The sequence below is a fragment of the Papio anubis genome, chromosome 11, assembly GCF_008728515.1.
Source record: "Papio anubis isolate 15944 chromosome 11, Panubis1.0, whole genome shotgun sequence".
NCBI classification, from domain to species: domain Eukaryota; kingdom Metazoa; phylum Chordata; class Mammalia; order Primates; family Cercopithecidae; genus Papio; species Papio anubis.
Window position 1 is genome coordinate 102,658,710 of NC_044986.1, and position 247,040 is coordinate 102,905,749.

The 247,040-nt window shown below is 41.0% G+C and overlaps 2 protein-coding genes and 2 pseudogenes across 2 annotated transcripts; 3 read left to right on the top strand and 1 right to left on the bottom strand.

Annotated features, from left to right (window-relative positions):
• Window positions 1-3,939: 3,939 nt before the first annotated feature.
• OTUD1 (OTU deubiquitinase 1) lies at window positions 3,940-6,804 on the bottom strand. Its single transcript, XM_003903466.4, has one exon. It carries the CDS (start codon window positions 6,619-6,621, stop codon window positions 5,182-5,184), a length of 1,440 nt encoding a protein of 479 aa, XP_003903515.1. The 5' UTR covers window positions 6,622-6,804; the 3' UTR covers window positions 3,940-5,181.
• Window positions 6,805-46,356: 39,552 nt separating this feature from the next.
• Window positions 46,357-46,427, top strand: LOC116269626 (annotated as a pseudogene).
• Window positions 46,428-102,431: 56,004 nt separating this feature from the next.
• Window positions 102,432-242,878, top strand: C11H10orf67 (chromosome 11 C10orf67 homolog). The gene is made up of 17 exons (XM_017962595.2): window positions 102,432-102,641; window positions 113,367-113,487; window positions 124,777-124,920; window positions 126,499-126,573; window positions 143,496-143,651; window positions 149,661-149,808; window positions 150,981-151,039; window positions 158,796-158,861; window positions 170,974-171,033; window positions 171,806-171,970; window positions 188,046-188,108; window positions 189,149-189,228; window positions 189,320-189,385; window positions 206,212-206,299; window positions 220,655-220,729; window positions 220,815-220,875; window positions 242,334-242,878. Exons 1-17 carry the CDS (start codon window positions 102,547-102,549, stop codon window positions 242,414-242,416), a joined length of 1,605 nt encoding a protein of 534 aa, XP_017818084.1. The 5' UTR covers window positions 102,432-102,546; the 3' UTR covers window positions 242,417-242,878.
• On the top strand, window positions 222,833-223,022 carry LOC116269643 (annotated as a pseudogene).
• Window positions 242,879-247,040: the final 4,162 nt, after the last annotated feature.

The following is a 247,040-nucleotide window of genomic DNA, read 5'->3' on the forward strand; positions in this document are numbered from 1 at the left end:
GTTGGCCAGGCTGGTCTCGAACTCCTGACCTCAGGTGATCCACTGCCTCAGCCTCCCAAAGGGCTGGGATTACAGGTGTGAGCCACCACGCCTGGCCCATGAATTACTTCTTAAAGGATTTCATCAAATACAGTTATTTTGCTTTTTGTTTCATATTTTACACAAAAAGGAACTGTTCAAATATTTAGAAAATTCAATTGTGAGAAACAAGGCTAGATAAGGTCTTACTGTAAGTTAACTGATGACAGTGAACTCTCTCTGACCTTTACTCATAGAATCATTGTCATTCACCTAATTTACAACAGGAAGAAATACATTTTTTTCCAACAGCTGTTCTGATCTGATTTACACTACCTGCCCTGGTCCCACTGACCAGTGACATAAGCATGCAGCCACTATTATTGAACACAACAGTCCTAACTGATGCTTGAAATCTGTTCAACATTTCCTTCTCAACCAGGCTACAGAGAAAACAATCATCAAACTAGGAATTGCTAGAGACTGGATGTGGGATGGCAGTAACGCAAAAGCAAAACACAGCAAGTCATTTTGGAGAAGGCAGTATCTTCAAGATCACAGCAGATTAGTGAAGTTCTATTTTTAACTAGTTACAGTTGACCTGGTTTCTCAAGATGTTTTGAAGATGATACATAAAATCAATGAATTCTCATTTTTGGTTTCAAAAACCATTTTGTCAGTCATAGAATTCAATACTGCAATATCTTTCTCTATTATTTTAGTTTAAAATGCGCATAATTACTTTGTTATTAATTCCCAGTACCTTTAGAGTCAAGTTATTTTCATTTAATTTCATATCCTCCAACTAAGTATTTTCCAAAGCTCCATTTCTCTCCAATTAATTCCTTCACTCAAAAATTTGGCAGGGCGTGGTGACTCATGCCTGTAATCCCAGCACTTTGGGAGGCCGAGGTGGATGGATCACTCAAGGTCAGTAGTTCGAGACCAGCCTGGCCAACATGGCAAAACCTCATCTCTATAAAAAATACAAGGCCAGGAACAGTGGCTCACGTCTGTAATCCCAGCACTTTGGGAGGCCAAGGCAGGCGGATCACGAGGTCAGGGGATCGAGACCATCCTGACTAACATGGTAAAAACCTGTCGCTACTAAAAATACAAAAAAAAAAAAATTAGCTGGGCGTGGTGGCACGCACAAGTAGTCCCAGCTATTCAGGAGGCTGAGGCAGGAGAATTGCTTGAACCTGGGAGGCGGAGTTTGCAGTGAGCCGAGATCATGCCACTGCACTCCAGCCTCGGTGACAGAGCAAGACTCCATCTCAAAAAAACAAATAATAAATATACAAAAAATTACTTGGGTGTGGTGATGGGCACCTGTAATCCCAGCTACTTGGGAGGCTGAGGCAGGAGAACTGCTTAAACCCGGGAGGCAGAGGCCGCACTGAGCCAAGACCACACAATTGCATACCAGGTTGGGCGACAAAGCAAGACTCTGTCTCAAAAAAAAAAAAAAAAAAGCAATTTACTGAGCACACACTCTGCTAGGTACTTGGGTTGGAACCCAGACATTCAACAGGGAATGTGCCTATTGAGTTTAGTACATTTGGGGAATCAAACTGAATTAAATGTCATCTAGTTTCTCAGTGCCTCTTTGAGATAGCTGTAGACACTCTAGGGATGTACAAAAAAAAAATGAGGTCTGAACTTAGGATGTAACAAATAACTGTCTATTTAATGTGAACATGCTACATACTTGAATTTATCCAGTACATTTACCTACATATCAAATTATCAAATGTCCAAAGGATTACAATCTATTTTTCTCCCCAAATGCCTTTCTTACACATGAGCACTAAATGTCATGGTAAAGTGCTAATGATTCTCAAAATGCAAAACTTGGGAAAAAAATTGTAAAAGATTAACTTTCTTTTAGGAAAAGAAAAAGGACATAAGATAAACTTGAACAAAGTAATGAAATTACCTCCAGATTTTTTTTTTTCAAGGCTGAGTGTGGTGATTCACACCTGTAATCCCAGCACTTTGGGAGGCTGAGGTGGGAGGATTGCCTGAGGCCAGGAGTTCAAGACCAGCCTAGGCAACATAGGGAGATCCTCCCCCGCCCCCGATCTCTATGCAAAATAAAAAATTAGCTGAGCATGGTGGTACATGCCTATAGTTCCAGCTACTCAGTAGCCAAGGTGAGAGGATAACTTGAGACCAGGAGGTAGAGGCTGCAGTGAGCCATGATTGTGCCACTGCACTCCAGCCTGGGGGACATGACAACACCCTGTCTCAAAAATAATAAACAAAATTTTAAAATTAAATTTGAAAACAGTTCTGGGCATGGTGACTTAAGTCTGTAATCGCAGCACTTTGGGAGGCTGAGGCAGGAGGATCACTTAAGCTCCGGAATTTAAGACCAGCCTGGGCAACATAGTAAGACTGCATCTCTACTAAAAATTTAAAGAAAAAAAAAATTAGCTGGGTGTGATAGTGAACAACTACTGTAGTACCAGTTACTTAGAAGGCTGAGGTGGGAGAATCACTTGAGCCCTGAGGTTGAGGCTGCAGTGAGCCATGACTGAGTGCCATCGCACTCCAGCCTGGGTGACAGAGGGTGACCCTGTCTCAATAAAAACATAATAAAAAAGAAAAAAAAAATCAGGACTTGGAATCCTAATTTGAAAATGAGACAGAACACAGAAGAACCTATCTAAAACAGTAATAGCCTGACAGAAGCCTTTTTAGGAATTCTTGTGTATTCTACTCACACTTGTATAAAATTGTAAGCATCTCCAAATGTTATACAGCTCTAAATAAAGTGGAGAAAAGGGGTAGCCAGGTAATTCAAATAACAGAAATTTTTTCTTCCCAAATTACTTACTGAAGCCATGAAGCAAAACTTACCTACACAAAAATCTAGAGATCTGTGATTAGTAAACATTTAAACCGTTGACAAATTCTTTCCTTGATATTCAACGGCATCCTTCCAAGAATGTGGTTAACCAATGAACTCAATCAAGTTCAGTTGTCTCTATGACTGTGCTGTCTAAATGACTAACCGAAAAGTAAAATATCCAAAATAGCTGCTTTTCTTATGCAGTAAACATACCCCAACACTATGCACACAGGTGCGCCAAATTAGTCTATTTGTGCTGCTGCAACAAAATACCTGTAATTTGTAAAGAACAGAAATTTATATTTCTCACAGTCTGGAGGCTGGCAAGTCCAAGATCAAGGCGCTTGCAGGTTCCACATCAGGTGAACGCCCCTTCTTCACAGATGACACCATCTAGGTGTCCTCCTGTGGCAGAACAAGAGAAGAGCAAAATGGGCCTAAGCTCGTTCCTTCCAGCCCTTTATATAAAAGGCACTAATTCGTTCATGAAGACAGGGTGCTCATGTCTTGAATCACTTCCCCAAAAGCCCAACCTCTTAATACCACCATAATGGGGATTAACACATGAATCTGGGGTGGTAGGACACATATATTCAAACTATAGCATGTACTTTTCAACATCTTAAAACAGATTCCCGTGATCTCAAGAGGCCAGACTAGACAAAAATTAGGGCATATCTTTGGTTAATCTTTAAAACGTTAAACTCTATATTGAGAGTGAGTGGAATACACAAGTATGACATTAAATTAGACATTCTGCTGGCTGACACAAAACTTGCACTTCCTTTTTCATTAGCCAATAGGTACAGCTATAATTGTAGACAGAAATTATAATTAGAAATAATGAGAGCAATTTCTTGGATTCTCCACCTTTAAATTATATTTTATTCAGACTTATCCTTTGAAATTACTCATGATTAGCCTCTCTTCTTCATGTGAGAATTTAGGAAACCTATTGCTGTGGCATCTTTACGGAAAAAAAAAATGCATCTTTACATGCATACGTGTAAGAAAGTTTCCTACAAACACTACAATTTAAAAACCACTCTATCCAAAAGGCATTGTAAAAGTATAATTTTGCATTTTATTCATTCATTCCATCAGCTGGGAATTGCTCTATTGTACAAATACAGTTTTGTACAAAAAAATCACAAAATGTTACAAAATAAAAAAAGTACAAACTGCATTACTTAATAAATATGACTAAAAGTAGTTAAAGTGGCAATGAGATAGATTTTAAGTTGGAAACATTGTTTGACCCAGCAAACCATACAAGCTCTGTTTACAGACATTTCTACATTAATACAGGGCAATCCTATTTCACCTTCTGAAAGAATGTAAAAGAAATATTAAGACAGTGTTCTCCTGCTGTAACTGCCAAGGGTGGCTCCAGACACTTATGCCATTAGTTTATAAATCTCTTAGTTGGACCCAAGAAGTTAAAGCAGGAGGCTTATCTTGTCACAAAGAGTTTTATACCATGTTAACATTCTCTTTATAACAAAATAACAAATGTCAATAAAAACAATTGAGAGCACCAGACGATCTACTCTACACATCAACCAGGGTACAGAATAATCATTCTGCCATCAGCAAATATCAGACTTTCATTCAAGTAAGACCTGGTACTATCCCTTAAAACAGGAAAAAAAAAAAAAAGAAAAAGAAAAAAAACACCTTCCCACAACCTTCCATTAAGTAATTTTCTTTAAAAGATTCACCATTTCTAGAAAAATAACGATTTCCAAAACAACAGCTCTGTTTCATCAAAATGGAATGGGCCAAACATCTAGTAACAAGAATGTTTCAATATCCATTTGAAATAATTATCTAAGAATTGTGAAATTCAAATTTCAACAACATAAAATAACTACCAAATCACAAACTCTGTTCAAAATAATACATTTCATATAAAGCACTTCTCTGGATTTATGCCTGAACACATCATAGATGAAGGTACACCAGTTTTTAAAAATGTGCAAAAATACATTTTTATAGAAAATAGACTACCAGGAATGAACAAATTTACACTGTGAGAAATCAGCTTGCAAATTAAGTAGTGCTCACTTTATACAGCAAATTATAAATAGCAATAAAATCACCCAAAGCTATCATGAAACATCATTTAGGTGGCCCAGCAACCTTCAGCTCTGAGAAAACATTCAAAAAGATGATTAAGGCATTACACCTACAATAAAACCTACTAGCAAGTTTGAAAGTGCTATTACCCTGATTACAGTTCATGTGATTCTCCAAACACAAGTTATGTATGCAATTATTCCCAGGGTGTAAGGTTTTGAGACATTTCAAGAGCATGCATTTTGTTCAATATACATTTTGGATAGGGATATGGCCATAGATTTGGCAAGTTCTTCGTCGCGTTTCCTTTGCACTTGAGTTTGTTTGCACCAGTTGTCGTACTCTGGGTTAGGATAGGAGTGATCAAATACAGCATCATAGTGTCCGTTACTGAGCCAACTGAGCCAAATACTAGGCCTCAGGGAATCCTCTGGGCCCAAATAATGAATCATAGTAGACACCGTGGGGCTCTCCAGCCTCCCTCCAGTAGTTAAGTGGATATTCACATTCAGCATCTGCCCCATGGCCAGCAATTCCGGGTACCCAGCCCATGCCCCGTCTTGGGCAGCAGCGATGATAAACTCCCCAACGTCGCCCTCAATCAGGGGGCTGAAGTGGTCGAGATGGTCGGCGATATAGTGCACCGTCTGCTCCCTCAGCTCCCGGTGCAGGCTCTGGTCCCCATACACCGTCTTGCTGACAGCTCGGTAGAGGCAGTTGCCGTCGGGAATGATGTGGAATCGGTACTTATTCCTCTGCCGCAAGTACTTGTCCTGCTTCTCCACCTCGGCCAGGTACAGGGCCAGCTTCTCGTCTCTGGGATCTGACCTGGAGACGATCACCGGCTCCGCCGCGCTGCTCGGGGCGGTCTCGATGCTCCGGGCTGGGGGTGCCTCGGCCTCTGGGTCGGGCCTCCGCGCCGCGTCCCCACCGGGAGCGTCGCAGCGGTCGCCGCCCCTCTCCCAGCCCCTAGGGCCCCTTTCCACCAAATGCTCTTCGCCCCACGGACCGGGGTCGGGGCTCCCCGGGGTCGGCGCGGGGCCTCGGTGCTTGGCGGCGGCCAAGGCCTGGCGGTGCTCGCTCAGTCGGAAGTTCCGATCGGGCCCCTCCCGTGTCGCGTCCAAGCCTGCGGACTCGGGGCAGTCGGGCCGCAGCAGCTCCTCCAGGAGCCAGGCCGAGGAGCCCCGCCGCGGCGGGACCGGGGCTGCTGGCGCTGGGGCCAGCAGGAGGCAGCGGCCGCGCGGGGCAGCGGCGGAGCCCGCGGTGCATGGAGCGGGCTCGGGCCCGTGCAGCAGGAGCCTGTCGGCGCCCAGGGCCCGCACGGTGATCTGCGCGGTGGACGTGTAGTGCGGCGGCAGCGGCGGCTTGCAGGACGCGCCAGGCGGGCCGGCGGCGGCAGAGGCGGGCGCGGCGGCCCCGGACACCACCTCGAAGCAGGAGGAGAAGGCGGGCATCTTGGCGGCGGGGACAGCGGCGGCTTCACGGTGCTCGGCGGCCGCGGCGGGCTGGCACTCACCGGTCTCGGGCTCGGGCGCGGCGCCGGCGGCTCCCGGGGGCTGCAGCGAGACCTTGAAGGGGGCGGCGGCGGCGGGTGGCGCGGGGGCGGCGGCCGTGGGACCCGGTGCCCCGGAGGGGTAGTGGGTGCAGACGCTGCTGTAGAGCTGCATGTCCCTGCCCGCCGCTCGGCCCCTTATAAGCGCGGCGAGCCCCGGAGCGGGGGACACACCCTCCGGGCCCGGGGGAGGGGGCCGGCGGAGCGCGGTGACCCAACGGCCCCAGAATAGAGATGAGCGCAAGGCCGCTGGCCGCCGCGCGTCAGCAGCCGCGAATAGCGCCCGGGTCCCGGCCAAATTCCTGCTGCGCCACAGCGTGGGGGGGGGGGGGGCGGGGACGGGACGCGAGCTCGACTCCTGCCGGTGCGCTCGGCCCGCAGACCCGGGGCGTCGCGCCCGCTGCAGCTGCTACGGCCTGCGGCGGCCGCTGGGGACTCACGGAGGAAGCCGCCCGCCCCGTTGGAGCGCGTCCTGCCGGCGAGGGGGAGCGCGGTGCGCGCGGAGGCCCGGGAGGCGGGGCCGCGGTTGTTTACCTCAGGCCTCGCAGCCGCGTCACGTGGACCCGCTGGAATGCGCGGCTTGTCTGGGCGCCCGATTCAGCCGCGTCGGCTCGCCCCGCCCACTCCGGCCCGCGCCCCGCCCCCTGCTCCGCTCCGCCGACGTCACGGGCGTGGCCCTCGTCGCGCGCGCGGGCGGGGCGAGGCCGGGGGCTCGGAGGCCTGAGCAGTCCGGGGATTCCTTGCTGGGCCTCCCGCCCACGTGACTCCCGCAGACCGCTTCCCCGACCTGGGCACGGGTTTCTGCGCTGCGCCACTCTCCGCAGCGGCTGCAGTGGGTGCTGCGGGATGGGCGCTTCTTGGAGCGAGTTAGCATGCTCGGAAAGCTTGCTTGGCAGGAAAGCTTCTGGCATGGGTGTGGAGAACAGAATGCTGCCTTAAAGTCTGTTTGGCCTCTGCATGGTCATGGGCTACCATCCCTCCTTGCATCCACTAGTGCCTCTTTTCTTTTATCTTTTTAGAGATGAGGGTCTCACCTATCTCCAAAGCTGGAGTGTAGTGGCGCAGTCCATAGCTCACTGAAGCCTTGACCTCCCGGACTCAAGCGATCTGCCCACCTCAACCCAGGTGTGCACCACCGCCCCCGGCTAATTTTTTTTTTTTTTTTTTAAGGCGAGGGTCTCACTATTACAGTTGCCCAGTCTGGTATCGAAGTACTGGCCTCAAGTTGTTTCCCGCCTTGACCTCCCAAAGTGTTGGGATTATAGGCCCTAGCCACCAATCCTGGCACCACGAGTCTTTTCCTCTTTTTTTTTTCTTTTCCTTTTGAGGCAAGGTCTTGCTCTGCCTTCCGGGCTGACTGCAGTGGCGCCATCATGCCCCACTGCGACCTCCACCTCCGAGGTCCAGGCGATCCCCCTTCCTCAGCCTTGCCTTGGGCAGGGATTACAGGTGCCCAGCTAGTTTTACCACTGCGTCTTTTCTATGCACTTCCTTGGACTCACCTGTTAAGGGTGAGTCCTCTAGTGGATTCTCCTGCCCTGCGAAGACAAAACCAACTTTTCTGCACCTCTGACCTATGTCACTTGGCAAATACCTGCTTGGGCGAAAGCAAGGAAGCCTTTTAGCCTTTTATAAACAGCCTTTCTCAGAATACCAAATGCAGTATCACCTAGGGCCTTTTGAAAATAGATGCGATTGCTAGCCAGAGGTCAAAAGCGGTAGAGAAAGTCGTGACCTGCTTTCTGGGGCAAGATAGGCTATAGAAAATACTTCTACTGAGCCTTTTTGTAATACCCTTTGTAAGGGAAAGCCAGAGGTAGTGGGAGACTTTTGCTGTATTCTGAGCTTTGATCAAATGCTAAATTAACAGGCTCCAAACATTCAAATTGAACCTAGAGGTTGTCCTAACATTTTAGAGATAGGGAGACTGAACCTGTAGGTGATGTAGGCTGTAATCCGGTCCCCAACCTTTCCAGTAGAATGTGAATTCCATGAATTGAGAGACTTGGGTCTTGCTCTTAAATTTCCATTCCCTAACACAGTACCTGGCACGTAATTGGACCTAATTAATATTTACTAAGTGAATGAGTAGATGGAAAGCGAGTTCCCAAGGTTCGTCAGATAGTGGTGAAGCCAAGATTACTATCCAGGTCCCTTGACCGTAGCCAGAGCTTTTAATTATTTTTGGGCGGTATGACTAGTAGGGTCCCAGCTCAGGTCACTCCAGCCGGTTAGGTAAATTAACTCAGAAGAAGGTAAATGACTGTCTAACTTTTCAAATTCTGGTAACTACTCCTTTGGGAGCTTGAAGCGCTCATGGCTAATTAGGAAAAGGAAATTACCATGCTTGGATTTCATCACTGATTTGTTGAGCGTCTATTGCTCTGTGCATGAAGCACTTCACGCTTAACTCTTTCATTAGCTGGTGTTCTGAAACAGAAGACAAGACTATTGGCAAGGCCATCATCAAATAACATTTACCATACCCACTGTGTGCCTAGCAGGGCTAGCATAACTGGAGCCTGAAGGGAGATAAGGAAAATATTATAATTTAAATCCTAAAGCAAGAATAGATTTTAACAGGTTGGGGTAAATGCAGAAAACAGCACTAACAACAACAACAACAAAACACTAGGTCCACAGAAGACACACTACCTCTGATGTACCAAGTTAGCAACAGACTAAAACAAAGAGGTGAAGATTTGAAACATTAACATATGAATGCATTTTTAAAAATCTTTTTAGTTGGTCTGGGGGCAGTGGACTATGCAAGACTGCGTATTGACAGTAGGAATCCTTGTCCACCCTGTATCTCAATGTGGAAAGACTTCCTAGAGGGGGTGATACTTCAGGAAACCTTCACAGCAGAGATGATGGCAGCTTTGGAACTGGATGTTGTTTTTGGCCCTTGGAAGCTAAGAGAAGACAAGGCCTTGCAGGTGACAGCAAAGAGATTAGGGAGGCAAATCTGATTTCTCGTGAGTTCACATAATTATCTATAATGTAATTAATTAAAATTAATATGCAGGAAAATTGCTACATGATCAGAACGATTGAAGAGTATAAGCTTTCAGGAGGTGAGTTGTTTTTATTCTGATGGTTTACATGACTATTTTCCCTTCCTCAACTATAAACTCCTCGAAAGGGTCCCAAAACTTAACACAGAATAACTGGTAAAGTTTTTGCTATATACTGTACATTAAAACGTGGGAAGACTATAGATGTGATTTTTTAAAAAACTGTGCAAAGAAGCTGAATCCTGTGTCTTTAGATAAACATTAAATACATCCAATTAAGCTAGAAAAAAATTTCCTAGACTAGGAGCCATGGCTCATGCATATAATCCCAGCACTTCGGGAGGCTGAGGCAGGAGGATCACTTGATCCCAGGAGTTTAAGAGCAGCTGAGGCAACATAGCAAGACCCTGTGTCTACACAAAATTAAGAAAAAAATTAGCCTGGCATGGTGCCACATACCTGTAGTCCCAGCTATTTGGGAGGCGGAGGGGGAAGAATTGCTTGAGCTCAAAAGTTTGAGGTTGCAGAGAGCCATGACCACACCATTGCACTTCAGCTGGGGTGACAGAACGAGGCCCTGTATCAAGGCGAGGGGGAAAAAAAGACAGAAAGTAGCAAGTGTTGGACAAAATGTGAAGAAGTTAAAATCCTCATATGTTCCCTGTGGGATTGTGAAATGATGCAGATACTTTTTAAACAGCTTAGCTGTTCCTCAAAATGTTACACATAGAGTTACCATATGATCCAGGTAATTCCACTCTTAGGTGTATATCACCAAGAAAAATAAGAACATATCTCCATACAAAAACTTGTATATCAATGTTCATAGTAGTAGTATTCATAATATCCAAAGGGTAAAAACTATCCACATGTCCATCAAATGATGAATGGATAAACCAAGTGTGATATATTCAGACAATGGAATATTATTCAGCCATGAACAAAATGAAGACACATGCTACAACATGGATGAATCTTCAAAACATGCTAAATGAAGAAAGCCAGATGCAAAAGGCCACACACTGTATTATTCCAGTTATATGAAATGTCTAGAATAGACAGTAGGCTGAGATGAGGAGGGAATGTGGAGTGACTACTAATGGGCATGGATTTTTTTTTGGAGTGATGAAAATGGTTTGAAAATAGCTTATGGCTAGTCGAGGGGCTCATGCTTATAATCCCAGCACTTTGGAAGGCCAAGGTGGATAGATCACTTGAGTGCAGGAGTTTGAGATGAGCCTGGGGAACATGGCAAAACCCTGTCCCTACACAAAATACAAAAATTAGCCGGTCATGGTGGCACACGCCTGTAATCCCAGATGCTTGGGAGGCTGAGGTGGGAGGATCCATTGATCCTGGGAGTTCGAGGCTGCAGTGAGCTGTGATTGTGCCGCTGCACTCCAGCCTGGGTGACAGAGGAGCCCCTAGCTCCACAACAACAAAATAAAAAACAGAAAGAGAAAGGAAAATGGGTTATGGCAGGGCAAGGTGGTTCGTGCTTGTAATGCCAGCACTTTGGGAGGCTGAGGCAGGAGAATCACTTGAGTCCAGGAGTTTGAGACCAGCCTGGGCAACATTCAAGACTTCATCTCTACCAATAATAATAATAATAATAATAATAATAATAAATCAGTTGAGCGTGGTAGTGTGCACTTGTAGTCCCAACTATTCAAGAGGCTGAGGCTGGAGGACCACTTGAGCCTAGGACTTTGAGACTTTGAGATTGCAGTGATCCTGCCACTGCCTTCCAGCCCAGGTGACAGAGCAAGACCTTGTCTCTAAAAAATAAAAAAGAAAGAAAATTATGGTGATCATTGCACAACTCTGTGGATATACTAAAAACTACTGAATTATGCATTTGAAGGATGAATGATTCCTATGGTATGTAAATCGTATCTAAATAAAAGCTGTTTTCAAAAACCGTACCATGAGCCAGGTACTATGCTCATTGCTTGAGATAAAAAGATAATTATGTTCTAACCATAAATGTCTCAGCAGCAACAATACTTACTTTGTGACATTATTGCATATATCATGGACAACATTTTATATATCTTAATTATTTTTTCCGATGAATTCACAGTACTCTATATGATAGCTTAAATGTAATTGTTTAAATGGTATAAATGAGCTGAGGCCTACTAAAGCCAAATCATTCATGCCCAGATGAAACGAATATTTAGCGCTCTAGACTAGTAGAAATGCTATTTGAATTTATAATTGTTTAATAAACTTTTTATGTAATCTTCATGATATAAAAAATACTTTTACATTTTGTAAAGTAAACATGTGTTGAGCATTTCACAAAGCATATGGGAATTGTACACAGATATGTCATATTTTTAGTTTTGTTGGTTCTGTGTATGGCTCTTTGAGATTCTGAAAAGCACCCAGAAGATATAGCAGCCTCTCAATATTTTCTGAATGTTGTCAAATAAAAATGGTACCTCAGCAATAAAGGCAGGCATCTTGGAAAGTGATGTGTGGAGTTGATATATATTCATTCTTTGTGTTCTATTGAACTGACAATTTAAAGTGAAAAAATAAATAAATAAAGAGCATCATGTCGTGCACATATAACTCAGTATTCTTTCTCCAGCTCATCTACCAAGGCTGACACGTCACCAGCTGGAAGCGAAATTACCAGGCAGAGGTGAAAACTACCCTTAATTATTTAAACCTATGGCTCTTCTGAAATTGTGTTTATGTATTACTTGCATAACTTGAACATTATACTAAAGAAAAGAATCACTAAAAATTCTATTATGTAAAGACCTCTTAACTCCAGAAACTTTAAATCAATATATGATAACAAGATCAAATAATCAGTAGGTGTTTGGTTTGTTTGTTTGTTTGTTTTTACATATATGTGTGTATATATATATAGAGAGAGAGCTTTTTTTTTTTTTCCCCGAGACAGTGTTTCACTCTTGTCGCCCAGGCTGGAGTGCAGTGGCACCATCTCAGTTCACTTCAACCTCTGCCTCCTGAGTTCAAGCGATTCTCCTGCCTGAGCCTCCCAAGTAGCTGGGATTACAGGCACCCACCACCACGCCCAACTAATTTTTGTATTTTTAGTAGAGACAGGGTTTCACCACGTTGACCATGTTGGCTCTCAAACTCCTGACCTCAGGTGATCAGCTTGCCTTGGCCTCCCAAAATGTTGGGATTACAGGTGTGAGCCACCGTACCCAGCCTATAATTTCTTATTTATTTTCTTTCTTTCTTTCTTCTTCTTATTTTCAAATAGAGATTGGGTCTTGCTCTGACGCCCAGGCTGGAGTACAGTGGCATGATCTCAGCTCGCTATAACCTCCACCTTCTGGGCTCCAGTGATCCTCCCAACTCAGCCTCCCAAGTAGCTGGGACTACAGGCATGCGCGACTATGCTGGGCTAAGGTGTTTGGCTTTTGTAGGAGAAAAAATGTAGGAGAAAGTTTGGGGAAAAGACTGTGACAAATGGATAATCATTGACTCTTGAGTTTAGGATTAGAAAAGGTGCAGATCCTTTTGATAATAGTCCAAGGGGTCATCTGGTAATTAGCAATAGGGTTCAAATCTCTGCTCACACAATGGCATTCTTCATCTTGTGGATCCAATTGACTATTGAGAGAAGTCAAGTCTGTTACTCAACAGAGAGGTTTAAATGACATAATTTAAATAGAATGATCATTTCCCATACACAGCCTTGAATCATTCCAGCATATGGTGGAAGGGAGGAGCCCCAAAACCACACGTGTTCCCTGAATTCAGTTAATTTCTATTAGAAAAGAACAGTAGTTAGACTAGAACCATTTTGTTCTGTGCTCTGTTGCCTGCTTCTAGTTGCCTTAACCGATACGATGGTCAGGTCTGCTAACAGTAACTAGGCCTGCACAGGGATAAATAGAAGTATAATCATATGTCCCTTGTTTGTAAAGAGCTTAACATAAAGTAGGAAAAACAAGACACCCGCACGCACACAAACGTTGAATAACAGCAGTAAATGCAGAAATCTGTTACCAAGGATGTTTCTAACATAACTCAGTTGACTGTTTGTGTGGCAACATTTTAAAAATTCACAATCTTTGTAATGTTTACCTAGTAGCTAAATGTCTGTAAGTAAGTGAATGTGATAACAGTATGACTTACCCCTCCTAGAGACCATAAGGGTGTTTCTGTGGGGAGCAGGGAACAGCCACACCCCACCCTCCTTCTATATGGGTAGAAGGCCAGATGGAGAAACACACCCTTCTTGACTAAGAGCTCAATTGTAAAAATGCCCAGATACTATAAAACTATTTTGCCAAGACTTAAGGAAATGAAAAAAGAGGACCAGGCACAGTGGCTCTTGCCTGTAATTCCAGCATTTTGGGAGGAAGAGAGGGGAGGATTGCTTGAGACCAGGAATTCAAGACCAGCCTGGGCAACATGGCAAAATCCCGTCTATATAAAAAATATAAAAATTAGCCAGGCAAGGTGATAAGTGCCTGTAGTCCCAGCTACTCAGTAGGCTGAAGCTGGAGGATTGCTTGAGCCCAAGAGGTCGAGGCTGCAGTGAACAATGATCATGCCACCGCACACCAGCCTGGGTGACCAAAAAGAAAAGAAAAGAAAGAAAACGAAGAAAAAATAGGAGAGATATTAAGTTACTTTAATATTGCTTTTTATTTAATAAAAAAAGTGTGTTAAAAAATTAAAGCAACGCACGCATGTAAAAATAGAAGTAAAATTCCTTTACATCCCACCCGTCTCCCTCATCTCCCACTCCAGTGGTAACTACTGTTAACATTTATTATATATATATTTTTAGACGTTTTAATATGCACATATAGATTATATATATCATATACATATGAGCAAAAATTCGGCATTACAGAATTATATGGTACATATTTTCTCTGCACTATACTTTTTTCTTTACTTAATTAGTATATACTGGACATGTTTCATGTCACAATATGTAGCTCCACCTTATTCTTTTTTTATATTTATTTATTTATTTATTTATTTATTTATTTATTTCCAGACAGGGTCTTGCTCTGTCACTCAGGCTGGAGTGCAGTGGTGCAATCATGTATCACTGCAGCCTCAACCTCCTAGGCTCAACTGGTCCTCCCACTTCAGCCTCCAGAGTAGCTGGGGCTACAGGTGTGTGCCACCATGCCTGGCTAATTTTGTTTAGTTTTAGTAGAGAGGAGGGCTCTCTATGTTGCCCAGGCTGGTTTCGAACTCCTGAGCTTGACCGATCCTCATACCTCAGCCTCTGAAAATGCTGGGATTACAGGCAGAGTTTCTGCTAATGAGGTGACTTAGGGTGGGATCCTGATTAGCCCCAGGATGGGGCTGATCACCAGAAAGACAAAGTGATTAGAGGATTAGAGGGTCAGAAGTTTCAGCCCCCTCACCCACCAACTTCCAGCAAAGGGGTTGTGGGCAGCACTGGAGATTAAACTTCATAAAAACTCTTGGACAATGAAAGCTCTATTCTCTCTCCTTCATACTTCAGCCTCTGTATCTTTTCATCTCTATTCTTTGTAATACTCTTCATTAGTAATAATACACTAATAAACGCAATTATTTCTCTGAGTCCTGTGAACCATCCTAGCAAATTAATCGAACCCAAGTAGGGGATCATGGGACCCCCAGATTGTAACCAGTTGGTCAGAGGTATAGGTGACAACCTACTACTTGCAACTGACATGTGAAGTGAGGTCAGTCTTGTGGGACAGAGCCCTCAACCTCTGGGATCTGACTCTTAACTCCAGGCAGATAGTGTCAGAATTAAACTAGGACACCTAGTTGGTGTCCACCGCAGAACTGCTTGGTGTGTAGAGAAAAACCCCTACACCTGGTCACAGAAGTGTTCTATGTTGAGTAGAGATTGCAGAGAAAAAATAACTTTTTCCCTTTCACAGGAATGTATTTTTTTTCCTTAAGAATCTTCTTGATGGTTGAAATTATAAATGTAACTAGTATGAAGCCAATACATTGTTTTAAATGTAAATAGTTTTTATGGGATTTCTTATTATGAAAATAATACATGGTCGTTACAAAAAAGTCAAAACCTATAAATAAGCAAAAGAGAGAGAGAGGCTGTTCTTTTTTTTCCTGAGACAGAGTCTCATTTGTCATTGCCCAGGCTGGGAGTGCTATGCGCCGGATCTCAGCCTCACTGCAGCCTGCCTCCCGGGTTTTACGCATTCTCCTGCCTCAGCCTCCCGAGTAGCTGGGACTACAGGGCGCTCAGCCCACCTCGCCCGGCTAGTTTTTTGTATTTTTAGTAGAGACGGGGTTTCACCATGTTAGCCAGGATGGTCTCGATCTCCTGACCTTGTGATCCGCCCGTCTCGGCCTCCCAAAGTGCTGGGATTACAGGCTTGAGCCACCGCGCCCGGCCAAGAAACAAATTTTTAAAAGTAGTCCTCCTGGAGCTGGATGTAGTGGTTTATGCCTATAATCACAGCACTTTGGGAGGCGGAGATGGGAGGATTGCTTCAGTCCAGGAGTTCAAGGCCAGCCTGAACAATGTGGCAAATCCCTGTCTCTACAAAAAAACCTTAAAAATTAGGCAGATGTAGTGGCATGAGCCTGTTGTTCCAGCTACTCAGGAGGCTGAGGTGGGAGGATCCCCTGAGCCCAGGAAGTCAAGACTTCAGTGAGCCATGTTCCTGCCACTGCACTCCAGCCTGGGCAACAGAACAAGACTCTGTCTCAAAAACAAACAAGAAAACCCACCCAGGGCTCGGCGCAGTGGCTTACATCTGTAATTCCAGCACTTCAGGAGGCAAAGGCAGAGGATCACTTGAGACCAGGAGTTTGAGACCAGCCTGGTTAACAGAGCGAGACCATGTCTCTACAAAAAATTAAAAAATTAGCCAGGCATGGAGTGACTCACCCATAGTCCCATCTACTCAGGAGGCTGAAGCTGGAGAATAGCTGGAGCTCAGAAGCTGAAGGCTGCAGTGAGCTAGGATCACACCACCGCACTCCAGCCTGGCAGATAGAGCCAGACACTATCTCTTAATAACAAAAACAAAACAAAAAAAACACCACCTATAAATGTGACAACTTCTTCAATTATATCTGTATCAGCGGTTCCCAACCACAGCAGTTTGGCAAGGTCTGGAGTCATCTTTTGGTTGTAACAACTGGAAGGAGAGCTGCTCCTGGCATCTTGTGGGTAAAGATCAATGATCTACTAAAGATCCTATCCTGTATAGGACAGCCCTTTATAAAAAAGAATTATTTATCCCAAAATGTCAGTAGTACCAAGGTTAAGACACCCTGATACACACATACACACACACACACACACACACATATGCTGACTTTAAAAAAAAAAAAAGGGATACTATTCTGTCATCTGTTTTTTACTTGATATGTCAAAATACCTTTTATGTTAAAAATACACTTCCACATCTTTAATAGCATTTAAATAAATGAGTTATTCTTGAGTATTTTGGAAATTTTGTAGCATCCTTACGTAAAGGCATGTGTATGTATGTAAAACTGAGATGTTTCATAAAATAACATGTATTGTTACTACCTATAATGCATTCTGTTTTATCTTCCATTTTATTCCTTATTTTAAATGTCAGTTATTACTTAAGTTCATTTCATGGCCAACTAATGACTGTGACTTGGAATTTGAAAACCAATGCATTACAGCTTCAGTTTTACTCTGATGGATTGTTGTATTTACAGTACTGGCCAACTCTCGCTTCAATACATTTTCTGAGCAAATGGAATCATTGAAAAACAATGCAATTTTTTAGTGTGTTTCATTAAGTAACCTATAATTTATGTTTTGAACCAGTACATTTTTAGAGTAAAAAGTATTCCTATTAATAATTATTTCAGATATCAAGTATAAATTGGGAGTGCCTAGAAAAAATAGGATATATGGTCAACCTATTAATAACTGAGATAGAAAATGGTTATTTTCATATTTTTCTCTATTTCCTCTTATAGCATTTATTCCTCTATCATACCCATGAACACCTAGGATCTTGCTATTTGGTGAATGTCTTATAATTTGCTAATGTAAGCTAGAATAGGGACCTCCGGATTCTACTCCCAGCCTCAAAACTAATTGTTTGACTTAGAACAGATCATTACATCTCCCTGGCTCTTAATTATCCCACCTATAAAAGAAGGTTTAATGATCTCCATGATTTCTTTCAACCTAAAAATTATATGACTTTTATGCTATGGGAAATGATATGGAAACAACTTTTAAAAGCTTAGAGTGTAAATGGGATAACTAAATTATGAAACACACTGGCCTTCACCAAAATACAATTTCTTAGAACTTTTAGAACATTTCAATACAAATGCCTGCATAATACCCGGGCTGGGCTCAAAGAGCAAGCAGCCAGATCGCTAATAACGTTGAAGACCTCGAAAGTATTCCCTTCCTCTGTCTACCCAGCCACAATTCCATGAAAAGATAAGAGTACCCTGATGATAAGTAAGAGTAAGTTTACCAGATGAAACACAGAAAAATACCGAGAAAGAGAGAGAGAAATGGAGAGTCTAGGATTGGAGAACACTATGCAAAAAAGTTAAGTGAGAGGTTGACTTCACAATTTTGTTAGAAGTGGACCCTAAATAAAATCATGGCTGCTGAATAGATTAATAGTCATACTCATGTTGAATGACACACAGCACATACAGTTGTTGTTTTGGGGTTTCAGGGGTTTTTTTTCTTTTTCTTTTTCTTTTTTTTTTTTTTTTTTTTTGAGACAGGGTCTCTGTCACCCAGGCTGGAGAGCACTGGCATGATCATAGCTCATAGCACACACAGATTTTTTTGTTTTGTTTGTTTGTTCGTTTTGAGACAGGGTCTCACTCTGTCACCCAGGCTCCAACCTCAACCTCCTGGGCTCAAGTGATCCTCCTGCGTTAGCCTCCCAAGCAACTGAGACTACAAGTGTGTGCCACCATGCCCAGCTAATTTGTTTTTGTAGAGACGAGTTTTCTCTGTGTTGCCCGGACTGACCTTGAACTCCTTGGCTCAAGTGATCCTCCCGCTTTGACCTCCCAAAGTGCTGGGATTATAGGCATGAGCCACAGTGCCAGGCCTAATACACAGAGTTTTAAGAGTTACTGACTATGGAGGGCATTTTTCATGTTTGTCACTGCCCAGGGTGTTTTTAAACAACCTTTCCTCACATTAAGAGCCCTTCTTCTGCCAGATAGGAGCCTGGATTCATTCTTCCAGGTACCCATGAAGCAATGTCCAGGATTCAACTGAGGCTCCGTCGGTCAAACACACCCACTCACCCAGGATTTAAATCCTGCAATGAGTAACAGGAAGAAGCTGAAGTGTGGTCCATCTTGTGCCAGAGTCCCCAGCAATATCTATACAAACTGTTCTGTCCATATGCATTGGCAGGGGGATTGATGTCTTCCCTGGAGCCATCCCTGCTACAATGTAGGGTTCTTCCAACTTGACTCTCTGGAGAATTTTCTGAACTTTCAAAGATCATTTTATATATTTAAAGCTACTGAGACAGAATGCTATTGCTTACAACTAAAAACTTTGACAGATTCAATATCTATAGTATGTTTTGTCTAGTAAAGTTGCATAAAGGAGATATGAGGTTAATTTTGTCCTAAAGGATAGAAGTCTCGTTTGAAGCAATGAAGACCCTATTCTGGACTTGAAATTTGGCAGAAGCAGGAGAGTCAGGAGTCTGGCCATGGGAAAGTGGACACTGTGGAAGCAGAGTAGTGAGAATAAGCCAGCCACTAGAAGACTTTGAAACCCAAGCTTAGATGTGTGTTTTCATTGGAAGAGCAAGAATTAGCCCTAGTAGAGGTTTTCTTAAGTGTGAGGTGCTTAGAGCTGCTTGTAGCATCAAAGACATGAACATTTTCAGGATTAAGGGTAAAACCTACCTTAATAGGTGGTCTCAGTATTATCGTCTCATTAGATTCCCAGAAAGATAAATCTAGAAAGAACCTCGAAAGAAGAAATCACAGTCTCTCAGGAATAAAGGGAAGATTGGGAAGAAAAAGGATAGTAAATTAAAAAAAAAAATTGGAATAAGGCTAAATAAGGCCAGGTGTGGTAGCTCACGCCTGTAATCCCAGAACATTGAGGGGACAAGGTGGGAGGACTGCTTGAGGCCAGGAGTTCAAGACAGGTCTGGACAACATACTAAGACCATGTCTCTGCAAAAACAAACAAACAGGAACTTTAATTGAAGTCTTCTTTCTAAGGATATGGGAATAAAATAATAAAGCTAAATATAGTGAACTCTGTTGTGCAATTGGAATCTGTGCTTGAAATCATTATGGTCAAGCTAATTACTTACCTGTTTTAATAATTAATGGTTCATCACATGACTGATACTTATATCAGTCATAACCATTACCGATTATCACCAGGATGCCTAAGTTAGGCATCCCACAGTCTTCATGATCGTATGTAGATTCTGCTCATACACAATGATGGTCACTGTGGATAGGAAAAATGGGATACATTATAGAAGAAAGTATATTTCATATGTGAAATTTCATTCATTTGTTCTAAGAATGGTTTCTCAATTAATATTTACTTATTGATCACTGTATGTATAACTTTCACAAATGTTATACTTTCACATATATACTGAGATTTGGGGAGAATTGTGAAAAGGTAAAAAGTAAACTTGTTATCTCTACGACTATTAATGGTGCACCTGCAGGAATTGTTCACAGATAAGGCAGGTTGCGGGTCATTGGTGTTTCTGTCTTGCAGCATGCAAAAGAAGTCCTTTCCCTTCCATTCATGAAAGCAAATTGCAGTGAATTAATGGGGAGGATTATATGGATAACTGTGAATTATATTTTAAAAAGAAATAATTCCTAAAGAACTTTAATGTATTACTGGCTGATGGCAATACACCAATGTGTATCATCTTTCCATTGAAAACTGCTTTGCATTCCATTTCCCTTCAATTTCTTTAGTGCATTTTAATTGAAAAATAGCAGTGATTCACTCAGGAAAATGCCCAGCAAATACAATGGGAGAACATTTGAGAAAAGAAATACATAACAAATGATATGGTTTAGCTCTGTGTCCCCACCCAAGTCTTACATTAAATTGTGATCCCGAGTGTTGGAGGTGGGACCTGGTAGGAGGTGATTGGATAACAGGGGCAGATGTCCCACTTGCTGTTCTTGTGATAGTGAGTTCTCAGGAGATCCGGTTGTTTAAAAGTGTGTGGCATCTCCCCTCTTTGCTCTCTCTACATGCTTGCATCCCCTTCACCTTCTTTCATGATTGTAAGTTTCCTGAGGCCTCTCACCCATGCTTCCTGAACACCCTGCAGAACTGTGGGTAAATTAAACCTCTGTTCTTCATAAATTACCCAGTCTCAAGTAGTTCTTTATAGCAGTGTGAGAATGGACTAATACGACAAGTCTAGCAAAATAGAGTAAAAATCAATAGCATATTAATTCTTTATTGTTATGTAACAAATCACCCCAAAACATAATGACTTAAAATGACAATACATATTTGTTGTCTCTTCAATTTTTACAGATCAGAAATTCAGAAAAGCTTGGCTTAGTGGCTCATGAGAACAGAGTCCGATGTCAGCAGAGGCTGCAGCCTTTGGAAGGCTCGACTAGGGCAGGAGGTTCTGCTTCCAAGGTGGCTAACCCCAACAAGTGTTGGTTGTTGCTGGCTGTTGACACATGGGTTTTACCAGGACTGCCTGAGTGTTTTCATGGCATGGTGGCTCACTTCCCTGAGAGCCAGGGATTCAAAAAGGAGCAACGCAAAATATTTCATGCCCTTCGTGACCTAGTCTTGGATGTCACCCTACATCAATTCCACCACATGGGTCAGCTTTGACTCAGTGTGAGAGGAGGCTATACAAGAAAGTGAGGGGTGAGGGGAAAATGTAAGTGAATGCCATGAGGTAAAGATTATTGGGCGCCATCTTGGAGACTAGCTATTATAAAAATAAGGAGAATAAACAGGGTGAATCCAGTCATAATGACTTAATTGTACATTTAAAAATAACTAAAAGAGTGTAATTGGATTGCTGGTAACACAAAGGATAAATGCTTGAGGGGATAGTATCCTCTTTTCCATGACGTGATTATTACACATCACATTGCATGCCTGTACCAAAATATCTCCTGTACTCTGTAAATATATATATGCCTACTACATACCCACAAAAATTAAAAATTAAAATAAAAAATAAGGGGAATACAATTAGAAGGGACACAGGACTTTTCCTTTACATAATAATGGATGAAGGATATCTTAAGTCTGATATATTGGGGTTGGTCAGAAAAGTTGGGAGATACTACACAAAAGGTCTCAGGAACTTAGGACCTAGGTCTGGATAGAAAAGAAATGTTGCCAAGAGTGGTGGCTCATGCCTGGAATCTCAGCACTTTGGGAGGCTGAGGTGGGAGGATTGCTTGAGGCTAAGAGTTCAAGACCAGCCTGGGCAATATAGTGAGACGCTGTCTCTACAAAAAAAAAAAAATTTAATTAGGTCGGGTGCAGTGGCTCACATCTGTAATCCTAGCACTTTGGGAGGCCAAGGCTAAGGTCAAGAGATCGAGACCATCCTGGCCAACATGGCAAAACTCTGTCTCTACTCAAAATACAAAAATTAGCTGGGCATGGTGACATGCCCCTGTAGTACCAGCTACTCAGGAGGCCGAGGCACGAGAATCACTTGAACCCGGGAGGTGGAGGTTGCAGTGAGCCGAGATCGCACCACTGCACTCCAGCCAGGCGACAGAGCAACACTCTGTCTCAAACAAACAAACACACACACATTTAAAGTTAGCTGAGCATGGTGGTGTGCATCTGTAGTCTCAGCTACTCAGGAGGCTGAGGTGGGAGGATTGCATGAGCCCAGGAGGCACAGGTTGCAGTGAGCTAATGTCACACTACTGGACTCCAGCCTGGGTGATAGATTGAGACCCTGTCTCAAAACAAATGAAAAGAGAACAAAGGGTGATGGCCCCCAGGAAACGCTAGTTCCTTGGGATATATTTTGGGAAGGTGGAGGGTGGAGGAGAAATAGCTGGAGGGAAGGCAAAGTAGGATTTGGACCAGGCTTTTTTTGTTTGTTTGTTGGTTTGTTTGTTTGTTTGAAACAGAGCCTTGCTCTGTCACTCAGGTTGGAGTGCAGTGGCGCGATCTCAGCTCACTGCAACCTCTGCCTCCTGGGTTCAAGCAATTCTCCTGCCTCAGCCTTCCGAGTAGTAGCTGGTACTAGAGGCCCCCGCCACCACACCTGACTATGATTATTATTTTTTTTTTTTGTATTTTTAGTAGAGACAGGGTTTCACTGTGTTTGCCAGGATGGTCTCGAGCTGCTGACCTTGTGATCCGCCTGCACCCATGCATTCCAAAGTGCTGGGATGACAGGCAGTGAGACCACTGTGCCTAGCAAAAAGGAAAAAAAAAGTCCCCAGAAGTGATTATAATTTGTTGGTTATACCTTTAAAAGGAGTTTCTTCCACTTCCTTATATTTTCCCCATACCCAGCAGACAGGAGCATTGTTTGTGCCCGTCAGTACTGAATCAGCTTCGACTGAATAGTAGAGTAAGAAACTAGTAAAACTTGTCAATGACATGGAAAACCCAATCTGGCACAGAATGACGAACAGCAGCTGAAGTGGCCTACTTAAAACTGTTCTCACATGACACTTTTAAGTTTTACAGCCTGAGAGAGACATAGAATCCTAAGGTGTTCTATTTCAGAGCCACTCATTGCTTTAAGATTTGCATTGACAGAAGCTAACTACTAGTGAGCTCTTAATATGCATCCGAGCACTTGTCAAAGGTCACGCAGTAACAAGGAGCAGTCCTGACATATCCTTGCTTTCCAAGTTCTACTCTATCACCTCCCGCCATACACCTTGACAACGAGATGTACTTGCCAAAAAAAAAAAAAAAAAAAGAGTATTATTTTGGCTCCCAATATTCTTATCTATTCAGTTTAATAAATATCTGAAAATGATAGTTCGTTCTGTCAATTTCATATCCTATAGAGTGGAGAACCAAAACTATGCTTCTTCCAATGTTTTAATACAATAAATCCCCATTATGCTAAATGTTAAACAGTTTAGATTTGAGTTCTGCTTATGCACTCTTTTGAGGTTCTGACTCATATTTTTTCTTTCTCCCAATCTCTCTCTCTCTTCCTCTCTCTCTTTTTGAAACAGGGTCTCACTCTGTTGCGTAGGCTGGGGTGCAGTGGCACGATCATGACTCACTGCAGCCTCAACCTCGTGGGTTCTCAAGTGACTCTCCCATCTCAGCCTCCTGAGTAGCTGAGATTATAGGTGCACACCACCATACCCAGCTAATTTTGAAATTTTTTTTTTTTTTTTTGAGACGGAGTCTCGCTCTGTCGCCCAGGCTGGAGTGCAGTGGCCGGATCTTGGCTCACTGCAAGCTCCGCTTCCCGGGTTTACGCCATTCTCCTGCCTCAGCCTCCTGAGTAGTTGGGACTACAGGCGCTGCCACCATGCCAGGCTAATTTTTTTGTATTTTTTAGTAGAGACAGGGTTTCACCGTGTTAGCCAGGATGGTCTCGATCTCCTGACCTCGTGATCTGCCCGTCTCAGCCTCCCAAAGTGTTGGGATTACAGGCTTGAGCCACCGCGCCGGGCCTGATTTTGAAATGTTTTGTTGAGATGAGGTCTCACTATGTTGCCTAGGCTGGTCTTGAACTCCTGGGCTCATGTGATTCTCCTGCCTCAGTTTTCCAAAGCAGTGAGATTACAGTTGTGAGCCACCGTGCCCAGCCATGATTCATCTTCTGTGCAACACAATCTATTTGTGAGATGTAAAATTTATTGATTGTTTTCAAATGCAGTGTTCTCTGAGTATATTTTTCTTGTAACCTTATACATATGATTACCATCATGCCATCTTTATATAACTCTTCCTATTCATACTAAAACCAGAAACATATACAGCTGATAAGGCTGGGCGTGGTGGTTCATGTCCGTAATCCCAGCACTTTGGGAGGCCTAGGCGGGTGGGTCACGAGGTCAGGAGTTTGAGATCAGTCTGGCCAACACAGTGAAACCCCGTCTCTACTAAAAATTTAAAAAATTAGCCAGGTGTGGTGGCGGGCGCCTGTAATCCCAGCTACTCAGGAGGCAGGAGAATGGTTTGAACCCGGGAGGCGGAGGTTGCAGTGAACCGAGACTGCACCATTACACTCCTGCCTGGGCAACAGAGCAAGACTCCATCTCAAAAACAAACGAACAACAACAACAACAACAAAAACATATACAGCTGATATTCAGCTAATAGCTACTGGTATAGTCATACAGATTGGAAATAAAATATTGAAATACTTCCATATTCCTTGGTGAACAGCCAACATCCTATGGCTTCCAAGGTTCCCAGATGTCCTTATGCCTGTATGGTCCCTCTCTTAGATCTCTGAATCTACACAGCACCCAGAAACCAGCAGGGAGCCTCCAGCTCCATGACCTGAATTCATTCTGATATTCATAAATATTTAAAATATTTAATATCATTTCTGGGAGCATATCTAGCCTGTGGCTTGCAAAGTAACTTTATGAGAATTTCCATAGCTAATCATTTCAATAATACCTTTGAAGAAGCTATCAGTAAAAGAAGCTATCCTTCTGGTAGTTTTATGTCTTTCCAAAACCTTTATGTATACCTTGATGACTTAAGGTAAACATTTGTAGTATTCTTTTCTTTTCTTTTCTTTTTTTTTTTTTTTTTGAGATGGAGTCTCACTCTATTTCCCAGGCTGGAATGCAGTGGCATGATCTCGGCTCACTGCAACTTCTGCCTTCCAGGCTCGAGCGATTCTCATGCCTCAGCCTCCCAAGTAGCTAGAACTACAGGTGTGCACCAACAAGCCCAGCTAATTTTTGTATTTTTAGTAGAGATGGGGTTTCACCATGTTGGCAAGGCTGGTCTCGAACTCCTGACCTCAGGTGATCTGCCCACCTTGGTCTCGCGAAGTGCTGGGATTACAGCCGTGAGCCACCACGCCTGGCCCATTTTTAATATTCTTCCAAGAACTTTCCACTGAATCTCCACTAACCTCAGTACACACACACACACACACACACGCACACACACACAATTATTAAGCTAATATAGTTATTTCCCTGCATAAATCAAAATCATAAACATAAATCAAACCTACTTATTATAGTTTAACCATTTTTTTCCAAATAATTCTATGTTCCCAGAATGAAAAATTCCCTGTTTGTTTACATTGTCAAATCATCATCTCTTTAGCCAACGTTCACACTTCATATAAGCCATACTTGTGCTGGTAATTATAGAGCAAAGCTCTATTTAAGCAAACAAAAATGTTTCTCTCTTCTGCTTTCTATTTTAATTTATAAAGCTTTTGTTGTCAGCCACAGTGATCTTACTTGAAAAATATGTTACAAAGTGTATGATGTAAAACATTTAGGAAACTATTTGGCATTTTCTTTACAAGCGAATGTTAGCAATCATTATTGTTATTATCATCATTATTATTATATCTCTTAAGTGCAAATCTCATACTGTTATCCTTCTGCTGAAGATCCTATGTGACTTTGTCACCCAGGCTGGAGTGCAGGGATGCAATCATAGCTCACTGCAACCTGGAACTTCTGGGCTCTGGAGTTGATCCACCTCAGCCTCCCGGGTAACTGGGACCATGGGCAGCATGAGGAACCACCGTGCCAGGCACCATTGCTTTTCTTAATGCAGTTTGCAGTGTCCTTGGCGACCAGGTCCCAGCTTCCTGTTCAGTCCTCTTCTCTCATCACTCAACCCTGTGTCTCCCCTTTATCTTTCACTCATAGGAAACAACTTTATTCCCCCTAAATAGGCCCTGTCTCTTTAATCTCTAGGCTTTTGTACATACTGTTTCCTTTGCTTGGACGTTCTTCATCTGGGTAATGCCTGTTCACCCATAAGGTCTCAATTTCAACAATGCTGCTTCCTTGCAAGTCTGCCTCCCATCTGCGTTTGTAACAGCCTGTGCTTAACAGTCCATGAATGTACCAAGCGTTATAAATGCATCACGCAGTTACTTGCCCATTTCCTAGATTACAGACTGTTCAGGTAAGGAAATGATGGTTATCTTTTCCCTGTTGAATCTTCATTTAGGCTTTCCATTAGTACAGTGATTGTTGAATAAATCAACATTTAAATCATATAAATCAACGAACTTGCACTTTCTCATAAGAACAATATATTATTTCAGTTTGAGGAAGTTTACATATATCTAATAAGACTCAAATCAAAACAGAAATATGCAATTACTATGTGTAAATATATGAATGCCTCTTACATCTTTGTTTTCATTTCAGGGCCTACAAAATGGCGAAAAGGATATTTATTCAATTGTGTTGAATTTTGAGGGCTGGAACAAAGACATGTTTATACATGTACAAAAGGCAAATAAACCTTGGGACACCAAAATCACTGAGCTAAAGGGAAAAGTCAAGCTGGGAACTGCTTAGGGCAAACCTGCCTCCCTTTCTATTCAAAGTCATCCCTCTGCTCACTGAGATAAATGCATATCTAATTGCTTCCTTTGGAAAGTCTAATTAGAAATTCAAGATAATGGCCGGGCACAGTGGCTCAAGCCTGTAATCCCAACACTTTGGGAGGCCGTGACCGGCGGATCACAAGGTCAGGAGATCGAGACCATCCTGGCTAACATGGTGAAACCCCGTCTCTACTAAAAAATACAAAAAAATAGCCGGGCGAAGTGGCGGGCGCCTGTAGTCCCAGCTACTCAGGAGGCTGAGGCAGGAGAATGGCGTAAACCCGGGAGGCGGAGCTTGCAGTGAGCTGAGATCCGGCCACTGCACTCCAGCCTGGGCGACAGAGCGAGACTCCGTCTCAAAAAAAAAAAAAAAATTCAAGATAATGCAAACACTTTTCTCTTATTTACCCTATGCTGTCCTGCCTTTGCTTTGAGTTGTCCCACCTTTCTGGACCTAACCAAGGTTCACCTTACATGTATTAATTGATGTCTCAAATCTCCCTAAATTCTATAAAACCAAGCTATGCCCTGACCACCTTGTGCATGTATCGTCAGGCCCTCCTGAGGCTGTGTCATGGGCATGTGTCCTTAACATTGACAAAATAAACTTTCTTTCTTTCTTTCTTTTTGAGGCAGAGTCTTACTCTGTCACCCGGGCTGGAGTACAGTGGTACAATCTCGGCTCACTGCAACCTCCGCCTCCCAAGTTCAAGTGATTCTTGTGCCTGAGCCTCCCGAGTAGCTAGGACTACAGGTGTGCACCACCACACCCAGCTAATTTTTTAATTTTTAGTAGAGGCAAGGTTTTGCCACGTTGGCCAGACTGGTCTCGAACTCCTGGTCTCAAGTGATCTCCCCACCTTGGCCTCCCAAAGTGTTGGGATTACAGGCGTGAGCCACTGCGCCTGGCCAGATTCCAAGATTTTCTGGTTGGCAACTGGTTGAAAGAGTCACTACACTATCTAAAGACCTGGGATCAATAGAAAGGAGTATCTGGGTTAAGATGAGGGGTTGTGGAGATCAAGATTTTATAACACAGAGGAAGCCTCCAGGCAGCAGGCTTCAGAGCTCTTATCACACCTAAAAAGGTGCCAGACTGTTAGTTAGTTATCTTCTGGATCGGGGAAAAAAAATCCAGAAAGGGAAGGTGATTCTCTACAGGATGTAGACTTTTTCCCCACAAGAGACAGCTTTGCAGGGCCATTTCAAAACATGTCAAAGAAATATATTTTGGGGTAAAATATTTCAGTTTCTTTCAGGGCCTGCTATCTGTCCTGTGATGCTAAACTGGAGTCAGGTTGGAATTTGCTATCTTATTGCTATAAAGAGTCTGCTTTGTCAGTCTTAAGATCTCTGTTTTATCATTAATGCTGGTCAGTCATGCCTGAATTCCAAAGGGAGGAGGGTGTCATGAGACATGCTTGACTCTCTTGCCATCATGACCTGAACGAGTTTTTCAGGTTTCTTTGGAATGCCCTTGACCTAGAGACGGGCCCATCAGTTGGTTAGGGGGCTCAGAATTTTATTTTTGGTTTACAATTATAATTAATTTTTAGTAGTACAGTAATAGGCATCAAGTTATGTAAACTTGATGTTCTTTCTTCACTAAGCACATCTTCAATAAATGTATTTGAGATTTTTTAATGCCCAGCTTATGAATTATATATTATTATATTATTTATTTATTTTAGAGACAGGGTCTTGCTCTGCCACCCAGGCTGGAGTACACTGGCATGATCTTGGCTCACTGCAGCCTCCACCTCCTGGGCTCAAGTGATCCTCCTACCTCAGCCTCCCAAGCAGCTGGGACTACAGGTGCGTGCCACCAAGCTGGTGAAGTTTGTATTTTTTTTGTGGATGTGGGGTTTTGCTGTGTTGCCAAGGCTGGTCTCGAACTCCTGGGCTCAAGCAGTCTGCCCACCACAGCCTCACAAAGTGCTGGGATTATAGATGTGACCCACCGTGCCTGGCCTGAATTATATAATTTTTTAAAAAGATCATCCATAGTTAGTTTCCCTCTTTCCTAAATATTATAATCATAGTATCCCTAATTAATTGTTATTAATAAAGTAACCTTGTTTGAATGTATCTTGTCATGGGGAGAGACAAATATTTGTAGGTACGTTTAGAACTACATGGGACAGATAAATAAGGAGGTGGAAATGGACTATTACACTGAAAAAATACAATAAAATGAATAGGAAGGGTTACAAGTAAGGATGCTGAAGTTTGAGGAATAAGAGGAGAATCGGATTAGTAATTAGTATGATTAACTGCATCATATCTAATTTAGAAATCTTTAAATTAACTTATATATACCATATATGCCTGGTTATGTTTCTATTCTTTGGTGGTAAAAATTATTCAGTGTCCTTGTTTTTTTTTTTAAAAAAAGTTACAAGTACTCAAATAAAGATTTAGTTCAAAATTAAAGCATAAAGAAGAGAAAAGGGACCTCAGCCTTCTGATAATGTTTTTGGACCAAATATCTACAATCTTTTCCCAAGTAGAAAATTGAATACATTTCGTGTTACAAATAAAGGAGCGTTGCTGTTTTTAGACTGTGTGCCTCCACACTGCACTCTGCGCTCCTAATTTCTAAAGGAATCCAAGGCTTTAGAGCAGGTGAATTTATCAGTACTACTTGTTTTTGGAGAAAAAGAGGTATAAGGAAGTGGAAATTGACTATTAGACTGCCTACCTGAAAAAATAAAATAAATCGGAAGCGTTGCAAGTAAAGATGATGAAGTTTGAGGAATAAGAAGAGAGTCAGATCTGCAGATGTGGCCTCAAGCTGGACCGAAGAGGTGGAGTTGCCAGGAATAATAAGGAGTGTCAAAAGAATACACTACTAAGTAAAAAGGAAGTCCACAGAATGGGAGAAAATGTTTGCAAACTAAATTTGATAAAGGACTTATCCAAAATGTATAAAGAACTCTTACAACTCAAAAAGAGGATTGCTGGGCAAAGTAGCTCACACCCACAGTCCCTGCCCATTGGGAGGCCAAGGTGGGCGGATCTCTTGAGCCCAGGAGTTTAAAACCAGCCTAAGCAACATAGTGAGATCCCATCTCTACAAAAATATAAAAATTAGCCCGGTGTGGTGGTGCATGCCTGTAGTCCCAGCTACTTGGCAGGGCTGAGGTGGGAGGATTGCTTGAGCCCAGATGTGAGAAACCACCCTGAGCAATATGGTGTGACTCCATCTTTACAAAAAATAAAGCAGTGTAGCCAGACATGGTGGCACAAGCTTGTAGTCCCAGCTATTTGGGAAGCTGAAGTGGGAGGATCACCTGAGCCCGGAGAGGTTGAGGCTGTAATGAGTTGTGATAGTGCCACCGCACTCCAGCCAGGGCAACAGAGTGAGACCCTGTCTCAAAAGACACACAAAAGTAAACAAACAAACACCAAAAAGACAACCCAATTTTTAAAAATAGGCAAAATATCTTAAGAAGCATTTTTACAAAGGAAATCCAGGAGTGGCTAATATGCACATGAAAAGGTGCTCAGCACCATTAATCTCTATGAAAATGTGAATGAAAACCAGAAGCTACTGTGTCTTACCCATTCAACTGCCTATAATCAAAGCCCATAATTAAAAGTCTATAGAAAGGGAAAGTAGGTTAGTGGTTGCCTGGGGCTGGGGAATGGGAAAGTTGGGGGAAATGGAAAGTGACTTCTAATGAGTACAGGTTTCTTTTTGGGACAATAAAACTGTTCTAAAATTGCTTATGGTGGTGGTTGATAATTCTGTGAACATATTAAACACCTTTAGTGGGTGAATTGTGTGGTATGTGAATTATGTCTCAATAAAGTTTAAGAAATAAGACAATAACAAGTGCTGGCCAGTATGTAAAGAAATTAGAACTCTCATATAGTACAGGTGGGAATGCGAAGTGGTGCAGCCACTTTGGAAAACAATTTGGTAGTTCCTCAAAAGGATAAATAGAGAGCTACCATATGACATAAGAATTTTTTTTGTTTGTTTGTTTTTGAGACAGAGTCTTGCTCTGTCTCCCAGGCTGGGGTACAGTGGTGCGATCTCAGTTCACTGTAACCTCTGCCTCCCAGGTTCAAGCAATTCTCCTGCCTCAGTCTCCTGAGTAGCTGGGATTACAAGCGGGTACCCACCATGCCCAGCTAATTTTTATATTTTCAGTAGAGAGGGGGTTTCACCATGTTGGCAAGGCTGATCTCAAACTCCTGACCTCAGGTGATCTGCCCAGCTCAGCCTCCCAAAGTGCTGGGATTACAGGCGTGAGCCACCGCACCTGGCCGGACATAAAAATTTCACTCCTAGTTATACACACAAGAGAAGTGAAAACAGCTACACACAAAAACTCAGGCACAAATGTTCATAGCAGCATTATTCATAAAACCCAAAAATTGAAAGCAACTCAAACATCCATCAGCTGATGAATGGATAAATTAAGTGTGACTAAGGCACAATGGAAAATTAGCAATAGAATAAGTAGTGATATAGATTACAATATAGATGAACCTCAAAAACATTGACCTAAGTGAAAGAAGTCAGTCAAAAGTAACCACAAATATAAGATCTTATTTCCATGAAATGTTCAGAATAGTCAAAACTACAAGAGACAGAAAATAGATTTAGCAGTTGCCTAGGGCTGCAGGGAGAATGGGGAAGTAAGAAGTGATTGCTAGTAGGTACAAGTTTTCTTTTAAGGACAATAGAAATGTTCTAAAATTAGATTATGGTGACGGTTGCACAATGTTGTAAATACCTTTTACAACACTGAATAGACGCCTTAAACTGGTGGACTTCATGGCATGTGAGTGACATCTTTTTTTTTTTTTTTTTGAGATGGAGTTTTGCTTTTGTCGCCCAGGATGGAGTGCAGTGGCGCGATCTCAGCTCACTGCAATCTCTGCCTCCCAGGTTCAAGTGATTCTTCTGCCTCAGCCTCCTGAGCAGCTGGGATTACAGGCACGTGCCACCATGCCCAGCTAATTTTTTGTATTTTGAGTAGAAACGGGGTTTCATCAATGTTGGTCAGGGTGGTCTTGAACTCCTGACCTCAGGTGATCCGCCCCCCCTCGCCCCCCCAAGCCTCCCAAAGTGCTGGGATTACAGGCATGAGCCACCTCACCCAGCCCTGTGAGTGATATCTTAATAAAGCTGTTAAAAAAGAATGAGCAGGCATATTATATTCAGTTGAGGTAGTGACCAGAACAAGTCTCTGCTCTCTCGGGCTCCATCCCCTCTTATCCTTTTTTTCTCTTTCCTCTGGGTCTCTTCTCTGTCATTTCTTTTTCCATGACACAACACACTCTCTTCTCCAAAACTTTTTTATTCTCCTACCTCCTTCCTCAAAATGCGGCTCCTTCCTTTAACTGGCTGTATTGCTTTTTTTCTTTTTCCTTTAACTTTTGAAATTGACATGTAATAATCGTTTATATTTATAGGGTACAGAGTAATATTGCAATACAAACAATGTACAGTGATCTGATCAGGGTAATTAGCATATCCATCATCTCAAACATTTATTCTTTCTTTTTTTTTTTTTTCTCTTCTTTTTTTTTGAGACGGAGTTTCGCTCTTGTTGCCCAGGCTGGAGTGCAATGATGCAATCTCGGTTCACCGCAACCTCTGCCTCCCGAGTTCAAGCGATTCTCCTGCCTCAGCCTCTAAGAATAGCTGGGATTACAGGTATGCACCACCATACCCTGCTAATGTTGTAATTTTAGTAGAGACGGGGTTTCTCCATGTTGGTCAGGCTTATCTCAAACTCCGGACCTCAGCTGATCCGCCCACCTCATCCTCCCAAAGTGCTGGGATTACTGGCGTGAGCCACCGTGCCCGGCCTCTATTTTTCTTTTAAATCTGAATGTGATCTCTCCTTCCCATTCTGGGCACTCACGCTCCTCCAGAGCTAAGCTTAGAAAACAAAAGAACACAGGGATAGGGAAACAAATGATCTCAAAATAGTTGATGGAAAATAGCAACTTCTGTTTTTCTGCGGGGCTTCCTTTTGACCGTGATTTTCCTTTTCCTTTTTGTTTTTTCCAGACAGAGATTTTTCTCTATCTCTGGCTCTTGAAGTGAGGTCAGAGACTCAAAAATACCACACTGTATCATTTACTTGGGCATTTTCTCAAAAGGGGATTAACTTTGGCAAGAGTTTGGGCGGTGACAAATGACTCAGAGATAAAAGATGAGTCAAGAAGCATTGCTAAAACTGTGGTCGCTTCGCATCAACCTTAGGGATATGGGACTTTGCAACTTGGCAACCATTACATTATATTGATTAGTCTAATAGATTCTTTCTGAGTATGATAGCAAAGACAAAGGCAGAATATTCTTAGTATATCAATAAATTCCAACGGTCATTATTTGATACTTAAAAAAAATACTTGTCTCAAGAAGCAAGGTTTTAACCACACAGCAGTTTTCACATTACTGAAAAACCCACTAGGGAGAAAGGCACTCTAGTGGATCTCTATTTACTTAATAATAAAAGTAAAATCAAATGACCTTTATTTAAAAACAAATAAGTTAAAGAAAAATTGGCAGGCAGAGAAGGGAGTCACCTTTTTCTCAATCCACTGCTTGAGAAACTATCTGATTACCGTTAGCTCCGGAATATTTTTATTTTTATATTTATTTATTTATTTATTTATTTATTTATTTATTTTTCATTTTATTTTTTTCAGATGAAGTCTCGCTCTGTTGCCCAGGCTGGAGTGCAGTGGTGTGATCTTGGCTCACTGCAACCTCCGCCTTCCGGGTTCCAGTGATTTTCCTGCCTCAGTCTCCTGGGTGACTGAGATTACAGGCACATTGCCACCACACCTGACAAATTTTTGTATTTTTAGTAGAGACAGGCTCTCACCATGTTGACCAGGTTGGTCTCAAACTCCTGGCCTCAAGTGATCCACCTGCCTCCGCCTCCCAAAGTAGTGGGATTACAGGTGTGAGCCACCATGCCCAACCCAGAAACATCATCATCATTATTATTATTATTATTATTATTATTATTATTATTATTATTATTATTTTACTATTTGAGATGGAGTCCTGCTCTGTAAGCCAGGCTGGAGTGCAATGGAGCAATCTTGGTTCAATGCAACCTCGGTTCACTGCAACCTCTGCCTCCCGGGTTCAAGCTATTCTTCTGTTTCAGCCTCCCGTGTAGCTGGGATTATAGGAGTGCGCCACCATGCCTGGTTAATTTTTTTTTTTTTTTTTTTTTTTTGTATTTTTAGTAGAGACAGGGTTTCACCATGTTGGCCAGGCTGGTCTCAAACTCCTGATCTCAGGTGATCCACCCACCTCAGCCTCCCAAAGTGCTGGGATTACAGACATGAGCCACCATGCTCAGCTGGAAATATTATTTTTAAAACAACTTTTAGATAAAAACCCACATAATAGTGACTAATATTTATTGAGCCCTTAGTATGTCCCAGTCACTGTTCTAAGAATTTTACACGTATTCACTTAGTTCAACCTCACAATTACTTTATGACATAGGTACTATTATTATCACCACCTTACAGATGAAGAGACTGAAGCATAGAATATACAGTAAGTGGCAGGGCAGAAACTTGAATCTAAGACAGCCTTGTTCCAGAGAACACACTCTTTTTTTTTTTTTTTTTTTTGAGAGGGGGTCTCATTATGTTGCCCAGGCTTGAGTGCAGTATTACTCACTGCAGCCTTTACCTCCCAGGCTCAAGCAGTTCTCTCACCTGAGTCTCCCAAGTAGCCTGGACTACAGGTGCAAGCCATATGCTTGGCTATTTTTTAAAGCATTTGTGCAAACAAGGTCTTGCTATGTTTCTCAGGCTGATCTCAAACTTCTGGGCTCAAGTGATTCTCCTGCCTCAACCTCCCAAAGTGCTGGGGTTACAGGCCACCATGCCCCACCAAGGACATACTCTTAATTGGTGTGTCATACCTACTGCCTTCTTCAGTCTAAAGACTTTCCTGGGAAGAAAGTAAATTTCATTTGGTCTCATGAATACATCTTGAGATCTATTCTCAAGATCTATTGTGATGAAGATGAATCTAATTCATGTCGATTCTGAAGATCTTTTAGTGCTTTTTCTGAGTGAAATTTCTAGGACCCATCTGGAAACCTTGTCAGTTAAAAGGAGAGTGTATTAATCTATAAATATTGTATTTATCCAGTTGAGAGAGATCAATCATTAATTGTTTGAATACCTAAGTGAACTGTAGTAAGCATATTTGTGAAGATTAGAAAGTGGGGTCTTGGGCTAGTCATGGTGGCTCATACCTGTAATCCCAGCCCTTTGAGAGGCTGAGGCAGGAGGATTGCTTGAGCCCAGGAGTTCAAGACCAGCCTGGGCAACATCATGAGACCCTGTCTCAAGAAAAAGAAATTTACAAAAAAGAAAGTGGGATTTTAATACATAAAGTTCTTAGCATGCTAGAGTTTCAACAACCCACATTTTATCAAGCTAACACATAATTAACATCACACAAAAGCATAGAGTGACTTAAATTTCAGTGCACAATAATAACAGTGAACTGTGCTGGAGTGTCTGTATATTACTTACATTTAAATTACACCACTGATAATGAAGTTTTGCATGCAAAACCATCTTAAGAAAAACCTCTGTAAGAACTTTACCATGTGGGATCTAGTTTGACACTTACGATCACTTCGCTCCCACTATACAGGCAATACCACTGAGTTCAGAGATGTTTCGTAACTTTAAAATTGTTTATATTTCTCCTCATTTTATAACTTATAACTAAGAGTTTTGCATATATAACCTCTGTGTGTGTGTGCGTGTGTGTGTGTGTGTGTGTGTTTTGTTTGTTTTTGGGATGAGATCTTGTTCTGTCACTCAGGTTGGAGTGTAGTGGTGTGATCATGACTCACTGCAGCCTCTACCTCCCGGACTCAAGCAATCCTGCCATCTCAGCATTCTGAATAACCAGGAATACAGGTGTGTACCACCATGCCTTGCTAATTTTTAAATTTTTTTGTAGAGATGAGGTCTGAGTTGCCCAGGTTGGTCTTGAACTCCTGGGCTCAAGCGATTCTTCTGTCTTGGCCTCCTAAAGTGCTGGGATTACAGGTGTGAGCCACCATGCCCAGCTTTAATAAATTTCTACATCCACAGGCATAATAAAAGTGAAAATGGAGATTGACTTGCTGACACATTGGTGTCAGTGTTGTTGAAGCTTGTGCATAAGCAGCAGTTCCCACCAGGAGTCCAGGATGAGAGACATGGAGATTTAGAGCTATTTTTAATATTTGCAAAAGATGAATAAAACCATAGTTTCATAAGGTTATACAAACTAGTTAAATACCAATTCCTTTGCTTGGAATATGTTAACAGTGTGGTTATCACCCCGGTAATTCACCATGAGCTCTCCAGAAAGGCATTCATTCGTCTTTCTTGGGGCAATGCTCAGTGCGTACCAAGCACACAGTAGGGAGTAAACAGTTATTTTGCGCAGTGACTGCAAGCCAACGGATGCTCTCATTGGCTGCTGATGACATCATAGAGAGGTCTGGGGTTTATTAGATCAACCAGATGGTTAGAGTGTTATGACATGCTAGAGTTTTAACAACCCAAGTTTTATCAATTTAACACACGATTAACATCATACATAAGCATTGAGAGATTGTTAAATTTTAGTGGGCAATAATAGTTGTGAATGGTCCTAAAGTGCCTGTATATTACTTACATCCTTGCTTGTTGGTATCAACTAACATTTTATTTATTAGCATGACATTAAAACAATGACACCGATATGTGCAATTTTAACATTATTTATTTATTTATTTTGAAACTGACATATGAGACTGGCTGGTTGTTTTTTGTTTGTTTGTTTGTTTGTTTTGTATTTTTGATAGAGATGGGGTTTCACCATGTTTTCAAGGCTGATCTCAAACTCCTGGGCTCAAGCAATCCACCTACTTCAGCCTCTTAAAGTTCTAGGATTACAGGCGTGAGCCACCATGCCCAGTCTGATATGTGCAATTTTTATATTGTTAAACTTTTGATAAGGGATAAAAGACTACACATTGAGTGCAGGGTACTCTGCCCAGGTGATGGGTGCACCACAATCTCAGAAATCACCACTAAAGAACTTAATCATGTAACCAAACATGACTTGTTCCTCAAAAACCTATTAAAATAAAAAAGAAAGAAAGAATGAAGGGAAAAAAGCAATTAAAAAGCTTTTGATAATTATTTTTACCTGATAAATGGATGGCTTGATTTTGCAAGAGAAAAAAGAGATACACAGTTGAAAGAAATGCCTTCCAATATATGCATTTTAGCCAGAAGAACTCTTTCAAAGGAGTCCAATTCACTGGGACAGCTAATGAAAGGAATTTCCATCAAGGATGGAAAAGGAGCCTTTGGTGGTGAAAGGTGGTAAAAATCCAGGAGTAGAAGGGGGGGGGAAAAAAATATATATATATATATATATATGCACACATATATACACACATATACATACACACATTTATATATAAGCATATGCTCTCTCTATATATATAGCATATAAATACACACACACACACACACACAGACTATACCATTCCCCTTTAGTCCCCTCCCCCACCCCTACCTGTCCCATTTCCCCAGCCTAACTGCATAGTTGAATGCAGCTTTACCAGGGTTCTCTGAAACTCAAGCATAACAAACAAGGAGAAATCTTGTTTCCTGTGGCCATTACTCAAGGTAGATGGAGGGGCCCTAAAAGTTGGGAAAAGGTGATAGGATACTGGCAAGGCAGGACTCTGGCATTCCTGGGTCCATTCACCAAATAACCTTCAAAATTTCTTTTTTAACCATCTAAAGTACTTTGCATTTCTCTGTAAATCTCTAAATACTGAAATACTGAGCCTTAACTTTCAAACCAGGAGGTGGCTTAAACTCAATTTGGGGAAAAAGGAATCTGCTTTGAGAATAGAATGCCAGTTTATTTTCTTCTTCCTTCTTTTTTTAAGTTAAAAACAATTTTTTGCCTGTAATCCCAGCACTTTGGGAAGCCGAGGCGGGCGGATCACGAGGTCAGGAGATCGAGACCATCCTGGCTAACATGGTGAAACCCCGTCTCTACTAAAAATACAAAAAACTAGCCGGGCGTGGTGGCGGGCGCCTGTAGTCCCAGCTACTCGGAGGCTGAGGCAGGAGAATGGCCTGAACCTGGGAGGCGGAGCTTGCAGTGAGCCGAGATCGCGCCACTGCACTCCAGCCTGGGTGACACAGCGCGAGACTCCGTCTCAAAAAAAAAAAAAAAAAAAAAAAAACAGTTTTTTTTTTTTTTGTAGAGATAAGGTCTCACTATGTTGCCCAGGCTGGTCTCACACTCCTGGGCTCAAGCAATCCACCTGCCTCTGCTTCCCAAAGTGCTAGGATTACAGGAATGAGCCACCACTCCAGCCTAATTTATATTTATCTATATTTATATTTGTCTATATTTTTCAAAGGTTCCAAATACCAAATTACAAATACCAAAATATGTAGGTATTGCCTTTGTCATCAGAGAGCAAAACAAGAAAACTTATTTTTTAAATGATATACTATAGAACAGGGAAATAGTCAAACATCTTCACAGCAGTTTGGGAACAGTTGAAATTCAAACTTTGGAGGCCAAATTGTCATTGCCACTAAGAGTAATGTTACAGTAAGATTAAGTATGGTTTACAGAGTGCTTTTATGTACCTTTTCCAGTGTACATTAATAGTTACAAGAGGCATGTTCCTCCCCACAGCCAGATTACTATCTAAATGCTGGCTTCCTGGATATATAAAAGAGATGTGAGGAAACCAGGGAATATGAATTCCCCCTGACATGGTTTGGGTTTGTGTCCCCACCGAAATCTCACATGGAATTGTAATCCCCAGTGTTAGAGGAGGGGTCTAGTGGGAGGTGATTGAATCATGGAAGACTCCCTATTGCTGTTCTTGAGATAGTGAGTTCTCGCGAGATCTGGTTGTTTAAAAGTGTGCGGCACTGACGGGTACAGTGGCTCACGCCTGTAATCCCAGCACTTTGGGAGGCCGAGGCGGATGGATCACGAGGTCAGGAGATCGAGACCATCCTGGCTAACATAGTGAAACCCCGTCTGTACTAAAAATACAAAAAATTATCCGGGCGTGGTGGCGGGTGCCTGTAGTCCCAGGTACTCGGGAGGCTGAGGCAGGAGAATGGCGTGAACCCGGGAGACAGAGCTTGCAGTGAGCCGAGGTTGCGCCACTGCACTCCAGCCTGGGCGACAGAGCCAGACTCCATCTCAAAAAATAAGTAAATAAATAAAAATAAAAGTGTGTGGCACCTTCCACTTTGCCCTCTTCCTCCTTCTCAAGCAGTGTAAGACGTGCCAGCTTCACCTTTGTCTTCCACTATGATTGTAAGTTTCCTGAGGCCTCCCCAGTCATGCTTCCTGTATAGCTTGTGGAACTGTGAGTCGATTAAACGTCTTTTTTTTTTTTTTTTTAATTACCCAGTCTCAGGTAGTTCTTTATAGCAATGCAAGAACAGACTAATACACCCCTCATATTCATTTATTTATTCAGAAAACCTTGAACATTCACCATATTCCAGATAAAGCTATGAACTTCCAATAAAGTAGAGAACAGGATAGACATGGTCTCTGTTCTCTGAAAGGTTACCTGCTAGTTGAGCGGTTGCAAGGAAAAGTAAACAGATAAAATAATTGAAACATCTATTACATGCTCTGAGGAGGTCAGTTCCCTCCAGCCAAAGACCACCAGGAACACACCTGTAGTTAAAGAAGTTGGATTATTGCTCCTTGCATCAAGAACACACACCATATAGAATTGTGGGTTGTGTCACTAAGAGGGTGTTGGAAAGAATCTGGTTGGAAGAAGCGAGCTGGATGATTTTGGAAGAAGGCCTAAGGTCATGGTGGTTTGCCCTAAATTAGATAACTGTCAGAAAGAGGGGACAATTCTATGACTGGGCGTAGAAGCAGCAGTCACTCATTTTTATTTATTTTATTTTATTGTTATTATTTTTAGAGTCAGGGTCTTGCTCTGTCACCCAGGCTGCAGTGCAGTGATGTAATCATAACTCACTGTGGCCTCAAAGTCCTAGGCTCAAGCAATTCTCCCACCTCAGCCTCCTGAGTAGCTGTGACCACAGACACTATTCCCAGCTGCAGTCACTCATTTAACAAGAGAGGAGAAAAACTCTGGTATTTTGTGGATCATACAGTGGCCTTGCTTTTGTAAGTGCTTAAACAAACTTATGAAATAGGCTTATTTTGTCTCATTCTGTCATGGTCTCAGGATAACCTTGTCAGAGTTTGCTATCTGTGAGATCATCTATGTCTAAGAGCAGGGAAACAGAGCCCAGCTGTTGCTGCCAGGACAGCTTCTGAAAGCCAGGGACTCCTCTTTGTATAAAGCTCCTCCCTTACAGCTGATGCTAATTTTTTTTTTTTTTTTTTTTTTGAGACAGAATCTCATCCTGTCACCCAGGCTGGAGTGCAGTGGTGCTATTACAGCTCACAGCAGCCTCAGCCTCCAGAACTGAAGGGATCCTCTCATCTCAGCCCGACAAGTTGCTGGGACTGCAGACGTGCACCACCGTACCCAGCTAATTCTTGTATTTTTGATAGAGGCGGAATCTCACTATGTTGTCCATGCTGGTGTCGAACTCCTGGGCTCAAAAGATCCTCCTGCCTCAGCCTCCCAAAGTGCTTGGATTACAGACACGAGCCACTGCTCCCAGTCCTATTTTATGTTATTTTTTCCTGTGATTCAAAATCAGCTGTGGCCAGGCATGGTGGATCGCTTGAGCCCAGGAGTTCAAGACAAAAAATAATAATAATTAGCCCAGGCTGGTAGCATTTACCTGTGGTCCCAGCTACTCGGGAGGCTGAGGTGGGATGGTTGCTTGAGCCTGGGATATGGAGGCTGCAGTGAGCTATGATTGCACCACTGCATTCCAGTGTGGGCAATAGAGCAACACCCTGTCTCAAAAAAAATAAATAAAAACAAAAAAAAAACAAAAGCAACAGACAAAACAAAACAAACACAAATAAAATAAGTGAAATAAAGTCCTTCTCTCTCAGCCAAGCTGTGACATTCCCTTCTGTATCCGACAAGACAATACTTGCATGTTTAGTGACTGAGCATTTGCTCTATGTAAGTAGTCAATAAGTAGTTTTGAGGATCATCTATTTATAGCTAACAGTAACACAGGCCCCAGATGCTCCCAATAAACAGAAGCAAATGCCAGTCCTGTGACTAGAGATGATGACAGTTATGATATTGGCAGCAGTTGGAAATGATGGTTTTGAAAACAGTAAAAAAATCACGAAGTGTGTTCTATTTTTTTCATCCCCTCACCCTACCTGAATTCACTGCCTGCAGCTTTCTATTGTAATTCGAAACAACTATATTAGGAATATGTTTGTGTGCTGTAGATGCTGTCTTGAATACCATGGCAACTGCGTGCTCTTAGAGTCAAACATTTTGTCTAGATTATACATTTAGAATTTTTAAAAATGATATTTAGAAACAATGGGTATATTTCTGTAACAGCTTTAGACGTGGAATTCTTGCTCAGAGACACAAAGTTAAGCTTAAGTGAAAGAAGGGTGGGAGATCAGGAACTGACAGTGCTCAGGAGGAAAAGTTTAGTTTCCAATAATGGAAGGCTTGCAAACATTCTTTTTTCTTGTAATCTCAACAGTTTGAGAGGTCAAGGTGGGAAGATCGCTTGAACCCAGGAGTTCAAGACCAGTCTGGGCAACATAGTGAGACTCTGCCTCCACAAAATAAATAAATAAATAAACTAGTCAAGTGGGATAGTACAAGCCTGAAGTCCCAGCCACTCAGTAGGGTGAGGTGGGAGGATCCCTTGAGCTTTGGAGGTCAAGGCTGCAGTGAGCCGAGATTGCACCACTACACTCCAGCCTGGGTAACAGAGTAAAACTCTGTCTCAAAAAATATATATATATTTTTTATAGGAATGGGGTCTTGCTATGTTGCCCAGGCTGGTCTCAAACTCCTGAGCTCAAGTGATCCTCCCACCTCAGCCTCCCAAGTAGCTGGGAGTGCAGTTGTGCACTACTGCACCTAGTTCACAATCATCCTCTTGTTGGCAGGTACACACTTCCAATGTATACAAGCACAGAGAGGAATGGAAAAACAACTGGCTTGTGAGTCAGGAAGTCCTGCTCAGGCTTCCTGGCTCTACTGCTAAGTGTGTGACCAAGAGTTTTGTGCCTTAGTTTCCCTATTTGGATGATCAATAAGTTGTTCTAGAGATCTCCAAGGTCCATGCAGCTTTATGCTTGTGAAATGAGGCTCTCTCTTCCTGAGGCCATGCATACTTGAGAGCCCTTCCCTTGTATTTCCTTATACATAGAACAGGAGTTCAAGCTTAGAGTTATAACAAACTTTAGTTTAGACTCTGACTCTTCCCACCTATTTGCTATGTGTCCTTGGGAAAGTTCTTTATTTGTGACATGGTTCTTATAATAGTAACCACCTCATAGGGTTGTTGGGAGGATTGACATGAGTTTAATATTAGTATCTAGCTCATATGTTACACAGATTATATGAGACAATACGCACACAATTTGTTTAGTACTGTGCTTGGCCCGTCAAAAGCAATCAATAAATGTCAACAAATATAAATAACAACCTTAAAGGACATTTTTCCCTTTTGAGCGCCTTTGGTGTAACTCACAGCCAGCCAGCGTTATGGAATTAAAACAGACAAACAATTTTTTAAAATCCCCTTATGCTAATCTTTAATTTAATTTTTTTTGACACAGGATCTCACTATGTTACCCAGGCTGATCTCCAACTCTTGGCCTCAAGCCATCCTCTCGAATCAGCCTCCCAAAGTGCTGGGATTATAGGCATGAGCCATCCGACCTGACCAAGAAATCCTGAGATACAAAGTGTCCCAAGTAAAATAGTAATTCAGATGCACAATTCTTGAATAATCATGACACAATTTAACATCTGTTCCCTGGGACTAACTGGTTCATGCCACTAACCCTCACCACACTGGGATTTTTCAGGCCTGGATTTCAGGTTAAGAGGGCTTTCTGCATAACTATCTAAAAAATACTGTGCCCAGGTCTAAGCCTTTGGGGAGAATTGCCTCTGGTCAGTGAAAGTTTACCTGCCCGCCCCTCCAGCTTTTCACTCTGTATCTTAATCTTATTATTTAGTTTATCTAAAAGGAGCTGTCTCTTAGTATTGCTTTCCTATCAGTGACTTACACATACGGATGCAGTTATATTTGCATGTTTTGGCCTCAGTTGTATACTGCCTATTAATCAGCTATCATAGCAGTAGCTACTAAACCCATATTAACATCAGAGTTACTTCTGATCCCTCTGAATTTAGTTTAAGAAGATGATTTGGGCTGGCTACGGTGGCTCAAGCCTGTAATCCCGGCACTTTGAGAGGCCGAGGTGGGCGGATCACAAGGTCAGGAATTCGAGACCAGCCTGACCAACATGGTGAAACCCCATCTCTACTAAAAATACAAAAATTAGCCGGGTGTGGTGGCAGGTGCCTATAATTCTAGCTACTCAGGAGGCTGAGGCAGGAGAATCGCTTGAACCTGGGAGACAGAGGTTGCAGTGAGTCGAGATTGTGCCATTGCACTCCAGCCTGGGTGACAGAGGGAGACTCCATCTCAAAAACAAAAAAAAAAAGAAGGAAAAAGAAGATGATCTGGTAGGGCACAGTGGCTCACACCTGTAATTCTGCACTTTGGGAGACCAAGTTGGGAGGATCACTTGAGGCCAAGAATTTGAGACCAGTCTGGGCAACATAATGAGACCCTCATCTCAAAACAATAAAAAATGACAATTAGAAATTAAAATAATAAAACAAATAGCTTGGTAATTGCAGCTATTAGGGATGGTGAGGCAGGAGGATCGCTTGAGGCAAGGAACTATGGGTTGCAGTGAGCTATGATTTCACCACTGTACTCCAGCCTGGGCAACCTGTGAGTGAGACTCTATCTCAATTGAAAAAAAAAAAAAAAAAGACAATTAGAAATGTGCTATGTACATATATATCCAGCCACAAAATTATAAGTAATCATTAAAAATTCAAACATTTTAAACCAGGCATAGTGGTACATACCTATAGTCCCAGCTACTTGGGAGGCTGAGGCAGGAGGATGCTTGACCCCAAAAGTTCAAGGATGAAGCCTGTGAATAACCATGGCACTCCAGCCTGAGCAACATAGCAAGACCCTCCCTCTAATTTAAGTAAGAAATAAGTATCCTAAGTGATAGTACTTCATAACCCCATCCAGAGATAATATCCCTATTAATGTCTTCTAAATTTTCTCTATATGTGTTCTATACATACTTCTTCATTGAAATGGGATAATAATTAAAATCATTTGAATATTTTGTCATTGGTTTCTTTTGTAATTTTATTTTATTTTATTATTTTTTATTTTTTGGAATCTAGGCCTTTTTCTGTCACTCAGGTTGGAGTGCAGTGGTGCGATCACAGCTCACTGCAGCCTCAGTCTCCTGGGCTCAAGTGATCCTCCCACTTCAGCCTTTTATTTTTTTGTAGAGAGCGGGTCTCACTCTGATATACAGGCTGGCCTCGAATTCCTGAACTCAAGTGATCCTCCTTTTTTTGGCTTCCTGAAGTGCTGGGATTAGAGGCTTTGTAATTTTAAGTTAAACATGTAATAGTCAAAAATTGTGTGATTCATATTTTGATAATTATGTTTCCAACTGGCATATAGACATTCTAAGAGTCCTCCAAAGCTGGGACTGCAGCTGTCTTGGTCACCAGTAGTATGTCCCCAGAACCCAGCCCCCCACACAGCAGGTACTCAATAAATATATGTCAGCTGAATGTTGAGTGTATGAATGACTAAATAACAAAAATGCTACAGATTTCTCAGTGTCTTTCTGGGATAATTCTTCTTATTATTATCATTATTTTCGATGACTTCACTTCCAATGATATGAAATAATTCTTAAGTATAGTTGCTTGATCAAATTCATGAACATTTTACATTTTTATAGAGAGCTCCAAATTGATCTGTGAGGAGTTTATACTAATTTGTACTCCATCAACAGTGAATTAGAGAGCCTAGTTTCCCACACTTTCCAAAACATGTGGAATTGTGCAACAAAATACATGTGACTAAAGAGAGGATTATTTTGAAACTCGATTTATTACATCTCTGTAATTGTGAGATGACAAATGTTATTTTTGTTTTTGGAGGGAAGGTTGGGAAAGATAAAACAGAGTCCCCTTTAAATGGGAGATTTAGGTCTATCGTACTTGACTTTGCGAAAGTTTCAAAAATCGTTTGATCTTGGATATAGCTCAAATATGGATTGTCATATGTATAAGGTATACTGTTGCAGTTGCTCAAGTTTTTCCTCAAAAAACTTAAATTACATAGTAAATGTTTAAAACTCCTTGTGGAAGTATAACATAACACAGAAAAGGGCATATATTGTAAGTCTTTGTTCCAGTGAATTTTCACACACTGAATGTATTTATGGAGCTGGCACCCAGAACAAGAAACTGAATATTCTTAGTACCCCAGAAACCCACTGAATAAGTTCTCATTTATACAGGTATCTGTCTCGATTACATCCGAAAATTGATCGTATGTATAGCAGTAATAATAGTAATGTACATTTTCTATTAATATATTTAAGTCACATTTGTATATACTTACATGTGTATTGTGTAGGGATTCATATTGAAGTTTTTCTGTGGAATTTCTCTCATCATTATACAACGTGTTTTAAAGACAGGTCAGTAGAAATACATAGAAGATCCCTCACGTCACGCATAGCTAAAATTAAAATCACTGATTACTCTGCACATTCTTAGAGGTTTCCAGATAGTGCTGAACACCAACCATGCAAGTCATAGAAACAGCTGAGGATTCCATGCAATACTCAGTGACGAGGGTGATTCAGGCCCATGGCTATTATTAGAGCAAGCAAGTGCTAAACAGACTACTAAATAACGCCCTTGGAAGAGGGGAAGAAAGTGAATCTGAGTATCTGGCCCTTAATCTCTCCAAACTGTACCAATCCCAATCCAAATGTCACGTCAGTGCCTATTCCCGTTGCTCTTGGCCTTGGACTCTGCATGTCTGCTGCCAAGGCAGAGTCGAGCTCCATGTGGCTGTGTCTATGAGTGACCTGGACTGACTCACCTCTCTTCGTCAAGTGCTTCTCTAGGAAGAAAGGGAGAGATGTGTGCCACGGTCAAGAAACAGTTCAGAGACTCCAGTAGGCACATTTCTCAGATCTTTTGTCACATTTTACTGTGACTTCAATTGAAATTGTCTTATTGGGCTTTTTAAAAAGTGCCAGAGATCCTTTGGTAGTTCATAAGCATGAATGACTGGGTATTCACGCACATGTGTGAGATGTGCCACCCTGGCAGATGTAGTGGCTCCCACCTGTAATCCCTGCACTGTGGGAGGCTGAGGCAGGAGGATGGCTTGAGCCCAGGAGTTTGAGCCCAGCCTCGGCAACAAACTGAGAACTTGTCTCTACAAAGAATATAAAAATTAGCCAGACGTGATGGTATGCACCTGTGGTCCCAGCTATATAGGAGGCAGAAGTGGGAGGATCCCTTGACCCAGGAGGTGGAAGTTGCAGTGAGCCATGATCTCATCACTGTACTCCAGCCTGGGCAACAGAGCTAGACTCTGTCTAAGAAAAAAAAAAGAAAGAGACCTACCACCCTTGAACCTTGTTATGACATCAGCATATTAGCTGTCTGACATGAAAGAAAAGAAAGAAAGTGCCAGAAACAACACAATAGTTGTACGATTTTGTGTGGGTGATAATTGCATTTTACATTTGAAGGCCCAAGTCCGAAAGGTGAGCACCAGCCATACAAATGGAATCAAAGCAGAAGCGAACACAACTCTCTCCAGTGAAAAATAAAATCAGTCGCACAACGAGACAAACTGGTATAATGTGAAATACATTTCAGCTTTGTCCCCAGTTCCTGACATGGAGCGCCTAAATGCCTTGTAATTGCCCAAGCGATAATGGTGATAGGTGCATCTTCTGTTAGAATATTTGGTGCTTATAGAAAGTTGTTGAACACCTCCGAATTTCCTGAGTGATAGGAAACTCACCACTGCTGGGTGTTTTTTGAGACAGGGTCTTGCTCTGCCACTCAGGCTGGAGTGCAGTGGCACAAACAGCTCCCTGCAGCCTGGAACTCCCAGGCTTAAGTGATCTTCCCACCTAAACCTGCCAAGTAGCTGGGACAACAGGTGTACATCACCACACCTGGCTAATTTTATTTATTTATTTATTTTAATTTTTTTATTTTTTTAGAGACAAGGTCTCACCATGTTGCCCAGGCTGGTCTTGAACTCCTAGGCTCAAGCGATCATCTCACCTCGGCCTTCCATAATACTGGGGTTACAGGCATAAGCCACTTTGCCTGGCCCCCCAAGCACTTTTGATCACACCTGAGTTTATGCTAATGAGGTGACTTATGACGGGGTCCTTAGATAGCTTCAAGATGGGGCTAATCAGTCACTAGAAAGAACAAGTGATTAGAGGACTAAAGTATCAGAACATTCAGCTGCTCCCACCAACTGTAAAGTATAAGAACATTCGGCCCCTCCCACCAACCTCCAGCAAAAGGGTCATCAGGGGCACTGGAGATTAAACTCCATAAAAACTCTGGGACAATGGAAGCTCTGCTCTCTCTCCTCCAAAACTCACCCTCTGCATCTCTTCATCTGTATGCTTGGTAATATCCTTTATAAGAAACTGGTAAACCCAAGTGTTTCTCTGAGTTCTGGGAGCTGTCCTAGCAAGTTAGTTGAACCCAAGTGGGGACTGTTGGAGCTCTGGTTTGTGGCAATTGAGTGAGAATGGGTGGCCTGTACTTGAGATTGGGATCTAAAGAAGCGGTTGTCTTTGGGGACTGAGACCTCACCCTGTGGGCTCTGACACTGCCTCTAGGTAGATAGTGTCAGAATTGAATTGAATTATAGGACACCCAGTTGGTTGGTGTGTTGGGAAAAACCTATGTCTGGTCACAGAACTGTGTTCTATGTTTCATTGAGCAGGTGAGTAGAAAGGAAAAAAGTATTTGTTTTTCCCTTAATGCAGAAAAATTTTTTTAAATAATTCTAAATGTACCAAATAATTACAAATTTCACCTTTTTTTGTTTTTGAGACAGATCCTCGTTCTGTCTCCCAAGCTGCAGTGCAGTGGCGTGATAATGGCTTACTACAACCTGAACTCTCAGGCTCACGCAGTCTTCCCACCTCAGCCTGCCCTGAGGAGCTGGGACCACAGGCAGGTGCCACCACACCGGGCTAATAAAATTTCACTTTCACTCAGCAACATTCAGAATCTCAGTAAATCAGAGAAATAATTTAAAATAGAATGAAGTTCAATGTAAGTTTGAGGCACAACACTTGGAGAAAATCATCAACTTGGTGGATGACATTTTTGTGTAGTTTTCTCATTTTATCCTTATAATGGTACAGTGATTTAGTTACCGCTATTACTGCCGTCTTACAAGTGAGGATGCTGAGATAAGTGACTACCCCTCATGACCCACCTGGTCCTGGTCAGGGATGAAGGAAGAAGAGCACCCTGGTCTCTTTGACTCCAAAGTTTGTTCTCCTAAATAGAATATTCTATGAAGTGACCACATATTCCTTTGGCTCAATGATTCTACAATCTTTAGCCTAAAATGTGAATATGGAAATAGGTCAAAGACAGAAGTGGATTTAAACGCCACTTTCATGGATACCTGCTGTATACCAGGCATGGTGCAAAATGTGCCTCAAGAATGTTATCTTTTTTTTCTTTTTCTTTTTTATTTTTTTGCAGACAGCATCTTGCAATGTTGTAGGTTGCCTGGGCTGGTCTTGAACTTCCGGTGTCAAGGGGATCCTTCCACCTCGATTCCCAAAGTGTTGGGATTACAGGTGTGAGCTGTCACGCCTAAGTGAGCCAAGGGTGTTCTCACTTAATCCTGTTACAACCAGTTTTCTTATGAATCTTAAGACAGCTGAAGAAGCTTGCCCGAGATCAGGCAGGTAAGAGGCACGGAGGTGGGGTTTGGCAGCAGGTCCGTCAGTCAGACTAGAGACTACAGTGCTTCCTCAAGGGGACTTCTGAACAGATGAAACATATCAGAAAAGTTACACTCTAGCTTCTGTCTTTAAGGATAATCCTTAGGCATCTCGGAGGCACATGGTTCTGTTTGGTCAAGTGCATGGCTGTCCCTGTTATTTGTGGGTCCAAGGCACAAGTATGGGTGGAGGCCCACATACCATATGACTAAATATGTAAACACAAACCAAGTTAACATGCTGCTAAATAGATTATGTTCGATCTTTCTACCTAGATAAACATATCTTTAGGATGTGTGGAAGGCCAGGTTTCAGTTTCTAATTCTCCTTAGCATGACAAGCCGGGGGTGAGAGCATGAGGCACTCCTCTTCCTCCGCAATGAAGAATTGTGTGCTGCACCTCCAGCCCTCCAACCCACAGGAGCTCTGAGCTGTGCATCACCCTCTAGGGTCTTGGGTGCATGCCTGACTGCACCATCTGCTCTTAAGAAGAGGGCCTCCAGGAAGAAGCTGGAACAAGGCCTGTAAATCAACCTGAGGCCATTTGGCAGGGAAGTCAGGGGTGCTGCGTACTTTGAAGCTTGATCTAGACAGGGGCCATGTGACTGTTGGGTAGGGCATGGCACCTGAGCTGCATCTCCCCATCCAGAGGCTACAGTGGAGAAAGTTCAGAGCAAGGCCCCGCTATGCTCAGGGCTGCTCCTGCTGGGCCTAAGGGCCCAGAGTACTGCTTGTGGTGCAGAGCCAAATTCAAAGAAGCATCCTTGGCCAGGTGCAGTGGCTCACGTCTGTAATCCCAAGCACTTTGGGAGGTCAAGGCGGGTGGATCACCTGAGGTCAGGGGTTCGAGACCAACCTGGTCAACATGGTGGAACCCTATCTCTATAAAAATACAACAAAAATTAGCCAGATGTGGTGGTGGACAGCTGTAATCCCAGCCACTCAGGAGGTTGAGGCACAAGAATCGCTTGAACGCAGGAGGTGGAGGTTGCAGTGAGCCGAAATCGTACCGCTGCACTCCAGCCTGGGGGACAGAGTGAGACTCTGTCTCGGGGAAAAAAAAAAAAACCCAAACAAACAAAAAAAACAAAGCGGCATCCTTGAATCAACCAATATTAGTTTGTTTTTTGCTTTTTGTTATGTTTTTTGTTTGTTTGTTTTTGAGACAGGGTCTTGAGACCCAGGCTGGAGTGCAGTGACACTATCACAGCTCACTGCAACCTAGACCTCCTGAGCTTGAGCAATCTTCCCATTTCAGCTTCCAGAGTAACTGAGACCACAGGTGTGTACCACCACACCTAGCTAATTTTATTTATTTTATTGTGGAGACAGAGTCTCCCTATGTTTCCCAGGCTGGTCTCAAATGCTTGACCTCAAGCAATCTTCCTGCCTCAGCTTCCCAAAGTGCTGGGATTACAGATGTGAGCCCCCATGGCGGCACCAATATTAGTTTTTAAAACTATTTCCCATCCTTTAACCTTGCCTAGACTCTAAAACATTCAAAGTCATCCATTGCTGTCTGGGTGTGGTGACTCATGCCTGTAATCCCAGCACTTTGAGAGGCTGAGGTGGGAGGATCACTTGAGGCCAGTAGTTCCAGACCAGCCTTGGCAATATAGTAAGACCCCAGCCCTATACAAAAATTTAAAAAATTAACTGAGTGTGGTGGCTTGCATCTGTAGTCCCAGCTACTCAGGATGCTAAGGCAGAAGAGCTACTTGAACTCAGGAGTTCAAGACAGCAGTGAGCTTGATCACGCCACTGCACTCAATGTGGGCAACAGAATTAAAGCCTATCTCTAAAAATAATAAAATAAAATAAAAAATTTTTACAGTTATCCAGTAAATATATCCCAGAAATAATTCTTCAATCCTCCTCTTTTCACAATTTTCTACCATCTCACTGGCTCCAAAGGCCCTCCAACCACACATACCTCCTAATCAAGAAAGATAGTCTCTCCCTGTAATACCCAGGTCAATTTCTCTGGCCTCCCTACTTCCCTTCCTCCTTCTTTCCCTTTCTTTCTTTTTTATTTTTCTCACTTCCTTTTCTTCTCCCAGCTTTTAATTATGTGAACCCGCTTAGCTTTCCTTAAGAAAAATTCCTTGTTCCTCTTCCAGCCTAGGTTTCATGTATTCTTAGATTTTTGCATCACAGATATTTTTAACCAAGGAAAAGAGGAGCACTTGAGGGATGAGGGTAGGCAGGGTGTTAAGAGAAGGTGAGTGGACAACAAGTAGATTCCCTGGGTTGAGAGACTGGGTGCATAGAGAGTTGATATGCTGAGAAAGACCAGGTTCCTTGGGTGGAACCTAAAACAAACAAAAAACAAACAAAACCTGCGAAAATGAGAGTCAGGTAGGCACCAAATAAACTGTATATATTTTATCTTTTATTTGTTTTGTTTGTTTGAGACAGGGTCTCGATTTCACTCAGGCTGGAGTATGGTAACATGAACCTGGCTCACTAAAGCCTCAACCTCCTGGGCTGCAGCGATCCTCCCACCTCAGCCCACCAAATAACTGGAATTACAGGTGTGTGCCACCATGCCCGGCCAATTTTGGGGGATTTTTTTGGTAGGTACATGGTCTCGCTGTGTTACCCAGGCTGGTCTGGAACTCCTGTGTCAACCCATCCACCCATCTCAGCTTCCCAAAATGCTGAGATTACAGGCATAAGCTACCATACCTGGCCATATTTTGCCTTTTCTTTTAGAAATGTGTACACTAAAAGAGTAATTTTTGACATTAAAATTCAGGGAAATCACTAAAAATATATATGATGACTTTCAGGAATTTTTTTTTTTAATGCTTAATTTGATTTCTTTAGTACTGTGTGTTTTTCTATATTTGTTTTGCTTAAAAAACAACAACAATAGAGCTGGGCACGGTGGCTTGAGCCTGTAGTCCCAGCTACTTGGAGGCTGATACAGGAGGATTCTTTGAGCCCAGGAGATGGAGGCTGCAGTGAGCAATGATCACACCACTGCACTCCAGCCTGGGCAACAGAGTGAGGCCCTGTCTATAAAATAAAAATAAAATAACGACAATAAAAAATCATTTGTAAAAACCAGATATACTCCCAACACATCAGGATATACAGTTTTGGCAACCCAATATATATATTTCTAGCTCTGCAACATTGGGGAGACAGTATTAACAGAAACTGCAGTCCACATCATTGAGTTCAAATGATTTATCGATGATGGTTTTTCCTTTGAATCTAGAATATTTTTCTAAATCTAAGAAATACCTGCCAGATTGATTGTATTGTACTTAGCTTATATGAATGTTAACATTTTATTTTATTTTTTATTTTTAGAGAAAGGGTCTCACTGTTGCCCAGGCTAGAGTACAGTGACATGATCATAGCTCACTGCAGGCTCCAGCTTCCAGGCTCAAGCCATCCTCCCACCTCAGCCTTCTGAGTAGCTGGGATCACAGGCATGCATTACCATGCCCAACTAATTTTTAAAATTTTTTTTGTAGGGATAAGGGTCTCCCTACGTTTTCCAGGCTGGCCTCAAACTCCTGGGCTCAAGCAGTCCTCCTGCCTCAGCCTCCCAAAGTGTTGGGATTACAGGCCTGAGCCACCACTTCTGGCAGAATGTTAACATTTTAAACAAGAAATAGCATATTCCTTAAGGAATATGCTTTCAAAGGTTGATACATTCATAAGTGAGCTTGTTTTCCTACTGAGCTGTATTTTCCTTCCTTGAATTCCATTTTAAATTGTAAACCGAAAGTAGAATTTTAAGCCCTCCTAACCATCTGAATGGACTCTCCTCTTGGCCAAGGGCATTCCAAAGTAAACCTGAAAAACCTAGTTCAGGCCATGATGGGAAGTGGGAGCCAGACATGCCTCATTATACCCTCCTCCTTTTTGGAATTACTGGTAGAACAGACTCTTTAAATCTGATAAGAAACATTTGCAATCTATTCTTTCTGAAGCCTGCTACCTAGAGATTTCAGCAGCATGATAAAACCTTGGTCTCAACAACACCTTATCATAGCTCATACATTCCTTTCTATTGACAATAATTACTTCAACCGATTGATTCTACCTATGACCTGGAAGCCCCCTCCCCACTTTGAGTTGTCCCACCTTTCCGGACTGAACCAATGTACATCTTACATGTATTGACTGATGTCTCATGTCTCCCTAAAATGTATAAAACCAAGCTGTATTTGACCAACTTGGGCAGTTACCACCTAAGGCCATGTCGTAGGCATGTCCTTAACCTTGGTAAAATAAAATTTCTAAATTGAATGAGATCTGTCTCAGATACTTTTGGGTTCACAGAATGATACTGAGAAAATAAGAACGGATCTACATTTTAGCAATAAATTTTAAGCATATATTAATTTATAAAATAAGGTATGGTATATCTGCCTTTATTTATAGTGCTTGTTTTTTCTTTTAAGCTTTTAATCTGTGTTTTGAAGGAAAATGCATGTATTTGTCGCAGGTTTCTTATGAAGCATTGCTGGCAAGGGGACATTTGGCTCTTATAAAATGAAATGAAAGGCAACATTTTCTAGCAATTTTAAGTATCAAGTACTTTGGAGTAACTTCATCAGGATACGATTACTGTTGTGGGTTGCTTGTTTAATTCTAGATTAGGCAGTAATGTAAATTTATATCAGCTATTTTGAACCTGTAATTTTGCCATAACTAGACCTTAAGACATGAAAGCATAGTGGTTCAAATATGAATCATCATTACACTTCTTTCTAAGATCTGTTCTACAGTTTGAGTAGCTTTTCCTCTAGAAGTGACACTCGGCAGGTTGGTAGGCTTTGAGTCCTTTTGTCTCACTAAAGTGAATCATAGCCATAAAAATTTTGTTTTTTTGTTTGTGTCCTTTTTGTTTTTTTGAGACAGAGTCTTATTCTGCCACTTAGGCTGGAGTGCAATGGTGCAATCATTGCTGACTGCACCCTCGACTGCCTGGGATCAAGTGATCCTCCTGCCTGGACCTCCCAAACTGCTTGGGAATACAGGAGTGAGCCACAATGTCCAGGCTCAAAAAGTTTTAAAATATGACCATATACTATTTAAGATTACTCTTTGGAACGTGCATTGTTGTTTAGAAAATCTGATAATTTTTTTAAACTATCAACAAAAGAGCTTAGAGCTCAGAATGTAAGAACTGTGCAGTAATTGTCTCCTAAATTTGGTACTAATCATATCCGTTCACATACTATATTTAATTCTCGGCTTTCCTTCGAAAAGAAGACGAAACACTTGGAGAGAGTTTAAAGGAAAGCCATAAAAATGATTAAAGGTTTGGAAAACAAGCTCCATGAGCTTCGGCTTAAAGAGGCTTTGCTTATTCTGCTGGTGGCACAGAATGTGAGCCCAAATCGGAGGAAAGCTTTCAAATGAAGGACAGCTAATATCTTTGCTACCATATAGAAAGAATTTAAGTTAAATATTAAATATCCTCACAATGGGATGATTTACCCAAAAGACCATCGAAAAGCACTGTGCAAAGGACCATTAGAAATAGGGTAGATTTTTGGCTGGGCATGGTGGCTCACACCTGTCATTTCAGCACTTTGGGAGGCCAAGGCGGGAGGATCACCTGAGGCCAGGAGTTTAAGATCACCCTGGCTAACATAGCAAGACTTTGTCTCTATTAAAAAAGAAAAGAGTAGATTTTCAATTGGTGGTATTACAGTACACAGGTGGACATGAGCAGGGCAGGAGAGGGCCCCTCCCACCCCCAAAGAGACTGTTGATGATCAGATAGTTGTTAAGCTGGCTCACTAAAGTAATAATTGGTCACAGCTGGCACCAGGGAACGGCAGTCTCCCAGTAGACAAACACCTGAAACTGGTGATCGGCAGCTTCCTGATAAGACCTCAGGCGCTAGGCAAGTGGGCTCCAGCATGCCCACGAAGAGGCAAAATGGTGGAGTATAACTGGTATATGACCTTCTTCTAGAAGCACTCAACTAGTAAGGAGAGGATGCCTCAAGCGAGCATGTGTACAACTCCAGTAAACGTACTGTTCGTGCGGCCCCTCCCAAGTGCTGGCAGGCCACTGTGCATGTGCACAGCCCACTCCACGGGAAGAATCAGGGGAGAAGAGACACAGACCCCAGAAGAATGCTAATGTAGAAAACCCCAAGTCAAAAGTCAAATCACCCACTTGAATCTCTCAAGTCACCTTCTTGGCCCTCTTCCAAGTGTACTTTACTTTGTTTCCTGCTCTAAATTTTTTTTTTTTTTTTTTTTTTTTTTGAGACGGAGTCTAGCTCTGTCACCCAGGCTGGAGTGCAGTGGCGCATTCTCGGCTCCCTGAAAGCTCTGCCTCCCAGGTTCACACGATTCTCCTGCCTCAGCCTCTCAAGTAGCTGGGACTACAGGTGCCCGCCATCACACCCGGCTAATTTTTTTAATTTTTAGTAGAGACAGGGTTTCACCGTGTTAGCCAGGATGGTCTCGATCTCCTGACCTCGTGATCCACCTGCCTTGGCCTCCAAAGTGCTGGGATTTCAGGCATGAGCCACTGCGCCCGGCCTCCTGCTCTAAAAATTGTTAATGAACTTTCACTCCTGCTCTAAAGCTTGCCGCCGTCTCTCTCTCTCTCTTTCTGCCTTCTGCCCCTTAGTAAAATTCTTTCTTCTGAGGAGGCAAGAATTGAGATTGCTGCAGACTCATCCAGATTCACTGCTGCTAACAGTAGGTAGGAGAGAGCTTTGGCATGTTTGACGCCAAGTAGAATGTAATCAATAGCCTCTTGAAATTTCTTTTGGTTTCATGATTCTAGGATCATTTTCATTTGTGTAAGTGAATGGCAAATGTTATGCTACAAATGGTGAGATCATAACCTCAAAGTGGTGTTCAAGGTCTCAGTCAAACTGATGATATGGAGGAGTATTAAACCTGTTGGTGATCCAGTAAATATGACTGGATAGTGATAACGACAATATTGACAGAGTCCAGTTCTATTGTTGCTTAGGCCAATTCATTAATGATTAGAAAATATAATCTCCCCAGCTGGGTGAGGTCACGCCTGCAATCCCAGCACTTTGGGAGGCTGAGGCAGGCGGATCACCTGAGGTCAGGAGTTTGAGACCAGCCTGGCCAACATGGTGAAATCTTGTCTCTACTAAAAAGTACAAAATTTAGGTGGGTGTGGTGGTGAGTGCCTGTAATCTCAGCTACTCTGGAGGCTGAGGCAGGAGAATCCCTTGAACTCAGAGGCACAGGTTGCAGTGAGCAAAGATTGTGCCATTGCACTCTAGCCTGGGTGGCAAGAGTGAGACTCCGTCTCAAAACAAAACAAAACAAAACAAACAAACAAACAAAAAAACAGAAAAGAAAAAGAAAATATAATCTCCCCAATTGCAGCTTGGCTTCATTGATAGCTCTATAAAATTCGAGGGAAATCATAGGAAATCATGCTTACTATAGGTTTAATTGTTGCTATGGTCTGAATGTGTGTGTCTGATATAGTTAGGCTTTGTGTCCACACTCAAATCTCATCTCAAATTGTAATCCCCATGTGTTGAGGGAGGGACCTGTAATTCCCGTGTGTCAAGGGAGGGAGGTGATTGGATCATGGAGACAGTCTCCCCCACACTGTTCTCGTGATAGTGAGTTCTCACAAGATCTGATGGCTTTGTAAGCACCTGGTATTTTCCCATTGCACTTCTCTCTCCTGTCGCCGTGTGAAGAAGGTCCTTGTTTCCCCTTCACCTTCCACCATGATTGTAAGTTTCCTGAGACCTCCCTAGCCATGTGGAACTGTGAGTCAATTAAACTTCTTTCCTTTATAAATTACCCAGACCCAGACCCAGGTGGTATATTTATAGCAGTGTGAGAACGGATTAATGCAGTGTCCCCCCGCCAAATTTAAACGTTGAAATCCTAACCCCCAAGATGAAGTTATTAGGAGGTAAGGCCCTTAGGAGATGATTAGGTCCTGAGAGTAGAGCCCCTGTGGATGGAATTACTGACTGTGGTGTAATATGAAATGTATTTGACCTTTGTCTCTGGTTCCTGTCAGAGAGCTCTAAAACTTAGAGTTTCCCTAGTGTCTCTTGTTATTTATAATGAGGCCCTTTGATAACACCTGAGTTTATACTGACACGATGACTTAGGGTGGGGTCCCCAGATAATTTTATCAGGGGGCTGCTCCCCAAAAAGAACATGCGATTAGAGGAGTAGAGGGTCAGAACTTCAGCCCCACCCACCAACCTGCAGGAAATGGGGGCCACTGGAGATTGAACTTTATTTTAAAAACTCTTTTTTTGAGACAGGGTCTCACTCTGTTGCCCAGGCTGGAGTGCAGTGGTGCAATCAGAGCTCACTGCAGCCTCAACCTCTTGGGCTCAAGTGATCTTCCTGTCTCAGCCTTCTGAGTACCTGGGACTACAGGCATGCACCACTATGCCTGGCTAATTTATGATTTTTTTGTAGAGATGAGGTCTCCCTAACAGGTTGCTCTTGAACTCCTGGGCTCAAGAAATCCTCCTGCTTGTGCTTCCCAAAGCACTGGAATTACAGGTGTGAGCCACTGCACCTGGCCAAAAAACTGTTGAACAGTGATATTTGATGAGTTCCAGGTTGCTGGCCACTTGGAGGTGCTGGGAGTGAGGGTGCTCAGAAAGGCCATGGACGTTCTGCACCCCCTCCCCCATATCTTGCCCTCTGCCCTTCTTCATCTGACTGTTCATGGTATCCTTTAAAACAAGCTGGTAAACGGATCTAGAACCAGAAATACTGTTTAACCCAGCCATCCCATTACTGGGGATATACCCAAAGGATTATAAATCATGCTGCTATAAAGACACATGCACACGTATGTTTATTGCGGCATTATTCACAATAGCAAAGACTTGGAACCAACCCAAATGTCCATCAATGATAGACTGGATTAAGAAAATGTGGCACATATACACCATGGAATACTATGCAGCCATAAAAAAGGATGAGTTCATGTCCTTTGTAGGGGCATGGATGAAGCTGGAAACCATCATTCTGAGCAAACTACCTCAAGGACAGAAAACCAAACACTGCATGTTCTCACTCATAGGTGGAAATTGAACAATGAGATCACTTGGACACAGGGTGGGAAACATCACACAGTGGGGCCTGTCATGGGGTTGGGGAGGGGGAGGGATAGCATTAGGAGACATACCTAATGTAAATGACAAGTTAATGGGTGCAGCACCCCAACATGGCACATGTATGCATATGTAACAAACCTGCATGTTGTGCACATGTACCCTAGAACTTAAAGTATAATAAAAATAAAAAATAAATTGTAAAAAGCTGGTAAACATAAGTAAAGGGTTTTCTGAGTTCTGTGAGTCACTTAGCAAATTAACGAATCCTGAAGAGGGGGTGATGCGACCCTCTGACTTATAACCTGTCATTCAACAATACTGGAGGCCTGGACTTGAGATTGGCTTCTGAAATGGGGCCAGGCTTCTGAGACTGTGCCATTAACCTGTGGGATCTCACACTCTTTGAAATAGTGTCAGAATCAAATTGAATTACAGGACACCTACTTGGTGTCCACTAGAGAATTGCTTGGTCTATGAGGAAAAACCCCACATATCTCTGGTCACAAAAGTGTGCCATATGGAGTATGAAAGTAGAGATAATTTTTTTTTTTTTTTTTTTTTTTTTTGAGATGAAGTCTCACTCTGTCACCTAGGCTGGAGTGCAATGGCACACTCACTGCCATCTCCACCTCCTGGGTGCAAGCAATTCTCCTGCCTTGGCCTCCCCAGTAGCTGGGATTACAGGCATGCACCACCACGCCAGGCTAATTTTTATATTTTTAGTGGAGATGGGATTTCACCATGTTGGCCAGGCTGCTACCAAATTCCTGACCTCAGGTGATCCACCCACCTTGGCTTCCCAAAGTATTGGGATTATAGGCATAAGCCACCGTGCCTGACCTCTTTTTCCTTTATAGTGGCTTTATAAAAATGATTTGAAAGTGCTCCCTTGCCCTCTTCACCATGTGAGGACACAGTGAGAAGGTTCTCTCTGTAGAGCTAGAAGTTGGCCCTCACCAGACAGCAAGTCTTTTGACCACCCAGCCCTCAGAACTGTGAGAAATAAATTTCAGTTGTTCATAAGCCACCCAGTTAATGGTATTTTGTTATAGCAGCCCAAATGGACTAACAATTATGAAGAAAAGCACTGTTATGGAAATTTTAGTAACTAAGAAAAATTGCCTAAGATCGGAATGTCATAAACTAATATGTTTCTTTCTCTGCAGAGTCCTTTACTTGATATTAACTTTGACCATGTATTCTCTTGGTGACTGCGACGGCTCACCATGATACAGATGATAAGCTGTACAAACATGCTCATAAGTGTTCACTGTGTGAGCAAGAGTGAGGACCTATCTATACTCAACATTTTCTGGATTTGCTTAGTATTAGAAATATTGGGGGGTTTTTTGTTTGTTTTTATTTTTTCTTAGAGACAGAGTCTCACTCTGTCACTCAGGCTGGAGTGCAGTAGTATGATCATAGCTTACTGCAGCCTCGACCTACTGGCTCAAATGGTCCTCCCACCTCAGCTTCTTGAGTAGCTGGGACTACAGGCACGCACCACCATGCTTGGCTAATTTGATCTGTTTTTTTTTTTTTTTTTTTTTTTTTTTTGAGACGGAGTCTCGCTGTGCTCCCAGGCTGGAGTGCAGTGGCCTGATCTTGGCTCACTGCAAGCTCCGCCTCCCGGGTTCACGCCATTCTCCCGCCTCAGCCTCCCAAGTAGCTGGGACTACGGGCGCCCACCACCACGCCCGGCTAGTTTTTTGTATTTTTAGTAGAGACGGGGTTTCACCATGTTAGCCAGGATAGTCTCGATCTCCTGACCTCGTGATCCACCCGCCTCGGCCTCCCAAAGTGCTGGGATTACAGGCTTGAGCCACCGCGCCCGGCCCTGATCTGTTTTTTTGAGACAGGGTCTCACTATGTTGCCCAGGCTGATCTTGAACTCCTGGACTCAAGTGGTCCTCCTGTCTCAGTCTCCCAAAGTGCTGGTATTATGGGTGTGAGCCACTATGCCTGGCGGTTTGGTTGCTGTTGTTGTTGTTGTTTTCCCTTAGAGACAGGTTCTTGCTCTGTCGTTGCCCAGGATGGAGTGTAGTGGCCCAGTCATAGCTCACTGCAGCCTTGACCTCCTGGCTCAAGAGATCCTCCTGCCTCAGCCTCCTGAGTAGCTGGGACCACAGTCAGTGTTAGAAAGTTAGGTTTGAAATGAAAGTCTGCAGACACATCTCCTGTCCTCAAAAGAACAAAATATACTAAAGAAACATATATTGTATTTGCTAGTAGGACCATACTGTTTATTATATAGATACTTTTTTAAACCAAAGTTTCTATACACTAGAATTTGGGGGAAGCCATAATATTAAGCAAAGAAAATTCAAAATTTCATTTTAAACATTACTTTGACAGTAATATAAGTATTTTGCCAAACTTTATTAACCTTAACCTAATAATGAAAAAAGTAGAAAAATCAAGAATGTGGGACATTGTTTAAGACTATTGGGAAAAATGTCATTATTATAGAAATATTTTTAGACAGAAAAATTGTAGATTAAGAATTAAAGAGAAATAATCAAATGCAATGTACAAATCTTGCTTGGAACCCAGATTCAGAAAAATAAAACCCAGCTCTAAGACATTTTTTAAATAACTGGAGAAATTCAAACATAGACTGTATATTAGATAATACACAAGTAATGTTAATTTTCTTAAGTGTGATATTATGATTGGTTATATAAAATATATCTTTATTCTTAGACAATCTCTCTCCCTCTCTTCCTCTCCATATGTGTGTATATGTATAAATAGCCAGCTGAGGTTGGGTGCGGTGGTGCCTGCCTGTAATCTTGGCTGCTTGGGAGGCTGGGGCAAAAGGATCACTTGAGCCCAGGAGTTCAAGGGTGTAGTGCACCATAACTGCACATGTGAATAGTCACTACACTTCAGCCTAAACAATATAGCAAGAACCCATCTCTTCTTTGTTAGGCCACCACACCCAGCCTATAATTTTCTTAATAACTTGAATAATGCATAAAGTTAATCTAAACCAATTGCCCACTGAGTCGATCCCAACTGTAATAGAAACGGGGTTTCACCATGTTGCCCAGGCTGGTCTTGAACACCTGAGCTCAAGCAATCCACCCCATCTCGGCTCCCAAAGTGCTGGGATTACAGATGTGAACCATTGTGCCTGGCCTACCATTAGATTTGTAATTGGTTAATCACAATCCTTCCCATGTTCATTTGTGATTTGCTAGATTGGTTGGAACTTACATAATTTATATTTGGATTAGAGAATCCCTTTGGAATGCCACAAACCTGTTTTGCTTTGCTGATTAAATTCTTTGTTGCATGTTTTGCAAAACGAATCCAGCTAGATTACAAAATGCTACACACCCACTAAATGCTTCAGAAACACAAGTTGGACAGAGCATTTTATTTCTTCTCAGGAGCTGCCTGAGTCACCACATGACTTGTTGGGTCTTGAGAACCTGCTTGAATAGAACAGGCTTGAGCTGTCTGAGAAATTATTTGTGGCATGTTATTTCAAATAAGATTCAACACGTGTTTTATGGATTTTTTTCTTTTAATACGAATATTGCAAGGTATTTTGGGAAACTTTTATTATTGAAACAATATTCAGATTATTTTGCTTTGTCATATAGGGATTGAACAATTTGGAAGAGTTGGCACTGTTAAAATATTTCGGGGAGCATGCAATGCATTCTTGCAATAACAGGCAAAACATCATACAATGTCAAGAGAATGCCCCTCTCTATTCTGTGAAACACAAGTTCAAAGGTTTTCTGAATAATCACCAAGGACACCTAGCAATTATGATGTGGTTTCTTTTCAGGGGCAAAAGCAAGAAGCCTCGTGCCATGGATACATTTGTAGCTAATTATTTGTTACATAACATGATATGATATAAATCAGATTGGAGTATACAATTTTCACAGAATGTATTCAGAAAGGCCCACTCTTATACATGCAGGGCTTTGGTGCCCCATATTGTTGAAAGGTTGCAGGGAATTGACTCATTAACTGAACATCACTTCACCCCGTGGGTCATTTGACTTTAGTGGATTAGGAACAACTTGAGAATTAATCACAGTAAACATACTGAGTGGAATTCTCACTCCCCTTGTCTCTACTTCCATGGTTCTTTGCCCTCTGTTATTAGGTATTGTGTGGGTTTTATTAAAAGTTGTATATGTGTCAACCTCCCCCTCGGGATGACACAAAATCAGGGACAATGTTCTATCAGTGTTTTCTTTATCAGAGGCTCTTGTATGTTACCTTGTACAGACAGTCGCTGGCTTATCAGGGTTTGAGTTAAATTTTTCAGTTTTACAGTGCTGTGAAAGCGATACACGTGAGTAGAAACTGTATTTCAGGGACCCATACAACCATTCGGTGTTTCACTTTCAGTATAGTATTCAAAACATTACATGAGCTATTCAATACTTTATCATAAAATAGGTTTCGTGGTAGATGATTTTCCCAACCATAGGCTAATACAAATGTTCTGCACATGTTTAGGGTAGGCTAGGTTAAGCTATGATGTTTGGTAGGTTAGGTATATTAAATGCATTTTCAACTTACGGCATTTTGATGGGTTTATCAGAATGTAACCCCATCTTAAGTGGAAGAGCATCTGTACATACAAATGCCTCAATAAATGTTTATTGGATTAATTGTTTGGGGGTAGAAATATATGAAGGAGTCAAGAATGATTACATTTTAGGCAAAATACATTGACTGGGCAATTGATACAAAGATGGGGTAAAATAAATGCATTCCAGTACCATTTAGAGCAGATTTAATATCATTCACATTATTTAGGAGCCCTTTGGTTCCTTTTACCCTTTAGTGCCCTTTTACCCTTCCCTCTCTTGTTCTCTTCATCTTTAAGCTTTGTACTCATGGAAATAATTGACTATTGAGTTTCTGAGACTGCAGGAAATGCTTAGAAATGACTAAACCTGTGATCCAAGTGAGCCCAGAGACCTTTGGAAGAAATATTTTTTACTCATTTGTTTTTGAGACAGTGTCTCGCTCTGTTGCACAGGCTGGAGTGCAGTGGCACAATCAGGGCTCATGGCAGCCTCTACCTCCTGGACTCAAGTGATCCTCCAACCCCAGCCTCCTGAGTAGCTAGGACTTACAAGCAAGCACCACCACGCCTGGCTAACTTTTACTTTTTTATTTTCTGTACAGATGGGGTCTTCCTACATTGCCCAGGCTGGTCTCAAATTCCTGAGCTCAATCAATCCCACCACCTCGGTCTCCTAAAGTGCTGGGATAATAGGCATGAGCCACTGTGACAGACCTATCCATGTTTGTTTGTTTGTTTTTAAATGAGTTTTTACTTAATCATAGCTTCTAAACTGTTTTGGAAAAGTCTGAGCTGTATTTCTAAGAGAATAGCTACCTGCTAAAGGCATTGCCAGAAAGTCAGACGCCTTCCCCACCCCGCCGCAACCCCCAGCCCCAGGTCCTTAGGGGTCTTGCTAGTGTCAGCCCTGGCTCCTCACCTTGTTTCCGTGTGGAGTTAAGGAATGTTTCCTGAAAGAAGATATAAATAACTACAGAGATTCTTCCTTCCCTTTCCACCTATTCCTCCTTACCCCAGACAATCCACTAACACCTTCTAGAGCAACAGAACTTTAAAAATTTTTACAATTTTTAAAATAACACCTGACACTAACTTCATGGAGTCACAGGCCAAAATTTCATGCATAAAAACAATACATCAAGTTCCCAGAGCACTTCCAGATAATTATTAGAAAAATGTTTCCTTTACCTTATTACTAGGACCATTCAGTCCCTATAAATAAGATTCCATTAAAATAAAATCACTGAAAGGCAGGCACAGTAGTGTGCACCTGTAGTCTGAGCTACTAGAGACGCAGGAGGATTGCTTGAGGCCAGGAGTTCTAGGCTGTCCTGTGCTATAATCATGCCACTGCACTCCAGGTTGGGAGACATAGGGAGACGTGTCTTTAACCAAACAAACAAGCAAAAAAAAAAAAAATCATTTCCAAGGAGGAAGTGTAATGTGAGCTGTAGTGCCCTGCCTAGGTCCCTAACATCATTTCAGGACTGAGGGACTCATTCCACAGTTGCTGGGAATGCTGGTACTAACAATTTCCACCTTAGAGAGTGAGAGCCCCAGAAAGCCCAACCCCAAAGGGTACATTTTCTTTCCACCAGTCTGGGGCTTCAGCGACTGGGGGTATAAAGGACTAGACACGCCCACCTCCAATTTTGGACTACTTGAAAGGGCCAACCCAGACAAGTTTGGGGTACTTGCCCAGCTCCGTTTCTCTGATACCCGCCCACCCTTCTATCCACAGGGTGTTTTGCTTAAGCCACATTTGTATCACATGACTTCTCCCCTGGCTAGGTCACATGGTGCAGCTGGGCCAATCCTATGCTTTCTTCTGGGAATCTGGAAAATGACTTGAGAGTGTTCATCTCTGCTTGATAAATGTGGCTAGTGTGAGGGGCCCCAGCCTGCCAAGTGGACTTGAGAAGGAGCAAAACATGGTCCCCGGAAGACAAAAATGGAGGTATTGTGAAAGAAGCCAAGATGAGAGAAGAACCAACTACATAATTTGTTACATCCAATGCAAAATGAAAGGCAGAGCCTCTTGTTCAAAAAGCAGGACAAATGTATTTTTAAGTAACTAAAATATAAAGCTCTTTCCTTTCTTCCATGGTCTTTCTCTCAGTTTGTCCTGGTGTGTTTTATTTGCTATTTGATGCCATTCCAGATAAAGAAAAATTGAAATTTGATTTTTGATTTTTTTTTGGTAGAAATGGGGTCTTGCTGTAACACCCAGGATGGTCTCGAACTCCAGTTCTCAAGCGATCCTTCTGCCTCGACCTCGGAAAGTGCTGGGATTACAGGCCTGAGCCACTGCGCCTGGCCTAAAAAAAAAAAATTAATTTAAAATTATTAGTATACGTTTTACCATTTGTCTTGTGCAAAGTCAATCTTTCTTCTTTCTTCCAGGGGTACGTTTGAATTGATTTTATGGAGCCATAAGGCATTAAAGATACCTTTTTGTCCATTTTATGACGTGTTATCGTTTCTTCTTCTTTGTTTTTAGCTCTAAAACAAATCCTAAAGTCCGTAATTACCAAGTAAGTTACTGCTTTTATAAGTTCTCATTTAATACTGCCCTATGGCTTCTAAAAGTTCTACAGTGAGGAATCATTATTCTTATAATTAGATTTTAAAAAATAAAAATAGCAGCCGGGCGTGGTGGCTCACGCCTGTAATCCCAGCACTTTGGGAGGCTGAGGCAGGTGGATCAGGAGGTCAGGAGATCGAGACCGTCCTGGCTAACACAGTGAAACCCCGTCTCTATGAAAAATACAAAAAATTAGCCAGGCATGGCGGCGCGCACCTGTAGTCCCAGCTACTCGGGAGGCTGAGGCAGGAGAATCAATTGAACCCGGGAGGCAGAGGTTGCAGTGAGCCAAGATCATGCCATTGTACTCCAGGCTGGACAACAAGAGTGAAACTCCATCTTAAATAAATAAATAAATTAATAAAATAAAATAAAATAAAATAAAAATGGCTACTCTGCCTGTGGGGTAGTCCTGCTCTGCTATGGAGCAGCCACCCTTTTATAAAAAATAAAAAATAACAACAATAAATTTTATTTTGATAAATGAGTAACAGAAAAGCCCTTCCCTCAACCCTTGTTTCTTGGTCATCTGTACTACCTATTTTTCTTTTTGTTAAAATTGAGATAAATTCACATACCATAATGTAACGCCTGTTTTCAAGGAAAATATGAGAACATTAACTTACATGTAGAATCATTGAAATGGTGCAATTCATCTTTTATAACTCCTACATGCAGATATATTTTGTTCTTACCAGAACAGTGTAAACACTGCATAAAACTAACTCAAAGGCTTTTGTTTCACTTCTTAATATGCGCACATTCTATCAATACTCTATCTTCAGTTTACTGGTTAGTAAGGAAAGACTAAAAGGAAAAGGAACTATGGGTTGCCCCACCTTCGCCTTTCCTTTGTCCTCATTGTTGATGAGGGGGTCAGCTAATATACGGAAATAATACAAGAAAGGATATGATGGAATTCACTGGTTATCCATATTTCTCAGAATGCTGTAGGGGAGCTACAATTTCTCTTTTTCCTATTACCCAGCTAGTCCTAAGAATTAAACTGACATAAGACAGACTAACAAGAGAAAAGTATACAGATTTAATGTGGTAACATTTTCACAGGAGCTCCCACAATAAAAATGAAGACCCAAAGAAGAAGTTAGGAACAAAATCTTATATACTGGGTTGGACCTAGAGGAGTAATTTGTGAAATGTGACAAGACAAAGGGGTCTGGGCTAGGGCAGTTAATTGTTGAAAAGTGGTTAGGAAAACAAGGGATAGTTTAACAAGGTGTATTTGAACATATTTCTCTGGGCCTCAACTCCCTGATTCTGGTGATACCTTCCTCCTGGTGTACAGAGGACATCTTTTACTTGGGAGTTTTGTTTACTGCTTTCAGGAAGAAAAAGAGAAGGTCAGCATGCCTCTCTTGCATCTGCCGTTTTTCAAGTACCTTTAACTCAAAATAATCACTATGTGAAAGTGGCATATTTTGGGGCAGCATGTTCTGAACCCTGTCAATGCCATGGCCATTGTCTGAACTGCATTGGAAGCAAGTTCTGGTCCTAGGAAAGTGTGGTCCACCAAGGTTGTCAGCACCTTTGCTTACTGACTCCCAGACATAACATGCATTGAGTCTTGCTTAACTCCCATCCATGGTGGCTTTGTCAAAATTCTGTGCTCATGGAGCTGCACAAACACAACATGTGAGCTAGGGTGAACTGCAGACCATGGTAGACACACATATTTTGTGTATCTCCTCTGCTTCACACACACGTTCCATGGGCCCAGCAGAGTTCACTTAGAAAATACAAGGTGAAAAGTATAATTATGAAGGCCATGGAGCATTAAACCAAGCATGGTGCCCTAGTAAGCCTGGAGCCATGTGCGCCTGGCAAGTCATGCTTCCATGATGCCACTCAGGGTACAAACTAGGAAAAGAGATGTGATGGTTCCCACACCCAGTTCTTCTCATTAGTAACATGGGACACACCTGTAGTGTAACAAGTCCAAGAGTGAGCTGGTTTTGTAGCTTTCACGCAAGGGTCTTAACAAATTTAATAACATTCACTCAGTGACTTTTGTTTTTCCAAACTGAAGGATCTGAATCATGTTAGTCTGTGTTTAAATGGAAAGCCCTTCTGATAACTTGAATGCTTTGTCATGACCCCTTCCTGTAACTTCTCCAGCTTCACTTTTTTTACCCCCCACCAAGGGCTGTGAATGTGGGAGCACACTATCCTAGGCCAGGTGCAGAGTCAAACTAGCTATCCTCTGTGCTATTCCATTTACTTGACTTTTGCACGGAAGCTGCACCCCTTTTTCATCTTTCAAGAGTTACAAAAACCAAGAGCTCAGTTGCTGGTGCCAGGCTCTCTGGATTTGAATCTCATTTCCACCATTTGCTCACTTCCACATTTCCATCCAGGTGTGTACCTGCCTGCTTCAGTTTCCTCATCTGTAAAGTGGGAATACTATTAGGTTGGTGCAAAAGTAATTGCAAAAACCGTACCTAATAAAAGTCCTTACCACATAAGGTTGTGAGGATTAAAAGAGTCACTATATGGAGCATTTAGAATCTTGTCTGATAATACTAAGTGCTATTCATGTATTTGCCATTTTTATTCCTCCCCCAAATATAAAGGTCTTTTTATAGTAAAAAGTACATGCCAAGTATAAACTTTTTAATTGAAAACTTGGCAAGAAACAAAATCACTCATAATTCAGGAAATGACCATTGATGCCTTTTTGTTTTGTTTTGTTTTGAAGTAGAGGTGGGATCTCCCTGTGTTGCCCAGGCTGGTCACAAACTCCTGGGCTCAAGTACTTCTCCCACCTTGGCCTCCCAAAGTGTTGAGATTACAAGTGTGAGCCTCCATGCTCAGCCCATTGCTAAAGTTTGATGTATCTCTTCCCAATCTTTTTTTCTTTCCTATGCACGCATGTGTTTTTATTTTCCTTTTTCCGAAACTGGGAATAAATATATGTGATACATGGTAGCCTCATTTAGTTTCACTATATGCTATAAATATTTTTTCGTTGTTACAGAATCATTTTAATGCCTGTATATTATATCATGGCATAAGTATACGACAATTTATTAAAGAAATTCGATTTTGAAAACATTTGGGGTTGGGTGCAGTGGCTAATGCCTGTAATCCCAGCACTTTGGGAGGCTGAGGCAGGTGGATCACTTGAGGTCAGGAATTTGAGAGCAGCCTGACCACCAGGGTGAAACCTCGTCTCTACTAAAAAAAAAAAAAAAAAAAAAAAAAGAAAAAGAAAAAAAAAATCCGGGCATGGTGGCGCATGTCTGTAATCCCACCTACTTGGGAGGCTGAGGCAGGATAATCGCTTGAACCCAGAAAGTGGAGGCTGCAGTGAGCCAAGATCACGCCATTACACTCCAGCCTGGGCAGCGAGAGCAAAACTCTGTCTCAAAAAAAAGAAAAAAGAAGAAAAAGAAAAAGAAGGTAAGAAAACATTTGGGTTTCTAGTTTTTCAATGTTATAAGCCATATGATATAAACAGTCAGTTTGGTGTATATTTCTATAGAATATATTTTTCATCTCTATAGGTCCCCATGGTAATGTTTAATCCTTCTTTTAGGTTATATTTGATAGCTCAAACTTCGTCAGTTTACAGACTTAGGTTGTATCATTTTTCTTTAATTGCATTATTTAACATTTGTCCTTAATTAAAGCTCCTGTGCTACTTTTCTGCTCACAAATATGTCCTTGAATTTTTTCGCCTTCATTGATTAGCTAATTCTCTACTTAGTGAGCTTACTGTATCCACAAACTTCAGAGCTCCTGGTATACTTACTCTTCCAAATCAATTATAAACTATCAAAGTTGTTTAGCTCAAGAACTGAAGCTTGAGATTGTTTTCTGTGGCCGCTCTTTAAATGCTTTCCAAAACAAACTATTCTGTGGTGAAATCCTACAATATTAAGTCATTAGAGCTGAGGGGATCTTTATAGATCTTATTAAAAGCTTCTTACCGGAGGCCTCGAGGATTTGAACAATAGGTACATTCTCTCTACCCCTGTCTATACTTATTTGCCATCTCAAAAACTGTTTTAAATTAATAAAACTTGATTTCCCCTTTATATTCCCTTCTGAAGGCCAAATGCCTCTTGCCCCTTTCAGAAATTGAGGAGAGCCATTTCTGTGTATGCTGCATATGTGACACTGTATGTGTGTGTGTGTGTGTGTGTGTTTGTAGGGGAAGGGTGTGTGTTCATGTAACAAGTTGGATAAAGCATTGGTATTTCTTATATAGTTGGAAATTCCTATTTTGTGGCATGAGCTTGTCATATGAGCCTGCCTCAAACTAAAAGGTCAAGTGGACAAGTTCCTCTTCAGCTGTTTTGCTTCTGGGAAACCCAGCTCCATCCCTTGGGTCTGAGAGGAACTGAAAAAGCAAACGCCCACAAAGCTGTGAGTGATTCAATATTATCCCTATTGGAGGCATGGCATTAAAGAGGATGTATCAGAAGCTATGACGTCATACTAACTGCTAATACTGGGGATTTTGACCATCAGGCAGAATAAGTCACATTTACAAGTTTCCCATCAGTCATTTACTCAATAAGCATTTAGTGATTATAAAACTGCTTTTGCAAAATTATGACAATGTGTAGGGAAACACTCTCCCCAAACTGTTTTTCCTCTACTTTCACACGACAATAATCACCAACACAGGGGAAGACTTCTGTGACCAAATGTTGGAGGGGCATTCTCCACACACCAAGCAGTGGACATGAGCTGGGTGTCTTCTAGTTCAGTTCTGACATTATCTACCTGGGGAGATAGCATCAGATCCCACAGGTGGGCTCAGTTCCCAAGACTGCCCTTCCACACACACCAGTCACAAGTCCAGGCCTCTGGAACTTCTGACAAACCAGCTTCAAGTTGGGGTTCCCACAACCCCCTCTCTGGGTTTAATTAATTGGAGCGAGCAGCTCACAGAACTCAGAGAAACACTTATCTACATTTACTGATTTATTATAAAGGATATTGCAAAGGATGCAGATGAAGATGTGTGTAGGGAAAAGCAAGGGGGAAGGAGTGCAGAGCTTCCATGCCCTCCTTGGGTGCCAGTCTCCAGAAATCTCCACTGTTCAGCTATCCGGAAGCTCAGTGAACCCTGTTCTCTTGGGTTTTTATGGAAGCTTCATGACATCAGCATTCCTTCCCCTAGGGCATAGCGTGGGGGAGGATCTTAAGACAAATAATTAGAAAGGCAGGTGAGGGGGGTAGTGATGGTTGTGGGGGTGGATGTGACACATTAGAGTGAAAGGAGGGCAGGAGAAGGTCAGAGACCTGCCTCTGAGGCCTAACACACCCAACATTCTAACGAAAGGCTGTAACAGAGGCCACAGGAGTTATGAGCCAGGAACCATAAATGAACTCCAATATAGAGCGTAATGTCACAGACAGTAAGAAATCTGACATAGTTGACTCCATCTTGCTTCTGGCTTCCCAGCTGTCCTTGGCCATTCCTGTGTAGGCCAAACTAACTTTGGGAGGAGTCTAGTTTATGGTTTAATGTTAAAGCGAAGATGATAATAGCCCTTTCCAAAACTAAGTCATCTTTGTAAAACTAATGAAAGGCCACAATGTTAGGATTATGAGAGGGGCCTGCATTCCAATAAGATAGGCATGGTTTCATTTATTTGTTTGTTTATTTTGACATGGAGTCTCACTCTGTCACCCAGACTGTTGTAAGGTGGTGTGATTCAGCTCACTGCAACCTCTGCCTCCAGGGATCAAGGGATTCTCCTGTCTCAGCCCCCGAGTAGCTGGAACTACAGGCACATGCCACCATGCCCAGCTTATTTTTGTGTTTTTAGTAAAGATGGGGTTTCACCATTTGACCAAGCTTGTCTTGAACTCCTGACCTCAGTTGATCTACCTGCTTTGGCCTTCCAAAGTGCTGGGATTACAGGCATAAGCCACCAAAACTGGCCTCCGGATAGGCATAGTTTCTATAATCCCTTACTGCTCAGGGGTCATGGGGCTAGAGGTCACAAGGTTGATGACTGTCTCAATTCCTCCTATAGATAATGTCACTGTCATAGAAGCTAGAGTTGGTATTTTTGAGCTATCTTTCACACTGACTCTACCTGGGGTTGTGACTCGTGATTCAGTGGATCCTGTGACCTGACTCAGAGGTAGACTCAGCCCAACCAGTCAGCATCATCATGCATTCCCCAGCCCCTTCCCACCAAATCGTCTATAAAAACCCAAACCTCCAAGCATTTGGGGAGACTCGTTTGGGTGATAACTTCAGTTCTCCTGCATGGGTTGGCCTCACATCAATTAAATTCTTTCTCTACTGCAGTGCTGTGGGCTCAGTGGGTTGATTTTTGTCTGTGCAGCAGGCAGGAAGAACCTGTCGGGTGATCACAATTACCCTGCATGGCTAAGCACTGTACTAACTGTTAGGGATACCTAGAAACCCTTGCTTTCAAAGAGTGTGTGATTTAGCAACAGAAGGAGACATAATTGTAATACATTATAGTAGGGTAAAACTGTAACATAACGGGTCAGTTGCCCAATGTGCAAAGCAATGTGCTGAGACACCAGGTTGCATCAGAGAATGAGGTTTCATTGTAGGGCTGCCAAATGAGGAGACAGGAGGAAACCTCAAACCTATCTCCCCAAGGAGTTTGGGGGTAGGGTTTTCAAGGGGTTTGGAGTGGGCTGAAGTGTGGAGATTGTTGACTGGTTCTAGAGTACAGGGGGAAGTCACGGGACAGGGAGATGAAGAAGATGTATTCTCATGCTTATTTGGTTCCTCTGTGGGGGTCTTTAAACTGGTTGGTGTCAGCAATTCTGCTGGAATTCAGGATCTGCTTAAGCAATTTCTTTCTCTCTCTCTCTCTCTCTCTCTCTCTCTCTCAGTCTCGCTCTCACTCTCTCACTCTCTCTGTCTCGCTCTCTTTTTCTTTCTTTCTGTCTCCCAGGCTGAAGTGCAGTGGCACACTCTGCTCATTGCAGCTTGACCTCCCAGGATTAAGTGATCCTCCCACCTCAGCCTCCTAAGTAGCTGAGACTACTAGGCATGCATCACCATGCCTGGCTATGCTTAAGCAATTCTTAAACAAAAGCCTTACAATTCTAACATAAGAGATCCTATCTAACATCAGAAATTCTATCTATAGGAACATGGAGATGCAAATAGTCAGTGTCTAGTGTTATGTGACCAGGAAGGAAGTGGATCAAAGTGCAGCCTGATTAATGCTTAATTATAATTATATTTCTGTCCAGAATTCTTGTTAACCTGTGAGGATGTCTTCAAGAGTAGGCATAAAGACATGCTCAAACTATGGGATATCAGGAGAAGAGGAGTGGCTGGGTGGGGTGGCTCACCTATAATCCCTGTACTTTGTGAGGCCAAGGTGGATGAATCACTTGAGGTCAGGAATTCGAGACCAGCCTTGCCAATATGGTGAAATCCCATCTCTACTAAAACTACAAAAATTAGCCAGGCATGGTGGCATGAACCTGTAGTCCCAGCTTCTTGGGAGGCTGAGGTGGGAGAATCGCTTGAACCTGGGAGGCAGAGGCTGCAGTGAGCCAAGATCGCACCACTGCTCTCCAGCCTGGGCAAGAGTGAGACTCCATTTCCAGAAAAAAAAAAAAAAAAAAAAAGGGAGAAGAGAAGCACAGGAATAGAAATTGTGATTGTTTGCCCATGCACCTCTCCTCTTTGGGCAGCAGTCATAGGGTGAGAGTTGATCTCAGCTCTAGGGCTGGGCCCTGAGGAATCTAAGTCACTCAGTAATATGGTTTGGATCTGTGTCCCCACCCAAATCTCACGTGCAATTAGAGTCTCCAGTGTTGGAGGTGGAGCCTGGTGGGAGGTGATTGGATCATGAGGGTTGATCCTTCATGAATGGTTTAGCATCATCCATTTGGTGCTGTTCTTGTGATAGAGTTCTCAGAAGATCTGGTTGTTTAAAAATGTGTATCACCTCGGCCGGGCGTGGTGGCTCACGCCTGTAATCCCAGCACTTTGGGAGGCCGAGGCAGGCGGATCACAAGGTCAGGAGATCGAGACCATCCTGGCTAACACAGTGAAACCCTGTCTCTACTAAAAATACAAAAAATTAACCGGGTGTGGTGTCACTCTCCTGTTGTTCCACCTACTTGGGAGGCTGAGGTAGGAGAATCATTTGAACCTGGGAGGCGGAGCTTGCAGTGATCGGAGATGGCACCACTGCACTCCAGCCTGGGCGAGACAGCAAGACTCTGTCTCAAAAAAAAAAAAAAAATGTGTAGCGTCTCCCTCCTCGCTCTCTCTTGCTCCCACTCGAGCAATGTGACATGCCTGCTCCCCCATCACCTTCTGCCATGATCATAAGCTTCCTGAGCCCTTCCCAGAAGTCAAGCAGATGCCAACATCATGCTTCCTGTGTAGCCTGTGGAACCGTGGGTCAATTAAACCTCTTTTCTTTGTAAATTACCCCGTCTCAGATATGTCTTCATAGCAGTGCCAGAACAGGCTAATACCCTTAAGGACCCGCAAACCGAACTCACTGGACACAGGGCATCCCCAGCCACTGGTCTTGGTTCACGTGTCTCTGCTCAGGCCATTGATAAGTGAGGAGAGGTTTTCGAAGAACTTCTGAGAAAGAAATGTTCATGCTCCTTTTTTTGTTTAAATTGAAATATAATTAACACATCATAATATGCACCCTGAGGATGGATAAAATTCAGTGGTTTTAGCATATTCACAAAATTGTGCAACTATCACCACTATCTAATTTCAGAACATTTCACCCTCTCAAAAGAAACCTCATACCCATGCTCCCTCTATGTAGCCCCTGGCAACCATAAATGAATGTTTTATTTTTCTCTCAATGAATGTGCCTATTCTGGATGTTTCATGTAAATGAAATCATATAATTTTTTCTGTCTGGCTTCTTTTGTTTAGTATTATGTGTCCAAGGCTCATTCATCTTGTAGAATATTTTAATATTTCATTCATTATCACAGTGAAATAATATTCCATTGTATGCATACATTGTATTTTGTTTATCCATTCATTAGTTGATGGATACTGGGGTCATTTTCACTTTTTGGCTATTATGCTGCTATGAACTTTGTGTCCAAGTTTTTGCGTGTACATGTGTTTTCAATTCTCCTGGGTAGGTACTTGGATGTGAAATTGCTGGAACATTTGATAAATATGTATATTTAACTCTTTGAAGGCCAAGCACTGTGGCTAATGCCTGTAATCCCAGCATTTTGGGAGGCCGAGGCCAGTGGATCACTTGAGGCCAAGGGTTCAAGACCAGCCTGGCTAACATGGCAAAATCCTGTCTCTACTAAAAGTACAAAAATCAGCTGGGCATGGTGGTAAACACTTGTAATCCCAGCTACTTGGATGGCTGGATAATGAGAATCACTCCTGAATCCAGAGGCCATGCTGCCGCAGTGAGCTGAGATCACCTCACTGCATTCCTGGGTCCCAACACCTGGGTGACGGAGCAAGATGCTACCTCAAAAAGAAAAGAAGAAGAAGAAGAAGAAGAAGAAGAAGAAGAAGAAGAAGAAGAAGAAGAAGAAGAAGAAGAAGAAGAAGAAGTAAATAAAGAAGAAGAAGAGGAGGAAGAGGAAGAGGAAGAGGAAGAGGAAGAGGAAGAAATAGGCCAGAATGTAGAAGGGGAAGGGGAAGGGGAAGGGGAAGGGGAAGGGGAAGGGGAAGGGGAAGGGGAAGGGGAAGGGGAAGAAAAAAACTGCCAGACTGTTTTTCCCAAGGAACTGCACCATTTTATATTCCCACCAGCAACATACATACAACAGTTCTAATTTCTCTGCATCCTCTTCAACACTTGTCATTGCTTGTCTTTTTTGAGTATCACTGTCCTAGCATGTGTGAAGTGGTGTCTCATTATGGTTTTAATTTGCATTTGCCTAATGACTAATGAGGCTGAACATCTCTTTATGTGCTGTTGGCCATTTGTATATCTTCTTTGGAGAAATACCTATTCCAATTCTGTTTCATTTTTTAAAACAATTTAATTTAAAAAATTTAAATGCTTTATTTTTATTTACTTTCTTATTTATTTTGAGACAGTGTCTTGCTCTGTCACCCATGCTGGAGTGTGGTGGCTCAAACCCAGCTAACTGCAGCCTTGACTTCCCCAGGCTTAGCCTCCTGAGTAGCTGGGACTACAGATATGCACCACCATGCCTGCCTTTTTTGTAGAGACAGGGTCTCACTATGTCCCTCAGGCTGTTCTTGAACTCCTGGCTTCAAACAATCCTCCCATATCAGCCTCCCAAAGTGCTGGGATTGCAGACATGAGCCACCACACCTGGTTTTTTTTGTCTTTAAATTGGGCTACTTGCCTTTTAATCGTTGAGTTTTGTAAGTGTTTTTTATATATTCTAGATACCAGACTTTGATTAAATATACGATATGTAAATATTTCCCCAAATTCTGTGAGTTGTACGTTCATGCTCTTATTGGGGGTCAGAACACAGTATCCCAAATTATGACACCTTGGCATGCTGACTAGTTTGAACTGAAGGAGACTGGGAGAACTTGACCCCAAAGCAAGGTCTCTTTGACCTTCTCCCATCCTCTTTTCTCCCTCTCCCCTTTCTCTCCCAACGTGAGTTATAGAAACTAGAATTTATCTGCCCAAGGCAAGCCATAAACCCTAGGAAGGTCATTCACTGACCTCCTACCTCCCCCGTCCCCCCTTCACCCTGAAGATCCTCGTGTGACCTGTGTTCTGCACATAGTGGGAAAGGGGAATGTCTTACATTATTAGAAACACAGAAAGGAATGTGAACAAGCAGGCCTCGCTAAGTTCCCACCACTACAAGTTTATTACCATTACATCACACCCCTTTCCTGTTTCTCTGCAACTGTTCACTTCTTCCATCAGACTCAGCACAAAAGTACAGTCTTCCCTGGGTCTTCAGGTCTTCACTTTGGAAGGCTCCCCTGTCATGTAAACCTTGGTTAAATAAATCTGTGATGCTTTTCTCTTGTTAATCTGTCTCTTGTTATAGGGGTATCTGCCATGACCCTTGTGATGGATGAGGAAAGGGTATTAGTTTTTTCCCCTGCAATCTTTTTTTTTTTTTTTTTTTGAGATGGAATTTTGCTCTTGTTGCCCAGGCTGGAGTGCAATGGCGCAATCTCGGCTCACCGCAACCTCCGCCTCCTGGGTTTAAGCTATTCTCCTACCTTAATCTCCCAAGTAGCTGGGATTACAGGCATGCACCACCACTCCCAGCTAATTTTTTTTTTTGTATTTTTAGTAGGGACGGGGTTTCTCCATGTTGGTCAGGCTGGTCTTGAACTCCCAACCTCAGATGATCCGCCTGCCTCAGCCTCCCAAAGTGCTGAGATTACAGGCATGAGCCGCTGCGCCCCGCCCTTCCCCTACACTCTTGAGAGAACTTTTGGAGGGGAACCCCTCTCTCCCTCTGGACATTGATATAACCGAGGCCTGAAATGGCTGCAGACCTCTTGCTCTAGGCTTTGAGGATGAGTCCAGAGAGTTGGAGGGACGTGGAGTTAAAGCCTCTGAATTGAGCCAGTCCTCCAGAGAACATTTTGTCTTATCTCTAGACTCCCAGGCTCGCAATCTAATACATTTATGCATTGTTTAATTTTGGTGTTCAGTTACCTGCTGCTCAAAGTGTTCTAAATGTTCCTGTAACCAAAGGAAAGTCTGAGAGAAAGGAAGTCTTGACCATTTCCTTCTCAAATCAGACCAGGGAGTTTGAGAATTAAGCTTCAGCAATACCAACAGCAACATCTTGGACTTTATCCAAACATTAAAAGAGTTGTGAACAGTATCGCCTCAAAGACAGGGAAGCAGAGAGATAAAAACGACCTTTCAGAGGTAGCGGCTTACAGAAACTACTGTTGCTTTGCAAATTAAATGTTAGTTTAATAGTCTTTTATATTTGCATTAATTTTTCTGAGATATAATCTATATTTTAATAGTCTTTGAGCCGATCAACAGGGGAAAGACTGAATAGATAATTTACCTCCCCAGTCAGGAAATCATTCTGATTAAATGGGTCCTGGAAAATCTCTACTTCCTCTCTTTTGGCACTGAGGAAGTGTTCAGCTGTTTTGTTTTTAAAAACCTCAAGGTATCTCAGTAAACCAGCTGTCCTGGATGTGGTTTTGCTAGTTTGTGTATGGTTATTGAGTGACTTATCAAAGGAAAAAGAATGAAAAAGAAAACACAAAAAGGCAAGGCATGGACAGACACGATGATAGCAAAGAGATCTACAGCCTCCATATGTGAATTTCATTCTTATTTAGAAAGTCTAGTGATGGTAGATGTCACTCAACACCTACTTGATTTATTTTTTTTTTTCTTAAGAGATAACTCCTTGCTTTAGGAATCAAAACTCGGAACCAAAACTTTGTTCTGTGGCTCTTTCTCAGCCCGTTTTCTCACAAAGTTTTAGTAACAAAGATTAGGTATTGTGTTCCCAAAACCTTCCTCTTAGACAACATTGAGCCAGATTATCTAAACGCCTAACTTACCACCTGGGCAATAGAAAATCTGGGGGAAATGCATGAATCCTTAACGCAAAGCTCCACTCAATGAGTCTGACCCACATGCTATAAAAAGCACGTTTTCCTTGCAAAGTTACTGGGTCACCCATGAGTTGATCTGTGGATTGCACAGATCTTGTATTTGATTTTGGGGGAGCTGATATTGGATTTTTCTGGTTAGTGCTGCTCCCAGCATTTTGCTAAGTAACCCTGCACATTGGAGAGAGGAGGAGCTTGCTCAGGGCCTTGTAACGGGGGTAACCTTAGCAAACCAGCCAGAAGCAGAGTGGGGACCAGGCAGCAGTGTTGGGCAGGATGACTGCTTCAAGGGCTCACTTAGCTCACTTACCTGAGTTTACAACAAACCATCACCATATTTTGTAGAATGACCTCCCAGAACATCCTGCTGTTTTTCTCTAGGCCTGAGCTTGGAAAAGGCTTTAGTAAATGCTTGCTGTTGCATTTTATCAGCTCATGTCCTTTTAATTGAGTCACTAATTAATGAGAAAACATTTCTTACGTCATCTACATATCTTCTGTGTGACTTTGTTCTGAGCTGTTGGAAATCCTTTTCTTGAGTGGCCTCTGACCACACTTGCTGAAACAGCAGCAACTCCCTGCATTCTTCATTTCCCTCTCTTGCTTCATTCTTCTCTATGGCACTTACCACCACCTGATATATTATATATTAATCTGTTAATTGTTTATGTGCACACGCACACACCAATATACGCTGTAAGACTGAAGAAAATTGTTTCATCTGCATGTTATTCCAAATGCCTAGAAAAGTGCCTTGCAAATAGTAGGTAGACAATATCGTTTTTACGCAATTAATAATGTAATGAATTTTTATTCGTTTTCATTCATTTTAATGCATTTTGGTTCACTAATTCATCTATTCAAAATACCATGCATACAGATTAAGAGCACGAAGTCTAGGCACAGAGGGATTAATTAAATCCCAGTTCTTCCACTTATAAGCTGTGTGAACTTGGACAATCGTATAACCTCGCTGTGTCTGGGCTTTCTCATTAATGTAACAGGATAATAATGCTATCACTCTCGTAAGTTTGTTTTGAGTATTAAATGGTGTATTAATGCATAAAGCACTGAGAACAATACCTGCAACATGGCACATAAGCACAATGCCTGTGAAATCTCACATGCTCCATAACTATTAATAGTCATTACTCATTCATTCAACAAAAACACATTGAATGTTTACGCAGGTGCTGGGAATGCAAGGCGAACAAAATTAAAAATAGACCTTTCCCCTACGGGGCTGTGGATAAGAAAATTATCAATGAAAGTGTTAAGGACTGTTGTGTCCCCCCAAATTCATACGTTGATGTCCTAACCTCCAATATGGCTATATTTGGAGATAGGGCCTATAGGAAGGTCATTAAGATTAAAGGAGGTTGGCTGGGTGCAGAGGCTCACATCTGTAATCCCAGTACTTTGGGAAGCCGAGGCAGGCAGATCATCTGAGGTCAGGAGTTTGAGACCAGCCTGGCCAACGTGGTGAAACCCTGTCTCTACTAAAAATACAAAAATTAGCTGGGCGTGGTGGTGGGCACCTGTAATCCCAGCTACTCTGGAGGCTGAGACAAAAGAATCGCTTGAACCAGGGAGGCAGAGGTTGCAGTGAGCTGAGATTGCACCACTGCACTCCAGCCTGGGCAACAGAGCATGACTCTGTATCAAAAAAAAAAAAAAAAAATAGAAGAGGTCACAAGGGTGACCTAATCTAATCTAATGGGATGGGGCTGGTGACCTTATGAGAAGAGGAAGAAGCCAAATGCAGTGGCTCATGCCTGGTAATTCCAGCACTTTGAAAGGCCGAGGTGCGAGGATCACTTGACCTCAGGAGTTCAAGACCAGCCTGGGCAACACAGTGAAACCCTTGTCTCTACAAAAAAAATTTAAAAAACGTTAGCTGGGTGTGGTGGCACGTTCTTGTAGTTCCAGCTACTCAGTGGGCTGTGGTGGGAGGATTGGTTGAGCCTAGGAGTTCCAGGCAGCAGTGAGCTGTGATCATGCCACTGTGCTCCAGCCTAGGTGACAAAGCAAGACCCTGTCTCAAAAAAAAAAAAAAAAGAGAGAGAGTAAGAGACACCAGAGATTATTAGAGACTGATACTTCTCTCTCTCTCTCTTTCTCTCTCTCTCTCTCTCTCTCCTTCTCTCTCTCTCTCTCTCCCCTTCTATCTCCCTCCACCTGTACACAGAGGAAAGGCTGTGTAAGGACACAGCAAAAAGGCAACTGTCTGTAAACCAGGAAGAGAGGCCTCACCAGATATCAACCCTCATGGCACCTTGATCTTGATCTTTCCAGAACTGTGAGAAAATTAACTTCTGTTGTTGTTTAAGCTGCCCTCCAACACCATCTGTAGTATTTTGTTATGGCAGCCCAAACACGCTAATACATCAAGTAACCACACAAATGCATGTAGAATTAAAACTGACTTAACTGTTAAAAAGAGGAGATAGGGCAAGAGTATATTTATAGGGGGTATTCTATCTGGTCAGAGATGAAAGAGAAATATTTCTCTCGGTAAAGTTAACAAGGTATATGGGGTGAGGTGAATATGGGGTGAGGAATGGTCCCAAACAGGGCCAATAGCTTGTGCAAAGGTCCTGGGGTGAGAGAGAGAGCACAGTTTATTGGATAAAACAAATGGCAGCTGTGTGATGGGGGTGCTAAGAGTGAAGAGGAAGGTGATACAGGTGAAGCTGGAGAAGAGGGTGAGGCCTGACTTCCCCGGACCATGCAGGATTTTCACTGCTAACTTGGGCCACTTGCACACCAGATTGGAACTGGAAATGGTGGGTATGGGAGACAGAGATCAAAATAACCTCTAGATGTCCACTTGCATAGCTGGTAGGTCACAGGACCATTCATGATAGGGAAGCCCAGGAGAGAACCATATTTCAAAGAGAAAGTCATGAATTTGCATGTGTTAAGCTTGTTGTGCTTTTGAGTCATTTAGAAAGAGACATTTGTAGGCGGACCTATCTACAAGTCTAGACTCAGACAGAGGCCTGAGTCATGTCGGTGGGAGAGGTGATTCAGGGCAGTCGTTCTCAGACTTTGAGTTTCAAGACCCCTTTACACTCTTAAAAACCATCAAGGACCCCAAAGAGCTTCTGTTTATGTGAATTATATCTGTCCATATTTACTATATTAGAAATTTAAACTGAAAAAATTAATATTAATGTATAATAAACCTGTTATACCTTAACATAACATAAAGATTTTAATGGGAAATAACTACTTTTTCAAACCAAAAAACAAAATATTTGTGGCTGGGCATGGTGGCTCATGTCTGTAATCCCAGCATAATTGCAGCACTTTGGGAAGCCGAGGCAGGAGGATCACTTGACGCCAGGAGTTTGAGACCAGCCTGGACAACATAGCGAGACCTCATCTGTACACACACACAAAAATTAGCCGGGCATGGTGGGTACACGCCTGTGGTCCCAGCTACTTGGGAGGCTGAAGTGGGAGGACTGCTTGGGCCTGGGAGATTGAGGCTGCAGTGAGTCACAGTCATTCCACTGTACTCCAGCCTGGGCAACAGAGTGAGACCTTGTCTGAAAAAAGAAAAAAAAATTGTGAGAAGAATAGCATTGTTTTACAGTTTTGCAAATCGGTTTCATAATTGGCTTAATGGAAAAGAGCTGGATTCTTATAGTTACTTCAGCATTGAGTCTGTTGTGATACATTGTCCTGATTGAAGCACATGAAGAAAATCTGACCTCAAGTTGATGTGGAGTTAGAAAAGGGACGACTTTGTGGTCCTCTGGATAGAGCCTTGGGGAACCCCCAGAGTACTGAGACTGCAATTTGAGAACTGCTAATCTAGAGAGATACTACGGTGTATGAAGAGAAGAGAGCTGGGCTCAAGCCTCAAGGAGCTCCCACATTTAATGGTCAGGAAGGAGAGGATAAGCAAACAGGTCAGAGAGGGAGCACTCCGTGAGGTAGGAGAGGACCCAGGAGCAGCACCCGTGATGTCAGGAAGCTAAGGCAGCACCGGGTTTTCAAAGGAAGAGTGGTCGAAGTGCTTCTGAAAAAGTCAAGTCAGAAGAGAAGTGAAAAATACCTTTAGACTCAAAATGTGTTTGTCTGACAAGTTCCATGATCTGAACATACAAGGAAGGGCAGAGCTGAGAGGGGAATACCGGAGTAAGGATAAAGGTGGGTGTGTCAAAGAGTGATAGTTGCCTCCTCCTCCCATTCATTCTCCTCATTTTCTATGGTATTAGGATCCTGTTTTGTTTTGGGTTTTTGTTGTTGTTGTTGTTGTTGTTGTTTTATGAAACAGGATCTTGCTCTGCTGTCCAGGCTGGAGTGCAGTGGTGCATAGCTCAGTGCAGCCTCAAACTCCTGGGCTCAAGCAATCCCCCCACCTTGGGCTCCCAAGTAGCTGGGACCATCATGGGCTAGGATCGTGATTTTCAACTTAGCACAGAGCCAACCAGCATAAACAACGACATTTACCCCCTTGCAGGTGGGGGTGGCCAGGAGACTAAGTTCTACAAATGAAGCAGAAGTGGTTTGTAGCAACTTCTAGAAGCCCCCTGAAAGACAGGTGTTCTCTTGGCTACTTTTCATCTCTTCCACCCTCCCTTTGGCTGTAACACAGACATGATGGCTGGAGCTGGAGTAACCATTTAGGCAATGAGATGATCACACAACACAGAGGACTGGCAAGACACAAGGAACCTGGGTCTTGTCTTGGTGGAGCAGAGCCACCTCACCAGCCTTAGATTGCCAATTGCTACATAAAAAAGAAATGAACTTCCATCCTGTTTAGACCGTGATTATTTGGGTGTCTATTATTCACAGCCAAACTTAATTCTAACTCTTACAGTGAATGAGTGGTTTTATGGGTATGAAGTTGAAGGAGTTTCTCTCTGATGGTTTCATTTTCTTTCTGAGGAAGGATGTGAGATCATAGGACGAGAGTGAAAGGTTGCAGAGTGAGATCAAAATGGCAAGTAGAAGAGGGTTTGAAATTGCTGTGGCTGGGCATGGTGGCTCACACTTGTAATCCTAGCACTTTGGGAGGTCAAGGCAGGAGGATTGCTTAAGCCCAGGCGTTTGAGACAAGCCTGGGTAGCATAGTGAGAGCCCATCTGTACTATCAAAAAAAAAAAAAAAAAAAAATTAACCAGGTGTGGTAGTGGGCTGTAGTCCTAGCTACTCAGGAAGTTGAGGCAGGAGGATCGATTGCTTGAGTCCAGGACATCAAGGCTACAGTAAGCCAAGATCACACCATTGTACTCTAGCCTAAGCAACAGAGCAAGAGCCCGCCTAAAAAAAAAAAAAAAAAAAAAAAAAGGTAGAACTCTAAGAGTGACTTAGGGCATAAATCAGGCTAGTCTTGAGTGCCTGTGCTGGATATTCTCTGGTCTCCAACCCAAGTCTTCATTCTTCTTCATCCCGCTCTGGTTCAAGAGCTGATTTTAATGCACTTCTTCATTCAAGCTCCCTCCCAGCTCTGTTGGGTTCTTGAGTTTGGTCATCTGGAGGTGCCTGCAGGATAATGGGGCTGAGCAGAGAGACAGGTTGGGGTAATTGTTTCCTGTTTGTCAGTTGCTGCATTCCTTTACTGAACTGAAAATCATAGCCCCAGCTACCTGCTAGGCTGCTAAGTTCTGGTAATGTCCCTCCTTCCCCTTGCAGAATGAAAGGTAGAAGCTCGCTGGGTCTCCTTATCCCTACCCACACTTTTGTTAATCTTCCCTCTTTTCTTTCTTTTTTCTTTTTAATAGACACAGGGTCTCACTATGTTGCCCAGGCTGTTCTCGAACTCCTGGCCTCAAATGATCCCTCCCACTTCAGCTTCTCAAAGTTCTGGGATTACAGGCATGAGTTACCATGCCCAGCTCTTCCCTTTCTTAAGCCTTCCTCAGTTACCCTTTCTAGGTGTGTCATCTGTTTCCTGCTGGGACTTGCCTGGTACTAGGACCATCTGAGGTTGGAGATCACAATTTATGGTAAAATCAATAGGTCTTGTGGTTTGACTTCCCTTGCTGTACCAAGATGCCCAGGTGTAAACAGAGAAAGCAAGTTATAGTTTAGCCAGCTGCATACACCATGAGGAGAGTCAAGTGAGCTACCAAATTGGCAGCTACTATTGAAATGATGTAAGCTGATGATGGAGGAAGTGAAGAAAGGATATGGTAGAGGGCCTGGTAGGGAGCAGAGGAGTTATCTTACTCCTTGCTGGAGGCTCTGGTGGATCAAAGGCAGGGGCCCTGGAGTGGGTAGCAGGAGATGAACCACAAACTAGAGATTGAGAAAGCATGGTCAGAGAGTGGGATACTTGAATTAGTGAAAACAGAACTGGTCAGACAGAGTCGGAACCCATTTAGGGCCTTTATATGTGCCCGGGGCAATTACTGTGAACAGGGGACCCTGCACAGGGAAATTAAAGAAGCAGAATATTGTTCTCCTCTCTGGAGGACTTAGCAGTTGAACTAGGAAGGCAGATGAAGAGTGCACATAAAATGCCAACTGAATGGAACAGAGTATAAAAAGATCTTCAGAGGAGGAAGCCTCCCCCAAGGCTGGCCCATTCTGAAAGATGTTGTGGATGTCTTAGTCCTTTTTCTGTTGCTTATAACAGAATACTTGAAACTGAGTAATTTATAAAGAAAAGGAATTTATTAATTTATTTCTTACAGTTGTGAAGACTGGGAAGTTCAAGGTTGAGGGACTGTATCTGGTAAGGACCTTCATGCTTGCAGGGGGACTCCCTGCAGAGCCACAGGGAGATGCAGGGCATCAAATGATGAGGAGGCTGAGTGTGCTTGTTCAATTCCTTCTTCTTCTTCTTATAAAGCCACTAGTGCCTCTCCTCTGATAACCTATTAATTCATGAACCCACTAATCTATTAATCCATTTATGTGACCAGAGCCTTTATGACCCAATCCTCTCTAAAAGGCCCCACCTCTCAATAATGGGATTTACGTTTTAACATGACTTTTGGAGGGGACAAGCATTCAAACCATAGTGGCGGTGGAAGTAGGACTTGATAAAAGCTCTGAAAGAAGGGAGGCTTTGGGTCTGAGAGAGCTGGGGCACTTCAGGCAGGGAGGTTGTGTAAGCTACAGGGCCAGGCATGCACAAGGAGTTTTGGAATGAACCAGATTAGTAAGAGGGTAGAGACTATGGAGAGGAACACAAAAAGAAAAAACCAAGAGGTGTGTCAGGGGCCCCCAAGACCATCTCTAGAATTGATGATTTTCTAGAAGGATTCACTAGACTCAGAAAACAGTCATACTCAACAGCTGTGATCCATTCCAGCAAAAGCATGCAAAACAAAATCAGCAAAGGAAGGGCGTGCATGGGGCAAAGTCTGGAGGAAATCAGACACAAGCTTCCAAGAGTCTTCATGGAAGTTACCAGGACGTACTTAATTCCTCCAGCAGCAAATTATGACAACACCTATGAAATGTTGTCTACCAGTACCAGTCTCATTAGCGACTCGATGTTCAAGATTTTTATTGAGGGATTGTCACCTAGGCACCCACTTCCTAGCAGTATAGAAATTCCATACTCCAGGAAGGAAAGCAGGTTTTCAGCAAGAACCAGACTGATTGCACAATTTAAACATATTGAGCACCTCTTCTCAGATAGGGAATGGCAGGAGCCCTTCCCAAATTCAAGTTTCCTGGTGCCAGCCAAGGGCCAACCTTGCAAGCAAGCCTTTCTAAGGGTAGCAATCTCAGACCTGGTGCATTAAACTCTCCTCCATAAGGAGTTAGTAAGGGGTTGTCCTAGGAAGACTTTAGGCACTAGCTCAAGGGGATTGAGCTTCATCCTGTGTACTGGATGAAAGACTATACATTAGAAAGACTCATGGGAAAAAGGGTGGGCCAGTCTGGAAGTGATGTGTAGCATGTTGAAGTAAGAATCACTAGAAAAGGCCAGGTGTGGTGGCTCCAAGACTGTAATTCCAGTACTTTGGGAGGCTGAGGCAGGAGGATCACTTGAACCCAGGAGTTCAACAGTGGGGCAACAAAGCAAGACCCCATCTCCACAAAAATAAAAAGTCATAAAAATAATTTTTAAAAAGAATGATTAGAAAGGCAAGAGAGGAGAGCAAATGGCTGAGCCTGAATGGTGGTGGTTAGCATGGGGACAGTTGTTCATGCTTGGAAGATTCCCAGTAATAGGGGGCTCAGAGAGGTGCCCAGTCCTAGAGTAGAACCTAGTTATTAAGCAGAAAATACAGGAAGAAAAACTTAGACTGAATTCTAGTTTTACCAGGATCTCCAGACACTTGACCCTCGGGATCACCCACCACAGGGAATGGGTGGGACTTCAGGCCAGGACATTTGCATTGATGGTAACAATAATTCACACACTTTGGAGCTGACAAAGTGTTCTTTGCATATACTGCATTCTAAGGGCAGGTAGTCAACTTGTACAGCTCATAGAGCCAAGACGTGCCAGGGCCAGACCTGAGCTCTGGGTTGCAGCAGGAGGAAAGAGGATTTTCAAAGTTATTTCCAAAAAAAGACTCCCTATTGGAAGCACGGATTCTGGTACTTCTGTGTAAAGTTTTCCCTCAATGGCGGGTATGCTGAGGGCTCACCCCTTGTACCAGCTCAGCCTCTGTCTGCCATGCTTCAGAGCATTTCATTTACTCTCCCTGCAGGCACTCTCATTTCAGCTTGCCATGAGGTCTCTTCTGACATTCTGCCTTCAGGCCTGCACGGTCTGGTGGTGTTGAGTCATGGGAACTTGACTGATGGGCACGGCCTAGGCAGAAGGAGCTGGCTCATAAGCCTTTATGCCTTTCTACTGTGCTCTCACCATTGGCCCCAACTTCTCTTTCCACTAGGCTGGTCCTTCTCAAACCATTATTCATAGGGATGTGGAATTGGGCATCCGGCCGGGGGAAAAAAGTTTTACGCTTTTAAAGGAAGCACTGGAGATTATATATACTTATAATTAGTTTCAACTGCAGGATTTCTCAGAGCCTTTAACATGGAACATGCAACATGCATTTTTCAGAGGGAGATTACAGCTGTGGTGTTTTGGAAGATATGATAAATGTTCTGTGGTGTGAGATGCTCTCACATCTTCCATGTGAGAAGATGGAAAGGGATTGTTAGTCTAAATGATGAGCCCCATCTGCCTTGTCACTGCTGGGTCCCTAATGTGTAAATATTGGTTAAGTCAATGAATTGAATGATCTTGAATTGAATCAATGAATTGAATGATCACAGAAGTGCCACTGGCCCTTGTGTGCTGCTGGGACTAAAACAGTTGATGCTAAGTGTTTTTTTTTTTTGTTTTTTAAATTTATTATTGTTATTATTATTTGAGACAGAATTTCGCTCTTGTTGCCGAGGCTAGAGTGCAATGGTGCAATCTTGGCTCACCGCAACCTCTGCCTCCTGGGTTCAAGCAATTCTCCCGTCTCAGCCTCCCGAGTAGCTGGAACTGCAGGCACGCGCCACCACGCCCAGCTAATTTTTGTGTTTTCTTGTTTGTTTGTTTGTTTGCTTTTTAGTAGAGATAGGGTTTCTCCATGTTGGTCAGGCTGGCTTCGAACTCCTGACCTCAGGTGATCTGCCCACCTCGACCTCCCAAAGTGCTGGGATTACAGGCGTGAGCCACTGCATCCGGCCAATGCTAAGAATTATCTCCAGATCCCAAAGCACAGGCCAGTGATACATCTTCTCTTAATGGTCTGAGAGTGTTACTAATGATTAATGATGAGGGTTTTCAGGTTTTTATATTGGGCATAGTCTGTTTCTTCCAAGTTATTTTTTCCTCTGTTTTCCTTGGTGCTGGCTCCTCTTCTGTCCATCGTGTTTGAGGCTTTTCTCAAATAGCCAGTGATTCCTGACAGTCTGTTTATATTTAAGAATTGGAAACTAAAAAGGTGATTTTTCATTCTGCTGGCAGTGAAGAAAGCCAACTGTGAGCCTCACGATGCTGTGGCCTAACTGGGCCGTTTCACTGGGAGACCTTCAGTGTCAGTGTCTTTGGGTCTTTTCTCTGGGTCTTTTCAACCTTGATAGCGAGGAGACTTCCAGTCTCTTCCCTGTGTGGTAGGACCCTGACTGCCAGCATTCTCAGAGTCCAGCCGGGGGCAGTACTGGAGCTTCCTACATTTACCATGGAGACTTTCCCTTTTTAAAAACAAGATGGGTCATTTTATCATTATTAGTTAATTTATTATTTAATGAAGAGAGGATCTTGCTTCATCACCCAGGCAGGAGTGCAGTGGTTAGATCATAGCTCACTGCAGCTTCCAACTCCTGGCCTCAAGCGATCCTCCTGCCTTGGCTGCCCAAAACGCTGGAATCACAGACATGTGCCACTCTGCCCTGCCAAGACTTTCACTTTACCTCACTGTTTTCAGTACAGGTACCACCTCAACTATGTTTGGAGTCCTCTGGTTCAGACAACCTCTCTTTTACCCTCACCAAGAATAAATCTCTAATTTCTGACAAAGTATAGAAGTGCAAATGTCCTACCTGCATGAACCAGGGAATGGGAATTGAGGTCTGACTGCTTCTTCAGATCAACTGAAATGATCTTTCAAGATTGTCCTATTTTTCAACCCTCTTCACTCCCACTTCCAGTAGTACCTTGTTTTGCCGATTCCTGAGCTTCGTGAAGGCTCTGAGGTGCAAACATTTTCCTTCTTGGGTTTTTGCCGCTGGTTTGGGATTTGGCTTTCTCATGCCTGCTAAGTCAGTTACTGCTTAGCCTTCTGCTTTCCAGCTTCCAATATTTGATTGCTATTTTTTTTCTTTAAAAAAAAATTTTTTTTTTCCTAGAGATAGAGTCTCACTATGTTGCCCAGGTTGGTCTTAAAATCCTGGGCTCAAACAGTCCTCTTACCTCAGCCTCCCGAGTAGTTGGGATGACAGCCATGCGCCACCATGCCCAATTTGACTGCTATTGACTCTTCCCCATTCTCTTAGCTCCTGTGTGTCTGTATCTTCTTCGAATATCTCTTCTACCCCACCATATCCCCGTCACTTCAGTGGGGATATAGGATGCAGAAGATGTCTTTGTGTACGTTTATCCTCACATCCTCAAACCTTTTTTCTTTCCTTTTTTTTTTTTTTTTGAGGGAGAGTCTTGCTCTGTCGCCCAGGCTGGAGTGCAGTGGTGCGATCTCGGTACACTACAACCTCCACCTCCCAGGTTCAAGCAATTATCCCGCCTCAGCCTCCTGAGTAGCTGGGACTACAGGCGTGTGTCACCATGCCCGGCTAATTTTTGTAACTTTAGTAGAGACGGAGTTTTACCATGTTGGCCAGACTGGTTTCAAATTCCTGACCTCAAGTGAACCACCCACGTTGGCATCCCAAAGTGCTGGAACTACAGGTATGAGCCACCACGCCTGGCCTATCTCTCCACCTTTAACTAAAGGGCTTGACCTCTCATTGCCATTCCTGTTCTTCCCTAGTCCCCACTCTCACCATCTCCCACCTGGATGATTGTCACAGTATTTCAAGCCACGCTGGTCCAAACTTATCCCACTTAGCTCATTCTCTAAACTGCAGTTAAGTTACCTTACGATTGAATGATCATGGGAAAGCCTAGGCCCTTTCTCCTCTCCTCCTCGCTACCAATCTTGACATCAAACACACCAGCAAGCCATGGTAACTCACTCGTCACTCCCTGAACATGTAGTGCTGTTCTTTTCTGCATGATCTTGCTTCTGCTCCTCCCTCTGCCTTGGGGGACCCTTTTTTTTTTTTTTTTTTTTTTAACGACTTTTCATCTGGCTAACTCTTTCTCAACCTTTGATATTTAGCTCTGGTGCCATGTCCTCTAGGAAAAGCACCTCTGAATCCCCAGACTAAGTGAAGGTTTGAGTGGGGACAGCCTTGGAGAATGGGAGAGAATGAGGAAAAAGCCATCAAGGAGAAATTCCCTAGAGCAGGCATGACTGTGAGGTGAAAAAGCAATGGCGTCTTACATTCAGGTTCAAGTTCTTTTGTGTTATCTGCTGCTCAGGAAGCTCCCTCTTTTTCCTCAAAGAGTCAGCAACCTAAGAGTGACTTAGTGGCCTTGAGTTCCTTGTGACTTCACATTGAAGGAGAAGAGAATGATTGGTACTTAGGGCGAAGCTATGCTGGGAACACACTTCAGCCATAGGCAAGTGGGCAAATGGACAAGGTAGGAGAATAAAGTCCTCTCCTCCTGCATCCATACTGAGAATTAAAATTAAAAAGAAAAAAAACCCATAGGGATGGAATCGCCAGGCATGGTGGTTCATGCCTGTAATCTCAGCAGTTTGGGGGGCCAAAGTGGGAGGATCACCTGAGCCCAAGAGTTCAAGACCAGTCTGGGCAATATAATGAGACCCTATCTCTACAAAAAACATAGATGGAAAATTTTAGCCAGGCATGGTGGCGAGTGCCTGTAATCCCAGTTACTTGGAAGGCTGAGACGGGAGGATTGCAGGACCCCAGCAGTTGGAGGTTGTGGTGAGCTATGATTGCACCACTGTACTCCAGCTTAGGTGACACAGTGAGACCCTCTTTCAAAAGAAAAAATATCATAGGGAAAATATTGAGATAGATAATTAAGCCATTTAATTTGGGCATAAAAGAAAAGGCAGAGCTAGAAGTCTAGAGGATTTTTGAACATCTAGTCTATTAGTTAGAACAACATTAGAAGAAAATTTTGTTTATTTATTTATTTAATTAATTTTATTGTTTTTGAGACAGAATCTCACTCTGTTGCCCACGCTGAAGTACAGTGGTGCAATCTCAGGTCACTGCAACCTCTGCCTCCCAGGCTTGTGCCTCAGCCACCCAAGTAGATGGGATTATAGATGTGCACCACCATGTCCCGCTAATTTTTTGTATTTTTAATAAAGACAGGGTTTCTCCATGTTGGCCAGGCTGGTTTCGAACTCCTGGCCTCAAGTGATTCGCCCACCTCTGCCTCCCAAAGTGCTGGGATTAGATGGGTGAGCCACCATGCCTGGTCAAGAGAAACTTTAAAGGAAAGAGTGAGTTCATTCATAATCCCACCTCCCTAATATGATCATTTTTGGGTTTTTTGTTTTTATGTTCTGTTTTCCCTTTCATTGTTGGACTATTATAACTGCAGGCATTTTTACATGGTTTTTACTCATGGGACATAAGTAATTTTGTGTGTTCCTTTTATGAAGTTATACATAGTATTCGTGATCTTTCATATGAGTCATTATCCCCTTTGTATAAAGGGGAGAAAAGGAGCCTTAGAACCTTGCTGTTTGTCCTCATAACAAATGAAAGGCTAATGTCCCTTTGTCAGAGAGGCAGGTCCTTGGGGTGGAGTATTCGGTGGTTATGCTCCATTCCCTCAAATAACCCAGTTCTCCAGATGCATGATTACATAAGTACATTTTGGTAATGGGGGTTATGGGATCAGAGGGGCAGTCTGTGGCCACAGAGGAGAGAAGGTGTCACAAGCCAAACCCATGATCTTGGGCACATTAGTCTCAGTAACCTATTAACTGAGCTAAGCAGTTTGAAAAGAAATAAAAGCAAAAGAAAACAAACCAAAGTACAAACTGTATCAAGCTTTAGAGTCTGAAGACTTATTAAAAGGGATCAACAATATAGTAGTAAATGAGACAGTGTTGACGCCAAGATAGGGAGGGGTACAACTAAAATTCATTAAGACACAACAAGAAACTCTAGTCCAGGCTTGTTGCAGGTAAAAGGGACTTTGCCAATGAATTATTCAAGAAGAAGTGAGCTGAATGAGGGAATCCTCTCTTGGGTTGGCAATGGTTCAGACTTAGTTCGAACTTTCTCCCCAGGTAATAGTATAACAAAAGTAACTAAGAAGCTTGTTCCTTTGTTACTTGAGTGCTTTTTGTGTGTTTCAAACCACCTTGGCATTAGTCTTCCTATTATAGCCTGAATCTTTCCTGGTGATTTAGGAAAAAGAATATTAAGAATGTAATCTTTTATTTAAAACTTAATAACAAGTTTGAGTCAAGTTTGTAAAACCCATGTGAATTCTTCTTTCTATTATTTTAAACAAAATTTTAAAACCACATTAATTAACCCAACAGTTTTTAGCACCTTTTTGAGGGGCCAAATGCAGTGTCTGTTTCAGTAATATAAAAATACATAAGACTTTTCCCTCAAGATAATGATAATCTAGTGGTTTACATTTTCATCCCCACATTTTCTTGTGATTTAAAAAAATATATTAGCATGGATACAGGGGGTAGAGATTTTATTCTCCTGTCCATTCTCAGCACAGCTTAGATCTACACATATACAACTTAGAGCAGTGTGACCTGGCACACTCCAACAGTGGTGGGGCACTTTCCGAAGAACACAACGACACTTCCAGCCTTTGTTCCCATGGTGTGACCCCCTTTCCTTTTCACTTATCTAGACTATATGCAGCCCTTTTTGTTTTTGTTTTTGTTTTTTTGTTTTTGTTTTCTTGAGACAAGGTCTTGCTCTATTGCCCAGGCTGGAGTACAGTGACACCATGATAGCTCACTGCAGCCTTGAAATCCTGGGCTCATGCAATCCTCCTGCCTCAGCCTCCCAAGTAGCTGGGACTACAGGTATGTGCCATCACACTGGCCTATTTTTTGTATTTTGTAGAGACAGGGTCTCACCATGTTGCCCAGGCTGGTGCTGAAATCCTGACCTCAAGAGATCCTCCTGCTTTGGGAGGCAGATAATTAAGCCATTTATTCCCAAAGGAGATTCCTCCTTAGGGATTGCTTTTCTTTCTTAGAATTTAACTTTCTTCAGATTTCCTACATCATTTGAAGTTTTCAAGCTACAAATCAGCACTTTATTATAGACTGTCTCATATGAAACAGTGTCATTTTCCATGCATTAGTTTTGTCTTCTCAATTAATATGCCAGAAAGCAGCACCTTACCTCTGTCTTCCCTCCTGCACCTAACTCAAGGCTAAGCACTTACTGTGTGATTGGGTCTGCCATTCTAATTTTGCTACCTTTATTTCTAAAATCCTAATTGTTGACTTCTCCCATTGATATCTGATGGCCAATTTATTGCATAATGGTGATTTATTTTGTCACATCTGGATCCCTGATTTCTTAATTAAATTTAAATAAGCCTTACATTTTTAGCCTAGATGTAATATTTCAAATCTAATACTGTCATTACATAATCACTAATACATTCTATTAGTAACATGTGATTTTTACATTACGTTTGCAGTGATGTAATAAATATTAAGTATCTATGCTATGTATCCAGCCATGTTTTGTTGTGAAATAAAAAGGTACATTTGGTTATAAGTGAGGAAGTAACAGTTAGAAACTACTTCCACTATTTTCTTTATTTATATTAATTCTTGTGCTTTAAAGTACTTGTTGGCCGGATGCAGTAGCTCACGCCTGTAATCCCGGCACACTGGGAGGCCAAGGCATGTGGATTGCTTGAATCCAGAAGTTCAAGACCAGCCAGGGCAACATAGTGAGACTCGGCCTCAACACAATTTTAAAAATTAGCCAGGCATGGCGGTGTGTGCCTGTAGTCCCAGCTACTCAGGAAGTTGAAGTGGAAGGATCGCTTGAGCCCAGGAGGTTGAGGCTGTAGTGAGATGTGATCCTGCCACTGCGTTCCTGGGTGACACTGCAGCCTGGGCGACAGAGTGAGACCCTGTTTAAAAAAAATAAAATAAATTTAAAAGTACTTGTTGCTGCAGTTTTGCAGTGAATTCTGAGAATAGATTTCTCCTGCTGGCCTGTCTCTAGATTAGATTTCTATCCCGCTTTTGTGCTTGGATCCTCTTCAACTCTGACTAGACTTTCAATATCCATTCATCAGAGACTCATTTGTGGGATCCTGAGCAAATTACTCCATTCAATTAAACTTTCTCTGAGCTTAATTTTCACATATGAAAAAGGGATGATAATATTATTGCACAAGGTTGAGTTAAAAATGCATATGAGAGAAACGTTTTCTGAATCTTAAGAACCTGTACAGATATCAGATATCATGATCATCATCATAATCACCATGATTACCATTTATTATCACCATCACTATCTTGTAATTTTCAAAGTTATTTAAGAAGTACGGCCTGATAGGACACTGGTAGATGTTACTACTAGTGGTCAGCTATGTCAGTTTCCTTCTCCTTCCTGAGCACTTGGAAGAATAAACTTTCCAGCTCCCTTTGCTGTTTGGTGGAACCATGGGACTCTGATCAGTGAAGAATGGAAGGGGTAAGGCATTTAATTGCCGGTACCTGACTCTTTTTTCTTCCCTTGGTAAAGTGGCCCAAGAAGTCTGTGTTTTGTGTTTTGGATGGTGCTGCTACAAGAGATTGAGGCTTCTATCATCTGGTTCCCTGAGTAGTTGCGTGGAGTAGAACTCCCTGTCAACTCTATGGGACTTGTAGTGTGAATGAGAAACTAATTTTTATCATATTGAGTCACTGCAATTTGAGATTGTTTATTATTGCAGCATAACATAGCCTATCATGACTAATACACTATCATGGGCCTCAGGATAAAGAAATTCTATATCTAGGTATGGCCTAACCATCTATATATCCTTGAGCAAGAGGAACAAAGTATGCTATATATTTTTTTTCTTCTTTTACTTAAAAAAATACGTGTAGAGACAGTCTATGTTGCCCAGGCTGGTCTTGAACTTCTGACCTCAAGCCATCTGCCTGCCTTGGCCTCCCAAAGTGTTAGGATAACAGTCATGTTATCCTATTATCCTGTTATCCCAAAGTGTTGGGACAGGCATAGTTTCCCCATGCCTAGCCCTTTAAAAAAAATAGAGATGAGGTCTTACTATGTTGCCCTGGCTGGTCTGAACTCCTGGGTTCAAGTGATCCACCTGCCTCAGCCTCCCCAAGTGCTGGAATTACAGGCATGAGCCACCACACGCAGCCAAGTATACTATCTTCAAGATTCCTTCAGCTCCAAAAACTCTGGCATTGCAACAATCCAAAGCAGTCCTACGTCAGTGACAAAGAAATGTGAACTTCTGTTCAATGGAAAATAACTTCAGCTATATCAAACCACCCCCCAGAGAATAATTCAAGCTAGAAATAACTAAAAGTTCAGAATTGAAATAACATTTTTTTTTTTTTTTTTTTTTTTTTTGAGACGGAGTCTCGCTCTGTCGCCCGGGCTGGAGTGCAGTGGCCGGATCTCAGCTCACTGCAAGCTCCGCCTCCCGGGTTTACGCCATTCTCCTGCCTCAGCCTCCCAAGTAACTGGGACTACAGGCGCTCGCCATCTCGCCCGGCTAGTTTTTTGTATTTTTTAGTAGAGACGGGGTTTCACCATGTTCGCCAGGATGGTCTCGATCTTCTGACCTCGTGATCCACCCGTCTCGGTTTTATGCACACACCTGCCTTTTTAAGAGAGTATATTAAACCTAGTTACATTAAAAGTAGTCAATGAGTCATGGTCATTATTATGAACCTTAGTTAAAAAAACTAAATAACACTGTAAAAGACAGTGATGTCCTCAGGGCCAGTGACAAATAAAGATTTATTTGCTTCTTGCAATGGCCTAGACTTCTTGTGTTATTGAAATTTCAGTTTTGGATTTCTATAGTCCTTCAATGCCTTTGTACATTATATTTTTTTAAGTGACAGGATCTTGCTATGTTGCCCAGGCTAATCATGAACTCCTGGCTGCAAGTAATCCTCCCACCTTGGCCTCCCAAAGTGTTGAAATTACAGATGTGAACCACTGTGACGAGTCCATTACTTTTCATTGCTATCAGTGTACTGATTGTCTACAATAGCCCAACTCCCCACTTTAACTGTAGAAAGTTAAAAAAGGAGAAGGAGGAGGAGGAGAAAGAGAAGGAGAAGAAAAGAGAAAAAAAGGAAAGTAGACCTCACATTCTGTGGGAATTGAACATAATGAAAAAGATACATAGGGCCTGAATAAGAGGTTAAGAAGACTTCCTAGAAGTAAAGCAAATAAGTTTTAGGCATGAACTCTGTAGCCTCTATAGGTGCCCATCTTTTTGCCTAATTTTTTACTCTCACAAATATTGCACGAAGATGAATTTCTAGGATGACTACACTTCGGCTAGACAGTGTGGTAATGTATTTGATTTTCTACCGCTACCCAGCAGCACACATTCATAATTAAATTGCTAATGTGTGTTTGACAGCTTTAGAGATACTTCTTCAGCCATCAACAAAACTAACATTATCAGAAGAACCGAAGTAATTTGCCCCTCATGACAGTTTGGTGAGAAAAAGATGGCAAAATAATTAAGTATGGAGGCTCTGGAGCAGAAATGTCTGTGCTTGAAGCCTGCTTTTACCCCTTGCAAACTGTATGAACTTGGGCAAGTAAATCAACCTCCTGTGTCTCCACTTTCTCATTTTTAAATTGCAGGGAATCCTGTTCTTGTAAGGGTGAGCTGCTCTCTGAACTATTTTAGCTCATCCGCATTTGTTAAACAACTTTTTTAAAAAAAATTTACTTATTTGTTTTCAAAATAGGGTTTTGCTCTGTCACCCAGGTTAAAGTTCAGTGGATTGATCACAGCTCACTGCAGCCTCAACCTCCTGGGCTCGAAGTGACCTCCCACCTTAGCCTCCTCAGTACCTAGGACTACAGGCGCACACCATCACACCGGTAGTTTTTGTTTTTTGTGGAGGCTGGAAGGGTTTTGCTGTGTTTCCCAGGCTGGTCTCGAACTCCTGAGCTCAAGCCATCTGCCTGTCTTGGCTTCCCAAGGTGCTAAAATTACAGGCATGAGCCACCACACGCAGCCTCTTGAACATCTTTAAATTCACGAATGCCAGCCCAATTCTAACATTTATTGTACCAGTCAATAGGCCACTACATTCACCAATAAAAACCCACTTCTGACATTCAGTAAATTAATTAGCACAGGGCAGCTTGTTCATCAGTATTCAATTCACAGCAGAGCTTGGCGTAGTCCTTTTTATGATGCAGGCTTCCTGATTCACAGTGAATGGGCCATCTCCGAACCATACATTCCTGATTGGCACCTTGGTGATAGCATAATCTATGTAACGGACACGTAATACCTCTTAGTGTAGACTGAAGAAGGCCCAGGTAAGTTAACAGACATCGTAACAATAACAAACTTGGGTTCCACACTACCCTATTCTATGTCTAACATTCCTCTCTAGTTCTCAAAATTGCTACATTTGAATTTTTGGTACTACATTTCTGAGACAGAGTTTGAAGCTGCAGGATGATAAAGGGTACTTAATTTCGCAGATGCAGAAGTATTAATGAGAGAGCCATGCTGACTGCCTGGTAAAGTGTGACTTGGTGGTACCTTGTGGGCATGCCTTGACTCTGAGTCTAGTCCTCATGTAGACAGCTCTGAACACTGTATTTTATCAGTTTATTTAGGTGAGACTACAGGAGAATATTCACACTAGCCAAAATCACACTTGCTATCTAGATTAAGACTTCTTGGCATCTGTGTACCCAAGAATATGAATTAGTTATTTGCACGTTGCCCTGTGACACTAGAAAAAGAACAGAGAGAACCAGATGGTCCTATGGGGCACTTTATCCAAGTTATTGTGGGAAAGCCTCATGAATGTCCTGCTTCTCAAGAGAGTAGATCCCTCTAGGGTCTGATTAAATGGGGCCCCAGAAAGGATCTCTGCCTGATAAATTCTTATTAACTACCTTATTTCACTGATTCTAAGATATACAGTTTTTCACTTTTTTTTTTTTTTTGGTGGGGGAGTAGGGTGCTACAGAGTATCTGTCGCCCAGGCTGGAGTGCAGTGGTGCAATCTCAGCTCACGGCAACCTGTGCCTCCCAGGTTCAAGTGATTCTCCTGCTTCAGCATCCCAAGTAGCTGGGACAACAGATGCATGCCACCACACCTGGATAATTTTTGTATTTTTAGTGGAGATGGGGTTTTGCTATGTTGTCCAGGCCGGTCTCAAACTCCTGGCCTCAGGTGATCTGCCCACCTGGGCCTCCCAAAGTGCTGGGATTACAGGTGTGAGCCACTGCATCCGGACAGGTTTTCACATTTCTAACATGAAATTTTGATGTATCATTTTGGTATATCCTTGAAATGGTAGTGTATCATACAGTCCATGGTGTGTCAAGGTATAATCATAGTTGGCAGCATTTTTTTCTATGTGGCACAGAAAATAAAGACGCATCCTAAAGGATGCAATCTTAGACGGCATGAAACATGATGACTGCCCTTGTATTACTCTCCAGACTTCAACTTGTCCTGAACCGCCTCACCCTACATTCCAATATGTGGGTTACAGTTTTCCTAGGTTTGTTCTGGGCACTAGGATCCACTCTGGTCATTTGAACAGACTGGAGATCACCCAAACTTCCCTCAGCAGTAAGTTTACAAATTCTGTCTCAGGTGGGCTCACTTCTGCAGACAGCTAAGCCCTAACGTTTATTTATGTATGTATTTATTTATTTATTTATTCGAGATGGGCTCTCACTCTGTCATCCAGGCTAGAATATGGTGGCACAAACATAGCTCACTCTATCCTTGACTTCCCAAGTTCAAGTGATCCCCCTGCTGCACCCTCTTGGGTAGCTGGGACACTAGGTTCTTGGCTAACTAAAAAAAAAAAAAAAAAAAAAATTTTTTTTTTTTTTTTGGCAGAGATGGGGTCTCCCTACGTTGCCCAGGTTAGTCTTGAACCCCTGAGCTCAAGCAGTCCTCTCACCTCAGCCTTCCAAAGTGCTGGCATTACAGGCCCAACCTACCCCTGTCATTTTCTTCATGTTCACGACTATTTCTTTCTCTCTTTTTAATTTTTTAGAGAGAGAGAGTCTCACTGTTGCCCAAGCTGCCCTCTAGCTTCTGGGCTCCGCCCACCTCAGCCTTCTAAAGTGCTGGGATTATAGGCGTGAGCCACACGCAGGCCTACTCTCTTTTAAACAGTGATGATCTAAACTTAGAACCAAATAGAGGAAATCTTTTACTCCAGTGCTCGAGGACATTTGGCAGCAAGGATCCAAATTCCACATCCACAGTTGCGCCTGCCCCAAACCCCCTAATGGGCTTGTCATCTTGGTTTTCAGCTTTAGTCAGGTGACAAACGCTTATTGATGGACTTTCACAGAGTGGATATGCTGTCTCACAGCAGCAAAATTTAAGACATTAAAATGATCTAGTCTCAGGATTTTTTCCATAAAGGATTGAGTAGCATAATATTGTCCTGGCTAAGAGCCTTACTATGTCCTTCCCAAGACTTTATTTAAGAACTTTGGTTATGGATGAAGCATGACATAAAACAAGTTTACATAACAGATCCACCACCACATAATCATATATTATACCTGATGATAAAAGAAAAATAAGCACTTCACATGTGATGACTCTCTAGAAAGAATTTAAATTACAAACCTAAACTGAAACCTCTTGGCTCTTATTAGACCATAGAACTGATACTATCCAACTGGAATATATAAATTACTATGTTTAGAGTCAGCACTTGACTCTTAATCAAATCCTCATGCTACTTAATCTGAGATGTTATCACTTTTAATAACTGGTAGGTGATATTTTTATATAAATATATATTCTATTTATACATGTGGTATGTCAGAAAAGCACTTTAAATTTTAAAATTATACCTGAAGTCCTATTAACTGAAAAGTAAAAACAATTTTAGCTTACGAAATGTTCAATTGTTTAAACACTGAATTCTTTTTTTTTTTTTGAGACAGAGTCTCACTCTGCCACCCAGGCTGGAGTGCAGTGGTGAAATCTCAGCTCACTGCAACCTCTGCCTCCTGGGATCAGGTGATTCTCATGCCTCAGCCTCCCAAGTAGCCGGGATTACAGGCATGCATTACCATGCACAGGTAATTTTTGTTTTTTTTAGTAGAGACAGGGTTTCACCACGTTAGCCAGGCTGGTCTTAAACTCCTGACCTCAAGTGATCTGCATGTCTCAGCCTCCCAAAGTGTTGGGACTACAGGCGTGAGCCACCGAACCCAGCCAAAACATTGAAATCTTTAAACAGTGTTTTCCCTAGTAGTAGTTTAGGAAGAACGAATAGAGTCCTTCAAAAGCCTAGTTGGTATTTCTCTTGCTGTTGCCTCATGCATGTGCTGTTTGTTTTTCTGCTTTATAGATTACTCCAACTCTTCTTTGAGAAACGTTCATTATCCAGTTTTTACTTGTGAGAAAACAGAGGCTCTGAAATGTTGACTTACTTGCCCAAAATTCTAAATTAAGTTTCAAAGCCTATATATATTCAACGTTTACTGCAGAGTTCATGAGCTTTCCACTAAAGCCATCAATGAATTTAGCATGTGCTACAAGAGGCCTGGGTTTAACATGACAAATGTTTTGACCATGCCGGCGCCAGTTACTATAGGTGAGAATGTGATCTGAAATAAACAATTTTATAAGCCGGAACACCTGTGAGATAAAATACAGGTAACTGACAAGAAGAGAAGTATTATGTAGTTAACGGTTTCAAAAAAAATCATCATCATAGCTTGGTCTCTTACACACTGAAATCTGAAACTCCTTGATATGCTATAGCAAGGTTTCAAACAAAGATGTTTTGTTCAATGCATGTTTTTGTGGGATGGTGTAACTATGCAGGCTGTATCAGTCAACAAACGCTGTACAGAGCTGACCAATGACTCATGAAATCTTCTGTGCGATCTCTCTCCTCAGTTTCAAACTATTCATTTATAATTGCACTAGCAAAATAGCCAACGGCTTGTCACATTCTTTACACTGTCTTGCCCCAGCTCTAAAGAGATAGGTTTTTAAATTTTAACTTAAAATTTTAATATTTTAAAACATGTATATCCATTGTGGTAAAATATCACTTAGGAAAAAGAAAAATTATTGTAGATATATAAATTTCTTTCTTTTAAAATACCTTTTGATTATATAATAAAAAATCCCCAAATAAAGTCTTAAGTTAGAGTTTGAAATTAAAAACCTCCACAGAGTAAAAGTAACTCTTTTTCTCTTCTCTCTTCACCTCCCTCCCAAAAAATAAGCCTTCACAGAAGATGATTTTGGCATTGGTTATGATATTTTATTGGCATTTGGGGCTTTTAATCTTTGTCTTTAAACATAAGAGTAGTGATAATGCTACATTGCTTTTGTTTTCCTATTTTGAGCTTCTAAATCCAACTAAGTTCTTTTTCACTTATTGTTACAAGACAGAGAAGCCGGAACGGTGGCTCACGCCTGTTACCTAGCACTTTGGGAGGCCAAGGGAGGCAGACTGCCTGAGCTCAGGAGTTAGACCAGCCTGGGCAACACGGTGAAACCCCGTCTCTACTAAAAATAAAAAAAATTAGCCGGGCTTGGTGCTGTGTGCCTATAGTCCCAGCTACTCGGGAGGCTGAAGCAGGAGAATTGCTTGAACCGGGGAGGCAGAGGTTGCAGTGAGCCGAGATCGCGCCACTGTACTCCAGCCTGGGCGACAGAGCGAGACTCCGGCTCCAAAATAGGAAGAAGAAGAGGAAGAGAGAGAAGAAAAAAATTATTTTTCTGTAGATAATATATTGAAATGCAGATGTAGTATAGACAGTTCTAAACCAGACAATGACATTTTAAAAAGAAAATTAGACAATGTTTACAGAAAAACAATGGCAATGACATACTGATATTAGAATAGGTGTCTCCTATTAGTTGACAATGAGTTATACATAACTTAAAACTAAGAATGACAACAGTTTCACTATAAACTCTTATTATTGTAGAAATTTGGTAAAATTGAATTCCACACTAGATGATATAGTTCAAGACTTAACGCCTTATGTTCTCACCTGACCTTATTAAATAGAAATCTGTTTAATCTCTGCAAGGAAATATTTTGTCCAGGAAAGTCTACGTTTGTGGTAGGTGGAGGCAGTTTATTAGGCAGCCTGCTCTCCTCTTATGATGGCCTTGGTCCGGGATCGCAGGGCTCATTATATCATGAGCATAGTTATTACATGGGTTCACTGTTTTTCCTCCTCCCTGAGGGGGACCTTTGGCACACGCTAGGAGGCCATGAAAGCCAAGGCCACCGAGCTGTGGCTCTGGCGCGCGCGTAGGAAGCGAGAAGCTCGGGAATCCAAGCCCCCGCAAATGCGCGAGTCCACGAGGTAGGCCAAGCTCCGCGCCTGGGTAGAGGAGGAAGCGAGCAGGATCCGGGGGCGTGGCAGGAGGCTGAAGGTTTATTTACAGGGGTGCAGCTTTCTTTTGGGGTATCGCAGCGGCCGCCAAGCTGTGGCTGCCTTGTGGGGAAGCCTTGAGGCAGGCGGGACAGTGGAAGCGCAGCGGGGTTGCTCGGGAGCCCGCCCAGCCTTCTCCTACCCCTCTCCACTCCCCAATCCCCTCCTCCTGCGCGTGCTCCCTCCCCATCCTCCTTCCCATCTCTTCCCCCTTCCTCCCACTTCTTCCCCCTCTTCCTTCCCTCCACACCTCCTCTCCTTCCTTTCCCTCGCCCGTTCCCGTCCCCCTCCCTCTCCCCCCCACCCCCACCCTATCCTCTTCCCAACCTTCTCCCTATCCCCCTCCTCCCCATCTCCTTCCTCCTTCCCCTCCCTCTTTCCTCCCTTCTCCTCCCCACCCCGCTCCCCGCCCCCCTCCACCCGCGGCCCTCCTCGGCCCCCGCCCACGGATTCCAGCGCTTCGCCGGTTCCCTGGGAGTCGCCATAGCAACTGACGCTGGGTTCCTGACTCCGACTCAGCCCAGCAAGCGGCTCCGCGGGAGGCGCACGTCCCGGGCTGCGATGGCGAACTGGGGCGACACGCCTGAGACAGAGGAATGCCGGAAGATCCTGGAGGGCCTGGAGGCCTCCATTGAACAATTCCAGTTCAACCCCAGGTGACCCGCGATAGAGGCAGTCCCCGGCAGCCCGCCCCGGAGCCCTCGCACCCCGGTCCTCGCTCAACGCCTTTCCAGGCCCCTTGCTCCAGCCGCTGGGCTTCAGTTTTTTGTTTGTTTTTCGAGGGGATCACTGTCCGAAAAGAGCTGCAGTTTTCACTTCTTCAAGTGTATAGCTGGACACTAAGAGCACGGACTCTGGAGCCAGACTGCCCGGGTTCCAGAATCTTGGCGACCCTCTCACAGGGGCCGTGAGTTAGGCGACTGATTTCTCTGTGCTTCAGTTTTCTCAGCGGGAAATAATCGTTCATGAACGATGAAGAGTAGTGCCTGCTTCATAGATCATAGTGAATATTTAATGAGCTAATCTAGGACACAGTACCCGTCTTAGTCCCCTCGGGCTGCTGTAACAAAACAGGATAGGCTGGGTGGCTTATAAGCAACAGGAATTTGCTTCTCCCAATTCTGGAGGCTGGGAAGCCCACTGGCAGATTCCGGGTCTGATGAGGGTCACTTCTGCACAGACAGTACCTCCTGGCTGTGTCTTCACATGGTGCAAGGGGCAAGGGGCAAGGGAGTTTTCCCCCACATCTCCCACACCCGCTCCCACTTTGCCTTTAGAAGGACACTAATCCCATTTATAGGGCTCCACTTTCATGACCTAGTCACCTCCAAAGTCCACACCTGCTAATATGGTCATCTTGGGGCTTAGGATTTCAGCATGAATTGTCAGGAGACACAAACATTCAGACCATAGCAGAATCATAGAAGTGTTTGCCGATATCATTATTTGCTATTCCTTGATCCTTGTTTATAACCCCTCCCTTTCATAATCCTTTGCCCCCTGTGTTCTAGCTTTGTTGTTTATTTGGATGTAGAGTTGATGTTTCTGGGAAAATGCAAATTTCTTTCTAAAAACCTTTTCAAATCAATAGGTAGCCGGAACTAGCTTAGCTGCTATGGGAGAACTTACCATTGTATTAGGTAGGAATCTCATGGTGCCAGGTGGGCTGGCTTAGGGGCAAGCCCCTCACACAGAAGCAGCTCCAGGGTAAGAAGAAAGGACCACAGTTGTCCTAGCCCAGCAGTGGGACTGACCCAGTGAGGCAGTGCTGCTGGGCTCGGCTTCCCTAGCTTCACTGTATTCAATGGGTACATTTGTTAAAATGGGTCAGGGTGTATGGGACCTGGTCTAGTGATGGTTGTGAATAGCATTTATTAGAGGCAGCATGTGGTAAACACCAGAGGCACACGGCGTCTACCCTGTTCTAGTGTTTGCTGATAGGAATGGTGTCCTGCCCTGGACTCCTTGGCATTCCATGGTTGGGTAGCTCCCCACAAAAAATGCACCTGCTGGGCTCAAGGGCAGACCAATGGTGCCAGGGTGCTCATTGACTGAAGAAAATAACCACTGACGCCCATATTCATTCCTCTTCACCCAAAGTACTAGGGCAACTGAGCCAGTGCCTGGGTGTGAATGAGAGAGGCTCAGGTGCTGAATGTGGTCTACAAAGCAGACAAAAGCCCAGCCTCTGTGGAGTTTGCATCTTAGTCAGGAACTGATGATAAACTAGATAAACAAGTAAACTATATAATAAGTTAGATAGTGGTTAGTGATAAGGAAGAAACCTAACACAGGGAGGGAGAAGAGGAAAGTGAGTGAGTGAGTGTGTGTGTGTGGCAAGTGGGGAGGGAGTTGTGATTTAATTTTTTTTTTTTTTTTTAGAGCCAGGGTCTCACTTTGTCATCCAGGCTGGAGACTAGTGGAATGATTATGGCTCAGTGCAGCCTTGAACTCCTGGAGTCTAGCGATCCCTCCACCACAGCCTCCTGAGTAGCTGAGACGACAGGCACACCCCAGCATGCCTGGCTAATTTTTTTTTAATACAGGGTCTTGCTGTGTTGCCCAGGGTAGTCTCAAACTCCTGGGCTCAAGCAGTCCTCCAGCCTCGACCTCCCAAAGTGCTGGGATTACAGGCATGAGCCACCATGCCCGGCCTGGATTGCAGATTTTAGAAATGGTGATCAGGGAAGGCTTCACTGAGAAAATGACATTGAGGTGAAGACTTGCAGGCTTGAGGGGGGAGCCCTAAGAATCTATCAGGGTACCAAGTGTTCCAGGCAGAGAGAACACTGGGTAGAAAGACGGTGCCTGGATGTCCTAGGAGCAGCAAGGAGGCCAGTGTGGCTGGAGCAGAGAGGGAGAATAGTGGAGGTGAAGTCAGAGGGAAGGGGTTCAGTGCCTGTGGTGAGGGACTTTAGACTACCATAAGGACTCCAGCTTTTACTTTGAGATGGGAAGCCATGAGGGGATTGGGAAAGAGGAGTGACATGATTTGATTTATCCTTCAATGGGATTACTCTGACTGCTGTTTTGATAATGGACTATAGTGAGGACGAGGGCAGAAACAAGGAAACAGGAGACTATTATAATATTCCTTGTGGAAGATGACTTTGGGGTAGCAGTGGTTGGAGGTCCAGAGAAACCTTGATGAACAGGTAGAATGGAATTGCCAGTAACCGGAAAAGGGAAGATAATGAGATGAACAGGTCTGAAGGGAATATCATAAGCTTACTTCTGGTCATGATATGTCAGCAGTGACTATTAGACATCAGTTTAGGCTGTTAAGTAGGTAGTTGATTAGATGAGTCTGAAGTTAAGAAGAGAGGTTCAGCTCGGCTATATCAGTTTGGAAATAATTAGCACAAAGATGGTGTCTTAAGCTGAGGGCCTTGGTGACATCAGCCAGGAAGTGAGTGTAGTTAGAGAAGTTTATGAGCCATGGGGCACATCAAAGTTCTGTGTTCTTTGAAGAGGAACAAAAGAAAGCAACATTCTTATTTAGCACTGAGAAATATGCCACAGTGAAAGTTTAGCACACCTAATGCTATCTTCATTGACTGATTTATTAATAAACATTTGTAGGATGGATAATTCTAGGATTCAGTGAGAAGAGTCATTGCATTTTATTAATACATATCCATAGGTCTGTTTTGCAAAATAAATTAGGATGTTAATTTTGTATCTAATTTATTTTTAAAAACATAATTATCTTCCCCAAATTCTGTTTTATGCATAACAACCAACTTATTACTCAGAAATAGAATTGCTGAACCTATAAATAAAGACTGTGTAGGAACCACTTAGCTAATTTGTTGTGATGTGGGTTTCCATTCTAGGCAGCAGGGTTGTTAGCTAAAATTAGAGACATTTGGAATTTGAAGGGACACTGAAGAAAAAATCTTCCTCTTTCACTTAGATTCTGAATGGGCTGGATCTTTTTTAGTCAGTCACATAAACAGTTAGGACTGGTGAAACTGGAGAGTCATGGGCTTATCCTCATCAGAGATTTAGAAGAAGAATCTGCCACTTCCAGCCCCCCCTCTGTCACCCGGGCTGGAGTGCAGTATTACGGTCACAGTTCACTGCAGCCTCTGATCCCTGAGCTCAAGGGATCCTCTCACTTCAGCCTCCTGACTAGGTGGAGCCACAGGTGTGTTCCACCATGCCCAGCTAATTTTTTTTTTTTTTTTTTTTTTTTGTATTTTTGTAGAGACGGGGCTTCACCACGTTGCCCAGGCTGGTCTCAAATTCCTAAGCTCAAGCAGTCTGCCCTCCTTAGCCTCCCAAAGTGCTGGCATGAGCCACAGCAGCCAGCCTGGACCTGATTTTAAAATATCATATTGTATTATTGTAATATTATGGCACCAGAAATAACTGAAAACAGAATTTCAAATTTCTAAATCATATCCTGAAAAAAATATATTGATAAAAACTATTCACATTCCATAAACCACCCATGATAGGTCTTTTGCTTAAAATGGGAAGGAACAGAAAAACATACGTGTTCATGCTTAATGACAAATGTGGCTGAATAGTAAAAAGGAGCCACTTACCACTAGGTAAGGTAAAGGATTGCATTTCTAGCCTGGAAAAGTGAATCACTGAGGTCTGTTAAATGTGCAGCAGTGTAGACTATACAGAAACAGAGTTAGTTCCCATGGCTGTTTATATTTACTATATTGATGTAGCCCTCGGGGTCCAGATAGGAGGCAGAAACCTCACCGCTAACTTGAACAGGGACTATTTCCTGTACTTTTTTAAACAGTAAGAAGGAATTTTAACTAGTAAAAGGCAGTAAGGTGGTAAAAGAAGACTCTAGGCAATACAGTGATAGTAAATGCAAAAAGCAGCTATGACCTCCAGGTCTGAGGAAGAGGAAACAGGGCAGGAACTAAGGAGTTAGAAGACCCGCCCTCGAAGGCTGAGATTAGGATGATACCTCTTTGGAGAAGACATGGTGGCAGAGAAACTTGCCAGAGGGCATGACAACTGCTGGTCTGCAGGGATGGCTTGCCCAGTGGCTGCAAAACTTGCTGAAAGGTACAGACAGGTCAAAGTTCCTTACCTAGTTGTGAGACCCAAATCTTCATTCCTGGAGGTCCTGACTTCCTAAAAGTTCTGCTTTTTTTTTTTTTCTTTCCTGCCTTTTTTCCATTAATCTTTACTACTGGGCACGGAAACACTAAGAGGCACCCCAAAGAATCCTTTGGGTTCCAGACAGAATTCTCCTTGACTCCATTGTTCACCAGCAACCTAATTGCCCCGTGGTATTCAGAATCAATCACTTCAGCCGGTAGAGTGATCCCCTTTTCTGCCTTTGTTTCAGCAGCATAAGGATCACAAAGTGACCGGTCATCAGTGTCATCTAATTCAATAGAATTTCTGTTATATTTTCTGGTGGAAACAACATTCTTCCCTTGTGAACTAAGATTTCCAAACCAGCAGATCCTAAAGTTGCAGAGATGGGAAACTATAATTTTGGGCATGAGTTATTAGGCATAAGAGTGAGAGGTGCCTCTTCATTCTTGGACCTATGACTGTAGAAGAGATAGCACCATATACTTTCAAAGCATATACTGTGTCCTGTGAGACAGAACTACATTCTTTCATGGATTTGCTTCTCCCAAATATTGCTGGCAGTACAGGTGTGTGCCACCATGCCCAGCTGATTTTGCTTTTGTTTTTTTTGTGGAGACAGGGTCTATGTTGCCCAGGCTGGTCGTGAACTCCTGGGCTCAAGCGATCTTCCTGCCTCAACCTCCCAAAGTGCTGGGATTGCAGGCATGAACCACTGTGCCTGGCCTTAAATGAATCTTCAGCAAGCTATTTGACCTTAGGCCAGCCACTTCTGGGTAATGGGTTATATGATAAGATCACTGATTTCCATGGGCATGAATCCATTGCTGCCTGTCTTTTGGTGTGAAATGAGTTCCTTGATGGGAAGTGCTCCTGTGAGAACACCGTGATGATGGATAAGGTGTTCTGTAAGGTCATGCCTTGTGGTTCTGGCCAGTGTGGTATAGTCAGGGAATGCAAATCCATATCCAAAATAAATGTGTGTTCCAGTGAGGATGATGGAAGAGGTTCAGTGCTATCAACCTGTCGCTAGGTGGCTGGCTATTCCCTCTGGTTCATGCTGCCATATTGGGAGGTCAGTATTGATTTCTGCTGTTGACTAGTTAGGCACTCAGCACCTGTGGTAGCCAGGCCAGCCTTGGTAAGGGGAAAACCACGTTGTTGAACTCCATCCCTGACACCATGGCCATTTTGTTCAAGGGCTATCAAGCAAGCAGGGGTGACTGCAAAAGGAAACTGACCGATATCCACAGAGCGTGTCATTTTGCCTAATTATTTAACTACTTTCTCTGCAGTGGATTCCCTTGGGTGAGCATTCAGATGCCGCACAAACACCTGTACAGTCTGTGCCCGTTTTCAAAGGCTCATTCACAGAATTCTTCCCAGACATTCTTGACATCCATCTCTCAATCTGTTCCTTCCAAGTTCCTGACCATCCTGCTAACTCTTTAGCAGCTGCCCATAAATTAATATTGATACGTAATTCTGGCCATCCCTCATCCAGAAAAAATAGACAACCAAATATACCAAATCTAGTGAGGATTTTCCTTCATGATTGTCCTTCAGGGTCACTTCTGAGTGTGGCTCTGAGACTGCAGGTAACTACCAGCTGGTGAGGAGCCCATCTGTGAATCAGGCTTGAGGTTTTTTCCCTCAGTCACCTGGTCATAAAGAACTTCTCGGGTTGGGTTGTCAGGGCTTCAACTTTAGTAGGCATGGTTCAATTTTTCCCCTCATTAACCTTGACCTTGTTGAGTTGGTGCCTACCAAGGTCCTCTATTTTAAATTTACCGTTCTTTTCTTTGTCATAAATTACTATTTTCTAGGTATTACAATTTCCTTTTTTTCTAAAACTTATACTAACCAGACATGGTCACCAATGATGACTCCTCTCTTTTATTTTTATTTATTTATTTTTTTATTTTTTGAGGCAGGATCTCACTCTGTCATCCAAGCTGAAGTGCAGTGACACAATCCAAGCTCACTGCAGCCATAACCTCCCAGGCTTAGGTGATCTTCCCACCTCAGCCTCCCAAGTAGCTGGGACTACAGGTGTGTGCCACCACACCTGGCTAATTTTTTGTATTTTTTATAGAGACCAGGTCTTGCCATGTTGGCCAGGCTGGTCTCCAACTCCTAAGCTCAAGTGACCCACCCACCTCAGACTCCCAAAGTGCTGGGGTTACAGGTGTGAGCCACTGCACCCAGCCTGATGACTCCTATCTTAATGTTACCTTTATGATGACTGCCACATGGTAATTCTCTGCCTTTTTTCTATTTTTTTCTACATTTATTAGAGCTTCCCATTCTCATTTATTTGTTCATTCATATCAGTATGGATTGATGGATTCCTATTTTATTCAATGGCTTATAATCTGATGCTTTCATTATTGATTTTGATGCTTAAATTGTCTTAAATATGTCCAGTGGGTGTTTCTTCAGTCTAGTTTCTTCATCATTTTTACATTTTCCCATCATCTTTTGAGCATTTCTTCACTTTATGGCAAACAAAATGTTTCAGGCTCTTTTTATACTTTTGCTTTTATATAATTTTATATACTTTTATTCCAGTCTTGGAATGAACCATTTTTTCAAGGAGACTTCATTTCTTTTAGTGGAGGATGGTTTTTAGAAACCAACATCTGGGTCCAGGCGTGGTGCCTCACACCTGTAATCCCAGCACTTTGGGAGGCCGAGGCAGGTGAATCACTGAGGCCAGGAGTTTGAGACCAGCCTGGCCAATGGGGAGACCTCATCTCTACTAAAAATACAAAATTAGTCAGGTGTGATGGTCCACACCTGTAATCCCAGCTACTTCGGAGACTGAGGCGCAAGAATCACTTGAACATAGGAGGTAGAGATTGCAATGAGCTGAGATCACGCCACTGTACTCCAGCCTGGGTGATAAAGCAAGATGCTGTCTCAAAAAATATATTGAAAAGAAAAAGGAGAAGAAAGAAAAAATATATTGAAAAGAAAAAGGAGAAGAAAGAAAAGAAACCAACATCTGAGTGTTAGATGTGCTTATCACTACTGGGGTGCCATTCTTCTAGGCCCTCTCATTGGACAGAACTAGAAACAGATATGTATAAATATATGCACATACATATATGTTCACATATATATGTGCACACATATGCACCTGCAACTATTTATGTATCTATGTATCTATATTTATAAAAGCATGCATTCATACCAATTCTTCCCATTCCATTCCCTTGTCTCAGAGAACTTTCTAGTCTACTCTTGCCCTATGTTTGTAAATATCTTTCCTAGAACTGAAAAACTTGACTTCTGTCATTTTGAGAACATTTACTTACTCATTCAATGTATCTGGTCTCCCACTATTGTGGTCCTCTTCTCTGTGTGCCACCTCTGTGCTGCTTCCCCTGTTCCCCCAACTGACCCACATTCTTAGCCACCAGGCTTGCTGTTCTTCTATGCATGACTCCCAATTTTTTTTATGGACCCATCTCCTTGACCTCCATGTTGATTCCTTCACCCTGAGAAGGGAAGAGAATGGAAGGCAAAAGAAGGTAGAAAAGAAAGTGGTTACATATAGTTTTGATAGGTACAACTGTGGGGAGACTTAATCCTAGGCTGAGGGTATTGTTAAGGTACAGATGTATTTGGGGGAACATTTAACTAGCAGATATGTGACACATGAGTAAGTTACATGGGGTGTATGTAATGAGAAATGGTGCTCATCACTACCTCAGAATATATAGCATATTTTTATTTGTTTACTGTAATTAGTGTATGGAAAGTTTAAAATTTTGTGGGATTAATTGAAGATCTTTATTTTGATATTTATTTTATTTATTTATTTTACTTCAAGGACTTTTCACATTAAATGGCCTTTCTTAGTTGATATTGCTATGCTTTAATAGTTTTTTCCAAATATGATGAAAAACCTATGACATTTCAAAACATCAGAGTGACAGTAGAAACAACCACCACTGTAGTACCAATAACGGGTAACATTTCTTGAGGGCTTACTGTTGTATCAAGGATCATTCAAAATACTTCTAAGTATTAACACACTAAATTCTCACAGTAAGTCTATGAAGTGGGGACTATCATTTTCCATAAGAGGAAACTAAGGCACAGAAAGGTTTAGTAATTTATCTAATGCCATGTAGCTAGAGTACCAGTCAGGATGCTTTCAGCTACAGTTGACAGAAACTGCCAACAATTGGTGCATTTACTCTGTGACATTACAGGAAGACTGGAGGTATGACAGGTTTCAGAGCTAATTGAGTCAATGGCCAAGCAAAGTCATCAGTCAAATTTATTTCCATCTTTTTTTTTTTTTTTGAGATAGAATCTTGCTGTGTCACCCAGGCTGGAGTGCAGTGGTGCGATCTCGGCTCATTGCAGCGTCTGCCCCCCCAGGTTCAAGCGATTCTTGTCCCTCAGACTCCCAAGTAGCTGGGATTACAGGCACGTGCTACCACACCCGGCTAATTTTTTATTTTTAGTTGAGGCGGGGTTTCGCCATATTGGCCAGGCTGATCTCAAACTTCTGATCTCAAGTGCTTCTCCCACCTTGGCCTCCCGAAGTGCTGGGATTATAGGCATGAGCCATCGTGCCCAACCTATTTCCATCTTTTTTGAAAGCTCATCATCTATGCCCTGGCTCGCTCCCCTTGTGGTCACCGAGTGACTGTGCCAGTTCTTGGCATTACTTCCACCCTTGGCAATATCCAGAGTGAAAGAAGAAAACTCTCCTCTGGTGCTCCCTTTGTGGGAGTCTAAAAAGCTTTCTTACTAGCTCCCAACAAATCTTTCCTAATGTCTCCCTCTTCAGACCTGGGTTCTACACCCATCCCTGGATATCCACTGCCAAGGAGGGTAGGATAACTGTGATGGGCGTAGCCCAGCTTGGAGTTACACTTGGCACTGGGAATATGGTCAACTTCATCTGAGTTCTGTGGGGGACAAATCTGAGGTTCAGCCAGCATACAAGAAGAGGGGAGTTGCCATGGGGTGCCCCGCATTGGGGTCTGCTCTTGTCAGCAGAAGAGGCGGGATAGAAGCACAGACATTCTGCCTTTGGCACCTACGCTGAGAAGTCTGATAATTCTACTTGGGCTTTTGTGGTTCTCTTATTTTAGCTGACATTTTAGAAACAGTTGTGGTAAGTTTGATCAAATTGACAGAGTGCATCCAGAAAATTGCCTTCTTAATGCTGTTTGAGATGCCTGTCCTTAGAAATCTGTAGAAAGAATTTACAAACACTTGCTCCTGGCCTATTCACATTTTTCAGGAATAATGTTTGAAAATCAAATATAGGAAGGCGGTGTGATCATCTTAAATAAGCAATTCTCAAACTTGTTGGTTTCAAGACCTCTCTACAGTCTTAAAAAATTGGCACCCTCAAAGAGATGTAGTTTATGTTGGTCCTGTCTATTGGTAGTTGCCAGATGAGAAATTTAAAAGAAGAAAATTAAAATATATTTAAATTGATTCATTTAAAATAAGGATAAACCAGGTATGTGTTAATATAAATACCAGGTTTTATTTATTTTATTTTTCTGAAACAGGTTCTCTTTCTGTTGCCCAGGCTGGAGTGTGGTGGTGCATTCATAGCTTACTGCAGCCTCAACCTCCTGGGCTCAAGCAATCCTTCTGCATCAGCCTCTCAAGTAGCTGGAAACAGCATATTTTAAAGAAAAACTAACTGTATTGTTCTAAAACAAAAACTTTCATGAGAAGAATATCACTGTTTCACATTTTGCAAAGCTTTTCCATGCCTGGCTTAATGGAAGAGAGCTGCTTCTGTATAATCTGTAGCCTCTGGAAAACTCCATTGACCATTTGTGACATAATGATAGTAAAAAAGACAAATAAAATCTTAATACTATTATAAAATTAATTTGATCTCATAGATTTTCTAAAAGAGTATCCCAGAACCCCAGAGATCCTCAGCCCATACTTTGAGAACCACTATCTTAAAGGATTTCTGCTGAATAGGCCCATGCATAACCTAGGATGATTTCCAGCAGTAGCACAGGCAGTAACAGTATGGAAGATATTAAAAGCAGATATATAAATTGATCATCTCAGAAAAGTGGAAATCAGTTGAGTATTCATAGAGCAATATGCCTCAGTCCAGGGAATTTGATAATCTCATTATCCTCATTAGCTCCAGATCACAAGAGCTAATTCAGAGGCTTCCTCACCTCACCAACCTCTTAGAATACTTAAAATATGATATGATTTACACAAAAAAATACACACTAACATCTATTTCTAAGAAAATATATATGACATAAAGCACATTTCATTTCCTTTGTTTTCAGACTCAACATTTCAGATGATTTAAAGATTGGCTTTTTCAGCGCAGACCATGCCACTCAAACCGATTCCAGTGAAATACTGTCAGTAAAAGAATTGAGTTCATCCACGCAAAAGTTAGCACAGGTAAATCTGAATTTGTTTTGAAACTTCTGAGAAAATTTTTGGCATTAATTGCCTTCATGTTTCTTTCATAGACAAAAGTGAACTAAAATTTTTAAAATGTTAGCATCTTTGACAAACAGCTGAATGATAGTTGTGCTTCAACAAATTAATATAAGCTGCTACTTATATTTATGTCATACTTACATGTATGTTAATTTGTTTAGTAAAGTATTTTGTTACTCTGGTTGGAAATTCTTTTGACATCTGTGAACATTTCTATTTTTGATACTTTAAAAAATTATCAAACATTTTTGCATATATAATGGATAACTGTGTAACCCACCATCTCAACTTTGCCAAATTTTGACATTTTGTTAAATTTTCTTTGAATTTTTTTTTTTTTTTTTTTTTTTTTTTTTTGAGACAGTGTCTTACTCTGTCACCTAGGCTGGAGTACAGGGGTGTGATCATAGCTCACTGTAGCCTCCACCTCCAGGATTCAGGTGATCCTCCCACTTCAGCCTCACAAGTATCTGGGACTACAAGTGTGTGCCACCATGCCCACCTAATTTTTTGTATGTTTTGTAGAGATGGGATTTTGCCATGTTTTTCAGGCTAGTATGGAACTACTGGGTTCAAGCAATCCACCCACCTCAGTCTCCCAAAATACTGAGATTACAGGCGTGAGCCATCGTGCCTGGCCTGGATCTTTTTTGATTGTAAAGGAACATAGTATTGCATGTACGTTGGAGATGAAGAGTTATTATTAAAAACCCTAATCAATAAAGCTGTCACATGAGGTAGCATAACACTATAAATACTCTTGTCTACCTTGATTTTGTTTTTACACTTGGAAGTCGTTTCATATTGACACATAGAGCTTCCTCATTTATTTCACAAGTACATTACATCACAAAATGTGCATCATATATTTAGCTTTCCATATTGATGGACATTTTGGTCATTTCTAATATTTTACTGTGATGAATAGTCCTGCACATACTCATATGCCAGTAAATCTGTGATGTAAATTCTTAAAAGTGGAATTTCTGAGTCAGAGGATGTATGCATTAGTCATTTTGAAGGATATTGCCAAAGTGCCCTGCATAGAGATTGTACCAATTTACACTCCTGCTACTAACTTTTGAGAATGTCTCTTTCCTACATATTTGCCAATTTATTGTCTTCTTTTATACTTTCAGAAACATTTTATTTTACTCTTGTAAGTAAGTGTGTCCAAATGACCATGTTATGGTCAGTAGGATTCAGATGGAAATGGTCTATGGCAGCTCCGGGGCTGGTTTCCATTCCTTCCCTCCTTCCATTCCTTCCTTCCTTCCTTCCTTCCTTCTTCCATGGTTCCTTCCATCCATTCCCTTCCTTCCTTCCATTCCTTCCATTCCCTCCATCCATTCCTTCCTTCCGGTTTCCGTCCATTCCATCCATTCCTTCCTTCCTTTCCTTCCTTTCCATTCCAGTCCCTTCCTTCCATTCCCTTCCCGTCCAATCCTCCCTCCACTTCCTTCCTTCCCTTCCATTCCTTCATTCCAATTCCATTCCTTCCAGTCCCCTCCCCTTCCGGTTCCCTCTTCTTCCTTCCTTCCTCCATTCCCTTCTCCATCCTGGTTTCCCTCCTTCCTTCCGGTTTCCTTCCATCCATTCCCTTCCTCCCATTCCATTCCTTCCATTCCATCCGGTTCCCTTCCTTTCCTTCCATTCCATTGTTTCTTCCTTCCTTTATTCCGTCCAGTTCCTTCTTCCCTTCCATTCCTCTATTTCCTGTTCCCTTCTTTCAGTCCATCCAGTTCCAGTCCTTCCCTTCTTTTCCCAGTTCCCGTCCGGTTCCATCCCTTCCATTCCATCCTTTCCCTTCCCTTCCATTCCATTTCCGTTTCCCCCGTTTCCTCCATTCCTTCCATCCCCTCCGTTCCATTCCAGGTTCCGTCCGGGTTCCTTTCCGTCCCTCCCCTCCCTTCCATGTCCTTCCTCCTTCGGTTTCCTTCCTTCCATTCCTTGTTCCTTCCTTCCATTCCATCCAGTTCCGTCCATTCCTGTTCCATTCCATTCCATTCCATTCCTTTCATTCCATCCTTCCTTCTTCCTGTTCCCTTCCATTCCGTTCCTTCCACCCTTCCTTCCTTCCTGTTCCATTCCTTCCATTCCATTCCCATCCCTTCCTTCCATTCCTTCCATTCCCTTCCATTCCCTTCCATTCCATCCTTCCTCCTTCCATTTCCTTCCTCCAGTTCCTCCCTTCCTATTTCCTTCCGTTCCGGCTTTTCCTTCCCAGTTCTCTTATTTTCCCAGTTCCCATCCTGGTTCCTGTTCTGGTTCCCTTTCCTTCCCTTGCCAGTTCTTGCCGCGGTTCCCATCCTGGTTCCCTTCCCTTCCCGGTTCCTGTCCGAGTTCCCTTCCCTTTTCTTCCCGGTGTGGCTGGAGTTGGTTCCTGCTGGTGGGTTCGTGGTCTTCCTGACTTCAAGAATGAAGCCACAGACTTTTGTGGTGAGTGTTACAGCTCTTAAAGATGGCACGAACCCAAAGAGTGAGCAGTAGCAAGGTTTATTGTGAAGAGCAAAAGGACAAAGCTTCCATCCTGTGGAAGAGGGGGTGGGAGGGCATGGGCCACTGCCAGCTTTTATTCCCTTATTGTACCCTCCCATGTGTTCCATTTCTGTCCTATCAAAGTGCCCTTTTTTCAATCCTCCCGGTGATTGGCTACTTTTAGAATCCCGCTGATTTGTGTGTTTTACAGAGCGCTGTTTGGTGCGTTTTACGGAGTGCTGATTGGTACGTTTTACAATCCTCTTGTAAGACAGGAAAGCTCCCCAAGTCCCCACTGGATCCAGGAAGTCCAACTGGCCTCACCTGTCACCAGTTCCCATCCTGGTTCCCTTCTTGGTTCCCTTCCCTTTCCTTCCGGTTCCTGTCTCGGTTCCCTTCACTTCCTGTCCTGGTGTCCCTTCCAGTCCCCTCCCTTTTTCTCTCCTCCCCTCCTTTCCCTGTTTCTCTCCCCTCCCTTCTTTTCCCGGTTTCCCTCCCCTCCCCTTTCTTCCTGGTTTCCTTCCCCTTCCCTCCCTTGCTGGTTTCCCTCCCCTTCCCTTCCCAGTTTCCCTCCCCTTCCCTTCCTGGTTTTGCTTCCTTTTTTCCTGTTTTCCTTTTCTTACTTCTTCTGCTGGAGCATGAATCCTACTGTTTGGACCATGAGGTTGAAACAGTATACAGCAGAGTAATAAAACGGAAGAGTCTTAGATCATTTCACCCATTGATTGCTTAGGTAGATTTCTAGGGCGAGAAATTAACTTATTTCTCATTTATGCTTATGTTACTTAGATTTTATTTATTTATTTATTTATTTATTTATTTATTTATTTATTTTTTAGACAGGGTCTCACTCTGTCACGTAGACTGGAGTACAGTGGCAGGATCATAGGTGACAACAGCCTTGACTTCCTGGGCTCAAGTGATCCTCCCACCTCAGCCTGCTGGGTAGCTGGGACTACAGGTGTGTGCCACCACAGCTGGCTAATATTTTTTCTACTTTTTTGTAGAGACAGGGTCTCAATATGTTGCCCAGACTGGTCCTAAATCCCTGGCCTCAAGTGATCGTCCTGCCTTGGCCTCCCAAAGTGTTGGGAATACAGGCATGAGCCACCAAACCTGGCTATTTGGATTTTTTGTTATAGCTGAACCAAAATTTGATACAAATGTTAGATTAAGGATGTCTTCTTCTATTTCTAATTAATCAAATACATTTTAAAAAATCATGTATGACTGGGTTTGAATACTTTTCATGGCTTTTCTCCATTATCTGATGATGTGGTAAAATTTCGTTTTTGAATAGTAAACCATCCTTTACCTCCTGAAATAAACCCAACTGGATCATTGGATCATAATATTTCTTTTTTGCATTTCTACATTATTTGCTATTATTTTATTGAGGATTTATTTTCATCTGTTTGAAGTGAGATTGCCCTATAATTTTTTCTTTTCTTTTCTCTCTCTCTCTCTCTTTTTTTTTTTTTTTTTTTTTTTGAGACAGGGTCTTGTTCTGTTGCCCAAGCTGGAGTGCAGTGATAATCATAACTCACTGTGACCTTGAACTCCTGGGATCAAGCAATCCTCCCACCTCAGCCTGCTGAGTAGCTGGGATTTCAGGAGTGCACCACCTTGCCCAACTAATTTTTAAATTTTTGGTAGAGATAGGGTCTTCCCTTTTCTTCCCAGTGTGTCTGGAGTTGGTTCCTGCTGGTTGGTTCGTGGTCTTCCTGACTTTACCCTATAATACTCTTTTCTTATACTATTGTTGTTCAGTCTTGGTACCAAGGTCACAGTATCCTCATAAGATGAGAAGTATTCCCTAGTCTAGTCTCTGGAATACTTCACATAAGATTGGGAATATCTATTTCTTCAATGTTTGTTAGAACTTGCATGTAAAACTGCTTATTTTTATAGCTATTGTTATTTTGTTATGTATGTATTCCCATTTTATTAAATATTCTGGGTCAGTTTTGATGTTATGTTTTTCTGTAAAAGTATTTCTGTTAAATCTTCAAATTTTGGGTATAATGTTTATTGTCTTATTATTTTTCAGTATTATATTTGTAGTTGTATTCCTTTTTAAATGTTTAATATTGTCTGGTATTGTCTGCATACCTCCTCTCTTTTTTTGTTAGTGACTTTTGGCAGAATTGTCTATTTCATTAGGTTTTTTTTCAGACCCCCAATTTTAGTGTGTATTAATCTTCTTTATTGTATCTTTATTTTCTACTTCATAAATTTATTTTCTTATATTTATTATTCTTTCTTTCTTTCTGTTTACTCTTTCTTTTCTTAATTTTTTTTTTTTTTCTGTTTGTTTTATAAGATAGGGTCCACCTTGTTGCCCAGGCTGGAGTGTAGTGGCAGAATCACGGCTCACTGCAGCCTTGACCTCCTGGGCTCAAGTGATCCTCCTGCCTCAGCCACTTGAGTAGCTGGAACTACAGGCACATGACACCACACCTGGCTAATTTTTAAAATTTTTTGTAGAGATGGGGTATCACTATGTTGCCCAGGCTGGCCTCAAATTTCTAAGCTTAAGCGATCCTCCTGCCTCAGCTTCTCAAAGAGCTAGGATTACAGGTGTGAGCCACCATGCCTGGCTTGTTTTTCTTTTTTTTTAATTTCTTGAGTTGGAGCTGGGTATCAATTAGGATAGCATATAGCTCCGTGTTTAGAAAAAACAACTACATTGGCTGCAAGAGGTGTAGAGTTAGAGAATCCAGAGTTAGTGCAGTAGCTCTCCAATCTGTGTGATGTAGATTCATTTTATCTTCTCACATCTCCACGATTAGTGCCTGGCTTTTGTTGCCCTAGTTCTGATTCAGTAGCAAGATGGCTGCTCCCCTTCCAGCCTCCATGGAAGGAGAATATGGGAGAATTAGGGAGGTGTGGTAGTAGCTATCTTAGGAAAGCAAGAACTTTCCATAGAAAGCCTTGCCATATGTTTCTTTGGCCGTAAGTGTATCGCATGACCCCTTGAATTACAAGGAGCTTTGGACAAGTATTTTAGCTTTGCACATTGCTGCCCTTGACAATGTCGTGGTTCCATCAGTAAAGAAGAACCATGATACCAGATATTGGGCTGACAGCTACCAATGCCTATAGATCATAGATTTTGAGGCTTTCTTCTTCTCTTTTGTAGGCAGTTAAAACTGCAAATTTCCCACTAACTACATTTTTAGCTTCTACAAACTTTGAAATACAGTATTTTTATTAGTATTTAAACTTAAATACTCAAATTTTTCATTAATTCTTTTAATTTGTTCATGTCAACTGTATAATAAGAAAGTTATTAAATTTGCAAAGATGCTTTTTAGAATATTTTTATATAGCTGATACTTCAGTGCTTTGTTGTTGGAGAACACAGTCCTTTTGAAACAAATTATTTGGTGTTTGTTGCAATTTGTGTTGAGGCTTTGTCTGAGGTCAGTCTTTGTCATTGTGCCACAAATACAGGAATTTTTTTGTTTTGTTTTGTTTTTTCCCTGAGTTGGAGTCTTGCCCTGTCACCCAGGCTGGAGCGCGGTGGTGCGATCTCGGCTCACTGCAACCTCCACCTCCCAGGTTCAAGCAATTCTCCTGTCTCAGCCTCCCGAGTAGCTGGGATTACAGGTGCACGCCACCTTGCCTGGCTAATTTTTGTATTTTTAGTAGAGATAGGGTTTCACCATGTTGGCCAGGCTGGTCTCAAACTCCTGACCTCGTGATCTGCCCACCTTAGCCTCCCAGAGTGCTGGGATTACAGTTGTGAGCCAACATGCCTGGCCAGGAAATTTTTTTTAAAATCTGTATTAATTATTGGATTCATATATTTTTTCTATATGAAGACTTTTGCCATATTGTCCTTTTTGTTCAATGTTAATTTATCTGTATCAACATTCTCTAGGCTAGTATTTACCTGGCAAATCTTTCTCTTTTCTACACTGACATTATTTCTGTGTTGTATCTTAGATTATCTCTTATAAATTGTATATGGTTTTGAAAAATCCAATCTAATAATCTCTTTTAATAGCTAATTTATTCTATTAGTATTAATTTTGACTACTGATAAATTATTTTTCTGCCAACTTGTTTTTAAATTTCTCTTTATCTTATTTTTTCAATACCTCTTTTTTCTCCTTCCCTACTCTCCAGTGATTGTATTAACTTTTCTTTAGTTTCTATTCTCTTCTCTACTAGTAATTAACTATTTTATCTTTATACTTTTAATGATTAATCTCAAATTTGAACATTCAACAGTTGACTAGAATTTGTAATTTCTACCATACAGTACAAGAAATGTAGAACCTTTATCTCTAATCGTGTCCTTCTGTCTTTTATATTATTATTATCAAGTATTTCAGTTGTTTTCTCCTAATATTTTTGCAGTTAACTCTTCATATTGTTTTATACAATTAATGCTTGTTTAGATTTACTCACATTTACCAATTTATTTGCTCATCATTCTTTCCCATATCTCAGTACTTCTTTCTGCATTTAATTTTCGTTATTTCTAAAGATCTTTTGATCCTTTGTTCAGCAAGGATTATAGTGTACTTAGCATTAATATTGCACAACTTCATGTAAAACACAATAACCTTCTAACTGTTTACCACCCTCCCATCTTTTATGCTGAGTATCATATGTATTGCATCTATTATACATACATTATAAACTCATAACAGTGCTATAAATTTTAAGCTAATAAGAGGAAAGCTAGTATTTTATATATACCTAGATGTTTATCTTCCTTTGCTCTTGATTCTTTCCTGAAGATCTAGCTTTCCAGCCCGAATTATTTCTCTTTAGCCCAAAAAACTTTATTTAGCTATTCTCCTACTGTAGGTATTTTGGCAATGAATTCTGTTTTCTTTATTTAAAATGTTTTTACATTGAATATAGAATTCCGGGTTGACAAGTTGTGTTTTGTTTTGTTTTCTCACTTTACAATTGCTCTGCAGGCTTTAATAATGTCTAAGAAAATAACCATTATTAGTCATTCCAAATGTTATTCCCCTGTATGTAGCTATTTCTTTTCTGTCTGCTTTCAGCATTTTCTTTTAATCTTTGGTTTTCAACAGCTTGATTATTATGTACCTAAGTGTGGTTTCGATGTATTTATCCTGCTTGGATAAATAAATTAAGCATCTATAATCTGCATATTTCACCAAATTTGGGAGATTTGGAGCCACTAAATATATCTTCAAATATTTGTTGTACCCCACTTTTTCTATCCTCTCCTTCTGCAATTCCAATTACTTGTATGTTAGACTTCTCGTTATTAACTCATGAGTCCCTAAACTCTGTCCATTTTGTAAACTTTTAAAAATCTTTCGGCTTTATGTTTTTTATTTGATACATCTTCAAGTTCACAGTTTTTTTCTGCCATCTTTGTTCTTCTATTAAGTACTTTCAGTGAAGTTTTAATTTTGGATGTTATATTTTTCAACTCAGGAATTTGTTTTCTTTTTCAAAATTTTCTGTTTGGTGGTATTTCCTTTTTTCATTTATTACAGCATATTTTTCTTTACTTCTTCATGTATAGTTATAATAACTGCTTTAACATCTTTGGCAATTCTGACATTTTGGTAATATTGGAATTGGTTTCAATCATCTTTTTTCTTGAGACTGAATCACATTTTCCTGTTTTTGTATACAATCCAAGTAATTTGGATTATATTGTAGACTGTGTGGATGTTATCTTCTGGGTTCTGATACATTCCCCTAAAGAATGCTGAGGGTTTTTTGTTGGTGGTGGTGGTTTTTTTTTTGTTGTTGTTTGTTTGTTTGTTTTTATTTTCCCCCACACAATTAACCTGTTTGGATTAAAACAGAAAATTATGTCTTTTTTTATTTTTTTATTTTTTTCAGGCCAAATCTTGGTTTTGTTCTATTATCTCTAGCTGGGCTATTTGCAGTCTGCCCCATGTATGTATCTCTCAGGGATGAGCCAGAGGTTTGTTCAGAGGTGGGTTTCATTTTTGTTTTTTGTTTTTTTGTTTATGAGACAGGGTCTCCCTCTCTTGCCCAGGGTGGAGTGCAGTAACACAATCATAGCTCACAGCAGCCCCAAACTCCTAGGCTCAAGTGATCCTCTCATCTCAGCCTCCCAAGTAGCTGAGACTACAGGCTACACACCACCATGCCTGACTAATTTTTAAATTTTTTGTAGAGATGAGGTCTTACTATATTGTTAGGTGGGTCTTAACTGCTGGCCTCAAGTGGCCCTTCCTCCTTGGCCTCCCAAAGTGCTGGAATTACAGACATAAGCCATCATGCCTGGCTTGTTCAAAGCTTTTACTGTGATTTTAGAGTTTGTCTTTCTGATTTTTTTTCATCTGGGACCCCACCCAAACACTGTCACTTGACTTCTCAAAGTCTTGATATTCTCACCTGTAAAATAAAACCTCCTATACAGTATGAGGATACTAAAATGAAAGTCTTCCCAGGATACCAGTACACCAGGCATCAAGTTCCAAACTAACTGTGAGTTAGAAACCATTTGCAGATTTTGCAAGGGGCATGTTTCACATTAGATGAATGTCTCTCAGCTTTTGAATCAGATCAAGGACAATAAATAAGGTCAGGGACTGAAGAGAAAAAACTGCTGAAGCTGACTCTAGAAAGAACTATTGCCATGGTTCTTATGGGAGAAGGGCAGCAGAAGCAATCCTCCTCAACTCAAAGCTAGGAAGGCAGGCTTCAATGGAGCTTGGATGTATTTGCTGTCCTTAGAAGACACAAAGGACTGGTGCTTGACTCATGCTTGAGGAAGCAAAAGGGGGCTGTGATGAGAAGATAGAATGACTTGATTGGGATCAGTCTGCACTTCCAGAGTTATTGGGGTAAAGGATGTGTAATTGTTTCCCGTAAATCATATGTGGCCCTGAGAGAGAGAGAGGTGAAACCAGTGTGGGGTGATTTTGGGTCCTGTCCAGTAGAGTGATCTGGAAGAACAAAGGACCCCTAACAGCAGGGAGAAGAAAGAGGTGAACTCCAGATTCATAGAACCTAAGGAAGGAGTAGCAAGTGACCACTCAGAGTAGAGAAGCATCTGCTTAGGTCAAGATACATCTACAAAAGAGAGGGTCCCAGTAATCAGAATCTCTAGAGAAGCTACATCAGTGCCCAAGGGAAGAAGAGAAGTTAGTTCTTCTGCCCTGTAGCACCATGGTGAAGCCACCCCACCAGGTAGGAACATCCTTGCCCCTCTATCCCTGCTGCCTTGTTCCTTGTGGAGATACAACCACTTGGGTGCTGGTAAGGGGGTGAGCAGAGAGAGCTCAAAGGTGAATCACTCTTTTTCATTACTCTCAACAAAGGGAAAAACCTTATGAATGAAGTTGGAAGCATTTTAACTCATATATATGTAATGTATATATTATATATACATATATACACGTGTGTGTGTGTGTGTGTGTGTGTGTGTATTTAGACGGAGTCTTGCTCTGCTGCCCAGGCTGGAGTGCAGTGGTGCGATCTTGGCTCACTGCAACCTCCATCTCCCGGGTTCAAGTTCCCAAGTGGCTGGGATTACAGGGGCACGCTGCCACACGGCTAATTTTTTGTATTTTTAGTAGAGACAGGGTTTCACCATGTCAGCCAGGTTGGTCTCAAACTCCTGACTTCAGGTGATCTGCCCACCTCAGCCTCCCAAAGTGTTGGGATTACAGGCATGAGCCACCTCACCTGGTAGTTATATTCTAAATGCTACTCTGAGGCTGTATTTGTAGCGATAGTAGGACTATGTTCCCAAGAATGAATAGAAAAGTCATGGGATTTTGTCATTTCCATTCAGAGCAGGGGAAGATTACATAGAGAATACATTTTTTTTTAGATCTCTCTTTTTTTCTTCTTTTCAGTTTTTGAAGAGATGGAGTCTCACTATATTGTCCAGGCTGGTTTCAAACTCCTGGGCTCACCTGATTCACCCACCTTACCCTCCCAAAGTGTTGGGATTACAGGTGGGAGCCCTAGTGAATACATTTTAAATAGATGGGGGTAGATAAAAATACACTGTGTTTTAATTATTACAAATGGTTCTTAGTCAACATGCTGGTTACATATTTAAATGCTTGTGCTAGTAGATTCTCAGCAAATGATGATTCTTGCCTCTGTTTTCTGATCTGAAATCCACATCTTGAGAACTATACCTTTTGAGGTATGACAGAAGGCCAATATAAACACAGATATTTTCTTCTGTGTGGGAAGAAACTGCTAGGAAACTCTCGTCTTTTAGTCCATCAGCGTATCTTAGTTTGGCAAATTAATTGTCATTTTGAAAGCCTGGTCACCTAGGATGGAATTACTGGAATTCCACAATGCATACAATCATCTTAAAAATCAGGACAGACCTCTGACCAGGAACCCAGCTTATATGTCCAGAACCAGAGAATGTGTTGGAATCTTTACACAGAGGACCTTTACTCTCTATAATAATGTATATTTTTTCCATTTTTTATTTAATGTGTGTGTGTATATATATATATATTTAACTTTTAGGTTTAGGGGTACATATGCAGGTTTGTTACATAGGTAAACTCATGTCACAGGGGTTTGTTGTACAGATTATTTCATCACCCAGATACTAACACTAGTTCCCATTAGTTATTTTCCCTGATCCTCTCCCTCCTCCCGCTCACCGCCCTAAGTAGGCCCCGGTGTGTGTTGCTTCCCTCTTTGTGTGCCTGAGTTCTCATCATTTTGCTCCCACTTACCAAGTGACAACATGCAGTATTTGGTTTTCTGTTCCTACGTTAGTTTGCTAAGGATAATATTTTCCATTTTTAGATGATGAAATCCCTCCAGGTGGATTTTGGGTTCCTCAAACAATTGCTTCAGTTGAAGTTTGAGGACCGACTGAAAGAGGAATCTTTGAGTCTCTTCAACATTCTACATGACAGGATCCTGGAAATTGAAAAGCATTATCAACAGGTAAATGTTCTCTTACTTCTTTTGTTTTATGTGTGGGTCGATACTGTGCTAGATGTGTATGCAGTGCAGTTTAGAATTTAGTAACTTGTGAGGGCAGTGTAATTTGCATTAGTTGTATCTTACGTGGTAATTAATACATAGAGCTTCACTATGTGTCAGGGACTTGTGTAAGTACTTAGCATATGAACTGATTTAATTCTCACATTCACCTTACGAAGTAGGCACAATTATTTTCCCTCTTTTACAGATGAGAAAACTGAGGCACAGAAAGGCTAATAACTTGTTCAAGGTCACCAGTTAAAAAACAAGAGAGGCCAAGCACACATGCCTCTAATCCTGCCACTTTGGGAAGCCAGGATGGGAGCCTGGCTTGAAGCTGGGAGTTTAAGACCAGCTTGGGCAACATAGTGAGACCTTGTCTTTTCAAAGAATAAAAGCATGAGCCAGATGTGGTGTTGCAGACCTGTAGTCCCCAGCTACTTAGGAGTCTGAGACAGGGGAATCACTCGAGCCCAGGAGTTCAAGGCTTCAGTGAGCTATGATCACACCGCTGTACTCTAGCCTGGGTGATAAGTCGAGACCCCCATCTCAGAAAAACAAAAAACAAAACAAATGGACATTACTATTATTTCTGTGCCATAAAAACAAACAAACAAAAACCATCTTTTGCTGACCACACCATGTTAAGTACCATGCTAAGCCTTTAAAATATATTTACCCTTTAAATCTCTCAAAATGTGAAGATAGAAATCCTATTGTCTGTGATTTACAGATCAAGAAACAGCCTGCCAAGGTTAAGTAACTTGCTTAAGGTCAGACAGGTAGTAAAGGGCACAATGATATTTAAATTCAATACCATCTGACTCTAAAGCCTATTTGAGGCTGGGAGGCGATGGCTCAGGCCTGTAATCCCAGCACTTTGAAAGGTTGAAGCGGGAGGATAGTCTGAGCCCAGGAGTTCGAGATCAGCCTGGGCAACAAAGCAATACCCCATCTCTGCAAAATAAATTTAAAAATAAATTTTTTTTAGAAAAGGATAAAGCCTATTTGTTGTTTATACTCCATGCTGAGATCAGAATTGATATCAGAATCATGAGTATTTTTTTTTTAAATGCACTCTCTTCTATTGTTAATCTAAACAGATCTAATCAAATTATTTGATTAATCAGAAAATAACTCTAGTTTGCAGATTAGCACTATAGATTTCTTTTCATGAGCATATTCCATTCAAAAAGTACAAGGACTAGAAGAAGATAGGCATCACAAATAGACTTTACAACTTTTAAAAGCAGTTTTAGGAAGGCACTAAAAGACTTTACTCAAGTGAAAAATGAAATGAAGTGTTCAAATTATCTGTATATATTTTATCCATATGATCTCTCTATGGCTTTTGGTTGAGTATAAGTAAAAATAAAATGTGTCATAATAGCTACAGGGTGAGAGAAATGATTATGAATTGAAGTTTTCAAGAGATTGTGATGATTCAGATGATGTTTTTTTACTGAGTCCCTCCCTAGTAGGTGTGGGTCATATTTGGAAATACATTATGGTGCTTATTGCGTTTATTTTTATTTGCAGAATGAGGATAAGATGAGAAAATCCTTCAATCAGCAGTTAGCCGATGCCATAGCTGTTATCAAAGGAATGTACCAGGTGAGTTTTTGTTTTTGGTACTATGGTTGTGGGCAAGACTAGCTTCAGCTGCTGTGTGCAAGGAGTGGGGATCACCTTGGCTTCCCAGTCTGTGTTTCCAGCTCTGAGGGCCTGTTTCCTCAATTTTCAGGTCACCTTAGAGGGATCAGGCCTAGGACTGTTTATGCTCACATTATAAAGCTTTCTAGAAACTGGAAAATTCTAATCTGGTATTCAGGACACCTGGGCATGTATTAAAGTAATCCAAAGTTTATTTGATGTGGTCATAGCTGAATAGACGAAGGTCAGATGGTCCTAAGAGAGAGTTCAGAGAATCTGTAGTAAATTCCAGTTGGTGGATTAACTTTTCTAATGACAGGGACATTTTTATCTGCCAGACACATGCTTCATTTTCCTTCACAATGGGAAAATTCCTACCTTTAGTGGTTTTTTAAGACTCAGCAAAGACCTTGTTCTTCATTTAGCATTTATAACTATATCCTCACCTTGCATTTCAATATACTTCCATAAGTAAATTTTTTGCATACTTCTTTTTGGGCACTGTTTGCAAGCTTCTTATCATAGCACTCAACACATTCTGTATTTAATTATGTAATTGCTTGTGAAGTGTCTTTGTTCCGTGCCAGACTGTCAACCTTAAGGATCTCCTGTGTGTTACTCTCTGCTGTGCCTCTGCCTTTAGTGCTGTGACTGGTACATAATTAACAACCAGCTACTGATTGCTAAATGCATGAATGGTCACCTGTACCTGTGGCAGACAGTGCTGCCGCCTGCTCAAATGTCATTCTCTCCACTGCACATTCTCCCCACTGCTTTTTACTGACAGGGGTGCTTCCAACTATAGAAACCAAAATGCTAGATTCTTCCTCTTCCAGCTCCCTTTTTAGCTATAGCACAGACATAGGCAAAGTCAGGTCCCTAACCAATGAGACCTGAAGGTGAGTTGGCTGTGAGATTTTGGGGGAGGTTGTTCTTTCTAGGTAAAAGGGACTCCTGAAGATATCACCTCCCACTGGTCAGAATAGTTATTATTAAAAAGTCAAAAAAATAACAGATGCTGGTGAGGTTGCAGAGACAATGGAACACTTGCTTATACACTGCTGATGGGAATGTAAATTAGTTCAGCCACTGTGGAAAGCAGCTTGGAGATTTCTGAAAGAAATTGAAACAGAACTACCATTTGACCAAGCAATCCCTTTGCTGGGTATATATCCAAAGAAAGATACATCATTCTACCATAAAGACACATGCATGTGTGTGTTCATTGCAGCACTGTTCACAATAGCAAGGACATGAAATCAACCTAGATGCCCATCAACGGTGGACTGGATAAAAAAAAATGTGGTACATATACACCATGAAATATTACATAGCCATAAAAAAGAATAAAATCACATCCTTTGCAGTAACATGGAGGGAGCTGGAGGCCACTATACTAAGCAAATTAATACAGGAACAGAAAACCAAATATTGCGTGTTCTTACTTGTAAGTGGGAGCTAAACATTGAGAACATATGGACACGAAGGGAACAGTAGACACGGGGGCCTACTAGAGAGTGGAGGGTGGAGGTTGGGAGGAGGGTGAGGATCAAAAAACTACCTATTGAGTACTATGCTTATTACCTGGGTGATGGAATAATCTTACACCAAACCCCTGTGACATGCAATTTACCCATGTAATAAACCTGTACATGTACCCTCTGAATCTAAAACAAAAATTGGAAAGGAAAAAAAGGGTCTCATGGAAGACCTTTTCTGTTTCTTTGCTTGATATTTTATGTCTCCTTCTGATGCTTGGAATTGCCGCGGCACTGTAAAACCAAACATTGAGATACTCTGGATGTGCTGAGGTAGCAAGGTAGAAAGATGAGAAGCAGAGGGGTCCTTGGTAATGTCATTGAGCCATGAAAGTAACCCTGGACTTGCCCTGCCTCTGACCTCTTAAATTCATGAGATAACAACCCCTCAGTGTCGAGCCACTGTTAGTTGGCTTTTCAGTTACTTGCAGCTGAAAACATCGCAGGACATATTGCTCTGCTAATGATCTCTGTGACTCTGTGCCAAACTGTGTTTCCAGAGGCACCTGTGACACTCTCTCCCACTTACCTGCTTTTGTGCAACGTTATGTCGCTTCTCTGCCATCAAGAGGTGGAATCTGATTCCCCTCCTTTGAATCAGGGCTGCCCTTAGTGACTTGCTGATAAGCACAGAATGTGGAGGAAGTGAAGCTGCCTGACTTTTAAGTTAAGGTCGAAAGAAGTCTTGCAAGTTCATCCTTATTTTCTCTGAATGTTTGCCCTCTAGATTGTCCTTCCCTGAATTCAGCTACCATGCTGACAAAAGCTCATGCCATATGGAAGATCTACATGTAGGTACTACTAGGTCTCCAGGCTCATCTCAGCCCCACCTTTGAGTCACCCCAGCCTAGGAGTCAAAAATATGAGTGGAGAAGCCTCCAGATGACTCGAGCTACCAGCCATGTAGAGTCTTTTTATGGAGGAAAGATAAGCCATCCCTGCTGTGCTTCTACTAATTCCCGACTCATTGAATTTGGTTTTTTTTCTTTGTTTTGCTTTTTATTTTGGGGTCTTTTTTTTTTTTTTTTTTAGAGACGGGGGTCTCACTGTCTCCCAGGCTGGAATGTAGGGTGTGCTCATAGCTCACTGTAGCCTTAAACTACTGGACTCAAGTGATCCTCTCGCCACAGCGTCCTGAGTAGCTGGGACTACAGGCATGTGCCAGCACACCCAGTTAATTAAAAAAAAAAAAAAAAATATATATATATATATATACACACACACACACACACACACACACACACACATAGTAGACATGGGATCTTGCTATGTTATCCGGGCTGGTCTTGAACTCCTGTCCTCAAGTAATCCTCCTGCCTTAGCATTCCAGAGTGCTAAGATTACAACCATGAGCCACAGTGCTGGCCTAATTAATATTTAATGGAAGAAGACAGAAGGAAGAAAGAGAAAGAGGGAAGGAGGGAAAATGAGTATTATCTGTAGCAGTTTTATATATATTGATTTTGTAACCAAACATCTTGCTAAATTCTTGTGTTTGTTTTAATAATTTTTCTATAGACTCTTTGAGGCTTTCTATGTAAACAGTTGTGCACTTGAGAATACATATTTTTGTCACTTCATTTTTCATCCATAAACCATGTAATCATTTCAGCAGTGCCCTGTCTGGAGCAGCTGCTGCAAAGATGCTGGATGCAGCAGGGGAGACATGACCAGGGTTGTACACTCTACTAAGCCGGCAGGAGCCAAGAACAAGCAGGAATGGTGCCTACCTTCTGAGTTGGTGATGGGGGAGCTCCATGCTCCTAGAGGCAGCTGCAGCTGCCCAGCCATGGCTGCAGACCCAGGGATCCCTGTGCTCTTGGGGGCCCAGGAAGCCCCCCTGCCTCCACAGGCTCAGAAGTGCCTGCTCCTGCTGCCTGGCCTTTCCTTATTCCTGGCACCCACTCTTATTTTGGAGCAAAGTTGTGGCCAAGCCTGGGCACTGTCATGACCTGGCCAGGTGTGTGTGTGCTTGGGATGGTGCTGACACACCAGGCCCCTGCTGCTTTGGTGCCCTCCAGACTTTGAGTGCCAACGAGCACAGGAGGGAGGCCATGGGGGCACTGAGGGTGGCACAGCACAGGCCTGCAGGTATCCCTTGGCATGAACAGCCTGGGCACCGTGAACAGCAGCAGGAAGTGACAGGCTCCTGAGTGGAAAGGGATGTGTCACTGCTGAAGCCCCACCTTCAAGCCAGGGACGGCCTGAAGCCTGGGGGCCAGGCTGCCAGTTCCACAGACTGGAGTGAGAACTTATGGTGCTTTTTTCAGGCCCACCTGTGGCTGCACATTGACCAGTCAACATGCACTTCCTCCCCTCTGAAGCCTATAAAAACCCTAGACTCAGCCAGACTCTGGCAGAGGTCGGGATGACCTGCCTGCAGAGAGGAGTTATTCACTGTGGGGTCTTCTCTCAGCTGAGAGCTGAACAGATACCAGGCTGACCTGCCTGCAGAAAGGAGCTACCCACTGTGGGTCTCCTCTCAGCTGGGAGCTGAGCAGATGCCGAGATGACCTGCTTGCAGAAAGGAGCTACCCACTTCAGATCTCCTGAGAGCTGTACTGTTGCTGAATAAAGCACCTCTTTGCATTACTCACCCTCCAATAGTCTGCATATCTCATTCTTCCTGCATGTGGGACAAGAACTCAGGACCCACCAAATGGTGGGACTGAAAAAGCTATAAGGCAAACAGGGCTGAAACACACCCCTCACTCACCACACAGCAGGCAACAAGAAGGAGAGAAGAGCTGCAGCCCTTGGGGAAGCCCAGACCTAGAAGCTCCCTGAGCCAGTGTTGTGACACCCTCTTTGGGGCTCTGCAGTTCCTGGTGTCTCCAGACTTCCAGGCACCACTGTGTTCCCCAGTGCCAGCAGTGGAAGCCACTTATGGTATACCTGGTCCAGCTGCAGCCTTGCAGGGAGCTGGCGCCCTTGCTGGCACCTGGAACTGCCCATCCCCCTGCAGCTGGCATGCCTAGCTGTGTGTAGTGGCTGGACCCTGCACTCACTCATGCACCCCTTGTCACTGTGCACCTGGCTTGCCCTTGGCAGGCATGGGATCCAGGCTGGTAGCATGAGCTGAGCGCAGCCTGCCAGGTCAAGCAGGTGGAATGAGCCTAGCAGGCCTGAGCAAAACTCAGGCAAAAGTGCCACTGACCACAGAGGTTTCTGGCTGGCAAAGCAACACCCCAAGGATCCTGTGGCAGCATGGTGGTACACGCTTGTAGTCCTAGCTACTGAGGAAGCTGAGGTGGGAGGACTGCTTGAACCCAGGAGTCTAATGTGAGTGAGCCATGATTGTGCCAGTACACTGCAGCCTGAGTGACATAGCATGACCTTGTCTCTAAAAGAAAAAAAAAAAAGATGCATTTAATCTATGTTATCCAGTATTATTCTTGTTTATAATGAGAGAATAAGTCAGAATTTTGTGGTTTTTAAAAACATGCTTTTGGCCAGGCGTGGTGGCTCATGCCTATAATCCTAGCGCTGTGAGGGGCCAAGGCAGGCAGATCGCTTGAGCTCAGGAGTTTGAGACTAGCCTGGGCAACATAGTGAGACCCTGCCTCTACAAAGCATACAAAAAGATTAGCTGGGCATGGGGGCATGCGCCTGTGGTCCCAGCTACTCGGAAGGCTGAGGTGGGAGGATCACTTGAGCTCAGGAAGTTAAGGCTGCAGTGAGCCGTGATCATGCCACTGCACTTCAGCCTGGGTGATAGAGCAAGACCCTGTGTCAAAACAAATAAACAAACAAAAACCACATGCTTTTATAGTTCTTTGTGTCGTCCACAATTTCTGGGACATTGGTCTTTTTCTAATATATATCACATGGTCAAAACTATAGCTAAATAATGAGTATTACTCTTTGTCCATACACTTTATACTTCTAGGAGTAGAAAGCCATGGAAGGATTAAATTCTTCATGTTCATCAGTTTTTCATAAATATGTGTTAAATATGCTTAATTGTGGTTAGTTGACTTATGAAAAAATTGTTTATATTAAAGTCATTATTGGAATCTTTGCTTTGGCTTGTTGGCATCACTTTGATCCATGATCTCAGACAGCCTTCCAAATCCTGGCCACCCAGTTTGTTAAGGCTTAGTCATAAGGAAGAACAGAGGAAAGTTGAAAATAAAACGAAGTGTTGTATACACTTTTTGTAGATTGACAAGTATAAATAACTCTCTGCTGCCCTCTGGAGACCAGTTAAGGACACAAGTACCTGTACTTTTTCTTTCAGCTATGAACAAGTTTCTAAATTTATTTAACTTTTCTTTTGGTCAGTTGAATACAGCAAAGATAAAGAGTTGTATGTGATTATCTTTATAGCATCTGTCTTGCTAGAGTCTCTCTCTCTGTTGGCTAATGTGAGAGGCTACATGAGAGGAAACCCGTGTGGCAAAGCTGAGTGTAGCCTCTGGCTGACAAAAAGAAACAAGCATCCAGTCTTATAGCTGAAAAAAAGTGGATTTTTTCTACAACCTGAGTGAGCTTGGAAGCAGATCCCTTCACAGTTGCTCTTCAGATGAGACCACAGCCCTGAACACCACCTTAATTGCAGCCTTGGGAGACCCTAAACAGAGGACTTACCTGAATTCCTGACCAATAGAAACTATGAGATAATGTGTATGTGTGTGTGTGTGTGTATGTGTGTGTGTGTATGTGTGTGTGTATTTTAATTTAATTTTTTTTTCTTTTTCGTTAGTGACAGGGTCCTACCATATTGCCCAGGCTGATCTCAAACTCCTGGCCTCAAGTGATCCTACCACTTCAGCCTCTCCAAGTGCTGGGATTATAGGTGTGAGGCACTGTGCCTGGCCAAACATGTGTGTTTTAAGCCACTACATTTGGGGTAAAACTTTTATGCAGCACTAGATAACAAATTCATCCTTCATATTTAGTGAGCCATCAAATCCTACCAGTTTTTTGTTGTTGTTTGGTTTGGGTGTTTGTTGTTGTTGTGTTTGAAACAGGATCTTGCTCCGTTGCCCAGACTGGAGTGCAGTGGCACCATCTCTGCTCACTACAACCTCTGCGTCCTAGGCTCCAGCAACCGTCCCACCTCAACCTCCCAAATCGCTGAGATTATAGGCGTGAGCCACCATGGCTGGCTGTCCTGCCAGTTTTTTATCTCCTAAATTTGTGTCTTGTTATTTTGCCTCTGAGCCAGTTTAGGTAGTCAGCATTGCTCACCTGGCCTGTGGCTGGTGCCTTCTTATCCCTTTTGGTCTTCATTAAGTCCATCGTTTGCCCAGGCATCTGGGTGGTCGTTCAAAACACAAGTCTGACCATATCCTGCCCTGTTTAAATCCTTCAGTGTTTCCTCCATGCCTTTAGGATGAAGTTTAAGTGCCTTAGTATGGCTTAGAAGATCCTTTCATGTCTTCACTTTTATCTGTTTCCACTTCTTAGCTAAAACTTTACCCTCCTGCAATACTGGGCCGTCACCTGCTTCTCTCAGCTCACCTCAAGTTATTAACCACCTCCCTGGAATTTTTGCATAATGTACCCCTTTGCTCTTTCTCTGCTGACTAATAGCTACAGTGAATTGTGTCACATTTACCCAGTACATGTTGAACTGTCCACTAGACTGTTCCTGCAGAGCAGGGACCGAGTCTTGCTCATCTTTGTATTCTCCTAGCAGACTGCGTGACATAATAGGTTTTTGACAAATTTTGTTGAATAAAGGGTTGAATATGATCAAGAAGAGTGTCAAGATAACTTGACCTACACCATGGTACTGGAAATAGATCATGAATTCCTAGTGGAAATTTCCTAGAATAAAGGCAATCCATAATGTCAAGGTCTTTAACTGTTCTTTCACTCACGTTTGGATTCATTTCATCCATCCATTGTCTGATTTTCCAGCAGAGGCCCAGAGTCAGTCCTTGTACCTATTGTGTGTAATCTAGTGGTCAAGAGAGATAACAAACTTAGCGATTACAGTCCACATTGGAGGTTTGTACCCAGTGGGTGCAAACTCTCTGGCAGTTTGGGTGAATAGTTAAGGAAGACTTTTAGGAAAAGGTGATTCCTGTGCTGAGCCTTGAAGGACAATGAATATTTGGGGGAGATGGGGAGAAAACAGGGAAAGAGAAGAGAGGGTGAAGGAGAGGTGATAAAAGAGATTTTGAGGAATTGGTTCATGCAATTATGGGGGCTGGCAAGTTTGAAATTTGCAAGGCAGGCCAGAAGGCTGGAGACCCAGGAAAGGCTTGATGTTACAGCTTGAGTCCGAATGCAGTCCTCTAGGAGAATTTCCTCTTCCTCAGAGAATCTGTCTTTTTCTGAGAAGGCCTTCAACCTATTGGGTGAGCTCCATCTACATGATGGAAGTCTGAAGATTAATCTTCTTTACTCAGAGCCACCGATTTTAATATTTATCTCATCTAAAAATGCCAGCAACATCTACCATTTGAAAAAGAGTACCATGGCCTAGCCAAGTTGATGCATACAATTAATCATCACAGATACATATATGTGACTATATAGATATGTGTGAATGTGTATGTGTAAGTGTGTAGATACATTTATGTATATCCTAGTTCTGTCTATGGAGAGCGCCTAGAGGAAGTGACACTCCTATAGCAATGAGCACACCTAGAATTCAGCTTTTAGATTTAAATGATATTCTACACTCAAAGAAACCAGGGCTTTTTGGAGGAGTAGCCAACTCCAGGGCAGTGACAGGGAAAATGGAAGAAAGGCCTGCAATATTTTGTCATAACCAAAGCAAGGAAATGCTCAAAAAATTATGAAGGTGTGTCAGAACACGGGAGTCAGCTGGTGGGGGCTTCCTTCATTCCACTTGGCCAATCTGGGAAAATTCATGCATCAAAATAAACAATGATAATCATGAATTGTAACCATTTGAGTAAAATAGGAATCCATGAGCTCACCGTCATAAGTAAATAAGTGAATAATGCATTTATTTATTTTGGGAAAAGGTTTATCTTACAGAAGTACTAACATATCTCCCTACAAATGCATATTAATACTTTAACTGGGAATAAATACGTATTAAGGACTATAACATGTATTAATTAGTATAATACTTATTAATTAACTTTACAATGAGGAAAGTTGATACTAACACCTTCTTAACTAAATGATAAAAGTTAATATCTCTATTATAATAACCTTCATTATCTAAAAAGGTTAATATATCACCTTTGAAGTAAGCAATTGACTTGCTTCCCACCCAATATTGTCATAGTCAATCTAAATGTTCACAGAGTAATTATTCCCTAGTTTAAATGTTGCAAACTGACAGCTGGACCTTAATGAGAATGATGGCACCAAAATATAGAAATTTTATTTTAGAAAGTTAATGAGACAATTGAAATTCCAAAAACATTTTCCTTGAACAGCAGGCAGTAACTATTTTGACGTTGTTACTGAACCCAAGCTGGAATTTCAAACTCCTGTGTTTGATAAGTGAATGGTGCAGCCTGATTGAACTTTGTCATACTCAGGCCCTCAGGCCTGGCTACCTGTTGCTCCTGTGAACTTAATAGTTGTCAGAAAGAACCTCTCGATGAAGGACAAGCGGTCACATGATTAGGTCGGGATTTAAACTAAAGGGTAATACATTTTTCAGTAAGCCACCCTAAGATGGGATGTTAAAATGGGACTCTTGGGTTTCAGTTTCATCCAAAGCTCCAAAAGTAAAGAACTAAATACTGTTCAAAAGTGAGGTATGTCTGGGCGTGGTGGTTCATGCCTGTAATTCCAGTGCTTTGGGAAGCTGAGACAGGAGGATGGCTTCAGCCCAGGAGTTAGAAGCTGCAGTGAGCTACGATCATGCCACTGTACTCCAGCCTGGGTGACAGAGCAAGACGCTATCTAAAAAAAAGAAAAGGAAAAAATAGATGCCAGCAGGATATTCTTTGCAGGACATTCCAGGACTTGGTGGAACAGCTTAATTGGCCAGTACTAGCCCATCATCCATCTCCAGGAAATATAAGAGATATCTTGAATTTGGAAATGAACAAGACTGGTCAAGAGGACCATTTTGGGGAAAGCAGGCAGCATGGAGTGCTGACCCATAAATGGGAGAGAGAAAGAGAGTATTTCTCCTTCCAGCCAAGCAAGAGTGGAGTCTTGGACCACTTGGAGAGCTTGATGAGCATCCCTGGGTCTGAGGAATATGAGGACTGGTGTGGGACTTGCCAGGAAAATTCCACAGAAGGGCAGGAGGGCTGATAGAGCAGAAGCCTGCTGACAAGGACCATCTGGAGAGGTGACAGGATGCCAGCAGAAGGGCAGGTCCTAGGATAGAAGCCAGGCAGGCACTGCTCCTGTGAAGGGCATTGCAGGAGGCCAGGCCAGCATGGACCCCCCTGGAACCAAAGGCAGCAGGTTATTGTCAACTGACACTTGTTTCTGTTCCCTTAACATTTCTCCCTCTCCTCTGCACCAGACCATTGGAAAATCTCAAATTGTAGAAATAAAAGGAAGAGAGGCTCAACCCTTCTCCTCCACTGCAGACTGCCAAGTCTAAGGGGGGCCAGAGTGGTGGGAGGACAGAAGCATTAATGGGTGAGAGTTGGCTAGACTAGAATTTTTTGTTTTGGTTTGGGATTTTGCTTTCTTCCCATTTTCTTTATTCCTTTTATTTTGTTGTCATTGTCTAAGATTAAAGTTGTTGTTACTAAGTTAAAAAAATAAAGCCATGATATCTTCCTGAAAGTTTTAAAAGGTGGGAACTATGAGACTAGAGACTAGATTTGCAGGGGCAGTGTGGAAAAATCACACTGCTTTCTGCTATCTCCCACAGAGTCCCACTCATTCCATAAACACTAGTGAAACATCAGAAACATTCCAGAAGATGAAGAAAAATGAATCCGTTGTATTTGGACCTTACAACTATTTTGTGAAAAGTCAAAAATAAATCCCTCCAGGTGGATTTTGGGGTTCCTGAAACAATTGCTTCAGCTGAAGTTTGAGGACTGACTGAAAAAAGAATCTTTGAGTCTGCACTTAAAAAATGAGGTGAGGAAGCATGTAAAAGTAAAACTTTTTTGTTCTTCCAAAGAATTGTGGCCCTCCCTGCCCTGAAGTCCAGAGTGGTTGAGCCCATCCAGAAGGCAGGCTGGCTCATCAAGCACCTCTCAGCGTGATACCTGGGTGAGATTTTAAATGAGTTTCCCAGGGCACTTCTGTGACATGCTCTGACAAAGATGACTTGGTGCCAGGCAGAGCATCATTCCCTAAACAGCCTGCATCACTTTCTCATTATTTTTTAGTGCATTGGTCTCTGGGCTGTCATGCCATCTTTGTTTTGTTGGCTTTTTAAAAACTTTTGTTTTAGATTCAGAGGGTATATGTGCATGTTTGTTACCTGGGCTTCTAGTATATCCATCCCCCAAATATTGAACATTGTACTCAACAGGTAATATTTCAGCCCTGGTTTCCCTGCCACCTTTTTCCCTTTTGGAGTCCCCAGCGTCCATTATTTTCATCTTTATGTTCATGTGTACCCGTTGTTTAGCTCCCACTTAGAAGTGAGAACATGTGGTATTTAGTTTTCTGTTCCTGCATTAATTTGCTTAGGATAATGGCCTCCAGCTCCATCCGTGTTACTGCAAAGGACATGATTTCATTCTTTTTAATGGCTGCATAGTATTCCATGGTGTATATATTAATATATTACATTTTCTTTATACAGTCAACCATTGATGGACACTTAGGTTGGTTCCATGACTTTGCCATTGTGAATAGTACTGTGATAAACATACAATTGCAGGTGTCTTTTTAAAGAGTAAAATAAACCCAACCTATTCAGAGCATAAAAATTAATTAGAAAGTAAGCAAATAATAAAGTGACCCCAAGAAGAATGTTCACAAGATAGAGAAAGGACATAGAGGTAGAAGGTGGATGGGTGGGAGGCCTGTGCTAAGGCTTCCAGAGTAGCTGGCATCTGGATTTGAATGACAAACAGCCACAACAGGACTAAGTGCTAGGTTATAATACTTGCTGGGGGCTGTCTGTGTGTTGTAGGCACTGTCCAAAATTGTTTACATGCATTATCTTATTTAATTCTCACAATTCAGGTACTATTATTAATAGTCCCATTTTACAGATGATAACACTGAGACACTCGGGGTTTAAGAAATTTGTTCAAGGTTTCTCTGTCACCAAGGTGACAGAGCTGGTCTGCAGACTCAGGCAATTCCACTCTAATACCATTCTGCTAGAATGACAAGCAAGAGCTTGTTGGGTTGGCTAACAGGAAACTCCCAAGTGCTAAGGCACAGAGACCTGTGGCAACGTGGTGTTTCTGAGAAGTTGGATGCTGAGTGTATCAGTATTGATAAAATGCCCAGAGAAGACTGGCATGAGTTGCTGGCCAGGTAAGCTGGCAGCAGATCAGGAAGGCTGCGTTTTGTATACCATGCTAAGGGAGCTGAATGTTAGCCCGTAGGAGGAGATGGGGAGAGCTGCATTTTAGAAAGGTTATTTGGCTACTGGATGAAGATTGGAGAGAAGTGACAAAACAAGAGGCAGGGAGGCTAGTTAAGAAGCTTTTACAATATCCAGGTGAACAAGGCAAGTACTGAGATTGTAGTGGAACAGGAAAGAAGGTGATGGGGTTTGGTAGAGATTTAGGGGTAGGTCGAACAAATTTGGTTAGTTGATGAAGGAGAATAAGGGGCTTAAAAGGGGTTTCTGGCTTATGCTGCTGTTAATTAGGGAATGTAGAAAGGATGACAGTGAAGATGTTGAACTCTGTTTGGATCTGTTAGATACGTGATGCCTAGTAACACTTAAGGGCCCTGGTGGAATAAATGTGTGTTGAGTAGAGTGTTTGAGCTATAGACATATGTAAGAATAGATGTAACGACTAGATCTACATAATCAATACTCTCGTTTAAAATCACCAAATTTAAGGCCAAGCGCGGTGGCTCTGTAGTCCCAGGACTTTGGGAGGCTGAGGCAGGCGGATCCCTTGAGCTCAGGAGTTTGAGACCAGCCTAGGCAACATGGCAAAGCCCTGTCTCTGCAAAAAATACACAAATTAGCCAGGCATGGTGGTATGTGCCTGTAGTCCAGCTACTTGGGAGGCAGAGGTGGAGGCAGAGGTGGGAAGATCACTTGAGCCCAGAAAGCGGAGGTTGCAGTGAGCCGATTATACCACTGCACTCCAGCCTGGGTGATAGAGTGAGACTCTGTCTCAAAAACAAACAAACAAACAAAAAAACAAACAAACAAAAACCCACCCTACTAAATTAAAAAACTAAATAAATAAAATCACAAAATTTTAAAAGCTGATACTGGATATTGTCATATGGAGTATTCCTTTTCACTCCTTTTAATTCTCCTGTACATTCATATATGATTTTTTTATACCGTGAAGATTATGCCGGTGCTGTTCATAGCTACCTTCATATATTATTATTCTTAGTCTGCTGATATTCATCATATTAGGACAATCTGAGTTTACAAATTTAACTCTTTTGAAATATAACATTAAGTGTATTAGCAGATATTACTAGGTTTTGCTATATTTCCTGTATGTTGTATGTACCCAAATATATTAGTAATAAACACACAAAGAATCAAATGGTTTCTTTATAATTTCAAAAAGAGTCCAAACTAAACCACAAGTTTTGCATAGCAGTGTTGAAAATGAGATTTTTAAATGCTGGAAGTAAGTAACATTATTCACTTTTAAAGCCTTTCATCCTTTTTTTGGTTTTGTAATATAATTCTTCAGAGTAATGAATGCAGATAGGAAGCACCTAAATACTTAAAACAAGCTGTCAAGGTATGTTACTTCTTTCAACGTCTCCATTCCAGTCTATTGAGGAAATTAGTTGCACCAATGATGTTTACTTCCTTTTCTACATATTCAAATTTTTACTGTCTTCCCTTCTAGAGGAATATTAAAGTAGGATATTCACAAATCATGATGGCAATTTACTATTAGGATTTACCATTATTACCTTTTCCAACTTTACTGATGTATAATTGACAAATATAAATTGTATATATTCAAGGTATACAATGTGATGATTTGAAATACATTGTATAATGATTACCACAATCAAATTAATTAACACATACTTCTAGTTATTACTGTGTGTGGGGTGGGGGACGGTGGCAGTAAGGACACAAGATCTGCTCTCTTGGCAAATTTCAAGTAAACAATACAGTGTTATTAACCATAGGCACCATGCTATACATTAGATTGCCAGAACTTATTCATCTTATGACTGAAAGTTTATACCCTTTGACCAACATCTCCCCATTTTTCCCATGCTCCAACCTCTGTCAACCACCATTCCTTTTTTTTTTTTTTTTTTTTGAGACAAAGTCTCGCACTGTCACCCAGGCTGGACTGGAGTGCAGTGGTGCTATCTCAGCTCACTGCAACCTCCACCTCCCAGCTTCAAGTGATTCTCCTGCCTCAAACTCCCAAATAGCTGAAATTACAGGCGTCCGCCACCACGCTCAGCTAATTTTTTGTATTTTTAGTAGAGATGGGGGTTTCACATGTTGGCCAAGCTAGTCTCAAACTCCTGACCTCGTGATTTGCCCACCTAGGGCTCCCAAAATGCTGGGATTACAGGTGTGAGCCACCGCGCCCGGCCTGTCAACCACCATTCTACTCTCTGCTTCTTTAAGTTCAACTTTTTTAGATTCTACGTATTAGTGAGATAATACAGTATTTATCTTTTTATGTCTGGCTTATTTCACTTAGCATAATATCTTCCAGGTTCATCCATGTTGTCCCAAATGGCAAGATATCCTTCTTTTTTATGGCTGAAAAATATTGTATTAATATATACATTATACATACCACCATTGTAAATATTCTATTGTGCGTGTGTGTGTGTGTGTGAGAGAGAGAGAGAGAGAGAGTGTGTGTGTGTGTGTGTGTATGTAACATTTTCTTCATTCATCTGTTGATAGATATTTAGGTTGTTTCTGTATCTTGGCTATTGTGAATAATGCTGTAATGAACATAGGAATGCAAATATATTTAAGAGCATGATTTTATTTCCTTCGAATATATACCCAGAAGTAGGATAGCTGGATCATATGGCAGCTTTTAATTTTCTGAAGAACTTCCATACTATTTTCCATAATGGCTGTACCACTTTACATTCCCATCAACAGTGCACAAGGGTTGCCTTTTCTCCATACCCTTGCCAATACTTGTTGTCTCTTATCTTTTTGAAAATACTCATTCTAATAGCTCATTCTTATCATAATGAGGTAATTTCTCATTGTAGTTTTGATTTACATTTTCCTGATGATTGGTGATGTTTCATGTACCTGTTAGCGATTTGTATACCATCTTTGGAAAAATGTTTATTTAGGTCCTTGGCCCATTCTTTAATCTTTTCTTTTAAAAAAATTGCAGAGAAGGATGTCTTGTTATGTTACGCAGGCTGGTCCCAAACTCCTGGCCTCGAGTGATCCACCTGCTTCAGCCTCCCAAGTAGCTGGGATTATAGACACAAGCCACCATGCCTGGCATTTACTATTGCTTTATGAAACTTCTAATTTTGTTAATGCATTGTTTTTCTTGTTTTGTTCAACTGTGTATCTGTGTTCTCTTGCATCTCATTGAGCTTCTTAAAGATAATATTTTGAATTATTTGTCAGACGATTTGCAGATCTCCATTTTTTTGGAGTCAGTTACTAGAACTGTATTCGTTTTCTTGAGAGTGTCATGTTTGCCTGATTCTTCACTACCTATATAGCCTTATGTTGGTGTTTGTGCATTTGAATGAGCAGACACTTCCTTCAGTCATTACAGACTGGTTTTGCTAGGTAAATATTTTCTTCTTTTGGGTTCCTGAGCTGATAAGATTGCCTCCAGGATTGCAGTTGAGTAGGGCTGCAGCCGAGTTATGTGGCTGCTGCTGGGTCTGCAATGGGGTCCATGTTAGTGGGTCTATTACTAGGGGCTTGAACAGGCTTGCGTCCTGTCTGGCCCCTGGAAAGAATAAACTGCTTCCAGGACCTTGGTCTGTAGAGTTGGTGCTGGGTAAAGAATATGCTTCAGGTTTCACAGTTGGGTTTGCAGATGGTGGGCCTGTTACCAGGCGCAGATAAGTGTTGTATTCCTTCAGGTCCCTTGGAGTGTTCCTGCTGGGTTACTGAGTTGGTCCCTGGGCAAGAAGAATTGGCCATGGACCATGGCTGACAGGCGCTTGAATGGAATTACAGGGCTGCTTCATGGCTTACACTGAGACTGGGGTCTGCAGACATACCTCCAGAGACACAGACAGGTGTGCCTCCTACTGGGCTCCTGGGCAAGCAGGACTGCTCTTGGATCATGGCTGAGTGGGCTGGAGCTGGGTCACGGGGCTACTTCAGGCTCCTCCATCAGACTGAGGTCAGCAGCCTGCCTCTAAAGGCATTGATGGGCATGTTTCCTGGTAGATCTCTGGGTGGACAGGACTGCTTCTGCCCAAGGCTAGGAAGGGACAGAACTAGGTGTAGGTCCACCCCAAGATCTGCAGTGGAATCAAGATCAGTGGGCCTGCCTTTGGGGCACAGAAAGGCATAGCTTTCATCAAGCCCCTGGGTGGGCAAGACTGCTCTCAGACTGCAGCTGAGAGGGCTGGGGCCAAGTTAAAGGGGTATTTCAAGATCTGCTGTGAGACCGAGGTCAGCCGACCAGCTTCCGAGGGCACAAATAGGCATGACTCCCAGCAGGTGCCTGGGCAGGCAGAACCGGTCTCAAACTGCAGCTGAAAGTGGGTTTGGTTGAGTTACAGAGCTGATTCAGGGTCCACAGCTGAGACTGAGGCCTGTGGGCGTGTCACCAGAGGCACAGGTGAACGTGATTCCTCCTGGATTTCTTGGCAGATGGTTCTAGTGGCAAGACCAAGTCCGCAGGGGGATGAAGCCATTTCTGGGTTTGTAGCTGGGATCATGGTCAGTGAGCCTGCCACCTAGGTGCATCTTGCCACTCAAAACAGCCCTCCTCAGTCTTGGGCTCCACCAGAGTTTTGCAGTCTTCTATCCAGGTCCCAAATCTCCCTCAAGGGCACTTTTGTCCATGAATGGCTGCCAAATTCGTGTTGAGTGGAAGTTCTCCTATTCTTCCATCTCACTCTTTGCTATTGTAGTTTACATGGCTGATACAGTTAGAGTAACTGATCATGCTTTGTGTTTTATAGGATAACACTGTGCTACATAGTGCATAATAATTTTTAAGCATATATTTCAATATAAATAAATTTTCTTATTAAAATTGTATGCAGGTTACAAAAATAACCTCACAAAACAGCAGCTTAAAAGATGAAATGTTTTCTGGTGGTGTCTAATTTTTAATGCTGAGTGTCTAATTAATTTTTAATGCTGCTTTTTTTTGTACCCAGCAATTTTTTGAGGTAGAAGAAGAGAACATTAATTTGCAAGATGTGAGTAGTGTCAAAATAAATATTTTGTTAAGAAAACTGAAAGAGAAAGACGAAGTTATTAAAGAATTAAAAGAACAACTAGACCAATATGAAGATTTGGGATTTCACAAAATGGTAAGTTTCAAGGCAAGGAATAATTAATTTTAATATTTGTAAAGAAAGTCATAAATAGTTAAAAGCTTGATTTAATGATAAACTAAAATCCAATTGATGCATTTTGGGCATCTCCCCATAATATAAGCCAGTCTAACTCTTTTCTGCTCAATGACCTATTCTAGAAAACCCATAGCAATATGAATAGGAGCAATAGAATGGTTCTGTATATTTTATTTAAATGGAAATAACTTACATCCCACTGCAAAAAAAAGTCCTACTCTAGAAGAGTATGGGAGTGGATTTTTGTTGTAACTGAAGACTCCCACCCTTTTTTTGCAATCAAGGTAGTTTGAAAGACACAAAGTTAATCTTTCCAAGCCAGAGGTTCCAAGAAGCCAACTTGGAAAAGAATGACATTTTAATAAAAATATCAAGAAGAAAAATCTCAGAGGATTTTCCCCTCAGTTTTTGCCGTTGCAGTGGGAACCAGGAGCTGCTTTACTGGTTAGACAAACTACTGAAGGGAGCAAAAATGGAATGAGTGAGAAGGCAGAAAGAAGAACCTAAACTCCTGTCAAGGAGGAAGTTTAAGGGCTTTGGAAAGTGTGGATCCTGAGAACGAATTCATTGTCATCTCATCTCTGCTCTGAGCCACCAGCTGTCTCAGGCCCAACCACAGTCCAGAGCTGGAGAGGATTTTATTATTAAGTTCTAAGAGCAAGAAGCTGATTGTTTGAGTTGGAAAGGCTAACAGATACTGGGACCCAGGAGGAATAAAGGTCTATTGAATATCAATAGCAGGTATCAGATACTTCATCGATGGCATCTCTTGTCATTCTCACAGTTCAGTTTGCAGATGAAGAAGCAGAGACGGGGTGGTTAAGTAACTTCCTCACGGGCACACAGGTAGTAGATGGTAAAGATGGTACATGTACCAAGGTTCACCTGAATCTAAAGTCCACTTACAGAGGGGGAGCTCTATCCTCTATAGTAAGAATTAAAGGTTGTAGTGAATATATAAGATGCATATGCATATAGAAAATGTATAGATTATAATGTATAGATTGTTATATTACAATGTGATATATTATAATACATTAATAATTATTAATAGATTAATACACTTAGAAATATTGACACATGCATACAGGAAAATCTGAAAAGTTATATGTCAAACTGTTAACACTAGAAAGAAACACTTATGGGTTGCTCATGCCTTTGAGTACAATCTATGGTTTATCTAAATCCCTCACTAGTACTCTTATTTAAAACTTCAAGGTTATAAGAGATAATGAATCAAACACAAACCATTCTAAATGTTCGTATTTAAACTGGTTTAAATGTTTGGTCTGTTTAAGTGTTTGTTTTGTTAATCTATTAGAAATCTTTGTATCTAGAAAAATATCTAGAAAAAAGTTGAACACCTAAGCAATACAGTATTGTGTCAATAGCATAGATCGAATAAAATTGAATATTTTTTTATATGTCTTGGACTAGGAAGCACATTTAATTTTTGCATTTGCTTTTGAAAAACCTTTTCTTGGGTTTACATTTACCTCTGCTTTTTAGAGAAAACAGTTTAATAGAAAAGATTAAAAACTATAAGAGTTCTCTTTTAATCCTGCCTTGGCCAAAGACATCCAGTGTAGATGTGGCAAGGCAATTTTGATCCATTTATTTCCCATTTGTGAAATGCAACATGATACCCGCCTGGCTAAAGTAGAGAGTTATGGTAAGAACACCTGCTGTGTTGAATGTAAATTGCTTCGAGTTCTTTGAAGAAATATTCGTATATCAATTCAGGTATTATAAGGACATGTACAAATCCTTATAGCCATCAGTTTATGTTCCATAAAATGTACCAAACAGACTTCTGGACTGTTGAGAACACCCTAATTGGGTAAGACAGCTCCCCACACTCTTGAAATGTTTACACGTCTAACTTTTCTCTTCAGCTAGTCACCTGGCCTGACTGGACATTCTGGGGAAACCGTGAGGATGGGCTGTGGCTTTGTGAAGAGGAGAGCAGGTGGGAGCCACACAGGCTCATGTGTAAGCAGGCTGTTCTCTGGCTTTCAGTGGCATCCAGAATACCCTGGTTATTCCACTGTAATTAACCCCCAAAGAGCACATTATAATTTCTGTAAACACTTTAAGATTTGAGGAAGGTGAGGTGATTCTGATTAACGGGGTATATGGATTTCTCCTGGAGATCCCAACAAAGCACAGGGCTCTGCTCTTCCCTCTTGACTGAGGGTGATGGAAAACATACATGTCACCATTTCAAGAACACAGACGCAAATTCCACAAAGGCAGATCATGGCTTATATCAAATAAAATGAAACACATTTTTTTTTTCTACATTCTCTAAGAACAAACTTTCCTAAAACCTCATGCCACTTAAGTTCTAGATGATCTTTTTTATTTGAAATTTCATCGGATTCAACTGCCCCCTCTAGTGGTATTTAAAAAATCCTTGGGATATCAAGTCTCGAATTAGATTGGGAACACTGAATTTGGAAAAACAATTAAAAATTTCAAAGTAGCAGTGGAAGTAAGTTGAAAAACGAAAGTGAAATAAACAAGCTTTATTTAATTCTGCAGTTATCTAGTTTACTCTTACTGATTATCAAGTTACTTCAATAGCTTTATAGTTAATAAGTAGTTGTAATGTTTCTTGTCTCCAGATGGGAACATCCTAAATGTTGAACTTTCCCAAGAGCAACTTCATTCAAGGGATGAAATGTTCAGGTTTTATTCGGTGGGAAATCAATGTGACTCAGCTGCATGCCATTGTAGTCATCAGGTTTCCATGCTGTCCGTTGGCTAATCCTCTTGAGAATTTATAAAGGAGGTTAGCCTTTATGTCTCTGTGATTGTGTGTGTGTGTATGTGTGTGTGTGTGTGTGTGCGCGCGCCTGTGCATGTGTTTTAATTTCAGCTGGAGCTGGCATTTTGAATAGACTTTTCATTTTTCTTTCTTATCCCAACACTGATGAGCCCCGCAACCATCACCCACCTACCTTCCATTGCTGAGCATATCTGCTTGTTGCTGACAGCTCTGAAACAGAGCTGTCATTCAAGAGTGGCAGCTCTGCAGGGTTGCACTGCCCAGAGTGCCACTTTCCTGGTTGTCACTCATTGGGAAAGCACCTGCTCTTCTCTGTGACTGTCATGAGGCATGGGCTTGCATCAGAACTCTACTCCTCCCCAGAAAATTGAGATATCCAATTCAATGGAGCCTATGGAAGGGAAACTGCTGAGAAAGCACAGAAAGTGCTTTGAACCAGGACTTCTCAGACTTTACCACTCACACGCATCACCTGCAGGTGTTGTTAGATGCAGACTCTGACGCAGTAGCCCTGGGTTGGGCCTGAGGGGCTGCATTGCCAATCAGTTCCCAGGTGATGCTGAGGCTCCTGGTCCATGGACTGCATTTGAGGAGCAAAGCTCCCAAGTACATCTGTTTTCAAAAATGATTCTTTCAAGATTCAGTTTGGGATTCAGTTTGTAATTGTATGCATCTTGTGAATATTCACAAAAGATATAGCACATATGCTACCACCTGAAGTCCTAGTTTTTATAATATGAAAGAAAAACTTGAGATTGGCAAGTTTCTTTACAATTTTGAAATTCCAGAATGATCAAGGATTACACACAATCTCTCTCAGAGTATAGTGTGGTTTAAACGGCTACATCCAGTTAACCGCCTTTTAATGATCTCCATCCTTCTTAACCTCATTTTATTAATGCAGTTTATTTTTTTAAAGTCTCGTGGTTTAAGCAAGCACAAACTAGCAGTGTGGGCAGATGGCAGAAGGAACACCACCACAAAACCTGCCACTCAGAGTGTAACAGAGGACCGTAGCAGCTCAGAACGATCCCTTTGTTCATTTTGCTAATGAGTGCCCTCATTGCTGTGGGCGACTGAATAGTTAATTACTTGCAGTTCCCGCAGCTGACAGATGGTGGGGACAGAGCTAAGGGTTAACCTCAGAAGAACAGGGGTTGTGGATTGATATGTGGAGGACAAACCCCCAGATTTAATGTGTTTTCCTTGCGTCCTGCTTTCATACAAAGAGATTCTTAGAACCCGTAGTTAGGTATTAGCTGCTACCATTTGTAAATTTTACACTTCATCTGATGAATTCAAATAGTTCTTCTTTAGTTTATGAGAATCGGGTGCTCGTGTAATCCTCTGTGGATGTTCATATTCTGCCACTGTTAGGAAAAGTATGGTTAAGCCTATTAAGGCCAGTATTGTTTGTTTCTTTCTTTCTTTAAAAAAAAAAAAAAAAAAAAAAAAAAAAAACTTTTAGTCTATAAATCCATTCTGTGATGGTCTCAAATTGAACAATGTGGGACAAGAAATTAATGACTGGGATTCAGTGTTGTTTATTAACTACTTACTAGGTTTGTTAGTTCTCATTAGTTAAGAATGAATTGGGCTCAAATAATTTAAATGAAATGGTGAATCAAAGTCATGAAGATTTGGTAATTGAGCTTAGTGTAAAATTTAACAACATAATTTAAATATTACTAACTCTTACACACACATACATACATACCATACGTAATTTCATTAGTAAGTCACTTGTTTTAAAGGACTTATTAATGTACTTATTAGTGTACTACAAAAAAATTTAAATCACTTCTTTTTCTTTCAAACTGTTACAGGGGAAAATATTTAAATAATTTACTTCCACATATCCTTAAACTAAATGAAAGTGTAGTTCCAAAGGGAAATCAGTTGAGAGAAATGATTTTGTTTTTGAGGGAAGATTTTATTTTTATTTATTGCAATCATGGAATTACTGTAAAAAGAATAAGTTATAATTCACCTGCGATGACCTTAAGTTCAAAAGTATTTTTAATGTCTGTAGTAATTTTTAACAAGGCATGTAGAATCTTCTATCTCCTTTGGCATAATAATATAATGACTAATATTTTGAGATTGCATAATCTGTTTATTATTGTACCACAATAAAGAGTAAAGTTCTGCACCAACTTCCCCAATCCATTACATCTTAATTTTTTTTTTTTTAATGTGTGACAGTAAAATCTAGACAACCATAGGGAGTATATTCAGATGTTTTCAATGGCTTTGAAACACACAAGAAGAAGAAGGCAAAAAAAAAAAAAAAAAAGTAGCTGTCCCAATAAGCGCGTCTATTGCGTAAGAAAAAGCTCTCCCATAATGGACATGGCAAGATTTAAACAAAAGACACACATAATAAAAATGTAAATGAGTTTGCTTTACTAAAACTATAACTTTAAAGTCTTTTGTTGTAAGTTATCCTGAAACCTTCTTACAAGGTAATCACTGTTTGCATAGAGATTTAAACCGAAGTCTTCAATAGCATTAAACGCCTGCACAGACCCCGTGTGACAAGCATGCAAAGCCATGTTAATGTTCAGAATATGAATTGCCTCTGGGTGGCTCCTCCACCAAGCAGAAAACCAACTGTGTGGATATCCGTGTGCCTGATGGACTCCATGCGGCTCCCAGCCTGAAAACGTCACCACTTTGACATGTGATGTGCTCCTCATGACACTGGCAGCACTGACACTGGGAAATGCCACAAAGGCAACAAGCCCCCCTCCTTAGCCATGCACTCTGCCACCCCCTGGCGCTGCCCATCCTGGTCCCCCCAGCCTGCCTAGTTACAGGCGGACAGCACTTCAGACATACACAGAGGGAAGTGTGGGTGGAGGGGCCCCAGCTGCCTCCCCGGACACAGCCTCCATAATGAATTGACCTGAATGATGAGGGCACACAAACAGTATGATATGCATTATTCCTGTCAATAAAATGTCCCCATGTGTTGAGGTCTTTGTACAGAATGTACTGGAGCCTTTCTTCCAGCAAGCTCTATTTAGGCTCCTTCCTTTTTACTATTCTTATTATAAGTGTGTAATAGAATTCAGAAAATTATATGATAGCTTTTCTGTATCTGTATTGTCCTTGTCTTGCATATTTAAATCCTTGGCTTCCCGCTTAGAAATATGGCATTCTCCATCTTTTAGGAATCTTTTCCCAAGGAAACCAGCTCTCCAAAATCAAACGCAGAAAAGGAAAATTTGGAGTACAAACTGGAAAATGAGAGGCTGCTTCAGGTCATTTCAGAGCTTGAAGAAGAAATCCAGATCAATCTAAAAGAAAATTCAGGATTAGGTAACATTTTGAAATCACCTTTGAGAAAAATCTATGTATTGGTCACGTTGTAAAGCTCATAACTATGTTTGTCTTTTCCAAACATACATTTGTTTGGTTATTTACATTTAAAAGATCAATTTCATAGCCATCTTTGCTTTTTATTGAAGATAGCATTTCTTACATGGGACAGAGGATGTGTTTGTAGTTGTATCCCTGAGCCATGTCATGTTAACTCAGGATGTTGTTTCAAGACAGACATTGGCCTTTGCAAAAATTTGCTAATCAATGCTCCATTTCACTTAGAAATACTATAACCAAATAGAAACTTTTGCTGATTTGTTTCAGATGCTTAACTGATTATCTGAACTTGATAACACTTAAATACTTAAGAGTACATATAGGGATATGCTTTGTGGGGAAAACAGAGTTAGCCCTTCAGGAAAATATGCTACTACTTAGTAGTTACTTCAATTTTTGATACAAAGTTTAAATATACAATTTCATTTGTATACTTTATACCCCTTTTCTTTCATACCACACACGTTGGTGAAAGTTGTGTTTAAATCACCGAAGTTGTTAGAACATGTGGAAAAGGGAAAAAAGTAATCACCAAAGTGAGATTGCTTTAATGTATTTTTTCATTTAACTGTGATCCGTGTGATTATGTTAATTACATGATGTTGTCCTTAATCTGCTTATTCAAAGCAATGAGCAGGCAATAAAATGAATTATAGCAAAATATCAATGAAATGAGATATATTATATTAATATTATCCCTTGGATGTAAAATTCTACCATGCCAGTATAGTCTCGTTCTCTTCTGCTGTGGCATAGTGAGGCCTTTTAGTTTTGGGTCATTCTTATTAAGTCATAAACTGCCACCTGCTAAAGCTCTTTGCATTGGCTGTGACTAACAGCAAAAATGTCCATCGCTAGTATTGATGAAAAGCTTTCAGCCCTCAGCCACACTTGGATCTTGAACTTACTTCTTAATCCCTATCTGACCAGCCATCTGAACAGCAGGAAGAAGGCTGTGAATGTCAAGGGCAGTTGTGAAGGTCACAGTCCTGCTAGGCCTTATGTCCACCATGCCTGCTAGTGCCCCACAGCCTGCCCTGAAGCAGGCCGTTTAAATACAGGGGCATAAGCATGTAATTTCATGGTTGGCCTCTCTCTCCTTTTGTCTACAGAAGATGAACTTATAAGTATGAAAGAGATGGCAGAAAAGGATCAAAAAACTATTCAAAAGGTACTATAACGTTTTTACGTTGATAAATGACTCTTTTAAATGGAACTATAGGCGCAATTGGCCAAGTAACACTGTGTCCAGAGTGTCTTGTGACATAGAGGAAAATTGATCCACGTATTTAATCTCTCCCCACTATTTGGGAAGGGTTACTAGAAGCAAATAAGGACTCCGTCTTGAAAACTCATGTATAGATACTTCTTTTGTTTGGAATCACTGACCATCTGCCTTGTTGATTTTAAGGCACCGAAGTTACATGACACAGAGAAGTCTGAAGATGAGCTCGCAGTTAAGGAAAAAATTATATTAAAAATGAACAGTCTTATTTTCAGATCAGATGTTGGTTGATGTTCATGGATGAGCTGGGCTTATGTTATCTGGTAAATATTTAGAGCAGGGAATTCTTTTGGTAGAACAAAAATCAAGATTTCCAAGGTGGGGTGCAATGGCTCACCCCTGTAATCCTAGCAGCTTTGCAGGCCAAGGTTGGAGAAACTCCTGAGCCCAGGAGTTCAAGGACAGCCTGGAAAACATAGTGAGACCCCGTCTTTATAAAAATAAAAAAATATATAGCCGAGTGTGGTGGCACATATCTGTAGTCCCAGCTACTCGGGAATCTGAAGTAGGAGGATTGTTTAAGCTCAGAAGTTCAGGGCTGTAGTGAATTAGAATTGTACCACTGCACTCCCGCCTAGACAACAGAGTGAGACCCTGTCTGAAACACACATACACATACACCACCAACCCCCACAACAACAACAACAACAAGATTTCCTAGTGCATTCAATTGAATTCAATAGGATCTCAGCAATTCCTGCTCTCCCTGCACACGTGGGGCTCCCCCACTCTGTTCTTGTTTATCTGCAAACTTCCCTGTTGTGGCTCTCAGTTGCCATTCTGTTATGGTCTATCTTCCCTGCCCTACTGGAGGCTCCATAAGGGTGGAAACTGCTCTATCTGGTCTCTTAGTGGGGAGCACAATGCCCGAGGCACTGAATAATACTCCAAGAGATGAATAGAATAAGAATGCATTTATAGTTCATACAGTTTACAGATAAATAAGCAGATTCACATCCCCAAATTATTCCAAATAAACATAAATGTCTTCCAGTAACTGAACCGAGTATCCAATTTTAAGTTAAAATGGATTAAAATCAGACAAAATTAAGAATTTAGTTTCACAGTTGCACTAGCCACATTTGAAGAGCTCAGCCACCACATGTGCCTAAGTTCAGGTACAGATTTCAACCAGGCCTGATATTGCCATTCAAGATATTCTTTTTTTAATTTTTAAAAATTTTTTGTCCTTTATTTCTTCTAAAAGATAGAATACATGTGCAGAATGTGCAGGTTTGTTACATAGGTATACATGTGCCATGGTGGTTTGCTGCACCTATTGACCCATCCTCTAAGTTCTCTCCCCTCACCCCCACCCCCTACCAACAGGCCCTGGTGTGTGTTGTTCCCCAGTCTGTGTCCATGTATTCTCAATGTTCAACTCCTACTTATGAGCGAGAACATACGGTGTTTGGTTTTCTGTTCCTGTGTTAGTTTGCTGAGGATGATGGCTTCCAGCTTCATCCATATCCCTGCAAAGGACATGATCTCATTCCTTTTTATGGCTGCATGGTATTCCATGGTGTATATGTGCCACATTTTCTTTATCCAGTCTATCACTGATGGGCATTTGGGTTGGTTCCATGTCTTTGCTATTGTAAATAATGCTGCAATAAACATACGTATGCATGTCTCTTTATAGTAAAATGATTTATATTCCTTTGAGTATATACCCAGTGATGGGATTGCTGGGTCAAATGGTATTTCTGGTTCTAGATCCTTGAGGAATACTCCATACGGTCTTCCCTAATGGTTGAACTAATTTGCATTCCCACTAACAGTGTGAGAGTGTTCCTATTTCTCCACAATAGGTACCAGCATCTATTGTTTTCTGACTTTTTAATAATCACCATTCTGACTGGTGTGAGATGGTATCTCATCGTGGTTTTGATTTGCATTTCTCTGATGATCAGTGATGTTGAGCTTTTTTTCACAAGTTTGTTGGCCACGTAAATGTCTTCTTTTGAGAAGTGTCTGTTCATATCCTTTGCCAACTTTTTGATGGGGTTGTTTTTTTCTTGTAAATTTGATTTAGTTCCTTGTAGATTCTGGGTATTAGACCTTTGTCAGATGGGTAGATTGCAAAGATTTTCTCCCATTCTGTAGGTTGCCTGTTCACTCTGATGATAGTTTCTTTTGCTGTTCAGAAGCTCTTTACTTTAATTAGATCCCATTTGTCAATTTTGGCTTTTGTTGCAATTGCTTTTGGTGTTTTTGTCATGAAGTGTTTGCCAAGCCTATGTCCTGAATGGCATTGCCTAGATTTTCTTCTAGGTTTTTATGGTTTTGGGTTTTACATTTAAGTCTTTAATCCATCTTGAGTTAATTTTTGTATAAGGTGTAAGGAAAGGGTCCAGTTTCAGTTTTCTGCATATGGCTAGCCAGTTTTCCCAGCACCATTTACTGAACAGGAGATCCTTTCCCCATTTCTTGTTTTTGTCAGGTTTGTCAAAGATCAGATGGTTGTAGATGTGTGGTGTTATTTCTGAGGTCTCTATTCTGCTCCATTGGTCTATATGTCTGTTTTGGTACCAGTACCATGCTGTTTTGGTTACTGTAACCTTATAGTATAGTTTGAAGTCAGGTAGTGTGATGACGCCAGCTTTGTTCTTTTTGCTTAGGGATTGTCTTGGCTATACGGGGTCTTTGATTCCACATGAAATTTAAAATAGTTTTTACTAATTCTGTGAAGAATGTCAATGGTAGTTTGATGGAAATAGCATTGAATCTATAAATTACTTTGGGCAGTATGGCCGTTTTCATGATATTGATTCTTCCTATCCATGAGGATGGAATGTTTTTTCATTTGTTTGTGTCCTCTCTTATTTCTTCACTCAAAATATTCTTATATTTTAGATAAAACTACTTTTAAGAAGTATTTTTCAAAGAAATGGTTACCCTGATTGGTCAGAGGTGGGAGATGTTTCCCTGATAACTGAATCCCTCACAGGTTTTCACAAGGGGAGTTCATTTTCTTAGGCTTCACCCTATTTGCAGTGATAATAATGTAAATTCCATTTAACCTTCTTGGCATCAACCTCTAAGGTCAGAAATGAAATCTCAGCCTTCTAGTTTCACTTAATAACCAACCAGGGAACCGTCACCTGTCCCTCCTTGCCTCCCTCTTTTCCTCCCTCCTTTCCTTCCTCCTTTCTCCCTCCGTTCCTCCCTCCCTCCTTCTCTTCCTTTCCTTCGGTCCCTCCCTCCCTCCCTTCCTTCCTTCTTTCCTTTCCTTCCTTCCTTGTCTCAGTCTCATTCTGTCCCCAAGGCTGGAGTACAGTGGTGCGATAATATCTCACTTGCAGTCTCAAACATCCAGGCTCAAGCAATCCTCCCATCTCAGATCCCAGAGTAGCTGGGACTAAAGAGGAGTACCACCACACTTGGCTAATTTTTTATTTTTTATTTTTGTAGAAACAGGCTGGTCTTAAACTCTTGGCCTCAAGTGATGCTCCCACCTCATCCTCCCAAAGTATTAGGATTACAGGTGTGAGTCATTGCACTGGGCCTGGTTCTTTATTGAAAATGTTTCTCAAGCTCTTCAGTCTGTATTACCACTGGTAGAAATGAGTAGCATGTACTTCCTACTTTCTATAAGGAGTACAATAACAAATTCAAGCAAAAAAATAATCTCACTGGTAAGCCACCAGTTGATGGCTGGCTATATCTGTGAGTTTAAATATGTCAGTTAAATGCTGCCTCAGCTTTCTAAATCTGCACTGTGCTATGGTGGCCCCTGGCCACATGTGGCTATTGAGCACTTGAAATGTGGCCAGTGCAAGTGAGGAACTAAGTTTTAATAATTTAATTTCCAATTCTTTAAATTCAAATTTAAAAACTCATTTCAGTTCTTGGAAAACCTTTCTGTGTATTTTTGATAACTGGCATATGTGACTCTACTTTTTCATTTGTAAATTTTATGAAATCTGAATACAAATAAAGCATTTCCAATGAAAACGTAGCTCCCCAATTGAGATGTACTGTAAGTGAAAAATACACACTGGATTTCAAACACTTGGTGTAAAAAATGTGAAATGTCTCACTAATAATTTTCTATATTGAATATACATTGAAATAATAGTTTGAATATATATTGGGATAAAAACACATTATTAAAATTGCTTTTACCTATTTCTTTTGTCTTTTTAGCACAGCTACTATAAAATTCAAAATTATATATGACTCACATTATATTTCTGATAGCTCTGTTATGTATAATGTAATATATAAATATAATTTAATATATATAACATATAATGTGATATATGTAACATATATAATGAAATATATGTAACAAATTATATAATATAGTATAGCAGACTCCTAATCTGCTTGATTTTTAATTCTGTCTTTCTTTTCTTTTTTTTCTTTACATGCACTGGAACTTCTCATAGACATTGAATATAGGGACATTTTGGTACTGAGCAGAAAGAATCTAGAACCCTGGATTCCTGTTCCATTTCTGCCACTAGGTCCCCTGGGGCCAGTACCTGTCTTCCTCCTTCCTGTTTCTCCCATGTGTACTGTGTGGACTGAATGAGATAATGAATGTCAGCATGCTTTGTCAACTGGGAAGCAGTTCAGATGTTGTTGAACAAATGACAGCTGATATTTGCTGGGTTTTTTTCCAATATCCTGCACTAAATCAATTTGTTCAGCAATGTTTATTAGTTGCCTTTAAGTACTAGGCACTGTGCTACTGCTAGAAAAAATAAAATGCATGTATATACCTATGGTCCCTTCTGGGGACAGGTGAAGTCTACAGGGATAGACCAAAGCCGTAGGGCAGTGAGATAGGGACTATAAGAGAAGTGTGTACTAGAGAAGAGATGCCTGGCCTCATCTGGAAGATTCTAGAAAAGCTTCACAAACAGTTCCACAACCTTTCTCATGTTCTCCTGTTGAGGCCCACTGGAGCTGATTTTTTTAGGTTTTTTCTATTGTTTGCTTGCTTGTTTGTTTGGGGTTTTTTTGAGATAGGGTCTTTCTTTGTTGCCCAGGATGGAGTGCAGTGGCGTGATCATGGCTCACTGCAGCCTTGACCTCCTGGTCTCAAGCAATTCTCCGACCTCAATCTCCTGAGTAGCTGGTACTACAGGCATGCACCACACCTGGCTTATGTATTTATGTATTTATTTATTTTGGGGGAGATATTCTCTCACTATGTTGCTTAGGCTGGTCTTGAACTCCCGGGCTCAAGGGATCCTCCCACCTCAGCCTCCCAAAGTGCTGGGATCATAGGTGTGAGCCACCGTGCTGGGCTTTGGAGCTGATTTTTCCAGGCAGGCAAGAGAGTAGAAGAGCTGGGTACAGTGTATGAATGCATAAAGCCTGACATGGATTTGTGAAACTGCTTGTGATTGGGTGTGGCTTGAGAATGCAGTAGAAGTCTGATGAAAGGATATAGGAAGAATCTGTAGTGGGGCAGACAGAGTGAGGAGACCAGGGGTGTAGGGAAGAGGGTATAAGCAGGAAATGGAAGAATGGAAAGGAGCAACTCAGAAGACTTCAGATAACCATGTGTTTCCCCCACCTTTTTTTTTTTTTTTTTTTTAAAGCCCTGGATACACTTAAAAACAGATTGAAAATGGGACTGAATTTGGGGAGGCTGACCTCTTGCCATCCATCTGGGCTAAGCATGGTCAGTTATGGAATTCATAGCTTTTGTGTTTTAATTCCAAGAATCAAATACCAGCTGTATCTGTGCCTGTCTTCCAGCTGCTGCCACAGTAGAATCTGTTCTCATGAATTTCACTCTGGGAGGGAGACAGACCTGGAGTCAGAGAGCACAGTACAGGTGTGATAGCGTCAGGATGCAGAGAAGCAGAGTTTGCTGTGCGGCACACAAGAGGCATTCCCAGCCTGTACTCTTCGGGATCAGGGAAGGTTGGAGGAAGGATACTGCACTGGCCCCAAGAAGAGCTGTTAGAGTTAGCCAGCAAAGAGATGCGGGAGAGTTGAGAGGAGTATTCTAAGTACCACGCAAAAGCACCTTGTATGGGAAAGGGAGTGTGGTTTGCTGTAGATGAAGAGTATCTGAGAGCAAGGAGTGGCAAGGGGCAGAGGACAGTGGCAGAAGATTATATTCATGCAAAAAAGGTTTGAATTACCTTCTAAGTGCGTTGGAGAGCCTTGAACATTGCGGCAGGATCAGATTTGTGTTTCAGAAAGAAAATGAATGGGAGAGAGGAAAGCCGGGAACCAGAGTCCAGTGAAGGTGTTGCTTGGATAAACCAGGGAAACAATAAAGAACTGAAACAAGAACGGTGACACTGGGGGTATTTATTAATTTAATAGAGACATGAATTAATGAAATTGAATGCATATCAAAACGAAAGGTTGAATTTCACTAGCCTATAACACACACAAACAGCAACTGATCAATGTAAATACCAAGGCAAGTCACAAGGGAACAAGGGCCCTGCAGTGCATGGGGTTTTTGTTTGTTTTTTCATTTTTCATTTTTTGGGTACCTAGTAGGTGTGTATATTTACAGGGTATATGAAATATTTTGGTACAGGCATTACGATGTGTAATAATCACATGAGGATAAGTGGGGTATCCATCACCTCAAGCATTTATCCTTTGTATTACAAACAATCCATTTATACTCTTTTAGTTATTTTTAAATGTACAATTAAATTATTGACTATAGTCACCCTGTTGTGCTATCGAATACTAGGTCTTATTCGTTCTTTCTAGCCATTTTTTTTTTGTACTGTTAACCCTATTACCCCACCCCTCACTACCCTTCCCAGCATCTGGTAACCATCCATCTTCTTGTTATCTCCGTAAGTTCAATTGTTTTAATTTCTAGCTCCCACAAATAAATGGTTTGTTCGTTTGTTTAGAGACAGGGTCTTGTTCTAGGCTGGAGTGCAGTGGTATGACCATAGTTCATTGCAGCCTTAAATTCCTGGGCTCAAGCAATCCTCCTGCTTCAGCCTCCGAAGTAGCTTGGATTACAGGCACATGCAACTGTGCCCAGCTAATTTTTGTATTTTTAGTAGAAATGGGGTTTCACCATGTGGGTCAGGCTGGTCTTGAACTCCTGACCTCAGGTGATCCACCTGCCTCAGCTTTCCAAAGTGCTGGGACTATGAGTGTCAGCCACTGTGCCCAGCCTAAAAAATTTTTTTGTGGAGACCTGATACCAAGTCTCAAACTCTTGGCCTCAAGCAATCCTCCTGCTTCAGCCTCTGAAAGCACTGGGATTACAGGTGTGAGCCACTGCACCCAGCCCAGTGTATGCTTCTGATAGCTATTTTCAATTGGTATAAATGTAGTTTGATATGCACATAGATATAACGCAAAACCCTAAAATAAGAGATGGGTCACATAAAACGTTAGGCAAAATTGTTCTTTTTGACAGAGTAGGACTTGCTTTATTGTGATGTTACATTTTGATGGTGTGGGGTGAGGAAAGGTGTAAATAAATTGGTATTTTCTGTGTATATTTTACTTGCTTACATAATAATTCTATAATAATGTAAGATGATCATCTGTAGAAATTTAATTTTCTTTTGATCGGATTGAGATCCATTTTTCTCATATTGAAGTATGTTTCACTAAATTCTCTTGAGGAGAGATGTTAGATGTTCTGTTCTTATCTTTAATAAAAATATAATTTCTTCTCTTTCAGTTAATGGATAGTAGAGAAAGATTAAGAGAAGAGCTTAATTATGAAAAATCATTAGTTCAGGATGTGGTAAGATGATTTACATTATTTCCTAACTATTTGAATTCAGGAATTTAATTTAACCATGAAAGTTTTATAAACTTTATTTGTGATTATTTCCTGTGAATGACTCATTTCACCTTTATCAGAAATCTAAGTACATGTATAATTATAAACATTTGTAAATGGTCATTTTAAAGAAAGCAGTTTGAGTAGCACAGCAATAAATATGCTTACTAGAGTCTTGTGTAAGAAATAGTATTACCATTTAAAACCATGTATAAAATTTCTGCATTTTATTATGGAGATTTAAAAAAAAAAAAAAAACAAATAGGAGAGCCCACTATTTTGAAGGAATTGCTATTTTCAGTTACAAATTGCCGTAAGTGACAATAAAAAAGAGCCCAGCTAGATATTTTGGCATTCTGTGTTAGTCTCATAAGAAAACACTGCCTTTTTATGTTCTTTTAAGAGAACTTTCCAGACGGCTGGTCTTTTATCAGTTGACTACCCAGCCCGCAGCCCCCCCACAGCAGCCCCCCGCCCAGCTTTTGGTGGCGTATTTGGCTTTCAGCTGATTACCACTAGTATGTCTTTGTTACAGTAAACTGACTGTGTTTATTATAATAAAAAATAAAACACAGCTTGACTTGCGTTCTAAATGTGCTTGAAAAGAATATGATACTGTTTGGAAGAGAAAAGGTTGCTCATAGGAAATCAACACTTCAGATATTGAAACATTCGCTTTTTTACAGCTTGTCACACTTTGTGCCAAGTCATGACTGTTTCCCTAACTCTGTTTTGTTACTCTCAGCACCCTGTGTTTTGGGTTCCTTGTCATAGAAATTAATGCAGAACAATTCTCCTGGATTACAATAAAGCCTTCTATGAAACCAACTTGGGAATGCAGGCAACGAAAAAAATTTATGGTTGGCGATTCACAAAAACCATGTGTTAACAAATGTGTTATTTTGAGCCTGCTACTTTTAAATACCTGGCATATAAAAATAGACTCCATTATTTGAGTCTACTTGGTGAATTTCTTCTACCTCCACCCCCACTCTCTTCTGTCATTCCTCCAAAGTTCAGGCTTTACTTTGGAAAACAAACAACTAAATAAATGTGCATATTGTCATTAAAATTGGAAGTGTTTTTATAGAGTGGAAAGCCAGTGTTATATTGTTTGTTAGCAGCAATAGAGAAGAAATTAAACTACTCAGTCAGTGAATTTGTGCCTATACTAGGAGCAGATCCCATACTCTTTGAATTACTTTGCCTCTTTATTTTAACTGTAAGCCTTTAACGGGTGCTATTGTATTGCTCACAGGGGAACCAATCACATTTTATTTTGTGGTTTAGAAGTTTGTTGCGCCCCAAGGTTGTTGCCAAGCAGCAAGAGCCTGCACCACAAACTCCACGACGGCGAAAGAGCCTCCAGGATGCCTAGACTAGTCTAGGAGCTCATGATTTCAATAGAGGGAGTGGGCCTGAGGTTCTTCATGTGATGGAGGTTTCCATTGCATACCCGCTTTGGACCCATCGAGGTCACTATTTCACCGCCTTCTCCCTACTCCTGCAAGGCATTCTGTTATTCACTTGGAGGCAGCCTGGTTTTGTTGTTGCTATTTGGGCTTCCTTCGTTTCTTGCTATCCTGCGTTTTTCCAGGACCCGGGATTTGTGATTGCACTGACAAGGAAGAGTGGGAGAAGGTGGAGTTGACCACTGTCATTCTGTAAAAATTTAAATACTTTCTAGCCAGAAGGGTTTTGTTACATGCTTGCCTATTATTATATTCCAGTGAAAGTTATTTTCTGACCTGTTAAGAGTGTAGTGCAAAAAGCCAAAGAACTGGTAGTAAAGAGGCACAATCAGTAAGTATATGTAAACTGACTTTGTGTGGCAGCTCATGCCTGTAAGCCCAGTGCTTTGGGAGGCTGAGATAGGGGAATCGCTTGAGCCCAGGAGTTTGAGACCCCCCTGAGCAACATAGTGAGGCCCCGTTTTTATATAAAATAAAAAAGATTAGCTAGGCATAGTAGCACATGCCTGCAGTCCTCCTACTCAGGAGGCTAGGTGGGAGGTGTGAGGATCACTTGAGCCCAGAAGTTTGACACTGCGGTGAGCTGTGATCATACCACTGCTTTTCAGCCTAGGCAACAGAGCAAGACCCTGTCTTTAAAAAAGAATAGATAAATAAATACATATTTATTATTATATATAACATACACATATTTATTATTTATTATATATATATAATATATATGTTAGGTAAGCGATGCAACCTAGAGTGATTGTATCCTTAGATTGGCTTTTGAGGAAGCATGTGAAATAATTTTGGGTCTTTCCATGATTCCTAGGCTAAGTGGCTTTCGTTTATTTTGAAGTTAACAAAACAGAGGGCCCTCATCAGAAAAATATCATGATTGAACTCTTTCTCTTACTTCATTTCTATCTGCTTCATCCCAGCGCACCCTATTTCTTAGAACAATCCAGACTGGAGATGGGAAGGAAGCACATAGGTTGCCCTAGCCCCATTCTGGGGGCACAGCAATAAGTTACCCTTGCAATCTCCCTTGCTCCCACAACTAGGTTCCTGATGTCTGCGTTCCCTCTGAGGCATGCCTCAAGCCTGTGCAGTCCTGTTATATGTCATGTGGCAGGGTTTGGCTATCCAGTTAGGAAACAGATGTTTTCAGTGGTCCATGCAAAGCCACGTTTACATGGAAGCTCTGCGAATAGTGTCTCTTCATCAAGACAAACATGACACAAGCGTGACCCAATGTGACTGTCCCTGTATGCCATGGAAGGTAGAGGAGCAAGTTCTGCTGTCCGTGTGGTCCCTGACTCACTGGCAGTGAGTCTGTGCCCGCTGGTCAGTCAAATGTGTTCCATGTAATCTTGGACATTTATTAGTCCTGCATAGCCTTCACAATCTACTTTTTAAAATAATATTTATAAAATATAGAGACAGGGTCTCACTAAGGCTGGTCTTGAACTCCTGGACTGAAGCAATCCTCCTGCCTTGGCCTCCTAAAGTGTTGGGATTATAGGCATGAGCCACTGTGACCAACCCACAATCCCCTTAGGAAGTCAAAGAGCTAGAAGGCAAACCTTGTGAAAGGAAGAGCTCCCCTGAGGGTGTGTTGTTCAAAATTCATCAGAATGAGCCCCATGAACTCTTGCAGCCATTCACCCTACCTGATATCAGCAGGTAGATTTCTCTCTTTACAATCAGGAGATTCAGACAAGGATGCCTCAGAGTTCCATTCCTTCTGTGCTGTTCCTTCTCCCTGAATTGACCTCTCTTGGTCAGCACCTGGTTAGGTCCTCTCATCTTTCAGGTCAGAGGTCAGATGCTGCCTCCTCTGGGAAACCTCTCCCACCCTGACTTCCCTTGCCTGGAAGAGGTGCCCACCCTCATGCTGGCATGGCACACAGTTTTCCTCTTGTGGCTCTCGTCACATTCTGTAGAGATGGCCTGTTATCTTACCTGCTATTTCCATTCTGTGAGCTATGGTTTTACCCCTAAAACCTAACATGGTGGCCCCCATGGGGTAGATGGCCAATAAATATTTGTTATGAATAAATGATAGAAGGGATAACAAAAAATAGTTGAGAATGGCTTAACCCACACTATATATGGCATGAACTATATGTACTTTAATAAGCCCATAATACTGGTAATACATACGTGACACAGCTATACAATATAGAGAGGACCTGCAGTGGGGTTTCCAGGATTAATTTCCAGGTTCCATTCCAGTGGTTCTCAAACTTTTTGGTCTCAGGATCTCTTTACACTCTTAAATATTTTTTGAGGTCCCCCAAGAAAATTTGGTTTAGATGGTGATATAGTTCGGATGTGTGTTCCCATCAAAATCTCATATAGAAATGTAAGCTCCAGTGTTGGAGTGGGGGCCTTGTGGGAGGTGATTGTATCATGTGGGCAGATTTCTCATGAATGGTTTAGCACCATCCCCCATTATACTGTCTTCACTATAGTGAGTGAGTTCTGGTGAGATCTGGTCATTTAAAAGTGTGTAGCACCTCCCGACTTCTCTCTGTTGCTCCTGTTCCCACCATGTGAGACACCTGCTCCCCCTTCACCTCCCACCGTGATTGGAAGCTTCTTGAGATCTCCCCAGAAGCAGAAGCCCCTATGCTTCCTATACAGCCTGCAGAACCGCGAGCCAATTAAACCTCTTTTCTTTATAAATTACCCAGTGTCCGATATTTCTTTATAGCAATGTGAGAATATACTAACACAGATGGGTTTTATCTGTTGATATTTACCATATATGAAAGGAAAACATAATCAAATTATCTGTTAAGTGACTTAAAAATAACAACACTAAACTCTTCACATGCTGACATAAATGCCATATTGTTTATAAGATAATCTTTCCCAACACAGAAAATGTTTAGCAAAAGTGGCTTTGTCTTACATGTGTGTGTATTTTGTATACGTGTGTGTGTATTTTTTTTTTTTTTTTTTTTTTTGAGATGGTCTTACTCTGTCACCCAGACTGCCGTACAGTGGCGCAATCATGGCTCACTGCAGCCTTGACTTCCTGGGATCAGGTTATTCTCCTGCCTCAGACTCCCAAGTAGCTGGGATTACAGCCACGCACCAACACGTCGGGCTAATTTTTCTATTTTTTGTAGAGACAGGGTTTTGCCACATTGCCCAGGCTGATTGTAAACTCCTGGGCTCAAGTGATCCACCCATCTCAGCCTCTTAAAGTGCTGGAATTACAAGCATAAGCCACAATACCCAGTCACTTATTTCTGTAAATTTCTTTAGTATTTGGTTTCCTGGAAATTATTTAAATTCTCATAGATACTTCTGTATTCTCTGCCATGATAAATATCACATAGCTTTTGAAAAACTCCAGTGTCCACTCATGAGACCATGAGAATGAAGAAACAGTGACTAATCTGTTAGTATTATTATGAGAATAATTTAGGCCTCACAGAACCCCTGAGGTTTGGGGCACCTTAGAGGTCCTTGGACCACATGTTGAGATCTGCTGCCTTATTTAATAAGGAAAAACTCTTAGCCAGGTGTAGTTAAGTGAAATGTCTTTATCCGTTTGTGATTCTGATCCTCTTCATTTGTTTTCATTTAATTTATTTATTCATCGATTCCTTTCCCTGGCACATGGCTATTAGAATGTTACACTTTCTAATACACTTACTAATACTAATATATTTACATAAATATAAGCCATTACTCCTGCGCTCAGGGAGGCGGTTCAAATTTCCACATAAGGAAATTGCCGTTTATCTCTCACAATGTGGTGACTGGGCCAAGTGCTCCCCATGGGCAATATCTTGTGTTGTGCTGTTGTATTCCTAGATGGAATGCAAGGGTACAGGCGTACATACCTCTAGAATGTGTGGTGCAGGTATAAAGTTTATTGATTAAAAACTTACAAGAAGAAAATTAACAGACAGGACACACTCCTTTGGTCTTTTATTAGCCCACCAAGAGGAGAGCTTGGGTAAGGTGAATCACAGGAATTGCTGTGGGAGAGGGATCCCCCCGACACACCACTTTATAGGGAAGTTGGCTATCTACCACACTATATGACAGTGGGAGCTTCCTGGCCAGGGAATTGTCTTTCTAAAAAGGGGAGCACCCAGAGCTGAGCTAGAGGAGGTGATGTCAATGCCTTCTGTATGAACAGGAGTTCTGCAGGTCTTCCAGAGGCTCCCTTTATCCCCACTGAGCCATTTCACTGACCAAGCAACAGAGTGAAGAAGGAGTTACTGGGTCATGGGTTTGTCTGTTCCCACTAGTAATGTGTAAAGTTTCCTTCCCTCCTCAGAGAAAAGAGGAGTGGATTATTCACACCTACAGTCAGTGATGAAAGCATTGATCATGACTGATAGGGTGACCAGCTCATCCTGGTTTGCTCGTTCTTAGCACTGAAAGCCCTACGTCCTGAGAAACCCCCTCAGTCCTAAAAAGCACCAGGATAGTTAATCACCCTAATAGGAAGAAACCTGGAAGCTTCTTCTGTTAGTCCAGGGATTCCAAATAAACCTAAGTTCATGTATCACCTCCAATGTATTGAGAGAGAATTCTGAGGCAGAATGGAAACTCTGTGGGAAAAAGGGCTCAAACTTTTAAAAATTAACCGTATTGATATTGATTACAGGGAAAACTTATCAAGTGAGCTGGCATTCAAAGTGACTCCCACCCAAATTTTTTAAAACCTCAAAAAATTCTAGATACAGTATTACAAACATCTTTGTAAAAGCATAAAAAAATGACCAGGGACATGGGGCTTACCTGGTCAAAGGTCAAACATCAAGGGAAACACAGAGGGGTCAGTTGAGGTTTCCAAGCTGATTGTCCTGAGGGGATTTACTTATCTGCACTAAATAGAAGTCACAGTGCAGGGCATGCTAGAGTGCCTGCGTGTGTGTGTGTGTGTGTGTGTGTGTGTGTGTGTGTGTGTGTAGGGGTAATCAGCAGTGATCTCTTGCATTAGGCTGTGAACCAAAGGTCATTCCTGCTGGATGAACATGAGCAAATGTAAACCTGAAACCTACCTGATACCCAGAGGCCTGCAGGGGAGAGTTGCCTCTGTACAGAGCAACACAAGGGGGACAATCTCTTCCTGAAGGGTTTTGAGAGGCAGGACTTACAGGGGATTTGCAACTCAAGTTTGTATTCACAGAACCTCAAACCTTCAGTTTAGTTAATTTGTTTGTTTTTCAGAGATGGGATCTTGATATCTTGCATAAACTGATCTCGAACTCCTGTGCTCAAGCAATCCTCCCACCTCAGCCTTCCAAGTAGCTGGGACTACGTGCCACTGCACCTGGCATCAGTTTGGTTTTAAGTGAATAGAAAGTACCCCTGAAAGAAGCAAATGGAAATACTCTGTATAAGGAGTACTTTAATCCTAAGCCTCAGAGAATTCCCAGAATTCTCTACCCTACGATTATAGGAGCAACTAATATCACATAGTCAAAGATAAGGAAGCACACAAGGAAATAAGAAACCACCTGTATGTTGCAGGAAGCCAGGGACCCCGAACAGAGGGACCGGCTGAAGCTGCAGCAGAAGAACATAAACTGTGAAGATTTTATGGACATTTATGAGTTCCAAAAATTAATACTTTTATAATTTCTCATGCCTGTCTTTACTGCAGTCTTTGAACATAAATTGTGAACATTTCATGGACATTTATTAGTTCCCCAAATTAATACTTTTATAATTTCCTATGCCTGTCTTTAATCTCTTAATCATCATCTTCATAAGCTGAGGATGTATGTCACCTCAGGACCCTGTGGTGATTGCATTAACTATACAAATTGTTTGTAAAACGTGTATTTGAACAGTATGAAATCAGTGCACCCTGAAAAAGAACACTGATTTTCAGGGAACAAGGAAAGATAACCATAAGGTCTGATTGCCTGCAGGATCGGGCAGAATAGAGCCATATTTTTCTTCTTGCAGGGAGCCTATAAATGGATGTGTGAGTAGGAGAAATATTGCTGAATTATTTTCCCAGTAAGGAATATTAATAATTAATACCCTGGGAAAAGAATACATTCCCAGGGGTAGGTCTATAGATGACTGCTCTGGGAGTGTCTGTCTTATGCAGCTGAGATAAGGGATGAAATACGCCCTGGTCTCCCGCAGTGCCCTCAGGCTTACTAGGATTGGAAAATTCCAGCCTGGTAAATTCTAGTCAGACCAGTTGTCTGTTCTCAAACCCTGTTTCCTGTTAAGATGTTTATCAAGACAATGCGTGCCTAGCAGGACACAGACCCTCATCAGTAATTCTAATTTTGCCCTTGCCTTGTGATCTTGCTCTGCCCTTTGCCTTGTGATCTTGTATTGCCCTTTGAAGCATGTGATCTCTGTGACCCACTCCCTATTCATACACCCCCCTCTCCTTCTGAAATCCCTAGTAAAAACTTGCTGATTTTGCAGCTCGGGGTCACCATCATGGTCCTACCATTATGTGATGACACCCCCGGAGGCCCAGCTGTAAAATTTCTCTCTTTGTACTTTTTCTCTTTATTTCTCAGATCGGCCAACACTTGGGGAAAATAGAAACAATGTATGTTGAAATATTGGGGGCTGGTTCCCCTGATTCCTGTGAGAAACAATACAGAGTAAAAACAACTACATGGACTTCAGAAGTTCGAGTTTTCCAACAATATTTACTGTGTATGGTAGTTTGCCTCCAAAAGTGGAGCAGGACTTGGTCCTAGTCAAGAAACTGGCAATATATGCCTAGTTGGATTTCAAAATTACTATGGACCAGCTATTGCTCTATGCCTCCTTCTTCCCTTGAATGGAATGGGATCTCTAGTGCTTATCCTATGTCCCACCATGGAACATTGGCTGTGTGGGGACAGATAACTTGTCTCTTTAGTTTCCGTATCTTCAGATCAAGAGAGATTGTACTCAAGGAGCCTCATCTGCACCTGGACTTGATTTAGATAATGAGATTCCAGACTTCAAGCTGATGCTATAGTACAATGAGATTTTTTAAGGCCTTGAGTGAAGATAAATATATTTTGTTCATGGGAAGGATATAAAATAATGGAGTCAAAAGGCAGGTAGATGAAGAAAAAGCATTTGAGGGACTCCAGTTTCCATTCATGATAAAAAATACTCTCAGCAAACTGGGAATAGAAGAGAACCTCTCAAGCTGATAAAAAATATCTACAAAACACACTATTATCATGGTTGATAGTGAAAGGATGAAGATTTTGACTCTGAAGTCAGAAATATGACAAGAATTCCTGCTCTTATTACTTCCCTTCAACATTGTGTTTTAAGTCCTAACCAGTGCAAAAACGCACACACACAAAAATAAATAACATCCAGATAGGGAAGGAAGAGGTAGAACTTTTTAAATTCCCAGATGACATGATCATCTCTATAGGAAATCCTAACAAATCTACAAAAAAAAGCTACTAGAATTAATAAGTGAATGCAGAATGGTTGCAAATATCAAGATACAAAAATCTTGTACTTCTATATATAAACAATGAACAATCAAAAATTGAAATTTTGAAAAACACCGGTTATGATAGCATCAAACAATATGAAGTGCTTATGGATAAACATGACAAAATATGTGCAAAACATGTACAGTTAATATACTGCTGAAATAAAGACTTAAATAGATGCAGAAATATTTCCATTGTTCATGATTCAAGAGATGCATATTATCAAGCTGTCAATTCTCTCCAGATTGATTTATGGATTCAACACAGTCCGAATCAAAATCCCAGCAGGGTTTTTTGTTGTTGTTGTTGTTGTTGTTGTTGTTGAAATCAACAAGCCTATCCTAAAATTTACATAGACATGCATAAGACCTGGAATAGCTGAAACAATTTTGAAAAAGAACAAAGTTGAAAGATGTACACACCTGGTTCAAACTTGCTGTAAAACTATAGTAGTCGAGGTAAAGTGGTCTTGGCATAAGGAGAAACATAGATTGCTGAAATAGACTAGAGAATCCAGTAGTAGACCCTATGGATCGTATATAATGAATTGATTTCTGACCAAGATGCAAAGGCAATTCAAGTAGTAAGGATAATCTTTTCAACAAACAGTACTGGAACAATTGGACAGCAATAAGCAAAAAATGAACCTCGACCCTTACCTGACACCTCATATTAAAGTTAACTTGGATCAGAATTGTAATAGCTGAAACTACACAACTTCTAGATAAAGATATAAGAGAGAATCTTAGTGATCTCAGATTTGGCAAAGATTTCTTAAATAACAAATTACAGTTTATCAGAAATTTAAAAAGTTTAGCCAGGCATGGTGGCTCGCACCTGTAATATCAACACTTTAGGAGGCCGAGGCTGGCAGATTGCTTGAGCCTAGGAGTTGAAGACCAGCCTGGGCAACATGGTGAAACTTCATCTCTATAAAAAATAGAAAAATTAGGCAGTCATACTGGCATGCACCTGTAGTCCCAGATACTTCAGAGGCTGAGGTGGGGGGATCACGTGAACCCAGGGAGGTCAAGTCTGCAGTGAGGCCTGGTCCCACCACTGCACTCCAGCCTGGGTGATAGAGCAAGACGTTGTGTCATACAACAACAACAAAAAGTTTACTGTTCAAAATATTTTTCTTTTAATGAAAAAACAAACCACAGAGTGGGAGAAAATATTTGCAAAATATCTTTAACAAAGAATTTGCATCTAGACTATGCAAATAACTCTTACAATGTAATAATATAAAAACAACTCAGTTTTTTAAATGCAAACTATTTGAACAGGCACTTTATTTAAAAAGATATATAGAGGCAAATGATGACATAAAAAGATGCCCAACATCATTAGTCTTTAGGGAGATACAAATTAAAATCTCAATGAAATATCACTATATACTCACTAGCCTGGCTAAAATTTAAAAGGTTGACCATATAAAGTGTTGTCAAGGATGTGGAGCAACTAGAACTCTCATTCTCTGCTAGTGGAAATGTAAAATATACATTTAGAAAAATGTTTTGACAGCTAAAAGAAATTTCTAAAATTCTATACTTAACAGATGATCTGGCCATCACACTCCTTGGTATTTACCCAAGATAAATAAAAGCACATGTTCACACAAAGTCTTGGGTCACAAATGTTTGCATTTGTTTGTAGCAGCTTTGTTTGTAAGAGCAAAAAACTGGAAACACCTCTGGTATCCATTAATAGATAGAGGGGAGTCTAAGTCTCTTTGTAGGACTCTTAAGAACATGCTTTATGAATCTGGGTGCTCCAGTATTGGGTGCATATATATTCAGGACAGTTAGCTCTTGTTGAGTTGAACCTTTTACCATTATGTAGTGCCCTTTACCTCTTTTTTGATCTTCATTGGTTTAAAGTCTGTTTTGTCAGAAACTAGGATTGTGACCCCTGCTTTTTTCTGTTTTCCTTTTTCTTGGTAAATTTTTCCCCCATCCCTTTATTATGAGCATATATGTTTCTTTGAATGTGAGATGGGTCTGTTGAAGAAAGCATACTGATGGGTCTTGACTCTTTATCCAGCTTGCCATTTTGTGTCTTTTAATTGGGGCTCTGTCGCAGGGAGAGATCAGAGTTCTGTACATATAACCCTGGTTGGAGTTGCTGAAATTCCTGCAGGGAGGCCCCACCCAGTAAGGAGAGCTGGATCAGGGTTCCACTTAAGCAGTCTGGCCACGATTTCTGCACAGCAGCTGTGCTGCATTGTGCGAGACTCCTCCTCATCTGAACCACCTGGACTCCCTAGAACTGGCAGGCTAGAACAGCTGAGTCAACCAAACCGCAGAGATGGCGGCCGCCTCTCCCCCTGGGAATTTGGTCCATCTGAGGCCGTCTCCAACCTGTTGCTGCTGGCTGGCTGGAATTCCAGGTCAGTGGGGCTTAACCTGTGAGGCACCATGGAAGTAGGGCCTGCAGAACAAAGCTGCTTGACTCCCTGGATTCAGTCCCCTTCCCAGGGGGAAGGTACAGACAGATCTGCCACCTTGCTGGGATTCCCAGGACCAGAGTATATAAAACTGCTGGGTCTCCATGTATACCTGAGCAGCTACTCTGCCAAGACTCCACACACCTCTGTGTATCAGACCCAGGGCCCTGGTGGTATGGGCTCATGAGGGGATCTCCTGATCCACAGGTTGCAAAGATCTATGGGAAAAGCATGGTTTCCCAGGGGAGGTCACGCAATCACTCACCACTTCCCTTGGCTGGGGACAGGGGTTCCTTTGGCTCTGTGCCACTCCTGGGAGGACCCATCACCCCACCTGCGTTTCTTCATTCTCTGTGGGTCAGGTTGTCTGCCTAGTCAGTCCCAATGTGAGAATCTGTATATTTCAGTTGAAGGTGCTGAACACATAATGCATGTTTTCCTATGATGTCTGTTGTACTTAATGCAATGAATAAATGCTAATGACTTTAGATATTTACAATGTTATATATTCCTGTTTACTTTTTAAATAAAAGTTCTTTTTCTGGATACAAGTTTGTTTTCTCTTTGATATTATAACTTGTATCCCATAATAGTTTTGGCAGACAAATGGTTTAAAATGTTACTCTTTCATTGCTTATAGAAATTTTATAGAAAATTGTCTTTTTTAATCTTTGTAGATAATAACCAATGATATGGGTCTTCTTTTACAGATTAATAAACAGAAAGAGGACAAGGAAATGAAAAAAAAGTATGGCAGCTTAAGTGTCAAGGTTTGTATTTAAGTTTTTTCTCCTCTTTCTCTTTAATTTTGTGCTTCCCTGATTTTGGCATCTGAATTGACAAATCTATGTAGCATACTGAGGTTTTTCACTTTCCAATGTCTGAGTTTGAAAAACAAAGTTCTTGAAAGTGAGAGCAAGGCCGGGAGCAGTGGCTCACATCTATAATCCTAGTACTTTGGGAGGCCGAGGCAGGAGGATTGCTTGAGTCCAGGAGTTCAAGACCAGCCTGCGCAACATAGTGAGACTATCTCTTTAAAAATAAATAAATAAATAAATAAAGTGGTGTAAGAAGTGTGAATGGGAAATCAGGAGCTGATTGTTGAGAACAGGGAGCAGAGAGTGAAACTGAGAGCCAAAAAACCAGCTAGTGGGGCATCAGGAGGAGTGCATCCTGATATCCTCATCCTTCCTACTATTTCCCTACCTTCTTCCTACCTAGATACAGGCCTCGAGCTGCCACCCACCCCTCTCCACATAGACCTCACCATTCCAGGGGATTCCAAAGAGCATTGATTTGTTGGTGTGTTCTTCTTAGGACATGAGGATTAAAGGGGGAGAGTGGAGAAATAAGCTCAGCCTACCAATCAAATCCTGCCAGGGGAGATTGTGGGCCTGGGAGCAAGAACAAATCCACGCGCTCTAGGACTGAAAACCTCAGCTCTGCAATTGCAGCTCAGGGGAGGGGAAGAGTGTGAAAGAGAGGGACACAAATCCAAGAAACAAAATGAGAATAACAAAGTTGTTTACTTTTGTGTGGCAGGCTGCAATATCAGCCAAGGGGAGAGAAGCCTCTTTGTCCCCATGGTCCAAGTCTCCACCCAGCACCACAGCTTCGAGGCCACATTCTGCGACCATGAGTATATCATCTACTGGGGCCAAGAAAGCTAAGACTCCAAAGAAGGCTTTAAAGGAAGAGCAATTTGTGGTAAGAACTGCTTCCATGACCACACACTGTCCACCTTCCTCTGCACAGGGGCTCCTGTCTCTTTCGCCCTATCCATGAGGCCTGCAGTCTAAGCACACCTTGTTCTCGCCCCTGAGTGGGGGGCTCCAGCTGCCTATTTCTAAACCAACATGTCAGGGTGAGCCTCCTTCACTTTCCCAAGATGAAGTCATCAGTATCCCCAGCCAGGCAGTTGAGTCAGTAAGCCCCAGTGGGTCTCTATTTAATTACCAAAATAGAGAAGCTACATCCCAAGCACTTTCTAGGATATACAGTCTCAAACTCATGACTGCCCAGTGTCCATCAGAAGCTCACTGAAGATTCCCGGAAGGACACACAGGTATCCAGTCCATTTGCTCATGCAGGATTCCTCAGTCTACAACGGGAGGAAATCATGCTGTCAGCGACGTGCATGCATGAACTCTATGCTGCTGCTCTCCTTTTCTACCTTTCCCCGATCATCACAACTGTTTTTGCAGGAGCTAGGGTGGCACCCTTGGTCTACATAAAAAGGAGGTGCTAAGAAGTAGCTCTGGGACACTTAGCTCACTGTGGGCTAATTGTGTGTATATTTATGAGGCACTGCTCACTACATTGTACAACACCTCCCATCATCATGACCCTGTGTCTCTATAGCCTTCTGCTCTTAGCTATAAGGATAGTTGTATTTCTACAACTCTTAGTTGATCTGTGGACACTGTGAATTGTGTAAGTAGTCAAGGCTCCTTTTAGAAGGCATAGAACCCAATTGGTGACACATATGGCCAATGCCAAGTGCTTCACATAGAGTCTCTCCACTGCATATTTTGCTCTCTCAAACTCTTTGTCCTGTTCCTACATGTTCCCTCGTTCTTCCTTCTTCCCCTACACAGGGCAGAATTTGCATTTCTCTCACTTAGAGCATGGAGGAGTGGAGCAGAATTGTGCACGCTGTGTGCATCCTTGCTCCAAAAAGGGGGAAGGCAAGGTGCAGACCTCTTGTGCCCACTCGCCAGGAGATGGACCACTCCTCATATCCACAGAGCAGGAGGGAGCAGGTAGAGCAAGGCCAGGCTTGTTGTGCTAATGGAAGTCACACTACTGGGAAGAGAAAAAGGATCCTCCTAGATGAGCATTTCCACTTTACAGAGGGTTAGGAAGTGTAGACAATTGGAAATCAGTGTAATTTCCCAAGGGAAAAAACTGACACTGAAAGAGGGTAAATTTTGCATAGAAATGACCAGTGATTAGGTTCCAGAAGTAAGATTTTTGTAACCCAGATTTTGGGAAGTATTTTTTTGGACCACACACACAAAAAGAACTGGCCCGCTGTGCAATGCTGCGTGCTGACCTGGTTGGGGAGACTGGCCACGCTGGGTGAGGGGCCCAAGCCTGGGTCAGCTGCCATGAAATCGGTCATGTGTCAGGGGTCTGTGGTCTGAGCCTCTGAGACGATGGCTGGGAGGACTGCAGAGCCCGGTCAGCCACTGGGGCAGAGCAGCTGAGCCTCTTGTCCTGAGGTCACAGCAGCAGGGGGCAGCTGCAACAGAAGGTGCCCCAGTCCCCACAGCAACCCGAAGGCTGGAACTAAATCCTAGAATTCCAGTTTGGAAGCTCCAGTGTCCCCAGTTTACAGATAGAAGCTGAGCTTCCAAAGTCACAGCCACAAGGGGCAGAGATATTCCATGTTGTCCCCCACCAAAAATGCAAAATAAAGGACAAAGACTGACAAATCTCTGAGAAGGTATCATTTCAACAGGCTTTTCTCTTTGTGTAACAATCTTTCCCTGTGACTGTAATGATTGTGGCCTGGGTATCTCCAAAGCTTACCAGAACATTTTGTCAGCTGAAGGAGTCTCTGAAGTTAATATGTAACAATAAGTCAAAAATTGGATGGGGGGAGGGGAGAAATTACTTAAACTGGGGTTCCGTATTTATATGATTTGGCTCAATTTTTAAATGAAGTATGTTTTTCTGGTTCATTGTTATTACTGTCACTTACACTTTGTTAACAATAATACTCCTATTGTTCTAAGTACTCCCTTCTATCCCCTTCCACTGTGGTTTTTTCTTCACCATATATATACACAGTCTAGCTATAATTTTCCTGCTCCTCTCTTTTAAATATTTAACTCCATGGAGGTAGCTGGACCTCTTAAAAATTGTCTTTAAAGGGTTTTATAATATTTACCACGTGTAAGTGACCACATGGAGGGCTTGTTACAGGAACTTTGTACATCAGTCATTTAACGTATCTAATTAATCATACTTATTTTTTGAAATCTGTGTCATTTGGTGGGAACAGCACATGTGCTACCCACAGCGAAGCACACAATGATAAACTGAGTGTTTAGCCAGTCTGAAAAATACGATATGAACATTAGTCGTCTGATATTTATTAATGAACGATTTCACAACATAAAATTTGTATTTGTACAGTGCTTTTATGTAAAGTTTGTTTTTTGATATGTGCAAAACATTTCAAATACTCAAGTTTCACATATCAAGGTTAAAATAGATTCTCAGGTTTTCCTCTCCCCACCTTGAGTAATTAGTTAATTAGGGTTGCACCCAATACATGCTTCCATGGAGGACTTCTGAGCTTCCATGGGGTAACCTGGTCTGTACTGATGAACATATGGTGCATGCTTTGATCTGCAGAAAGAATCAGGGCCCTTCTGTGTGGGAAATGGGACATGGGAGAAAGTCAGTCATGTTCCCATTCTTAGAGTTCTCTCAATACAAAGCAATTTGTACAGATAAAAGACTTCAATAAAAACTCTAGAACTTTTTTTTTTCTTTAACATTCAAGAAGTGTTAGGTAAAATAGTATTGCAGCCATTTTGCAGTTATGACCATAGTCACCTTGCAAGCTAGTGATTTTTAAAAAATTGTTATTATGGGATATAGAATTATTACTATAGGTATATAATATTATAGGCTAGACAGTTGAAGAAAAGATCTTTTCTTCTGAAATTTACTATTTTTCTCCTAGATACAACTCTTATTTGGTTAAATTGCACATTTCAGATAGCTCTATTAGAGAAGAAAACGTTATAATCTGCTTATTGTTTCATTATTTCATTCTTTTTTCCCTTGGCTTGGCTTGATGCAGCAGGCAGTTAAGAGAGCTGCAGAGCAGTGTGGGAAAGCCAGCACTTTACCCGTTGTTTATCCGGCAGCGCTAAGCAATGCAGTAATACAGAGATAGGACAGTCCTGTACATGTGCATGGTCTTCAGAGGTTGTCAGAGGGTATTTACTATATTTTGATGGGTTATGATGACACAAAAGAATTTTCCTTATCATACTTGATCTTTGTTTTATAATATGGATAACCCTAAAATGTAGAGATAAAATGTCAAAATCATTGAAAATCACATTTTTCATTTATCACTAAAATGAATTCATCTTTAGGTTCTGCTCTCAGAGAGCAAAATTGAAAATGTGAGTAATATATTTAAAATCCAGCTGAAAGGTGACTTTTATCTTCTGCCCTATTTTATGCTGGGTAGTTCAATAATAAATTAAATAAATACTTTCAGTATATTTGGAACAGAAAATACTCTAGTGAAAATAGTGTTTAATGTTTGTGAGATACATGAAAAGATGTCAAAAACCAACTGAAAAGGGGGTTTATGCTTGTGCTTTTATTGATTTTGTTGGGAAACAATTATAACATTTTATTTGTGGCATTCACTAGGTTTGAGCGTAACTTAAATTGAGGACTGAAGATTTTGCTGTGAAATCAGGAATAGATATATTCAAGGTTTGGATAATGTACTTATTCTTCCCTACGCACTGTCAGCCATTGGGACAGATGTGAGGTCCTGACCACAGATGATAGCGACTTGGTGGTAGCAGAAATATCATCCCTGACATTCAGGAGCCCACAGACAGTGAGGTGACCCTCTTCCCCACCCCCGCCCCTCATATGGTGTTGCTTGATTCCATTTGCTGGGGCTTCAGCTGTGAATTTCTCTCCAGTTCCCAGTGGGAGTCAAGGCCGGTCCTGAACCCCAGGTCATTTGGCCAGACTCTTGACACTACCCAGACGTGGGTCTTTCCCCCGGAAGGCTGAGCATCTGACATGCTGTCATTCATCCTCACTGCCATCGTCACATCTGCCAGTGCTGCTGCCTGGTGTATTAAATCGCTGCTCACCAGAGTCAAGCCAGAGGTGGCTACACCCCTCTAGACGCTGGCAGTGGACTGTTGACCACTGTCTTTGGATTTAGCCTTGCCAAACTTGTCAGTTTCTCCAACCCCAGTCTCTCCAGATCCCAGCTTCCTCCTCAAACCCTGGGAATAAGTCTATGTGAGTTATAACACATCAATTTTGTTTTCTTTAGGAACTAATTTTCATGAAGGATGGTTCTTAAACCTTTTTTCATTTAACACTCTCTTAACTTTCTTTTCCTCAATGGAATCTCTGCTTGTTCATCATGAAAACTGATCCTATTAAAATTCTTTGTTTTCTCTTACTGATTCATCTATTACTATTTCTTCCCATTTGCGTATCTGAACAATGTTAGATAACCGTGACATCTCACCAAATTGATATATTGCTTGCCAAATCCAGAGTTCTTAAGTTGTGTTAGCGTATGCAGCTTAATTAGGGAATAAAGGTACACTTTTATTTTAGGCTTTAAAAAATCTTTAAAACAGTCCAGGGGGGGTTGGTCACACCTGTAATTCCAACACTTCGAGAGGCTGAGGTGGGAGGATCACTTGAGGCCAGGAGTTTGAGACCAGCCTGGGCAACATAGTGAGACCCCACCTCTACAAATATTTTTTAAGTTAGCCAAGTGTGTTAGTGTGTGTCTGTGGTCCTAGCTACTCAGGAGGCTGAGGTGAGAGGATTGTTTGAGCCCAGGAGTTCAAGGCTGCAGTGAGCTGTGATCCCACCACTGCATTCCAGCCTGGACAACATAGCTAGATCCTGTTTCAAAACCAAAAAATATGTCTTAGAAACAGTTTGAGGATCTCCTCTAGCAATCTCAGTGTGGGAATCATTTCTTTGTTTTGTGTGTGTGTGTGTGTGTGTGTGTGTGTGTGCAGGTATTGAGATACTGTATCTCAGCCCTTGTATTAACTGGACTCCCCAAATTTTCATGGCATTTTCTCTTCCAAATCTGTAAAAGAAAAAAGTTATCTATACCTAATACCATGAAGCACTATGGAGTCCAGTTAATCCAGTGGCTGAAAATATACGGTGAAAATTTATTTGAATTCATTCCACCAGAAATGATAGTCACAGGCCTAAACAACCTCGAGTGTGATTCTGGTGGTCTGTCTTCCTTGTGGAGAATTTGCAAGTCAAATTCAATTACAATTTATAAGATTTCTGTCTGGTTTACATTAAATAAAGTATAAGAATATTTGAAAGGTCTTTTTGTGTTACAATTGGAAAGATTTCAATATGAAGGTTTAGATTTTTATGCAACCACTGGAAAAGTTAGGAAAGCAAAAATCAAGAAAGTAACATAAAAAAGATTTCAGGCCGAAGCATCCAAGCAGCTGATTGATAAGAGGTCAATAAGAAGGCACTACAATCCATAGGAACCTCTGGTGGGAAATTTCCCACCAAATAGCTTAGTCTTCAGCCGTAAAGAGAGTGTTTCTTATGAGCTCCCAGGAAAGCCACTTAAAACTCATATCTGTCCATGAATCTTGCTCTAAATGCCTTTGGATAATCTCCAATATTCCCATCAAAGGTACAGTTCTTTAGAGTTCCTAACATGTTATATGCTTCAAAAATTAAAGTTTAATATAAATATTTCCATGTGACAAAAATTTATATATTTGTCACAGCAAGATTTGCATTTGACACTTTTATTTATGCCATTTCTAGAGCTTTCATTTCTTTGTGTAGATCTAGGTTTCTGTCTGGTGTCAGACAACTTCTTCCTTTTGGTCTGCTGGCAATGAATTCTCTTAGTTTTTGTTTGTGTCTGGAAAAAGACCTTTTTTGCCTTTATTTTTGATAGATATTTTTCTGAAATATTTTCTGAGTCTGGGTTGACAGTTTTATTCTTTTGATACTTTGAAGATATGACTACACCCTCTTTTGGCTTGCACAGTTCCTGACAAGAGTATGCTGTAAGTTTTAACTTTTTTTCTCTCTTTCTAATGTCTTTTATTTTGGATTGACTTCAAGAGTTTCTCTTTCTCTTTGCTTTTCAACAGCTGGATAACAAAGTATCGTTGGTTGTTTCTTGTCCCTTCTCCTTCATCTCTTTATTTCTATTTATCCTGAACTTCTTGAATTTATAGTTTGATATCTTTTATTAACTCCTAACCATTACCTACAATTATGTCTTTGCCTTCAAATATGTCTGTGCTAGACTGTTTGATGTTGTTCCATAACTCTTACATGATCAGCTCATTAAATTTTGAACTACTTCTTTTCTTTGTTTCAGTTTGGAGAGTTGTCTTTTTTACCGACCTTCAAATTCACTGATTAATTTTTCAGTTATATTGAATCTACTGATGAGCCCATCCAACAAATTCTTCATCTTGATTGTTGCCTGGTTTATTTCTAGTATTTCCATTTGATTCTTTTTACATTTTCCACCCCTCTGATGGTATTCCCTATCTATTGCTCATCATGAATGGTGTTCACCTTTTCTCCTAGGCTCTTTAACATTTTGATTATAGTTCTTTCAAAGTCCTTATCTGATAGTTCCAAGATATGGGTCATCTTTGAGTCTGGTTCTGTTTATTGCTTTCTCTCCCAACAATAGATGTTTTTGCCTTGCCTTTTTGTCTGTCTTTTGTTTGGTTTTGTTTTGACATTTTAATTTCCTTTGAATATAAGTCAGTTTTTGCAAGCTAGAAAACAGAATCAACCTAACTCAATCTAGTCTTCTAGGGATCCAGGCTGAGTCTTGCAATCTTTAGCAGAATGCCATCATAATACTAGGTGCTAGCGCTAGGATTATAAACTCTAAATAAGAACCACTTATCTGCATTTTTCATTAGGAAACAGCCAAAAGTACAATCCTTAAAAGCATGATATACAGAACAGCTTGATATACAAAGGACAGAATGACCCAAATTGTATGCTGCCCAGTCTATTGGTGAACCAAATCAGAGCTCACTGAAGATTGGTAAACAGAGAAAGTGTTTATATTTTGAAAACTTGCTCTGTGGTTTGAAAAATTCCTGGATGCTGTCAATAAGAAAGCAAGTGAAAAATATAACAGATGTACTCTCACTGAAATTTGATTTTACCATCATTTTCCACTAGAACATGAAGGTAGAAATAAGTGTAGGAGATAAGATACTTACGTATTCTAAAAATAAATTACTTAGTAATTTTAAAAAGACATACTATATTCTTTCATTTGCTACAAGAAAAAATTGACAATGAAGACTATTTAAAAGAAGTGTTGAACTCTAAATAGGATGGTGAAGGCAACACATTCCATTACAGAATAACTTCCCATTTTTCCAGACAATGAACATTACTGTTCCTCCATGTTCCATATTCCTGGCGGAAAACCGTGTCGGGAGCTTTTTGTCAGGGTCAGGAGATGAAAAATAGACCGTGTCCTAATGAGCTGGTTGTAAGTCCAGATAACATATTTGGAATAGACCCATAAAATCTGGCCAATGTTTTATTAAACATCTGCAAACTACAGAATTCTTTAACCCTTAGACATAGTTTCTGCTCAGAATCTTAAAGCCGGGTGCAGTTCCACTGTGACTCCTCAGGGCTGAGGTGGGTGCTAGTCATCAAAGTCTGGAAGGTCATGGTAGGAGTCATCCTGGTAGCTTTTGGATGCATTCAGCAGGGACACCAAATTGCCAGTGATCAGAACTGGAACAACCTAGTCTGTCCCCACTTTGCTGATGTAGCCTGACAGCAGGAGGGAGCCTTTGATAATAGAAAGGTGCCAATCAAAAACAGCACAGTGGCGACTGCAATGGCCTTCTAAGGCATCTTAGGAAGGCCTTTTTTAAACCTTAGGAGGTCAGTGTAGCCATTGTGTGTGCTGGAGAGCCTTGAGATTTTACTTTACTACTAGGGATTCCAGTAGCCAAATTGGTATGGGATGGCATCATCACACGCTGACACAGCTACAGTTGGAGCAGCATGCCAGGCCACCTGTGCACCGAGAGCTCGCCCATGGTTAGCAGTGGGGATGCCAGAGGCCACATGGTACAACCTCCTAACATGGCTGGCACCATCCAGCCTGTTCCAGCCAGCTGCCTCATATTTCTGATTGAATGCTGGACATCATGTGTAGAATAGTAGAGATTGAAATAAATTGTATTCACACATGGAAATAACCTGTCTCTTATGAGACCATGGATACACACACCCATACACATATGTGTGTATACATATATGTGTGTGTGGGGGATGTGTATGACTACTGTGACAGGTTGGGCCAATCTAACCAAAGTTGAGGTGAGATTGGTTGTTGCTATGGTTACCTCTAGTGGACCACCGTCTTTTTTTTTTTTTTTTTAAATAATAAAAAAAAAGAGTCTGGCTCTGTCACCCAGGTTGGAGTGCAGTGGTGTGATCTCAGCTCACGGAAACATCTGTCTCGTGGATTCAGGCCATCCTCCCACGCAGCTGAGACTACAGGCACATGCCACTATGCCCAGCTAACTTTTGTATTTTTTTTTTTTTTTGAGATGGAGTCTCGCTTTGTCACCGAGGCTGGAGTGCAGTGGTGTGATCTCAGCTCACTGCAAGCTCTGCCTCCCAGGTTCACGCCATTCTCCTGCCTCAGCATCCCAAGTAGCTGGGACTACAGGCACCCGCCACCACACCCAGCTAATTTTTATGTATTTTTAGTAGAGACGGGGTTTCACCATGTTAGCCAGGATGGTCTGGATCTTTTGACCTCGTGATCTGCCCCCCTTGGCCTCCCAAAGTGCTGGGATTACAGGCGTGAGCCACCGCGCCCAGCCTAACTTTTGTATTTTTTATAGAGGTGGCATTTTGCCATATTGCCCAGGCTGTTCTCAAACTCCTGAGCTCAAGGGATCCTCCCACCTTGGCCCCCCAAAGTGCTGGGATTACCGGTGTAATCCATTGCACCAGGCGACAGTTCTGATATTCTTTTTGTGGAGGGTGTGTGACTAGCGTGGGAGCTGGGGTCACAGAGCGCTTTTCTCTGAATACCACTCTACCCTCAGCTTGTAGAAGAACTTGTCCACCTGTGCCACAGAGAAGATCTGCCTCCATGCTGTTATCCCTGCCTCAGTAGTGCATTGCTGTTGCTTGATGCTCCATGAGTGAAGGTAGAGAGGATTCTCTGCGGTTCTAATCCAAACTCGGACTTTCAGAAGTGTCATGTGCCCAGGCCCCAAAGGTGGACTTTCTTAGCATTCTTGCTCCTCTTCCCTGGGGCAGTTCACTCTGCCTTGTATCTGAAGTTGGTCTTGGGCAGGAGTTTCCTGTCCTTCCTGCAATAGTCGGACACCTCCACTTGGTATTGGCATAGAGTTGAAGGTCCAAGACAATTACCATTCCCCTTCCCCAGGGGAGCAAACTTTTTCTTCTTTTATTTTTCCCATTGACATAATATATCTCCATCTTTTTTTTTTTTTTTTTTTTGAGACGGAGTCTCGCTGTGTCGCCCAGGCTGGCGTGCAGTGGCGCGATCTTGGCTCACTGTAAGCTCCACCTCCCGGGTTCACGCCATTCTCCTGCCTCAGCCTCCTGAGTAGCTGGGACTACAGGCGCCCGCCACCATGCCCGGCTAATTTTTTGTATTTTTAGTAGAGACAGGGTTTCACTGTGTTAGCCAGGATGGTCTTGATCTCCTGACCTTGTGATCCGCCCACGTCGGCCTCGCAAAGTGCTGGGATTACAGGCGTGAGCTACTGTGCCCGGCTATCTCCATCTTTAAGTTGTGAACAAGAGACTGTGCTACCCACCCCAGCAGTTGAAAACTTCCTTCTGAGAAAGGAGTGGCCTGGGAGAAATAAATGGGATTTGATACCTAACACTTCTTCTCAGCATCAACCACTGATCACCTTCTTTGAGTCTGGTTGGCCAGAGAGTTTGCTTCCTCTCTCCCAGAGGCTTAAGACTTTCACATCCTAGGAAAGAAGGACCCAGGAAACGTGATTTTCCTGTAGTAGCAGCTGATCCCTTCCTCAAGTCTGCACCATCAACAGTGACTCTTCAAAATTGCTCTGCCCTCAGCTTTTCTCATGAGTATCTGGTAAGGGACACGAAAAAACATAACTTGTGAGTGAATGCAAGCTTCTCTTTTAACATGTGCCTCCAGCTACTTCAGACTGCCCTGCTCACCAACATTTGATCTTCAGAAGTTCTTTCTATTTTAGCTCATTCTTCTTACCAGCTTGTATTGAAGCTGGCATGGTGCTGCTTCCGCTATAGATGAGACCTATGAACTGTTCATGGGTCTCGTCTCTTCTCCGAGGGTCTTGTTCCTCTTTGGAATTTAGGTTACCTGAGTGTGACCCCAGCTCTCTGATGGGTTCAAGAAAAGTTGTGATTTTGTAGTTTATCTAGATTTTTCTTGTTTTTAATGTTGGAATGGCATTTTTTACTTCCTAAGTGGGAGCCAGGAGTCTGAATTTTTTAAATAAAATGGATACAGGGCCAGGCACAGAAGCTTATGCCCGTAATATTCCAGCACTTTGGAAGGCCCAGGCAGGAGGATTGCTTGAGCCCAGAAGTTTTAGACCAGCCTGGGTAACATAGCAAGACTTCTTCTCTACAAAAAATACAAAAATTAGCCGGGCATGGTGGTGCACACCTGTAGTTCCAGTTACTTGGGAGGCGGAGGTGGGAGGATCACTTGAGCTGGAGAGGTGGAGGTTGCAGTGAGCCAAGATCATGCCTCTGCACTCCAGCCTGAGCCATGAAGCAAGACTCTGTCTTGAAGAAAAAAACCCACAAAACTGATATATACTTATTATACAAAATTTGCTCAATGAAGAAATGCCAAAAGAAGAAAATTTTTAAGAAAATCCTGCCACCCAAAGATAATCACTGAAAACCTCTCTTCACCACCCTTTCAGACAAGTCTTGATACAGATTCTCATTTTCAACAGGATACAGATAACATCGTTCCATACCGTTGAATTTATATAATCAATTATATGTGCTATGTGTATTTCACCCCACAGAAGTAGCACAATTTACATAACCAATTCGTATCAATTTACCAGTGCCTTCCTGAGATATAGTTTCTTTCTTTTTTTTTTTTTTTTTTTTTTTTTTTTTTTTGTTTGCTGTTATAAACAATGACTTCCTCATGTTTGATAGACACATTCCTATCACTGAAGTGCCCTGGTCACAAATTTTTTGGAGTGAATAGTTTGACAGATGTGTATTCTGCTTTTGCATAGCTGACTTCCTGCAGTGAACACCTGAACACAAGATCTAGGATGGTCTAGAGCCAGGTGAGAAAGCCAGGCCCAGACAGACTTTTGTGGCCTTCTGAACCTTTAAGACAGGCTTAAGAGTTGCATATAGCCTGGATCAGCCTAAATCCTGTATGGCTTCACAGTCCAGTCATTCTACCAAGAAGCCTCAGAGCCCCTTGGCAAACATGGAGTGGCACCTTTGGGGACATCAAATGAGGAAAGTCTTGTCCTATTTTTGAAAGATTTGCCTACCTTAACAATTTTGTTAGAAGAAAATTCACAAGTGATATATGCAGATAAATGTTTTGTTTTGATTTTTGGCCCCTGTCATGACTAGTGTTTCAATGCACACAGCCTCATATCTTATTCTCAGTATTCCCAATTCTCAGTCTCTTCTCTCCAAATTGTAAGTGCATGAGGTTGGTCCTCATTTCATGTGTTTCTATCAGCTCCTCCACTCCCTGGCCACCTCCCACCCACTGGCACATTACTGGTGTTCAAAAGTAGTTATTTGCATGGCAGATTAAAAAATGTTAATATGAGAGTCAAAGTGATTGAGGTTTTAAAGAGGAAAGATCATTCTTCATCATGATGAGTCAGAAAGACTACTTTAGTGGTAATATAAATATATTCAATGATTTAAAGGATATAGAGGTAAAAGACAAAATACCTTTCATTAAGCCCAGAGAAAATGCCTAAGTTTCATAAGAGAGATGTTTGTGGAAATTAAATGTACTGACTCTTGATAAGAAAAAGAAAACAGAGATGTGAGAGTAGGATAAGGAATGTAGTCAATCTTATGGCAGTTAATAAACATAATTTGCTTCTTCTGTTAATACAAACCTTGGCTACTGATTCTAATTTAGAATAGTATTTTGTTAAATTTTTAAAAATATGACATAAATGCTTAAAAATAGGAAGCAAATTTAAGAATCATAACTTGTTATAAATGAACCTTTATTTCTTAATTTTGTGAATTTTTATAAATACATAAACAAATTCAAAAGAGAATGAGAAATATTTATAATAAATTATTTTAAATCACGGCCGGTAGTGGTGGCTCACACCTGTAATCCCAGCACTTTGGGAGGCCGAGGCGGGTGGATCACCTGAGGTCAGGAGTTCAAGACCAGCGTGGTCAACAAGGCAAAACCCCATCTCTAATAAAAATACAAAAAATCAGCCAGGTGTGGTGTCAGGCACCTGTAATCCCAGCTACTTTGGAGGCTGAGGCAGGAGAATCACTTGAACCCGGGAGGCAGAGGTTGCAGTGAGCTGAGATCTGTGCCATTGCACTCCAGCCTGGGCAACAAGAGTGAAACTCTGTCTCAAAAAAACACACTTTTTGTTAAATTACAATATGTTATTATCTTTACAATTATTTAATTTGTGTTTGTGTTTTCCTATTTAGGAAGTTAATTACTTTTATTTTAATATTAACATTCATTTTCACCTCAATCTATTATCAGTCCAGTGTTTGCACCTGTCAATGAAGTGAGCACATAAAGACTAGTGTGTGTATTCCAGAGAAAGTGGAAGGTCAGCAGCTGGCAAAACAAAATGACGGTTTAATGTGGACAGAGCCAGGATTCAATAGACCATGTTGCAGCAAAGTTGAAAGTTCAACTAGAACTGGAGAGCAAACACTCTAGTCTACATGTGATGCTTTTTTCTTTCTTTTTTTAATGAAAAGAGACGTTATCTTCATCATCATAGTAGTGTTGTCATTTGAAGAGATTGAATAATTATTTGCTTTACAGAAGATAGACTTTAGAACAGACTTATCTCTAGTTATTACACAGTTGATCATTATATGAGAGCTGGGAAAAGGGAGCCTTAAAAATTGGAACTAATTTTTACTGTACATAAATTTAAACAGAGTTTTTTTTTTTATAAGCATTCAATCACCGATGTAACTTTGAGTATAGTGAAATAAGTATATTAATGTCTTTCTACATGGAAACTTATTTTGTTCTACTGATTTATTTTCCTAATTTTCTGGGAATTAATTTTTAAAATTTGGGTTAACTTTTTTTTAGCATAATGGCAAATGTTCTCCCTGACCCTGGGCCTAGGGATCTTCCCCTGGTGATTTCCTCGGACTACTTACTGTTCATCAGATGGTAGTGAACTCACTGTCTGCCTGCTGTACGCTGGGCAAAGAGGTGGTTCAAGTGGTTTGTGCCCTTTGAGAACAAATAGGTCGAGGGATTCCAAAAAGTGTCCATTGCATGTCACTTTGGTGACCCCCACTTTTTTGATGCCAAGGAAGGCTAATGATAACTAAGACTTCTTGTTGCTTTTGTTAAGTTGGTGGTATTGTTTTTTTGGCTTTCTTTTTGGCTAGTTTACTGTCACATGGGTCTTGATAAGTGAGAGTCACTGTGCTTGTAGTGGTGGGTGATAGTTTCTTTTAAGAAGTTTGAGTTACTGTGTAGACAACTAAGGGAAGTGTTATTTGGGTAGTTATAGAACCACCAAAGGACTCTCCAGGCTTTTGGGTTCTGATGGAGTAGGAGTTAGAGTTTAGATACCTAAGGTAGGAAAAATGGGCAGGTTCAGGATTAAGTCAGTCCTGAGGGTTCTTCTATCAGGTAAATCAGAATGGCAAGTCAAGCAATCCCATTATTGGGTATATAACCAAAGGAATATAAATAATTCTGTTATAAAGATACATGCACGCAAGTGTTCATTGCAGCATTATTCACAATAGCAAAGACATAGAATCAACCCAAATGCCCATTAATGATAGACTGGATAAATAAAATGTGGTATATATACACCATGGAACTATGCAGCCATAAAAAGGAATGAGATCATGTCCTTTGCAGGGGCATGAATGGAGCTGAAAGTAGTTATCCTCAGCAAACTAATGCAGGAAGAGAAAACCAAACACCACATGTTCTTACTTCTAAGTGGGTGTTGAATGATGAGAACATGTGGACTATGGGAGGGAACGACACACAACTGGGGCCTGTTGGGGAGAGGCATAAGAAGAGGGAGAGCATCAGAAGTAATAACTAATGGATACTGAGCTTAATACCAAAGTGATGGATTGATCTGTGCAGCAAACCACCATGACACACATTTACCTATGTATCAAACCTGCACATCCTGCACATGTACCCCAGAGCTTAAAATAAAAGTTGAAGAAGAAAAAAATGCCAAGTTAGCCATGCCGGGGGTGTGGGCTTCCATCCCTGATCACATGCTTTTCTCTGACTATTAGTTTCATGAATGGCCTTATCCAAATCTTTAGCTTCAACCCACGTACTGAGGAATCCCAAATTATATATCTAGGATCAACCCATCTCTCAAATTCCAGGCCCTGTCTCAGTTGTTATGTTAGTCTGTTTTCATGCTGCTGATAAAGACATACCCGAGTCTGGGAAGAAGAGGTTTAATGGACTTTCAGTTCCACATAACTAGGGAGGCCTCACAATCATGGCAGAAGGCAAGGAGGAGCAAGTCATGTCTTACATGGATGGCAGCAGACAAAGAGAGAGCGTGTACAGAGAAATTCCCATTTTTAAAACCATCAGATCTTGTGAGACCCATTCGCTATCATGAGAACAGCATGGGAAAGACCCGCCACTATGATTCAATCATCTCCCACCAGGTCTCTCCCACAACACGTGGGAATTATGGGAGCTACAAGATGAGATTTGGGTGGGGACACAGAGCCAAACCAGTTGCCTATTACATGTTTTCATTCAAACAGGCCATGGGTACTTGAGACTCAAAGTGTTTTGGTAAATCTGAATTTATCAAAAACAAACAAACAAAAGGCTAGCACACAAAATTGTTCCAATTCTTATTGTTTGTTCTTAGTGAATAGGTTCATTTTCCATCTGCCTGCCCAAATGAGAAATTTCAGGCAGCTCTGTCCTCACTCAAAAAGTCCCCTAAATCTGACCTCTTTTGTAATTTATCTCAAATCTGCCTTCTCTACTTTAGCTCAATTTTGTTTTCTTTTGTATCTCCAGTGCTTAAACAATTCTTGGCATATAATAAGCATTCAGCAAATATTTATGGAGTGAACAAAGAGGAAAAGAAAAACACTTGGCCCTGCATGAAACAGTTAATTCAGGGAACAGATAAAAATTTAAAATATATTATTTCTATAAAAAATATTTTGGGAGACATTCAAGAGAAACTTTTTTCCATTAAGCAAGGACAGGCAGCTATGAAAAAGGAACAGTCTGAACCAAAGAACAATTTATTAAAAGGAACAAATAAAACTGAAAAAAAAAGACAATAGACAGGCTGAATAATAAAATTGACACAACTTAAGAATTAATAATCTGGAAGATAAAGTGAAGAAAATTTCCTAGAACATAGTGCAAAATGGCAGACAGAAATAACGAAAAAAGTTAAAATATGGAGGATAGATCCAAGAGATCTAGCACCTCTCTAATAGGATTTTTTTGAAAGCAAAACAGATACAATGGAAGTGAGACTATAATAAAATGCATTTTTTAAAAACTGGTATTATTAATAGGAAAATTGTTTTCAATGGGCTGCCGTGGTCTGATTGCAAATGCTACATATAAACACTGAATTATCTAAATTATGTAAGACAGTGAAGACTGCCAGGGGACTATGGTTGGCATATTGTAAGTCTCAGTTCTCTTTCTCAAAGCTGCAGAAAAGCCACATTGTTATGCATTAATTTGAAAATTTATATTTACCGTGTTTTATTTTCTTACCAGGTAAGCTATACAGCATCTGTTGGGACACATGAAGAAGAAAAGATGAAAATACCAGGATCTAAGGTGTAATAATGACTAATATGACCATTATTATGAACCTAGTTATTGTTTATATTAAAAAGTAGCAATTTGCTTAGAAAGTAGCAATGAGTTTGGAAGCTACACTGAGAATTAGCCTTATGAAGAGACAGAGGACCTGATTGCCTCATTAGTATGATTCTGTAGCACATCCCTGCCACATCCACGGAAGTCTCTCTCATTCATGATATGCCTACAATTCATCTATTAGGGATTCATTCCTTTTGCTGAAACTTCATCCTCTTGCAAAATATAAACATTATTGATAAATGGCATAAAGCTCTACTGTGAGTTGGTAAGATCCTTTCTTGAGAACTGTTTTGATAGAAGGAGGAAATGAGTAACTGGGGGAAGCTGCTTCCTATGACAAAGAGATGGAGAGACTACAGTAAGTGAAAGAAAACACAATTTACAAAACACAATATACAATTTAGAAAAAGGGGCAGCTTGTGCGGCTGATGAAGATAAATCTTGGTTGCTTTGTAATATTGTTTAGAGCTAACTGCTTCTAAGTTCACCATTTACAGGAAATAGAGGCATGGGATTTTAAACCGTTTCTATGTTTGGTAATTTACAAGTAAATATAACTCATTGTTCTCTTGAAAAGAAATTTTTTTTTTGAGACGGGGTCTCGTTCTGTCATCCAGGCTGAAGTGCGGTGACGTGATCACAGCTCACTGCAGCTTTGACTTCCTGGGCTTATGTAATTCTCCCTTCTCAGCCTTCCAAGTAGCTGGGAGTACAGGTGCACACCACCATGCCTTGCTAATTTTTAATTTTTTGTAGAGACAAGGTCCCACTATATTGCCCAATCTGGTCTAAAACTCCTAGGCTCAAGCCATCCTTCCACTTTGGCTTCCCAAAATGTTGGGATTACAGGTGTGAGTCACCGTGCCCTGCCTCAAATTATTTTTGATAGTACTTAGAATATATATACTATTTACAGAAATAGTGTTTTCAGATTTATGGAGAAACAAGATATATTGTTTGTGTAATTAACTTTGTGATATATTTTCTATTGAAAGGTTGAAGACAAACAAGCTTTGGAGTCTCAAATAGAAGCATTAAAGGCAAATTTAGAGAACGAGAAAAAGAAGGTGGAAAGGTACTGGTAACAGAGTGAAAGGCACTGGTAATGAGACATAATGTGCATTTGTAACTAATACAATATTTAACCATCTGTAAATTTATTATAGGTTTAGGAAGGAAGCGGAACGACTAAGCAAAAACTGGGAAAAGAGATTCTTTATTCTCAGGAACAGGTATGGTGTGATATATACAAATTATATTTCTAAAAACGTGACTAATCATCCTTTAAGGAAGTTGTGAACCTTGCAATTTTTTTACATATTAATGTTAAATCACCTCATATACTTCTACAAGAAATGCAAAATAATTGGTCTAAAATAGAAGAGTAATCAAAATCACTGAGAAGTGAAATCGTTCAAGGTGTTTTCATTCCCTCTCTGTGTTTCTGTTTTAAAAAATCAGAAGGACAGACAGACTCTCTTAATACCTGGTTTAATCAGACCTATTTAGTCATCTTCTTTCATAGGGCTGTTAAAACCTTTTCCTGCTCATTTGCACACAATGATATGTAACTAGTTTGTATTGTCTTTATAAAGTTGCTTTATATATCAGATCCTCTACCAGACACAACAGCTCCAATTCCTCAACCTCTCAGATCTATTTTTCATTCACATAAACATTTTATTTCTCTTCCCAATATCCTCTTTGCCTTTTTCAAAATGGAGAAAGTGAAACTGTAAAATTCTGAAAAGGACAAAAACGATGCATATCGAAAAAATGCTTATTTTTTCCCTTACCCTAACATGTTAACATGAAAAATCTGTCTTCTGTTTAGTTGTGTTCTGCCATAATTTCCCCCAGATTCTCTTCCTTAACACGTGTGGGAAGTTCTTTTGCAATATTCTTTCACAGTCAAGCATCATCCAGGCACGATGGATTTAATGTTGGTCTGATGGAGGCCATCGGAGGTCAAACTTGAAGCTTACACGTAAGATCTTGGAATGGCAATGCCCTACGTTTGCACTGTTTTTCATAAGCACACACTATGGATTTTGTCTGTATAAACTTCTATACCTGGCTATGTATATTATATGGGAATAATTCATCCTAAGTGAGGGGGCACAAAGAATCCACGCCAAGGCAGAAAAAACACAGGATTGAGAGCAAAAACACCTTGTAGTAAAATGTTCTGCCTTGTTCTGTTTGGTGCTGAAATGATCTCCTACCTGTGTTTCATGTATGTGCTGAAAAGCATTTTGTGCTGTGTAAAATGTGCATATTAACACCTGCCCTGTCTCACATAGTTATTTAAGAACAGAATGTAGATACATGTGAGACAAAAGAAAATGTAAATATGCACTTTATTTCATTTCCCTGCACATAGGTTTTGGATTATCTCTAGAGCTGAATAAAATGACTTTCCCTTATTTATTTCCTTAGGGTTCACTTTCATCCGTAAGATTTACCTTGTCTCTGACCCTACAGGATTTCCCCTATTCTTCAATGATGATTTACGAGAATGTATCAGTTTTACTTTTTTTTTTTTTTTTTTTGAGAGGGAGTTTTTGCTCTTGTTGCCCAGGCTAGAGTGCAGTGGCGCAATCTCGGCTCACTGGAACCTCTGTCTCCTGGGTTCAAGTGATTCTCTGGCCTCAGCCTTCTGAGTAGCCAGGATTACAGGCGCCCACTACCACGCCTGCCTAATTTTCTTTTTTGTATTTTTAGTAGAGATGGAATTTAAAGTTTTACTTCTAATTGATTTTCTATTAACCAAGATGTTGACAATCATATTAATCATTTTGGTCTCTGCAGACTTTATGTTGATATCTAAATATTTAGGAAAGCAGAAGTATTTATTACTATACACCTTCTATGTTTTCTCATTTAACCAACTAATTGGGACATTGTAGATTATATCTCTCTACTTAGGCTGCAGCTCCAATTATTAATTCAATGTGGCATGTACAGCACCATAGAGAGTGCATTTGTACAGAGTACTTCATCGTGGTATGGTATGGAGATTAATTGTGCAGCCACAGACTTACGTGGGCTAACATGGTAATTTCATTTTACTGTAACTGATCCTAGATTAGATGCACTCATTTTTGTTTAGTAGAGGAAAAACCTCACCTTAGCCAGTCAAGATCAGACTCCAACTCAATGATTTCTCAGTCAATTCATGATTTATATTGGGTCCCAGTCCAATTCAGGGTTTCATTTCCAAGCTCCTTTCCAACTCTGCCGAGTTCTTATTTCCAGGAAGATTGAATGTGAGCAGTGCTGACAAGGGCGGGGATAATTCTTCCTCTTGGTGTGCCAAGCCAGGTGCAGCTGCTGATGTCATCATTATTGCACAAACAGTATGCAGGTGTGGCACATCAGCTTTGGAACATGTCCCTACCTGGCTAATGCCACAGTGACGCCACTGTTCCCACCTCCACCCCAGGCAGCAATCCCCATGCATCCACCTGAGCCACCCTCTGTTCTGCCTGATGGGCTCCAGGCCAGATGGATTCACTTTTGCCCACTACGCTTACCAAGCACATAAATGTTACAGGTGGCTCCCGTGCCACTCTGGCTTGTATGTATAGAAGAGGTCCGTGCACACATCCCTTCTCCTGCCCTCCCCTCCTCTCCCCACCCGCCTCAACTCAGAGCGCTAGATTGCCATACCAGAGGGACTGCAAACATCAGAAATCTAGATAGGGCATGCAAGGTGAAGGCCCACTCTGCTCATGTAGTCCCCTCACCTTGGAACCCGCTGTAAACAGAAACTCTACACTGCTCCTTACTTCAACAAAGTGAACACCTGTGTCCTCACTACACAGGTAAAGAAAGAAGGAATTAGCAGTAGCTTCATGGTCCCTGTTGCCCATCCAGCGCCTGTCACCTCTCCTCCCAATTAGCAAATATTCTGAACTGAATGCTTATCATTCCCTTGGGGAAAGTTTTCAATAACATTCAATTTGTCCTAAAAATTGGGCTATTTTCAGTTTCTTCTAATCAGTTCAATAATTTATGTTGTCTTTTATGTTTGGGAATTTTCTTATTTCACTGAATTGTCTAATTTATTGATATAAAGTTATTCATAATATCATATTATATATATAAATGACAGTCATGTGTCACTTAATGACAGGGATGCATTCTGAGAAACGTGTCATTAGGCAATTTCATCGTTGTGTGAGCATCTTAGAGTGTGCTTACAAACCTAGATGGCATAGGCTACCACACGCCTAGGCTATATGGTATAGCCTATTGCTCCTAGGCCGCAAACCTGCACAGCAGGAGACTGTAACTGAATACTGTAAGCAATTGTAACACAATGGTAAGTGTTTATGCATCTAAATATACCTAAACATAGAAAAGATACAGTGAAAGTGCAGTATAAAAGATAAAGAATGGTCCACCTGTATAAGGCACTCACCATGAATGGAGGGTGCAGGAGTGGAAGTTGCTCGGGTGAGCCAGTGGTGAGTGAATGTGAAGGCCTAGGACATTACCATACACTAATGTAGATTTTGTAAACACTAGACACCCAGACTACACTAGATTTACAAAAATATATATATATATTTTTTCAATAACCAGTCAGCCTTGGCTTACTGTAATTTTTTTACTTTATAAACTTTCTAATTTTTAAAACTTTTTGGAGGGGGCGGAGCAAGATGGCCGAATAGGAACAGCTCCAGTCTCCAACTCCCAGCGCCAGCGACACAGAAGACCGGTGATTTCTGCATTTTCAACTGAGGTACTGGGTTCATCTCACTGGGGAGTGCCGGACGATCGGTGCTGGTCAGCTGCTGCAGCCCGACCAGCGAGAGCTGAAGCAGGGCCAGGCATCGCCTCACCTGGGAAGCGCAAGGGGGAAGGGAATCCCTTTTCCTAGCCAGGGGAACTGAGACACACAACACCTGGAAAATTGGGTAACTCCCACCCCAATATTGCGCTTTAAGCAAACAGGCACACCAGGAGATCATATCCCACACCTGGCCGGGAGGGTCCCACGCCCACGGAGCCTCCCTCATTGCTAGCACAGCAGTCTGTGATCTACCGGCAAGGCAGCAGCGAGGCTGGGGGAGGGGCGCCCGCCATTGCTGAGGCTTAAGTAGGTAAACAAAGCTGCTGGGAAGCTCCAACTGGGTGGAGCTCACAGCAGCTCAAGGAAACCTGCCTGTCTCTGTAGACTCCACCTCTGGGGACAGGGCACAGCTACACAACAACAACAACAACAACAAAGCAGCAGAAACCTCTGCAGACACAAACGACTCTGTCTGACAGCTTTGAAGAGAGCAGTGGATCTCCCAACACGGAGGCTGAGATCTGAGAATGGACAGACTGCCTGCTCAAGTGGGTCCCTGACCCCTGAGTAGCCTAACTGGGAGACATCCCCCACTAGGGGCAGTCTGACACCCCACACCTCACAGGGTGGAGTACACCCCTGAGAGGAAGCTTCCAAAGCAAGAATCAGACAGGTACACTCGCTGTTCAGAAATATTCTATCTTCTGCAGCCTCTGCTGCTGATACCCAGGCAAACAGGGTCTGGAGTGGACCTCAAGCAATCTCCAACAGACCTACAGCTGAGGGTCCTGACTGTTAGAAGGAAAACTATCAAACAGGAAGGACACCTACACCAAAACCCCATCAGTACAGCACCATCATCAAAGACCAGAGGCAGATAAAACCACAAAGATGGGGAAAAAGCAGGGCAGAAAAGCTGGAAATTCAAAAAATAAGAGCACATCTCCCCCGGCAAAGGAGCGCAGCTCATCGCCAGCAACGGATCAAAGCTGGACGGAGAATGACTTTGACGAGATGAGAGAAGAAGGCTTCAGTCCATCAAATTTCTCAGAGCTAAAGGAGGAATTACGTACCCAGCGCAAAGAAACTAAAAATCTTGAAAAAAAAGTGGAAGAATTGACGGCTAGACTAATTAATGCAGAGAAGGTCATAAACGAAATGAAAGAGATGAAAACCATGACACGAGAAATACGTGACAAATGCACAAGCTTCAGTAACCGACTCGATCAACTGGAAGAAAGAGTATCAGCGATTGAGGATCAAATGAATGAAATGAAGCGAGAAGAGAAACCAAAAGAAAAAAGAAGAAAAAGAAATGAACAAAGCCTGCAAGAAGTATGGGATTATGTAAAAAGACCAAATCTACGTCTGATTGGGGTGCCTGAAAGTGAGGGGGAAAATGGAACCAAGTTGGAAAACACTCTTCAGGATATCATCCAGGAGAACTTCCCCAACCTAGTAGGGCAGGCCAACATTCAAATCCAGGAAATACAGAGAACGCCACAAAGATACTCCTCGAGAAGAGCAACTCCAAGACACATAATTGCCAGATTCACCAAAGTTGAAATGAAGGAAAAAATCTTAAGGGCAGCCAGAGAGAAAGGTCGGGTTACCCACAAAGGGAAGCCCATCAGACTCACAGCAGATCTCTCGGCAGAAACTCTCTAAGCCAGAAGAGAGTGGGGGCCAATATTCAACATTCTTAAAGAAAAGAATTTTCAACCCAGAATTTCATATCCAGCCAAACTAAGTTTCATAAGTGAAGGAGAAATCAAATCCTTTACAGATAAGCAAATGCTTAGAGATTTTGTCACCACTAGGCCTGCCTTACAAGAGACCCTGAAGGAGGCACTTAACATGGAAAGGAACAACCGGTACCAGCCATTGCAAAAACATGCCAAAATGTAAAGACCATCGAGGCTAGGAAGAAACTGCATCAACTAACGAGCAAAATAACCAGTTAATATCATAATGGCAGGATCAAGTTCACACATAACAATCTTAACCTTAAATGTAAATGGACTAAATGCTCCAATTAAAAGACACAGACTGGCAAACTGGATAAAGAGTCAAGACCCATCAGTCTGCTGTATTCAGGAGACCCGTCTCACACGCAGAGACATACATAGGCTCAAAATAAAGGGATGGAGGAAGATTTACCAAGCAAATGGAGAACAAAAAAAAGCAGGGGTTGCAATCCTAGTCTCTGATAAAACAGACTTTAAACCATCAAAGATCAAAAGAGACAAAGAAGGCCATTACATAATGGTCAAGGGATCAATTCAACAGGAAGAGCTAACTATCCTAAATATATATGCACCCAATACAGGAGCACCCAGATTCATAAAGCAAGTCCTTAGAGACTTACAAAGAGACTTAGACTCCCATACAATAATAATGGGAGACTTCAACACTCCACTGTCAACATTAGACAGATCAACAAGACAGAAAGTTAACAAGGATATCCAGGAATTGAACTCATCTCTGCAGCAAGCAGACCTAATAGACATCTATAGAACTCTCCACCCCAAATCAACAGAATATACATTCTTCTCAGCACCACATCATACTTACTCCAAAATTGACCATATAATTGGAAGTAAAGCACTCCTCAGCAAATGTACAAGAACAGAAATTATAACAAACTGTCTCTCAGACCACAGTGCAATCAAACTAGAACTCAGGACTAAGAAACTCAATCAAAACCGCTCAACTACATGGAAACTGAACAACCTGCTCCTGAATGACTACTGGGTACATAACGAAATGAAGGCAGAAATAAAGATGTTCTTTGAAACCAATGAGAACAAAGATACAACATACCAGAATCTCTGGGACACATTTAAAGCAGTGTGTAGAGGGAAATTTATAGCACTAAATGCCCACAAGAGAAAGCAGGAAAGATCAAAAATTGACACTCTAACATCGCAATTAAAAGAACTAGAGAAGCAAGAGCAAACACATTCGAAAGCTAGCAGAAGGCAAGAAATAACTAAGATCAGAGCAGAACTGAAGGAGATAGAGACACAAAAAACCCTCCAAAAAATCAATGAATCCAGGAGTTGGTTTTTTGAAAAGATCAACAAAATTGACAGACCACTAGCAAGACTAATAAAGAAGAAAAGAGAGAAGAATCAAATCGACGCAATTAAAAATGATAAAGGGGATATCACCACCGACCCCACAGAAATACAAACTACCATCAGAGAATACTATAAACACCTCTACGCAAATAAACTGGAAAACCTAGAAGAAATGGATAATTTCCTGGACACTTACACTCTTCCAAGACTAAACCAGGAAGAAGTTGAATCCCTGAATAGACCAATAGTAGGCTCTGAAATTGAGGCAATAATTAATAGGCTACCAACCAAAAAAAGTCCAGGACCAGATGGATTCACAGCTGAATTCTACCAGAGGTATAAGGAGGAGTTGGTACCATTCCTTCTGAAACTATTCCAATCAATAGAAAAAGAGGGAATCCTCCCTAACTCATTTTATGAGGCCAACATCATCCTGATACCAAAGCCTGGCAGAAACACAACAAAAAAAGAGAATTTTAGACCAATATCCCTGATGAACATCGATGCAAAAATCCTCAATAAAATACTGGCAAACCGGATTCAGCAACACATCAAAAAGCTTATCCACCATGATCAAGTGGGCTTCATCCCTGGGATGCAAGGCTGGTTCAACATTCGCAAATCAATAAACATAATCCAGCATATAAACAGAACCAAAGACAAGAACCACATGATTATCTCAATAGATGCAGAAAAGGCTTTTGACAAAATTCAACAGCCCTTCATGCTAAAAACGCTCAATAAATTCGGTATTGATGGAACGTACCTCAAAATAATAAGAGCTATTTATGACAAACCCACAGCCAATATCATACTGAATGGGCAAAAACTGGAAAAATTCCCTTTGAAAACTGGCACAAGACAGGGATGCCCTCTCTCACCACTCCTATTCAACATAGTGTTGGAAGTTCTGGCTAGGGCAATTAGGCAAGAGAAAGAAATCAGGGGTATTCAGTTAGGAAAAGAAGAAGTCAAATTGTCCCTGTTTGCAGATGACATGATTGTATATTTAGAAAACCCCATTGTCTCAGCCCAAAATCTCCTTAAGCTGATAAGCAACTTCAGCAAAGTCTCAGGATACAAAATTAATGTGCAAAAATCACAAGCATTCTTATACACCAATAACAGACAAACACAGAGCCAAATCATGAATGAACTTCCATTCACAATTGCTTCAAAGAGAATCAAATACCTAGGAATCCAGCTTACAAGGGATGTGAAGGACCTCTTCAAGGAGAACTACAAACCACTGCTCAGTGAAATAAAAGAGGACACAAACAAATGGAAGAACATACCATGCTCATGGATAGGAAGAATCAATATCGTGAAAATGGCCATACTGCCCAAGGTAATTTATAGATTCAATGCCATCCCCATCAAGCTACCAATGAGTTTCTTCACAGAATTGGAAAAAACTGCTTTAAAGTTCATATGGAACCAAAAAAGAGCCCGCATCTCCAAGACAATCCTAAGTCAAAAGAACAAAGCTGGAGGCATCACGCTACCTGACTTCAAACTATACTACAAGGCTACAGTAACCAAAACAGCATGGTACTGGTACCAAAACAGAGATATAGACCAATGGAACAGAACAGAGTCCTCAGAAATAATACCACACATCTACAGCCATCTGATCTTTGACAAACCTGAGAAAAACAAGAGATGGGGAAAGGATTCCCTATTTAATAAATGGTGCTGGGAAAATTGGCTAGCCATAAGTAGAAAGCTGAAACTGGATCCTTTCCTTACTCCTTATACGAAAATTAATTCAAGATGGATTAGAGACTTAAATGTTAGACCTAATACCATAAAAATCCTAGAGGAAAACCTAGGTAGTACCATTCAGGACATAGGCATGGGCAAAGACTTCATGTCTAAAACACCAAAAGCAACGGCAGCAAAAGGTAAAATTGACAAATGGGATCTAATTAAACTAAAGAGCTTCTGCACAGCAAAAGAAACTACCATCAGAGTGAACAGGCAACCTACAGAATGGGAGAAAATTTTTGCAATCTACTCATCTGACAAAGGGCTAATATCCAGAACCTACAAAGAACTCAAACAAATTTACAAGAAAAAAACAAACAACCCCATCAAAAAGTGGGCAAAGGATATGAACAGACATTTCTCAAAAGAAGACATTCATACAGCCAACAGACATATGAAAAAATGCTTATCATTACTGGCCATCAGAGAAATGCAAATCAAAACCACAATGAGATACCATCTCACACCAGTTAGAATGGCGATCATTAAAAAGTCAGGAAACAACAGGTGCTGGAGAGGATGTGGAGAAATAGGAACACTTTTACACTGTTGGTGGGATTGTAAACTAGTTCAACCATTATGGAAAACAGTATGGCGATTCCTCAAGGATCTAGAACTAGATGTACCATATGACCCAGCCATCCCATTACTGGGGATATAGCCAAAGGATTATAAATTATGCTGCTATAAAGACACATGCACACGTATGTTTATTGCAGCACTATTCACAATAGCAAAGACTTGGAATCAACCCAAATGTCTATCAGTGACAGATTGGATTAAGAAAATGTGGCACATATACACCATGGAATACTATGCAGCCATAAAAAAGGATGAGTTTGCGTCCTTTGTAGGGACATGGATGCAGCTGGAAACCATCATTCTTAGCAAACTATCACAAGAACAGAAAACCAAACACCGCATGTTCTCACTCATAGGTGGGAACTGAACAATGAGATCACTTGGACTCAGGAAGGGGAACATCACACACCGGGGCCTATCATGGGGAGGGGGGAGTGGGGAGGGATTGCATTGGGAGTTATACCTGATGTAAAAGACGAGTTGATGGGTGCAGCAGACCAACATGGCACAAGTATACATATGTAACAAACCTGCATGTTATGCACATGTACCCTACAACTTAAAGTATAATAATAATAAATAAATTTAAAAAAAAAAACAAAAAAAAAACTTTTTGACTCTTACATAATAACACAGCTTTAAACACATACATATTGTACAGCTATATAAGATTATTTTTTCACATGCTGGTGCACACCTGTAGTCCCAGCTACGTGGCAGCCTGACAGGTGGGAGGATCACTTGAGCCCAGGAGGCTGAGGCTGCAGTAAGTTGGGATCATGCCTTGCACTCCAACCTGGGTGACAGAGTGAGACCCTGTCTCAAATATATGTGTATAATTTTTTCCTTTATATTCTTATTCTTTAAGCTTTTGTCTGTGTTTAAACTTTTTTATTTTTATTTTTTACTTTTTAAACTTTTTTGTTAAAAGCTAAGATACAAACACATACACTAGCCTAGGCCTACACAGGGTCGGGATTGTCAAGATGTTACTAGGCAGTGAGAACTTTTCAGCTCCATTATAATCTTGTGGGACCACCATTGTATATTCAGTCCGTCGTTGACTGAACATCATTATGCAGTGCATTACTGTATCTGTAAGATCTGGTGATGTCCCTTTTTCTTTCCTGATATTTGTGTTTCATTCCCGAGAATTTGTGTTTTTCTCCTCTTTTCTTAGTCTGTTGGGAGTTACCAATTTTGTGTTATTTATTTCAAAGAAATAATTGCCTTTGCTGAACTTTTCTCATATGTCTTTTCATTGACTTTTTAAAATTTTAATTTTAATTAAAAAACGTTTTTTTCCTTTCTAACTTTTATTTTAGGTCAGGGGTATGTGTGCAGGTTTGTTACATGGGTAACTTGCATGTCATAGGGGTTTGGTGTACAGATAATTTTGTCACCCAGGTAATCAGCATAGTACCTGATAGGTAGTATTTCAATCCTCACTCTCTTCCAAACCTCCACCCTCAAGTAGGCACTGATGTCTGTTGTTCCCATCTTTGTGTCTATGTGTACTCATTGTTTTGACTCACTTATAAGTGTGAACATGGGGTATTTGGTTTTCGGTTCCTGTGTTAGTTCGTTTAGGATAATGGCCTCCAGCTCCATCCACATTGCTGCAAAGGACATGATTTCTTCTTTTCTATGACGGTGCAGTATTCCATCATGTATATGTACCATATTTTTTTATCCAGTTTACCATTGGTGGGCATCTAGGTTGATTTCATGTCTTTGCTATTGTGAACAGCGCTGCAATGAACATACGTGTGCATGTGTCCGTATGGTAGGACAATTTATACTCCTTTGGGTATATACTCAGCAGTGGAGTTGCTGGATCAAAGAGTAGCTCTATTTTAAGTTCTTTGAGAAATCTCAGACTGATTTCCACAGTGGCTGAACTATTTACATTCCCATCAACAGTGTGCAAGGGTCCCCGTTTCTCCACATCCTCACCATCACTTGTTATCTTTTGTCTTTCTGGTAATAGCCATTCCAACAGGAGTGAGGTGATATCTTATTGTGGTGTTGATTTGCGTTTTTCTGATTATGAGTGATATTGAGCAGTTTTTCATATACTTGGCCATTTGTGTGTCTTCTTTGGGGAAATGGCTATTCAGTTCCTTTGTCCATTTTAAAATCGGGTTGTTTTCTTGCTGTTAAACTGAGTTTCTTATATATTTTGGATATTAACCGCTTATCAGATGTATGGCTTGCAAATGTTTTCTTCCATTCCTTAGGTTGCCTTTTCATGTTGTTGTTTTTTTGCTGTAAGGAAGCTTTATAGTTTGAAATAATCCTACTTATTCATTTTTGTTTTCATTGCTTGTGACCTGGTATCATATTCAAAAAATCATTGCCAAGGGCCAACGTGAAAAAGCTTTTTCCCCTATGTTTTCTTCTCAGAATTTTATGGTTTCAGGACTTATGTTTAGGCCTTTAATCCATTTTGAGTTAATTTTTGTGTACTGTGTAATATAGGGGTCTAATTTCATCCTTTTGCATGTAGATATCCTGTTTCTTCAACATCATTTATTAAAGAGACTATCCTTTCCCCCATTGTGTATTCTTGTCACTCTTGTCAAAAATTAGTTGGCCATATATGCATGAGCTTATTTCTGAGCTCTCTAATCTGTTCCATTGGTCTAAGTGTCTATTTTCATGTCAGTACAATCACATTTTGATTACTATAGCTGTGTAACATAGTTTCAAATCAGGAAGTGAGCGGCCTCTAGCTTTGTTCTTTTTTCTCAAAAGTGCTTTGGCTATTTGGGGTCTTTTATGGTTCCATAAAATTTTAGGATTATTTTTCCTACTTCTGTGAAAACTGCCATTGCAATTTTGGTAGCAATTGCATTTAATCTGTAGATTACTTTGCGTAGTATAGACATCTTGACAATATTACTTATTGTAATTCATGAATACAAGATATCATTTTATTTATTTGTATCTACTTTAACTTCTTTCTTCAGCGCTTTATAGTTTTCAAGATACAGATCTTTTACCTTGTTGGTTAAATTTATACCTAAGTACTTTATTTTTTGATGCTGTTATAAGTGGAATTTTTAAAAAATTTCTTTTTGGATAGCTCATTGTTGGTATATAGAAACACAATTGCTTTTTGTATGTTTATTTTGTATCCTGTAACTTTACTGAATTCATTTATTAGCTCTGATGGTTTTTTGATAGAGTAATTGACTTTTGCTTTTATCTTGTTTCCTTCTACTTTTTAATGTTTTATTTGCTGTCTTTTTACTAGATTTCAGAAAGGAAGCCTAGATCATTGATTTTTCAGACTTCTTTTCTTTGAATATATGCCTTTAACACTACATATTTTCTTCTAAGTGTTGTTTGAGCTGCCTCCCACAAGTTGTGACATATAATATATTTATTGTTACACAAACAAAATATTTTCTAAATTCATTTTGATTTCTTCTTTGGTCCATGGGTAATTTAGAAGTAATATGGGCTGGGCACAGTGGCTCATGCCTGTAATCCCAGCACTTTGAGAGACCAAGGCAGAAGGATTGCTTGAGCTCAGGAGTTTGAGACCAGCCTGGGCAACAAAATGAAACCCATCTCTACAAAAAATAAAACAATTAGCTGGGTGTCATGGCATGCACCTGTGGTCCCAGCTACATGGGAGGCTGAGGCAGGAAGATTGCTTGAACCCACGATGAGATCAAGGCTGCAGTAAGCCCTGTTCATGCCACTGCACTCTAGCCTGGGTGACAGAGTGAGACCTTTTCTCAAGAAAAAAAGGAAGTAATATGTTTTATTTCCAGTAAGTTGAAGATTCGCTAGTTATATTTCCAGTTTAATTCTCTTGTGCTCAGAGCACTTACTCTGTATAATTTTAATCTGTTAAAATGTCTTCATGTTTGTTTTATGACTCAACTTATGGCCAAGTTTTTAAAATGTTTTTATTCTTGAAAAGAATGAAAAATGTTATCATTGATGGGTGCAGAGTTCTAAATATTTCAATGAGGTCAACCTGTTAATTTTGTTGTTTCTAATTTTTACATAATTATTAATTTTTTGTCATTACATCCAAGTATTAAGATAGAAGTATTAAATTTTCTACCATGATTATAGATGTATCTATTTCTTAATTTAATCTGTCCACTTTTGCTTTACATAGTTTACATCTTAGTTGTTGAGTACCCACAATTTAGATTCTGATCTCATCCTGTGAAGTTATTAGTAATATTTATCATTATGAAATGTTTTTATCTTTAGTAGTGCTCCTTACCTTAATGTCTGCTTAACTATTCAGTTAAGAGTACATGGTGTATTTTTTTCCAACTTTTTTTCTTTCAGCCTATCTTATTTCTATATTTGAATGTGTTTCTTGTAATCAGCATATAATTGAATTTTTAACCTAATCTGTCAGCTTTATTTTATTTAATTGGCATACTTTATTTACTTTTGGTGAAAATACTATGGTTGGGTTTGTATTTACTACTTAACAAGTTGTTTTCTATTTGACTGACCTGTTTTATATTTCTCCTTTTCTCCTTTTTGCCTTGTTTTGAACCAATCAACCTTTTTTATTCCATATTTTCTTTTATTAATTTGTTATTCATTTTCTTTTTTTGAAATTCTTCTTTGTAAAATTTTCTTAGCTTATTGCAGTGTTTTAGAAATTACTATTGATACCACTCTCCCAAGTATTCTAGAACCTTAGACTATTTTTACTCCATTTAATTTTCTCCTACATTTTAATTTTAATTCTCTATTTTTTTAACTCCATGAAAGGTTGCTATTGTTGTTTGGCAAACTCAGTATTTATTTATATTTACTCACACATTTACTCTTTGTTGAGCTTTTCATTATTTTCTGCTTATTATGTTTTCATCTGAGATCATTTTCGTGCTGCCTGAATAGCTCTCTTTCGTTTTTTGTTTCTTCATTTTTAGTACAGGTTTGCTGGCAAATAATTCTCTCAGCTTTTCTTTAGAGGAAAATGTCATTATTTTACCTTCATTATTGAAGAAAGTTTTTGCCAAGTATTGAGTTCTATCTTGGCAGTTATTTTTTCAGCCCATTAATAATGTCAGTAGGCCGGGCGTGGTGGCTTATGCTTGTAATCCCAGCACTTTGGGAGGCTGAGGCGGGAAGATCATGAGGTCAGGAGTTCGAGACCACCCTGGCCAACACAGTGAAACCCTGTCTCTACTAAAAACACAAAACTTAGCTGAGTGTGGTGGCAGACACCTGTAGTCCCAGCTACTCGGGAGCCTGAGGCAGGAGAATCACTTGAATCTGGGAGGCAGAGGTTGCAGTGAGCCGAGATCGTGCCACTGTGCTCCAGCCTGGGCAACAGAACTAGATACCATCATGAAATGAGTAAATAAATTTTAAAAAATTTAAAAAATAATGTCAGTACATTGGCCTTCATTGTCACTGTTGAGAAGTCAGCTGTCAAGTCTTGTTGCTTTTTTTTTTTTTTCGTGTCTGGGTACTTTAAATTTTTTCCCTTGATCTTTGGTTATCATTAGTTTTATTATGATGTCTCTAGGTATAGTTCCTTCTATTTATCTGGTCTAGCTCTTGAATCTATGGGTCAATGTCATTTCTGAATTTTGGAACATTCTTAGCTATTATCTTTCCATGTATTATTTCTGCTTCATTCTTATCTACTCTGATCCTCCTGCTTCCTTCTTTAAAAAAAACCCTTGTGATTACACTGGGCCCACTAAATAATCTAGAATAATTACTCTATCTCAAGATTTGTAACTTATCACATCTGCAAAGTTCTTTTTACTATGTCAGGTAGCATACTCAAAATTTCCAGGAATTAGAAAGTAGATATTTTCATGGGGGGCAATGTTCACTCTACTACAGTCAACCTTCTGGCCCCCAAACGATCATGCCTATCCTGCATGCAAAATGCATTCACCACATCCCAATATCCCCCAAAGTCTCAACCCATTACAGCATCAACTCAAGTCCAAAATTTCGTCTAGGTGTTATCAACCTCAAAAGTGTCAGTTTGCATCATCTAAATTAGGTATGGTGAGACTGGTTATAATTCATCCTGGGACAAAATTTCTCTCCATATGTAGACTTGTGAAATTATAGATTATTTGCTCCCAAATACAATAGTGGGAAAGGCACTGTATTGACATAAATGTCAATAATAGCTATAGACATTCTTGTTTGAAAGGGGAGAAAGTGGAAGGGGAAAATTGAGTCGCTAGTCCAAACAATTTTGAAATTGTTTCAGCATAATGCCATTAGGGTTCAAGGCCTGGGCTAATTCTCTGTGACTCAAGGTCCCACCTACTGGGCCCAAAGCACTACTACTGAGTCAAATATCCTCTTTCATGAAAGGTAGCACATGTTGGCCACGTGCAGTGGCTCACGCCTGTAATCCCAGCACTTTGGGAGGCCGAGGCAGGCGGATCATGAGGTCAGGAGATCAAGACCATCCTGGCTAACACAGTGAAACCCCACCTCTACTAAAAAGAATACAGAAAATTAGCTGGGCATGGTGGCGGGCGCCTGTAGTCCCAGCTACTTGGGAGGCTGAGGCAGGAGAATGGCATGAACCCGGAAGGGGGAGCTTGCAGTGAGCCGAGATCGTGCCCCTGCACTGCAGCCTGGGTGACAGAGCAAGACTCTGTCTCAAAAAAAAAAAAAAAAAAGAAAGAAAGGTAGCACATGTTTGACCCTGAGTAATTTTATCTATCTGTTTCCTGCCTGTAGAATTTTGGGAATCCAGTAACCTTCTTTCATGTATTTCCATTCTCTGTCCTTTTCAGTGCAGTCTGGCAGTGTTGTTGCTGATACAACATTTTCAAAATCTTATGGGTCTCCCATGGGAAGTCACTTCATTAGACAGGAGGCTCCTTCTCAGATCTTTCCTAGATAATCTCATCTCTATTTTGCACTCTACTGAGATGGCTGAAGGGATGTCACACATCTAATCTCTTCAAAGAGTCTTTTGTGTGAGTAAATGCTGTGATTTTTGTTCCTTGCTGGACTCTAGCTAAAGGTTGTCCAGCCATTCTCTTGCTTTCTGAACAGAGTATGTCTTCCTGACAGCAGATCTCCTAATTTTAGCATCATTTGTGATCAAGATAGGCTAAGAATTTCCCAAATAGCTAATATACGTGTGATGTTTCAACACAGTGTAGTTCTTATCTTTGATGTGTGATTTCTCCAATCCTAAGTCAACAGAAGCTCTTTCAAGCTGATTACTGTGTTCTTTTGACATAACCTTTGATGACTTTGTTGAGTTCTGGTAGAATAAAATGTCCCAGGTTCATTCTGTGCATTTATTGCTTTAGATCTAGAAACAGTCGTTTCTGAAAGATGCCCTGAATTATTTTAGTGAGAAATGCTTTTTGAAATCACAGTCTAGGCAGCAGGAGTGATCATTGCCATTACTTCTCTGCCTTTTCCGAGCTGAAAAACATGTAAGTTTTGTGTGTGTGTGGTTTTTGTTTTTTTGTCAGACAGGGTCTCACTCTGTCACCCAGGCTGAAGTGCAGTGGTGCAATCACAGCTCACTGCTGCCTTGACCTCCCAGGATCAGGTGAACCTCCTACCTCAGCCTTCTGAATTGCTGGGACTACAGGCATGTACCACCATGACTGGTTTTTTTTTTTATTGTTTGTAGAGGTGGGGTTTCGCCATTTTGCCCAGGCAACACGTAGTTTTAAAAATGAAAGAGGTAGTATGTTCATGCTCATATTTTTAAACTTTTATTTGGTAATATTTTACAATTTTAATGTAGTTTCCTACCTCATTAACATAATGCTTATTTACTTTCTCCTATGATTTACATACATTTTAAGTTTCATTTTTTAAATTTCAGCTTTCATGTCCTTAAGAATGAGATGTTTACAAGGCACACACTGTTTCGTCAGTTTGCAGTGCTTGCTGACACATCCTTCAATTATATTGTAAGTGCATGTAATGTTTAGATGCTATTTGTCTCTTTGAATATACCTGTCTGTTTCTTTCTGTTCTCGTTTAAGGTTTATCGAGCCCCTATCATTACAGGCTGTAGAGATAGTACAAGGCAGTCACTGCTAGATGCTGAGGGTGTAAGACACCAAGTGCCTGAACCCAAAGAGTTCAGTCCAGTGTGAGAGATAGATGTGTAAACAAATTGCTACAGCACAATATGGTTGAGCTACAATAGGGGCAAGTATAAATTTCAGAGGAGGGGACACTCATTCTGCCTGGAGCATATCTGTCAGTCTGCCCTTGTGGCCACAGATGTAATGTTGGGAAATATCAAAGCTCAGAGTCTAAGCTTCCAGTGACATCCAAAGGGAAAAAAGATAGGAAAATCCGTTCCTAGTGCCAAGCCATTCAGTTTCACATTAGAGGTCATGTAATAGATAAAGCCCAATTCTGTATTATGCTATTATTTTACTATTTGACTTACTGTTTTCATTTGGGGGCTCTAAATGTTAAGGTAAATGATGCCCAGTATAGAAATATATCCAGAAAATTTTAATTAGTAAGTAAACCAAAATGAGACAAACTTTGTTGAGAACCTGCTATGATGCTAAGTGGTCTGAGAACAAGTCGGGTTTGTGGGGAAGGGCCTAAGAAACATAAAATATATAAATATATGCTTTTTTTTTTTTGCTTCGAGAGGCATACAATCTAAAATCATCTTCTTTCTGAAATTTTTTTCAACATTTGTCACTTTAAGACCATTTTCCAAATTTAAGTTGCCACAGGAGATCAAATAACTTAAGTACACTTGCAAGATAATATTAAATGAATTCCTGTTTATAACTAAGTTTATATAGTAACATTGCTGAGGATTTTAATACTTGATTTATTTGAAATGTTCCCAAACTGATCTACATAGATAAGAATATATATAGTATCGTTTTCTCCCTCTTGGTTTTTCCTCTTCTCACCTGCAGGTTACAATTTTAGTTGGAGTAATTCTCATTTTAGAAATTTAATCAGTTAAGCAAATAAAACATTGGAGGGTCCAGGAGAATATGGTGTCACTCAAAATCAGGCTTTTTTAAGATTGTTAGCTGGTAACATTTTCTAGTCCAAATTTGAATTATCTAGGCTTTATGAAACAGACTTCTAAATCTCAAAATTATACCAATTCAAGCACATGAGTAGATCCAGTATTTTTCCTGAGAACAATCTTGGCCCTGCCCTCAAGTGGCCATGCAATTCACCTTCCCATGGAGGCGGATGGAGCTCCATCTGGTCTAGAATCCATCCATGTGCCACTGTTTTCCTGGATTCAAAGTTTATGAATCTTCATGTATATATCCATACAGTATGTTGACACATGAGATACTCATCAGAGTGTATACAGATTTTCAAATACTTAAGAAAAACTGATGGGGAAGGAGAGAGAAAGAGTAAGCAAGTGAATGTGTGAGTTTTAGATCCACTAACACTGTCCCTTGGTTCCCTCTCTCTAATCATTCATCCACCCTACGAACATTTGTTGAGTACACATACATACTAAGCATCAAGCTACATGCTAAGTGTAACACAGTGAACAAGACAAAAATGGCTCTTAGATTCACAGACTGTAAATTCCATGAGGTGACAGACTGGTCCATCTTATAAACTATTTTACCTGCAGAGCTTAGATAGTGCCTGACCTACAGTGTGGAAAAGATAGGCATTAATAGGGATATATCGGAATTTAAATTACAAATTTGGATAAATGCTGTGAAAGAAAAAGTTTGGTATGATCTTACTATTGGGGTATATTTTACATATGGTTAAATGCACAAATATTAAGTGTACCATTTGAAGAGTTTTGCTTTGTAACCATCATGTAAGTCAAGGCATTGAACATTTCCATCATCCCTTCAAGCTCCCTGTCCCTTTGCAGACAATACATCGCCCCCATCACCACACCAAATAAGCATTGTTTCGATTTCTATCACTACAGGTTAGTTTTGCCTTTTCTTAAATTTATGTAGATGGACGCATACAGTTTATACTCTCTTATGTCTGGCCCATTTTACACAGCACAGTGCTTTTAAGATTCACCTGTGTTATTGCATGTATCCATGGCAGTTGTTCCTTCTTAAGTTCCTTTGTAATGCTGAGTAGCATTCTATTGCATGAATAAACCACAATTTGTTTATCCATTTTGCCTTGTTGGAGAAATGGGCTCTTTCCAGTTAGGACTGTTATGAGAAAAAAAAAAAAAATCTGCTATAAACATTTGCTTACAAATCACTTGTGAAAGTATGTTTTAATATATCTCAGGCAGGAGTGGAATAGTGAAGACACAGGAAGTGTGTGTGTTTAACTGCATAAGAAACCACAAAGACACATGCATGCACATGCTCGTTGCTGCACCATTCACAGTAGCAAAGACATGGAATCAACCTAAATGCCTATCAAAGGTAGACTGGACAAAGAAAATGTGGTACATATACACCATGGAATACGACGCAGCCATAAAAAAAGAACAAGATCATGTCCTTTGCAGCAACATGAATGGAGCTGGAGGCCATTATCCTAAGTGAACTAACACAGAAGCAGAAAACCAAATACCACATGTTCTCACTTATAAGTGAGAGCTAAACATTGAGTACACATGGACACAAAGAAAAGAACAACAGACATGGGGACCTACTTGAGGGTGGAGCTGGGAGGAGAGTGAGGATTGAAAAACTACCTGTCGGATACTGTGCTTACTACCTGGGTGATGAAGTAATCTGAACACCAAACCCCCATGACATGCAATTTACCTGTGTAACAAACCTGCACATGTACCCCCTAAACCTAAAATAAAAGTTGTTTTTCTGTTTTGTTTTGTTTTGTTTTGAGACGGAGTCTTGCTCTGTCACCCAGGCTGGAGTACAATGGCGCGATCTCAGCTCACTGCAACCTCCGCCTCCTGGGTTTAAGCCATTTTCCTGCCTCAGCCTCCTGAGTAGCTGGGATTACAGGCATGTGCCACCAAGCCTGGCTAATTTTTGTATTTTTAACAGAGATGGGTTTCACCATGTTGGCCAGGCTGATCTCGAACTCCTGACCTCAGGGATCCAACTGCCTTGGCCTCCCAAAGTGCTAGGATTACAGGTGTGAGCTACCACACCCGGCCAAAGATTTTTACAAAAAATAAACAACAAAATTGCCAGTACTCCAAAGTGACTGCGTCGTTTTACCCTCACACCAGCAATCTTTGAGAGTTCCACTTGCTCCACATCCCCACCAACTTGATATTGTTAGGTTTTTTTGTTTGTTTTTTGTTTGTTTTGTTTTGTTTTGAGACAGAGTCTCACTCTGTCGCCAGGCTGGAGTGCAGTGGCATAATCTTGGCTCACTGCAACCTCCGCCTCCTGGGTTCAAGCAATTCTCTGCCTCAGCCTCCTGAGTAGCTGGGATTACAGGCACTCGCCACCATGCCAGGCTAATTTTTGTATTTTTAGTGGAGACGGGTTTCACCATGTTGACCAGGCTGGTCTTGAACCCCTGACCTCGTGATCCGCCCGCCTTGGCCTCCCTAAGTGCTGCAATTACAGGCGTGAGCCACAGTGCCCGGCCAATATTGTTAGTTTTTAAATTTTAAACATTTTAAAATGTTATCTCATTGTAATTTTAATTTGCATTTCCCTAATTAATGACGTTGAGCATCTTTTCACGTGTTGATTGATCTTTCTTAGGTCTTCTTTTTGAAGGATCTACTTAAGACCTTTTAAAAACTTGTGGCTAAATGCACATAACAGAAAATTTGTCATTTCAGCCATTTTTAAATGTACAGTTCAGTAGTGTCACAAACATCCAAATTGTTCAACCAAATTCCAGAACTCTTTTCCATCTTGCAAAAGTGAGACTCCACTCTCATTTAAAAAATAACTGCCCATTCCTCTATTCCTGCACTTTTGTCAATTTTTAACTGTTATTGAGTTGTAGCATTTTGTTAAATATTCTGAATACAAGTCCTTTGTCAGATATATGTATTACAAACATTTTTTCCTCAGTCTATAATTTTTCCTTCTATTTTCTGAATGGTGTCCTTTGAAGGTCAGATATTTTTATTTTAATGAAGACAACTTAGTTATTTTTTCTGTGGCAGATTGTATTCTCTGTGTCTGTGATGATATCTCACATTCTGTATGTATTTCTTATAATATTGATCTTGTCTTTTTTTGTTGAATTTCACCAGTTCCGTTTTTCTAGATGAATTGACTGTCTGTGTATGAGTCTATTTCTAACCACACTATTCTTTTCCATTGGTTTATTTGTCAGTCCTTTTGCCAATATCACACTGTCTTAATTAACATAGCTTTCTAGCTAGTAAATCTTGAAATTGGGTAATGTAAATCCTTTTATTTATTTATTTTTTTCAGCTTTTTTTTTCTTTTTTTTTTGAGACAGAATTTTGCTCTTGTTGCCCAGGCTGGAATGCAATGGCGCCATCTCAGCTCACCGCAACCTCCACCTCCCGGATTCAAGCAATTCACCTGCCTCAGCCTCCCAAGTAGCTGGGAGGCATGCACCACCATGCCCAGCTAATTTTGTATTTTTAGTAGAGATGGTGTTTCACCATGTTGGCCAGGATGGTCTTGATCTCTTGACCTCGTGATCCACCTGGCTTAGCCTCCAAAGTGCTGGGATTACAGGCATGAGCCACCATGCCCAGCCTTATTTAGCTTTTTTTTAGCCTTGACTTGAAACTCGTTACTTAACTTATATTTGAAGTTCAGAGGTACATGTGCAGGTTTGTTATATGTCATGGGGGTTTGTTGTACAGATTACTTCTTCAGCCAGGTGTTAAGTCCGGAACCCATTAGTAGTTTTTCCTGATCCTGTTCCTCCTCCCATCCTCCACCCTCTGGTAGGCCTCAGTGTCTGTTGTTTCCCTCTGTATGTCCATGTGTTCTCATCATGTAGCTTTCATCATTTATAAGAGAGAACATGCAGTATTTGGTTTTCTGTTCCTGCATTATTTTGCTAAGGATAATGGCCTCCAGCTCTATCCATGTTCCTGCAGAGGACAAGATCTCATTCTTTGACATGGCTGCATAGTATTCCATGGTGTGTGTGTACCACATTTTCATTATCCAGTCTATCATTGATGGGCATTTAAGTTGATTCCATGTCTTTGCTGTTGTGAATAGTGCTGCAATGAACTTATGCATGCATGTGTCTTTATGATAGAACAATTTATATTCCTTTGTGTATATACCCAGTAATGGGATTGCTGGGTCAAATGGTAGTTCTGTTTTTAGGTCTTTGAGGAATTGCCACACTGTTTTTCACCATGGTGGAACTAATTTACATTTCCACCAACCACGTATAAGTGTTCCTTTATAATAACATGACTGGATTTTAGTTTTTAAAATCTCACCTTCATTTATTTACAATTAATAGGCAAACTGAAACTATATGCATTTATCAACATAGGTGACATGTGTGATATATTCCTGGCATCCTGCTCTTTTTGTTTGTTTGTTTCCTGGCTCATGTAATATGAACCACATTTTACTTGTTTTTATTTCCTGTATTGTAATGGTAAACTTTAAGGTAAAATCAAGTACCCACTACATTTCTGAAATTATCAAAACCAAAAACCAAGTAAATTTTGAGTCTTAAAACACTCTTCAAGACAAGAAGGTATATGTGTTTTTGTTCTCTGAGCTTTGTCTCAGCCCTAATTTCATCATATATTCCCCTCTTCCTTCTAGTCTTCGTTAATTTACTCTTTGTAGAGAACCACATCATTATTATGTTATTCTTTTTGTCACACGAAAGTATTTTTGGTTAATTACTTTCCACTTTCAACTCTCCAACTACCTGAATAGCAATTATTTATACTTACATTTATATGTTTATGTTTAACCCCACCGGCTACTTTTTAAAAATCATGACTTCCACAGGTCTTGAGTTCTCAGTTTTGATTTATTTCTTATAAACTGGACCATGAATTTGAGTCTTTTCCTTTTGTTCTGGAGGAAATATTCTATCCACTTTGCAATGTCTTGACCTGACTAAGGCCAGTTTAATTTTTTGTTGCTAATTAGCCTGTCTTCCCCATTTTGGGAATTCGTATGTTGTATTTTTTAACCTTGAAATTTAAAAAGATGTCATCAGGATATAAGTAAACATTATTTTATTAATTTCTCTTGAATAAAATGGGCCTCTCTGATAGTCCTTTTCTTCAACTCGGACATATTTCTTATGTACACTTTTCTTTTTCTTTTAAAGACAGAGTCTTCCTCTGTCACCCAGACTGGAGTGCAGTGACATGATCATAGCTCACTGTAACCTCAAACCTCTGAGCTCAAGTGGTTGTCTTGTCTCAGCCTCCTGAGTAGCTGGGACTACAGGTGTGCACCACCACACTTGGCTGATTTTTTTGTATTTTGTAGAGACAAAGTCTCACTATGTTGCTCAGGCTGGTATTGAACTCCTGGCCTCAAGTGATCCTCCCACCTCAGCCTCCCAAAGTACTAGGATTACAGGTATGAGACACCATGTCCATTATGTACACTTTTAATGACTGCTGTTGTGGGATCTGGGATCTGTTTTTGTTTCTTTTTCAGAAACACTATTGTGGGTCAGATACCTATTTTTCTGTCCTTCATAGTTAATCACATTCTCTTTCATGTCATGTTATCCTTTTTGTTCTTTTCCTTGACATTTTTTGGAAACTTTTCTGGTTTGCACCTTCTTTCAAAGTTTTCTGAAGAGGTTTCAGGTATGCTGGGATATTGATTCTCCTTAGTCCTCCAAGTGGCAGGGTTTAGGGCATTGCTAGAGTAGCCTGAAGCTCTGATCCAATAGTCTAAGCCCATGAGCAACTTTGTCGATTTATCCCAGTGTTCTGTGTGAATAATGTGCTTTTATGTATACTATGGCAAACTAAACGCCAGGGAACATTGCTTTACATTCTCGTTCTATTCTCTCCATTTCACCTCTACTCTTTGCTATCTCAAATATTTATTTTAATTATTGCACAGTTAGTAATTTTCTCATGTTTTACGCTAATATCTTTGTCCTAGCCTGTTTCTCAGCCTATTCTTTTATCCGGGAGTATAGTTCCTTCTTAATCTCTTAATTTGGTGTCAGGTCTAAGTAGAGAAGAGTTTATTTTGTCTCGAGTCTAAATTTTGTTGTTTCATGTTTTTTTGGATGCATGTTTTTCAAACTGTTAAATAACCCATGAATAAGAAACGGATGAATGAAAATACATATGCATAATTTAAAGAATGATAATAACATGAATGCTCGTGTTCCCGAGACCAAGGCCATAACTAGATTATTACCGTGCCCCAGAAGCCCACCAATTGCATTCCTCTTCATTCCCTCTTGGAGGGAACTATTGCTCTAATTTTTTTTAAATTTTCTTCATAGTTTTATCACTTGTGCATGTATTTCTAAGCAGTATGTTGTTGAGTGTTGCCGGTTTTTAAGCTTTCTAGAAATAAAAAATAAATAAATGAAAAATGCGTACATTGTTCTGTGATTTTGCTCCATTTTCTCAACATTATACTTCTAAGATACATTCATGCTGATGCTAGTGGTTGTGATTCACCCATTGCGAATATTCTAATACACGAATATACCACAACTTATTTGCCCATTCTGCTGCCCATCAACACTTACGTTGGTTCTCACTTTTTACTATTATGAGTATTATTGCTCTCAACATTCTTCTAGTTTCACCTGATACACAGATACAGGAGCTCTTCCAGGTTTTATACTCGTAACAGAATTGCTGGTCATAGAGTACTGATAAGTTCACTTGCTATGGGTAAGCTGCTGTGATTGCAACAACAAAAACTACACTGACTTAAATAGAATGAAGGCTACTTCATTCATGTTACAGTGAAGAAGCAAGCAGCTCCAGGCATTACGATGCCCCATGAGGAGCAATACTCCATAAAGTGATACTCAGGTTCCTTCAGTCTTACTGCTCTGACATCTCCTAAGATATTTTACTCACCCACATAAATAAAGGTGGTCAACTTCATGTCCATGGGTTCTAGACTTTCTCCAGAAAGAGAAAGTCCAGGGCAAGAATATTTATCCTTAAGGATATGACCCAGAAATGGCACATATCACTTCTACTCATGTCCCACAGGTCTGATCCTAGACCTAGAACTGCATCCAATTGCAAGATAGACTGAGAAAGGCGGTCTCTGTCTATGCAGCCAAATACCTCACTAAAACTTGGAGGTTATATTACCAAAAAAAAAAAAAAAAAGGAAGGAGGAGAATAAGGCCAGGCATGGTGGCTCACATGTGTAATAACAGCACAGAGGCTGAGGCGGGAGGGAGGATCACTTGAGCCCAAGAGTTTGAGACCAGCCTGGGCAACAAAGTGAGACCCTGTCTCTACAAAAAATAGAAAAAAAATTAGCTGGGCATAGTGGCACGTGCCTGAGGCTGAGGGAGGCTGAGCTGGGAGGATAGCTTGAGCCTGGGAGGTCAAGCCCACAGTGAGCCATGATTGTGCCTTTGTACTCCAGCCTGGTCAATAGAGCAAGACCCTGTCTCCAAAAAAAATAAAAGAAGGAGGTTAGATATTGAAGGACAACAAATAACCTCTGTCACAGAAGCTAATGCCAGATAGTTTTCCAAAGTAATATTACTCTGACACTCTAACCAGGAACAGATGAGAGTTTCTAGTGCTCCACATGGTGTTCAGCACTGATATTGCCGGACTTCATCATTTTTGCCAACCTGTTATTGTATAATGCTTACTCATGGTTTTGGAGTTTATGCGTATGTATGTGTGTTTATATTTTTTTTTTTTTGGCTTTTCCTGATTACTAATGAAAGTGATCATCTTTTTATATATTTATTGGCCATTCAAGTTTCCTCTTTTAAGTACTGCAGGTTTCAACCTTTTGATTCTATTGGTTTATTTCATATTTATTTTTTCATATTCTTTGTATAACTTGGATACCAATCCTTTACCAGTTATATGTATTGCAAATGTCTTCTTTCAGTTTGTGGATAAAGTTTTTAATCTTTTTCTGGCATTTTTTAAATAAATAAATGTTCTCAATATTAATGTTATTCTGACTTAATCTTTTCCTTTTTGTCTTTTCATTTTTCTCTGCCTTTAAAAAGAGTTCATCTAACATTTAATCACAAATATATTTTTCTCTATGGTCTTTAAACTTTTGGCTTGTTTTGCTTTTCATATTTACAGATTTAATCCATTTAAAATTGATATTAGTGTATAGAGAGGTTTACGTCTGGTTTCATTTTCTTTTATTATAAATAACCATCTGAAGTAGCCATTTAGTAAAAAGTCTGTCTTCTCCCTTTATATATAATTCCACCTGTCATTATTAAGGGCTCATATATATGAGTCTATTCTGACTCTATCTGTTTCACTGTTTTTTTTTTTTCCTGCACCAGTATAACACTGACTTAATATCTAAATCTTATCTGATAAGGCTAACGCTTCTGCCCTGTTTTGCAAGAGTGCCTCAGCTTTATTGGATCTTTGCATTTCCATGTAAATTTTAGAATCAGATTGTCAATATTCACAGAAAAAAAAACAAAAGAAACAAAACAAAACAAATTTTATTGGTATTTCAGTTAGAATTATGTTAAATCTACAGTTCAATTTAGGCACAATTGTCATCTTTATCATTGAGTCTTCTAATCTGTAAATATGTTATATATTTTATTTAGGTATTATTTCAATAGAGTTTTATAACTCTATAGAAGTCTTGAAAGTACCTTTTTTTAGATGTAATCTTAGGTACCTTGTATTTTTATGCTATTATATTTAGATGATTTGCATATTACTTTAAGTAGTTTGTAGTCAGTTTTTGCTTTATGTAATTTTAGTCTGTATTATTAGATACTTACTATTTTATAATCGTATCTTCCTGGTAAATTGAACATTTTACCATTATGTAATGACAAACTTTATCTCTACAAATGCTTTTTGCCTTAAAGTCTGTTTTGGCTTTATATTACTAGAGCTACCTGCACTTTTGGTAGGTTATTATTTTCTTGGCATATCTTTCAGCCTTTTGTATGCTTCTGCTTTGGATATGACTCTTTTATACAGCATACAGCTAGTTTTAAACTTTGTTCTTAATCTAGTTGGACAATCTTTGTCTTTTAACTGGGGCATTTAGTCCATTTAATTTTGTTGTAGTCACAAATACATTTGGCTTTAATTATACCTTGTTATTTTATGTTTTATATTTGTCTCTATTTTGTATGTGTTTTTCTCCTTCTTTACATTTTTGAATTGGTTATTTTTTTTCTCATTTTTTTTTTTATAATTTCTAAACTCTTGTTTCTATCAAGAAAGGTTAAATTACCTCTATGTGTTTACAGTGGTGAACAATAAAAGTCCTTTGGGCAATTAAATTTCAACTACCACTCTCTGTCAGTATATAATGCTGTTGTCATCTATTTTAACTCTACCTTGTCTTCTTAATCTTCATAGCACATTATTATTATTGGTGCATTTGATTAATATTTGTTTAGCTTTACTTACGTATTTACCACTTTATTTGCAATACCTTCTTACATCTCAGACCCTCCATCTGAGATCACTTTCCTTCTACATGAAGTACATGCATTAGAAGTTTCTCTTTTTTTTGAGACGGAGTCTCGCTCTGTCACCCAGACTGGAGTGCAGTGGCTCAATCTTGGCTCACAGCAACCTCTGCCTCCCGGGTTCAAGCAATTTTCCTGCCTCAGCCTCCCGAGTAGCTGGGACTAGAGGTGCCTGCCACCACTCCTGGCTAATTTTTGTATTCTTAATAGAGACAGGGTTTCACCATGTTGGCTAGGATGGTCTCAAACTCCTGACCTCAGGTGATCTGCCCGCCTGGGCCTCCCAAAGTGCTGGGATTACAGGCATAAGCCACCGTGCCTGGCCTAGAATTTTCTTTAGTGGGGATCTGCTGGAGGCCAACACTTTCAGTTATCACTTGACAGAAAATGTCTTTGGTTTTGCCCCAGTTATTGAAAGATATTTTCTCTAGGTGTAAAATTCTAGATTTATGATACTTTCTCTTTGCACATTGAACATACCATTCCACTGTCTTCTAGATTCCACTGTGGTATGGTTTGGCTGTATCTCCACCCAAATCTCATCTTTTTTTTGTTTGTTTGTTTTTTGAGATGGAGTTCCACTCTTGTCGCCCAGGCTGGAGTGCAATGGCACGATCTCGGCTCACTGCAACCTCTGCCTCCCGGGTTCAAGTGATTCTCCTACCTCACATCCTGAGTAGCTGGGATTACAGGCACTTGCCACTATGCCCAGCTAATTTTTGTGTTTTTAGTAGAGATGGGGTTTCACCATGTTGGCCAGGATGGTCTGAATCTCTTGACTTCGTGAATCGCCTGCCTCAGACTCCCAAAGTGCTGGGATTGCACGCGTTAGCCACCGCGCCCGGCCCCAAATCTCTTCTTGACTTTCCGTGTGTTATGGGAGGGACCCAGCGGGAGGTAATTCAGTCATGGGGCGGGTCTTTCCCGTGCTGTTCTCGTGATAGTGAATAAGTCTCACAAGATCTGAAGGTTATATAAAGGGGATTTCCCTGCACGAGCGCGCCTCTCTGCCTGCCACCTTCCACATAAGATGTGACTTGCTCCTCCTTGCCTTCCACCATGATTGTGAGACTTTCGCAGCCACGTGGAACTGTAAGTCCAATTAAACCTCTTTCTTTTGTAAAGTCTCCAGTATGTCTTTATCAGCAACATGAGAACAGACTAATACACATTGTTAGCATTGGAATGTTGCTATCTCTTTAACTGTGACTTTCTTAACATTAATCTGTCTCTCGTCTTTAGCTGCTTTTAAGGTCTCTTTCTTCAGTGTTCTGCATTTTTACTATGATGTGTCTAGTTGTTAATTTCTTTTTGTTTATTCTGTTTGAAATTTATCAGGATTCTTGAAAGTTGAGGTCAGTTTGTTTCATCAGTTCTGGAAAGTGTTCAGTTCTTAACTCTATATTTTGCCGTACTCCTATTCTTTTCTGTCTTCTACTCTGACCAAATGAGGTTTTACCTTTTCCCTCTATCCTTCATATTGCTATTGCTTAGCCTTTATATTTGACATCACTTTGTCTCTCTGAGTTGCATCCTTGATAATATGTTTCATTCTCTCTTGCACTTTATTATTATTTTCACAGATGTATAATTTTTCTGCTAAAATTGGCCTCTTGATTTTCATTTCAATTATTATATTTATAATTTTTCTAAAAAATAGAAATAAATTTTGTTTGCTTTTTTAAATATGCAAACAAATTATTCATCATCAAGCTTCTATGTTTTATTTCTTGAAACATATTAAACATACTTATTTTATATTCTATGACTGAGAATTTCTATATTTGAAGTTTTAGAGACTCTGGTTCTACTATCTTGTTTATGCTAGCAACTACTCATGATGTATATACAGATTTTTGACAATGAACTGCTCACTTTCCTTGGAACCTTATTTATAAAAATTCTCTGAGGACTCGGCTGAAGAGGAATTTTTCCATAAAAGGTTTAAATGTGCTTCTTTCCATTGCCATGAACACCATTATTCTGGAATTAGTTAAATTAACTTTTTTAGCATTTACTTTTCAGACCACCTTGTGAATTCAGCTGGTAAATGGCATGGGCTAGTAATGGTTAGGAATTCACAGGAGGGTGTTTTTTGTTTGTTTGTTTTGGTTTTTTGTGGGTTGTTTTGTTTTGTTTTGTTTTGAGACGGAGTCTCGCTCTGTCGCCCTGGCTGGAGTGCAGTGGTGTAATCTCCGCTCACTGCAAGCTCCACCTCACGGGTTCACACCATTCATCTGCCTCAGCCTCCAGAGTAGCAGGGACTACAAGTACCCTCTACCACAGCGGGCTAATTTTTTGTATTTTTAGTAGAGATGGGGTTTCACTGTGTTAGCCAGGATGATCTCGATCTCCTGACCTCGTGATCCGCCTGCCTTGGCCTCCCAAAGTGCTGGGATTACAGGCGTGAGCCACTGCGCCCAGCAAAGGAGGATTTTTTTTTAATGGTATTCAACTAGTTGCCAACCTTAGAAGCAGGCATTTTCCTTGCAAACTGCTTGGGGGAGCCTCACTTGAGATAGTATTTTACCTTTACTCTGGTTATAGCATTACAGTCCCACACGTACAGTGGGGTGGGAGTGTCTTGTTAAATTCCACACCTTAGGTGGACCGTGAGTTGTATCCTGTCCTCCCAAGTCATAGGAACCTTTGACAACTCATGCACATATTCAGGAAGTTTGGCAAATGCCCTCCAAGTGAATGAGAGCTCCAGGGTGGAAGTCCTGGGTTTCCATCTTCTCTTGGTCTAGGACCTGAGTATTCCTACTTGCCTGCTTGCTTTATTTATTTATTTATTTTTGAGACAAGGTCTTACTCTTTCACCCAGGCTAGAGTGCAGTGGTACAATCACTGCTCACTGCAGCCTCGACCTCCTGGGTTCAAGTCATTCTCCCGCCTCAGCTCCCCTAGCCCCCTCAAGTAACTGGGACTACAGGCATATGCCACCACACCTGGCTAACTTTTGTAGTTTTTGTAGAGACGAAGTTTTGCCATGTTACCCAGGCTGGTCTCAAACTCCTAGATTCAAGCGATCCTCCCACCTCGACCTCCCAAAATGCTGGGATTACAGGTATGAGCCACCATGCCTGGACCCTGCGTTTTTCATCAGCTTACAGCAACACTGAAAAATATAAGAAATGAAAGTCTTATTTGGATTTAAGTTCTATGTCTGTGTTTTATTCACAGGTAATCTTTCCATACCACATTCAAAAGTCCTTTGCATTTCATTTCAGCCTATTCATTTCCAGAGTCATCTGTCTACATTTCCTTGAATCCATATATTCTTATACTCCATTGTCCCAGCCAAAAGCCTTAAGGAGATTTTCATCTAGATCTCATAATACATCATTTCTAGAAGTATGTGCTTCCTTTAATTTCAGGAAACTTTTCTTTAACTTGGGAATCAGGACACCATTGCTGTAGCTTCTAGTAACTAGGAGGTGGTGGGGACGCCCTTGTGGCTTCCAAACAGTTGCAAGTAGTAAGTCTCAATTGTAGGGACAACCAAAAGGAAGTCGAGTCAGAAGAGATACTAAGGAAAGTAGTTTTCTTAAATTTTCTTTCAAAGTGGGCTGAAGAAGAAAGAGACTCTATCCCATTGGAATAAAGAAAAGGATTTCCCCAGCCATATTTGAGCAAATAAGTGACAAGCATAGTTTCCATATCTTGGTCAACTAAAGGCTGGAGAACATTAACGTCCATTTGATTGACTATTATTTCCTCCTGATAACACAGTACATATCTTTTGTGTCTTTCAGAAAGTAAAACCCTTATTAGTGCAATCTAGAACAACCATAACAGGTACATCCTCTTCAAGTCATTGTACATCTTCAGTAAGTAGCTTATTTCTCTCTCTTAAATATTTACTGAGTTAATATTATTCAACTTAAGTAATGAAAGTTTTTGATTCACTTACAGGTAGACAGTAAGCATGTGGATGTAGTCAGTGATCAGGCGTCCCTTCAACTTTCACCAAAAGGTAAGAATCTTTTTGTTGGAAATGAGGTTCACACCAGAACGGCTACTTAGTCTAGATTAACTTTGCTTTTCTTTTGTACCCTGAGGTATTTGGTATTCTGGGCAAATGCATGACTTTTTTCAGCCAATTTATAAAATTATTGCACAGATAAACTGAATAAAAGAATACTAATATATACTTCTGACTACTGATCACTGCTAATTGAAAATCAATCTATGCAAGGCCCAATGGCCCTTGCCTGTAATCCTAGCACTTTTGGAGGCTGAGGGAGGATCACTTGAAACCAGGAGTTTGAGATCAGCCTAGGCAACATATAAGACTACCTCTACAAAAAAAAAAAAAAAAATACAAAAATTAGCCAGGCATAGTGGCATGCACCTATAGTCCCAGCTACTCAGGAGGCTGAGAATTTGCTTGAGCCCAGGAGGTCAAGGTTGCAGTGAGCCAAGATCATGCCACTGTACTCCAGCCTGGGTGACAGAGTGAGACCCTGTCTTTAAATTAAAAAAAAAAAAAAAGTTAGTTTTACTTCAAAACCAGAAACCGCCTTAGTTGGAATCTCATATTTTTTTTTAAATTAAACTGCCAACAAACCTGAAGCTCCTGTTAAATTCCTATTTTTTTCCAACTTAATAATTACAAGAAGAGTAGACTGGGCCTGGTGGCTCACACCTGTAATCCCAGCACTTTGGGATGCTTGAGTCCAGGAGCTTTAGACCAGCCTGGGCAACCTGGCTGTCTCACCCTCCTGAGTAGTTGGGACAACAGGTGCGTACCACCATGCCCAGCTGATTTTTGTTTGCTTGGTTGATTGGTTGGCTTTTTTAGAGATGAGGTTTTGTCATGTTGCCCAGGCTGAAATTATTTCTAAAGCATCTTAATGTACTCACATTTTATGTAAACATATGGATTAATGAGTTTAGTTGGCTTGAAATTTTTTTTAACTTTAGATTCCAGGGGTACATGTGCAGATTTGCTGTGTAGATGTATTGCATGATGCTGAGGTTTGGGCTTTGATGGAATTCATCACCCAATTGGTGAACTAGTAATTAGTTGTATGGGATAGGAAGTTTTTCCACCCTTGCCTCCCTCCCTCCCTCCTTTTGGAGACCCCGGTGTCTGTTATTCCCATCTTTATGTCCCTGTATACTCAATGTTTAGCTCTTATAAGTGAGAACATGTGGTGTTTGGTTTTCTACTTCTGTATTAATTCACTTATGGCCTGCAATTTTAGTTAGGAAGTTTAATTAACCATAGAATTCCATTCCCTAAAAATTCAATTGAGGATTTTGCATTGAAAACTGACTTTCCCTAGCCAAGAAAACCATTTTGCAAAGGTCCCCTTGAAGTGACACAAATAAATTTTGATGGCCACATGACACATAAGGCAGCCCCACTGAAACAAACACTGTCACTCCCTTTTCTAAGCCCTGAAAATGCAAAATGTAGAGTTACTGCCGCTCTGTCTACTGAAAATCCTCCTAAAATCTGTTAGCTCATTTTTTTGCCTTACTAATAAAATTGAATATAAATGTTTTATGATCCATAATTTTACAGTGTGCTATAAGGCTCATCATTCTGAATATTAATCAGCATTATAGAGGAGGCATAAGATAAAATGCTCACACCAGAAGCCTGTGGACATAACCATGAAATTTCCTCCTATTCAATCTCAGATACAGCTTTGACATGTAATGTTCTTCCCTCTAAAGATAGTTTTGGGAAATAATCCAGTTAACAAAAATTTCTTATTAATTGGTTCCAGTTAATCCAAAATTTACTAGAAATAAATTTCCTATTTTTACTGAATAAAAACAACTAAATGAATGTTAAGAGGAAAGCTGAATTACTGATTTTCTAATTTGGGGAGTAAATGAATCTTCTCTTTAGAAAGCATGATCTTTAGTGGTAATGCCTTGCAGATGGCTTTCAAGCTGGACATTTAAAGGACCAAAATAGCTTTGCGCAGTGGCAATATTGCAGCCAATAAGGTTTATCTGAGGTGTGATTATTGCTAATAAAAGGGCCAAATTAGCCTAGATTATTGCTAATCTTCACCAAACAAGTTATTCCAAGCTCCCAAAGTACTTTACAAGGTTGAGTACCCTCTTCAGACTCCCAGGAAATAGTTTAATACATTATTAATGCTTTCAAGCACTAATTCAAAAATATCTATTAAACAGGTATTAGGTATTGATATGGTTTGGATTTGTGTCTTTGCCCAAATCTCATGTCGAATTGGAGAAGGGGCCTGGTGGGAGGTGATTGGATTATGGGGGCTGATTTCCCCCATGCTGTTTTCATGATAGTAAGTTCTCATGAGATCTGATGGTTTAACAGTGTGTGGCACTTCGCTGTCTCTCTCTGTCTCTCCTGTTCCTCCATTGTAAGATATGTTTACTTCCCCTTCTGCCATGATTGTAAGTTTCCTGAGGCCTCCTAGCCATGCTTCCTGTTAAGCCTGTGAAACTGAGTTAATTAAACCTCTTTTCTCCATGAGTTAGCCAGTCTTGGGTAGTTCTTTATAGCGGTGTGAGAATGGACTAATACAGGTACCTAAAATATAAGGGGTTACTATAACCTGTTTGGTAACAGATCCCAAACTGAACACTTTAAAGTTAAAATGCATTCCATTTTTAAATATGTAAATAGGATAGGAATATTTAAAATATCCTATGGAACATTATCCTTTCTGTTACAGAATCCTCAGTGTTGGCATCAAAGGTTGAGCTTCTTAGGCTATACTTTCACACCACAAAACACTTTGTGAAATTACATGTAACTAGCGTTCAGTGGATATACGTAATATTCTAAATGCCTTTCACATTTTTACAATCCTCACAAAAACCCTATGAGGTAGGTACTCTTGCTTTCCCCCATTTTACAGGTAAGACCATTGAATACAGAGAGGTTTGTAAACTGGTAGGTTTATATTGCAAATAAGTGGAGCAGCTGGATTCAAATCCAGTGTAGGCTAAGGGTACGTGCTAATCCCCACTCAATTATTTTCACCTGCCCCAAGATTCATGCATGACAACACGGAAAATATCCCATTTGCAACAAAACACAGTGGGGAATATCCATGGTGTAACAGAGAGAACCTGGGCTTTGGAGGCTGACAGACTGCTACCAAACTTAGGTGACTACTTACTCACTGGTGCCTTCATCTTAGTGCTCCCTGTTGTGTAAAACAGACATGGCAACCCCACCTCTTAGGTTTGTTATGAGGATGAAGTGAGATCATATATGTGACATGCCTAGCTGATTCCTCTCTCTGCCTGTCCTCTTGAGCTGTTCATAGTATAATCCCAAGCTAAAGCCTTGCAAATCTATATTTTAATCCCCCCATGAAAGTAATGATGCCCTAAACAGTAGGCTAATAAATTAAAACAGCTAATCTCTACTGCTTTTTTTTTTTCCTCTTGAGATGGGGTATTGCTCTGTCATCCAGGCTGGAGTGCAGTGGTCCAGTCATAGCTCACTGCAGTCGCAAATTCCTGGACCCAGGTGATGCTTCTGCCTCAGCCTTCTGAGTAGTAGCTGGAACTACAGGCACACACCACCACATCAAGCTAATTTCTTTATTTTTTGTAGAGACAGGGTCTCACTATGTTGCCCAGACTGGTCTCAAACTCCTGGGCTCAAGCTATCCTGCTGCCATACGTACCCTTTCAAAGTGCTGGCCATTACAGGCATGAGCCACTGTGCCCAGCCTCCTCTGCTTCTGCAGTAGCTGATTTTCCGCCAGGCATAAGTAAAAAATAAAATCTAGCAATAGTATCAAAACATACAGTATATATTTTGAAAAGAGTAAAGTAAAATATAAAATTTAATTTAAAACAATGTCATATCAGGTGATATGTCCTTCCTAGACCGGTTGAAAATGACTTTTTGTTACTTTTGCAAGTTCTAAAAGTTCTAAACAGAACGAGAAAGTCGAGTGGTACATGCAACATAGAAAGTTTAAGAGACAAATAAATCCTTGTTACTCTAAGGGGATTAAAAGAATGAGATACAATACTATCTGCAACATTTCAAAGCAGTTTTTATGCAGTAGTAATTATCCAAGAGAGCACAGGTAACATTATTAATTTGTTTGCTACTTACTCGTGATAAAATTTGGGATCTGAGCTGCCTATTGTGTACTGTGCACTGCCACAGATTTTATGTACTCAAGAAGACCTTTCTCACAGTCCAGTAATTAGGTGCTATTGACATTGTAATCTTTGGAAATGTTCTTAATGAGCCCAAGAGACACGAATCTTATAGATAAAACCTCAAAGTAACAGTGACTCTTTAAGTGGCTTGTCAGGAAGAGAAAGCTCAAACATCAATATCTGAAACACAGGAGAAACCCAAATTTAAACCTAGATTACATTGTGTTGTTAATTCTCTGAGACTTCTAGGGAAGAAACATCCAGGGGGCGATCTGAAAAGGGTTTTAAAAGACAGAACAATCGTAATATATTAGATATAATTTAAAATCTTCCTTTTCACCCTTTGAAGCTTTGGACCCAAGATGTATTTTCAATAAGTATATTTTGCACTGATTTATAAAAATAAATATTGTTTGAAAGTGAAGTTCAGTTGCCCCTGTTGTTTTAAATACAAAAACAAGTTTTAAAATCATGTAAGAAGTTGGAAGTTAGATAAGAAATAAAAAGAAGTTTCAGGCATAAGTGTTAGCATTGGTTTATATATTGTTTCTAGACTGTCAGCTATAATTGATATAATTTGTTAAGGTTTTCAGATTCATATTCAAGTGCATAGTTTTTAATATTACAATGTATATCCAAACAGTATATTTCACATAGAATTGATGGCCATAAAAATGTTAGGAAGAGTTAATCAATGAATTGTGAGTTAAGGACCAGGACTAACCTGATTTACTAAATATAATGTATTACGGGGTCTGTAAATGTTAATGTCACTGCCATCAACTTTTCCATTACTTCCCTTATTGCCATCAGTTACCTATTATTCAAATTTTATATTTCTAGGTTGTGCATGTCATCTTTGTCTTTGAGACTTGAGCTAATTCTCAACCACCTTAGGAATTTCCCTTGCTTTTTATACATTTAGAGATATTTTCTATTAATACTTGAGGCATATACTTTAGCATACTAGATGATAAATTAAAACCTGGGGCTGGGCGTGGTGGCTCACACCGTAATCCCAATACTTTGGGAGGCCAAGGCAGGTGGATCTGTTGTGCTCAGGAGTTTGAGAACAACCTGAGGGACATGGGGAAGCCCCGTCTCTACAAAAAAAAAAAAAAAAAAGCGCCTGGTGTAGTGATGTGCACCCGTAGTCCCAGCTACTAGGGAAGCCGAGGTGGGAAGATCACCTGAGCCCAGGGAGGTGGAGGCTGCAGTGAGCCGTGATGGTGCCACTGCACTTCAGCCTGGGCAACAAAGACCCTGTCTGAAAACAAACAAATAAATAAAAACCTGGAAGATCAGCAGCCTGTCTCTCAAGTTTTCCTTCCAAATACAGTGAATTCCCAATGGTATAGAAATTGGTTAGGATGACCAACTGCATTAGAGAAGTGAAGACAAAAAAAAAAAGAGGCTCTCTCTCTAACTCAGGCTCTGTCCATAGGTCAGATTGGGATTGAAAAATGTTAGAAATGAAAAGGGAAGGCAACCCATATGCTTTGAAAATACAGTGTTAATCTTTGAAATAAGTAGGCAGGTAATTACTTTGAATTTGCAAGATCATAAAAATTTAGTAGAAAAAAGGTTAGACTAATACATATTAAAATATCCTTTATTAATTTGATGGGCTGTCTTATTTCAGTCTAGTGATGTTTTTAAGCATACATAGACAATATTTCATTTAATAAATACCACTGATCACATTCCTTATCACACCCACACCTAGTGTTTGAAGCTCTCTAAAGCACGAGGCAGGAGACAAGAATGTTTCTGGTGTGTGTTGTTAGTCCAGTTAAGCCATGAGTTGGATTCCAGCAGCATCTCTACCCTGTGACAATGATTTCATCCCAAACCTTGCTGCCTGGTTGCAGGCTGATATTATGGTCATTTAAGAAGCATTATAAACCATATAAGCCATTATGGTAGTAGCAAAATGCTGAGAAAGGGTTTAATTAGTGCAGCGATGAGTGGGTATTAACTTTTTAATTTAGGAATGAGTCTGCTGGCAAAATGTTACAGGATATTATACATGGATTCATGCAAATCCATGGGCTTACCGAGGGTACCCTTAACTGAGTTTGACGTGGCATCTTTGTATATGAAAGGTGTCATATTAATATTCCTCTCAGCTGCTGGAACCCCCAGTTTGGAAATTGAAGGAATAAACTGAGATCAGAAGAGTGGTATTTATGAAGCGTCGGCTTCTACAAATGTCACTGGGTTTCAATCTTTAGCTTATCGCATTCCTGGCTTGTTCAACTTCTTTAATCAAATTCCCCATCTTCAAATAAACAATCACATGGGAAAAAGGATGTTACAGAAAGGAAGTATTTTGTCTACTATTAAATTCTACACCAATGTAAGCTAGAGTTGATCCAAAAACGATGACATAATTTTATTTATAGACATAATGTAGAAATTTTTTATTAGGAAATATTTCAGATATTCATGGAATACAGAGAATTATATGTTGAACATCACCTGGCTCTATTAGACTTTGCCATGCTTGAGTCATAAAAGTAAGACAGTGAAGACTGAGTTGATACAGTTCCTCCTTCTCTACCCAGAGGTAACCACTGCCTTGATTTTAGAGTTTGTCAATCATACATATTTTATATCACTACACACACACACACACACACACTCATACGTATACATGTACAAATAATTTATAACATAATTTGGCATGTTTTCAAACATTATATCCATGATGGTGGAAGTATGTGTTCTTAATTTTTACCTATAAATGTTTTTGAAATTTATGTATAGTATTTTGCTGTATGTAGCTTGAGTTCATTTATTTTACCTGCTGTATAGTGTATTCCATTGTGCAATATGAATATTCTACAACATATTCATTCTGCTGTTGATGGGAATTCAGAAGATTTTCTGTTTGTTAGATTCATAAATAGCTGCTATTTCTCATAGTGTACATAGCGAGAGGTTCACTAAATACCTGGAAGAGGAGCTGCTGAGTTCTAGTAACTTTAGTAGATAGTGTCAGAATATGCTAATAAATGGTTACACTACTTTACACACATATCAGTAGGTTATGAGTTTGTGTTGTTCCATTTTCCTACTCACACTTGGAGTTGCCATATTTTTAATTTTTGCTGTTCTGAAGGGTGTGAAATTGCATTTTATTCTTTTTTTGAAATTCCCTGATAACTAATAAGAATAATTTTTATATGTTTATTAACCATTTTAGTTTCCTCTTCTATGAATTGTTTGGTGCTAGAAGTAGATGATTTTTCTAGAATTGGGTGGTTCTTTTTTATAGGAGTCTATACATTCTGAACATTATCTCTTTGTTAGTTTCACAGTTCATAAATATCTTCTTCCTGTCTGTGGCATGTCTTTTAACTTTGCTTTTGATGTCTAGTTGAATCAAATTTTTAAAAAGTTTTTATGTAGTAATATTTTTAATATTTTAATTTATGAATTGTTCTGTGATTGCCTTTCCTGGAAAAAAATCTCCTACTCTAAGCTTATAGAAACAATCCCACATTGTCTTCTAAAAATATTACCAATTTCATTTTCACACTTAGGCCTTTGAAAGCACCAGAATTAATTTTTTTTAATTATACTTTAAGTTCTGGGGTACATGTGCAAAATGTGCAGTTTTGTCACATAGGTATACATGTGCCATACTGGTTTTCTGTACCCATCAGCCCATCGCCTACATTAGGTATTTCTCCTAATGCTATCCCTCCCGTATCCCCCACCCCCTGACAGGCCCCTGTGTGTGATGTTCCCCTCCCTGTGTCCGTGTGTTCTCATTGTTCACATCCCACTTATGAGCGAGAACATGTGGTGTTTGATTTTCTGTTCCTGTGTTAGTTTGCTGAGAATGATGGTTTCCAGCTTTATCCATGTCCCTACAAAGGACAAGAACTCATCCTTTTTTATGGCTGCATAGTACTCCATGGTATATATGAGCCACATTTTCTTTATCCAGTCTATTATTGATGGACATTTGGGTTGGTTCCAAGTCTTTGCTGTGGTGAATAGTGCTGCAATAAACATACATATGCATATGTTTATAGTAGAATGATTTATAATCATTTGGGTATATACCGAGTAATAGGATTGCTAGGTCAAATGGTATTTCTAGTTCTAGATCCTTGAGGAATCGCCACACAGAATTAATTTTTGTAGATGATGTAGTTTTGGAGTCTTTTGTTGCAATAGAATAGCTGATTATCATATCATCATTTACCCTCCCTTTCCCGCCCCCTTCCCTTTTGTAATGCTACCTCCGACATATGCCAAGTCTCCGTGTTGGTAGGAGCTTTTCCTAGGATCTTCATTCTGTGCAAATTACCTACTTGTCTTTTCTACTCAAGTTCCATGAAAAGACTGTTGGTATTTTGATATAAAGATTGATCTGGGAGAATTCACATTTTTATGATATTGAATCCTTCCAGCTATGAATACATTACAACTTTCCATTGATTTGGAGCCTCCTGTATATTTTTAAATTATGTTTTACACTATCTTCATAAAAGGTTTACATATCTTTTATTGAATTTATTCCTGAGACACTTATAGATATAAGTAAATTATACTTTTTGTTGCTATTATGAAAGGAATCATTTTTCTATGATCATTGTAAGTATCTATTATTATTGACTATTTTTATGCTTTTGATCTTATGTTTAACAAACTTGCTGAACTCTGTGGGCCTTATAGCTGAAAAATTTCTTATTTATATTTGGACAATCGCATCATCTATAATTTGAAAGACTTGTCTCTTGTATGTACTTTTTTTTTCTTTTTTTCTTTTTTTTGAGATCGAGTCTGGCTTCTGTCGCCCAGGCTGGAATGCAGGGCCGGATCTCAGTCACTGCAGCTCCACCCGGTTCACTTATTCTCCTGCCTCAGCCTCCTGAAGCACTACAGGCTCTCGCCACCTTGCCCGCTAGTTTTTGTATTTTTTAGTAGAGACGGGTTTCGGTTAGCCAGGATGGTCTCGATCTGCTGACTCCTCGTGTGGATCCTACCTGGCCTCAGCCTCCCAAAGTGCTGGGATTACAGGCTTGAGCCACCGCGCCCGGCTGTACTTTTTTTTTCTTAATGCACTGGCTAGAATTTCCAGTATTGTAATAGAGCAGTCGGTGGCATCCTTTTTGCTCGTCTCACAGGATAATTTCAAAGCGGCCACTGCGAAGTATGATGTTTATTGTAGGTTTGTCATAGCTATTCTTTAATCAAGTCACTAAAGTTCTCTTCTATAGCAGGCGCTGAAAGTTTTTTTTTTTTTTTTTTTTTTTAGACGGAGTCTCGCTCTGTCGCCCAGGCTGGAGTGCAGTGGCCGGATCTCAGCTCACTGCAAGCTCCGCCTCCCGGGTTTACGCCATTCTCCTGCCTCAGCCTCCCGAGTAGCTGGGACTACATTAGCCGGGACTACAGGTGCCCGCCACCTCGCCCGGCTAGTTTTTTGTATTTTTTAATAGAGACGGGGTTTCACCGTGTTAGCCAGGATGGTCTTGATCTCCTGACCTCGTGATCCGCCCGTCTCGGCCTCCCAAAGTGCTGGGATTACAGGCTTGAGCCACCGCGCCAGGGCAGGCGCTGAAAGTTTTTATAACAAATTGATGGCTAAGCTTTACCTGGTTTTCCCCCCTTTACCTATTAAGCTGATAATTGTGATCATTCTCCTTTTATCTGTTAATGTTGAAATATATCAATACATCTTCTCATGTTAAATTATACTTGTATTTCTTAACTTTTGTGTTCATAATTAATTTTAATTTTCTGGTCTTTTATGTAGAATTTTTCTTCTGAGTTTGGTCTATAATTTTTTTCCCTGAATTCCCATTATCTAGTTTGGATATAAAGGCTATACTCGACTCAGTAGGAAGGATTAGATTCTTCTACCTCTTCTTTCAGATGATTAAAGTTAGTATATAATAGGTATCTCAGCTGAGCGTGGTGGCTCAGGCCTGTAATCCCAGCACTTTGGGAGACAGAGGCAGGTGGATCATGAGGTCAGGAGTTTGAGACCAGACTGACCAACATGTTGAAACCCTGTCTCTACTAAAAATACAAAAATTAGCTGGGTGTGGTGGCGCACACCTGTAATCCCAGCTACTCAGGAGGCTGAGGCAGGAGAATTGCTTGAACTCAGGAGGCAGAGGCTGCCGTGAGCTGAGTCACGCCACTGCACTCCGGCCTGGGCAACAGAGTGAGACTCTGTCTCAAAAAAAAAAAAAAAAGATATCTCTTCTTTGATGGTGTGAAAAATTTGTGAAACTGGACCTAGTGTCCTTTGTGAAGGTGAGAGATATTTTGAAATACAAATTTAGTTTCTTTAATAGCTGTTAGTGTTTTTTTTTTTAATTAAGTCAATTGCAGCAACATTTTTTCTAGACAATCCATTTGATCTAGGTTTTCAAATACATTGAAATAAACTTGTTCATTGTATTCTCCCATTAATTCTAAAATATCTGTAATTATGCCCCTTTTCTGCCCCTGATGTTTTCTTTTTTCTGAGACAGAGTCTTGGTCTGTTGGCCAGGCTGGAGTACAGTGGCAAGATCTCAGCTCACTGCAATCTCCGCCTCCCAGGTTCAAGTGACTCTCTTGCCTCAGCCTCCCAAGTAGCTGGGATTACAGGTGTGTGCCACCATGCCCGGCTAATTTTTATATTTTTAGTAGAGACAGGGTTTCGCCATGTTGTCTAGGCTGGTCTCGAACTCCTGACATCAAGTGATCCGCCCACCTCAGCCTCTCAAAGTGCTGGGATTACAGGCTTGAGCCACTGCACCCAGCCTCTCCCTGATGTTGTTTTATATATTTACCATATGTTTGTTCTTAATACTGTCAAAGTGTTATATAATTTTTAGTCTTTTCTAAAGTGCTAAGTTTTGGTTTATTAATTTGCTCTACTTTTTTTTGGTTGTTGGATTTTTGTGTTTCTCTGCTGTTTCCTTCTATTTTTAAAAGATATTTCTGTTTTTTCCTCTAGCTTACTCATTTTTATTACATATTAATAAATGCATTTATGACTCTAAAAATGCTTTCGTTGCATCCGGTAAATTTTGACAGCACTTTCACTGTTGCTTGACTCTAAATATTTTATTCCATCATGATCGTCTCTTTAACAGAGAGATTTTTAAATATGCTTTGTTGAGATTGCTTTACCTTTAATTAATGACTCCTAAGTTCCTTGTAACCTTTCTATTAGCTCATCTTATTAATTTGGCAGTTCAGACATTCTTTATTCGTCTAATTTATTGTATGCGTAATCTCTTATGTTTTCTGAAAGAGAAATATAAAAACATCTCTCTATGACTGAAGATTGATCAGTTTCTCTTAGTAATTCTGTCAGTTTTTTGTTATACTAAGTTTTAAGGCTATGTTAAATGCTTCCTAATTTGTCATATTTTTTCTTGTGGATTGTTGCATGCACTGGCCTCTTTAACCCTGGTGTGGCCGGGTATGGTGGTACACGCCTGTATTCCCAGCGACTCAGGAGGCTGAGGCAGGAATGTCTTTGATGTTTTAAATTCTATTGTATCTTATATCAATAACATTATAATAGTTTTTGTATTAGTAATATTTGCATTGTATTTTTTTCATTTTTTTCAATATTTTTATGATTCTTTATATTGGATTTTTCTCTTTTTAAGCAACTTAAAATGATACCTTTTTCTTTTTAATTCTCTTTGATAATAGCTACTTTTTAACAGGAGAGTTTATTGTTTACAGTTGTGATTATTGATATATTTGGACTTATTTTTATTACCTTGTCTTTGTATTTTCTGATATTTTGCTTTACTTTCTATTCTTTCTTGCTTTCTTTTAGGTTGATAACATTTTCTGTATTTTATTGTTCCCCCATGCTGATTTGAAAGCTGAAAGCTGTGTTTCTTTTCTTTTATTGTGTATGTTTATATATGTATATGTTTTAATATATGTGTATGTTTAGGAGTATCATTACTTCAATAATTTGCTTTGTGAGGGCCTGTTAATGGTAAATTCTGTTTGCCTTCAATTTTACCTCACTCTTGATGGTAATTTAGCAAGACCTGAAATTCTAGGTTGGTAGTTATTCTTTCCTCCACATTTTCTTATTGTATCATCACTACTGAGCCTCTACTTAGGATTATAAGAAGTCTGGTGTCAATTTTCTAATCATTTGTAGTTATTTAATGTTTTTTTTATGGTGTTCAATGTATTCAATGATGTATTTATCTTTGTCAGTATTCATGATGAAATTTGGATCTGATGATTCATGTGTTTCTTTACTTCTAGAAATTTCTCAGCTACTACCTTTTCAAATATTTCTTGTACATTTTCTATGCTTCTATATTTCTTCTGAAGCACCTCTCAATCTCTCTTCCATGCCTCCAATCTACAGTTTCTAATTTTTCTTGGTTGTGCGTATGGGTGAATTCTTCAATAGTACCTTCCAACTTTCAAATTCTCTCTTCAGCTATGCCAGTTTATCCCATGTTTTATGTTTCATTTTAGTGACTCTTTTATTTCCAAAAATTTTAATTGGTTCTTTTTCAAAGCCACTGTTCTTATTTTACTCTGGGCTATCTTGTATCATAATTTGTTTTTCCCTTTTTATGATAATTATCATTAAACATGAGCTCTTTAAACATACTAAGCATAGTTTTAAAATCTTTGTCATACTGTTTCATCAACTTAAATTTACCTGGAGTGAATTCATGTTCTGACAGCTTATCTTGCTTTTGTCCTGCCTAGGGTTCTATCCTGTTTATTTTGGAACTTAGGTTTGCATGCTCAAGTCTGTCTGTCTCTCTCTCCCTCTTGATGCAATATTTCCTGAATATAGTTCTGTGACTGCTTCTTGTACCTCTCTCACTCCCAGTTTACAGCTAGTTCTTATAAGTTTGGGGGTGCCTGCTTTGCTGTGACATGAAGGGTCCTGAAGACTCCAAGCCAGCAGGTGGTCTAGCTCAGTTCCTCTGCACGAAGTGAGTCTGTGCCCTCTAACCTTCCCAGGCTCATAGCTTACTACAAAGCCATAGCCCAGGTTAAAAACTGTTGTTGTTGTTGTTGTTGTTGTTTCTCAACTTTCTTTCATTAAAGCTTCTGCCTTCAAGAAGTGAATTTGTTCTTCCACACAGCATGAAGCACATTTAGCTTCTGTTACCAAATACAAGTTTTATTCTTGACCATCAGGATGGGTTTCTGCAGCTGAAACAAAGAGACCTGTGGTTTGGGCTATGTATTCCTTCACTAAGGCTGCCATAACAAACTACTGCAAACCAGGTGGCTTCAACCACAGAAATTAATATTCTCACAGTTCTGGAGGCTGGAAGTCTGAAACCAAGGTGAGGTTGGTTTATTCTGAGGACTGCAAGGGAGAATCTGTCCCGTGACTGTCTCCTAGCTTCTGGTAGCCCTGAGTTTCCTTTACTTGTAGACGACATTCTCCCTGTGTCTTTGCATTGCCTTCTCTCTACCTACCTCTCTACTTTCAAATTCTTCCTTTTTATAAGGACACAGACATATTGGGTTAAGGTCCACCCTAATGACCTCATCTTAATTTGGTCATCTGCAAAGACCCTATTTCTAAATAAGCTCACATTTATAGGTACTGGAGGTTAGGACTTAAGCATCTTTGGAGAGACACAATTCAATTCCTAACAGGCTGGCTCATTACTTCACATTTCATTACAAGAGACATGTTTATCTTGTTCTGCCAATATGTCTTTTTGTTTTTCTTTCTAAATTTTATCTATCAGGCCCATATGGAGTCCTAAATCATGAATTCACTATACCATTGTTCTCTCTTCTTCCCCCACCAAAAAAATCCTACGGGTTCAAATCAGTTCTCTTCCTGTTCTGGATGAAAGAACTTTCATTTGATTCCTACCTTATTTTATATATTGTAAGAACACTTCACCTTTGTAAACAACTGCACAGTTATTGTTATCCCATGTATCCAAAGCGTACATTAAGTGTCAGTCATTTTTTAAAAGAACACTTTTAAAGTCTCAGTTTTATCTTCGTAGAAGTCTTTTCCTTGTGTATCCTGTCTGTGACCTAGGCAGTCAGTTGCCTTCTCTGGAAAAGCGTGTGTTACGATGCTTTTGAATTGTTGAATTGTGATCCCCCCCATACACACACACCGCCTCACAAAAATATGTTGAGACTTTAACCCCAGGCTCTTATGATTGTAATCTTATTTAGAAATAGAGTCTCTGCAGATGTAGTTAAGCCAAGGTCTTCCAGGTAAACTCAATTCAATATAACTAGTGTCAAAGAGGAACACATCCTGTGAAGACACAGACTCACAGGGAGACACCATGTGATGACAGAGACAGAGACTGGAGTGATGCAACCACAGGCCAAGGAATGACAAGGATTGGTGGCCATGACCTGAAGCTAGGAGGAGGCAAGGAAGGATTCCACCCAGGGTCTCAGGGGAAGGCATGGCCCTACAAATTTCGAACACCTTGATTTTGAACTTCTAGCCTCCAGAACTGTGAGACAATTCATTTCTGTTGGTTTCAGCCACCCAGTTTGTGCTACTTTGTTATGGCAGCTCTAGCAAGCAAATACAAGGTGACAATTTAATAACTTCTATGGCATCACATTAAATAATTGATACCCACTATTCCAAATGAGTTCAGTGGCAGTATGTTTTCAGTTTGTATTAAGACTTAGGGTAAGGAGTTCTGCCATTCAGTGCCCACCATAAGAGAGATATGTTCCCTTGATCAGTTAGAAAGCTACTTCTTTCAAGCTTCAACATATGTTCTAGCATTAAGGAATCAAATGTGACAAGGCTTGTGTATAAATGTGCCTGCCACTTTCCTGGCCATTAGCAAGTGATCTATATATGTTTGATAAAACTGAGTCTGAGGCCAGGCATGGTGGCTCACACCTGTAATCTTCCCAGCACTTTGGGAGGCCGAGCTGGGTGGATCACTTGAGGCCAGGAATTCAAGACCAGCCTGTCCAACATGGTGAAACCCCATCTCTACTAAAAATACAAAAATTAGCCAGGCATGGTGGCAGGCGTCTGTGGTCCCAGCTGCTTGGGAAGCTGAGGTGGGAGGATCACTTGAACCCAGGCAGTAGAGGTTACAATGAGTCGAGATCACACCACAGCATTCCAGCCTACGTGACAGGGCAAGATTTCGCCTTGAAAAGGAAAAAAAAAAAAAAATCTGAGTCTGAGGTTAACTTCATTTAGACTCCTGATTTCATGAACTTAGGTTTTGGTCTCACAATATCCCTATTTGTCCTGGGGAACACCACCATGTCCAGTACTCTCTTCCATAAACACGCCCATGCCTCCTTTACTTCCTCTCTCCTTTGCTTCCTCTGCAAGCAGCTGCCCTCTGCCCCCCTTCCCTTTGATGTGAACCCGCCTGAGGGAAATCAAAACCTGCTTGCTACCCTTCTCTGGCTCCAGTTTCCTCCACTTTCCTCCTGGCTTCATTGCCCTCTGGCACTGCCATCCACTGGGTCACCAGAATTTGTCAAATGGCAAATACAATTTCTAGTCCTCATCTCACTTGACCTCACCCCAGGATTTTGTTACTGCTAAGCATTCCTTAATTTTTTTTTTTTTTTGCCAACGTCTGGCTGTATTGCCCAAGCTGGAGTGCAGTGGTGCAATCTCGGCTCACTGCAACCTCCACCTCCTGGGCTAAAGTGATCCTCCCACTTCAGCCTCCCAAGTAGTTGGGACCACAGGTGTGCACCACCACGCCCAGTAAGTTTTTGTATTTTTGGTAGAGACAAGGTTTTGCCATGTTGCCCAGGCTGGTCTCGAGCTCCTGAGCTCAAGCAATCCACATGCCTCGGCCTCCCAAAGTGCTGGGATTACAGGCGTGAGCCACTGTGCCTGGCCCCTTAAATTTTTTGTGAATAGCTCTATTGAGATATAATTGACAAATAAAAATTATATATACTTAAGTGAAATGATCACCACAGTCAAGCTAACTGGCATATTTATAATTTCACCATTTTCTTCCTCTCCCTTTCTTTTTCCTTCATCCTTCTCCCTCCTCCTCCTTTTATGATGAGAACACTTAAGAGCTACCTACCCTCTTAGCGAATTTCAAGTATACAATACAGTATTGTTAACTATAGTTACTCTGCTGTACATTAGATCTTCAGAATTTATTCATCTCACATAACTGAAACGTTGTATCCTTCACCTTAATTCTCAAAGCGCTCTCCTCTTGACTTCCAAGACATCAACCTGTCCTGGTTCTCCTCCTCCTATTCAGAGTGCCCTTCTCAGTCTCTCCTGGTTGATCAATTTTGCCCCAGCTCTGTGTCTTCAATGTTGAGGTTGCTAATGATTTTATATTTCACTTCACTTTTTCACACTGTTATTTCCTGCTGAATCCTTCAGCAGATCTCTGTGGCTTTCAAGATAAAATCAAGTTCTTCAGTTTTGCCTACAAGACCATTCATAACCCCTGTCTCTCCCTTATGTGAGCTTTCTAACCTGGTGGTCACAAATGACTTGCAGTTCCCTGCTGTTTCATGCTGTCCCAAGGACATGTTCCTGCACACATGCCTTCGTCTAGGTGGTGGGTCTTCTGCCTGGTCTCGCTGAGCTTCTATGTTCAGCTGGTCATTGATGGGCTTGTGCTGGCTGTCTGCTGGGGTGACAGGGGTAACCAGACCTCATGTCTCTCATTATCAAGTAAGCTAAATCAGGCTTGCTTTCATGATGGTCTCAGAGTTCTCCAGAACAGCAAGAGAGCAGGCTCCAATGCACAAGGATTGTTCAGGTCTCTGCTGGGGTCACATTTGCTCTTCTGCCATTAGCCAAAGCAAGTCACAGGGCCAAGACCAGAGTCAATGTGTGAGGGAACTGCAAAGGCTGTGGATAATAAGTGGAACACACTACTTAGCCTTCTAGGTTTTACCTTCTGTTTGTTAATCCATTCATTCATTCATTCCACAGTCTTTATGAATACCTAAGCAAACCCTAGGCGAGGCACTGAGGATATAAAGATTTTTCTCAGTGCCTGGAATTTATGTTCTAAGACAGTCACTCAATGACTAGCACATTCTGTAAAAGTCAGACCAGGATTTGTGGAAGTCCCATGAGGTAAGGTGGGCCTCAGGAGGTCTGTCTGCATTCTTCACCATTTCTGCAGAAATCGCTACCTTGCTATTCAGAATTATACATTAATAACCAGTTTTCCCATAAGAATAATCAGAAACCAAGATACAGAAACAAAATTTTAAATATTTTCAGTGTGTATGTTTTTAAAACCATGACTGAAATGCTACTGCATTTCTTTGGGAACCGATAAATTCAAGCATAAAACTGTGTAATAACAGCATTTCCACTAAATATGCAGATGTCAAGGTGTGTTACAGGTGAGTTACAGGAGCAGTTAACATTTCAATCCTTAGGCTCCAAGTTGTTCACCTGTTCATAAGAAAAAATAGCTGCTTGTAACTTCAAATTCATATGTGCAAAAATTGCATAGACCAAACGTTCAAATGAAAATCCTGTTAGAGACAACTACCTAAAGCTTCCATATTAAGAGTGTTTATTTTTCTCTAGGATTAGAACAGATTGCATTGGCAGCCCGGTCTTTCATAAAGAGGGGGGTGGGGAATAGACTTGGGCCTTCATTTTCTCACAAAAGGCACAATGTGAAGCGCATCTGTGAACATTGCATAATTTGTTATGTTCTACAAAGACGTGGGTTTTTGTTGTACACATACCAAAGCTGTTTGGTCCCATTTCACCAGTGATCTCTATTCAGGTCCAGAAAAGAAATTGGCCTCAGAAGAGTGAAAGGAAAGTAAATTTTTCTTTAAAAATTAGATACAGATTATCACTTCAAAATGCAGGAGGGAATTTTACAAGTGCCGGTGTACTGATTAGCTTTCCAATGGACATCCAACCCTTTATTAAACACATGCTAGCTGTGGTCAACTGTGACCGATGTGGTTTATTACTCTCCAGAAGGGCTGAACTGAAATCACCCATCTAATTTAATTGAGAAATGTTGGATGAACTTGAACTGTTTCATGGACATGAATGACCAGAGAATTTATTTGATGAGACATTAAAGGCTGAATACGGTAACTATCTCTTTGATAGTTTAGTACAGTCTATTCATTTGTTCATTAGCATGTCTTTCATATTTTTCATTACTACCTGAGCAACCTAAATGAAAAAGGCAAAAAAAATAAAAGTTTGTGTACAGCATCATTACAAAAATTACCAACCTTCCCTTTATTGGTAAATATTCGTGACCGCTTTTAATGTAGTTAACACTTTTCAAAGTGACATCAGCTTTCCAGTAAAGGAAGTTCACAGTAATTAAATGGTGAAAAACATAAGTCCACTGGGATTTTTCATATGATAGTCCCTAAATTATTTTCAAAATGTTGGCTTCTGACTTCCTTCATTAAGACAAAAAAAAAAAAGCCTTTAAGAAGTTGGCATGTTATTCACCAAACAAGCCCCTTTGCATTTTCTTGTAAACTGGGCAGTGTGAGCTATAATTGGTGACCTCACAATGAAACATTTATAGTAACTTTATCAAGTGTATGGCACAGAGGTGGCATCAGATGACAGTGCTTTCTCTTCATGTGTGTCTGCTAACATTTAAGGTAGATTCTGCTTTTTTTCCAATGACTAATGCTGGGGCATAACTTGGAGATATATACCTTTTTAAAACTATATTAAAATATTATATATTTTAAATTATCCACAGAAAGTCAGAGCTGGAAACTCAAAGAATAAATTACAAAATCACACTTCATGTAACTAGTGACTCTTTAAATGAAAATTTTCATTGAAACTTTGTCATTAAAATAGAAAGGGCTTTGGCTGTGCCCATACAAGCATAATAAATTGTATATGTTTGTGATACTGAATGACTTTTACCCATATGCTGCACTGCAAAGCTACATGAATGAGGCATTTACCAAATCAAGCCCACCACATTAAACAGAAAAACAATCTTTATTCATGGTAACTTATCAGTTTCAATTAATCAACCCTAACAATGGAAATTCTGATGTGTTCAAGCAACTTGAAAGCAATAGGTCATCTCCAGGGCAGCATTGTTGTGTCTTTGTGCTGAAGGTTTCAAACAAAGCAACATCTTCAATAAATACACATGCATATACATACATACATGTGCATATATATACATACAAATGGACAGTTACAGCTGAGCCCTGTGGTGCCAACAAAAATGCATGTGTATTGTTTATTATTGTTATCATAGCACATGTAATTGTTTTCCCTCAAGTATTACTTTTTGAGCTCTGCAAATTTAAACAAAAGGAAAGAAATTTCCATTGGATGACCATCCTTTCAGTTTCTGTACTGCTATGTGAATAGCATTGTGCAAACCATTCCATTGGTTTTGAAAAGGGGTAACCATTGGTTTGATTTGGTTACACGGTTTAGTAAAGAGCTCCCTCCCACTGCCTTAGGGTCTGTGAAAGGTCTGTGACCTGTTTAGAACTGCCAAGTGAAATGTCATGTCGCCCCTCCCAAATGGGAGTATCTGCATTCATTTGATCAGTATAAAAAATGATTGGGGATGGCGAGATCAGTGCTTTTGAATTGCAATTTATAGCAGTTTACAAAAATGCACATTGTTGGAAAAGAAAACATGGAAGTGTTTCTTTCTAAATTGCATTACCTGTGAAATGTCATTAGTCTTTTAAGGATATTTACATCCTTTTTTTTTTTATTATTTAGGAGACTTACTTCAACTAAAGCAAATCAGAATTTTATCACGTTATGATTTTTTTAACTTGTATTTTGGTTTTAGTGATAGAATTTTTAAAAAAGGAATGTTTCTGAGTTATTCATATAAACATAATTTATCATGTCCATTTATTGATTTTCTAAGATAATCTTTGTTAATGAGTTGTATTAGTAGAAGATTCTTAATTATCTTTCCCAGATTGTTCAGGAGATTTATTTGTCGGTAAATTCCTTGTCTGCTGATTTCTAATAGACTAAAATCTCCAGTATATTTAACTCTAGCAAGTTTCCACTATTCCTTCAACATTGTACTACCAGAACTTCTTTGTAAGATGGGTACTTTTCTAAATTATGGAATCCGTTGACTCATCTACATGTATGCATAGTTTTATAAAAGGGAATTTCATTTCTTTTCGTTAAGTGTGCAAAAGAATACACGAAGCTTATCCAGAAAGTTTAGGTAGCCTGTTCAAGTTCGTAAGGACTGAATGAAGCCTCCTGGAGTTTCTGGGGTGCAGAAAACAATGCCCTTTTTGCTATTTCCAGGCATCTCACAAGCTCCGTATCTTTATGGCAGTGCGTAGTATTGGACATTACTTTAAAGAAAGCTTTGAGTAAGAAAAGTTACCTTGGGAAAAGGCCCTTGGGGCTTTCCTGGTTGGTACTCGACTAGAAAAAGAAAGGCCCTTCTGCAGAAAAGACTTGACCCAGATAGGCTCTGGAGCACTCCACTTTGAACCTCCCAACCATTGAAATCCGAGGTTGTCACGTTTTTATCTTTGTTCATGTTAAGCCTTGGAATGACAGCCTGGCTCCTCTGTGTTCCCCTCTCCCATTGCCTGGCTGTAAGTGTCCACATTGACACCTACCGGTGACCGCAGGCTGCAATGCTTTGTTGCCTTCTCCACGCTCCCGGCTTTCAGTGGGATTAGCCCAGGGCCTTTGTTCCCCTTCAAAGCTGGAACATCACATCCCATGTTGTGGCTTTCCTGTCTCAGACCCCCAACGCTTTCCTCACAATTTACGCACCAGGTAAATGTTCCTCCCCATAGGGCAGAGAGCCCAAACCATTGAGGTTGGGGGTGGGGACATCTTCCCATTCCCCAGTTTCAGAGCCCAGGGCCAATGTGGTTTTCTTTCCTTCTCATTCATAATTTTCTATTTCACATGGAAGAAAGATTGCAAAGCAAATGGAAATTTAAATCTTGGAAAAATCAAATCCCTGGGTCCAAACACAGACAACTCTTCCCACTTTTTTTTATTCTGTTACAATGGCTTCAGTAGAATGTTGAGTACCGGCCTTTATCAGGGGCAGCTAAGACCATTCCTGCAGTCTGGGGCTGCTGGAGAGCTGCAGACTGTCTCAGAGCAAAGCTTGGCTGGCACACGCTGTCTAGAAGGCCAAGGATAATCTGCCTGCCTGCCCTACCTCCTTCACCACCTCTCTTCCAGGTTCCTGAAGAGGCTCCCAGCTAGGGCCAGGGCTGGGAGCACCCACTAAAAAGATGATGCAAAATGCTATGGGGGAAGAGTGGGGAGTGGTTTGTGTATGGTAAGTAAAACAAAGTTTATGTCTGTCCACCTTTCTTCACGTTTAGGGAAGTTGTCAGAATCCCCAAAAGAAGAGTCCTTGGAGGAAGCACCCATGCGCCAGAGCAGCCCCGCGGAGACTGTTGATTAACTGAGCAGAAGCCTGGGCTGCACAGACGGGGCCACAGAAAGAGTGGCCTCACCATCCTGGTGTAAGGTGCCTCCCTCTCAAAGGATACTATCTCCAAGGATTTTCTAAACTAATTGTTTAATCTTTCCAGATTATGTACATTAACCAGCACTGTGCTGGAATAAACCTCAATGCGTGCCTTATGCGCCCTCCTTTCCACGCCTTTAAGGAAAGCGCTGACTGGTGCTGGGTGAGCAGGGCGCACCGACCCTGCGGGGCGACCACATCCATTCAGGTGCTCCCGGGACTCAGAAGAGCCCAGGCGTCTAAGAGTGGGAAAGAACGGACTTTAATTAAAAAGTTTGACTCCCTCTCTAATTCATACAGTCTTTCTATACCAAAAACATCAACCTAATTTGCTGTCTCCTCACCCAATAACTAGTCCCCATGAAGGTGGGTCATAAAGACTAGAGGGAGATCGTACATTTCCTCAAGGAAGATTCATTCTTATCTTACGTCGGCACGGGGCACCTAGCCGCATCTTAAAGACTGTCAGAAATTCTTTAATAAGTAGGGAAACTCTTTGGAGTTTTGCTTCCTGGTAAGGATGCAAACCAAGATTCTGCTGGAATGCCAGACTCCGTTTACCAAAAGGCGGGTTTGCTTTTCTTCCATGCGTAATGTCCAACTTGGTTCTTTCTATTCCCCTAACTACAAGTAAGGCCTTGTTAAGAGCCTGTATCTGAATTGTAGGCTCTGGATTACAGAATTCTAAAGTTATTTATTAAGTCTCAAGAAATATATTTATGGTAGTTGTCACATAAAGCTGATATACTTTAGTTCAAAAGAAAGCTGCAGAGGCGATTTATTTGTGCGTAAAAGGAACACGATTTAATTGGAGAGAGACATGTTATTTTCAACGCAAGTACACAGGATGGTACAGCGCTGTGGAGCATTGTTCGAGCTTCATCTACTATGCACTATATGCCGCTGTCTCCAAAGGAGTGTTGCCCTAGAAACTTGTTTTAAATCTGCTGCTATATATCAACACCTTGTTTTAGCAGTCCTTGGCTGAATTACAGTTACACAGTTTGGCGCTTCTTTCAAATTTCCTCCCATCAGTTTGGCTAAAGAAAGGAATTTTTCTCCTTTAGAAATGAATTGGCTTAATTAGTAAGTAGATTAATGGCAATTGCTGGTGAGTTGGTTTCCAGCAGAGTTTCACCAGAGAGGGTTAATCGGAGTCAGGTCTGGAATCTTTCCCAGAACTGGCTGCCAGCCATTTCCACCAACCAATCAACCCTACAAGAAACAGAGGAAATGAAATAAAATTTGTATCCTCTGTGCCATCGTCCTGGACAGAAATTCCTTGAAAGCAGCCTCCTGGTTGGGTGCAATATCAAACTGCTTCATTTCAGCGCTTTAATAGAAACTTGAACCTTCAAGATTTATCTGGATACCAAAGCAAAGTTTCAAATGGCACAACAAAGGTCTCCACAGAACCCTGGAAGTATTGGAAATTTCTGAGGCTCTCAGCCAATTTCAGGTTGGGAGAAATTGCAGATCACCCGGGTCCTGCCCTATATCTGTTGTCCATCAGAAGCCCTTCAAAAGTTTTGCTGTATGTTTTGCATCCTTTTAACTTATTTTTTCCCATAGTAATGAAAATGCATTCATAGTTTAACTTGCAGCTGCATTAGTCTTGCAAAAAAAAAAAAAAAAAAAATCCCGCTGAGAAATGCATATAATAGGAAAAACAGATCGGCTGGACAGCAGTGTAATTAATGCCAGAAAGGGCTGAGGCCGGTTTCATAGTTTGTCTTTTGAGGATATCAAGACGAGACCTGGTGAAAAATGACGCATGCTTTAGCATTTCAGAAAGCTGGCAACTGGCAGCGCTTTTCCTTTTTTCTTTGACTTTCTGCCGCGGAACAAAGAGGTCCGCAGAACTAGCTAGGTTGTAATGAGTTCTATGTCCCTAGCACATTAAGTGCATCATGGAAACATATTGTATCGAAATAGTTTGGAGGAGAATACTGGGGATGAAAGAGAATGGGTGCTTTGATCAGCTCCCTGGGGTCCTGGGCGCACACAGACTGACTTGCAAGGAGTTATTCAGCTCCAGCTAGACACACTTACAACACCATTGAAAGAAATTTGCATATCTGTAATTTATCACATTGGTCCAGAACATTATTGCAAGGTAAATAAAAGTTAGTTGAATAAAAAAAATCAATCATCGCAGATATAGAGAAAACTGTGAAGCCAGTCTTTCCACTAAAAAATAGAAATAAATATGTCTATAAAACATAATGACTTAGAAGCAGCTGACTTTATTTTAAAATGCCTTTAGAACAACAGGTTATGCATTGGCAAAAACAAGAGTGGCCACAATTTCTTTGCCTTTCTGCTTTAGGGGAGTGTATTCGCTGCTTCCCACTGCAATAAAGTCAAAGTTGAGATGTGTTTGGCCATAACCAGCCTGCAACATGCAGACAAAAATTAGTACACACTTTGAGTAGACATGAAAGACCACTTAATGTCTCTAGCATTTGCAAATGCTAAGATTAAATCTCATTTATTCTTCTGTTGATTTCATTCCTAAGCCTTGTTTGCTGAATTTAGCTCAAGAGGATGAAATGTCCAGAGATCCGGTCAATAGGAAAACTTGCTTTCTAATGCCCCATGAGAACAAGTGAAAATTTAACAGGCAGGCATTGTTCTGAGTTTTGAAACAACCCAGTTAAACAGCAAACAAGAATCTTCAACTTGACCTTGAAAAAGGCTGTGTGCCTGCAGATAATCTATCAAACAACTCTAGATGACAATGATATATTTCAAAGTATTGTCAGATGAAAAGATTGATAAATTTGCTGTTGCAAAGAGAGAACTTTGGAAACAGGCAACAGGCACTTTAGCTCTCTGACTCCGCCTCCTCCTCTGTCCTCACTGCACCGTCCCCACCCCACCACCCCCAGCCGCCCTTGGGGCCAACTCGGTAGAAGGCCAGTAAATCAGCACTGTAATATTTCTTAAGGGGCACGGAAAAGCTGTGAACAGTACTTCTCATATTAAACGCAATATTTCTTTGCTTTCGTGGGGAACAAAAGTCATAGCAAGACGTCTTTATGGCTAATTCAGTCAAAGGCACATCCCTGGTTCCCCCCGAAGAAAGGTCAGTGTCGTTGTGTTTGGTCCACCGAGGGGGTGTTTTCACACTGAAAACTGAGCCAGCTGTCCCTGTCATACCCTCGCCATTGGGGAGCGCGCACTAGCCATGGTTATTAGGCACTTCTACACCTGCAAAATACACCGATTTCCAAGACTTTTCAAGACACCCTCCCGTTCTCATGCCCCCTCCTCTTGTCTGCTAAACTTTGACAACACAATTCAAGCCCTGGATGAAAGCGCTGCACGCAAGAAGAACTCTTGGGAGGGGTGGCCCAGCTACCATCTCCCGGTGTCTATTGAGCGGCCATCAAAGAAATGAGGCGTCAAGTGTGTTTTCAGAAGTACGGAAAAACTTCCAGATAATCGCTTCGAGGTGTCACACATCTGCTATTGCCACACATGCCAGCTGTTGAACCCTAATATTTTATTATATGCACCGGTGTGAGGTGTGGGGTTGCAGCCAGGCGTCCCTCGCGTAGAAGTGGCGTGTTTTAAAATTTGTAATTATCATGTCACTGACAAGCGCCAGGAGATACAATTTTTTTGAGTTGCCCAATGCCAATGCACGTCTGTATTTTTACAATCCGAATGCCAACGCTTGCCGAACTAGGTTTTATCAAACTTCTTCTAGAAACATCCCCTAGCTAGACTCACCCTAAATCCACTTCCAAACGCTTGCACTACAGAGATAGGCGACTAACTAGCTGTTTGGGAGACGTCCAGCGACTCAAACAGGAAAGCAGCTAGAAGGGATCCTCCTAGAAAGGAGCTAGGAGGGTGCGGGCTCTTCCCAGAGAGGTGCGCCAGGGAGTACTCAACTGGTGTTTGTTCAACCTCGCAGCTGGTACTCGGTGCAGTCGCTGAAGAGAAATTGTAAAACTAGAAATAATTCAGAGTAAGTATCTTTGAGAGCGAGAATGCCCCAAGATGCCAGTACCTCTAAGACAGGAGGGCCAATGTAACTAGCTTTCTCCATCCGCACTTACATAGGGCCTAGGAGTGGGGGTAGGGAACCAAAGAGTCCTATCTGGCTGCGGGTTGGGGGGAGGGGGCGAGGAGAGGAGAAGAGCGCATTTAATCAACCGGCGGTGTGTCTCTAATCCTCATCTTTGTCTAATCCACCCAAACTGCGGAGCGCTACATGAAAAGTCCCTAGAGTGGGCGAGGTGCAGAGGTGCCCAGGACGCCTTGGGTTCCTGGGACACAGGCAGAGGTGAAACACCCCACATGCCACAGGAAGCGGGAGGGGGCGCAGCTCACCAGTAGGGAACCCTAAACTATTTCCTGAAGGCTTGGGGCCTCCACACAACCCGCCTCCACGAGTAAAGCGCCGGCGCCTCTCCAAAGCGATGTCAGCGCAACAGGTTGTTTGGAACAGGTGCCGGCCAGCTAGGGATGGGATTGGCATTAAGCTGCGGGGATCAGTCAAGGGCCAAGACTCCCCGAGAAGCACGGGCAGACCCCCAGAGGTCTG

Bases quoted from the DNA above. Each gene is read 5' to 3' on its own strand.
- OTUD1 (XM_003903466.4), bottom strand. From the start codon at position 6,621: ATGCAGCTCTACAGCAGCGTCTGCACCCACTACCCCTCCGGGGCACCG.
- C11H10orf67 (XM_017962595.2), top strand. From the start codon at position 102,547: ATGGCGAACTGGGGCGACACGCCTGAGACAGAGGAATGCCGGAAGATC. The intron at 143,652-149,660 runs GTAAGTTTCAAG...TCCATCTTTTAG, and splicing joins ATTTGGGATTTCACAAAATG to GAATCTTTTCCCAAGGAAAC. The intron at 151,040-158,795 runs GTACTATAACGT...CTTCTCTTTCAG, and splicing joins ATCAAAAAACTATTCAAAAG to TTAATGGATAGTAGAGAAAG.